At 38.9% G+C, this 288,358-nt stretch overlaps 9 protein-coding genes across 19 annotated transcripts; 5 read left to right on the forward strand and 4 right to left on the reverse strand.

Moving 5' to 3' along the window:
- The first annotated feature begins 616 nt into the window (after positions 1–616).
- LOC108435102 (cytochrome c oxidase assembly factor 6 homolog) lies at positions 617–2,660 on the forward strand. 4 transcript variants are annotated; one of them, XM_017710681.2, is made up of 3 exons: positions 617–769; positions 1,528–1,717; positions 2,210–2,660. In XM_017710681.2, the coding sequence occupies exons 2-3, from the start codon at positions 1,574–1,576 to the stop codon at positions 2,303–2,305; spliced, it is 240 nt and encodes a 79-aa protein (XP_017566170.1). In that variant the 5' UTR covers positions 617–769; positions 1,528–1,573; the 3' UTR covers positions 2,306–2,660. The 4 variants fall into 4 exon arrangements, with proteins under 4 accessions (XP_017566170.1, XP_017566172.1, XP_017566171.1 ...); XM_017710683.2 differs by having other exon boundaries at positions 1,531–1,717; XM_017710682.2 differs by having other exon boundaries at positions 617–756.
- A 497-nt stretch (positions 2,661–3,157) lies between these two features.
- Positions 3,158–16,985, reverse strand: slc13a4 (solute carrier family 13 member 4). Its single transcript, XM_017710679.2, has 16 exons — positions 16,392–16,985; positions 12,882–13,010; positions 9,113–9,249; positions 8,312–8,487; positions 8,045–8,099; positions 7,909–7,942; positions 7,750–7,824; positions 7,485–7,669; positions 6,329–6,448; positions 5,986–6,087; positions 5,790–5,891; positions 5,505–5,611; positions 4,953–5,083; positions 4,702–4,863; positions 3,843–3,980; positions 3,158–3,675 (listed from the first exon to the last, which is right to left on the reverse strand). Exons 1-16 carry the CDS (start codon positions 16,509–16,511, stop codon positions 3,538–3,540), a joined length of 1,911 nt encoding a protein of 636 aa, XP_017566168.1. The 5' UTR covers positions 16,512–16,985; the 3' UTR covers positions 3,158–3,537.
- An 803-nt stretch (positions 16,986–17,788) lies between these two features.
- On the forward strand, positions 17,789–35,853 carry zgc:162331 (uncharacterized protein LOC793007 homolog). Its single transcript, XM_017710686.2, has 6 exons — positions 17,789–17,806; positions 21,040–21,235; positions 25,502–25,693; positions 26,616–26,757; positions 34,780–34,965; positions 35,066–35,853. Exons 2-6 carry the CDS (start codon positions 21,049–21,051, stop codon positions 35,319–35,321), a joined length of 963 nt encoding a protein of 320 aa, XP_017566175.1. The 5' UTR covers positions 17,789–17,806; positions 21,040–21,048; the 3' UTR covers positions 35,322–35,853.
- A 4,983-nt stretch (positions 35,854–40,836) lies between these two features.
- c1h12orf56 (chromosome 1 C12orf56 homolog) lies at positions 40,837–59,863 on the forward strand. 5 transcript variants are annotated; one of them, XR_001858417.2, is made up of 14 exons: positions 40,837–41,299; positions 43,553–43,727; positions 45,207–45,285; positions 48,759–49,083; positions 50,701–50,789; positions 50,982–51,126; positions 53,168–53,256; positions 53,920–54,009; positions 54,097–54,202; positions 56,713–56,781; positions 56,889–56,966; positions 57,124–57,302; positions 57,698–58,475; positions 58,705–58,821. XR_001858417.2 is itself a non-coding variant. In XM_017710687.1 (13 exons), exons 1-13 carry the CDS (start codon positions 41,048–41,050, stop codon positions 58,817–58,819), a joined length of 1,791 nt encoding a protein of 596 aa, XP_017566176.1. In that variant the 5' UTR covers positions 40,837–41,047; the 3' UTR covers positions 58,820–59,863. The 5 variants fall into 5 exon arrangements, 3 of the variants coding, with proteins under 3 accessions (XP_017566176.1, XP_017566177.1, XP_037389834.1); XR_001858418.2 differs by having other exon boundaries at positions 57,713–58,475; XM_017710687.1 differs by lacking the exon at positions 57,698–58,475 and having other exon boundaries at positions 58,705–59,863.
- A 985-nt stretch (positions 59,864–60,848) lies between these two features.
- Positions 60,849–67,564, reverse strand: mrpl42 (mitochondrial ribosomal protein L42). The gene is made up of 5 exons (XM_017710633.2): positions 67,400–67,564; positions 66,695–66,755; positions 64,717–64,801; positions 61,439–61,602; positions 60,849–61,076 (listed from the first exon to the last, which is right to left on the reverse strand). The coding sequence occupies exons 1-5, from the start codon at positions 67,479–67,481 to the stop codon at positions 61,031–61,033; spliced, it is 438 nt and encodes a 145-aa protein (XP_017566122.1). The 5' UTR covers positions 67,482–67,564; the 3' UTR covers positions 60,849–61,030.
- Positions 67,565–77,725: 10,161 nt separating this feature from the next.
- Positions 77,726–105,929, reverse strand: zc3hc1 (zinc finger, C3HC-type containing 1). The gene is made up of 10 exons (XM_017710689.2): positions 105,698–105,929; positions 97,017–97,119; positions 96,671–96,821; positions 96,491–96,574; positions 96,273–96,400; positions 92,415–92,551; positions 86,897–87,143; positions 86,380–86,565; positions 81,533–81,745; positions 77,726–78,114 (listed from the first exon to the last, which is right to left on the reverse strand). Exons 1-10 carry the CDS (start codon positions 105,829–105,831, stop codon positions 78,067–78,069), a joined length of 1,431 nt encoding a protein of 476 aa, XP_017566178.1. The 5' UTR covers positions 105,832–105,929; the 3' UTR covers positions 77,726–78,066.
- Positions 105,930–118,141: 12,212 nt separating this feature from the next.
- On the forward strand, positions 118,142–159,633 carry nrf1 (nuclear respiratory factor 1). Its single transcript, XM_017710690.2, has 11 exons — positions 118,142–118,260; positions 134,012–134,244; positions 137,571–137,685; positions 137,788–137,914; positions 138,012–138,155; positions 146,492–146,650; positions 147,118–147,324; positions 150,893–150,994; positions 151,152–151,309; positions 151,833–151,957; positions 158,368–159,633. The coding sequence occupies exons 2-11, from the start codon at positions 134,031–134,033 to the stop codon at positions 158,526–158,528; spliced, it is 1,512 nt and encodes a 503-aa protein (XP_017566179.1). The 5' UTR covers positions 118,142–118,260; positions 134,012–134,030; the 3' UTR covers positions 158,529–159,633.
- A 35,228-nt stretch (positions 159,634–194,861) lies between these two features.
- On the reverse strand, positions 194,862–249,671 carry ube2h (ubiquitin-conjugating enzyme E2H (UBC8 homolog, yeast)). The gene is made up of 7 exons (XM_017710691.2): positions 249,359–249,671; positions 224,512–224,588; positions 204,956–205,030; positions 204,704–204,743; positions 203,277–203,329; positions 201,597–201,725; positions 194,862–196,838 (listed from the first exon to the last, which is right to left on the reverse strand). The coding sequence occupies exons 1-7, from the start codon at positions 249,409–249,411 to the stop codon at positions 196,714–196,716; spliced, it is 552 nt and encodes a 183-aa protein (XP_017566180.1). The 5' UTR covers positions 249,412–249,671; the 3' UTR covers positions 194,862–196,713.
- A 21,267-nt stretch (positions 249,672–270,938) lies between these two features.
- On the forward strand, positions 270,939–285,595 carry LOC108435109 (tetraspanin-6-like). Of its 4 annotated transcripts, none has more exons than XR_001858419.2 (11): positions 270,939–271,262; positions 271,378–271,443; positions 271,732–271,842; positions 275,967–276,041; positions 276,167–276,262; positions 276,399–276,527; positions 278,146–278,211; positions 279,241–279,324; positions 281,309–281,470; positions 283,536–283,597; positions 285,035–285,073. XR_001858419.2 is itself a non-coding variant. In XM_017710697.2 (11 exons), exons 1-10 carry the CDS (start codon positions 271,203–271,205, stop codon positions 283,555–283,557), a joined length of 804 nt encoding a protein of 267 aa, XP_017566186.1. In that variant the 5' UTR covers positions 270,939–271,202; the 3' UTR covers positions 283,558–283,597; positions 285,035–285,595. The 4 variants fall into 4 exon arrangements, 3 of the variants coding, with proteins under 3 accessions (XP_017566186.1, XP_017566183.1, XP_017566181.1); XM_017710697.2 differs by having other exon boundaries at positions 281,309–281,403; positions 285,035–285,595; XM_017710694.2 differs by lacking the exon at positions 283,536–283,597 and having other exon boundaries at positions 285,035–285,595.
- Positions 285,596–288,358: the final 2,763 nt, after the last annotated feature.

A 288,358-nucleotide genomic window follows, 5' to 3' on the forward strand; every position in this document is an offset into this window, starting at 1 on the left:
ACGGCCAGCTTCTGTGTCTCAGAGCTCTACGTCTTCCTTTATAAGTGCATGTGAAGGACGTTTCTCGGAGCCTGACATCAGTTTAAAGCCATTAAAAACACGAGCGCGCCAACTGGAAACTCATCTCGCGCCGACTGGGCCTCACGTGACGTTCGCTGTCATGGTAACGGTCACTCTCAGCGCTGCTCTACGCATGCGCGGCATTCTGCATCGGATTACTTGTAGTGGGCACGTAAACGAAGGTTTTCATCAGACTGGTGAGCAGAGTGAGAATAAACACCTCAGTCTGAGTCGGTAATCCGGTTGTTTTCAATCTGATTGGCAAAAATCTTTGCATGTAAACACAGCCACTGTATAAAAGGGAAGCTGACAGTTGGATTGTTGTAATGGCGCATTTTGACCAGTGTTGGGCTGAAAGCAGCCCAGTGTCTTTTAAGAGTGTATAAAAATCTTGGGCCCTCAGTTAAACTGCCGGTCCCTTTGTGAGTGCGGTATATGTTGTTCAATGGAGCTCGAAGGAAAAAGGATCGTAATTCCTTTAAAAAGAAAAAAGACCGGTCGCGCCATCTAGTGGTTGTATATTGGCATTACAATGTCTTTTGTCCTCTTGCGTCAGAACGAGGCGACGGCTGTTTCTTCGCCCTTGTTCGCTGAGTGAGGGCCTGGCGGTTTACTGAAAGGTTGTGAAGAAGCCGCCAGTGACTGTAACACAGGCGAGTTACAGCGGCGGAGAACGCGTCGCCTGCATCGTGTTATGTAAGTTTAATTGGTGAGTTCTCTTCGATTTTGTGACCACTGATGTTCAGCCCGGCTTCTGTTGACCGTCGTTGGAGGAGAGAGATTCTCTGTCTTTCTTTCTCTCTGTTGTTTTTAGATACATTATTGCTGAAGTAGAACAAGAAGATGAACATGCAGAACATCACAGTGTGCTAGAACTCTTCATTTCATTTGATAGAAAAGTAATTATGACAAGAAGCACTTAAAAGAATGGTAAAAATGTCAGTTTAGAATTGGAAAGAGTAAAAAAAATATAAATAATAAAAATGTAACATTACACAAGGACATGTAGGTGTTTACAAACGGCACTTTTGATACCGTGTGTGTGCGCGTGCGCGTGTGCGTGCGTGTGTGTGTGTGTGTTTGTTTCTGTGTGTAGTGTTTGGGTGGGTCACTCACCAAATATCCTCCTGCTCTCTCTAATCCTAAAAGGATGGACAGTTTCACAAAAAAGTTCAAACTGGGGGTGAATCTTCTCAAATTTAGTAAAGTTTACTTTGTGTAATAGTATTTTCTTACTCTGGGAGAAAGTGCAGCTCTGTCTCTACAGTGTTGCTGCTGCACTGCTGGCAGAGTCTCTGCTCTGTGGGCATTCAGGATCTCTTTTAGTGGCCGGTCCGCAGTTACAGTTTAGTGGTTTTTGTGTATTAACGGTATCCACAGTAGGCTCAGAAAAGCATGTTGTAACAACATAAGACATGCTTCATCACACTAACAATAAATATCCCTAATATGCCTTGTTCTTCCCAGCAGGTGTCTCATTCATACCAGTTAAAGTTGGATTCTGCATCCAGCTATGAGTGCTCCAAACTCACAGGAGAGGCGAGCCTGCTGGAGCGCTCGAGATGAATATTGGAAGTGCCTGGACTGCAACCAGAACGATGTCACCACTTGTGAGAAATATAAGAAAGAGTTTGAGATGAATTGCCCTGCTCAGTGGGTAGGTATTCAGACTAATGACGTTTTATTCAATGTAGTAGTCTAGCTTTCCTTGTATTTTTACCTTTGTTTCCAAAACAATGCCAGAGTAACATTTCATCCAAAGAAAAACATTTCCAAAATGAACTGAGGGCAAAATCGTTCTTCTTTAATATATGTTAACGTAAAGAGGTTTTATTCGAGTTGATTTTGGATCATTTCTGTTGGTCTAGTCATCATGAAATTTTCACACAATGTAAAGGACAGCTGGTTTGTTCAAATGTTGTAGAAGAATAAAAATCAACTAAAATGGAGATACATGTCAACAGCAATGATTTTTAGTCATAATACCAAAACAGCATCTAGTATTAAGTGGAAGGCGTATACTCAACATGGTTTAACATAAGTTTAGCTTCATTTTAGCCTGATGACACTGATTTATTATATGGCACAAAGTTTACGATGTGATGGCCAGTTGCAAAGTGCCCAAGTGTGTGCTATATTGCCATGACAGGTGACGTACTTTAACAAACGAAGAGACTTTCTGAAGTACAAGGAGAAGATTGAGAAAGAGGGATATGTACCTGCTGAGGGGGCACCAAAATTATAGGACATAGGAATCGACACTGGAGCCTGGATTTTTTCAGCTGTGGTCTCTGACTGCAGTACCTTCAGAAGGCGTATACGGCATGCGCGTCCTAAGTCGGTATGCGGAAAGCCGTGGCACCACTTCATAAATCAGTGACTCTGTTAGATGCTGACACAGTGGTGTGTGACTTATGCAAAGATAAAGCCTTAAGGATTTAGAAAGATGGAAAGGCAGAGGCTCTAGCAATGAACATGCTGTGAACGCCCTATATCGTTATTGATATAGGGTGTGATCAAACACAGACAAAACTTGTTATTATTTTATTTTGGTTTTGTATTGAAAATAAATGGAATATTTTACAGAGATTCAGTAGTGATTTCATTGATGTATGTTAATGAAAGATTTGTATTTACAGCGATTTATGATGTTTCTTACATGTGCTACACGTAATTGCTGTTTAAATGACTTACAGTAGTATAGTAACATCATGCAGTGTAATACACATGTCGTCCAGCGGCTTCACCTTCTAAAAGCGTACTCTTTATACACTGCATTGCAGTGGATAAAAATCGCTGAAGTATTTTTATGACTGGTCTGTTTTTTTTTTTACATTTTTTATCAAAAATCGGAAAAAACAAAATATTGTGATACATTACTGAATATCATGATGTTATTGCAATATTGCCCACCCCAAGTCCAGCAACAATTATTTTAAAGAATACATAATAGTAGGCACCTACATGTCTATAGTATGCTGGAGCTACAATACAACTGCTCATGTTTTAAAGGAGTTAAATGACTCCTATTACACATGTAAAAGTAAATCTGTAGTACAGATATTTTACATTCAGTTCATACAAAAAAAGAGATTCATACTTGCTACCATGTTTTCTTTTATTGTAAATTGTTGTATAAAGTGACGTATACACATTTTTATGTCACCCATATGTTAACCATAATCTAAACGCTATAAAACCCTCCGGACATAATACAACAATGCAATGATCTGTAAATTAAAGAACTGGTAACATTCTCTTTTTATGCTAACTATGTGGTTTGCTTACAGTTCCAATTAAAATGCCTTTTACTCCCTGTGTTTCACTAAGGCATTGCACTTCACACGAGGAGCACAAACAGAGGCCATCACAGCAAATGAAAAATGTGCCTCCTTTGCCATACATTCAAAGTGTCCTCCATTGTTTTCTTTCAGGAAAAAAAATGCTGTCTGTGACAAGCTTGTGGCTGCCTTCTGACTACAAGCTGCCAGTAACATTTCTCATTACAGCCCAGGCAGGGAACTCAGTCAGTTGGAAAAGGGGAACACCCCATGTGGTTATAGCCAGCATAACGACCAGAACTCCAATCAGATTCACTCCAAAACCAGCTTTTACCTGCAAAATGAATGGAAACACAATAGACAATGAGTTATTCAACAAGTAGCATTTACCAATTTATGCTGATTGCCCACATTGCATGTGAACTTGAACATGAAAGCTGGAGTTCTATAGTTCTTGGCACATCAGTATAGGGCCAGTTTAATTGACTGCTGATATCTCACCATGTCGCTAATTTGCACGTGTCCATAACTGAACACGATGGCGTTAGGCGGGTTTCCAACAGGCAGCATGACGCCAAAGGACACACACATGGTGGCTGGGATGAGAGTGTGCAGGGGGTTTATCTGCAGAGTCTCTGACTGAGAGGGCAAGAGAGATTAAAAGTTGCTTCACGGGCCTTTCAAAACAGAACATGATGTATTAAACAATTTCCCCCCTCAATGACTAAGCAGGACATTCAGCTGTAGCTAATAGTAATATATACATGTTTGTAAAAGTATGAGATGGCAATTTTTAGAGAAAATAATTTCAGGCATTTCCACAGCCTACTATTTTTGCTTTGATTAAAAGCAACAGTTTGATGATGAATCAAACGGAAAACGGAAACTTGAGTTCCAATTATGTGCCAATTGCATTAATTAGCAATTGTGCAAACTGCATGCCTAAACCATCACTCACTTGCCTCAAACTATGCTGTATTGTTAAGCATGCACAAATACACCTGGTTATGGTTTCCAACACTATGACATACCAGACAAAGGTATGGACAACAGACAGCTGACTGCTGCTACTCTTTTCTGGTGTGCAACAAACATCTGTGTCAGAAACCTCATAACAATATCTAATTAAGATGAATTAACATGGTGTGAGGCAAGTGTCTAATGAGTTATGCGTGCAGTTAGTTACATTTGTAAGCCTAGTACCTTCAGTACAATAGGGTACGGGGTAGGTGTGCGTTAGAATCTTCAATTCCCCAGTACTGTTTGAGAGTCTCTGGTCCAGAGTTGGAATTTACAGTGCTGGATTACATCACAACAATAACATTCTATACCTTGCAATCTGCTCTTTATGTGTCCTTACCAATGCTGAAAGGATGGGAAGAAACACTGTCAGGGTCGCAGGATTACTGGCAAACTCTGTTACTGCAGATACAAGCAGGCAAGCCAACAATGTGACAGCCCATGGTGGCAGGCCACTCATTGGTTCCAATTGCCGGCCGATCCACATTGACAGCCCTGACACCTGCACAAATCAACAACCATAGAGTGGTTAGTGCAGCCCTAACAGCCCTGACATATATGTCACTGAGACTTTCAAGGAGATATCAATACCTTACACCCTGCTGCCAGGGCGTAACCTCCTCCAACCAGAATGACGATCTCCCATGGCATCAATCTCAGGAAGTCTTTCCAGGTAATCATAGGCGCCAAAGGGTCTTCCTCATCTTCCTCATCATCTTCCCCTGTATAAACAGAGAATACAACCTCATGTTCCAAATTCTGCCTCCAAACAATGTGCAAAAGCAAGGCTGTCCTGACTTTGCCTATGTTGACATTTGATTTTGATAGTGCCATGTTGCAACAATGTCAATCATGAATTCATCAATAAACAAAATCAAAATTAATAACCAAGTTATAATGTGAGACAGGCTGAAAACCTGAGATACATGAACCCATTTGAACCCAGCCCAAGCATGACAAATACTTGAGACATCACACAGCCAAACCTTGACATAAATAGTGGAATCCTGCCAGGTTTTGGACAAATATTTCAAGCTCTCCAATTCACTCCCATGTTGTACCTGGCTATACCTAGCAGTTTCTATTAGAGCTATGGCCAGTACCGCACAGTGGGTGATGAAGAGTAATGCGGTGAGTTCTGACCTTTGCTCTTGCTAGAGAATGCAGATGGCCAGGGTTTCCTTGCAGGGATGAGGAAGAGGAGGAAACCAAGCAGCACTGAAACTGTGGCGTCTGTCCTGTAGCCTTTCCTGCAAAGCAGTGTGCATTTAATTCCAACACCATATATTTTAAAGTCATACACATTTTTGTTTGAATTTTAATATTTTCTTGAGTGAACTAAATTATGTAGTCTTTGCAGAGGCTTTAAAGTAACATTTGTACTTATGGACAGACATCGTTAAACTCATGTATGGGGTCTTCACATACTTCTCAAACAGGGATGTCCAGCCAGGAACAAAACCAGGTTCCCTTGTGAACCACAGCAGTGTCATCAGAATGAAGAAAAGGCCTGTCACAACCTCAGGATAGCTGTTTGGAAACAGAAGTCATTGAATATGTTGCAGTTCAAGGCATCCTAATGGGCCCCTCAATGTTGTGTTTGTTTTTTTCTTCGATGTTTTACCTGATGGGACCAAGCTTCTGATACTCTTCGTGAATACGTTTCTCTGAGAGGATCTCACGTTTGGTTTTGCGCTTCTTACTCCATGAACAAGTTTCTGTGAAACTGTTAGAGTTGTTTTAACAATGAGACAACACCTTGGTGACCTTAATGAAATTCAATACAGGGATATCACTGCTTATAGACATGCACATGTCTAAGCAAGCAGATTCTCAGGAAATGCTTGTAGATTGTATACAGTTTTGTAGTGATCTGTACCTAAAGATTTTGGACATAGATTTATACCTGACAGATTTAATAAGGGGACCATGAAAAGGTTATGTAGACAGAGACAGTGTATCCTTACTTGCATCCAAGGAATAGGCAGTGGAGCCAGATCCAAGTTAACACCAGCATAATAAGAGCAATCGGCAGGCTGAAGATGAACCATGTGCCAAAGTTTATGACCTTCGCTTCTGGGTATCGACTGAAAGAGAGGTTGAAGATTTTATGAGTAAGTGGTTAAAGTCACAGTACTTACATGTATGTATATATATATATATGTGTGTGTGTGTGTGTGTGTGTGTGTGTGTATACACACCCATTATGGATTACATTCATTTACATGAAGTTTCACTCATAATAATTACATTATGTAAAAGTTTACCTTTACCGTTATCTTCAGATCCAAGAAACAAGCTAACCTTTGCACTTTCCAAGACTTCACTGATTCCACACATTTATCTTTATCTCATTTAAAGCAAACTTGCTCAAACTTGCTCTACTTCTCATACTGATGAAACAGCAGCAGCTAATTGATCCTAAAACCAGTAACAGATTATTTACTGTCCTACAATAAAAAAAAAAACAATATATTTTATTGCAAATGGTGCTTTCCTTGAATTCTGAAGCAAAGCCATGAAAGAGATTAGTCTCAAACCCCTCTCTATACTACTAGAGTTCTCCTTGAGCTGACCGACCCACATAATTGTAGGTCAAAGGGCCCCAAACCCAGTCTTTGCCTTCTGTTGTGGAAGGAATGTACAAGGTCCTGTTTACAGCAAAACAGCCAAAGAATAGTAAATCAAGTTCCTTACAATAGAACATTTGAGCTGACAAGGTATATTTGCTGAACTGGCATAATAACCCAGTATGAATGAGCATGACTGATATCTTGTATTTTGTAGAAATGGTTATTATATAAAGTGTAATTAACTAAATTATATTTTTATATTCATATTTAAAAGTAACAGTAAGCTTGCAAACATGATCAGCCTAATACAGCAGCTTCAAAAAAGCTTTAAGCCTCTTTTAAAGAGACAGATTTGGCATTCTGTTTTCTGTTTTAAGGCGAGGTGTAATACACCTTTGTCCAACAATTCTTTCACATAAAAAGGACATTTTGAGCAATTGTGTTGGCCTGCTTAAACAAATCCTCAAATAGGGGAAACCCAGTGACTGAACATTTTATGGCATTACCATTCATCTTGCAAAATTCATTTAATTTATAATAGAATACATACTTATTGAACTGTTCTGCAAAGATGAGGTTGGTGGAGGTGCCGGTGATTGTGATGAGACCACCGATGGTTGCTGCATATGTGATGCTGAGAGACAGGCACTTGCAGATCATGTGGTCCCTCTTGGTGGGATACAAGGAGTCTCTCCGAATCTTGGGTTTCTTTGGTACAGGAATGTCAATTGCTGCCTGAAAAGTACAAGCAATGAGTGATTATAGGAATGTGAAATTTAATCCTGCATGTTGCTGACCTGTGCTGATCTTCTCACCTCAGGTAAATATCCATTAGTCTCTTTTGGAAGGTCTGGTCCCACACCTGGCTTCAGTGCAAGACCGTTAGCTTCCTGTTGTACAGGGAAAGAAAAAGTGCAGTCTGTTGTTCCCACAGAATTGTGGTATTCAGGTTCAAATGATGTCATGGGTCTTACCTCCGACAACGTGCAGAGCTCAGGTTTCTCACAACTGTATGAATAAACATGGGTCAGAAAATACAGCAAATAAGCATGATGCATAGGTCTGAGATGTAAATGTAAATAAAGTTTTCCCTTTTGATTGAACATCTACCTGTCTCTGCGGTACAGAAGCTCAAGCTGGTTCTTGTTTAGGGTCTCCTCTTTATCTGCAAAAACATGTTTAAATTATGACTTGGTGAACAAAAGCATATTTGCAGCACTGCACTGGTGCAATAGCACAACAGGTTGCTAGTGTATGAACAATAAATGTGGTCTTGAGAAAGGCAGGTATTTTTCACTGTATAGCAAAATGTTCTCATCTTAAAAATTCATTTAGATTTTTTTTTTTATATATGATTGGCAAAAGGATTTATGTTACCGTTTTCATCTTCTTGGGTCTCCACAGTGTCAGAGTCATCATGGGAGTCGGCGATGCCAGTGTAGATGAGCTGCTGAAGGACAGCTTCAGCAATGGGCATTACCATGGCAGTGGTAGAGGTGTTACTCAGCCACATTGATAGGAATACCGTGCAGCACATGAACCCCAAAACCAACCTGTGTAACACATCAACCCCCAGCCTGAAGCACGTCATCGTAAAACCGACTTGGAACACATCAACCAGCATGTAATTACATCTAACAATTAACAATAAATAAAGAACCCATAAAGAACAATACATTAAGTCAGGCATGTCATACTGGGGACGTTCCTTGCCAAAATGCTGTGTTAAACGTTGCCTTCATGAAGGCCTTGCAAATAAGTTAACAGGCTGAAACACATGTGTTTAACGAGGCAGCTTGCTGAAGTCTGCGGTGTTTTGGCCAGTGAGGATTGGAGCCTGACACATGTGCATTAAGTCAACTCTGTCCTGTAACAAATCAGTCTGACTGACTGCACAATCTGTAGAATGGTATAAAAGATAAAAGGTTCTTATTTCACGAGAAACCAAGGACTCATTATCAGTATCGCATCTGCTGTTTCTAAGGTTTTTATGATCTATAAAAATCTGGGGATATGATGCAGCATATAATTTCTTTAGTAGTTTTATGACTTTCCACAAAATACAGAATCACTCAGATTATCATCATAGTTCAGAAATCAGATATCTATATTTCAGATCAGATATCAGTCAGATATCTATTTCACTTATGTGTGAAATTGTGTTTGAAAATAACTTACATTCCAGGTTTGGCCCCTGCTATCATCACCATACGGAGAGCAATGCGTTTATGCAGGTTCCACTTTTCTATGGAAGCAGCGAGGCATATAACTCCCATCAGCAATAAGGTAGTGTCCTTAAAGTACTCTGAGGCTACCTGAAAGTAGACACACAAATAAAACAGGACCCAAAGAAAGACAAGGAGGAGCAGCAGATATCACATATGCCATCTCTGCACTACACTGACTTGCCAGTTATTTAGGTAGTTACTTTGTACTTACATTCAGTGGCCATCGCACTAGAGACACCTAACATATACATGCACTTAATAGGATTACAGTTACTGATTGAAGTCTACCTGTTGCTACTCAATTTACCAGCCCCCATATCCTGTCCCATCAAGGAAAGGGACCACTCCACTGACCAGATATCATATGGGTTATGGAAATCTCTCAACACAGCAGTGAATTAAATTAACATGGCCTCACTGTTACTGCTGGGTTGAGAATAATCCATCAACTAAAAATATTCAGCCAATAGTGATCCTGTAGTCATGAAGAGGGAGGGAGGGAGAAAGGGGAAGGAAGGAAGGAAGGAAGGGAGGGAGGGAGGGAAGGAAACAAGAAAGGAAGGAAGGAAAAACTAAAGAAATGATGGGCAGAATTAGCTCACTGCTCAGCTGACTAGTGCATAAAGCGGTGGACTTGTGCAAAAAGGGCATATTTACTAAACACGATTACACAGACTTAAGATAACAGGTTGCTTTGTCAAGTTTGTCGATGGGATTTAGTCACATGATGCAGTACTCTGGTTTACGTAATGTAGCCACAGGTTTAATTTGAATGCTATAAGAGGGTGGTACAAACGACTGATACACATATGAGTTGAAAGACTTATGGCCTTCGGTCATCACATCTAACTCTTATAATATGAAGTTGCTGGAGCAACAAGCAATATCTTTTTATCATGTTAAAAAAGTCATTTAAAATCACAAAGCAGGTAAAAGTGACCTGTTATCAAATTGAAAATCTCTCTAAGTATTCATCTTGGGAATTTTCAAATATGTTTTTTTGCTTTGCAGTTTGCAACATATTTTATTACTGTTACCGTTGTCATTAAAGTAAGCATTACATCCACTTTTTTCCCAAGAATGATTTAAATCAGCCTGAAACAGTCCTGCCAGGATCTCCTGACCACTTTGAAAATATAACTTAAACTGTATTTGGTATTGATAGAAACCACCTTCAGATAATCAAACCTGTAACAATTAAATCACACAGAACATCCCTGAAACATCGACATTTTGAAGCCAAACTTTTTAAACAAAATGCGTGTTTCTTATTCATCTCATTTTATACCACTGCAATTCTTCTTTGGCCCTGTTCATGATACTGGAGCTGTAATACATAATAATCACCAATTTCTCATGGGATTTCTCACAAATAGCATGAATTTACAGAGGAGGCTGTAGTATTTAGATCGTTTGAACTGAACTGATGTCAGAATGACCATTATTCATATGGCCTTCTGCATATATGTATACAACACTGGACAATTTACAAGAACATAGCTGGATACTGTGCTTTAGTACTTCTAGTTAAATTTCAGTATTCTCAGTTTCAGTTACTCCAAATTTCTTATTGTCTATCTTAAAGATAAAGACAGGATGACTGCCTAGCTAAATGATAATTTTATAGTTCAACGGTGGACAGTTTTAGAAGAAATGATTCTTTATAATCCCTGCTTTACTTAAAGGCTTTTTTCCCCATAGAGAAAGTCCCTCTGGAACAGCAACAAAATTACTGTGCATTTGCATTTGTCATTGCCTTACAACCTTGTTTCCAAAAAAGTTGTACAAAATGTGCTAAATGTAAATAAAAACAGAATGCAGTGTTGTGCAAATCATAAATAATCCATCAATATTTAACTGAACATAATACAAAGACAACATATCAAATGTTGAAACTAAGAAATTGCCTTTTGAAAATGTTAACAAAAGGGCTTATTTGCCACTGTGTTGCATCACCTCTTCTTTTAATATCAAGTGATCGGGAGACATTGCTTGATATAGAATTTCAGCTGCTCAACAGTTTTGGGCCTCCTTTGCTTTATTTTTGGTTTCATAATGCACCAAATGTTATCAGTGGGGTGACACGTTCTGGACTGCAGGCAGGCCAGTGTAGCACCCAGACTCTCTTACTACATACAGATCCATGCTGTTGTAATACTTGCAGAATGTGGTTCTTGTCTTACTGAAATAAGCAAGGCCTTCCCTGAAAAAGCCATTGTTAAAACATTGTTTGAATGGCAACATATGGTGCTCCAAACTGTATCTATTGTTCAGTATCAGTGATGCCATGACAGATGTTTAAGTCACCCATGCCATGGGCACTAATGCACTCCATACCATCACAGATGTCGGCTTTTCAACTGTACACCAATAGCAAGCCAGATGGTTCTATGCTTTTCAGCACGGAGGACACTGCGTCTATGCTTTCCAAAATTTATTTCAAATTTTGATTCATCAAACCACAGGACACTTCTCCACTGCACCTCAGCCCATCAAATAAGCTAGAGCCAGGAGAAGAGGCTATGGTTCCTTCTTTGCATGATAAAATTTTTACTTCCAATTGTGGATGCAGCAATGAATTGTGCTCACAGAGAATGATTTTCGGAAGTGTTCCTGATCACATGCAGTGATTTCCACTACAAAGTCATGTCTGTTTTTAATGCAGTGCCACCTGAGGGCCCGAGAATCACTGACAGTCAGTAATGGTTTTCTGCCTTGTCTCTTGGTTACAGAGATTTCTCTGGATTACTGAATCTTTTAATGATATAATGCACTGTACATGATTAACTCCCAATGTTATGTTATGTTACTGACCTGTTGCTAATTAGCCTAATTTGATGTTTCACCAGTCTTTTCCCATGTCTCAACTTTTTTTGAAACATTGCTGGCATCAAATTCAAAATGGGCATGTATTTTTCAAAAAACCTTAACATTTCTCACATTCAACATTTGATATGTTGTCTTTGTATCATTTTCCAAGATTTTTCAATTATTCTGTTTTTATTTACATAGAAGAGCAACCCAACTTTTAAAACAGCAACCCATAAAACAGCAACCCAAACCAGATAGTACATGTTTCTATCAACCTTACTAATACTAATAGCAAATACACTTTAATTAATCAGTGAGCTACAAATGTCTAACGCATTTTTATAAATAAGCCCTACAAAAGACACTCCCCATTGCTTCTTTTAATTATACAGGTGTGCGCAGCAGTACTTCTAGGATATGCCGCTGAGAGCATTTCACAGAAGGTCAAGAGTACATGACAGAGGCCCTACAGTGCAGGGCTATTACGCAATCTAATCAGAGAGTCTCGCACACACAACACCTCCCCTGCCCGTCTCTGTTCCCAACTTTGCAAAAAGAGATTCCAAAAGACAGAACTTCTACAAATGTCCTGTCTTTCATACGAAACAAATAAAGATTTCCCCCCTTAAAAGCTAAATTATATGCAATAAATAACCTGGTGCCCAAGATACATTTTCTAAATAGCTTTACAGGGACCGTTAGCTACCGTACACTTCACTTCATAGCAGAACATAAATCCCACTATCTCCTGAGATTTCCATCTAATGTATGCCATAGGACCATGCTGACCTCTATAGAAAAACGGGAAAAAATGTTCCACTTTCAAAATCACAGTTATAGAGTACTGAATATAGTAATGCTTTAATCAGAGACTGTGTTAAATGTTTTAAATAGGAAAATGATCTTACCTCACTCGATCTGAGTACCCCAAACAGTGGATACAAGAAGGCTGGCACTAATGCAGCAGCTCCCAAGGGCACAGCCTCGGATACCCAATATACCGCTGTTACAATCAGCACATAGGCACAGGACGACTCCTACAGATGGATGTGTACAAAAAATATGCAGTAGGTCAAGAGACTGAATATTAAATGCTCTCTTCTCTTACATAATGTAGACAAATCTACATGTGATGCATTACAATAACACATTTTTAGTAGATATCTATTTCAAGAACGTCTTAGAACCAATATGTTACACCAACAAATATCTTACTATTAAAAGTGTCAAGGGGTTCCTTGAAATAATGGCAAAAGAAGAGCCACGTTTGGTTCTCTGAAGTACCTGTAATTAAATGTTTCTTTAAAAACTATCAGACTCTCAAAGGTTCTTCAGAGAGCCAACAGAGAGTCTTCTATGGCATCATGGAGAATCCTTTTGGCAAGCCTGAAGTGTCAATTATAAGATATTATAATTTCACCACATTGTTGTTATACCTAAAAGATGCAGATATTGTTAATGCTCACTGACAATTTGTAATTTTGTCCAGCTTAGTAAAACTAGTTTCTGCATGTGCAAAAAGTCTGAAAGAGGATGTGAATGTGGAAACTTTGTTCTTCTAAATAAATCTTTTATTGGTTAGTTATTCTAAAAAAAGTGCACTATAGAATAAAGTTGTCAAATGAAACTTTCAGATTGCTGTTAAACACACAGTGCTAGGCTTTGGTACCCTTGAAAATCTCATAAATTTAAATGACTTACTGGACCACTTTCTTCAGCTGTAATTAATCATGAATGAAATGGCATTCCAGGCATTGCATCAACACAGCCAGGTGGCTGTTTCTTTGTGCAAGAAACTTTGACTGTTCACAACCTTCAACAATGCCCAAGCTTTCACTGTTTTAAGGAATGAGTGAAATGAAACCCTTTTTTTGTAGCAAACATCTGTGGACACCTTGTTTCAGAGAAGAATGAAGAACTGCCCTTGTTGTATGGAAAAAAAGGCCTGGCAGTGCCTTTTTTCTATACAACAAGAATTTCAGAACAGCATATAAAGCATGCGTCTAGATGCATCTACAGATTTCGTTAGCAAATAAAGTCTGATGTTTCTGTGTCAGTGCGGTCTTTTAAATAAGAAGGAGTCAAACTGATCCTCAAGAAGCCCGAGATAGAGTTTTTGCTCCAACCCAACCAGCAATACTTGGGAATAGAGGAAAATGTGGACCATCTAGGGGCCCTGATGTCTACTTTGAGGTTCTTTGACCGATGCTACAGAAGACTGAGATTTGAAAAGGAAATTTTTAAGTGTGCAAAACTTTTAAAGGCTTACATTTTCTCCAATTTAAGGGTGCTCCCTTAATATGGAACTTCTTCCCCATCCTCTCATTTTCAAAAATTGTTCTTTAAAAAAAGCATCTATTGAAAGTTATTTTACAAAATACAAAAGTTGTTGAGCAATGACATTGTACAAAGAACACTTTATTTTTAAGAGTGCATATAGATTTCATTAGTTTAGCCATTAGGCTGTAGCAAAGAGCAAGTTAGTCAGGTGATTAACATTGATGTTTTAATCAGGTTTCATAACAGGCTAAAAGCAGTCGAGCAGCATTAATACCCACTCACACATTGTATAGTCATACAGCAATGCTAAATCATGATTGTCCTAGAAACTTGCTTGTCTTGACTTCGCACACTCAGCTTTACTTCCTCTCAGCTAAAACATTTCTCATTCATTTCTACATCACCATTATAAGTGGCCATTCACTGCCAGTAGCACCACATAAAGCTTTGCTTGGCATGCTCTCACCTCCTTCCCAACTCTCCCTCTTATGTTTCACGTCTCCTGCCGGCTGTAGCCGGGCTCAAAGGTGAAGGCACGCCATAGTAATGTGCATAGCTGGCAGATTAAGCTCCAGGCCAGCACATGGTGTTTTGCTGGGCACTAATCTGTTTGTTGCTCAAGGAAATCAGTCCATTCAGACACTACTGATTTCTATTAAGTGGTCTGACCTGGCGCATTTCTGGTCTCGCATGAATGAAGATTTTTTAGTTGAATGAGGAGGTAGGCTCTAGCTTTCTGGTCTACATGGTATCCTATGATGATTATTATTTTGGAGACTTCAAATTGCCAAAAAAAAAAATATTGTAGACAATATAAGGAGAACATTAGATGTCAGGCCAGATGTCAGGCTATGATGCGTGATGTCTTTATTTTTGACCTATGATTAGGAGCACCGGTTTTGACTGACAAAATTAATCTAATCTTCAGTCAGCTTCCTGATGAAAATCCAATCAGAAAGGGGATAATGGCATTTCCTAATGGGGTAAAAAGGATTGATCATTATTACTGGAGCTGATTAGACATCAGTAAGTGCCTGATTGGCATATCAGCCAGAACAATAATATCTATTTGCAGTTGTCATCTATTCTGACGGGTGTTACAGGTGTAGTTGTAGTGTGATTAAGAACATTGTTCTGATAGCATGTCTAAAGTCACTGAGCAAAATTTGTGGAATTCCTTTTCCACCGATGTAAAATGTAGACAGTGTGTTCCTTTGAGGGCTAGATGATGGTTTGAGGGGGCGGTAAGGTTAGACAGCAGGCTTTGGACTTATAATGAATCTCTATAACACTGTATAAACAAACAACATCTGTAGAAGCTGCTGGTGTTTCAAAAATCAAAAAACAAAAAAACAGTGCTCTGCAGAACACATACATGCTTTATTCAATAAAATAAAACTGGACATGAGGTCAGGGGGCATCTTGTTATAACATTTATGTGCAAGCGTGTATAACACCCTGAATCTGGACACTTTCCAAATCGGTAAGAAGTAATTCAGCTGCTGCAGATGTCTCACAGAACTGCACAGTTTCGTGCTCCTTTTTATTTCAAGGTTATATCATTAATGAACAAGTCCATGAGGTGAGCGAGGTATGTTAAACAAGAAAATAAAAAGAACGCTGCTCTAACCGAGTGGATGCCTCCACTCGTGTCTGCTTAAGAAGGAATCTGCTGGACTTGCACCGCGATAACACCTCTACATGACTGGATTTGTGTCTCTGCTCCATTTCAGGCACATACATTTGGCCTGTTGGTGACAGTACCCAGGCTGCTACGCTCTCATTTTCAAATCTTTGTGAATTTACTTAAGACCAGAACTATCACAAAAAGAGAAGGATAGCCTCACAAACGCAAGTTACTATGCGGACAGATGCTGGATATACTAAAAAGTTCCACTCTAGTTCTAGTTATCTCAGTATTTGTGAACCTAATGCTTCTTTAGACCCAGTGCGCAAGTTGTTGACTGCTATACTTTAACTTTATTTATTTCAAAACTTATAAACTCTATAAACTCTTGGTTTCAAATCACATAAGCTTGCTGGTAAATGTTTTTATCCTGTGTCCAAGAGAGAAATGGGGCATCTAGAGCAGTACGAATGAGCACAAAGGCTAATGCGTGAAAGACTGAGGTACTCACACTGCTCGGGTGGATGAGGGGCAGGGGCAGTAGAGACAGCGGGATCATCACCACAAGAATCAGCTTCCGAGCCGTCCATAATCTTCTGAAGAGGTCCATTCTAGCGGTCTCCAGCCTCATCTGACTTTCCTTTTTTATTTAGGAGTGTTCTTTTTTTTTCTTCTTGTTGGCGTTTCTTCCCTGGCGTCCAAACTTGCAGTGAAGAGCTTCTCACAAATCAGCTGTGAATGGTTCTCCCTCTCTTTGTAACTTGGCGAACCTCTGTACTTTCCTGCTGTAACTTAGGATGCTACAAAAGCAAGCATTTCCCTTTCTGTAAGACTCCTAGAGCCCGAAGCTGGTCTTTTCCTAAAAGTTTATATTTGGCTCGGATAGTCAGTGCAGTGACTTTTTTCTTTGGTGTACAGATCCTTCTTCTATCTCTCACACTGTGTTCTGACAGAAGAGAAAACTCCTTTTCGCCTGTTGTTCATTCCTATTTGTGTGTCGCCGTTTTCTTTAAGGTTTGCAGACATCAAAACGTCAGTTAAATGCAGAACAACCAGTGGCACAAGTCAAACTAGCACTCGTTATAACTTAAAAACTTTTTTCAAGCTGCAGTTTAAATTTAAAGCTCTACAAGCGCGTTTATTCTCTAAGCCACGCCCTAACCGCGCCCCCTTTGCTCTTTGAGAGATCAGCGCTGGAAACAGGGTAGGTCTAATTTTTCCACACCTGTACTCGGACAAAACCCGCCTGCTGCCGACGGGGCGTCCGGCTGCAGGTACGAGAATGAACCACTAGCCAGTCATAGCAGTAAGACAGGACTGCTGCTGCGCTTAGTTTACAGGAGCCTGAAATACGGACTTCTGCATCAAAGCGGAGCCGCTACATGGCTGACGGTCAACATCCCGTCAGCTGAAGCGCCAGGGACAGCGCTAAAACCCGCTACAGCATCAAAACAGCAGTGCTTCCTACAGCTTTACAATGCAGCTTTACGCATAAACACAGACTCAGTTAAAGCTGGTTATGCTTAGTCTCTAAACTCAAAAGTGGTCGTAAACCGCCCCCTAGTGGAATGCTGAAGCATTGTCTGCAGTGAATCGGGAGAAAAGTTGTTCGTGCACATGAGGCTTTATTTAAAGCGATGTCACATGACACGCTAGCGCGACAGCATGGCCCACGACAAATTTACTCAGGTTTTACCACCTTTGTGTTGTGTAACACTGTATAAATCCCACTGCTTTACTTTTGAAACACCAGGTTGTTAATCTGAGAAAGGGACTGCTTTGCCTTATAAAGACATAAAAACGCAGTTTGTAGGTGAATGAGAGAATAAAACACTGAACGACTTGTGTGTTGGATGCAGGCATGTTGGTCACCCTGTAAGATCAGCATGGAATGCGTGATGGTCAGCGCTCTGTTCTCTCTGCAGGGTAGGTTATTGAGGAGAACACTGTTATCTCTAATGATAAGTGATTGTGTACCAGTTGATGCTTGTGACCACTTGGGTTACTCAGTTTGTCCTTTTGTGTGTGTGTGTGTGTGTGTATATATATATATACACACACACACATACATATACATATATATATGTGTGTGTGTGTGTGTGTGTGTGTGTGTGTTTTAGCTCTTTATTGTTTATTCCTCTTTCTTTTTTTTTAACTTTCTCTTGGTAACTGACAATAAGACTACAGTTAGGTATTAACCTTACATTAGCTACAGTAATGCATACATCAATGGAAATGCACCACAAAAGATGTGTCTGTCTGCCTCCTAAGCTGTCTGTGGGGAGGAAATGACCATTGTAGCATTACATAACCAATCAATGTTGCCTAAGTCGCCCTTAAACCTCTTTAGATCTTAACAGGGAACTAACCCTGTCAGAGCTGTTTGCAGGAGGCCTCCTCTACCAGTTGAACCTGCACAGCATGCTGGAGTGGTTTAGAGAATAAAGGTGGATTTCTTCAGTGCTGTAGCACTAGCTTCTCTTATTTAAACTCTCATTATAAGTGCAATTGCTTGTTTTTTATTTGTTATTAAGGCCATTATTGGGCTGGCATGTCAGGTTGGTAACTGATCATACATCGCAACAATGTGTAAGATTATCAAACGCAGGATTGTGTGAAGTGTATTCCTAGAACAAAACACAAAAGAAGTGGCGAGTCAGCATGTAGTGTATAGGCTCCTAAACTGTGGAACACCTTCCCACAAGACATATGACAAGCAGTTAGCGAGTTTAAAAAGCAGCCTAAAGCTGTTGTGCTTTCTAGTTTTACTGTATTTTATTTATTTAATCATTTTCTTTTGTCATCTACATTATTAAGTGAATTTTTTTTATTTGTGTTTTTGGAATTTTCATTTAACTCAATGTTTTTATTTTCTCCTTCCTCTCCTTATGTTTCATGTAACGCACCTTTCAACATATGAAAGGCACTATATAAACAAAAGTTTATTATTATAGTTTATTGACGTATCATGGTTTGAGAGTGGTACTTTCTTCATGTTCGAATGCAGCAGTTTTTGTTGCTTTAACACTTTTGTCCTTTCAGAAGTCACATGCTTAAAACAGTTACCACGTGATACACACTTAAAAAAGATGGATCTTCAAGGGTGCTTTAGTAATGTTTCTGTATAGAACCATGAACACTCAAGGAGCCCTTTGCATGATTAAAGGGTTCTTTGCATCTTCAAAGGGTTTTTTTCAGATTGATGAATTCAGATTTCAGATCGAGTTTTGATGGTTCTGTATAGGCCCATTGTCTTTATTAAAGAACTCTTGAAGAACCATCTTTTTAAGAATGTTCTAAACAGAGGCTTACTGAAGAAAAAAAAACTTATTCTTTGGAAAATAGTCTGACCCCCACACAGCACTAAACACAACAAAGCAAACTTTTTCCTCAAACACCAAATCAAGAGAGTAAATTCCTTCAATCAATCCACTAAACATCGACCAAAAAAAGCCCACAAAACACAGGTTTTAGTTTCACAGATTTCAGCCTGTATGTCTTACTGCGGTATGTCTCCTGTTCTCTGCTGGTTCTGTGAACCGATTTAGAACATGTCAAAGTGTAAGAATATTACAATGAAACATGGTCTTTAACGGGGGTACACTTCAATGCAACGTACTGTATAAGCCTTGCAAACAAAATACAAAAACCAGACAGAAATTTATTTCACCCAAAATATTAAAAAACAAATATCTTATCTTCCTCTTGTTTTATTTTGACTTGATTTTATTAACCTTATGTTTTAATTTCTGTTTTATTGTTTTTTTATTATATTTTATGTATTTTTATTATTATTAACGTTTTACTTTTTATACCTGATCTCAGTCTTCATTTATGAAATTTACTTTTATCATTTGATATGTTCTTATGCATTATCAAGCCCTTACTCTGTATTAATTCAGCAACATTGTAAATGAGGGGCACCCTCAATGTTCTCTGAAACTAAATAAAGGTTGATTGGTTGATTGGTTTATTTTGATTGATTGATTGATTGATGTGTTAACAGCTTTGAAAAAACAGCTTCTGAATAAACAATAGTGTTTAAGCAACCGAGAAAAACTGTAATAGCATGCACTGAGTGAAGGACTGCGTTTGAGGCAAAGAGTGTTAATGGCAGTCCAACACATATGAAGAGAGAGAGAGAGAATATGGCATGGAATGACAGGGACCTTGTCTGAAAGATCACAAATTTGAACATGCTATCAGTAAATTTAGAAGTGGAGTGGCCCATGACAGTCAAGAGTTCTACTGAATCATTTAAGAGCTAGTCTAAAATTGGCCCAACTTTTCGTGTCGGTTCAACACGAAGATCAGAGCCTGAGCGAATGCTATTAAAAATAGAGGACACAGTGTGTGGCAAATTTATGAATATTTTAAATGGCTAAACACTGCTGTAATAGATGTACACTTTCTAAACAAGGCTAAGTTGGTGGTTTGTTTTGTTTCTGTAGGTAATTTCTCTAGTTGATAAGACTGGAAGACTTGACCCTTTTTTCATTAGGCTTCAACTGAACAATGCTCAGAAAATCCACATAACAAGAATGAGAGAGTCAGGAGAGTTTGTGTGTGTGTTGGAGAGAGAGAGAGAGCTAGAGAATGTTTATGTGTGTGAGTGAGAGAGATTGAGGAGGAGAGTCTACAGAGAGAGACAGCAGGATAGAAAAAGGGTTTAAATGTGTGTGTTTTAGTTTGAGTTTGTGTGAAAGACTTAGAGTGAGATAGAAGGAGAGTTTTGTGTGAAAGAGAGTGAGAGTGTGAGAGGGAGAGAGATCAGCAGGCAAAAGTGAGGGTTTAAGAGTGCATAAATGACTGGTCCACAGCTTACTGCGCTTGTGGATAAGCACCAGCGGCAGAGTGGTGAGACCGAAGCAACAAGCAGCTTAGCAGGGGGGTGGGGGTGGGGGGGTGTGGGGGGGTGTCAGGCACGGAACTGGCCACGGTCAGCTGTGTACAGAGAATGGACCCAGCACAACTCTGTCAGTCTCTGCTTGGGAAAAGAAGCAAGTGCAAAGTCTCCCTTCAGTTTTAGCTGAGCAAGAACAGAAGGGGAGTAACTAAAGGGAAGTAAGAGGCAGTGGCCCATCAAGGGGCAAAGGCAACCCAAAATCTGGACATGAGAAAGTGTCTGCTCCTGACTTTTTCCTATTTCTGACCCACAGTGCTCTGCTATGTTAGAGGGGGCCTGGAAGACAGGGCTTTTATGGCCTCTTCTCTGCACCACCACATGGACTCTGGCTTGGGCACTGGTGCCAACAGGGGATTCTTCAGTCAGTCCCACCCTTCAGAGGACCACGGCCTTTCCTGCTGATGAAGATGAGGAGAACAGCACACTGTCCCCTGCCAGTAACTACACAGGTTAGCTTTCATGTAGAGTGGTCACATACTGCATTATGTGTTTTACAAGAATCACCAATGGCAGATATTTGTATCTTAGCTTCACTATTCAGTTGGTTGCCCTTGAAAGTCTTGGTTCTTGTCACTGTTTGTTCCTCATGCTCTTAGAGAATTTTTTCTGACACTTTTCTGACTCATTAAGTAAAAAGGGTAGCTACTTTGAATAACTCATTTACCACAAGCTACTAGGAAATTCAGCTAAACTTGCATAACTATTTTTACAAAGCTAATCTCTGACTAACAACTTCCACATACACATGCAGTGTCTCTTCTCAGACAAACACACATACGCTCTTGAAAAATGGTCACACAGTTGTCCCTCAAATTCACATGCAGGTACACAACCACAATAATAACATCATAATCTCCTTAAAGGCTTAAACAACTAGAGCAATAATAGTGCAAATCTCTGGTAATAAAATACTTCTTGGCAGATCGGTGCTGCTGCTATGCTGATATAACACAACAGAGGCGCCTCTGAAATTGGAACATTGCAGTAGTCCAGTAGATTTCTCATGTGTTCTTTACAAATTGGTTATTGATGGAGGCACAGTCACAAGTCAATGTATGTAGCTGATTTGTGAGACAACACTGCAAAAATGATAGTTTGGCAAGTAAAATCATCCTCAATCTAGTTAATACATCTATATTTTCTCATTTTAAGTTGTAAGAATATTATAAGATCATTTAATTTCTAGATATTTATTAGTTGTTTAGGTAGTTTTGTTAAAATCTATGTGAAATTATCTCACTATATTGACAAATAGTTTTGCTTGTTTTAAGATGCTTGTCCCAAACAAAATTATCTGCCAATGTAGTAAGATTATTTGAACCATTACAATTAAATTCCTTTGTAAAATGCATTACAAATTGAAAAATAAAATTAAAAGCTGAAACTGTTTGCAACAAAATAAATTCAAACATATGATGAGAATCACAACATGTTAATTTACTCTTGTTTGAATTAAAAGCTAATCCATATACAGGAAGTGGGTTCTCGAAACATCCAATTTGCCAAACAGCCATTCAGGTGTTATTTTGTTAATTTTGCATGATGTTATGAATCGCTACAACATATCCTCACATTGCACAAGTGGTAAAACACACCATTAATCCTTATTAAAGATTGAGCAAATGTGCAACCATGATGCTGTTTGCTTTTAATGTGTCTGTAAAAGTGGCAGGGTGTTTTAGAATTCTGGCCCTGTGTATGTGCATTAAAGTGGGTATACACAAAGTTTATTCAATAAGAAAAAGAAGTGTTTAATTGTTATACTGTTGTCGTTTTATGTTTTTATATAAGTGATTTAGTGATCCTTCTACTTTATTTAGGCTATTCATTCATTTCTTTCTGTGCCTGCTATGGCCTGCTCCTGCCTCCAGTGCTCTGGTTTCCTGCCCGATCCTGAGTGCAACACTGAAAATTAGTCCCGCACCTTAAGATATTGTGGCAGGTCCCATGGAAATCTGCAAGACAGCAGACCTCTACTACTGGGTAGTATTAGAAAATGTCAGTATACTACAACAAAACTCTTTGGTTTAGAAACTACTACTATAGTGCTGTATAATAGCTCTATATAATCTGTAATAAATTTATCTTTGTATAATATTCCTATTTGTATTGTTTAATATTAATCTGTAATAATAGTGTAGTACAATACAGTAAACTATTGTGATTTTCCTAATTTATTGTAATGCTGGTATTGAAAATCTGCAGAACTTCATTTTTTAGTGGGGTTATGATGCCTGCTCTTAACTATCTCAAGGACAGGAATTACGTAGAAAGTTATGTCTTCCAGTGGTGGAACAATGTGAGTTTTCTTGCCATATGCTAGTGTCCAGTCTGCCAGCTACCTTTGGCAGTGTGTCAGTTCTGTTACGATGTTGCCAGCTTTGGCAATTAAGTGTAGTCTTATCGCTGCTGTGGCACTCAACAGACACACTTGCCTTTGAGAGTACAATAAGCTTTGAGAGCTTGTAAATGTGGTCCTCCAAAAAGTGCACTTGGAGGTTTCAACACATAAGACTTTATACTGTATACATGTCTCAGCTCTTCACACACACACACAAACTTACATGATTTGCACATCATTGCGTTGCTTAAACAAATTACTTAATGGTCACAGAGTAGAAAACAGGACACAGCTTCTAGGAGTAACTTGGTATACTTTGGTTTAGAACTTTTGCGTTATGTTGAATGTTTTTTAAAACAACAATGTATTGAAATATTTAGGGAAACAAAAATGTTTTTTTAGGGCATCAGTCCATAACCCCTTTTTAGAACCTTCATGTTATAGTGGACATGCATTTTAATGCTGTTTGGAGTGCGAAAGAGTAGGAGAGAGTGAGTTTAATTTTCAGGTTGGTCTGTATGATGAGGGACAGCAGAACACTGGACCTGTCATGTAACTGTGGGGACTTTGTGGATTTATAATGTGCCACCCTAATCTTTATTTAATCACATTCTATTCTGAGAGAACCTCTCTGGCAGCTTCTCAAAAGGCAGAGAGAGAGAGGAATGGTGTGAGAGAGCAAAAAGGAAAAGAGAAAGGGAAGGATCAGCGAGGAGAAAAGAGAATGTGGTGGCATCAAGTTTCTTTAAGGCTTTGGCATGTGTTGGTATTGCCATGCCAGTTAGCTCCTTAAAATCCCAGGTTTATTGCTTACTAAAATGTATTATTCAGTAAATACAGGGACTTTAATGAAAACTGGCTGAGCTATTCTTAGGTTATAGAAGATTTATTGATGTAATAAAATCTTTAGGCCCACTGGGGGTCCTGGCCATTTAAGGGGCTAAATTTGGCATAGAGAGAATGGCATCCAGGTTTATGACATCACAAGCTGCTCTGTGCTGTGTGACTTCTCATTAGTACACGGCACGGTCAAGAAAAATACTCTCCTGTGTCACCCACCTGAGCTTTATTTTGCATTTGGTGTGAACTTGATGTTGCACTATGTTGGCCACGCAAAGTATTGTTTGGGAGGTGCTGTGAGGAGAACAGTGAAAGTGAGTAGAGAGGATGCTGTGTGGAAAAAGAGACCATTAATGGTGAAAAGAGAAGAAGCAGCATGAGCTGGCTTAAAAGAAAGAGGACAAATATATTTGATTAGATTGCAGAAATTAATGTGCACATGCCACATTCAGTTTCATCAAAAGAGCATAATTTTTGTGCAATGTTTTATTTTTGAATGTACAGTACTGTGCACTAGTTAATGACCACCCTTTATTTATTTAATTTCCAGTTAAAAGAGTCATTCAAGTTATTCATTTTTCAGGAGATGTTTCTGGGGAGATTTCATAAAACATAGTTGTGTAAGGAAGGGTAAAGCCAGTTTTTTTTTCCTGACACTGAAAAATTAAAACTAGTACTAAATGGCTGTTTTGACTGGAAATGAAATAAATGACAAAGTTATCTGTTGCAAATGAATTCATTTTTTTTCCATTGCAATCCTTTAAACTCACATTATTCACTGAACAAGAAAGTACTAGAAAATAAAGTTGAAATAAAATGAATGTCTAAGCCTGGGGCATTGTAAAATGTCCTACATCCTTAACATGAAAGTTTCCTATGGTTCTTGGCCCGGACACAGGGATCTAGGAAAAACCTTTAATTAATATGGACCCTTTACATTGTGTGAGGCTCTATGTTCTTCTTTAATCCCTTAAATAAGTGTTGGATTGTGGTTCATTGTGTTACTCCTTCTGTCTGATTCTGTTCATCAGAATAATCATTCTGTCAGGTTATCTTCAAATGTTCTGTACTTCTCTTATGGGTCTCTGTCATATGTACATAACCATAAGACTTAGAGTCAGATTAGGGTGAGACAGAACCAAACGAGTGATCTGTGAATATCTCTCTACAAAGACGTCTTGAAATAAACCTAATGTTCTCCTTAAAAGTGCATGACTTAAAAGTGTATTTTATTCGTAATAACTTCTACAACAAATACACAAGTCAATATAAGGCTTATTAGTTCAGTAACTACATAGACTACACTGAATAACTAGCTGAGTTTTCCTAGGTTGTAGAATTGTACAGTAAAATGTGTACATGGTTTACAGATGCAGTTACAAGTGTGTTTGTGTATAAATTGTATGTATAAAAATGTTAGTAATCTGTAACTATCTTTGTGTGTGTGTGTGTGTGTGTGTGTGTGTGTGTGTGTGTGTGTGAGTGCGTGTGTGTGTGTGTGTGTGTGCGTGTGTGTGTGTGTGTGGTGTTTCAGATGTGCTGTGTGTGTCGCTGTTACCCCCGCAGCGAGGTTCATTTTCAGTAGAGAAGGGTACAGGAGTGTCTGTGGGCACAGTGCTGGCCTTCTGGTGCAGTGAGGGCTTCCAGCTGGTGGGCAGTCAGAGGATTTCCTGCGTGCTGCAGGGCGGCACTGCTCATTGGAGCAACCTCCTCCCCATGTGTGAGGGTGAGTGCTACTGTGTGTGAGACTGAGTGCAATTGACTTGCACTTGCAGTTACTTTAGGATGACTTGTGTTTTAAAATAATTAAGCAATTACAAAATGAAGGCAACTGCAACAAGACAATTTCAACTTATCACAAGGCAGAATGCTGGAAGAATGCTGGTTTCCTGATATAGCTGACATATATTTGTTTGTGGTTTTGTGCATACTATGTGTACGTCTATTTGAGAATGTCATGAAATATTTTGGTTAATCAGATATTGAAATAAGACGTGTAGTTTGGATTAAAGTATATAAAAATAAATACCATTGTTTAGAGAGGCTAGGGACAGCCGATATTGTGTCTCACACAGTCACTGGTCTCATGCTCTCTAGTAGTATATGGCAGAATCATTTTTCAAATTCAAATGCAAATTTGAAAATTCTGATCTGTACTTATATGAGTGTGCATTATTTAAGACATAATTCAAATGCAAATGTGTGAGCACCTGAGTAGGCCACACTTGTTACCTTTTGGACACTATTAATATTAACTACACTTTCCTTTTATTCGCAGGAAAAGTGAGAATCACCATTGTGACAGAAAACAGTGTTTCTTGTTATGATTTGTAAGGGCAGAGCTGGACAACATAAGTTTAGTCTAGAGTTATTATTGCCATTTTTCTGTATTTAATTTACATTGCATAATTGTTTAAATGTAAGGTACACACATAACAATTATATTACACAGTTAGTTACACAATTAAATACAATTACATTCAGTTCATTTTCTGAATCAACAAGTTGAAGGCCTGCGTTTCTGAATGTTTCAAATTGTTTCAATGTCAAAAACAGCAGAAATATAAACAATAATTAACATCACAGCTTATAAACGAATGTGATTCAGTTTGGTTCTATTCATGTTCTGAATTCTCTGTGCCATGTAGCCATCCCCAAACCAGAGGACCGCGGCTTACGAGTGGCTGTGCTGGCATCAGTGGTGAGTGGCATCATCATCCTCGCCATGTCCGTGTCCTTCGTCATCTGCTGCCTACAAGAACGAATGAGCAAGGACAGAGGAGAGCGGAGGGAAGGCAGAATCTCGCACACACACACACACACACACACACACACACACACACACACACACACACACCCTTCCCCCCTCAGCCTATCCATTCCATCTCTGTTTGCATGTTTACACGGAGCATGAAGACTAGCCCAAGCATTTAGTAGAGAGCGGGAGTGGTCAATAAAACCCTCCGACACCCTGCCCATTTCAGCATGCCTTGTTTACTTGGCTTGCCATTTCCCCTTGGGAAATTTCTACATACCATCTCATGGAAAGTTCTGGGGTAGTTACTCAAAAAAGTAATCCATTACAAATTACTAATTGTTTCTCAAATTTAAAAAAAAATTGTTAAAGCTTAATTTAACCAGAAGGTCCCTTGAGATTAAAATCTTTTTCAAGGGAGACGTGGCCGACAGAGCACACAGTTTTCAGGTACAGGAATTATAAAATTGAGTATAACAAAACAGTTATGGGACAATTAAAAAAACATTCACAACAGACAAAAAACAGATACATAATACAAAACATAAAATCCAGCTTAGGAATAGCAATTGTAGTTATGCAGTTCAGTTATTCAGCTTTTTAATCAAAGTTTTAAACTCAGTCAGGAGAAAAAATCATTACGCTGTAGTATGTTCTGAAGATTATTGCATGACCAAGGTATAAAATAAGAGAAAGCTGTATAGCCCAATTCTGAACTAACCCTAGGTACCTTGTAGAGCAGCCTTCAAGAGGAGTGAAAATCATAGCATCTGCTGATACATATTAGAAAATTAAACAGATAAGAGGGGGCAATCAAGGCTTTGTAAATAAAGATATACCAGTGTTGCTGTCTCCTTAGGCTTAACAAAGGCCAAGACACCATATCATATCATCATCAAGTTCACAATGATATGTAAGGGACAGTGAGTTGGATACAGATAACTGTGCTACACAGACTCTCAGCTGTGGAGTTCAGAGAAGGCAGCATGCATGTAAATAATATCCTCTTAGTCTAAAACAGGGGTTCTGAAGCTTTTCCACCCCAAGGTCCACCTGTGCATAACTATAAAGCATAGCGGCCCACAGTAAAACGAAAACCAACTTGTGGGCCATGAAGCACCCTCAAGTGGTCTGTAGGTCACAGTGGGTAGGTTGAGACGTATTACTGAAAACATTGCAGTCACAGGCTAATTTAAACATCATCAGTTTGAGACAACACAGCCATAGGCGTGCAGTGCAGGTTTCTCAGCATGCTTTCTCCTGCCTTGGTCGGTGTAGACCTATCAGACGTTTTTCTTTAGTTCACTCCGCTTGGCGTGTGTCAACACCCCACCCGTGTTCGGTTCTGCATCAAACAGCTGAACTGGTCTGGCAAAACCCGTAGGTCTTGGTCTTCAGATGGAACCCTGGTCTGTTCACTGTTGGTGGGATGAATTTTATGGTGAAATGAGGGAATTCATTAGTAGAGCTGGCTTTCCTCTTTTTCTTCAGCACTGTACATGGGCAGCATAATCTGCCTGTTTTAGCGTCTGACTCTTTACACATTATTGCTCTAATATCATTCCTGCAACTTGTGCTACAGCGGATAGAAACAACACACAAGCCTTAAAAGAGTAGCAAAGATCTGCATTTGATTTTTGGATAAGCATCAGTGACCTGAGTATTTAAACTAATGACACAGAAGTAGATATCAAGTAAGGTTTATTATTATTGTTTATTGTGGCAAATTTTTACCCAAAAGTACAGTGAGTGATGTGTGATTTATTTCAAATGAAGTGATAAAACCTTCAAAACTAAACAGACTCCAGGACAAACAGTGGCTCCTATAGTTGGTTCCAGATTACTTTTTTGGATCAAGATCTTTCAAAATTTTATAGACAAATGTGAGATTACACAACATTGGAAAAATAACTTGGAGACTGCATAAATTTTAAAAACAAAACCAACTGGTATAAAATGCTCATTTAAAGGCCTCCTAATATCACCTTTACTATAATTAAGAATATAATTGAAAATACTGTAATTTCAATTGAGTTGAGTAAAATGCAATCAGGGAGGCCTAAAGTAAAATTAGAGCATGACAATGATGTTAGATGTTTCCAGACATTAATGTGATTAAGATTTTAAGTGATATTCTGATTTAGATTTCCTATATTGAATTGTGCATGCATTTCACAATGTTCTAAAAAGTCCAGTGAGCATTGGAGTCAGTGTTTTTTGGCCCAGTCCTTGATCGGTTAGTAAGTTTGTGAGAATGAGATCTAGTAGTGTAAATTTACTTTGATCCTCAGGATTGTGTTTAGTTGGAGCATTAATAAATTGTGTGAGATTTAAGGTATTACACAATTTCTTAATGCAGTTAGAAGCTGGGGGGAGCCAATCCCAGTTTAATTCACCCATAAGAATGAATTTGCGCTCATCAAGGCTATGTAAGACATCCGAAAGTGAAGAGATGGCTTCTTTTGTGGCTGACAGTGTTCTGTAACAGCCATTCACCTTGGAGTTACAAAGTTTGGAATTAAACTCCACCACCTTTACTGGATTGTATCAATATACATTGTGACCCTCAATTTCAATCAGTTTCTCAGGTATTCTCAGGTTTTTAAGCCATGTTTCTGATATTGATATAATTATAATATCCATATTTGTCTGGGTCCAGTGAGCAAGCCTATGGTGACAGTAGCAAGGAAAAACTCCCCAAAATCAAGAGGAAGAAACCTTGAGAGGAACCATTAGACAGACTGATTACAATATACAGTGTTAACAGAGAGCAGAGACTCTGGAAGGTCTAGCTATTACAGCCTAACCAAATGGGAGAGCCAGAAGGACATGAGGGCTCCATGAGATATCAGCGCCCCTCTGCTCCACTTTCAACATAAATGAGTGAACGTGTGAGAGCAGCGGGATGACAGCACCAACATTCCCAGTTTACCATAATACTCCATGACCATGAACCCCCAGATCTGCACCTTTTTTTTTATTGAGGAATAAAAGCAAAACAGACATATCCAGTAGTTCCACACATTCAAAAACTTCCTCAATTAATATTTTTTGATTATTTTCCACAAAAAGATGTAGATCTGCACCTTTTGTATAAGAGGAAAAACTAATTACCAAAGGCTTGACTAAAGAAGTAGGTTTTTAGTCTAGACTTAAAGACTGTGTCTAAGTCACGAACATTGACTGGAAGATTATTTGGAAGCTGGGGGGGCTTTGTATGAAAAGGCTCAACCCCCTGATACAATTTTAATAATTCTAAGTACTAATTGTAAACCAGCACCTTGTGATTTAAGTAGGCGTGATAGTTCAAAACAAAAGATGTTCACTAAGGCGAGGCTGTTTATAGCTTTATATGTTAATAAAAGAATTTTAAACTCAGTTTGGAATTTAATGGCAAGCAGTGTAGGTTAGACAAAACTAGGCTGATAGTTCTTGTAAGGACTTGTAAAGGCTGCAGCATTCTGGACTAAGCTTGTTAAGGCTTTTGCTGGAACATCCAGACAGCAGGGCATTAATTGCAAAGATGGAGGAAAGCTATTCTACTAATATTGGATATATGTGCATCAAAGGAAAGATTGGGTTATATCATGACACTAAGGTTTTTTACAGAAGTACCTGATGCAACTGAGAAATTATTAAGTGTTAAATTAGACAGTTTGTTTCTAGCAGTTTTTGGACCAAGAAGAAGAACCTATGTTTTGCCTTTTATGTTTTTTACACAGTCTTCAAGCTTATTAAGTTGAAGTTTATCATCTAGTTTGAGTGATATAGATAACTATGTCTTATTGGTGTAGCAGTGGAAATTGATGCCATGTTTTCTGATAATGGCACCCTGTAGTGTTTCTGATAATGGCACACTGTAGATAATGGCCTATACACTATATTTCCAAAAGTCGTCATTCACCCATCCAAATCATTCAATTCACGTGTTCCAATCACTTCCATGGCCACAGATGTATAAAACCAAGCCCCTAGGCCTGCAGACTGCTTCTACAAACATTACTGAAAGAATGGGTCACTCTCAGGAGCTCAGTGAATTCCAGCATGGTACCATGATCGGATGCCACCTGTGCAAGTCCAGTCGTGAAATTTCCTCACTTCTGAATATTCCACAGTCAACTGTCAGTGGTATTATAAGAAAGTGAAAGCAATTGGGAACAACAGCAACTCAGCTACAAAGTGGTAGGTCACGTAAAATGACAGGGCGAGGTCAGTGGATGCGAGATTGCAGTCAATCACTGCAGACCTCCAAACTACATGTGGCCTTCAGATTAGCTCAAGAACAGCGTAGAGAGCTTCATGGAATGGATTTTCAAGGCTGAGCAGCTGCATCCAAGCCTTACATCACAAAGCGCAATGCAAAGCGTTGAATGCAGTGGTGTAAAGCGCCGCCACTGGACTCTAGAGCAGTGGAGACGTGTTCTCTGGAGTGACTAATCACACTTCTCCGTCTGGCAATCTGATGGACGAGTCTGGGTTTTGTGGTTGCCAGGGGAACGGTACATGTCTGACTGCATTGTGCCAAGAGTAAATGTTGGTGGAGGGGGGATTATGGTGTGGTGTTGTTTTTCAGGAGTTGGGCTCAGCTTCTTAGTTCTAGTGAAAGGAACTCAATGAGATTTTGAATCAAGAGATTTTGGACAATTTCATGCTCCCAACTTTGTGGGAACAGTTTGGGGACGGCCCCTTCCTGTTCCAACATGACTGCGCACTAGTGCAAAAAGCAAGGACCGTAAAGACATGGATGAGCGAGTTTGGTGGAAGAACTTCACTGGCCTGCACAGAGTCCTGACCTTAGCCCAATAGAACACCTTTGGGATGAATTAGAGAGGAGACTGTGTGCCAGGCCTTCTCATCCAACATCAATGTCTGACCTGACAAATGCGCTTCTGGAAGAATGGTCAAAAATCAAATCAAATCAAATCAAATTTATTTGTATAGCGCTTTTTACAACGGATGTTGTTGCAAAGCAGCTTCACAGAATTCCAGAAAAGACAGAGTTTTAACAAGAAGAGTAAAAAAAATCTCAATCAGACTAGTCTGTTCTGATCAAGGTGCATACATGGATTTATTCTATTCTATTGAGCTATTAGTTGGATTATTAAATAATTATTAGGCTGCATGTAAACGTGGCTAGTATAAGCATCAACAAATCAGTCCTGGTTGGCTTCCAAATCGCGGATTACTGAGAAGCACACAGAGCACCAATGCAGGATTCAACGTGTTGGCTGCATGAGCCTGGACAGGGACGTTAAGCCCAGTAGAGTGTCTAGAGAAGTTGCTTGCCAAATCATGTGAGGGCACTGATAAATCAGCAACAAACCGACAGGCAGGCCAGATAACTGAATCAGGCTGCCAGCCTGCTCACACAAGTAGGCAGTGAAAGTTATTACAACTGTAGCCTTCTGTGCTGTTTGTCCCACCCTGCCAACGTATAGACACAGACTTGTAGATAATGGTATATTAGATTTATTTTTTTCCTGCAATGAGTATGGCAACCACAAAATGTAGTTCATTTGTAATTTGATCACCTTTTCTGTTTAAATGAAAGAAGCTAAAATTAGCACAGCATTTGACGCTCTTATCCAGAGCAACTTACAATTTGATTGTTTTTACACAGGTAGGCGAAGGCAGTGTTAGGAGTCTTGCCTGAGGACTCTTATTGGTATAGTGCAGGGTGTTCACCCAGGTGGGGGATTAAACCCCAATTTACAGTTTAGAAGGTAGAGGTGTTACCCGCTACACTAGACCAACCTCTACACACAGCCCCGTGTAGCTCAAAGATTTGACTGAAACTGCTCATTCTGCCAGTCCCAACTTTGATATGTTGGTCTCTAAGAGGTGTTATTTAAGGCTAACATTGGGGTATTACTGCACTTGACAGCGTTATCTGAATTTTTCTTTACAGTCAGGAACAAGAGGATACAGCCCTGCTGGTGACATCCTATATAAATAAAAATAATGCGTGGCCATGACTTATTAAGGCGTCGTAACGAAATTATTAAGTCATGGCCACGACAGTAAAATGTGGGAACGAGATCCTTGATCCTTGAAATGGCCATGACTTTGATGGCAATGACATGAGATTTGGGGGCAGTCATGGGCTGGAGGTTAGGGAACTGGCCCTGTAACCGGAAGATTGCTGGTTCAATCCCCAGTGCCGATGGTCCATGACTGAGGTGTCCTTGAGCAATACACCTAACCCCCAGTTGCTCCCCGGGCCCCGTGGATAGGGCTGCCCACCGCTCCGGGCAAGTGTGCTCACTGCCCCCTACTGTGTGTGTATTCACTAGTGTGTATGTGGTGTTTCACTTCATGGATGGGTTAAATGCAGAGGTGGTATTTCCCCGTTTGTGGGATTAAAAAGTATCACTTAACTTAATCATCTCATTCCCACGCTTTACTAAGTCGTGGCCATGTATTAGGATCTCGTTCCCACACGTTAACAAGGCGTGGCCACGCATTCTTTTTCATTTATACAGGATGTCACCAGCAGGGCTCCGTAGGACATGCATACGGCAATGCAAGCTTTGGCGAGAGTTTTCTGTGATTCCATATTAAATCCGTGGCTGCATTTCACTGACCAACCAGTGGGAGGCGCCAAACCCATTTAGCAGGAATTTCACTGAATAAATATAAAAGCACCATTTTACATCGTGACACGTTTTAGAATTGAGTCTAGTTTAGACCAAATGCAAGTTATAGTCACGTGGTTTCTGCAGCCCAACAGCAGCAGTATTGTTTCCGTTTTATGTTGTTGTAAAGATCAAAGATCATCACTTTTCATGGCTAAAGTGTTAGTTTAAAACACAGATAAACACAAGTGAAATATAGAGCTCACATGCAGGCACTTAAAGGACTGGGCTAAGGGCCGTGTTGGACTGGCAATTTGTATTGAATTTACTCTATTAAGTAAAAAAAAACTAATACTTTATTTTAAAAATATCACACTAGTAGATGGATAGAGATGCTGTCTCTGTCTCTGCCATGAATAAAACAGACAGTAATTGATTAACATTATGAACAGCTAATGACGTTTGAAAACGTAGTAACATGTCAGTAGAAATGGTCTACAAAGCTGCCTGCAAATATTTTATGTGAAGCTTACAGAGTTGTTTCTGAATAAAAATTGCTGGTTAGGTTTAGGTGAGGTTGGGGCCCTTGCTTTTTCAGCATGGGGATCTTTATCCATCAGTTTTATATTAGCAGGAGTATATGCTTTGACAGATTGCTCATCGATTTTATGGCACATCCTGTCCTCGTCCTATGCTGCTCACATTCATAATCACAGTCGTGATTATGCCATAGCACATAGCACACGTACAAATCACATTCAAGGAGAAGTACAGAAAATACATATAGAGGAAATATAGGTTTTAATAGCATTGTGTGTAATTAATGTTGCTGTGTTAATGTTACACATATAACCTATGTGTAATGGTAGTAACAATATACTTATGGCATTAGTAACTGTAATGTGATTACACGAAATATAATGCATTAAACTAATTTGTTACTAGAAAAAGTGATGACTTTACTGTGATGTATTTGTACCACTTTATCCCCAACACTGCCAAAGGCCAAACTGTTGCTATATTACATCAAGTGAAGTTTATTAGTTAAGTTCATGGAGCAACGGATCGAGTCAGCACAAGAGTTGACAAGCTGTTTATAGGCCTTAGCAACAAGATATAATGTATTATATTCAGTTTGTGAGAAGTAAAATTTGCTCTTTTTATTTCATATATTTTGTATGTTGTAAATATTTACATATGAGCCCTGATTTTAGCCACATCAAATACCTTTCTAATGAACTGGAATGCCAACTGTGAGTCAGGCCTTATCACCTAGCATCGTTAAAATGAGGTCTTCAGCAACCACATATAGATATTATGTTCACATACTTTTGGCCATGTCGTGTATATGAACACACAATGAGTGGTGGTTTTGATGATTTTCAGTTAAAGAAACATTTGTGGTGATGATGATGATGATGATGATGATGATGATGATGATGATGATGATGATGAAGATGATTGTTTATTTATCAACTGCAGGAGGAGAGACAAGGATCAGTCCTGTGATAAGAGTGAGTGTTGGTTGGAAAGGGATGAGGGAGACTGGGACGAATTTCCTCCTCCAAAGATTTACCATCTGTCCCAGTGTCTGGAACCTCATCTCACTCTTGACAGCCCCCTGTACATGGGCAGCCTTGCAGGCTATAAGAACTATGGCTATCAGAGGTAGGAGTTTTAAAGAATTGTCTACATCAGATGTGTCTAGTTTTATATGAAATGTCATATGAAATGTGTGTGTGTGTGTGTGTGTGTGTGTGTGCGGTAGGAGTCAGGAGAGCCTGCTGAGTGCCCCGCTTCCTGGCCTATACCATATGGAGAGTCAGGTGTACCCCCACGTGGTTCTGCAAAAAGTGCCCACACCAACAGCTCCAACTGTGCCAAACACCACCACCGCCCCGGCGTATCTTCACCTTTCCACCCCACCATACAAAGACAGCCTCCCTGCTCAGCCTGTACTGCCTCCCTATCCCAAACCACCCTACAGCAGTCCTTCTGTCACAACACAGTGCCCCTGGCCATAACAACAAAAAATAGCAAAACAGATGTGACTACAAACTCACTTTAATTTTTACTGTATGGGTTTTCCATCAACCCACCAAGATCTTCCTCTCCTAGATAGTGTGTACTGTATGTCTCAGTACTCAGAGACTATTTTCTGACCCCAAATTACACTTCTTAGATGTACTGTTGCTCATGTAATGTAGACTTTATTACAATTTGTGTGAGCTGATGCTTTCAAATACATCCTTTAACCACTATGTCCTTGTAGCATGCTGAAGGTTTACAGACTGAACCACAAACAGCAGAAACTACTAACATGGGCATTTGACTGCTTCTTTAAACCTCAGTTTCAACTTCTACCATGTCTCTCAACTTTTTAGCATTTAGTAACTTTCCCTACAGCTTATTATGAACATTTTACATTCTCCTTATACATTTTTGTTTTTCTTCTTCTTTGTGGAGGAGACATGTGGAGAACACTGATGTGCTATACTCATAGTTGCGAAGATCTCATAAAACTTTGGCTATTAAAACCTCATTTTTGAAAACTAATATAGCATTGTTTTGATTGTACCTGGATTCTTCACAATGTGTAATCTCATATCCATGGGTTTTACCTTTTTTTCCAGATTGTCTGCTAAAGTCTCATTGTTAATATGAATCACTGTTGTATCTGTGCAAACTTCTCAGAGTGAATGTGCTGGCCTGGTCTCAGCTTTTAACTTTCAATAACAAATATTAAGCTGCTCTGCTCAAGGCTTACAGGTGTTATCCTATACAACAAGATGTACTGAAAATGAAATATGTACAATCATAACTGTAATTTTGAGAATATAAAATCCACCACTGAAGCTAGGGTCTCCTACGCCTTTGGAGTGCCCAGCATTTGAGCTGAGCTCTAGATGACTGCTATTCTGTAAACTATGTAAGTGTAAATTTTGTCTCAGATTCTAAGTTGTTATACTGTGTGTGGTTATCTAATAATATCTAATAATAATAATCATTCAAATGTTTTCTGAAAAGATCCATGTGTCATAATTTTCCCTCCACCCAGGTTACTGTTATATCTACAAGAAGGCACAACTCTTCCAGTTTACTATCCCTAATGTGCCAAAGTGCCTTTGTGCCTGCGCCAGAATGCTACTTAATTCACTTTCTGGTTGTACTTTGACTCATCACCACTTATCTAGACTCTTCTTTACAATAATGAAGATAACAACCTGGGGTTACGATGTCATTAATATAGTCATTTCATTTAGTATTACATGAGTTTTTATACGTAATAAGTAAATTTACTTTGAGTATTATTTTGCCTTGCAGTGCCCTGCATATACCTCTCCACCATGATTGGATTTTAAAAGAATATGCAGAAGGCTAAACTCTTATCTCAGAACCATTGTAAAACAGTGTCTCAAGCAACATACAGACAAAGACTAAAAAAACAATAAAGGTAAAAATCTTAAACATAATTAAAAGAAAGTACACACTACATAAAACAGAATAAAATCATAAAAGGGGATTGCAAAGTAGTCTGTGTTAAAATTAGCTCATTAAAGTGCAGTAAGACTAATGTGCAAATTTTAGAGCTCAGTCATAAGTACATGAAAAGAAAATTGTTTTTAAACAATTGCTATATTTGGGGCACATCTAAGATCTTCTGGTGGTTTGTTTGTTCATTCCATTCTGAATAATCTGCTGCTGTTTAATGGCCTTTTGGGAATTTCAGTTACAGTAATCTACCCTACTGTAGATGCATCTCATAAAACCAAAACTGCATTGGCCTTTTAGCAGACAGAACACAAATGATGCACAAATTTTTAGAATGGCCTCTGCTTTTATTATTTGTTGAGGGTGGGTCTAAAAATCTGAGATAATTTCTCACAAACTATATGCATATGAACGTGTGAACATCCCATTTTTAGTCCATAGGGTATAATATGATGTTGGCCCACCCTTTGCGCTATAACAGCTACTACTCCTCTGAGAAGGCTTTCCACAAGGTTTAGTAGTGTGTTTATGGGAATTTTTGACGTTTCTTCCAGAAGCACATTTGTGAGGTCAGACACTGATGTTGGACAAGAAGGCCTGGCTTGCAGTCTTCATCCCAAAGGTGTTCTGTTGGGTTGAGGTCAGGACTCTGCGCAGGCCAGTCAAGTTCTTCCACACCAAACTTGCCCACCCATATCTTTATGGACCATGCTTTGTGCACTGGTGGGCAGTCATGTTGGAATAGGAAGGGGCTGTCACAAAACTGTTCCCACAAAGTTGGGAGCATGAAATTGTCCAAAATGATTCTGCTTAGTTTTTCGGTGGTTATAGACCCAGGTCCGCATAGGACAGCATCTGGGTCCAGACACGGACCGCGGTCCACCTATTAGCGACCTCTGATATATACTGTTGTACACATTTTCATATATGCAATATGTGAGTCTGAGGTAGATAAATGAGATTCAGGGTACGTAGGGATAATATATATATATATATATATATATATATATATATATATATATATATATATATGCATATCATTATGACCACCTCCTTGTTTCTCCTCTTTGTTCCTCTTTGTAGTTCTACAGTTACAGACTGTAGTCCATCTGTTTCTCTACATACTTTGTTAGCCCCCTTTTACCCTGTTCTTCAGTGGTCAGGACCCCCATGGACAATCACAAAGCAGGTAGAGTAGATCAGACACAGCAGTGCTGCTGGAGTTCTCTCAGTAAGCCTCCTCGTTGTCATTGGAGATCAGGCCCACAGTCGTGGTGCTGCCATCTGCAAATTTAATGATGTCATTGGAGCTGTGTCTGGCTGAGCTAGTTGTGGGGGTGAATACAAGAGAGGGCTGAGCACACAGCCCTGATGAGCTCCGGTGTTAATGGTCAGTGAGGAGGAGGTCATGTCATCCATTCTTACCTCCTGACATTGGCCTGTCAAGAAGTTCAGTATCCAGCTGCGCAGGGAACTGTTCAGATCCAGATCCCGAAGCTTGATGTCGAACCTTAAGGGCACAATGTTGTTGAATGCTGAGCTATGGTCCACAAACAGCATTCTCACATACGTGTTCTTTTTTCCAGATGGAAGAGGGCAGTGTGTAGAGTCAGGGCTATTGCATCATCAGTGGATCTGTTCTGTCTGCAGGCAAACTGCAGTGGGTCCGAAGTGGCAGGTAGTGAGCAATAGATGAAGTCTCTGACCAACTTCTCAAAGCATTTGCTTATGATGGGGGTCAGAGCAACAAAGACATTAGACAAAGATAACCCAAGTAAACAAAAAGTGCTGTTTTAATGATGATTTCATTCAGGACAAATGCTGTTCAGCCCTACCTGGCCCTATGTGAAAAAAAGTAATTGCTCCTTTAGCTACTAAATTAACCAATTAACCAAATTAACCAATTAACCAATTAACAGAAGATCCCAGATGAACATCTGAAGAACTGCAGGCCTCACTTGCAGTTGAAGCACACAAGCAGGTCCACCTATGAAAGGCTCAAAAGAAACAACATAAAGTTTTGGAGTGGTTGAGTCAAAGCCTGACTTGAATCCCATTGAGATGTTGTGTGAGATCTTAAACGGCTTCATGCTTGAAAACCCTCCGATGAAGATTAAAACAGTAGGCCAAAATTTCTTTTACAGCAATGCAAAAGACTGATCACAGGTTATTGTAAATGTTAATCAATTACTTAATCACTCAATCACATAGGTGACATAGGTTTTGAATAAATCTTTACCTTCAAGAAAAGGAATCATTATGTAAAGTTGCATTTTATATTAACTTGTGTTGCCTTTATCTTATATTAAAATTAGCTGGAGAATATAAAACATTTATATGTGACAAATTAGAAAACTAGAAGAAATCAGGTGAAGGGCAAACATTTTTTCACAGCACTCTATGTGTCTGGAGAGCGTTACTATTAAAAGGAAATCAACTTACAATATATTGCCAAAAGTATTTGCTCATCTGCCTTCATACACATATGAAATTGAGTGACATCTCATTCTTAATCCATAGGGTTTAATATTATGTCGGCCCACCCTTTGCAGCTATAACAGCTTCAACTTTACTGCGAAGGCTTTCCACAAGGGTTAGGAATGTGTTTATGGGAATTTTTGACCATATTTCCAGAAGTGCATTTGTGAGGTCAGACCCTGATGTTGGATGATAAGGCCTGGCTCGCAGTCGCTGCTCTAATTCATCCCAAAGGTGTTCTATAGGGTTGAGGTCAGGACTCTGTGCAGGCTAGTCAGGTTCTTCCACACCAAACTCACTCATCCATGTCTTTATGGACCTTGCTTTGTGCACTGGTGGGCAGTCATGTTGGAACAGGAAGGAGCTGTCCCCAAACTGTTCCCACAAAGTCGGGAATATGAAATTGTCCAAAATCTCTTGGTCTGCTGAAGCATTAAGAGTTCCTTTCACTGGAACTAAGAGACTAAGCCCAACTCCTGAAAAACAACCCCACACCATAATCCCCCCTCCACCAAACTTTAGACTTGGCACAATGTAATCAGATAATTACTGTTCTTCTGGCAACCACCAAACCCAGCTTCGTCCATCAGATTGCCAGAAGCGTGATTCATCACTCCAGAGAACACGTCTCTACTGCTCTAGAGTCCATTGGTGGTGGTTTTCACCACTGCATTCAATGCCTTGCATTTCATGTGGTGATGTAAGGCTTAGATGCAGCTGCTCGGCCATGGAAACCCATTCCATGACGCTCTCTACACTGTTCTTGAGCTAATCTGAAGGCCACATGTAGTTTGGAGGTCTGTAGCGACTGACTCTGCAGAAAGTTGGTGACCTCTGCGCACTACACGCCTCAGCATCCTCTGACCCCGCTCTGTCATTTTATGTGGCCAACCACGTCATGGCTCAGTTGCTCCACTTCATTATAATACCACTGACAGTTAACTGTGGAATATTTAGTAGCGAGGAAATTTCATGACTGGACTTGTTGCACAGGTGGCGTCCTTTCACTAATGTCTGTAGAAGCAGTCTGCAGGCCTAGGGGCTTGGTTTTATACACCTGTGGCCATGGAAGTGATTGGAACACCTGAATTCAATTATTTGGATGGGTGAGTGAAAACTCTTGGCAATATAGTGTATCTACACGTGCAGAATCTTCAGGCAATTTGCAGTATATCCAAAAGGTCCACAGCTGTGGATCAGAGGAATCCCATCACCAGTCTTTCAAAGCTTCTCATAATTATACGGAGATGAGTTCTGTAATCATTAAGGCTGGTTATTTCGTTGTTTTTTGTGGGTTTTTGAGTGTTAGAGGGGTATACTGGGACTATAATAAAAGTATTGAATGCTGGAATAGTTTTCAGCTTCTGGAGCTAATATGTCTGTATAGACAGATGTTGAGAGAGGACTGTGTCCCTACAGAGCTCCTTATTTTTTTCACATCGCTGCTTTGCACTGAATACCACACGTTTCGTCAAAGCGAGTCTCGAGTTTTCCCAGCCCGTATTCTGACAAACCTCCGGCTCAAAGCCAGTCCCAGCGAAGGAGGCGTGGCTTTCTGGAATACAGGTGGGACAACACTAAAGCGTCGTAATCCGTGTCCTGGTATTGGTGAGGATGGTTCTCCAGCCATATAGATGCCAGAATTTGAAGAAAATTTGAATTGGTTGCTATGACGACGTTAATACGTGAAAAGTGCGTGCCATAAAGAATATCGCTGTTGGGCAGTAGCTGATGAGAGGCAGGTGTGAAGGGGTGCTGCTGCCGCTGCCGCGTGCCTCTGATGGCCAGTACTCTCTCGGACGACTCTCTGTGGAGACGAAACAGCAAACTCGAAACATTCCTTAAAAGAAGCCTTGAGCGAGATGCCTACGAGCGGATACGAGCTTATGAGCCATGCGTGGTTGTCTCGGAGACACTTAACAAAGTGTTTATGCACGTGGTGCTGAGCGATGAGTGCATCTATCTGACCGAACACTCGCCACGCACCCTGCAGCAGGCTGTCCACTTCACACACATCTTGGACATAGAGCTGGTAAGTGTCAGGGGTCAAAAGGTTACTCACACTAGTTTTCATTTTTAAACCTTTTTACGACTCTGCTATAAAACTGTAGTATTATCAACGTTTAAGTTACATTAATTGAAGTAATTTAGTGCCTGTCTCTCGGTTTACTGAAGAAACCGAAGCCTAAACTATGAATAAGAAACAATGAGCACTCCATTGGGCCCAGTCACATTCAGAGGAAAGTTTAAAGTGCTTTTACTTGTACACAAAGTTTGGAATGGCTTTGCCTCGAGTGCATTCCCAACCTTCTCAATATGTAGGCCTAAGAATATGAACCAAGTAAAACCCTCAGGTCATCTAGGTCGTCCAGTCAGGCCCACAGTCAGATCCGAAATGGATGAAAGTACTTTTAGCCATAACTGTCTGGTCGACTCTGTGGAACACTCTGCCTGATGACCTGGAACCTGCTGCCACTGTATTTTTTTTTAAATACAAACTTCCTTTATAGTTAGCCATTAGTTAGCTGATGATATGGAAAATTTGTTTCCATTTTATTAGTGTTTTCATTTATTTGTATAGTTGGAAATGATTCAGTTTTCTTTTAATTAGTCATTTTATTTCTCTGAAGCAGTTTGCACTGTATTTTATGTATGTAAAGTGCACTATAAATCAAGTTTAGCATTAGCATTCGTATTATTAAATGATGATTTGGAGTGGATTGCCTTTAAATTGACATGGCATCTTCATTTATTAATTATCTCATTCATAAATTAGTCCATTTGTTTGTTTATCCATCATCCATTCATCTGACCATCTTTCCCTCTGTAAATCCAGCCATCCATCAATCAGCATCTTTTTCATTCACTTATTTGTTCAGTAATTCACATGTTCATTTATTATGCTCCCACAGTACTGTTCCCTGTGTTTTATAACTTCTGCACAGATAATTATAGTAGCAGGACTTGCTTCATGTTAAGCTGAATTAAGTGGCTTAGGAAATGTTTTGTAAGCTCATGCTTTCTCAACTCATTCCTCCAAGTAAATAAAGTAAATAAAGTTTAAAGGATCCAGTAGAAAAGGATGAGAAAAGTCCTGGCAGGTGTCTCTGGTGTATCATTGTTGATAAAGTCGAGTGCACCACTGTGTCAAGTTAACCGAGGCCCAGTTTTGACCATGACTTATGAACACACTGGTGAGTTTACTAATGAGCATGTGCAAATCATGGTTTCTCAAGAGAAGTATCTGAGTTTGGCCCAATCCCATTTCTTCTTTTTACCCCTTGTTTTCGAGTGTCACCCTAACCCACGGGAACTGAGTTATAAGGGGTAGTGGTTGAAATCTTGCCCTGCAAGATGGGACCCTCAAATAAAAAAGACATTACTTCATTATCAGGCTACTAGCAGTGCGCTGTAGGCGACCCGGCACGTCTTCGGTGATAGCAGAGAAAGGAAAAGTTCAGCAACCTCGTTGCTGGGCTTTAGTTACATTTAGGGAATCATATGCTTTCAAGGAGCAGCGTAAGACATTTATTATCACCAACCACTAATTCTTTGGTGATACGAAGCTGAAGTCAGCTATTCGCCAGATTCTTGCTCAGATTTTCCTGTTCCGCCTCAAATGGTGCAGCAGTCACATTCTGGAGCTTCAGGTGTCAGAACTACCGCACTACTTGAGGTGTAATGGGAACATTAGCTAGCTAGCTACTGAGACATTAGCGTGCTATTAGCGATGATTATTTGTGCTTATTATGAAGAAAACAACCATAAAATATTGAAATGACATAAAATTAAGCTAAAACAATGGTTATTGTAATTTTTAACAGAGAAAGCACATTTGTGGGCCAGTTTATCTTTTTTCTCATAACACTCCATTTGGAGTGAGCCCCTGGAAAACCTCTGTGGGCCATGTAGCCCTAACACTTCACCCCAGCCCTCTATGTCAACAAAAATTGGGTCACCCCAACCCTGCATATGAAAGTGCAAAACAGAGAAAGTGGTAGGGGCAAGGGGTGAAATGGGATTGATCCTTGTGTCATATCACAGTTTGCCAAATTGTGTAGCTACCAACATCAGGAGAAGTTTGTTTATTCTTCAGCTGGAAAGTGAGCATTTTTTCTTCAGAGGTCTTTGTGTTTGTGTTTTTTTTTCCTTCACTCTATATTACTCCAGAGGAGAAATGTAGGATGCCTCTTTACCAATGATGTATCAAAGAAATATAGACAGCCTTATGAACTGTAAATGGGTTGCCTTAAATATCTGCATGATTCTGTCTGTTTACCCACAGATCAATGATCTCCCAGACTTTCTCAGAGGCAGAGAACGAGACCAGTCACTTCACATACGCATTGTCCACACTAGTGCAAAGGATACTGGGAAAAGAAACATAAATTCTGTGAAGCCTCAAACTATTGCCTCATCCATTCAGCAGTTCAACTATGGAGTCAGTTCCTCAATGGAAGGTAAGACAGCACTCATTAACAGATTGCAGATGTTTTCTTTTTATAAACTCATCTGTATCATCTACTCTTGCCTGTCTGTTAGTAGATTGATAGGATGTTTGCGTGTTGGGGGGCCCATTTAAAGTGTAGCCTAGGGGCCCCTGATGGGTTGAATCAGGTGTGTTTGAACAGGAAAATCAACACATTTGTGTTACAAAGACTATACTGCTGTACTGAAACCTTTAAATTCTCAGTGAATGGTCTACGTCACATCAGATATATCTGTTTGTTACAATATAAAACAAGCACCTATGCATTGATCAACGCTATATCAATAGTTTTTTCACTGAGACCAATACATTTGCGGAACAGATATTGTTTCCTATTCTTGGTCAACTAATATATCACTTGAATCTTATTGAAGATACAGTATCTTAATTCTATTTATCTCAGCTTTACATTTGTTTTTGCCAGTAACAACTTTATATAACATTAAAACTAATACAAATAAACATAAATGCAATAAAAAAAGTTACAAGAGTTTGAAGTTTTAGAAAAGTTACTATACATTTTGTTAAATACATTTAGAAAAAAACAAAAGTTAGGTTCCTGACCACTCGCTATCCTCCAGTCATTGCAACTATTTTTTAAACTCTATCAGAAGCATACCTGATTTGATTTAATTTAATGAAGGACTGATTAGCTGAAGCAAATATTGGATGGTTTAGCTAACACACACCCATCAAATCACAAAGTATTGTTTACTTGTACATTTACTTTCTTATTCTAATGTTTAGGCTTTTTTTACAGATAAATGCTTACAGTCCAGATAAATCGCCTTCATTGTAATTTTATATAATATAAAATATAATATTTAATATAATATAAAAGGCTTTTGCACAGCACTGTATATGCTTATTTAGTTGTAAAAAAGTTGTGCAAAAAATGAATAAAATTCAAATCCAAATCCCAATCTTTTTCTGTTGCTGTGTGATAAACCCATTTAATCGTCTTATCAAAGGGCTTGACTCATTACAGTTATATCTTGAGCTTATCAACACATTCCATTACCCCATTGGGAAATTAGCTAGCACTACCTCATGCACTATATAGCCCTCTAGACCTCTGGGTCACTTGCATTGAGAAAGTAGTGCACTCACTTTCCCAAAGACTGTAGCAAACCTACTTACCCAAAGCAGGATCAAAGTAAAGCCACCCAGGATGTCTATGTAGTACCTGTGGGACACACAAGGATGACCTGCCTCATTCCAGGCTTTTAAAGCCAGCATAATCTCATTGACCGGAGCTCTTTCTTAGCGGTATCTGCTCTCCTAAATATTCAGTCCAGTTAATTGGGGCATTGTGACTAGTACTAGATTGCAACGATGAGTTCATTCTGATCTCTGATGTTCCTTATGACTTCCTAGAGTAATAACAGTGAGACATTGTTTGGAAATGATGTTTTAAAGTGTTTTTCACACCCATCTCCATCTCTGACAGGAATAAGCAGTGTTCTTTTGTCCACACATTTGGCTCCATCTGAAAACACTAGCTGGAGAGTTTCCCAGTCATCAAAGAGGTACAAACAAGCAAACAAACAAATAAACATACTCACTTGTCTTCCTATTTTTATACTGTGACTCTTCTCTCTGTTTAACAATAGGTTCTGAAAATTGATACATTATCAATTATTATAGCAGTAATGAAGCATTAACATTCTGATAACTGATAATATTGTAACAAGTTGTTAGGCAGGGTTGTCAGTTGTTAACTCTGAACTGTGAAATATGATTGTCAGGTCTCAATTGTCATATTTCTTCAACTCAAACAGCAGAAAACTTCTTAAAGTGTTATGTGGGAATGACTAAAGCTTACCAGAATTTATAGTTTAGTCAGTTTCTGTTCATATAACTTATTTCTAACTTTTGTTAGGTAACTTTATTATTATATTATTCGTATTGTTCATCAGTTCTTTATAGAACATGTTTTAAATATAACATGGTGTACCTTTATGAAATGTTTGAGTTTGTTGTGTATGTAAACATTATTAAAGCTTCATGACATAGCATTCACTCCCCGTCCATATGCTGAAAACAAAGCTGCACAGTAGCAAAACAGCCTGGTACATTTAAGGAGATTTTAACTGAACCTCAATATTGACTGATATTATCAGCCATCCAAAACATTGGTAGGGCCCTATTTCACAGTGTTTGTCAGTTAATAACCTTGTCCCCTCTGCAGAAGCTGTAGCACTGTTCTGTTGTTCTTATGAACTTTGATTGGTTGTCTTCACTCTACAGCTTTTTACTGAGGGCAGCGTGTACAATGCGTGAACTGGCTCTGTTTTGCAACAATGTGTGTTATCAATCTGCTGCAACTTACTTAGCGACGTGGACTGAATGAGCATTTTTAGCACTTAGATTAGTGATAGGGTGAGCAAGAGATTAAGACAGTTGCTGATGCTGGCCATATTTATCTGAATGAACTGACACATTATTTAATATCCTTGGCAACTTGGACGTGTCACCACAGTCAACTTAGCACAAACACTTTTTGTTGACTTCTGCTAATACAACAAACTGGTTTGCTGTTGCTGCTTGCAAATTACACTGTTGATGTCAGAAGTTGTTCTAAGTAATGTTCTATGTAAACAACAGCTACATAGAGACTTTATTGTTTAATGATGAGTGAAGTCAGAAGGTTATCCATATCTGAAAAGCTCCACATTTGCACAGTCATGGTGTCATGGTTGTTATAATTGTCATCACAGCAAAACAAGTACCACATTAATACCATGATAATCACAATCTGTTTCAGTCTGGTTGTGGACATCTGTGGACTGCAGACAAAAAACCAGTACTTGCTTTAGATGTTCTTTAACTGATCTGAGGCTTACATTAACCCTCCTTGCTGTCCCTGGACACTAGTTAAAAGACACTGAAGTGCTTAATGGCGGATTAACTGTTTTCCGTGACTTGTGTGGCTGGCATCTCCTCTAAATGCGTAACTCTGATCCCTTCTGGGACAGACATCAGTAGGAGGGAGCAAATGTCGGCCTGGTGACAGAGAAACGAAGCATGCCTGTGGATCAAAGAAACATGGCAGATGAAAAAGAAAAGAGCATAGGATAGGATGCTCTAGGGGATAATTAGAGAAAGTGTATATTTAGTATGTCATGACTTTGGGTGGTAATAATAATATGAAAGGATATTACTGCCTGGAGTTCAACTGAATTGCCTTCAGAAGGCCCTAGCAAAATGAGAGATGGGAAGGGGGTGGGGACCTCCATATTCTTTATGGAGGAAGTGATAGAACCCAAGGGTTGCAATGCAAATATAGCTATTTCACCAGTGAACCTACATATGTATTCTATGGTAAAACAGTTTAGTGATTAATGATCATATTTTAAATGCTTGTTGTTTTGAGTATATAAAATCGGGCATCTAAATAGAAATAGAAATATCTAAAGGCCTCTAATCAGGTAGGTTAAACATCAACTAAAAATTGTGTAGTAGAGGCCCAGTTTCTCTACAATGCATCATTTTACATCACACAACTCTGAATGACTTTGTTATGCGTCTTAACAATATAATTATACAAATATTTTGAAATAAATGCTCCTCTCACTGTTTTGGGTTTGACATTTTTTGTTACATAGTTACAATCATACGTTGGTTGGAGTCTAGTTCAGTGGTGGTCATTTGGCGCAAAAAAATACCACAGACTGTGTTGACAGAGGTGGGTAAGTCTGAAAGCATTGTTGCTATGGTGCAAAGTGACGCAGAAAACCCTCAACAATACATGTCCAACTAAAAAGCTTTGCTTGCCTCGATAGTTCTTGTCTGCGTGAGTTCCTCTGTGCTTTTGTGTTTATAGAAAAGAGCACCCAGGGAGTTGCAGATGCCACATGTACATGAGTACAGTTAGCAGTTTGGCTCAGAAATCTTCTCTCACATTCCACCCAAGGGAGGTCATTAGCTCCAGTTTTACAAGTGTTTGGTAGAGCTTGCGACCCTCCTCAGGGACATAAAAAACCCAAGAAGCAAGGGGGTGTGATATCTCATACAGAAGGAAGCAAAATTGGTGCCTTTTGCAAGGTCTTCTAGTGTGTAAAGCAACATTTCAGCAACATATCAAATTTACACAGTGTCATACCGCAAATATAGTCACAGCCAAGGAGCGATGTCTAAGATTTGCGCTAATTTTACACTTCAGCTATGAGTTTAATGTTGCTAATAAGTAATGGAAGTTTATACCAATTAGCAGTATGTAAGCTGTGTTCCTAATTCACAACAGAGTTGCCTCAAGCTGTGTGTAGTTAAGTAATCTCAAATAGACTTGCTTATGCGGTTTCTGTCATTGTATGACATACTGATATCTTTAAAACTGACATATGCTTTATAGCTGAAGAAAGTAGTAGCAATCATATTGAAGCTTGACTGTCTGTAATCATATTCATTTTTTATAGATAACAGTATGTCATGTTATTCTTCACTTCAAGCAAGTAAAATATCATGCTTGTTGGTAGTTATCAGCTTCCATTATTTGTTAGGTACATTGGCCTCACAGTTCCACGGGAAAACTAAGCAAACTTAAGACGCCAAAATGTCTAACTACATTTGGGGTAATGAGAAAATTGTGTTATTTGAATATTGATTTAATTATTAATTGAAAGTCTATACTGCATTCATGTAGAATATCTGCACCATTACCATAGTGTTTTCTTTAATGTCAATGAAAAATATAGATCTAAAAATAAGAGTATTTGGACATTTTTTATACTGGATCTTAAAAGCTATTTAATGCACATGGAAGAATTTCTTCTTCATCCTGAGTCTTAGTAGAAAATTTAAAGAGGAGGAAATTGAAGGGGAGAGAGTAGACCTGTGCAAGGTACAGTGCAATGATGAGAATCATCCTTACAGGGTGTATTTTACAAGCACCTCACTTTGGCCATGAATGCTTATGCATGATTTTCAAAGTGCTTTAAGATGGCCACTATTTGAAGTCATTTACAGTGTCAATAGCTGCATGAAAAACTATGTGTTTCAGGGGTGATGACTGTGGCAAGGGCATTAGAAAGAGCCGTTCCGCATCCTGTCCTGCTTACCCATCCAACTTGCGCCTGGCCCTACCTCAGGCCTTAGTACAGCCCCAGATCAGCCCTGACATAAATCCACTATCAGGGGTCACTGCAACACAGCTATGGCCCCTTACTGCCAGCTGTAGGAGTTCTGTCCTGGGCAGGCAAATGAAGACACAGGAGGATTTGAAAGAGGAGGAGGAGAAGAAAGAGGCAGAGCTTCATTTGTATGCTGTGTCACTCACTTCACGAATATATCTCCAATTGCAGAGCTCCTGGAACAGCTATATCATGGTAAGCAATTGTTTTTGTCTACAAAAAGTAATTTAGCAGCTTTTGAAATAACAATTGCCATGTGTTTAAACCAGAAAGGCTTTGATCTTCAGTAGCTGGACTTCAATGTAGTAATTAGATGTGGCTGCCCAGGATCTAATCCTTCTACCCAAACTGTGGTCTCAGTATCAGTATCAGTCTCAGTAACTCAAGTCTTACAGCTGATCCAGCTGAACAGTCTTTTGAGAGTTAGTTACCATGACCTTATGTAACTGTGATTTGCTATAGAAGAAATCACGTCTTCTCACAAGAAGGAGGGCTCTGCTCACAGTGATTGTATCGGTTGATCAAACACCTGGAATTCAAGGCTACTCAAAACCTATTTTTGGTTAGAACATGTTTAAAAAGATACGAGACATATGCAACTACAGTGAATGTAAATGTGGGCACCCTTGGCCACATTGCATATCTTACTGATTTCTGAAGTGAAAAGAACCTCAGCAGCAAACAGTTACAACCTGCTGGCTGAGGATCTGAAAATGAAGATAACTGATGCCTACAAAGCCAGGGGAAGACAATAAAAAGGTATCAAAGTGCTACTAGCTCACCATTTCTACTATTCAAAATGTGTGGCAGCCAGTGGCACAACAATCCACAAGAATGGATTCCAATAAATCTCAGCAATTTCCTGGAGGAAATTTGATGCCGTGAGTAAAAAGTAAAGTACTGACTGAGTATGGTGTCCAAATGTTTGCATGTACTGCAATTACTATGTATTTTTTGCAGTTTTTTTAAGTTAATCACATAAAAAGGGCTAACATTTTACATTACTGTTTTGTAGTTAGCAAGTAACTATTCAGGAACTAAGCAGGTATGAAAAGATAGAGCTGCATCAACACTTGAGTAACTACTATTAACTACCAAGGAGTGCTATAGTGTAGTAGTTTTGCAGTTGTCCTATTAGTAGGCTGATGTGCAAATTGATTCACACTCCCAAATACGAAGATGTACATTAACCTTCATAGGTTGCTGATCAAAACAAATAAATTAGGAACACCAGTCAGTGCAGTGTGGTGTCTCCCACCTCCTCTGAGGATACTTGTTTCTGAAAATAATAAAAGATGATATAATCCATTATATTGTAGACAATGCACACTGTGTAGTGTATCTCAATACTTTTAGATGTGTCGGAATACAGTACATCAGTAGTTTCCCATGAGCCTTGTAAGACTCCGCTCCTGAGCAACTGTTGAATTGATCAGTAATTTATGGGTAGTTATATTAAGACACTACAGCAACACAGTTTCTCTAAGAGAAATGTAAGACTCAGTAGTTGTTAACAGTGAACAACCCTGATCATGAGTTTACTGTTACCTACTAAGTAATTAACTAGTGCTCCTTGGTCATTAATAGTAATTACTTAAGTGTTAATGCAGCACTATTCCTTCATCTGTGCTTAGTTTCTGAATAGTTTCCTACAATATTGTAAAATGTTGGCCATATGAGGTAACAGTGCTTTAAGATTTGCGGAAAAATGCTTTCACAAAGATCATGTTTACTTTTTTAACTTTAAAAATAAAAAACATGTTAAAATCAACACCAGTGATTTAATCTAAGTCTTTCTGTATATTACTGTAGAGATCCACACTGACGCTGGACTCTGTGTACATGAAGACATGCAGTGTGTCAAGCCCCTCGCCCAAGAAACAGACGCAGCATAAAAGCAGGTGCAGTACCATTCTTACTCTCTGTCGTATTAAGAGTTCCAAAGCTCACATCCACACATCTGGTAGGATTACATTTTTCTGCTCTTAGCCTCTTCCAACCACAGCTGGAACAAATGCTAAAGCCTACTTGCAGTTCATTGTGAACTTTGCATGATAAATTGCAAATCTGTTTGTACCTGTGATCGTTAACAGTGGGGAGCGGACATCTCACCTGTTTAGCCAGCTGATTGGGGAGCTGTTACAGGAAAAGATTAGCCTAGAGAGTCTCTACCTGCTGCTACAGGAGCTCTTCACTGCCGCTCACCGAAACCCTTCCATCAAAAAGTTTTTTTGGAGGGTAAGTTGTCAAACTCAGCGTGGGTATGTTCTCTTGTGTGTGCATGCCACACGCTCAGTGTAGTGGTAGTGGCGAACTGTGACAGCATATGTCTACTTGCAACTTCAGCAGATTTCAACATTATGAAAATGAGTCTGCCCACCACAGTGCACGTCACACACACAAAAATCGTTTTCAAAATGCAGAGTATGCTGGTGTCTGTAACAAGTTTTAATTTAATTAAGTTTTTATTACCATCAAATTTGACCAAGAGGCCAAGAACCGAGTAGCTGAGGTGAATAGACCAGAGATTAGTGAAGTTACCCTTGTTACTTGAAGCTTTGAAGCATCTGTCAAAAATCAATCCCCTTTGTTTTAAAGCACTATTGATGCTTGGTTCCTGTTCTAAAAACATATGTGACGAATGACATTGGCACACAACCACTTGAATGCTTTGGAAACTGATTCAACAGAAACAAAGCAGCAAAAGTTTTCAAGGTTTTAAGCCAATGCCAAATGCTGATACCGTACTTCAGCTTGTAAATATGAAGTTCGCATATTGACAGTGTAGTAGATTTAGCATAGAAGATATAGCTGCTGTTCATGTTTCTAACCACCAGGTGTCATTAATGTGCACTGTTTTTAAAAGCTTCAAGTAACATATCCTTTGTATTAATCATAATGATGAGGATGAATCAAAGGAAACCAAACAACAGGAATAAAACATAGAACCAGAAACTGACAAGAACAAATGTAAATCAGAAGTACAAAGTCACATAGGCAATACAAGACAAACCAGCTGAGCAAAACAAGAATAAATACACTGAGAAACGCACACAGGTGCGATGGGTAAAATGGCAAGACAGAGGAGGAAACAGACCCCAAAAGAACAACAAAAGCACATGGCTAGGGAAAGGTGACAGACTAGACTGGGGCACACACAGAAAAGAGCAGAGACAGACCAGGGAAAGCACGTGTCTTGGGTGAGTTTAATTGAATACATCACAGTAATGTCCACTGATGACAAGTTGAGCGTTCTGATGCAGAATAATCCTTCACTAAAGAACACTGGCACAGAACTGCAGTGGTTGTCCATAGCTGATCACAATCTGCAGAATATTGTGGACTTTAGGAGATGGTGTACTTGAATACTGTGGACTTTAGGAGACACTCCTCACACAAAAAGGCATAGGAAGAGCCCCCAAATGTCTTCCTAAGTATATAAGGCCAGTGGGGTGTATGAGAAACCACACAAGGTATTGCTCAGTTCAATGTGTGTTTACAATTATTTACAACTATTTACAAACAAACAAGCCATCTCTACAGGGGTAAGCCAGGCCAACATAACAAACCAAACCCAACTCCCTAACTTAAATGATAAACAGGAGAAAAAGAAATATACAAAGAAAACAGCTCTTACCCCCTTCCGGCACAGTCACAACCTTCATGTGTGTCAACACAATAAATCTGATTCCTCTATTACTTCTGTATGATGTTGGTAGTTTAATGTGTAAAACTTTCTGTTCGACTCCTGAAGGCCTGATCAATAGGACAGCTTGCTTACTGCTTAGATCACGTGTGTCAGGCCAAAACACTGCAGACTTCAGCCCACAGTCTCATTAAACACACCCGGTTCAGCTCATCAACTAATTAGCGAGGCCTTCATAAACTGAATTCAGAACGTTAGATGAGGGTAAACGCTAATCTTAGTTTAACATGACTGGCTTAGATACCACGTCTGATCAGGTGTTTCAAGATTTTAACCCTTTTGTTTCCATCCCAGGCTTACCAATGAAATAATAGTCCTGCATTGCTTCCACAGTTTAAACAGCTTTTCCGAGGGCTCACTGTACAGTGGTTCCCAATCCTGCTCTTGAAATACAAGCATGTTACATTAGGGAAAACCAAGAAATTTGCAGGGGTTGAAACCAGGGTTGGGAAACACTTACAGGATATTTAGAAGACGGTATTTCTAATTTGGGCCCCCTGTGTTTGCTCTAACATAAACTTTGCAGATTTGTGTATGTTCATTATACATGAGTTCTGCTTGTTTGTTTGTCAGTGCCCTGAGCTGTATCCGTTCCTGGTGAAGACATTGGAAGAGAACTCGCAGCTCTCTCAGGAAGGACTAAACACCATAGACAGACTACTGTAAGTTCATCTACCCGTTAAACAAAAATAAACACAGACCATTCATTCTTCTTTGTAAGAACTAAGTATGTAAGCTTCTTTACTCTTTTGCAATGAGCTTAAGACTGCACTGTGAGTTGTTTTTTTTTTTTTAATTTTCTGACAAGTTTACTCAGAAGGCTGATTTAGATAGGGTTTAATAACTTGTGACTCAACTGTGACCTCAAATGGAAACTCTATGTAACAGCACATAGTGAAATTCCATGGCCTTCATTATGTTTAATACACCCATGTCCTGCTGAATTTGCATTTATTTCTATGTGTAAAGAACACAATCTATCTAAAATCTCTTTTGCTTATGCTAGAAACTGCCATTCACATTTCAGTAGCCTTATAATGTTACTCTGAATAAACAAATCATCAGTAAGCCCTTAGTATCTGAGTTCCAGTCTGAATGAAAGTATTGCTGTGCAACCAACAATGACGTTAGTGGACTGCTTTTAGACAGTGATTGAAAAACATGGTAGCACACAGAAAACTTCAATTCCATATGATAATCCCTTTTACTCTGCCCATTGTGGACATGCGCACATTTTTTATTTTGAAAACCTGAAGGGGACAAAGCCAATGTTATAGTGCTAAAAGTGTTACTAGAGCACTACAGTTTTGTTTCACTCCCTCCAGGCTTAGCACGTTAGTGGTTCAGACATTGAGTGTGATGTTCCGTGAGACGGAGCTTGAACCTGCTCGCCTTAGCATGCTGACATCCAAGCAGTGAGTAACCCTAGATGTTATCATTGGACCCTGTTACTTTGGGAAAAGAAACTTCATAGATTTAACTAAGGCCTTAATGTGTTCCAGGGGAGGTGTCACAGCAGCCATGCTCTTAGCTTTGGTGTGTGATCCAGAGCTGCGGCCGTCACGCACTGCACAACTGCCCAGTAGCCAAACTCCATCATACACAGAGGTAAAACTGGTCACTTTACCTTTAGTCCTGTTTTGGCTTTATGAAAACTTTTATTAGATATCACACATTAACTTATGTTCAAATGGACCTCATGTAATCACTAGATTTAATATTGTCTCTCAAACACAAGCAAATTTTACATATATTGTGACATGTTAAGTTTTATTGGACAAGATAATTATAAACTTAGAAGAACATTTTTGTATTTTTATCACAAAATTGATCGCCCAATTTCAGTTAGTTTAAAGCCAGGGTCCCATTATTTAAAAAAATGTCATTCTACACTTGAAGCCCCAAGGAATTATTTAAACGGAAAACTAACTGTGGTATCTTTAAGCTGCTCTACAGTTTGAGACTGAAATTAGTTGACAGTCAACAGTCATGTTTTGAAGAACAGCTTTGAAGAACAGTAGACCTAACTTTACAACTCCATGTTTTGAAAATAAGTGTTCTTGTATTATACTGAGAAAGTTTAAATATTGGGTTATCCATTAAAATATAACATACTGTTAAGAGTATCACTTATCAAGAGTATCACATCATCCATAAGAGGAGTCATGTAGGCTTTATTACTTAAAAAAAGACTTTGGTTGGGCTGACACTAGAGATGGCACTGATCCAATACCACAGGAGTATCCAGTCTTATCCACAAAGGCCTGTGTGGTTTTAAGTTTAGATTTCAACAAAGCAGGAATACACATGATTTAAAGTAGAGGCTTATTGGTTGGTTCTTTTATTTTCTGTGGTGAAGTTCTCTGATTAAATATTTATGCTGTAGAAATTTGCATGCGGTGTTGAGTACTGTCGCTGTAGCTTGTTACCAGGATTGGGAGAGTTACTTTAAAAATGTATTTCATTACAGATTACTGATTAACTCTTAAAAATGTAACTGTAACCTAATCCAAAGGATTACTATGATCAAGAAATGTAATTAATTAATTCCTTTTGTTTAATTACTTTTGGATTGCTTGTTCAAAAATAATTTCGCCCAGACTTTTTAACAGGAATTTAATGTAACACATCAAACACAAAAATCACACTATTTTATGAGATGTAATGATAGAATGTGCCACACAGAAACAATCACTAATCTCACAATAAGCAAAACAGCTGAAGATGACAGATCAACAGTTCAATTTGTTTGATTTAATACACAGGTATACTCAAACCTTGAAGTTAAAAAATCAAGCTTTACTCCCCAGGAAAAAAAATATTGATTTTTAACAGAATATTTTGTGACTAAAAGCTCTGAGACTAAAGCACAGGGGAAAAACTAACTGATGTAGAATAATTCAGTATATTGGATCAAACGCAAAATAGTTAAAAACTATACTGCTGTCCCAGGGACCGTGAGAGAGAAGCAGCTTAAAAAATGTGTGTGTGTGTGTGTGTGTATTGCTGTCTTGAGACTTTTCCTTATTTGACTTATTTATGTACAATCTGCCCCGCGACCCTGACGGAGAAGCGGCTTAGAAAATGGATGGATGTACAATCTGTTTTTTTGTTTTCATGCCAAAGTCAAAAGATCAATCTGGTGCAAATCTTCTTTTGAGACACCTAATCAACATTAATCATAAATAGAGGCCATTCTAAAAACTCTGACTGGCCATCCTGTGTGTTCTATCTGTAAAAAGGCTGTACTGGCTCACTAACTTTGAGGTTCATAATTTTTAGAAGCTCACTTGTTAGCTCTCAGCTGCTTAAGTCCACAGAAATGAGTTTAAAGAGGCAATAAAATAGCCATAAAGGGAGAGCTGATCATCTTGGTTACAAATGATCATTTACACATATTTACAATTTGCATACATCATTCGAAAACTATTGAAGACAGAATTCATACAAGTGAAAACGAACCTAACTTTGCCACTCACAAGACTTTATTTGCTTTCTTTACACATTTTCAGTCAGTTAAAATATGTCAGGTTAAGGTTTTCAAAAGTTTGATCTCTAGCCAAACTCGCTTCCACTTTTCCCCAAATAAAATCTACACGACTCATTTATCATTAAAACAGCGACTTTCTGTGAAAAAAAGATGAGTTTGCATATAATTGTAGTTTAATTGTAATCCTGCTCATAATCACTGTTTTTACAATGTACCTGTAATCTAATTACTAAATTTTTTTTATTGTCACATTTTTTTTATTACGTAATGCCTTTATATGTTTCCCATTACTACCCAACCTCACCTATTACTAAGTGTATGTGTGCCCCTCTGCGTTTAACTACACAGTGAAGTTTTGTCAGTTTTTATAATTCACAGTAAGTCATACTGTGTTATAATTAAATCAATATGTCTGCATGACCTTAATAAAGCCTTGGATGTGGGTTGTGTGGTTTGAGAGAAGTTTTGGATGTCTATTGACATCAAAGGTTTGTTAGCAACTTTTTCCCCAAAGCTCAAGCACTAAAACCATTTTTTTACCCAACCATTACTTTAAGCGTGGTCTTTGACTTTGACTTATAAGGGTTTCAAATAGAGAGTCTGCAGAATGTTTGTGTTGCTGTTACAGGCTTTACAAGCAGAGTATCTGGATGCTGCGTCTGTTTTGCTATTTGAGGTGGTAATGTTCTGTCTGGATGTAAGTATTTTTCTTTACATTCCAACTTCTATTTCTGTACATATAACACCACTCCAGTCTTTCCCCCCAACTATGGGCTTACAGACTTTCTGACTTTTTATTCAAAGGCAAGTCGCACCCCACACCCAGGACACTTCCTGACTGTGAGCTGGGTTTTTAGAACCCTTAAATCACACCCTTTCTTAGTAAGTCTTGCATACTTCTCATTTTCATTTTTAACCTAATAAAGTTTCTTCATTTCTCCAAGTTCTTTACATGCATTTTTCTTTTATCCTATTGCTCTTCATCTTCTCTATTTACTAGCACAACTAAAACACTATCTTTTGATTTGTCTGTGTTTAGCCACACTTTATGGGTTACCAGGCTAAGCAGGTAGTTCTGGTGCTGTCAGATTCAAAGTCTCCTCTTAACCCGTCTCAGGCGGTCCTCTTGTACCAGCGGTGCCATGTACTGCTGGCCTGCCTGCACTACAGCACTTACCTGAGCACCCACATCACATCGGAATTCCAAGAGGAGTTTAGGTAAGCGACTGCAGCTTGCCTGCTCAAGTAAACCAGCTATCTTGAGCAAATAAAGTCTGAAGTAAAACATGGCTCATGCCTTTCTAGCAAATCCAACAGTTAGATTGGGGTGATAAAATGATAACAATATTCATAGATTGATTGATTATTATTGTTATAATTTCTGAGCTGTTTTGTTCCAAAACATATCAGCAAATGAATGAACCGAGAACAACTGCTAAGGAACACAATGATATCTTATTTTTTATTATTTAATTATAAATGAATATTTGTACATATTATACACAAACACAACTTTTGTTTTCTTTAGGTATCACAATACTGTTTGAATACAAAATTGAGCAAATATTCATTCATTCATTCATTCATTTATCATCTTAAACCACTTCATCCAGTTCTGGTAATTCCAGATGATTATCCCCCGCAACTTCCCCCAGCTCATTCTGAGGGACCCCAAGCCACTCCCAGGACAACTTGGAAATCTGATCCCTCCAGCAGGTCCTGGGACATCCTTGGGGTCTTGTCACAGTAGGCCGTACCTAATAAACCGCATCCATGGGAACCACCACAACTGGCTTCTCTCAATGTGGAGGAGTTGTGGCTCTATGAGCTCCTCTCAGATGACCAAGCTCCTCACCCTATTGAGTAAAGTGTAACCCACCAACCTGCGAAGAAAGTTCATTTCCGCTGCTTGTATCTGCACTCTCATTCTTGCGGTCATTTAATGAATATCATGAACAGGAGTGGAGACCAGGCACACCCTTGGTTGAATCCAACACTCACATTCAACGAGCTTGACTTAATGCCAAGTATACGAGCACAACTCTCACTCTGGGAGTACAGAGACCGGTCAATTGTTCCATGGCCTGGACGGAATGCGCATTGTTCCTCCCCACTTTGATGTTGAACTATTGGTCAGTCTTCTTTCCAGCACCTTGGCATAAACTTTCCCAGAGAGGCTGAGCAGTGAGATACCCTGGTAATTGCCACACATTCTCCACTCTCTTCACCCCAGTATCCACAATATATGTTCCCAAGTCAAGTGAAATGACAACAAAATGGATAATTGACCTTTGACCCATCCGGCATCTCTCACTATGTGCAACTCCAGAGTAGGAGAGGGAACACCAACCCTATCAAGGAGTTTGGTTCCAGAACCAGCTCTGGGTGAAGGTGAGCCCAATTATATCCAGTTGATACCTCTGAACCTCCCACACAAGCTTCAGATACATGGTATCGTGTCCCTTGATCATGTTCATAAATTAGGCATACAATACCTATCAGTTATCTACTGATTAATAATGTTGATGTTTTATGATGTCAATCACATATTTGTTTGGCTGTTTTGCTGTAGTTATTGATTGGTATGGACAACCTCTACCAACCCTTTTTTTTTTTTTAGGTATTATGTGAAAATATCAGGGCTGGAGGACAAGTTACCCCCTCATTATCCTATCAGTTTGCCAGCACGGCACCTCATCTCCCAGCTGCTCAGCCTGATGCTTCACAGGCCCTAAACATGTCTCCTGTTGCTGATTGCTTTCACCACTGATCTTGCATGGTTTACATCAGGGGAGCACAACTCAGGCACAGTTTGGTGCTTTACCTACTTAAACATGCTTGATTCAACTTGTCTGTTAATTCCCGGGTTTAGTAGGTGTGTTTATGTAGGGGAAACACAAAACTGTGCTGGACCATCCAGGATTGGAGTTTGCCCCCTTGTTTACAGCCTTCTCTCTCGCTCAAACACACACACACATAGAGAGCATAATCTGTGCTTTTATGAACACATTTATTATAAATTGTTCTCCGGAACTGTATTCCTTTAAAGATATCCATTTCACCAACACTTGCTTTTGGGTCGTAGTGTGGCTTGCATAATGGAAGGTTGCTCTACAGAATGCCTTTCTTTGACAATGCAATGACATCCAAGAAGTGAAGAATTCACTCTGAATTAAGTACATTACACCAAAAAGGCATTATCTAGTAAGCTGTAGCAATTTTACAAGTTTTTCTTTCACTTGCTATGCAAACTGAGAAGCTATATATTACCTGATAGCGTAATTATTGTTTAATTGCACTTAAATTACAGCTTTAGAATAAGTACATCTTACATTTTTTGTCTACTGATGTTCTTCCTAATGGCGTCTGTCTGTCAATCTGTTGGTTCAAGAAAGTTTTAAATAATGCGGTTTCATTTATTATTGTTGTAAGCAAGGTTGCCTGTTGCTATACTCTTTATTTGTTCTGTCTAACTCTGTATATTACCTAGAGAATTGGTTTAATTTTTTTTTGTTGGGCCTGCAGGGCAGCAATCTATAACCCATTTTATCCTGTTTGAGGCTTTCTGTTCAGCCCTGAAAGGCAAACCATATTTATTTTCTTACAACAGAAACCTTGAATGGTCCAAGTATAGAGCCCATAGTTTACAAAATAAATCTGGTTTGCCCGTATAAATAATTGCAGCATGTGTTTTTGGATTGAATGCTGGTTCCACATTTGATGGCAAAGTGTGTGTGTGTGTGTTTGTGCCTTTTAATTATTAAATTAATTATACTTTTCTCCAGTTGTTATTTATAATGTTTTGTCATTTAGAAGTATTTAATTTGCCAAAATGTCTAATAAAAACATTTACCAAAAACAAAAAAAACATTCACACTACATATACAATTTCTTCTTTCATTTTATAGAACAGATATTTTGAAAATTGCTTCACGTGAGCAGCTGCAGCACCAGAAACAGGGCTACACAACCCATACAGCACTTTAGCTGTATTACTCTGTATTACTACACTTCTTACTCTATTTGTTGTGATGGTGCATGGACAGTTAAATATGGATGTTGCAGATGAGTGTGCCATGGAACACAACAATAACATTTTGATATCCCTTCTGTAGTAGTTATATGGAGCTGAAGTGAGCATTCCCTTGGAAAAAACAAACGCAAGAGTAGCACTAAGAAGAATGCAGAAGTAGTCATGCTTCACCTTTTTTTAAAAGGGAGCATATCTCCTACTTTAGATAAAGCCCCTCTTGAACTGGTAGGTTTGTGAGACACCAGCAAACCCTGGAGGGCTGCTCGTGAATTGCAGGGCTTAGCCTTTTCAAAAATCCAAGGGTAGGGAGTACACAAGCATTTCCACACTTTTCGCTTTCCAACACGCCTACTGTCACTCCTCAGGTGAGGTCGGCTGTATCCATATTGGGGTTGACTCCATGTTGGTGTGCAAAACAGCCTAGTTCCTTAACACCTAAGCACTGTACTGGCCTCATAAGTGGCCTCAAACTCATATGCTCTAAACTGTCTGCACTAGAACTGATTGGACAAAGGAATTGCAGAGCATTGTAACATCAAAAAATCTGGTTTTGCCAACAGTATGGGAGTAATAAGGAGTGTGGGTTGGTGTGTACATGAGTTGTGTCTTTCGCTGGCAAGGGGCCCTGTAAATCTGATATGCTTGGCATGTGCATAGGCTTTGTGGCTGTTGTATGACCCCTGTCGCTCAAAGATTCGTAATATTTGCTTCTGATTAAGAACAAAAAAGGATTTGAGAGGCAAAAGCACACATCTTTATTGTGCATGTTGGACTCGAAATGTTGACTGAAGAAGAAAAAAAAAAACTGTTATTCCACCATTGCTTCAGTAACATTATTTCAGATTTTACCACAAAACAAACACCACATACTGTATATTAAGAACAATTACTGTGTCTCAGAGAATATATACAACTATCTGTCTTTGGGTGGGTTTCTGTTCCTGCGTCTTCTGTGATATCTGCAGGAAACAAAAATGGAAGCAGAGTAAGGCTTTCACTGTACAGATATTGTTTTAGGTGGTTATAGGAATAGCTTTCACAATTCTGGCATGCTGATATTCACCAGAGATACATATTTCAATAGATAGGCCTGTTTAACAAAAATAGGTAAAACTAAAATAAGAGTTCTGAATAAAACGAATTGCATCTTTCCAATTTCCCATCACTTAAAATCAATCTCTGGTAAACAACAGTGTAACAAAGCTACTTTAAAATTAAATTGAACACTAATATTCTCAAAAACAAAGAACAAATGCAAGAATAAAACTATAGTAAACACTGATGAAGTGATATAAAGAGTAACTGTTAGAAGTGGACTTACTGTCCGACGGGGTACCAGCGGTGCTTTGTGGTGTAGAACATCTTCGAAAGCTCCTCTATTGTTGAATTCTGTTTATCCTTTACATTTTCACCAGTGAGTTTAGACTTCAACACCAAATCATGGGTTTCTATAGCATCGCTAATGGTATCTGGTCTGGAAATGGTCTATACAGCAAAACAGAGACAAAGATTTATAGCACATTTCTCAGTTAACTAAACTGCTCAATCTACAAAAGAATTCTTAATATAACAACTTCACTTCAACTTCAGGTCAATCTCACTAAAATAGAAATAATACCTTAATTGTGGCAAAAGCTAAGAAAGATGTAATGCTGACAAAGAAGTTGATGTGAAAATTGTGTAAAGCCATTTTTTGTCTAAATACATCAAAAAATTGGAACCTTTCCTGTGACATCTATTAATAATTCATTAAGAATTGAGTCTCAGTGTTCCCAAGTTAAAGCACAATCTTTCAGCCACTGCTTTGTTCATCAACGTGCCTGATAAAACAGAAAAAACGGACACAAGTTTGGCGCACCGGGCAATTTTTGTTCATTTTTGAAGTGAAAAGAATTAAACAGATCCTCTGCAGCAAACTTAAATTAGGTACTTAAAACATGTATTTGCAAATATTACTTTACATTTAATGAATTTATTTAACTGGCTCAACAGGACGAGTCAGGCAGGTCATAAATTTTCATTAGGAACCATCAACATGACAATCCCAAAGAGTAATGAGAAAAGTAAATGTTCTGGAGAGAAAAAAAAGGATTGTGAATGAAAAAAAATGACACAGAAGAGATTGTGGGTCAGTATGGCTGTGGATTAGAGCTTGTGGTCCTGCCCTGATTCTGTTTTTTGGCAAATGAAACCAAAGCATGTGTGTGTGACAAAATAAATGAGACTCTATAGGGGAAAATAAGGGATATAACAAAAATAATTCCACAAAGAGGAGCATGGATCAGTATGGCTGTGGATTAAAGCTTTAGGATTTGGCAGGAGCAAGTACATGCAGTTTTGGTGGCCGTCAGGCAAAGGAAATAATAGGGTGGGGCGAAAATGAATGGAAGTTAAAGGAAGCAACGAGGGACGAAAAAAGTGACAGATGTGTGTGGGACAGCATAGCTGTGGATTAAAGCTGGGGACCTGCCCTGAATCAGTACTTGAAGGCTGCCAAGTCCAAGCCTCTGGTTCTCATGTCTCAAATGAAACAAAATGTGCCAATTAAGAGGCACGAGGGAGAAGCAAGAAGTTGCAATTTCAACATTTCCCTGCAGCCTGCAAAGACAGGAACACTATTTAATTTCTGTAAAAAATAATGCTGGAACATTTGGGAACTGACTTTATGATATTGCGGCAGTGTGAAAAAGGCTCTTAAACTTAACAGGCTATGATTACAGGACTTGCAATAATTTTAAAACCAACCCTTATGGTATAGCAACAACCTATCAACACTCTAGCAACCATGCAAAAGCTCTGCATATTCTTTAGGAAATGCATTACACTAGTGTTATTAAGATAATTCATCATTTCTCATTTTCCTGCCATATTTTTGTCTGCTAACTCGTACCACATTTTGAGATACTGACATCGTTCCAACACCAAAGTGTTCAGTCTGAATGGGAATGGTGTGCTTCTACACAACTTTTCAATCCGACGTAAAGTTTTAAAACAAAAGACACAGTTTTGCATGTACTATTTCAGGGCAGGCACACAAGCAAGTTGTTCTGAGCAGCACTCCTTTATGTGTCATTTTTGTTATTTCCATTACTATGCAGCCACCAAACTCAGGGCAGTACTCAGGGCAGGTTCATAAATTTTAAATCCACAGCCATTTGCACTCCTTTATGTGTCATTTTTCATTCCGGCACCACCCCAAGCCATAATCTTCCTTTGGCCTGACATACATCAAACTACATGTTTCGGGGCAAATTCCCAAGCTGTAAACCACAGCCATAGTAACCCACACTCCTCTGATACCAAAGTGCTTTCAGCTTGTGCCACTGTCCAAAATATTATCAAGAAATGGCGGTTAAGGGGAAATGTGAATAACCCCCATTTGGCAGCAAAGAAACTGCAATAAAGGTTATTTGGTTCATCTGACAAAGATCCAGTATTCTACTGTGCAATGTTACTTGCACAAACATGATCTGCATGGAACAGCCATCAGAAGAAAACTTTACCTGCAAAATGTAAAATTCTGGACACAATTAACAAGGTTTGAAGAATTAAAGGAGTAGCATTTGATGAAAAGAACACCTTGTCAGCTTCAGCATTAGAGTGAATCTTTTATGCCTTGGGGTTGTATAGCACAAGACAAACTGCTTGGACAGACTGAAGAATGGATTCCACTGAATATCAACCAATTCTAGAAGCAAATGTCAAAGTCAGTAAAAATGAAACCAAAATAGGCTGGATTCTACATCAGGACAATGACCTTACAATCCAGCCTGAGCTTACTTCAAGAAATACTTCAAGAAGAACTTGCAATGGCTCTTACGCTGTCCTGACTTAAAAATGATCAACAATCTGTATGTAGTTATTAAACATGGTGTGCATGCAAGATGGCCCAAGAATACTGCAGAACAACAAGAATTGTGCAATAAAAAGTGGATAAAAATTCATCAAATAAGAACAGAAAACTGCTGGCTATGAAATGCGTTTGCTAGCTGAGAGACCTGCCAATGGTGTTATTAAGCACTGACTTAGTAAAGTGCCCAAAATTTTGCACATGCCACAGTTACTATTATATTTTACTTTATTTTCATTTCATTGTACAGATTCATTTAATATAAAGCAAGTGCATTAAACTACTCAGAAAAAAAATAAAAATTTACTTCAAAAATCATATTTACTTCATATGCATGCAATAAGTCAGAAAAGAAAAAAAAAAAAAACAAAGCTTGAGTTTGAAAAAACTCTCCTCCCTCTGCCCCAACATAAATTGTGATCAGGGCATGACAATACAGTGGGAACTTGAGAAACCAGAGCTGCTCTTTGCATCTAAACATCTGGAAACTGCAGCCTTTTTGACTAAAACTCACTGAACATACATTAAGTGACAATAATAACATTATCACGTGTACTCAATATCATGACAGCATTCGAAAGAATAGCTGAAAATTTTCATTTGACAATGAAAAAATTCAGTAACTGCATTCCAACAGCAGGCAAATTCTGAAGAAAACATCTATTATTAGTCATTAAACACCAATCAACCCATTATCTACCACATGTAAATGTTAATAAAATGCTATACAACTTGGTTGCCATGCTCACCTTGGTCAACTCAAAGGCAATGTCTGCAGCACGGTGGAAACACACTATGGTTTTGCCATCATGGGTCACGCCAAGGTCCACATTACTAGTTGAGAACGGGGCAAATCAATTCAGTATTAGTGTCTGTCAAACTCGGTGGGGTGTGTGGGTGTGCCACACACTTCCTTTAAAGACATGAAGCTGCTCCAACATAAAATAGACATCCCACCATGTACATAAACTGTACCAATATAAAAATGCCATTTACTGCACTGCATCATTCAGTCATTAAGCACATGCTACGGCAATCATTATATAATAGTCCTTATTAGTATTTTATTAATAGCCTCTGTTTATTGAACAGTTTTTTTAATCACATGTTCAATGCTATATTAATTTATTATACTGCAACATTAATACATTCATCTTTTAGCCCATTAGTAGTCAGGTGGGTTTGTAAAGGGGAATTACAAAGATTTTTCTAAATTCCGGCATAATTAAACAGACAAGATGTAAACAAAGTCAAGATATCTGAAGTTTAATGCGTCCAAGTATGTGCTTATCCTTCCAGCTCAGTTTCCATGGTCTGGACCAAAGCAGAAGATGATACACTGTTGCATTTTAGTTCTAGCGAACACTGAAGAAAAGTTGTAAATAAAAGTCATATGGGTAAAAAGACAACTGATTGGGCAGATTTTATAACTGCAATAATGTCCACTTAATTTTCTTGTCAAAAATTCATGCTGATCTCTGTTTTTGGGTCTATTTTTTGGGTTTGTTGGGTCTATTTGTGTGTTGGTTTATCCATCTTGTGATATTACAGCAATAAGCCACTCAACACTCTCTGCATTACAGTGTTTTGCATGACACAAATTAGTGTGCAATCCCTGTAAATCAGACTACAGTGGCTTACTACTTTTACAAAACAGAAATACCTTGGCATAATAATACAATAATGTGTGTGCAGTGAGGTGTATATTGAGTATTTTATAATAGCTTTGAACACATCTCAGCTTTGTTTTAAAATTAAATATTTTATCAATAATACAGTTACTAATTCAGAGCTTCAGAAATTTGTCTTTTTCCATATTTGTGTAACTTCTTAGGAATAACAGTTCATTCTGTCTTCGGTCTGTCTACAGCCATACCACTCATTTTTGGTTCTCAACGACTGAGAACACTAGCTTAATGGTTGGCAACCTGCGGGTCCATATCAGAATTATATTTTGAGGTAAAAATAAAATAATCCTCCTTTGCAGTAAAATAAAGCTCTGCTGATCATTCTAACACAGTTTAACAATAAATGATAAACACTGGAATGTATATAACTTATAACTGCTTGTTCACCTAACTAGCTAGTAGCCAACAAAAAGGCAAAGAGAAAGATTTAAGACAAACATCAATAATTTGGAGACCAATGGAGACCAACAGAAACTGTTAATTTAAAAAAAAAAGGGAAGCTGATGTCAGCTTCTCATTCACCAGCTTCTTGTTTGAATTTTCCCGTTCCATCTTAAATTGTGCAGAAGTTACATTCTGGCGCCTCAGGCACCATTTAAGATGGAACGGGAAAATTCAAACGAGAAGCAGGGGAATAAGAAGCTGACTTCAGCCCCGTAAAAAGTAGAACATATGGAGACATTTTAAAACTGTTCTACTTTTGTGGAAAAGTTGTAGTGACGCAAGAAAAGCTGAGCTAAAAAGCAGAGCAAAGTAAGTCTGCATTTTTGTTTGTATTATATTTTTAGTGTGCACTAGGACATCAGCACGTACTGAGACATATGTACAGCCATGACAGTAAAATGGACTCAAAATGTTGTGGCTCCCAAGGTGGTTTGAATTTTGTTGAAAGGACAAAATGATGCTCTAACTTTTGAGTCGCGACCCCTGGACTAGCTTTTAATGTAGTATGCATGCCACAGACTGTCCACGTCCGCATGCATTACAATCGATTTTTTGCCCACCCCTACCGCTCATACCCAGCACTAATTATACTTACCAGTTTTGATCAGAAGCTGGTATTTGACGTGATGATATGGCATTAGATGACACAGGACCAACTGCAAAAAACATGAATATTTAATGTTCAATCAAGTATTTTACAACAGATTTTACTTTGAAATAGTAGTTCTTGAGTAAAAATCACTAAGGATCTCCAAGAAATAAGTAAAATATTTTTTCATATTCTTTACATGAATCATTTTGACCAAAACCGAATGTGCGTGCAATGTCTTTTACTGGAACGTGGAAGTAATCTGCTTTTACTTTATTTACATTGACTAGAAAAACGTGCAAAATGTTCATTTCAACCAACAATAAAGTAAATTGCTGTTTTAGATGATGCACGCATCCCATGTATTCTTCTAAACTACAGTGGCTTAAAGAATAATAAAAGAGGATAATGTAGCCTTAAAGTGGCTAATCACTGACAAGGAAATATACACGACTCTCGTGCACAAATCACGTCTCGTTTACGTTCTTTAAACTTTGCACTCTTATAACTGAGAAATCTTTATAGAAAGCTTGCAATAAAGTAGTGCTGTGTGATGTTCACGATTAATTAGAATGAATGTTTTCACGCTGTTCACAATGTGACAATCGAGTTTGTACATGTTTACATTGCTTGTATTCTGCCTTGTCCTCTTGCAAACCTATATATAAGATAAGTCGTACATCATCTGCTCTGTATAAAAACGCTGCTTACCTTTGAATTTACTAACATTCCTGCTACAGCAAAGGCGAGTAAGCACCCGCGACAGCCACTTCACTTGACCCCATGTAGCCATGCTGTCGAGCAGCGTCTTCTTCTTTCACGATCCTGCTGGCTGGCAGACCCGGCGGACCAGCTCACAGGGCGTTACCGCCATCTATTGGTGCTGTCTCTGTCTCATGAAGGAGACGAAGGTTTTTATACGGCAAGCCAAACAGGACATTTAAAATGTACCTTCACACACACATGAACTTGAGTTACATCCCATTCTTAATCCATAGGTTTTAATATGTCGGCCCACCCTTTGCAGCTACAACACACACAACCCCAAAAGTCCCTCTCTGTCTGAACAAAACATTTCATAAATTACATTCTTCTCTTTTTGTCTCAATGTCCGCTCCACGTATATCAAGGTTCATTGTATACATATATCAGTGTTCATTCCATGTATGTCAACGTTCATTAAATATTTCCTGCTGGGCTTGCCATTGGGCAGTCGTGAGCTGGAGGTTAGGGAACTGGCCCTGTAACCAGAAGGTCGCCGGTTCGATCCCCAGTGCCGACAGTATGTGACTGAGGTGTCCTTGAGCAAGCCACCTAACCCCCAACTGCTCCCCGGGCACCGTAGATAGGGCTGCCCGCTGCTGCGGACAAGTGTGTTCACTGCCCCCTAGTGTGTGTGTATTCACCAGTGTGGTGTTTCACTTCACGGATGGGTTAAATGCAGAGGTGGAATTTCCCTGGTTGTGGGATGGGATTAAAAAAGTATTTTCGCATCCTTTTTAAAAATGTAATGACGCCTTTTTAAAATGACCTGGTCACTTATCTTCAGGCAGCTAAGGAATAAATGTGCTTACTACCAGGGATGGAGGAGTAGCTAAATAGTGCGCTACTTTTTGTAGTTAGCTACAATTTTTGTAGCTAATAGTTGTAGCCTGTCCAGGGTGTATCCTGCCTTCCACCCAATGATAGCTGTTATAGGCTCCAGCACCCCTGCGACACAGAGGGAGAAGTGGCTTAGAAGATGTGTGTGATTGTAGCCGCTACAGTTCTATGAAATCTAGCTAATAGCTGTAGCACGTCCAAGTTTTTCAGTAGCTATAGCAAAAACGTTCACTACAGTCTTACGGCAATCTGCGCAAAATCTGACCCAAAGAAAACACGGCCGTTAACTAGGCAGGTGGCAACTGTGCAATCCTGACTGAGCCGAGTACAGTTCAAGCCAACGGGCATGCGCTGATTTAAGCTTTAGCTCAGCTGTAGCTACTTTTCTCGCATCTCAGGAAACTTCTCTGTGAATTTCCTGTAAAATGTCTCTCAATGTTTGACTTTTTACGAGGCTGAGGTCACTACTCATTCTTCACCTTAAATGGTGCCTGAGGTGACAGACTGTATAGCTGCACCATATAAGGTGGAAAGGAATCATTCGAAAGGCAGAATGAGAAGCGACCCCAGCTTGGTTAGTTGTTGCAGACTAAACGTATGGAGAAAGCAGCTGAGTGCTTATAAATGCAAATCCATTCCTCTCCAAATATCGATGTTCATCTTAAATCTCTCTCTTTGCCTTTCCGTTATCTGCATTGCTGTGTGACCAACAGTCAGTGTGTCAGTCTTCAGAATTAAAGTTTGGTGAACTAATAGTTCTACACTAACTCCATAATTTAAGACCATTTATTGTGAAAACTGCGTTAATAGCTGTGTGTTATAACGATTTCACAGCACAGGATATTATTTTTCCACAACAGCTCTGCAGCAGTTTTTTTTTGGCAATTTTACCACTTTTTCTGATTTTTTCTACTATTGTTATTACAACCCCAAATTCCAATGAAATTGGATACATAAATAAAAACAGAACATGATGATTTGCAAATCCTTTTCAACCTATATTCAATTGAATACAAAGACAAGATATTTAATGTTCAAATGGATAAACATTATTGTTTTTTGCAAATATTCACTCATTTTGAATTTGATGCCTGCAACATGTTCCAAAGAAGTTGGGACAGGAGCAACAAAAGACTGTGAAAGTTGTGGAATGCTCAAAAAACTGCTCCCAGTAGAACCCTCCTCCAACCCCCATTAGACCTCACACACCGACAGCACATAAACTGTGCAATTCATCACCATTTCCTGTGTGCAATATTATCACGTGGAACACTTCTAAAATATCTATGTAGTGTAAAGATTTTTTGCTTTTCTATTCTATCTATAATGTTTGTTATAATTCCTGTTATGTTATGTTATGCTATAATTCCTCACCATTCCGTTATATAATATAAATCAGTATTTCATGTACAATAATCCATGCGCAATTCAGTTCAAATATACTTAGTGTAAATATATTTTTTTATTATTTATATAGTTTATATTGTTAATTTTTGTGAAGAGTTTATATTTTTGTCCTTTTTAACTAGTGTTATATATATTGTCTACCTTATATTCATTATTATTAATAATCACATTTTTATTTTAATAATTTTAATCTAATTCCTGATTTCTGTACTAGCTCAGCTATATTGTTGGTTAGGGTGACTCTCAAAGTACTCAAAGTTTAAATAAAGGTTGGTTGATTGGAATGAATTGAATACCATTTCTCTTTTTTTAAAACTAAATAGAAATCAGGCATGACTGATGCCACAATATACAACCTCAAATAAAAAAAAAAACATTAGGCTGTGATTTACTTTGCTTTTTTTTTTAATATTTACTTTTGAATTTTACTGCAGGCAATATTGTTATTATTAATTATCACTTGTTTGGAGTGCAGTCGGCACTCCTGAGGACCTTCGTTGACACAGTTGTGACATCAGCCATCTTTTATAGAGTAGTCTGCTGGGGTAGCAGCATTTCAACAGGATGTTTTATCTGGTCAAATTTATTTCATTTGCAAAAATACTGTACCATCCTTTCCTGCTATTCAGGCCTGCAATATATTCCAAAAAGTTGAGACGGGGTAATTTAGTGCTAGTACTGAAGTATGAAATTAGACAGTGATGGGATTTGAAGCAAATGATGTTATCAGTGCATACATATTTCAACAAGATATTGATATTGCAAAACCACTTTCTGAACACATTACAAGAGCATGGTTGCTGGAGAAGTGGGTTTAGATGCTGGACTGGCCTGCCTGCAGTCCCATCGTGTTCCCAATATAGTATCTATGGCACATTATAAAATGGCACATTATAAAACGCGAAATGCACCAACGAAAACATACTGTTACACGCCTAAAAATGGGACAAAATTACAACTGAAATGACTACTCACTTGCTGTCTTTAGTGAAAAGTGTCTTTGGTGAAAGTGTAATGAAAAGGCATGGCAACATTACAAAGTTGTCAATACTTTATTGTACTTTTTTTGAAATATGTTGCAAAAATCAAAATTATGTTTTGTTTTCAATGTAACACAGGTCAAAATGATTTACAAATCGTATACATCTCTACACTGTATGGACAAAGTATTGGGACACCTACACAGGTCATCAGGATGACCCTGCCTGACAGCAGTCACCCTCAGCACACAGAAGGTGGACAACGTAGTTTGCTGGAGGCAGTACCACAAATGCCAAAGTTTGGCAAGGTGCAATAGAGTAACCTCCTAATAGACCATCTTGGGACCTAAAACCTAAGAACCTTCCCCTGGTTCCTAATTATCCCTTAATCACAGAGCTCTTGTGCATTTTTACTTCTTTTATTTCTTCTTATTACTTTCTTCTTTTATTCTCTTATCCTCTTATTTTTTATGCTTTTTTTATTTCTGTATTTTGTATATATTTTTTCTGTTTATTTTTAGATTTGTTTACTTTAGATAAGACACTAAATCACTTATTTTGTGATTAGCGGGTCCTTAGAAACCAACTGCCAGCCCACAGACTAAACCTGATCCCCCAATATGCAGAAGTCGATAAAACAGTTTCCTACTCACCTTTCCTTTACGATGCGCTGTGTGTTCTAATATCCCATACTGTCTCGGGTACAGTATTCTCAACTCACAGACCTGGAGAGATCATTTATAATTAAACCAAATATTTTAAAGTTGCAATATTGAATAATATTACCCTCTGTGTCAGCAGCATATTGGACAATAATGAAGCTGTCAGCAACCCAAATGCTAATAAGAGCCATTTTTTTTTCTTTCAACATGAATCAATCCACCATGGGAGCCACAACATTTTATGCTGATGTTATTAAAATACCATTATGGATGTAAATATGTCTCATTATGTGCTAATGTCCCATAGATTAAGAAATATAAATGAAAAGGATGATTTACCTTGCTGTGCTTTGAGCTTTAGCTCTGCTTTTCGATCTACAGCCAGATATTTTTCCTGCAAAAGTACCATAGTTTCTTATATATTAAATATCTCTGAACATTTGCTTTTTTATAAGCTAGTCATCTCATTCACCAGCTTCTTTTTCAAATTTTCCTCTTCCACATTAAATGGTGCAGCAGTTACATTCTGGCACTTAAGGTAGAAGAGGAAAATTCAGGCTATCTTCAGCTTCGCAACTTTTTAGTGGTTGACACTAAAAAAACGATTAATGTATCAGGAAACCAGCTGGATTGTGTATAAATGTAAAATAAGTTAATTAAATTATCAATGTTGGTTTTAAATCTTTCTTTTCTTTGCACTTTGTGTGACAAGTAGTCACCAACTTGTGAATCATAAGGGTTAAATGCTGATAAATGAATAGTTATAGATTAATTTGGGCGTCTAAGACAAATTATTGTTAAATAGAAAAAATGTTTTTTATAATTGCCTAAAACTCCAATAGGCAATAAAGCCGGATTCTCTGTTTAGCCAGATAACTAGTCCACAGTCAACCCTGTTTAATAGGAAAACAGCTGAGGGGCATTCCTATTGGACAGTCCTCATCTTTGGGCTTAAGTTATCTGACTAACTGAGAAATCAAGTTCTCTTTATGTTCCACCTTCACCTGCTGCCATGCCTATTTCTCCATCATTTCAAAATAAGAATGAATAAAAGTTTGCTACATATTTCCACTTTAAAATATTTAGTCTAAATCTAAGTCTAATAAATTATTTCTGCATGAATTCTCTGAGTTGAGAATATTAAGATATTTGAGGATATTACGACAGTGTATAAAGTTTTTTTTTTCTTTTATCTATCAATTTTATACTATGAACTTCAAGTATTATGTTCAGGTATAGGTAAGTATTATTTGTATTAAGTATTGCTTGCTTAGAAGAAACTAAACATCTGAAAAGTTTATATTTTTGGGTTCTATTTTCTTGCTTTTTTTTAGCTGATAAATTGTTGTATCTGCATTCGACACTCTGGGCTGCTTAAATATCTTGTGCCTGTGTGTGCTTTGATTACTTAAACGCTTTAAGATCTCATGTTATTTGCTGATGAAAATCACTGAGATTGGAGTCAACAGTGAATTTAAATTAAGCGAGGCTAATTCAAATAAGCACAGGTTTTATAAGGTCACTTTGTGGAAAAGTCCCTCGGGTCTGATACAGACCTGGATACAGAGCTTTGTTTGGATTTTGTATACATCATGTGTCAGGCTCCAGTGCTTGCAGGCCAGAACACTGCAGACTCCAGCACACTGCCTCATTAAACACACCTGATTTTGCTCAGGAGCTAATTAGCAAGGCCTTCATGAACTGAAATCAGAGCATTAGATGAGGGTAAACGCAAATCTCTGGAGCACTTTGATAGAATAGAATAGAATAGAATAGAATAGAATAGAATAGAATAGAATTCAACTTTATTGTCATTGCGTATGTCACAGGTACAAAGCAACGAAATGCAGTTTGCATCCATCCAGAAGTGCTTAGCAGCAATATAAATATTTATCTTACAATGTACAGTAATTATAGTATATACAGGTTAAAAAAAATATGAGGGGGTATGAGCATGAAGGAGGTTATACAGGTTATAAACAAGAATGTACAGGTTATAAATATGAGGGGTATAAGTACTATGAACAGGTTATAAATATGAGGGGGTATAAAGTACTATGAACAGGTTATAAATATGAAGGGGGATAAGTATGTACTTATGAACAGGTAGAGTATTTACACAGTATATACAATAATTGGCAGTATATACAGCAGATGTAAGTGCCGGTAAGTGGTGTTGAGTGGTGTGTAAGTCTGTGTGTACAGTCCATTGTTATTTAGATGTCAGGAGGCAGAGTTCAGGTGTGTGACAGCTGTTGGGAAGAAGCTATTCCGGTACCTGGTGGTCTTAGTCCAGAGGCTCCTGTAGCGCCTCCCAGAGGGCAGGGGGGTGAAGAGTCTGTGTGCTGGGTGACTGGGATCTTTGATGATTTTCCCAGCCCTCTTCAGACACCGCTGCCTGTAGATGTCCTCTATGGCAGGAAGTGGTGCACCGATGATGCGCTGGGCAGTTTTCACCACCCTTTGCAGTGCCTTCCGGTCTGAGGCAGAGCAGCACCCGTACCATACTGTGGTTGGTCAGGATGCTCTCAATGGTGCAGCGATAGAAGTTCACCAGGATGTCTGAGGACAGGTGATTCATCCTCAGCCTCCTCAGAAAGAAGAGGCGCTGGTGAGCCTTCTTTACCAGCTTGGAGCAGCTGGTCGTCCAGGTGAGATCCTTGGAGATGTGGACACCAAGGAACTTGAAGCTGTTCACACGCTCCACTGCCGTCCCCTTGATGTGGAAGGGTGGATGTGGGTCAGCATTCCTTCTGAAGTCCACAATGAGCTCCTTAGTTTTATCAGCGTTGAGTAGAAGGTTGTTTGTGTCGCACCACTCAGCCAGACGATCCACCTCCTCCCTATAGGCTGTCTCATTGTTGTTTTTGATGAGGCCAATCATCGTGATGTCATCCGCAAACTTAATGATGGTATTGGAACCATCGACAGTCATGGGTGAAGAGGGAGTAGAGGAAGGGACTCATCACACAGCCTTGTGGTACACCGGTGTTTATGGTGATGGTGGATGAGCAGTGGTTGTCCCACCGGACATGTTGGGGTCGGTTGGTCAGGAAGTCCAGTAACCAGTTGCACATGAGGGAACTAATACCCAAGTCTGTGAGTTTTGTGATGAGTTTTGAGGGGATGACTGTGTTGAATGCTGAACTGAAGTCTACGAACAGCATCCTGATGGAGGTATTTTTATTGTCCAGGTGTGAGAGGACAGAGTGCAATGCTATGGAGACTGCATCTTCTGTGCTCCTGTTCTGGCGGTATGCAAATTGGTGGGCGTCCAGGTTGGGGGGGAGACAGGATTTGAGCTGTGCTAGGACCAACCGCTCAAAGCACTTTGTGATGATGGGGGTGAGGGCTTCCGGGCGGTAGTCATTCAGTCGTGATGGTTTGGAATGAAAGTTCCAAGGATGGTTTGATGAAAGGTCTGAGCACTCAAATCATGCCTTGGAGCCTCCGTAACAAATGGGATGTCACTAATTTGTTGTATTTTGGATGCTGGTGGAAACTGTTGCACTATATGGACAAAATTATTGGAACACTTACACATCACACCCAAAGGAGCTTTTATTCATCCCATTCTAAGTGGTTGGTTCGCCCTTTGCAGCTATAACAACTTCTCCTCTTCTTGGAAGGTTTTCTACAAGATTTTGAAGTGTGTCTATGGGAATATTTGCTCATTCATCCAGAAGAGCATTTGTGAGGTCAGACACTGATGATGGACAAAAGGTCTGACTCTGTTCTAGTTCATCCCAAAGCTGTTCAATGGGGTTGAGGTCAGGTCTCTGTGCTGGGCAATCAAGTTGTTCCACACCAAACTCACCCAGCCATGCCATTATTTGCTTTGTGTAATGGGGCACAGTCATGCTAGAACAGGAAAGGGTCTTCCCTAAACTATTCCCACAAAGTTGGAAACGGAAATGTCCAAGATGTCTCAGTAATCTGAAGCCTTAAGATTTCCCTTCAATGGAACTAAGGGGCCTTGGCCAACCCCTATAAAACAACCCCATAGCATTATCCCTCCTCCACCAAACCTTACAAATGGCACAATGCAATCAGTCAGGTAACATTCTCCTGGCAATTGCTAAATCCAAACTGAGTGATGCAACAGAGGATAGGCACCGTGCACCTCAGCACTCACCAGACCCACTCTGTGAGTTTGTGTATTCTAGTGCTTTATGGCAAAGCAGTTACTCCTTGGTGCTTCCATTTTGCAATGAAAGCACTTAGCTCATCAGTATGACCTTTTCTACCATTTTTGTCTAACAAGACTGCAAGGCTATGTGCTTAATTTTATCCACCTGCTAGCAATGGGTATGGCTGAAACACCTGAACTAAATAATAAGGAACCATGTTCCAATACTTAAGTGTATGCTGATCATAAAAGCATCATTTATTGTGCTTTGGATGATGGTATGCTGATCAATCAGCATAAACAGGGTGAACAGCAAAATCATCACCAGACCTGCATAAAACATCATAAACCAAGACTGGTATGTTTTTTCCTAGCAGTGTTGTCAGTAGCACTATTTAACAAAGATAGAAACTGTGCACTGCATTTACTTTTACTGTGTCTGTGTAAGCTAATTAACTTTTAATTAAGACTTTAATTTTGTAATAACACAAGATGGGATGGCACAAAAGGTGACAAGCATATAGAATAGCATTTGTAATTAGAATGCCATTTGTTAAATAAGTTCATAAAATTTCAACTGCATGTGCGGTTATTGTGAAGTACAATAGTCTAGGACCAACAACAGTTCAGGTACAAAAAGGTAGGCCATACAAAGCCACAGAACAGGGCGCTGAAGTACAGATAAAAAATTTGCCATTCTTTATTACACTACAACCCACACTGCCTCTGAACACAGCGCAGAAATTGTGCAACTAGATCTTCATGGATTAAGATTCCATGGCCAATCAGCTGCACACAGGCCTAAGATCACCATGCTGGTCACCACCTGGCAGTCTGATGGACCAATCTTGCTTTAGTGAATTACCTGGTTTTTTTTTTCATTAGCTGTTTGAGCTGGACCTCTTAGTTCCAGGAAGGGGAATTTTAATGCTACAGAAAAAGAGACACTTTTAACCCTGACTATGGGGGGAGTCTCAGTTATTTTTAAATTTAGTATAAACTAAAATTTCTTGCGTTCTCCCATGCTGTCCCTAAAAGGAAAACACAGGAACTGTTTTATGTATGTGGACATTGATGGGAAAACTTGAATAAATACACCCTTAATCAATGAGTAAATAGACTAATATGTAATCATAAGTCAAATAGTTAAGCATTGGCTAAAATTGAATATTAATCTCTCACTAAGAGGCAATATAGGATGCATTAGGCCACAGTCTGTCCGCATGTTGGGTCCCTCGAGACCTGTTACTGGAATAAAGAAGCCTTTTTCCCCCCTCTTTCCACAAACTTGGCGTCTTACGTCTTTTTTTTGACACCTTTCATTTAGACTTAAAACAGTTATTAGTGTGTTTAGCCAGTATTAAGAAATTTCTTTTTTAATAATATTATGTTGGAGGCCTGGGGTTGATAGCCCTTGGTCCCGACAACACTTTCCTAATTATTGAGTTCAAGTGTTTCGGCTATACCTATTGCTAACAGGTATTTAAAATCATAGCCACGCAGTCTCCATAAGCATTCACTGAGTGCATCACAGAGAAGAGTTCAGCCAGCACAGTCATAGGATGCCACCTACAGCTTCATGAAATGGGTTTTCATGACCAAGCAGAGCCCAAAATCACTATGCGCAAATCACGCCACCCCTGGACTCTGGAGCAGTGGAAATGTGTTCTCTGGGATGATGCTTTACTATATGGCAGTCTGATGGACAAATCTGGGTTTGGCGAATGGTAGAAGATCACATCTACCAAAATGCATAGCGCCAACAGTACAGTTTGTTGAGGTATAATGGTCTGAGCCTGGACACTTAGTTCCAAAGCAATGTTAAAGCAGCATATCAAGACATTTTAGACAACTATATGCTTTCAACTCCATACTAAGGCCCATAGTTTTGGAATGAGATACGCAAAGCTCATATAGTTGTAGTAGTCCAGTGTACACACTTTTTGGCCATAGTGTATGCCTTTGTTTTTTTTTTTTTGGAAAGAAAAATCTTTCTACTGTGTTTGGGCTTTACAGTTTATTTTCAGTGGCCTGCACACCACATGTTGCTGATCTAATATAAAATGATAAATGTGTTTTTCTTCCACAACCACAGGTAAAAATGTTGAGGATTATGTTGCTGGTTGTTGTTGCATTTAGAAATTTGAAATATGCCATCAACCTCTATGATCATTATTCAAAATCTTACATAAACTTTTAAAATGTTAACACAATAGTAGACATTACACAAGGAAATGATTGTGGAGGAAATAAATGATTTGCTGATATTGTACATATTTAATAAAAGACTGTTTCCTAAAAACAATAGTACAACAAGATTGGTGAAACACAGTCTGTTTCTTTTTTTCTGCTGTCACACAATCATTGTGAAGTACAGGCTCAGTACCACAGGCTTTTTCAGTAGAACACTCACTCCATGAGACTTACCAAGTTTCATTTTATTCTACTATACCATACTCTAATAGCACACAAATACAACTCAAGTAATGGGAACACCACCAGTATTATAATTACTAAGAACAGGGAAACATTTGAGCCCAGTAAGAGTCATGGTTCTGGCATCCTTTCTTGCTTCCACCGAGAAAATCAACGGAACAGCTATTGACGGAATAAGGACAACACCATTTTTGACTTGTCCTCAGGACCCTGGAGGAGATAAGATGAGGAGATCAGAAGATTAAATAAGCATTAAGTTCATAAACTCTACAATCAAAAACTGTAAAACATGCTATACATGCAAAGAACTGATGGTTTAATTTCCTGGAAGAAACTGAATGTATGTGCTTTGGGTGCATTACTGTACTGGAAGCATCCAACCAAAGGTTGAGCGTGACATGCCACGCCATATTACATGTCAGTAATTCGTTTTGCTCATCTTCATGCTCATTTGAGTGCTACAAACACTAAAAAAATGGCAGTCTCGCTAATTTATACCACTCACAGTCACAATACATATTATGGAAGCATATCATTTGCAAAATCAAAAGGAAAATAAAATATTTAAAATGGCAATGGATTCTTCCGTTTTTAATTTAAATTTCCCATACATGTATGCAAAAATGAAAAATCAGTTTTATCATGTTAATTTGCCATTTGGTGTTCTTGTATTGACATTTCATTTACACAAAGGTTTAGACAATTTACAATTAGCATTTAATTAAATTAAAATGTGTTTCCCAAATTTTATATTTATGCTTTGTGCTTATGTAATAATGGTGTACAATTCTAAAGCCATTTCTGCTGATCATGCTGTTGGCCCTGCCCTGGTGGGATGATGAATAGGTTAGGAAGTCTGTGAAAATGAAAATGTAATCTGGATGAACTGAACAAATTTTCCAAAAGGCATGTTGCCACACAATAAGAGCAGCAGGTGAGAATGTTTAATTGCATAGAGAAGTGCTGTTTCACTTTTTACATTTGAATTTTGTCATCTTTCCAGCTTTGTGTTCACTTTGATCATTCAAATGCATTATTAAGGAGTGCAAAACCGCATAAGGTAAATTTGATTTTAATCATCTTATACACTCACCAGCCACTTTATTATACACCTTGCTAGTAATAGCTTGGACCACCTTTTGCCTTCAGAACTGCCTAAATTCTTCGTGGCAGTTCCTGTTGTCTTTCTATCATCTGGAACCAGTCTGCCCATTCTCCTCTGACCTCTCACATCAACAAGGCATTTTCAGTTTCTGAAATACTCAGACCAGCACGTCTGGCATCAACAACCACGCCACGTTCAAAGCCCCTTAAATCCCCTTTCTTCCCCCATTCTGATGCTCGGTCTGCACTTCAGCACGTTGTCTTGTCCACCTCTACATGCCTAAATGCACTGAGTTGCGGCCATGTGATTGGCTGATTATTAGGATGTACCTAATAAAGTGGCCGGTGAGTGTATTTTGACACTCATCACATAAAAAAAAAAATCTCTATATAAATGAAATGGTACTACTAGTGCACCAATTTTAATACAAGTGTACAAATTAAAATAAAAAAGTAAAAGTAAAACAGAATTTTTAAATCAAAGATTGCACGAGTGGGAAATTTAAATTCAAACATAATACACAGCCAATTACATTTTACATATCATTTGAATTTTCCAACTGATAAGCTTCCATAACAAATTAACTGTTGGAATATCAAATTTATGTGAACATCAATACTTCATAAATTGACAACTCTGGCCCTGATTTATCCAACAAAAAGTAGTATTTTGCATTTGCAGTACAGTAGATTTCATGTGTAGCTAAAGAGCATTATGTGGGTGATGTACAAACATTAACTGCACAAATGAGAACACCTGCAAAAAGATGTTAAACACTATTTAAATGAGATTTTTGCTAGAGATAATCATTCTTGACAACCATGGTGAGTTCAGGTCTCAAAGAGGTGTTGGCTAAACTACATAAATACACTATAGCCAAGTATGTGGACACCTGGACATCACATCTATATAAGCTTGTTGGACATTCCATTCCAAAACCATGGACATTACTTTGGAACCCCCAACCTTTATAGTTGCAACAGCCTCCATTCTTCTGGGAAGGGTTTCTACAAGACTCTGGAGTTTGTTTTGACTGAATGGGCACATATTCCACAAGTCAGGCACTGATATTTGATGATATGTTGTTCAGTGGGATTGAGCTCTGGGCTCTCTGCAGGCCAGTAGAGTTCCTCAAACTATCAAATCCTGTGTTTATGGACCTCGCATTGTGCGCAAGGGCACAGTCAGGCCCATTTTCAAGAACAGAAATGGGCCTTCTTCACTTTTGCCACAAAGTTGGAAGCATATAATTGTTTAAAATGCCTTTGCATGCTGGAGTACGAGCAATACCCTTCACTAGAACTAAAGGGCCTAGCCTAAATACTGAAAAATAGCCCGAGATCATTATCCCCTCTCAACCAAACTTTATTGTTGGAAATGTGCATACCATTTTCATCCATCACACTGCCAGACAGTGAAGCATGATTCATAACTCCAGAAAGGATATCTCCACTTAATTTCATGAACTTCCAAAGGCACAGTTACTGAAACTTCAATACAGAGACACTTCTATTCCACACTAATTGCACTCACCATTTAGCAGAAATGTCATAAGTTGACTTACAGCAAGGGTGGCATTCTATGCTATTTTAGTCACTCAGCTCTTCAATATGACCCATTCTACTGACCTGTTTATCTATGGAGCTTGCAAGGCTATGTGCTTGATTTAATACTCACATTAGCAATAACAGTGAATGAAACACATGAACTGGATAATTAGTAGCCTGTCCACATACTTTTGGCCATATAGTGTACAACTGTCCAATCCCACCTCCTAGCCACTGGCAAGTGACAGCACTATTGTGGATTGCTTTCAAACAACAACAACAACAACAACAACAACAACAACAACAACAACAACAACAACAACAAAAAAAGAGCACCAGCTGCACATCATCTGACCTTGACTTTAGTGTGACAAAAAGCAGCCATAAATGTGGACTGCTACATATCCACAGTACCTTTCTCGAGTACCCAGTTTCAGAATGACTGGTTACGTGACACCACCACAGTGCCAGCACTGTAAGCTTAAACTGGTGAAACCAAACATTATTTCTGGTCATAAACACATTGGCTAACTTTGTACTGTATTGCAAAAACTACCAAACCAAACTAACTTGTGTTGGTATGGTTTGGTAGTTTTTGCAATAGGTGTAGTAAATCAGTTGTTTTCAGACAATAAATCATTTCTTGTTCACATAATAAAACAGCTACACCTTGTGAAGGAGCATAAATAATTTTGTGGTAGCTATAAGTTGTGTTTGTTTCTCATAGCTAATGTATTCACACCGTAGAACATTTTAAACCCCTGTTCATGTTTTGTGAAGGAAGCCATTCGAGGAAAGCTACAGCACGGCTAATAAGTTTTGACAGAAGGAAACAGTTGTTGAGAGGTGCTAAGCCTAATTTAGCTATGGCAAAAAAAACAAACAAAAAAAAAAACTGTTACATATAATACAATTCATTACACATGAAAATCCAATTTTATAATTAAAAAGGGCTGTGTAAAAGTGCTTTGCTCACCTGAGATGGCCTAGCTCCTAGTGGACTAGGGCTCCTTTTCTTTGTCAGGAGAAGGCCAAGTGTGGCTCTCCAACCTGATGGCGGAAGCTCCATCGCACAGTCTACAGACAGTAACCTTTCAAGGCGCCACTCTTTACTTACTCCATTCACCCAAGGACACCAGCTTCTGTGTTGGGCAACTGGATCAAACAAATTTCTATGCAAGAGTCCTTCCTGCAACAAAAGAGAATTTTTAGTGACTATGGCACCAGGTAATAACCGCTAAGACATTGTTTCACCACTAGAAAACTACTTTTTGTAAATATGGAAAACGTTTATCTACAGTATGTTGAATAATTGATTGTGAATCAAGTACAATAGTACTTCCCCAGAACACAATTTGAAGAATTCAAAAACAATTCTGAAAGCTAATAACCTAGTTCATTTACTAGCACCCATACACCCAATCCCATCGGAAAATAACAAAGCACAGAATAATTATTGGCAATCTTAGCAAAGAGCAGCAATCTGCCCAAATAAATAAGTAAGTAAGTAAGTAAATAAATAAATAAATAAATAAAACTGCTCATCACTTTAACCTTACACTAAAAACATGAGAAAAGCTTGGAAAGTTTCCAATAAGAAATCTGTGCCAAACCCCCAGCATCTGACACTTCCTAAACAGAATTCAGACTGTACTAAAGCAACATAAAATGTAGTGTTTTACTGTATCGATCCACTGAATTTCACATTTCACTTTTTTGACATTCTATTTTTTATTTCACACCGACATGCACCCACACTCCAGCCACTTTATTAGGTACACTTATTAGGTGCTAGTAAAGGCTGGACCCCCTTTTGCCTTCAGAACTGCCTTAATTATTTGTGGCATACTTTCAACAAGATGTTGGAAACATTCCTCAGAGATTTTGGTCCATATTGACATGATAGCGTCACGCAGTTGCTGCAGATTTGTCGGCTGCACATCTATGATGCGAATCTCCCGTTCCACCACATCCCAAAGGTGCCCTACTGGATTGAGATCTGGTGACTGTGGAGGCCATTGGAGTACATTGAACTCATTGTCATGTTCAAGAAACCAGTTTCAGCTGATATGAGCTTTGTGATATGGTGCATTATCCTGCTGGAAGTAGCCATCATAAGGTGGGTACACTGTGGTCATAAAGGGATGGACATGGTCAGCAACAATACTCAGGTAGGCTGCGGCATTTAAACGATGCTCACTTGGTACTATCCCCCACACCATTACACCACCACCAGCCTGAACCGCTGATACAACGCAGGATGGATCCATGATTTCATGTTGTTTATGCCAAATTCAACAGGGCATTTTCGTCCACACAACTGCCGCTCACTGGATATTTTTTCTTTCTCTGACCATTCTCTGTATTCCCTGGAGATGGTTGTGTGTGAAAATCCCAGTAGATTTCCGAAATACTCAGACGAGCCCTGTCTGGCACAAACAACCACGCCACATTTAAAGTCACTTAAATCACCTTTCTTCCCAATTCTGATGCTCGGTCTGCACTTCAGCAAGTAGTTGTGACCACCTCTACATGCCTAAATGCACTGAGTTGCGGCCATGTGATTGGCTGATTAGCTATTTGTTTTAACAAGCAACTGAACAGGTGTACCCAATAAAGTGGCCGGTGAGTGTGTGTGTGTGTGTGTATGTGTATGAGTATGTATGTATGTGTATATATATTTATTAAATTTTATTTGTATAGTGCTTTTTACAATGAAGGTCACAAAGCAGCTTTACAGAAGTATGAAAACATATAGTTTCAACATATATCCCCCAGTGAGCAAGCCAGAGGCGATGGTAACAAGGAAAAACTCCCTCAGACTGGAGGAAGAAACCTTGGGAGGAACCAGGACTCACAAGGGGAGACCCATCCTCCTCTGGTCAAACAGTATTTACAATTTAATAAGCTAAATACCAAATAAAAGCTAGGAGGATCTCTGTTTGAAGTCTGGATGGTGATTGGTGGCTCTGTGATCTGCTGGTATTCATTCTGAGTGTTTGTGAGAAACATAGCTTACTGCTTCTGTGTTTAATTCTGTGCTTAATCTGTTTTCTCTGTTTTTATTGTATACTAACCATCCGTAGACCCTTACAGGCTATTTCCACAGGATTACCTACTACAGAGAGTGAAGACTACAGTTTAGCTTTCCAACAAAAGCTGGTGGTAAGATTTAAATCCACTGAAAAAGTAAGTACCTCTATCCTCTACTATGGCTGTCTTTACTTGTGATTGTGGCATGTATAGTGATAATCCTCTCATCACCAATAGTGATAACAATAAAAAAGTGCCAGTTAATTTCTACTCTGGTGGAAAAGGTGAATCAGTTAGAGGTGCGTATCCGGGTCTTAATCAGGGATAGAGAGCAGAGTTCAGTGTTATTTACCCCGGGTGCCTCAAGGAAAGTTAGTGCCCCACCAACTCCGGCATTAGAGCCCCCACAGCAGGGCGAATGGGTGACGTCTCGGCGGCATAGTAACAAAGCTAAAGCTAGCTCACCTGAGCACCACAGTCCACCTATTGACGTGTCAAACAGGTTTTCTCCACTCTGTGAAACACCCACCGAGGAGCCTGTCAGAGGTGCTCTGGTTATAGGAAGCTCTATTGTGCGACACATGAAATTAGCTACTCCTTTAGGGGCACCAACAGGTAGAGCTATCTGCTTAGTAGGAGCCAGGGTGCCGGTCATTAGCAGCAGCCTTAAGCCATTAGCAAAGAATAGATATTTTAGGATAGTGGTTCACGTAGGTGGAAATGATATTCGCATGCGGCAGTCTGAAGTCACTAAGAGTAATAATAAAGAGGTGGTAAAAAATAGCCCATACAATGTCTGATGCCGTAATATGCTCTGGCCCTATGACAGGGTGCTTTTTATATTATATATATATATATATATATATATATATATATATATATATATATATATATATATATATATATATATATATATATATATACACACACATACATACATACACACACACACACACACACACACACACACCTCAAAAAAATAAAGGGAACACTTAAACAACACAATATAACTCCAAGTAAATCAAACTTCTGTGAAATCAAACTGTCCACTTAGGAAGCAACACTGATTCAAAACCAATTTCACAGCTGTTGTGCAAATGGAACAGACAACAGGTGGAAATTATTGCCAATTAGCAAGACACACTCAATAAAGGAGTGGTTCTGCAGGTGGGGACCACAGACCACTTCTCAGTACCTTTCTGCTTTCTGGCTGATGTTTTGGTCACTTTTGAATGTTGGTGGTGCTTTCACACACGTGGTAGCATGAGACGGACTCTACAACCCACACAAGTAGTGCGGCTCATCCAGGATGGCACATCAATGCAAGCCGTGGCAAGAAGGTTTGCTGTGTCTGTCAGCGTAGTGTCCAGAGGCTGGAGGCGCTACCAGGAGACAGGCCAGTACACCAGGAGACGTGGAGGAGGCCGTAGGCGGGCAACAACCCAGCAGCAGGACCACTACCTCCGCCTTTGTGCAAGGAGGAACAGGAGGAGCACTGCCAGAGCCCTGCAAAATGACCTCCAGCAGGCCACAAATGTGCATGTGTCTGCACAAACGGTTAGAAACCGACTCCATCAGGATGGTATGAGGGCCTGACGTCCACAGATGGGGGTTGTGCTCACAGCCCAACACTGTGCAGGACGCTTGGCATTTGCCAGAGAACACCAGGACTGGCAAATTCGCCACTGGCACCCTGTGCTCTTCACAGATGAAAGCAGGTTCACACTGAGCACATGTGACCGAGGTGACAGAGTCTGGAGACGCCGTGGAGAGCGATCTGCTGCCTGCAACATCCTTCCGCATGACCGGTTTGGCAGTGGGTCAGTAATGGTGTGGGGTGGCATTTCTTTGGAGGGCCGCACAGCCGTCCATGTGCTCGCCAGAGGTAGCCTGACTGCCATTAGGTACCGAGATGAGATCCTCAGACCCTTTGTGAGACCATATGCTGGTGCGGTTGGCCCTGGGTTCCTCCTAATGCTGGACAATGCTAGACCTCATGTGGCTGGAGTGTGTCAGCAGTTCCTGCAAGATGAAGGCATTGAAGCTATGGACTGGCCCGCCCGTTCCCCAGACCTGAATCCGATTGAGCACATCTGGGACATCATGTCTCGCTCCATCCACCAACGCCACGTTGCACCACAGACTGTCCAGGAGTTGGCGGATTCTTTAGTCCAGGTCTGAGAGGAGATCCCTCAGGAGACCATCCACCACCTCATCAGGAGCATGCCCAGGCATTGTAGGGAGGTCATACAGGCACGTGGAGGCCACACACAATACTGAGCCTCATTTTGACTTGTTTTAAGGACATTACATCAAAGTTGGATCAGCCTGTAGTGTGTTTTTCCATTTTAATTTTGTGTGTGACTCCAAATCCAGGCCTCCATTAGTTAATAAATTTGATTTCCATTGATGATTTTTGTGTGATTTTGTTGTCAGCACATTCAACTTAAAATATTCAATGAGAATATTTAATTAATTCAGATCTAGGATGTGTTATTTGTGTGTTCCCTTTTTTTTTTTGAGCAGTGTACTTGATATGTCTAAAACATGTGCCCAGTACTGACTACTGAACAAAAAGCTAGCAAGGGTTTTACATTAAGATATAATATCAAATTGTTACCTTGTGGTCTAGTTCTCCCACAAAATGCTCTACAAGGCAGTACAGAAGCATATACAAAAGGCCACACACACACACACACACACACACACACACACACACACACACACACACACACACAATACCATGCCAAGTTTGTCTTCCCCTACACTAACAAAACAGTTTATACTTACGGAACCACTAGAAGAGGAGAGACGTGGGCGTTTTGTTTTTTTGGGGGGGCTGGAGGGCGTTTCTGATGTGAGGTTGTCTCCATGGCCTCTGCTGCGGGTTAAGGGCCTTTTGCCCCTTCCCATCTCCTCATTAGGGCTAGGGGAGTCCCTGCTTCTGGTGCGAGGGAGGGATGATGTACTCTCAGACTAAATTAGAACACAAAATCGGAAGAACAACCTACATAAGACATGAACACATGATTTAAGAACACAAAACACAATGATCAGAAGTATGAAATTAGCATCGATAATGACTTAAATGGATCGGGTCATTGATTCACATTTGATATTATTTCTTAGCCAAAGAAATTGTGAATTGTGAATCATTTAGACTGGTACTATGTATCAGCTGCTACCTACAGTTGAAATGCCAGAACTGGTACTGGGAAAAGAAAAAGTGGCATCATGCCTCCATCCATCAAAAAAAAAAAAAAAAGATTTTTACACAGTGTTTTTTTTCAGTGTGGTTGTGCCAAACCTGGTCTGTGCGTGTGTTATCCTGGCTGCGAAGCTTCATGCGACATGGAGTTGGGGACTGAGAGGGGGAGGTAGGTGTCAATCTGTCACCAACACGTGCCTCTGGAAACACAGTGGACAGCTGGGAGTATGAACAGTTGTCCCCATCACCCGAAACACCCTCCAACTGGTGGAAGTTCCACAAGCCTACTTTCCTCATGCAGAAGGTGCAGCTGAGAATGGGGAGAGTCACAGCACACAGACCTTGCCTATAAGGACACATAAAAAGAAGCAATACTTTTTAAGGAACCCTTTTTAAAGAACTTTGACAAATGCAGTTAATATTTCCTAGCAGCTGATGCCCTTCTAAATGAATGATAAGGTCTACAAGAATTGGCAATTCTCTTTAACAAACCTCAAATTCTGTACATTTTGCAGGACACAGGACATGCTCCCACTTACAGACATGGAATCTGAATTTCATCTATACAAATTTAATCAACAGTAATGACAACCAATAAATTACATAAATGTAGGAGGTACCATTTAACATTCATGCACATGATTATCATATTGTTGTTCATTTGCGGCATTAATATTCCTTGATTTTCTGGTACACAGGTTTTCAATACTCAGCATCCAGTACAACTGTTCGAAACATTGTAGGGTCTTCCCTGTTTTATAACACCCAGTCCACCTCGGAAAGAGGTCTACTGAAAAGAGCTATGTTGCTTCTCAGTAGGTAGGACAACTCAGAGAGAGAGAGAGAGAGAGAGAGAGAGAGATACCAGTGAAGACAAGTCCCAGCCAAGATTGACTTATCAGAGCTGAAAAGCTAAAAAGTTTTATTCTTTTTGTTGGTTTGTAAAAAGTAAGCACAACTGCACTATTTCTGCACGTGAGGAACGTTTGTGCAAAGTTTGGTGGTTGTACATCAAAAACTGTGGACCGTGAAAAGTTTGCAAGATTTGAGTGCAGAATAATAACAAAATGAAGAACAAGAACATTCAGAAGAACAGCAACTTAATTAGAAACGGGATGTTCATGAACAAACTTTAAATTGGTTTGAAAAAGCCAGCTGAACATGTTAAAACATTAAAATGGTGGTAGACTGTTTATGGTTGCTAGTGTGGCTAGGCAGATGCTTTGGTATGCAAAGTTGTTGGTAAAGTATTGCTAGGTGATTACTATAGTGTACAAGGTTGTTAATGAAGAGTTCTTAGGTGGTTGCTATGCTGTTAAAACCACTCATACCAGAAATTCACTGCAACCTTAACTGATGTGACTTTCCGATCAATTCAAAGGACAATACAGAATCAGTCACTGGCTATATCAGCAAATGCATTGATGATTTTACTGTCTCCAAACTCATCACAACACACCCCAACTAGAAGCCATGTATGACTGCAGAGGTGCAAACACTGCTGAGAACTTGCAACAAGGCTTTTAAGTCAGGAGATAAGACAAGCTTCAGAATAACAAGAGCCATGCTTTCTTGGGCCATCAGAGATGCAAAGTGCACCTACTCGGTTTGAAGCACAGAACGGCATGACTGAGAGAAAATCCACACCTCCAATTGAACTAGTACTGTGCCTATGCACTGCTCATGTGCAGAGAATTCTACACAGAGTTAACTCATGAAAAGTCCCAGGACCTGACAGCATACTGGGCAGAGTGCTCAGAGAATGCATTGAACAGCTGGCTGATGTCCTCACGGACATATTCAACATCTCTCTGAGCACTGTAGTTGTTCCATTGTGCTTCAAGTACACCACCATCATCTCTGCGCCGAAAAAATCTCCAGTGTCCTGCCTCAATGACTACCGTTCCTCTGCACTCACTCCCATCATCATGAAGTGCTTTGAGAGGCTTGTCATGAGGCACATTAAAGACCAGCTTCCTCCTTCACTGGACCCACAGCAATTTGCGTATCGCCCCAACTGCTCAACAGACGATGCCATCTCCACCACACTCTACCTGGCTCTTACCCACCTGGACAATAAAGACACCCATGTCAGAATGCTGTTCATAGACTTCAGTTCAGCAATCAACACCATCATCCCTTAGCAGCAAATTGGAAAACTGAGGCTGCTGTGCCTTAACACCTCCCTCTGTAGCTGGGTCCTGGATTTCCTGACTGAGAGACTTCAGTTAGTCATGATTTACAACAACTCCAGCACCACCATAATGATAAACGGCACCCCTCAGGGCTGTGTGCTTAATCCACTGCTGTTCACTCTACTGACTCACGACTCAGTGTCTACATCACAGAGGACCTCACCTGGTCCCTTAACACTAACTCCATTGCAAAGAGAGCCCAGCACCACCTCGATTTCCTGCGGAAATTGAAGAAGGCTCATCTCGACCCTCCCATCCTCACCATGTTCTACAGGGGAGGACTGTGGAGAGCATCTTGAGCTTCATCATTGCCTGGTTTGGGAATTATACCACCTCCAACCACAACACCCTACAGCGTATAGTGAGAACAACTGAGCAATTCATGGGGGTCTCCTCTACATCCCCTCCATCGTGGACATCTACATGAGACGCTGCATCCGCAAAGCCATCAGCATTGTGGACGACCCCATCCATCCCTCACAGAGACGTTCACTGCTATTGTCTGGCCAAAGGGTGCAATCACTGCCAGACTCTGCAACAGTTTTGTTACTCAAGCAATCAGTTTTTTAAGCTCACAAGGACTGAACTGAATACCACCTTGCTCACACACATGCTCTCTCACTCATACACACACACACAAACACGCCAACATGAGCATTGAAGTCCCCCAGTAAGACTATGGAGTCTGTAGGTGGTACCCTTTCCAGAACCTTGCCCACTCACTCCAAGAAGGCCGAATACGCTCACCTGTTGTTTGGTGCATAAGCACAGACAAAAGTCAGAGTTCTCCTATCTGTGATTTTAATTCGCATTGAGGCGACCCTCTCGTCCACTGGGACAAACTCCAACTGCACGGCCGCCAGCCAGGGACTTGTGAGTATCCCCACTCCCGTCCGGCGCCTCTCACCCTGTGCAACCACTGAGTAGGAGAGGGACCAACCCCTATCAAGGAGTTTGGTTCCAGAGCTGACACTGTGGGTGGAGGTGAGCCCAACTATATCTAGTACCTCTCAACCTCCCGCACAAGCTCCGGCTCCTTCCCCCCCAATGAGGTTACATTCCACGTGCCAAGAGCCAGTTTCTACCGCAAGGGCTTAGGCCGCCAAGGGCCCCCCCTACAATCTCCCACTGCCTGTTCAGCACTGCACCGCTCCCCCATGCTGGTCTTTGCGGGTGGTGGGCCCACATGGTCTGCCCACGTTGCCTCTTCGGGCTGAGCCTGGCCAGGTTACGTTTAAAATCATTAAAAAAAAGAAAAAAAAAAAAAAAGAAAAAAAAAAAGCCAATTCTCCAAGCCAACATAATTAAACTACAGAATGATTATTTTTGGTATTTTGTTGGGCTTAGCAGCTTTCACCATTATACAGAAGGCTCAGTCATCTCTGCAAGATACATGAGTTTGTGTGTTGTTTATATATGTGTGTATATATGTGCTTTGCATGTTATCATTTTTCATTGGTTAAGAATAATGAAGTGATCATTCCAAGTCATGCGTACAACACTGACAATTAGTTCTGCAGCGCAAGATATTGTAAATGGTCCCATGGGTCCAGTGGGAATCCCATGGGAGTGCAGCCCTCTAGTACAGAGTTTCCTTTTCTTTTTTCGTTTTGATAATTTAGTTGAGATGTAAACAGAGTGGTTCAAAGTGAAATGATGAATTGTAGAGAAACTTAACAACTGACATCTGTGTACAGTGGTAGTAACGAGATCTAGGCGTCAATGCAGGCAATTTATTTGCTATCTAAGATGACCAGCGTAGCTACACGTGTCTTTAAAAGGTATGTAAGCACTAAAAAGTTAAACAAAGAGTTAAATCTGAAAAAATAATGTTTACTTGAAAAAATAAAGTATACTTTATTTTTGTACAATTTTGCCTTATAAAGCTCAACATGTACCTCTTTGCCACTTAAAATTATTTTAGGTGAAAAACTTCTAGTATCATAAAACCAGCATCAGGCTCCCTGTAACATTTTGTGCAATAGTTTCTGAGGAGGTACCTTTTTCATCCTTTAAAAGCATCAGAAGTTTCTCAAGAATGCAAACCATTTTACATCAGACCTTTCCTAGTCTTAAACTGCCCATGTCTCAACTTGTATGAATCATATGTGCACAAATTAAAAAAATAAATAAATAAATAAATAAAAAAAAGGTAAAGCTTGATAAGGTAAAACTTGAAAGATCGTGTATTTGTAATGTTTTTGTTTAAAATACATAAAAGTGGAATGTCCAATCACGGTGGATGTACAAATTCACCATTTTGTAGTTTCTTTAATGTGACATTTAGCTTAAATGTCTCTCTATTACAGTTTAATATGTTAGAGTTTGTGTCATTTTTATTTTAACTTTTTTTTTCCTTTTTAATGATTCTATATTTTCAATACATTCAGAGCATAATTTTTTAAGAGCATAGGGCAATTCAACTGTCAACTGTTCAAAATGTTAAGAGATGGCAGTAGTGTGATCATCTTTTTGTTAGATTAACTTCAATTAACTTGCCAATTACAAAAACTAACCAAAGCTTTTGATGCATAACATTACGCCAGAACAATCTGAGCAAAATATTTGTGAGTTTTCTGACCAATATTGTGACTGCAAATGAAATAGTGATTCCTACAATTCCAAGTTCAGGCCTGGTATTTTAGCCAAGAAGATCAGCATATCCACTTTTACTGGCTTGAAGGACTTGAATGTTAAACATATCTTGCCAGACTGCCAGCTATTTGTGACTGTGTTGTCATGTAGTTTGGTTACTTCTGATTGTTTAACTCATTTAATGATAGCTCACAAGCTCTGTTTTATAAGATTTATGTGTCATTTATATGTTTTATATGTTACATTTCACCAGTAACTTGTTAAGGCAACTTTGTTGATATGTTGACTAGATACTGCTGGCTAATAAAACTCGCAAGTCTTGCAATTTAGAAATCAATATCTTTCATATTGTATTTTCAATATAAAAACAATGAACCCTTCAGTCTTTATTAATGTCCCTTCTGAAGCCAAGATGGCAACTAACAAGGAAGGCAAATTTGAAAGTAAACTCAAACCTCTCCATTTCTCATTAGAAAAATGTTAGCAAAAGCAGGCAACTAGCAGAAGCCAAACTTTAACTGTACACATTAAAACTGACTTGAGGAGGGAAGACATTCGTCAAGATCAATGGTCGGTCCCTTAAACTTACAGTGTAAAAATGGGAATGTCCCCTCCCTATACAACTTTTCAATACGTCACTGAAAAGCTCAAGTGTATGCCAATGAAACAGAAATAAATTAGCAAATGCAATACTCTGCCCCATTGTTTCTGTTCATTATGCCAACACCCCTCTTCAAAAGTGAAACATAACTACAATAGGAAATCAGCTCAAGGGATCAGGGAGGACTACAATTTCAGTTACTTAATGTGTAAGTGCATTTTCCCACCTTGCTTCCCAGCCACATAGGGCAACAACACAAGCAGCCATCTGTATGTTGGGTGGATCTGATGAAAAGTCATCCGGCATCTTTAGCTCGTCTTCAACCAACTGCAACAGATTACTAATCACTTCTTCATTCAGTGCCTACAAAGAGAGATATAAATTAAACAACAATCTGGCAAGGGTTTGCAACTAATATGACAAAACAAAATAGTCATTAGAAAACTGTATTATGTGACTCACTAAAACAGTGAGCCAAAAAGGAATTTTAGCGAGACAATATTTCTGGAAGGCTTCCATCCACCTCCACTGAAAATGTTAATCTCCAAATTAGCCATAGTGAATATGGGGAATACTGCTGGAGTGCTATAAACTAAGCTGAAAATTCCCCAGCATACTGTCAGTATTTACAGCCAGTGGTCACTTTTTTTTGGATACGCCTAGTCTGTAGTGCATAGTTATCATTTTTCACTTTAACAACAAGCAAAATAAGAACTGTGTGGACAGCTGAGCTAAACTAACGTAGATGATAAAAGGCAGTAAATGCATTCACTGATATTAACTCAGAACACTGAGAAAGTAATGTTTGTGTATTTTTAGCTATGTGGCTTTTTTGCTTATATTTTCACTCAAGAAAAATATTAAACTTTGCTTGCTTACACATGATTCTGTGTAACCTTTGAGACATGCGAGTGTGTGCACAAGCCCAACAACGTATTGTACCAATCTGAGAGCACTACAAAGACCAGATTCCACTTCACCCCTTGCCCCTACCACTTAGCCCTTAGTTTAGTGCATTCACGTCTAGGGTTAGGGCGTCCCAATTTTTGATGAGATAGAGGGTAGGACGAAGTCTTAGGGCTATATATTCTTTGAAAGAATATGATTCCCTAATAAAAACCCTGCAGTGAGGTTGCTGAACTTTTCCCTTCTCTCATCACAACAGATGGGCAGGGTCGCCTACAGAGCAAAGCTAGTAGCTGTTAATAAAATTAAATAAAGTTTTTTATTTGGGTTGTCCCATCCCGTAGGGCAATATTTCAACCACTACCCCTTGTAACCCAGTTCCAATGGGTTAGGGTGATGACACTCGAAAACAATGGGTAGGGGTAAAAAGAAGAAATGGGATAGGGCCCATGTGTTAGCTACTGAGTAACATAGCTAAGAAGCAAGCAAGTCAAATGGCCACTTCTGGCTTGTGTATAATGTATATTGATGTCTTTAATGCACAAGAAAAGACAAGTAAATTGTTAATCGCAGTTACTTATATTACAATAATCACCAGCTCAAATTACCGCAACAACCCTAACTCTCATAATTAAATCAAAGATAGCACAAAATGTATTCTTCAGCTGAAATAAGTATTTCAACTTCTGAAGGCTTTCTAATAAACACAAATTCTTTTCATAGATATTGTCAGCAACCCACACGACTGACTGACAGACAACTAGTTAAAAATAAATTAAACAATTAATACACAAATCTACTCTAAAACACAAAAGAAAGTATCAATAGTGAGCACATTTGCAGTGTATGCAAGTTACATCATGTGTATTTAGCAACTGGCTGTTTTAGAGTGAGTGCATGCATGTACATACATGTTATAAGTGAGAGATTTTCCATCTTTGCTATTAAAACTTAGGGCTAACAATGAAGTTAATGGTGTGTCTGTAGATTTTACCTATACTAATACAACTGAAGTTTTTTTGGTAACCACTCACAAGACAAAGCAGACCTTACCAACTTCTTGTTACGAAGTAAAGAGACACAAAGAGCACACTAAATTTCATTCAGTATAAAGGACAGACTAAGAGAGAAGGAGATGCTGATCAGGCTTTTTTAACACCTTGATCACGTAAGACACTGTAGACATGACTGTAAGCCAAGTATGTAGTGGAGGTAGGCTGCATTTCTAGGCCACTACATCCTTAAAGACGGTTTTATTTTGCAGGATCCTTCAAATGTGGCTGGGAAAATGCACCCTTTGTTTTTGTGAATTTGAATGATTCAGCTAGTGTATCCTTCCAGACTTTCATTTACCACAATCATCACAAGACAATTTGAAAGCTGTCAGAAACAGCTGCAAGTGGCAAGATGCAGCAGCACCAGAATTTGTAAAGAAATATTATTAAATTTATCTTTTCATGTTTTTAATGTCATCAAGCCATCCCATATTGGCTCAGCCTGCTCAGGCAATGATGAGCCTTTATACACCAGTGGCAGCAAGTCTCTTTTTTTGAAGCCTTGATATTTAAGCAATATTTATATATGTTTTTTTGTTTGATGGTGAGCATCTACTTTGTATTTCTGGTGGTGATGGTACCATGGTGTGCACAGATTAAGGACAAAGGAGCTTGAAAAGTTTCTCTGTGGCTCTTTATGGATGTGAAAGCTGGACAACAAACAAGCACAACAGGACAAATATAGGTGTCTTTCAATTTTGGTGCTGGCAAAGACTTTTAAGCATTTCTTGGACAGCAAAAAAAAAAAAAAATCAATAGATCCTAGACCAAATTAAGCCTCACCTCTTGAAGCCCAGACTGAAGCTATCTTACTTTGGACATATTCTGACACAAACTAATTCATTACCCTTATGATTAGAAGAGTTGAAGGTAAAAGAGGAAGAGAATGATCAGTGAAAAGATGGATTGATACAATCAGACTATCATGAACAACATTATATAAACATTATCCAACATTATCCAACATTAATAATTAGGGATAGGAAAATCGGTAGCACTTTACAGATCGGTGTCACGATTGTGACCTGTCATTCATCTTTTATCTGTGAGCGTCTGCGTCATTCTGTCATGTTACATCGGTAATAAGTGACTGCATGTAATTTTTAGGTAAATACAACTGGTTACCTTTATTTTACCATTTTTGCAAATCTTATCACTACAAACACAAACATAATATTTATTACGAACTGGAAAGTATGTAAGTAATACTTGGGTAACTACAACTTGTTACCATGATTTTACCATTTTATTACTGACTTGTTACTGCTACAATTACCATTTTATTATTTCATAGCAACTAAGAAACTGACATTTAATTTATGGATAAATACAACTCATTACCAAGATAGTACCATAACATTTCCCACTTATTACTGATCTGTAAAGTGCTGCTGAATAATCAGTAGGCTATAGAGGCTGGGAATCAGAATAGCTCAATTATTCTTTATTTCCTACTTGCTTTCCAAAACTCTGAAGCTCACAGCCTTGTTAAATATATTTGCAGAGATGACTAACATATGGATCTACATGACCACTGAATCAAATATTAGAGAACGATCAGGGAAAACAAAAAGAAAAGCAAGGTCTATTCAGCTATTCAGACACAGCTATAGTGAAAACAGCACACAGGATGCATCCCTGGGAGAAAGCAGAGAAACTTAAGCTCATTTTACATTTAACATCATTCAGTGGATTTAACACATTTGGTATTATAAGACACTTCACAAGTGCCTCATGGGCAGGGGTGTAAAGACTACTGAAAATCCCTACTCAAGAACAAGTACTTTTAATGTAGTGAAAATTTACTCAAGTACGAGTAAAAGTACTAGTAAATAAAATTCCTCAAGTAAGAGTAAATGAGTAGTTCAGTGAAAAACTACTTTTTTCTATTTCCACTGTCACAACCTGAACGTATTTCTGAGCTGATTCGGATTCCTCTTTCAAGCATTTTCTTTATCCACTACAAAGACCCAGCAATTGCTTTAGAAAGAGAGGTTGACATGCAGTTATACTCCATCTGCCAACAGCCCATTACTCCATTTTTAAGGGTAAACAATGTTATTACTGTGAATGGATAAATATGTAAGACATGCATGCAAAAAATGGGAAATAAGCCTTCTCACCATGGCTTTGAGTTGCTCTGGCTTCAGGGTAGGTAACTGCTGCTGTAGAAGACAAGCACTCTTGAAACGCTCTAGGAAAGCACTAAGCACTTCTTCAGGCTCATTGACTGGAACCATCCAGAACCAATCTAAAAAATAAATAAATAAATAAAATACCGCCACATGGATATTACAAATACAAGGCTGTAAGAACTTAGCTAATGTAAAGCTCTAATTACCAGGGCATGGGGAATCTGGCCATGAACAGAATTGTTCATGTTGGGTTTGAAGTTGCCTCGTCAACTCCAAAATCCGTCCTTCATCTTTAAAAGCAAAAATATGCAAGGGCAAGTTTAACAAGCTTGCTAGCTGATCCCATCCCAAGCTTAACTACAAACATGTTTTTAATTCTAACTCACATTTCTGGAAATCCAGGGTTGGCTGAATGGATGCACAAAGGAATGCCTGACAACTAGAACACTTCAGAATGTCGAAGTCTACATTTATCCAGCCGTACTGAGCACATTTTAATGGTGAGAGAACAGACGGCTTTCCAGACCACTTCAAACAGTTTGAAAATTAAGAAAGATTTCAAAAAAATTGAAACAAATAAAAGGTTACTCAAACATCTTCTCATTTCCCATTTTGTCCTTTGAATTTTAGTTAACAAAAAACTAAAATGTTTTGCTTACAAATCATTACCAAACCTTTCTACATATGTTGGTGAATATTCAAAGAAAGTTATAAAAAGCATAAAAAGGATATTGAGTATGTTTCCACTCTGTCAAAAAAAGCATCTTTGTTTGTAGCTTCAGATGGTGCATCACTCACAAAACCGGAAGCCAGGGAGGTTGAAATCTGAGCTGACCTGCAATAAAGAAGACAAAGAGTTGATACTACCTAGCTCAGGGATCAGTAACACATGGCTTTTTTACTGCCCGGTAGCAGCTCCATAGCAGAATTAGATTTTTGGTAAAAATAATATAATCCTCCTTTGCAGTAAAATAATAATTTGCTGATCATTCTAACAGTTTTACCAATAAACAATCTTAAATATTACTTTAACAAGTTAATGTGCATCTGCTAATTCACAACTTAGGTTGGCTCGCAGACTGCTGGTCACATAGCAACGCACATAATCACACCTAGCTAGTAGCTAACAAAAAAGTAAAGAGAGAGATTTAAGATGAACATAAATAATTCAGAGACGAATGGTTTAATTTTTGTTCAAAGGACAAAATGGCTCTTCTTAATATTTGGGTTATACTAACACACTAGTCACTGAGAGACATTTAGAGCCAAGAAGGAAAAATGGACATAAAATATCGTGGCTCCCAAAGTGGTGTAATTTTTGCTAATGACTGAAAAACTGAAAATTTAACATTTTTAATGAGCAGGCACACACAGATTACAAAAGTGTTACTTTCTACTGATCTGGTCTTGAAATATTCTGCAAAAAAATGTAATTTGAAACATTTCTATAATCATTTAATAACATGTAAACATTTATTTAAGTTAACCATGTTACTTCTGTAGTATAGTGCTGCACCAGCAATTTAATTAATAATTTCAACAAAAACACCCATAATTAAAAAAAAGTGATCCAATCTTTGTGAATGGTAGCTCCAAAACAACCCACTACATTCATTTTCATTTTCCAAAGAATATCCTTGTTATCTTATCTTGCATATTTGCCAGTTAACAGCACCAGTAACAGTTTCAGCACAGCTCAATTGAGTATTGGCAAGATATGCTCAACTTGCGTTATGTCTTTTTTTTTTCTTTTACACTACAGGCTATTGTAGCAACCCACTACTGTCTCGTGAGGCACGACCATATTAATAGTTACACCAGGAGCCTCATGGGAGGCACATACTCTCTGAAAAAAGGACTCAAGTGCTTTGTTGTTGTTCTATCAGTTAAAGCTACGTGGTATGTTCACTGCATTGTTCTGTGTGGGTTTAGTTAGTGTGGACTGGTGGTCACCTATGAAGGTGAAGTGTGTGGTTAGTGGTGACCTCTTGTGAGTTTGTGTTTCTATATGAACCTATCTGCCTTGGTGTTTAATAAAGAGCACTTCTCACGGTGGAATCACAGACTGCCCTGTTTTTTATTCCATGCTGATACTACACTAGGGTTAAGGGTGGTATAACAGCCCCCCACTGCCCGACGAAAGACTGTGACAAAGAGGATGGTGTGGAGATGCTCCAAGTGAAAGACAGCCTGGCAAGGCTTGACGGCAAGGCTTGACGGCAAGGCTGGCGTTAGAAGGCTTAAAGCCAGGAGGCCGGTAAGAGGGAAGACTGCGAAGGTGGGACCTTCAAAGGCTTCACATCGTGAGAGCGCCATTGTGTCAGGTCATCTTGAATGGCAGACAGCTCACTGCGCTTGCTATCACAGGCTAGTCAATTCCCATTGTGACCAGGCATGCTTGCTCACATAGATGGGCTCACATAACATCTGGAAGGCAAACATCGTCCGGCTCAAGTCAGCCACCAGTGGTGGAGGGCCCCTAGCATGAACAAGCGACACTCATGCCTGTACTGATGGTGTGGTGGGCAACAGAGAGAACAGTTGTTGCTGCCGTGCTGTGGGGAGTTCCACTGCATGCATGAGGAGTTGCATCAGCAAGGACAGGAGCGAGCCTTGCTGTCTAATAAAGCGCACTTCTCGTGCTGGAGTCATGGCTTTCTCTGTGTCTAACCCTATGCTTACCCCATTATGTTAACATAACTCTGTTGGCTATATGTTGGTTATAAAAAAGCCAAAGGAAATCTTTTAGCTATTGTGGGTTAAATCGGTAGATTTTTGTGTTCGTTTAGAAGGAGGATGCTAGTCAACTCTGCTAGCACTAACACTAGTTAACTTCACTCATCACAATTAGCCTAGCTAGAGAAACAACTGCACTAGCTCAGGTGCTTCTTTGAGCATTCGCTCATGACTATACGTTCTTGATAATGTGCACTTGATATTCAAGAGTTTTATTGTGATATGCACAGCAGAAACAGGCAGTTACACTGTACAATGAAATTCTTATTTTACTGTTTCTCCATTCACCACATATAATCTTAATATAATCTTAGAATAAAAAAAGAAAAAGAGGGAAAAGAGAAAGTATAAGAACACCCAGAGCAATAGTCAAATAATAGTAAAAAGTAGTTATGTGCAAAGTTGAAAGGAAATTAAAGTTACACGTACGTATATACAAGTATGTAGAGCAGCTGTTCATAAAGCGCATGCTGCAAGCAATAGATGTAAACAGTAGTGTTCTGACAGCAGCAGTGCAGCGTATGTAAGATGCAAATATTGCTTAAATATCAAGACTTCAAAAAAAAGAGACCTTGCTGCCACTGGTATAAAGTTTCATTATTAGCTTGATGACATTAAAAACATGAAAGACCAGATAAGATCCTCATTATTATCCTGATGTGGATGCCAAGGAATTTGAAGGCCTTCACCCTCTCCACCTCTGTCTCACCTGTGTACAGGGGTGTGTGCAGCTCCCACTTTTTCCTTGGATCAACAATCATTTCATTGGTCTTGTCTGCATTCAAGGAAAAATAGTTATGACACCAGGCCACCAGCTCAGCCACCTCCTTCCTTTACGCCGTCTCATCCCCACCAGTGATCAGTCCAATGACTGTAGTATCATCAGCAAACTTGATGATGCTGGTGTTGTTCTGGGAGGCCATGCAGTCATGCGGGAAGAGCGTGTACAGAAGAGGGCTCAGCACACAGCCCTGGGGGACCCCTGTGCTCACTGTTCTTGTGCTGGGTGTGCGGCTGCCGACTGACTGACTGGGGTCTGTCTGTTAGAAAGTTCAGCACCCAGTTACAGAGGGTGGGTGTCAGTCCGAGGGTGAGGAGCTTTTCTGAGAATTTGTGTGGGATGACCGTGTTAAATGCTGAACTGTAGTCGACGAAGAACATTCTGACATGAGTGTTCTTGCCCTCCAGGTGTGTGAGGGCTGTGTGAAGGGCAGTGTTGACTGCGTCATCTGTGGACCAGTTCTGACGGTATGCAAACTGGAGAGGATCTATAGTGTTCAGAATGGATATGAATAATGACTATTCTCTCAGGACTTCATCGCAATTGGGGTGAGTGCAACAGAGTGATAGTCATTTAGGCAGGTCACAACACTTTTCTTTGGGAGGGGCACGATGGCGGTGGTCTTGAAGCAGGATGGCACAAAAGCTTGCGTGAGGGACAGATTGAATATGTCCACAAAACACGTTAGCCAGTTCTGATGAGCAAACACTTAGTGCACGCCTGGGGTATTGTCTGGGCCAGTGTAGCTCTCCGTGGGTTTATTCTCTTCAACGTCCTGCACACATCAACTGATGGCACGGTGAGTGATGTGTTCTGTGATCTCCTTGGCCACAGCATCTCTCAATCAGCCAGGGTTGAGGGCCTCGAAGCGAGCATAGAACTCATTCAGATCATCAGGTAGTGTAGTGTGGCTGGTTGTGACCACCCTGTCTGTTGGTAGTTGGTGATATGCTGCAGTCCTCGCCACACACGCCGGGAGCCAGCGTGTAGGTGTAGTAGCCCTCCAGCTTGTACTGTCTCTTGGCCTCTCTGATAGATCTACACAGATCATATCTGGACCTTTCATAATCTTCAAAGTTGCCTGAGAGAAATGCAGCATGGCAAGCATGTAGCATGAACCGAACTTCACCATTTATCCAAGGTTTCTGGTTGTGGTATTTTCTGCAGCACTTTGTAGGACTAATGCTTTTAATGCAGCTGCTGATGTATCCGTTATCCCAGAAGTGTGGTCCTCTAGATCAACAGTACAGCCCTCTCTAACAACAGCAGTTCTGAACACATCCCAGTCTGTACTGTGAAAGCAATCCTAAAGCACTAGGTCAGTTTCTTCATTCATCACTTTCATAGTCTTACTCCCTGGATGTACTTGCTTGAGGAGTTGTCTGTATGCTGGGTAGAAGAATACGGAGATGTGATCGGACTGTCCGAAGTGCGGCCGAGGCACAGCCCTATAGGCCCCCCTCACGTTGCTGTAGACTTGGTCGAATATGTTGCTCTCCTTCATCAGAAAGCTCACGTGCTGATGATACATGGGAAGGACAGTCCACAGGTCGCAGTGGTTGAAGTCGCCGGCAATACGATGTCTGGGTGCGCAGTCTCTTGTTTACTAATGGTGTCATGCAGCAGCCCTAGCGCCATGGCTGAGTTTGCACGTGGCGGGATGCAAACAGCCAGAATATACACAGCGCTGAACTCTCTAGGCAGATAGAAGGGTCGGCACTTCACCATCCGCAGTTCTAAGTCAGTTGAACAATGTTTTTCAACAGTCTTTACATTGGAACACCACCTGTTGTTCACATAGATGCAGACACAGCTGCCTTTGCACTTTCCCGACGCTGCCGTGTGGTCCCTGCAGTGGTCGGAATGCGTTTCTAACTGGATCGCTGAGTTTGGTGTGCTGTCTGAGAGCCAGGTTTCCATGAGAATAAGAGCACAGCACTCTCTGATCTCACGCAGAGTTGGTATTCTGGTTCACAGCTCATCCAGCTTGTTTTCTAGGGGACGAACATTAGCTTGCAACAAGCTAGGTATCAGTGGCCACGTAGCCCTAGCCTTTATCCTAGCATGTAGCCCACCTCTCTTGGCCTGCTTTGGCCGCTCTGTTCGTCGGCTGCGCCGCTCACCCGAGGCCGATGCTGCTAGAGTATGAGCGTAAAAGAAAGTTGAAGTCCGAAAGGCTAAAGGTAAGTTCATGACGAACTTTACCAATCTCCAGGAGCACTCCTCTACTGTGACTGACTGTAGGAGGAATACACAAAAACGTCTGCCATGGTGGGCAACATCTTGGCAACAAGCTAGCACCAAGGCTTTAATGTGCCAAACAAAGTTTACTGGATGTTAGGCAGCGTACTGTCTCTTGTAGCAGCACTTCAATTAGTACGTAGGCAACTTTTGTTTCTCTCACTGCTTAAGCAGATTTGCAGCATTTTCCTAAAGATATCTAAATCAGGCAGTTAGCCTGGGTTGCCATATTGCCAGACCCTAGCGCAGCAAACTGCTCTGCAAGTAAACTCTTTCATGCTCCTGCTACATAAAAGTCTACTACAAAACTCACTTCTGCACATTTTAATGCAAAGCTACAATTTGTTTGCTGAGATTAACATATTAACATGGGGGGGGGGGGGGGGGGGGGGAACTAAATATTTTAACAAACATATGGCACAATGACCTCTAGTTACAATTAATACTGATAAGGGGTCTCAACAGAAGATGTCTACTAAATTGGTCTTTTGACTTGCAAGTAACAGATCTTTAACTCCTCTTCTTCTTCTTCTTCTTTCGGCTGCTCCCTTTAGGGGTCACCACAGCAGATCATCTGCCTCCATCTTGCCCTATCCATTGCCTCCTCTACTTTCACACCAACCATCTCCATGTCCACCTTAACTACATCCATAAACCTTCTCTGGGGTCTACCTCTTCTCCTTCTACTCGGCAGCTCCATCTTCAACATTCTTTGCCCAATATATCCACTATTCCTCCTCAACACATGTCCAAACCGTCTCAACCTGGCCTCTCTGGCTTTATCTCCAAACTGCTCCACCTTCACTGTCCCTCTGATCTGCTCATTTCTAATCTTGTCCAGCCTTGTCACTCCCAACAAAAATCTCAGCATCTTCATCTCCGCCACCTCCAGCTCAGCCTCCTATCTTTGAGACAGAGCCACAGTCTCCAAACCATACATCATAGCAGGACGCACTACTGTCTTGTAAACCTTCCCTTTCACTCTTGCTGCTATCCTTCTGTCACACATCAGTCCTGACACCCGTCTCCACCCACTCCAACCTGCCTGCACCCTATTCTTCACCTCTTTTCTACACTGTCCATTGCACTGGATGGTTGATCCAAGATATTTGAAGTCATCTACCTTTATGACCTCTACTCCTTGCATCTTCACCTTTCCACCTGCCTCCCTCTCATTCACACACACATGTATTCCGTCTTGTCTCTACTGACCTTCATTCCTCTCCTCTCCAGTGCAAACCTCCACCTCTCCAGATTCTCTTCCACCTGCTCTCTACTCTCACCACAGATTACAATGTCATCTGCAAACATCATGGTCCATGGAGCCTCCTGCCTGACCTCATCTGTCAACCTTTCCATCACCATTGCAAACAAGAAGGGGCTCAAACCTGATCCCTGATGTAACCCTACCTTCACCTTGAAACCATTTGTCACTCCAACTGCACACCTCACCACTGTCTCACTATCCTCATGCATGTCCTGCACCACCCTAACATACTTTTCAGCTACACCTGACTTCGTCATACAGTACCACAGTTCCTCTCTTGGCACCCTATCATATGCCTTCTCTAGATCCACAAAGACACAATGTAGCTCCTTCTGACCTCCTCTGTACTTCTCTACCAACACTCTCAACACAAAAATTGAACCTCTCACCTTAGCCTTGCTTCAACAACTCTTTCCCATACCTTCATGGTGTGGCTCATCAACTTTACACCTCTAAGTAAAAGATCTTTAACAAACATGCAAAATCCCAGGAGAGCAGCACAGTTTTTGTATGACTTGCATTTGCACAGTTGTTGAAGTCAATGAACAATATTATTCTAGAAAAGCTAGTTGTTTTCCTGTACTTTATTTTCAGAGCCACGTACCAGATTTTTTTTCCATTTTCCTGTTACAAATCCCTCAAACTCTCCTAGTGAGCTATGCCTTTATTTCATAACCCGTCACAAATTTCACTTCATGGGTATAGGTCTAAAGTGATACAATTTATTGAACACATCTCAACGTTTCATACACTATACACTATATGGACAAAAGTATTGGGACACCTATACATTACACCTACAGGAGCTTTTTTGACATTACATTATAATTCATAAGCATTAATATGGATGTGATCCCATCTTTGCAGCTATAACAGCTTCTACTCTTCTGGGAAGCTTTCTACAAGATTTTGGAGTGTGTCTGTGGGAATTTTTGACCATTCATCCAGAAGAACGTTTGTGAGCTCAGAGACTGATGTTAAACGAGAGGGCCTGGCTCACAATCTCCGTTCTAGTTCATCCCAAAGGTTTTTGATGGAGTTGAGGTCAGGGCTCTGTGCAGGCCAGCCAAGTTCTTCTACTCCAAACTCACCCAACCATGACTTTCTGCACCTTGCTTTGTGCACAGGGGACAGTCATGCTGGAATAGGAAAGGGCCTTCCCTACACTGTTCTTACAAAGATGAAAACATAAAATTGTCCAAAATGGTGTGCATTAAGATTTCTCTTCACTGCAACAAGGGGCCGAGCCCAACCCCTGGAAAAAAACAACCCCACAGCATTATCCATCCTCCACCTAACTTTACAAATGGCACAATGCAGTCAGGCAGGTAACGTTCTCCTCCTCCTCCTCCATGCAGTTCCTTGGCTAAGGTTGCTTCCAGAGACAATTTGGAACTATTTAGTGAGTGAAAGACAGTGACTGTGTGAAATTCATCAGGTAGCTTCATCTTCAGATCTAGCTGTAAGAAGCTGAACCTATGACTTTACATCCAGGTGCATGGAGCTGGCCCAGATATAGACTACAGCTGTGGTTCTTATTCCTGGTCCTCGAGTACCACTGCCCTTCATGCTTTAGTGTTTTTCTTTTGTTCTGCACTAAACAGCCAGGTCACTTCTGGAACGATCTTGTTAACTGGTTTATTAGTTACATTAAGGTCTGTAGCCTAGTAATGGTTTATTTTCGATAGACTGAAAAATCCATTACTATTTTAGTAACTTGTTTGACTTACTATTTATACATTTAAAACACATTGAGAGGACTGGGGCTGCAAAGTAGCTTAAGCTAGATGCCCTATGTTGCATTTTATGTTACAATGGTCATCTGTATTGTCCCTGTCAAATAAACAAATAAAATAAATAGGAAAAAAACGGCAAAAATAATAAATATTCAAGCAAATGTAAACCATGTTAAACTGTTAGAAACCTCACAACATGTAATTCCTGAAGGAGATCGACAGCGTCCCTCAATAACGGAAAATGGAGAAGAATAAAAACATATATTCTCTGGATTCTCCCTCGTCTCCTCTGATCATTCCGCGTGTTTTGATCAGGCAAAACCGAAAAGAGAAAATCATTCGTAGCGAAATGAAAAGAAAACAACTTTCCTGCTGTGTCCCAAATCTAGCTCTAAAGAAAATGAACAGCATGAAAGAGTGTAGACTTTACAGTCCACGCCTCTTTAACGGCAACTGGAGAACACCAACCAACTTAGCGTCGTGGGAAAACATAAAAGCCGTCTACACATAACGTCGTGCGCACGTAAGAGACCATCTAGGTATCCGGAATGTGGCTTGAGCTGGACAGCATGCATTCCCTCGACCCTGCAGCGAGCAGCCAGGAGCCGAGAGGCTAGCGTTGCTGCTTCTCGCTGTTCGTGATGGAACTTACCGATTTAAGACACTGTCCTCTGGAGCAAACCCCTCCCGGAGAAGTTGGCGGATTTTTAAGGGAGATATTACATGTAGTTTCTCTGCTTTATCGCGGTGCTCCAGGCGACTCTCACTACTCCCGGACGTTGCCATGTTTTGTGAAAATCCGCAGCGCAGTCCGCCTCGACTTTTTCGTATTTCAGAGAAATGCGTGCTGTGGAAGTGATCCCACTTCTTCTGCGGGCTGTGGCGGGTCCTAAACTAGATCCGCATACCGCCACCTATCGCGCTTCCTGCAACTGCCATGCTAATGAGTTTGTGGCTTTTTTTATTTCTATTATTTATTTTTATTTGTTTATTATTTATTATTTATATATTATTTATTATTATTTATAACTTTTTGATACAGAACAATATACCAAGATACAAACTCTCGTCGAGGACGTCGTGACTACAAGTTACTAGCTAGGCAGCGTAAAATATGATTACAAGAAAGAAAGAAAGAAAGAAAGAAAGAAAAATAAATAAAACAGAGTACAAAGGAGCAAAGCCATACAATGACAGATGAGAACAATAAGTTTCTAGAGATCTGGTGTGAGATGATTCTAGCATTTTCCCAGTTTTTTTTATCTACTTAATGAAGAATAATATGATTTAAATTCGTTCATAAAGCAGAGGAAGGAGAGCTTAATACCCCTCCACTTACTACAGTGAATGTGGTATTTTGCTAAAAGCACAATTACATTTATGGCATCAGAGAAATCTGAACTTAAGTTTTCCACATAAAATAAAATGGCTAGTTTGTGGCTTTGGATGGAGGACATGAGCAGAATTTAGCTAATAAACTCAGTAAATTAATTAGATAGACCTGATTCTTTCATTCAGTGGCCAATGATTTAAAACACTACATTTTTGAAAAGGCACAGAAGAATCATCAGCTAGCCTGATCAGCTAGGCTTTAATCATCTCTAAACACACTACCCAGTCCTTGTGCAGCTGGCAGACAATCATAATTCTTTTATAGCCATAATGTCATGTTTATTAAGTTCAGGTGGAGACTAGAGGCTAAAGAAAATGTATATAATCAAGAGCCCTGTAAATCTGAGCTGAATCTGTTAACACATCTGTACTGTCAGCTAACTAACTGGCTAATGATTATTTATTTGCCAGTGACAGAAATGCCATTTTTGATATGTATCAAAAAACAGATTGGACATCAAATATCAATGAGTACTGCAATCTCTGGGTTTGGGATAAGTCTAATTAAGATTTAAGTTCATTTTGCGGGAAGAATTATTATAGACACACTTTCTGAATAACCCTTGAGCAGAAAAGGGATCAGCTAGTTAACATTTTGAACAATTCTGATGTAAGAATTTATCCCTGTCAATGAATTATTTTAAATTCTGAATTGCAGCAGCAATGTCCTTTGGTGTGCCTGGAGGGGTCACAAAGATTCCCAATCAGAATTAATATCTTTCAAAGAACAGAAGAAAACAAGGCCCTTTGGTCACAGCATATACAAATACACAGATTCAAGTAAATGCCAGCATAATTAGCTATGTCCTCAGAATCACCGGTAATGCACCACTGATTTCCAGCTGATGAACTGAATTCTTTTCTATACACCTAAGAAAGTATGCAGAGTTTTGTTCACTTTCCTCTATCCAGCTTTTCTTATATCTAATGAAAGCACTCTTAGGCTGACATTCACAAAGAATCATGTGATGATATCCACAAAATATCATAGCAATTTACTTTTTATCTGAGAGCCTGTCAGAAGGCTTATTGTACATGGAGGTAATTTGAAATGTTATACTTAATTTGTCTATATAATGCATTAATCCGCTTAGTCATTTTTTATTATCACTGCTAAATTTTCTTGGGTATCTCCTTATTTCAAAATGTAAAAGCACCAAGTTAACACAGATGTTTTTAAACTTGAACAGCCTCATTATTCAGAAGAGACCTATTAAGCTTTTAGTATAAGGAGTGGGAATAAAAGGACAGAGTATTAAAAAGAGAACTGCTTTGTTGATACCTTAATAGTCTGTTAGAAGAGTGTCAAGAGCATTAACAGACGTGTCTCTAGGTATGGAGACAATTTAAGACAACAACTAATAAGTTTGGACTGGATTGTCTTGACATACTCTTGTTATACCATTACTCTCTAAGTGATCATTTCCAAATATGAACATAATCATATCTTCTCCTGAGCTTTTTGCAGCTGATACAAGACCTGGTGTCACCTTTAAAAGGCCTTCTATTAATTGAATTTAAGCTAAGGCAGTATTAAAACCACAAAGTTGAGGGAAAATTGGCCACCTAGTAACAATGACAAAGATATAGTTGTACACAATTCCACATTTTTAGCTATTGGTTAATTAAATGTCTTTTTTCAAAATAAAAGTGATGTGCCATTCTCACCATAGACCAAAGCAAATAACACAACACAATTAATCAGACCTGTATAGACACAGTGGTTATGGAGCTATTGACTTTTGTTTTGTCTGATGGAATCTCTTGTTTATTGGGAACAATAAAATGCTTTTAAAAGCACAGAAATTATTTGGAGGACCACGAATGCAAAGATTTAGGCATGGTCTAGACACGTATGCAATTTATTCAGATTGGAAATCTAACACAAAAAGAGGGGTACATTAAATGTCACCCAAACCGCAAAGTAAAAGGTGTGCATCACTTTCTGTGGTCATACTGTCGTGAATATGGACCCTTTTTATGGACCCCACAGGACCCTTTTCCACTTCCCCTCAGTCCATTTTAAATGAGCTTGGGCCCAGAGAAAGTGTCAGCATTCCTGGATCCTGCTTATACACGCTTTCTTCTTTGCATTTAAGAGTTTCATGGGCATTTGTGGACGCATTGCTGAACTGTTTTCATAGACAGTGATTTTCAGATGTGTTTCTGAGCCCATGCAGTGATTTCTACTAGAGAGATTTCTCCAGATTCTCTGAATCGTTCAATGTACTGTAGATGATGAAAAGCAATCATGTTACTGACCTGTTGCCAGTTAACCACCAGGAGTGTTTAAATGAGTTTAAATGATTTGTATATCATTGCATTTACTGTTTATTTACATTTTTCACTGCATCTCAACTTTATTGGAAATGGGGATGTATTATATGAATATAAAAATCGTGACTACGCTGTGGCAGCTGGTAAAATTAGCTAAATTTCTCCCTCTTTCCTATGACAGATTTGTAAAATGTTCTACTGTTGGAAAGTGTTTGTCACGTTCTGACCATAAAGTATAGTTGACAATCAGTCTAGTCTATGGATATGAATGAAAAAGATTGTTTCTGTAGGGCCTCTCAGCTGAGGTATAACACACTGTTGTTAAACTTTCCCCCAGAAACAAATCAGATTTTTTTTTCTTTGTAGATTGATTGCTACATAAAGATTGTAAGATAGTTCAGAACTATAGAACTATACAGAACTAAAACTCATACAATGCATCAGTTCTATATATCAAAAAACAGCACCCCAGCATGTCAACCATGTCAGACACAATGGTATACACAAAGAGTAGTGCAACTACACATGAAAAGAATTTTCAAAGTACTTACAAATGTAATAATAAAACATTATATTTGAAGATGATTAGAGTATAGGATTCCAATTAAAACTAGACTGCTAGTTTTAATTGAATTTAGAAACCCAAACGGCTGAACTGAACAAAGTTTAGGGGAAAGACAGCAAGATGATTTGGAATATATAAAGTTGAAATGGACTATTTTTCTGTTCACCTCAAATAGTGCAGTGGTCAGGCACTGGTTTTGCATCTGATTCAGTTCCCCCTCAAATTTACATTCCTCTTCACAAATTAAGTTTGTTTTCCATAGTTCCAGTGATGCTTGCCATCGATTTGTGTTCAGTGAATACACGTATGGAGTTAAATCAGTCTCACCAGAACCTGAACCTGAATTTGTGATGCTGAAGCTGAATTCATGATGCTTGAAAAAAAAAGTGTGACACCTGTTACTGAAAATTTTCAGTGTGAAATATTAAATGTTGTGATATTCAAGTGTTGAAATTTTACACGCACACACACGCACATTTTTTAAGCCACTTATCCTTCTGGGTTGCAGGGCGAGCTGGAGCCTATCCCACCAGCCATTGGGTGTAAGGCAGGAAACACCTGGGACGGGTTGTTTTGAAATTTCAGTTTAAAAAAATTAGTAAGCAAAATTTCAGGTAATAAATATTCAGATAATTGAAATTCAGGTTGTAAAATGGAAATTTGTAAAAATTCTGGTTTTAAAAGTTCAGGTCGTGGAAATTCAGGGAAATATCTAATGTACTTGGGAAGAGCAAACAAGCAGTTTTAATTGAACAAACTCTCTGAGGGCTTCTTTGTCACCAAGTACACGCCGAAGGAGGACCATGTTAGAAGGGCACACCAGTGGAACGTTACTAATTCTAAATTGCTTATTCTTCTTCCTCTTGTCATAAACTCACATCAGTTACTTTTGTTTATTGTTTTATTGTTAGTTTGTACAGAGATAAGCTGATGCTTGATTTCATACAATGTACACTAGGTGAAGCACCAGCTATGATCATTCAAATAAATTCATGTGCAAGTAGACTAAATTTGTGAGGAGGAGTGTTTGTGCATGCAAGCTGACCTGCCTTGCAGCACAATAGAAAACTTGGAGAACAGCGAAAGTTCTACCAGATATTTAAATAACCTCATTTTTAACAAACCAAAATATGTCACGTGAGTGATTACAAAAGTTGACAAAAGTGATTATTTTTCATTTCATTTTTAAACTGAAAAGTGAATATAAGTGGAGAGAGATGGAAGAAAGGTTAATTAACTGAGAAGTAAGATAAGAGCTTGCCAATATGATTGTATTTATCAACGTTGTGATAAATCTTTTCACAATATACTTTTTTTTGTATACTGTCTATCATCAATACTTAAAAAACTCCCAATTGCATGTTTGATTACAAAGAGAGTACAATTAGTCTTGTTTCATTGGATTTAGGGCAGTTGAGTATGTGAGATGTTGTTTACAAATCATTGGGTTCATAGCTTTTGATAGTAATTTTTTAATATGCCACACTTTCTCAACGTGTCTTGTGACGTTGTTTCATGAAAATGTTTTGAAGTATTGGGACATTACATTTTAAAATAATAGCTAAACAATATTTATTTTACCTTTTAAAAAGTTGTATGTGACCAATAAGGCAATGTAAATGGGACAGTGTCTATAGTTTACTTACTTATTTACTTACCACCTGCTCTATTGACCAATATATCCCCTCAGAATAAAGACGCCTTACCTATAAACAGCTCCTTACTACACCATCTGGTATTTCAAAAAGCAGGATTTCTTCTTTAGCCTGTTAACCTAGAACAAAAACAAGCCTGTCCAGTAGGAATCCTGCTTCAGATGACATATAAACGGGATTAAAATTGCTGTCATTCCTGTAGTTCAGGTAAATTTATTGCAATTTGGCGCTTGTACTTATCATTAGATTCTTATTTAAACTCAAATGTTTATATTAAAATATAAAATATAGATATACATCAATCAGACATAACATTATGACCATCTCCTTGTTTCTACGCTATACAGACGCACTTTGTAGTTCTACAGTTACAGACTGTAGTCCATCTGTTTCTCTGCATACTTGGTTAGGACCCTCACAAAGCAGGTACTATTTAGGTGGTGGATCATTCTCAGCACTGCAGTAACACTGACATGGTGGTGGTGTGTTGGTGTGTATTGTGTTGGTATGAGTGGATCAGACACAGCAGTGCTGGAGTTTTTAAACACTCACTGTCCACTCTATTTGACATTCCTACCTTGTCGGTCCACCTTGTAGATGTAAAGTCAGAGGCGACAGCTCATCTGCTGCTGCACAGTTTGTGGTGGTCATCCTTTAGTCCTTCATCATTGGTCACAGGATGCTGCCCACAGGACACTGTTGGCTGGACATTTTTGGTTGGTGGACTATTCTCAGTCCAGCAGTGACACTGAGGTGTCTACAAACTCCAGTAGCACTGCTGTGTCTGATCCACTCAGACCAGCGCAACACACACTAACACACCACCACCACATCAGCGTTACTGCAGTGCTGAGAATGATCCACCACCCAAATAGTCCATGCTCTGTGAGGGTCCATGGAGGTCCTGAACACTGAAGAACAGGGTAAAAGGGGGCTAACAAATATACAGAGAAGCAGACTGGCTACAGTCTAATTGTAGAACTACAAAGTGCACCTAACCTATAGAGTAAGTGGAGCTGATAAAATGGACAATAAGCGTAGAAACAAGGAGGTGGTCAAAATGTTATGCCTGATTGGTGTATATAAAATATACACAAAATATAGGTGAAATAAAATATTTTGCTAGCACAGTTGGTTAGAAATTTTGCTCAAGTCAAATTCTGCCTGTTGGTGTGATATAAACCATAGACCTTTACTGACTCATGCGTTCATGTTTTGGATAGACTGAAGCTCTTATGTCAACCCACTGGGATCATCATATTCACTTCTTAAAGAGTAATGACACCATTACTATCTAAAGTTAATTTAAAATGACACAAAAACAAATACAGGTTCTGAGAGCAGTACTATCATGTATGAGTACATGTGATGTGTTATGATATTTAGATTTCCTAAATTCTGCAATATTAGATTTGAGCGGTAAGAATTAGGGAACAATGTTTGGTACTCTATTTATCATTTCATTTCTGGTGCACATTTTTTCTTGACAGGGTCATCATGCTGACGTATTGCACTCTGAATGACACCTAGTATCTCTACTTACATCGTGTGAGCGACAAGGGACTGCAGTCATTGTTGAACAGAGCTCCAGGAAGGATAGTGGCAGATTCTATGTCTAGGCTTTATACCCATGTAATTTAGTGTTAATTGTGTTGTGGTGTATTTTTTTACAAACTTAGGAGTAGTTGTTTGTATGGTTACGGTTCCTATAGAAATGGTTTATATGAAATATATGTGCAGGTAAAATGCCTATATTTGTGTTGTAGACATCATGACTGATTCCAATCATCATCACTTTAAAGAAATCTGAGCTGACAATTTTTTCTACAAGTAACCATTTCACACCAAACCATATGAATGATTTTTATCTCAACTATTTACAAACGCAGAAAATCGGTGGAATTCCCTTTTATTATAAGAATTTGCTAGAATGAGGGTCAGGTAGTAAACTGATGTGCAGATTAACAATTAACACAGAAGGGTGTAGTACATGTAATACTCACCTGTGCCTAGCCTTCACATATAGTTATCTAAGTTATCTTATTGATTTCTCTCGAAAAACAGCACAAAAAAAAAAAAAGAGAACAAAAAATCAAAACTTTTTTCCCCCACTTTGGTATATTAATTGTATTTTCTATGTAAATACTGTATGATCACTTACCAATTGCTGCCACTGAGTGCTAGATAGCTAGTTAGCTAACGTTAATGAGTGTGATTGCCAATGAGCGAGCTGGAAAGAGATGGAACTCTGAAAAAAACAACAAAAAAGAAAATTTCCTTTTCCTATATCAATAGCTTAGTCAACATGAAGCAAAAGTAGCTCACTGCATTCATTTGTCTACACAGTAAATTAAAATGTAAATGATCTATTCTCTTTAGTTGAGCTGTAGTATTCTGTGGTTTTAACTTACCAAGCACAAATAGTTTTCTAAACTTACCTGAAAAACTCACCCACTTCTAGCCCACCTGTGTTGTGGCTATGTGTGTGAATCTGTTTTAGTGTGCTCACTAAGCTAATGTTAGCCTCTGGTGCTAATGGGGTAATGGAACCAAAGTAGCTCTGATAATGGCAATAACATTAAAGTCTTCAAACTTGCACAAGTCAAACTTCAGTAAACTGGAGTCAAATCTGTTATGAAGTGTGTAAAGTTGTAGCATGCTAAGCTACTGCTATTAGGAAAGCGACACACATCGTATTTAACACTATTGTCAGAGCCATTTCCTTCCATTTTGCTCAAGTGCACCATATTAACCCATTCATTTTGGACTCGCTCAGGAGCTCCCCCTAGCATTTGAGAAGCCCGGGAGACATTACAGAGTGGTAAGTCTCTCTACAATTTCTCTGGCGGTGCCTGTATGCTGAACATTTGTATAACTATGATAGTTCTGCCTATGAGAGAACGATGTCTAGTGAAGCTTTTTTTTTTTTAGTCGTTTTTATTTTTTATTAACAAAATCCTGGAGAGTGAGAGGATGCCTGATGAGTGGAGAAGCAGCGTACTGTTCCCCATTTTTAAGAACAAGGGTGATGTGCAGAGCTGCAGTAACTACAGAGGTATAAAGTTGATGAGCCACACCATGAAGGTATGGGAAAGAGTTGTTGAAGCAAGCTTAGGCGAGAGGTCCAGATCAGTGAGCAGCAGTTTGGTTTCATGCCGAGAAAGAGTACCACAGAGTGTTGGTAGAGAAGTACAGAGAAGGTCAGAAGGAGCTACATTGTGTCTTTGTGGATCTAGAGAAGGCATATGATAGGGTGCCAAGAGAGGAACTGTGGTACTGTATGAGGAAGTCAGGTGTAGCTGAAAAGTATGTTCGGGTGGTGCAGGACATGTATGAGGATAGTGAGACAGTGGTGAGGTGTGCAGTTGGAGTGACAAATGGTTTCAAGGTGAAGGTAGGGTTACATCAGGGATCAGCTTTGAGCCCCTTCTTGTTTGCAATGGTGATGGAAAGGTTGACAGACGAGGTCAGGCAGGAGGCTCCATGGACCATGATGTTTGCAGATGACATTGTAATCTGTGGTGAGAGTAGAGAGCAGGTGGAAGAGAATCTGGAGAGGTGGAGGTTTGCACTGGAGAGGAGAGGAATGAAGGTCAGTAGAGACAAGACGGAATACATGTGTGTGAATGAGAGGGAGGCAGATGGAAAGGTGAAGATGCAAGGAGTAGAGGTTGTAAAGGTGGATGACTTCAAATATCTTGGGTCAACCATCCAGAGCAATGGACAGTGTAGAAAAGAGGTGAAGAATAGGGTGCAGGCAGGATGGAGTGGGTGGAGACGGGTATCAGGGCTGATGTGTGACAGAAGGATAGCAGCAAGAGTGAAAGGGAAGGTTTACAAGACAGTAGTGCGTCCTGCTATGATGTATGGTTTGGAGACTGTGGCTCTGTCTAAAAGACAGGAGGCTGAGCTGGAGGTGGCGGAGATGAAGATGCTGAGATTTTCGTTGGAAGTGACAAGGCTGGACAAGATTAGAAATGAGCAGATCAGAGGGACAGTGAAGGTGGAGCAGTTTGGAGATAAAGCCAGACAGGCCAGGTTGAGATGGTTTGGACATGTGTTGAGGAGGAATAGGGGTTGGGTAGTGTAGTGGTTAACACCTCTGCCTTCTACACTGTAGACTGGGGTTCAATCCCCCACCAGGGCAAGCACCCTACACTATACCAATAAGAGTCCTTGGGCAAGACTCCTAACACCACCTTGGCCTACCTGTGTAAAAATTATCAAACGATCATTGTAAGTCACTCTGGATAAGAGCGTCAGCCAAATGCTGTAAATGAACAGTGGATATATTGGTCAAAGAATGTTGGAGATGGAGCTGCCGGGTAGAAGGAGAAGAGGTAGACCTCAGAGAAGGTTTATGGATGTAGTGAAGGTGGACATGGAGATGGTTGGTGTAAAAGTAGAGGAGGCAGTGGATAGGGCAAGATGGAGGCAGATGATCTGCTGTGGCGACCCCTAAAGGGAGCAGCTGAAAGAAGAAGAAGATTTTTATTTTTTATTAATTTTTTTTTTGTATTTTTATATTTTGTTTTTTTTTCTTTGTTTGTGTGTTGTAAATCTCCAGCACTGCAACTGATAGCTAGCTAAGTTAAATATCAATAAACGTGAAAGAAGACAAATGTGATTAAGCCAGAATGGAAATCACACAGGCAGCTTGCTGAATGCCGTGTTTAGCTCCAAGATGGCGTTAAATAAATGATTGAATCACCACATTTAACATAGGCTATAATAACAAGGAGTTAGAACAGTAAAATATAGCTCAATGCAGTTATTTTTATATGGGAAGCTAGTATATCTGTTTCAAGCATACAGAAATGAATTATGTCATTTTGAATGACATTTGAGGTGTATTTAGTGTTTTCAGTGATGCAAGTTTGGGGTCTTTTTGAAAAAGAAGCCTGATCCCCATTCCTCTGATGGTGCCCACAGAGAGCTAGCTCATTTACAGTGAGAAAATGAACGACTTGGACTAAGCTTTTAACATAGTGCCTGTTCTTTTCTATCTGGGTTTGACCCAGTAGTTGATGATACTTTCACCTGTCTCTACGTGACGCTGATATTCCTTTCATGCAGACAACTCTGATGTGAGGAATGCAAGAGGCATGTTAAAAAAAACGCAGTCTCATTCAAGTGCTCTCTTTCAATCAGTGTATCCATGTTTCATGAATATATTCTCTTGTTTGGAATTGGAAACACCAAATATGTAACAGGTAAAGCAAAAGCAAGCATCACACGAGGCAATATTCCAGCCATTTGTCGAGACTGGTACCAGCCGGCACTAGAGCTTCTCACAGTTTGTCCAAAGAGGCGCTTGGTATAACTACATATAATTGGCTGGGACAGGCTATGTTTAAGAAACTACTGAGGCCTGGACTTTGAAATCCTCATAGTTAGTTATGGCCAAGCTAACAGCAGCCAGCAGTCAACATTAGAGGGACCCTCTACCACGGCACATCACAATTCAATTCAATTACGATTCAGTGGGCTGCAATGCAATTATAAAAAGATTATCGATACTTAAAGCTTTTTTTCTATACAAGTTTTCTATTTTTTGACTGTGGGAGGACTTGGTACTTTCACATTGTAATGATCCATAATTACAGAGGGTGCAATAAAAGCTAGGTTATCGCTCATCTGCTTGTGTTTTTGTTATTTGTACATCACAGAGTGTCTGGGTGCTGCACTTGCAAGTACTGCATTTTGCGTTCCGTCAACATTACGTAATAAATTAAATATTTAGAAAATCGATATTTGACATCTGTGAATTGATTCAGAATCATCCATGCACTGCGATGTATCTAAGAATTGGTTTCCCCCCACCCCTAGTCCACATTTATTATGGGCCTCCAGACTCTATCACGTCTGTCACATGTGCTCAGTGTAAATCTCCTCTCATCTGTGAAGAAAATGGGGCGCCAGTGGCGGACCTGCCAATTCTGGTGTTCAATTCTGGTATGCCAGTTGAGCTGCATGGTGGTGGGCTGTGTGAAGTCCCACTAGGGGACAATGGGCCCTCATGCCACCCTGCCAGAAACTATTTCTGATCTACTAGTCAGAAATATGCACACCAGTAACCCACTAGAGGTCATTTTATATAGGGCTCTGGCAGTGCACCTCCTGTTCCTCTTTACACAAAGGAGCAGTTACTGGTCCTTCTGCTGGGTTGATGTCCTTCTGTGGCCCTGTCCAGCTCTCCTCATGCAGTGGCCCATGTCGTGGTATCTCCTCCATGTTCTTGAGACTGCTGGAAGACACAGCAAACCTTCTTGAGACAGCACATGTGGACACTACATGAGGGGAACTACCTGTGCAACCAGTATGGGCTGCAGTTGCTGCCTCATGCTAGCAGTGGTGACAAGGACACTAGCAAAGTGCAAAACTTGAGAAGAATCAGTCAGGAATGATCAGGAGAGAGTAACTGTCTGTGGCCACTGCCTGCAAAACCAATCCTTTTTTGGGGGTTGTCTTCTTGATGAAATGAGAAAGTCTGTTGAAGTTAGAAAATGACTATAAGAATAGCTTCACAACCTGAACATGCCAGTAATGACCGTTAGAGCAATAATGAATAAATCTTAACGTATGTTTTTAGTCACACAGCACAGCACGGTATCCATGTCAAATGGTAACCTCACAAAATAGTGTGATGTGCATATTTTGATTTCAATAAGTATCTGCTAAGGAAAAAAATGCATTTGTGTGTGTGTGTGTGTGTGTGTGTGTGTGTATGTATGTATATATATATATATATATATATATATATATATATATATATATATATATATATATATATATAATATGTGTGTGTGCGTGTGTGAGAGATGTTTGCATGTTTATATAAACACATATATATCAAATCATATAATCAAAAGAGAAAAAAGTGAATTATACATTAGAAAATATGAAAAATGAATGAAAAATATGACCAATTACCAATATGTAGGCTTAAAAATAATGATTAAAATAAACACGAAATGTCGTGTTCTTATTGTTTTTGTTTTTAAATTCAGACTCCGCCAGCCATCAGGACTGCATGATATGATAGAAGAGTCGAATTAGTACGATTTCGCTTCATAGCATTAAGGTCGTCCTTCGAGAAACGTAGATAGAAGAGGAAACAGAAAAAATGGATATTAGAAATCAGAACCTGGAATTGGAGGGGCTGTCTCCTGAATTAGGAGAGGGCGGGGCTTACCCTGCAGTATGTGAGCCACTAAGCTGTCAGCTACAGCTTTGGCTGCGCTTTCTGTTCTTTGTCCTCCATTACGAGTTCGATTCTCAGCTCTGCTGTACGGCGCAGGCCCGAAGTAGCGCAGCCGCTCTGAGGTTAGTACCCTACCGCGCAATCGCCAGCTATATCAGCCCCGGCGCAGCCGCAACAACAAACCCGGCAGCGTAGGGTTGTGAGAGAAGTGATGGAGGTCGTGTTGATGCAGAACAGAGTGGATCATGATGGAGTTACACGACTTTTTTCTAGAAGCAGCGATCCTTACTCCACGAAAATAGCCCTGCGAGTAGAAATAGCGTCGTATTTGCAGGCCTAGGCCCGTCATTAGAGCCGCGTTGGTCCTGTGATGGCGGGTCAAAACTAAGTTGAAGCTAACGTTAGCTATTTGGGATAAGATCCGCTTAACCCAGTGTCTGTGTAGCTCGTGTGATTAGTCTTGAGGGCAGAATTGTTGCCGGGTTCAACAGTGAGGAGGACTGATGATTACAGACTTTAGTTGCTTGGGATTTTGTGGTGTTTTTTATTCGTTGCAGTGAAGTACAGAGTACTAACCTACGGTACACAGCAAGAGTCTACATTTAGCTAGCCTGTTAGCAGGGAAGCTAAAGGCTGATAATCAACGCTTAATAAACTAAATCTGCCGGTGATAAAATTGAGGTTTGTGTTAGATATGCTCAGCGATGCGAAATGCTTAAAAACAGCGGGATTAACCCCGATTCATAGTGATCCCAAGCTACCATGCTAGTTAGCCAGCTAGCTAGCCTAGTCTGTTTAATGCAGAAGTGTACCGGGACGAGCAGCTTTAACCTGGCCGCTATTTCTCTCTGTCCTCTTAGTAGCTGGCTGGCGAACAGTTTACATGGAGACTGACAGTCGTACAACCAAGTCATTTAACTGACATTTTTTAAAATTGTTAAGCGGTACTTGGCGTTAAGTTAACGTTAAACTACGGGCAGCGGTAGCTCGATAGCTGTACGTGTTGCCTTTCATAAGCAGAGGCTGTGGATCAATTATTGTTATACAGTTATGCAGCTGTTTAACTGAGGATAGCTAAGAAATTAACTGGATTAATGAAACCTTTTTTGCCGGCTTGGGGTGTGCCTTGTATTGACAAGTTGTATTAGGAAGTGGCAAAATTCAGTTGCCAGAATGCGCTTTTCAGTGATGTCTTCAATGAGTGTGCTTGATATTTCCCATAGACCTGCTCTCCAGGTGATCATGTCAAGTTAATGTACTGGCGGAGAGTGTTGTCAAAGTCTTTTATCAAACACATGCAAACATACGCACATCAGACAAGTAGCTCAAGACTGCATGTCAGAATTCCCAGTATGCTTTTCAAACTTTGTCCTCTTCCTTAAGTTTTTGCGTTTTTCAGTTCAAGACCCTAGATTTGACTTGTTGAGGCCATGATCACTGACCAATGAGTTGACAACAGGGCAGTGATGGACAATGCAAAGGAGAAGCACTAACTTTGTACATCAAGCCTTATTCATGAAACTTGAGCTGAACAAATTTATGTAAAATCTTTGTAAATCACTCCTTATGACGACTCCTACATTCATAAGTCTTCATAGTCTCAGAAGTCTCAAAGGTGTTTAAGTATGAATAAAAATGTACATGTGCTTGTGACTATGCATAAAGTTTGCATAATTTCTGAACGACATCCAAATACTATACATTTTAATACAAGTATCAACTAATAAAGTAAAAGTTTTTCAAAAAGTGAACATAAACTGCAAAGGTTTGCAGAAATAACTTCTGGGGATGCTCCGAATGTTCTGCTTTCTCTTATAACCTGTAGCCACACAAATTGTAAGTAACAGAAATTCCTAAAACGCTACCCCACGTTACCCCACTGATAAACTTTAAGCGATAGGAGCTGGTCTGTTATTGAACGTATTAATACATACTGAAGAGCAATTGCTGTGTTTAGATAGGGTATGCAAGTCTGAGAAGGTTTGCAAAATTCTGGACTGCAGTATCATTCACAAGAGCCAGGGGGTTCATTTCATTTCTTTCCGACGTTCTGCCGTCGCCACTCCACTAGAGGACTTACAAAATGGTAATAAACGCAATAAGCTGTAGTTGTTTTTTATATCTGTGATCATTCTTTTTTTATTTTATTGACTGTAATGTTTATAAGCATTTTATAGCTCCTCGAGTCTTGAAGACAACCTTGCCCTTCTTTGTCATACTTTCTTAAAGTTTTTAAGAGTGAGTTAAAGGACATGCTTCACCAACACAGTTCACTGCTGATAACAGACCATTTTTAGTGGTTGGTTTTTCCTTTGCCACGCATTTCTGAGTGTAGCCTCAGTGTGTTTTTAAACCTGCATTTCACAAAATAAACCTGAATTTCAGTAAATTAACACTCGGGCATCTTTCATTATCAATATCGGTCATTTGTTCTTTTGTATGCCCATATTAGGAGCTCCAGGTCTAAGCTGATTTTTCTATGGGGAAAGTTATTGGTGTTTCTGATGATCACTGTTATTGTTGTGCTCTGTGCTAAACAAAATGTCCTAAATCTTATGAGTTTAGCTAAAAATTTACCTTAAGTTTAGCATTTTCCTCCAAATGTCGCTGGATTCTCTAACATACAAAGTCATTAAGGAGTCCAAATATGAATATTGCTACATGCAAGCTGATGCTATTGCACACATCAACCTGAGAAGACTGGCACTGACATCGTTTAATGCTGAAGAGTGGTAGTTTGCACGTAGCATTAATTGTATTTCTGCTGCTAAACAGCCTTGTAGTTTGAAAGGTCCAGTGACATGGGGAAAATGTATGTCAGACAAAACATCTTTGAAACTTTATTTTTTGTTCACTACAGGATGCGATGAAAACAAAAAGCTACTTATTTCTCTAGAAAAATCGTAGACCCAGAATTCCTAATATGGGCAAGACCCCAGTCACAGAATGACGCATAACTTTAGCGGTCTATAATGCATGGAATTTATAATCTCTGATCATATTGAGTGCCAGGAGGGTATACTCCTCCTCCGTAGGTTTGAGACCACTTGAAAATGTCCTGCTTGGTATGCAGAACACTGCAGAGCAGCAGCAGAAAGTTTTAAAATTTCAAAAACGACGGTGCCAAAAGCACAAAATATACCTTAAAAACAATGGAACTTGTTGTCTTGGATTACCAGCTGCTTTCTGTTCTTTAGTACAATAGAATTTGTGGCACACTTTGTATTCTACACTGATTTTGGTATGTTTGTTTTATATAAACTTTTGTTTATTGTGGGCTTTTTTCAGATTTTGTAAATATGTATTTTTTTCCTGCAAATTTAAGTTCACAATTTCTATTTATTTGCTTAGGTTAACATTTTGGAAAAGAAAACTTCAAAAGTATAAAATATGCTATAATTTTGTAGCATGGGTCACATTTTTGTTTTCATATATTAGAATTTAGAGAGTAAACAGTATTTGTTCGTTAAACTTTTCTCTGAAGATGATTAGAAAATCAAAAGAAGATTGGTTAAAGATGGTATTTGATACGGTTTTGAAAATAGGTGTAACATGTTGTATCATTTAGTGAGCTCAAATCAACAGAGGCAACATTGTATGCAGCCAGGCTACTTAGTTTTTAAGTTAAAACCCTAAATATTTTTTCCAGTGCGTGAGGATAACATCACCCACAGAGGTTTCTAATTTGTTCTCATCATCTTATTTTGTGCATACATGTTAAAGGCCCACTGTTTGACTTTATCAGCAAGTCTGATGGCTTCCTTATATGATGGTCAGAAATCATGGATGTGGGAACAAATCTAGGGTTACACAATGAATGTAAGTAAGGAAAGAGATTTTCAGGTTTGCCCGTTTCACTTAGAATTTACTTGCGATTTGATGTGTATTTGTGTATATTTCATCAATGAGGCCCGTTCCTTCTTGCCATTCTTCTCTGGATTCGGCTTTTTTATTGACCAAATCGTGTCATTGTATATTAGGGCTGAGTGCTGTGGCAAAAAATACATCACATTGCATCATATAACACCAGAGCCAGAAAGTACTACAAAGTGCAGGGTAAGGGGTTCTAGAGGGTAAGGCTTGGCAGCCTGTGCTGTAAACTTTATACAGCGTGGTCTGGCTTACAGTCTGCTGTTTGTCCAGAAAGTTTAAACGAATTCACACAGCTCATTTTGAGTGCAGGGTTCTCAGGAGTGCAACCAGTTTAGACTCATGTCAGACATATATCACAATTAAAAAGATTAAAGAAAACGAAATCAGCTTTGGGCAGGAAATGTCATTTGGGACATGTTTATGTGCAGCCTGAACATGGCCTATATGTAGTAGCGAAATCTGATACATATCCCACATGCGAAACAGTGGGATATTAACATAAATTCAGCCTTACCTAGCTCAATGTTAATGTTAGTGGGAGTAGATCAGAAACAGCATTAAAACACCTGTTACTACAGTTTTGATTGTTGTTTGTATGAGGAGTATGGGGAGTGTTAACAAATGTAAATGCCAAAAACACAAGAACACGTCATTGTTGTGAAACACCAAAAGCTAATTTAGTGCAGGGTTGCCAGAACCAGCTCAAAATGTGCATAAAACCCACCCACCCAAAAGCTGAAACTAGCTCAGAATTTTAAAAAGTCCTAAAAGAACTCCGCTGCTATGTACAGTGTGTTGCTGGTTTATTACATATACCTCTATGTTGTAGGATTCATTGGCAGGGCAGGCTCCCATATAGGTGCATACAAATAAGTTTACTGACTAGCCAATTTATCGTTGCACAATTTGTTAGCTACACTCTACCTCATCCATCAGTGGAAAGGGACCACCACAGTGTGTCTGATCTATTTAGACCAGCAGAGCATCAGTGTCAGTGCAGTGCTGAGAATGAATCACCACCCAATAATGGCTCTGTGGTGGTTCTGTGGGGGTCCTAACCACCCAGTCTGTAATTGTAGAACTACAAAATGCACCTAGATGGTAAATGGAAATTAAAAATACAGTAAGTGTAAAGCAGGTGGTCAAAGTTCATGCTTAGTTGAGTGTTGTAAATAAGAAATTAAATATAATGAATGCTAGTTGAGATAATAAGCCTTTGTCAAAAAAAATATCAAAATGAAAGTTATTTTTACGGGAATCTTATTCAAGCCTCTGAAAGGCTTGTTTACTTGGACAATCTGTTCAATTTGAAGGGCAGACTACCTTGCAGGTCAAAAACAATAATGCATTTAACAGTAACCTGACATATCATAATGACCAGTTTTTACTAAAATGACTAGTAATTTGCAAGTTTCTTTTATTAGACCTAATATACGCTTTAAATTGTCCTCTGATCAAGAAGTATCCAGGAAAAAAACATGAATTTGTGTAGAATGCTGTGAGCCTTCAAACAGAAGTAGACATTTATGTAAATATGATTGAATTATTTTCAGCTTAGATTTGTGTCTAAGTAATGTGACAGTAATGTAGGTTGTACAGTGTTATGTTCCATAGGAAATTAAAATCTTGAGGCAATGAATCTTTGTCTGAAGATGTCATGTAATGTGGCCTCTTTTAAATGCACCTTAAACAACGGTAGTATGGCAGTTGTTTCAAAGCATTTTGAATCACTGCCTCAAGTATTCTTGATTAGCAGGTTCTGATCTTTTACGTTAGTCTCATGTGTTTTCCATTTATCACAAATAAATATGAAGAATATGACCACAAGCCCTCACTTTTATGTCAGAATATTTTATTCAAGATTACAGTGTGGAGGTCCAAATATCAGACGTGATCAAAAACATTCTAGGTTAAACCTGGACCTTTGAATTTTTTGAATGACATTGGTGGTTAATCTGACTTCAGATACTGAAGTCAGATTGGAAATGGAAAAGATAGCTTGGCCATATCTACCTAGTTACCTGGTTAATTTGTGTGGACAAGACAAATATTTAATCTTGTTGTGAGTGAATGTCTTGCCATAATTCGGCAGAGGAGGAGTACAGATAGACAAACGCATACAGATTGTATGCATATCAGATGTTCAAAGTGAGACATTTTACCTTATATTTGATTTATTTCATGAAATATATTAACTCATTTTGAGTTTGATGACAGCAACTCATCTCAAAAAAGTTGGGACAAGGCACCCCCTCTCCTTGTAACAACAGTCCCATTCTAGGTGCTCAACAGTCAGTCTTCTTTGCCAGATTTTTCCTTTCATGACACGCCACATACTTTCTACAGGTACAGCACCTGAACTTCTCTTCTGCTAAGCAATGATGTTGTGATGGATGCAGTATGTGGTTTAGCATTGTACGCTGAAATATGCTAGGCTTTCCCTGAAAGAGATGTTGTCTGGATGGGAGCATATGTTGTTCTAAAACCTCCATATACTGTTCAGCATTGATCGTGCCTTTCAAGATGTAAGCTGCCCATGCCATTTGCACTAATCCAACCCATTCCACCAGAGATGCAGGCTTTTGAACTGTGTACTGATAACAAGCTGGATGGTCCCTTCTCTTGAGTCTGCAGGACATGGCGTCAGTGGTTTTCAAAAAGAATTTAAAATTTAGATTAATCTGACCACAGAACAGTTTTCCATTTTGCCTTAGTACAATTTAAATGAGCTTTGGCCCAGAGAAGACGGCAGCATTTCTGGATCGTGCTGACCTATGGCTTCTTCTTTGCGTGATGCAGCTTTAACTTGCATTTGTGGATTGCACTTTCTGGAAGTGTTCCTGAGCCCATGCAGTGATTTCCAGTTGAGAATCAAGCCTGTTTTCAATGTTTTTCTTCGTTTGAGGCCTGAAGATCACAAGCATCCAGTATTGACCATTGGCCTTGTCCGTTGCATGCAGAGAGTTCTCCAGATTCTTTGAATCTTTTGTTGATATTATGTACTGTATATGGTGGGATATCTATAGTCTTCACAATTGTATGATCAAGAACATATTTCTGAAATTGTTCCATAATTTCTAGACATAGTTTTTCGCAGATTGCCCAGCTTCTGACAGACTCTGCCTTTCTAAAATGCTCCTCTTATAACCAGTCATGTGAGTTAGTTACAAATTGCTCCTCTAGCAGTTTTTTATGAGTATCACTTACTGTTCCACCGTTTTGTTGCCCGTCTCAACTCTTTTGAGATGCGTTGCTGCTATCAAGTTCTAAATGAATTAGTTTTTCATGAAATGATCAAATGTCTCACTTTCAGCATCTGATGTTCTGTTGTGAATAAACTATGGGGAATTTCTGTTCGATATACATATTACACAGTATCCCAACTTTTTGGGAATTGGGATTGTATATAGGTTAATATTTAGGAGAGCTCTACAAAATATTGCTTTACAAAAAATGTTACTTTATTGGTCTATAAACTTTTTGGCTCCTCTATCTGGTCTATGTCTCTGCATAACTGAAACTGAAAATTTACATAAATTAAGGACAGAGTTATTAATATTTTTTATTATACTTTTTGTCTTGGCTCTGTCCTTGGTGTCAGTGGTATTCTTGCAGGCTCTTTTCTTTTTGTTTCTGTTGTTTTGCTGTATTCTGCATATTGAGCAGGATGCCATGTTTTAAGTGGTATCAAACCAGTAGGTGAAGTTCTTGGTCGTTTTACCCCCTGCTGATTGTCAACATGAACGGTGGGTATTAATCTTTTGTCTAATGTCTCTCTCAGAAACCGTAAGGGAGTCCCACAAAACCAATGTTTTCACTGTTTACCAGCTGCTGCTCAAACTGTTTGACTGTTGGGCTGTTCAGCTAGGAAAACTAATTTTTTATTTTTATTATCGATATCATTAAAATTGTTAAGTCTTTGCCACATCATTGTGGATCTATTTAATATTTTATTTTTGGAATTGTTTCTCTTCCATTGCCGTATCCCTAGTAATAACTAAAGGTGCATTAATCTTGATATTGTAACAAGCAGAGATGCACTGATCATGAATTTTTCTGCTGATTCTGATTGTTTTACAGCCACACTGGTGGACACATTTTTTGGCCGATTATCATTGCCCTTTTATTATTATTTTATTTTCTCTTAAAAGGGCTAAAATGGCATTTTATGTTCTTAAATGAGGCCCGTTTTAGGGCAAGACACTCTGTATTTTGGAGTAGGGTTTAGTGAAAGGTGCGCTATGATTGGTTTTCTTCAGTTTCACAGTACATCATATTTTTTGTATATTTCAAGAAATCTAGTTTTCTCTTTCTTCAAAGAAACAAGTAATGACACATTTGTAGTGGAGTGAAAGAAATCTGCCATTTCATTTGGATCATTGCATTTTTGAAATTTGTAGACAATTGTCTATTCTATTCTATATCTGTTAGTTTCTGGATTTGAGCTGTTTTTAATTTTAATCCAACGTAAATTGCGGTGTCTGGTTCAAAAGCAGGTATAGTGACAGGGTTTTGAATAGTGTATACTGTGATTGTAATTTTTGTGCAAATTTTAAGATTTAAGATTTTTTTTTAAACTGTAATTGAGTTGGCGTCATGAGCTGCCATTGTGAGAGCTCTATTCAAGTAGTAGCAGCCACATAAAAAAATATATGTGTATATATATATATATATATATATATATATATATATATATATATATATATATATATATATGTATATATATGTATGTGTGTGTGTGTGTGTGTGTGTGTGTGTGTGTGCCCTACATACAGTTGATTCAAAATTATTATGTGAATCATGAACAACCTAACAATAACATAAGCTTTAGCCAAATAAAGTGTATACTGAATGATTGCTAAAATTATGTAACGACATTAGAAAACTGTACTGTACTGACCAGCTTTATTATTATTAAGCATTATAGAGCAGTTGCATATGTGCAGGGCCTAAAGGAGTTTTGCAGCGTATCTCATCTGCATCCTTGTCATACTGTCATTGTAGAAAATAATTTCAGCATATTCTCTGACAACTGACTGAATTGAACATAACTGAACTTGACTGAAGTTGGTTTCACAAGACATGAGGTGCATGAGGTTTTTTTGTTTTTATTTAGAAACAGAAATATAAATGTGCACCTCATTCGCCATCCTTTCTTAAGAAGAAATTTCTTCTTAAAACCCACTTGCACAGTTTTTATGAAGATTCTGATCTTGACCAATGTTTCTTATTTGGGGTTTGTTCTAAGGTAAAAAAAAAAGAAACTACACACACCTGAGCACTTTGTTTTATGACCTTTCTCAAAAACTAATTTGAGAAACAAATTTGGTATTGCTGAATGTGGTCCAGTGATTTTGCTGCGTTTGCTGGCACGAACTTCTGGTTAAGGCACTGCTTGTACATGACCAGTAAAAAAAAAAACACGCATTGCGATCTGACCATTCCCATTGAGGTTACATGGCCACAAAATGGATATATATCCAATCTTGGACCACATGTGAAAGTGGCTCAAGTCAGCTTATCAGATCTGTCATGTTAAGGCCAAAATTTCAGCGTGGTAATGTGAATGCAGCCTGATTATCATTTCCAATCTGTAAAATAGTTTTTTTGCTGGATCTTTTGTTATTAATAATTGACCTAATTAGTCACAGTGAAGGGTAAAGTTAATGTAAGATTAATAAACATTTTGGACAGTAATATGTATCAGTTTGGGGAAGGCCCTTTCCTGTTTAAACATGATTGTGTCCCTGTGCACAAAGCCAGATCCATAGAGACATGGTTTGACGAGGTTGGTGTGGTGGAAGTCCAGTGGACTGCACGGAGCCCTGACTGCAACCCTATTGGAATCACCCTTTGGGATGAATTGGAAATTTCATTTACGAGCCAAGCCTTTTCATCCAACATGAGTGCCTCACCTCACAAATGCTCTTTTGACTGAATGGGCACAAATTCCCACAGACTTCAAAGTCCTGGGGAAAAGCTTGAGGACAGCAGAAGCTGTAATAGCTGCAAAAGAGGATCAACTCTATTATTGCCCATGCTTTTGGAATGGGATGTCAAACAAGATGTGATGGTCAGGTGTCCACATACATTTGGCCATATAGTGTATTCAACATACAAATCAAATCAAATCAAATTTATTTATATAGCGCTTTTTACAACTGATGTTGTCACAAAGCAGCTTTACAAAAATGGGAATCACAGCACAGAGAATCAGACAAAACACTGAACATAATATACAGAATATACAGAACCCCCGTGAGCGCTGAGGCAAGGAAAAACTCCCTCAGAGCTGGAGGAGGAAGAAACCTCGGGAGGACCAAGACTCACATCTAAAGGGGGGACCATCCTACCACTGGTCAGACAACTTATAAGTTAAACATTGAAAAGTCAATTTTACATCCACGCAGTTCTAATATATTCAGGTGTGTATAATCAACAGTGGAAACAATTAGAGTTCATATAGATTTGGATGTGATCTGTAGTGGAGAAGCTGCGTTCCAGAAACTTCCATCAGTCTGGTCAATCAGGGGGACAGGGGGACTTGAGGGTGGGACATCCATCAGTATTGGGCCGGACCGGTGGACAGTCAGTAACTCGGAGGAAGGAAAGATTTAGGAATTAGTTTAGACTGTATTTATGAAGAACAGAAAATGTAAAAAATTATCAGAGTGTGACTAATGACTCCGGCAGGTCTGAATATGACAGCCTAACTAAAGGGAGAGAGCCAGAAGGTAACATAGACACGGAGGCTCCCTGAGACACTGGCATTCACCCACTCCACCGTCCACAAACCTGAGTGACTGCATGTAGTGAGTGACAGCAGCACCAGCATCTCAGTTTACCCACAATTCACTATGTCCATGAACCCCTGGATCTGCAGCCTTATCTAAAGGGAATTAACATTAACTACCAAAAGCTAAACTAAACAAGTAAGTTTTTAGTCTAGACTTAAAGATTGAGACTGTGTCTGAGTCCCGAACATTATCGGGGAGATTATTCCAGAGTTGGGGCGCTTTATAAGAGAAAGCTCTTCCTCCTGCAGAGCTTCTCTGAATTTTGGGAACTACTAGGAAGCCAGCACCCTGTGATCTAAGTAATCGTGGTGGTTCATAATAGGAGATAAGGTCTCTCAGATACTCAGGAGCGAGCCCATGTAGGGCTTTATACGTTAACAGGAGAATTTTATAGTCTATGCGGAATTTGACTGGAAGCCAGTGAAGAGCTGATAGGACTGGACTAATATGGTCAAATTTTCTAGTTTTAGTAAGGACCCTGGCTGCAGCATTTTGAACTAGCTGAAGTTTATTTAAGTTACTGCTAGAACATCCTGACAGTAGCGCATTACAGTAGTCTAGCCTTGACGTAATGAAGGCATGTACTAATTTTTCTGCGTCATGTAAGGATAAAGCATTTCTTAGCTTGGCGATGTTACGGAGATGTAGAAAAGCTGTTTTAGTAACATTAGATATGTGTTTATCAAATGCTAGATCTGAATCTATGATAACGCCAAGATTTTTAGCTGTTGAACCAGGTGTGACTGAGAAGTCGGCCAGATTCAACATTAGGTGTGATAATTTATTTCTAGCAGCTTTAGGGCCTAATAGAAGAACTTCTGTTTTATCACTATTTAATAGAAGAAAGTTGTGTGACATCCATGATTTCACATCTTTTACGCAATCCTCCATTTTCTTTATTCTCTGTTTGTCATCAGGTTTGGCTGATATGAAGAGCTGCGTGTCGTCTGCATAACAATGAAAATTAACATTATGTTTTCTAATAACTTTGCCCAGGGGGAGCATGTATAACGTAAATAATAACGGTCCTAAGATAGAGCCTTGTGGAACTCCATATCTAACCTTTGTATAATTGGAGGGTATATTATTTACCCTCACAAACTGAAAACGATCGGTCAAGTATGATTTGAACCACGATAAGGCAGTTCCAGTTATACCGACCATTTTCTCTAATCTTTCTAGGAGGATATTATGATCTATTGTATCAAAAGCTGCGCTCAGGTCAAGAAGTACCAGTAAAGAAACGCAGCCTTGGTCAGCGGCAAGAAGCAGATCATTTGTTATCTTAACTAGAGCTGTCTCAGTGCTATGATGAGGCCTAAATCCAGATTGGAATTTTTCATAGATCTGGTTTCTTTGCAGATAAGAGCCAAGTTGTTGGGCCACGGCCTTTTCTAAAATCTTAGAAATAAATGGTAAATTTGAAATAGGTCTATAGTTAGATAGTACACTAGGATCAAGATTTGGTTTCTTGATCAAAGGTTTAATTACTGCTAGTTTAAAGGCTTTGGGAACATACCCCAGGTTTAATGATGAGTTTACTATTGTTAATAGTGGTTTAATTATGTCTGGTAATACCTGTTTTAATAGTTTTGTGGGAACTGCATCAAGTGTACAGGTTGTGCAGTTTGATGAGGAGATAATTTTCTCCAGTTCTAAATGATGTAGTGGGTTAAAAACTTCCAACCTGACTTCGGTAGCTGGATTTTGTTCTATATCAGCCACACCAGATGACAGACAAGATGTGCTATTTATCTGTTGAACTTTGTCCCGAATATTTTCGATTTTATTATCAAAATAGTCCATAAAAGCATTGCTAGTGTGGATTGCTGGAATCTGAGGATCAGTACCTGCCTGATTTTTAGTCAGTTTAGAAATAACACTAAAGAGAACTCTAGGGTTGTTTTTATTAATCTCGATCTGAGAGGCCAGATACTCTGAGCGGGCTTTATTAATTTCTCTTCTATATTCAACAATACTGTCTTTCCAAGCAGAGTGGAATACTTCCAGTTTGGTTGATCGCCATTTTCGCTCAAAATTTCGTACTAATTGCTTTAAAGTACGAGTTTGGTCGTTATACCACAGCGCAAGTTTTTTCTGTCTCTCTTTTTTGTGTTTAAGTGGTGCTACACCATCTAAAGTAGACCGGAAGGTATTTTCTAAACAATCAGTTAGTTTGTCTAGTTCTGCTGGGTTACCTGGAGAGTACACTATGGTTGATAAATCAGGAAGGTTATCAGTAAATTGTTGAGCGGTAAAGGGCGTTATTGAACGTTTCATAGAGTAGCTGGGGGATGTACGTATATTATGACTAAGATGAAGTTTAAAAGAAATAAGATAATGATCTGAGATTACTGAGGTTTGAGAAAGAATATCTAGGTTATCTATGCTAACACCCAGGGTCAAAACCAGATCCAGAGTATGATTACAGTAATGCGTAGGTCCTGTTACATTTTGAGCAATACCAACTGAGTCTAGAATTGATGCAAAAGCCTTTTTTAATGAGTCATCAACTTTTTCAAAATGAATGTTGAAGTCTCCTACTATAATTACTTTATCACTACAAACTGCTAAATCTGCAGCGAAATCACTAAATTCTTTTAAAAATTCTACATAGGGTCCTGGTGGTCTGTAAATATTAATTAAAGAAAATGCATTCTGTTTTGTAATTGGATTAATTATATTGATGTAAAGAAGCTCAAAAGAAGTGAAATTATCATAGTGTTTCTGATTGACAGCTAGGGAATTTCTAAAAATTATGCAGACCCCGCCTCCTCTACCGGACGATCTGGGGTTGTGTATATAATTATAGCCTGCAGGGGTGGCTTCGTTTAATGCTAAATATTCATCGGGTCTAATCCAGGTTTCAGTGAGGCACAACACATCAAATTTCTGATCAGTTATGATTTCATTCACTATTACTGCTTTTGAATTTAGAGATCTTATGTTAAGTAAACCAATCTTTAGTTTTGAAGTGCTAGTGCTACAGTCTGGATATGATTGTTTAATATACGTTAGGTTATTTAGATTTACTGTTTGAGTTTTTTGACATTTATGTTTGACTCGGGGGACAGACACAGTCTGAATACATTGGTATCTAGGTAACGTCTCTTTGCAGCTCACAGACGGTCGGTTAAGCCTCTCTGTCTGCGGCCTGGTCCCGGCTCCGGTTTGTCAGCAGCTTCTAAGGCTACTGCTACTCTGCCGACTAACTAAGAGACTATGTGCTATGCTGCACGAAAGTAAGGCAGCACCATCCCGCGTGGGGTGGACACCATCCCTACCTAAAAGACCAGGCTTGCCCTCAAACATTAGCCAGTTGTCTATAAAGCCCACATGATTGTCCGAGGTACAGGTGGAACAAGTGTGGTGGTAATATGCAGCCTTGTTGTATTCCTTTGCCGGTATGGAACCAGTCTGTTTGTCTGTTTTCTGACATAGAGGTGTAGAGGTTCCAATCAGATGCTTTGAATGTAATCTGTTTGGTTTTGCCGAGCTCCACCTGGTAATGTCCAGGTGCATAGACATCATTTTGCTTGCTTAAAGATTGTATTTGACATTGTACTTGCTTGCTCGTTCTCCTGTTTCATTCCTGTTTCCAAGGCTTTGTTGTTCAACTGTATTTCCCTCCTTCTCATTTCTGACCTTGGCATTACAGTCTCACGTCAACTGCACAGTTTCACAACTGTCATTTTCTGATTACAATTGATTCAACTCATCATTTTGAGGAATCCAAACCCTAACTTAAACAAGGGAACAGCTGTATGTCTTTAAGTGAAGTTTATTCGTTTGCACGCAGGTACCAGACGCCTAACCAGCCCGTAAGACACTGGGCTGATGCCAAGATTAGGCTCCGCCTATACATAACAAGTCACATGTGACAGACATGACCATGTAGGTATAAATAGGAATAGACAGAAGAATGTTCTAAATACAGTCCCAGTCCAGGCGCACACAATACAGAATATAATGATATGTGACACAATGCTCAACACATTACAGAGCAGTACACTTACAGAAGTTAATGACCAGATTGACTAATGTGTTAGAGCAGAGAAGACATCCAAATGTGCTGGACTCGAACCTTTGGTTTGGAAGCCTTTAAACTTTTGTCATCTTTTCTCTGTTTCCATAAGAGATAATGTCCATCACCTTAGTCATGATTGAGTCAGTTCATGTGAACTTTTTCACTTGGGTTGACGTCACTGGGGCATTAGGTACTTCTCTGAAATAGATGATTTCAGCCTGCTGATGTTCTGTGTGCTTGATGTGTATGGGGGTGCTGTTTCTACACTGCTATGGCCGTAACATACATCAGTAACTATGCTATCATCCTAAGCTTATCGCTAGTTGGATCAAGTTAGTGCTTCAGTTCCTTTATTTATAACTTGACTCTTCTAATGGAAAAAATAATTGACAGGCATGCAGAACCTCCTTCTTACAGAGAGATCTAATGGAGGTTCATACAATCAGACAGTGTTAAGGGACCCCCTCAAGCCCAGCAAAGTGCAGCAACTCGACGTGCCATCAATTCCACAAGTGGACAGAAGACGTCTAGAGGGCCATTGGGCCATGCCGTCTGAATGGCCACCCACCGCTGCGTGGTATTTGTAGGTGTAGGAGCTTAAGTGCTAATGGACCTCTGTCGGTTTTTAGACAGGTTTTTCTATGGAATGAAGTATGTGTTTTTACTGTGTTTTAGAACCATTGTCTCAATTTTGTACTTCTTTTCTGAGAGTGAAACATCAGAAATGAAATAGCCACTATTGGTTTGGTCACTTTGAACACCTCAGCTTCAATGATTTTAAAATCAAATTTTCTGAATGTGCCGTTTACTTCTCTATTCATACAGTTAATGGAACCTAAATCTTTAAAACAGCCTGTTGCAAGTTCATAATGATTGTGATTTCACAGGCCTTCTGTAGGGTTGCTGGCATTATGGGATTTGGTCTTAAATTGGACCAGTGGGTTTATTTGCCTGGCACCATTCCATAGAACTAAAAGTAAGTGTGCCCCGTCAGGGATAAACAAATAATACATATTTATTGGCTTTTACAAAATGTCTAAACATAGTATTCACATTTTCTTTGAACTCTCTCCACTTCTCATTAATGGCATTCTCAAAAATACGATGATATGTGCATTGGGTAAGACATGCTCTGTGTGTATGTGTCTACATCCATGTGCTGTGTTTGTTTGGCAGTTTACAGAAAGCTGCATCAATGGAGGACCACACAGTACATCAGACGGAGCACATGACAACCATCGAGGCCCATGCTGTGTCTCAACAGGTGCACGTCGCTACCTACACAGAGCACAGTATGCTCAGTGCTGACGAGGACTCTCCTTCTTCACCCGATGATGACACATATGATGACTCGGACATCCTAAACTCAGCAGGAACTGATGAGGTTACAGCACATCTGGCTGCTGCAGGTACAGTGCTCTTCAAATGTGTTTCATGCATGCATTCATACACATTGCAGCTCTGATTATAACATACACAACTCTTATGCATATTTAAAGAACAAAATGACCATACTGATAAGAAACATGAACCACGACTGTCTTTTTTAAAAACAATGGGGCAGTCAATATGTTCAGTTCAATATGCTGCATTGGGTTAAATGCTGAATTCATCCCACACTGTGGCAGTGACTGTACCTGAGAGGGAGGACATCACTGTGGATGAGCCATAACAATGCTGACAACATACCTGATCATGTGCTCAAGAAATGCATCCAGTAGCTAACTCATGTTTTAACATACATCTTCAGCTTCTCATTGATATAAGCTGCTGTTCCAAGCTGCTTAAAGTCAGCCACTGTCATCCCAGTGCTGAATAAGTTCTTCGTCACATGCCTTTATTACCTACCGCTCTGTTTCACCCATATGAATTGTCTTGAAGTACTTTGAGTGGTTTTGGTTCCTCTCAAGGTTTCTTCTTCTTGCTCTTAGGGAGTTTTTTCCTTATCACTGTCTCCAGTGGCTTGCCCAACACACTCACATATTCTAACTGTACTAGTGCCTTAGTCAAACTTTTCACTTTTATTGTTGCTTTCTGTCTGCTGTACATGGTCACTATATATATATATAAAAGACATTTCACTTTATATGCACAGAAGACTTCATTCTGCACACACACTATCTGCACTTTTCTGCGACGTGCAGGGCTATATCATTACTATTATCAGTGCACACCAGTAATATTACTTATTCATGGACAAATATTCATTGCTATTGAGTACTAAGAGAATAATCTTATCTTTCCCCCCACCCTACTGTCTGTTCTTTATTGTCCTATACTCATGCTCATATAGTTAATTATATAGTGTTTATATAAGATAAGATAATCCTTTATTAGTCCCACAGCAGGGAAATTCACAGTATTACAGCAGCAGAGTAATAGTAATAATAAAAGTAAGGCACTCAGTAATAGAAACGGGAAACAATATAAACATTATAAATAATAAGAGCTAAAGTTAAATCTCTAGACTATTTACAACGAAATAAGAATAAAAATAAGAGTTGCATATAAATCTGTATTGCACTTGTGAACATATTGCACAATGAAAAATATTTGCATTCTGAATATAAGTGTATATTTTATGTGTGTATGGTCTACTGGGAGCAGTGTTGGTTGAGCAGTCTCGCAACAGCAGGAAGGAAGGACCTGCAATAGCGCTCCTTCACACACTTGGGGTGAAGGAGCCGGTCACTGAAGGAACTGCCCAGTGCTGCCAGAGTCTCATGCATGGGGTGGCAGTCATTCTCCAGCATGGATGCTAGCTTGTTCAGCATCCTCCTTTCTCCAACTGCCTGCACTGGGTCTAGAGGAGTTCCCAGGACCGAGCCGGCCCTCCTGATCAGTTTGTCCAGTTTCTTCCTGTCTGCAGTGGAGATGCTGCCATCCCAGCAGACCACTCCATAGAAGATGGCTGATGCCACCACTGTGTCAAAAAAGGTCCTCAGGAGTGGCCCCTGCACTCCAAATGACCTCAGTCTCCTGAGCAGGTAGAGTCTGCTCTGTCCTCTCCTGTAAAGTGCAGCAGTGTTGTCTGACCAGTCCAGTTTACAGTTAAGGTGCACACCCAGGTACTTATAGGAGTCCACTCTTTCAATGTCCGTTCCCTGGATGTTCACTGCTGGAGGGGGATGTGTGCGCCTGCAGAAATCCACCACCAGTTCTTTGGTCTTCCCCGCATTGATCTGTAGGTGATTCCGCAGACACCAGTCCACAAAGTCCTGAATTGGTTCTCTGTACTGTCTGTCGTCCTCAATTGTGATACGGCCAGCGATCGCTGAGTCATCAGAGAACTTCTGTAGGTGGCAGTTTGGTGAGTTGTACATGAAGTCTGCAGCGTACAGGGTGAAGAGTAATGGTGCTAACACCATTCCCTGTGGGGCCCCTGTGTTACAGACCTCTATGTCGGACACACAGTCCCTTGTCCTCACATACTGTGGACGGTTGGTGAGGTAGTCCAGGATCCAGTGCGTCATGTGATGGTCCACCCCTGCCTGTTCCAGCTTGTCCTTCAGGAGCCCAGGCTGTATGGTGTTGAAAGCACTGGAGAAATCAAAGAACATGATAGGCTTCTCCAGGTGAGAAAGAGCTCCATGCAGCAGGTAGATGATGCTAGGCCGATGCCAGGCTGTTAGGCAAACTGAAGTGGGTCCATAGATGAGCTCAACATAGGGCAGAGTTGTCTAAGGACCAGCCTCTCCAGTGTCTTCATCAGGTGTGATGTCAGTGCCACCGGCCTGTAGCTGCTGAGGTCCTTTGGGTGCTGTGTTTTCGGCAATGGCACCACACAAGATGTGTGGTACTCTCCCCAGCTTCAGGCTCGTATTGAAAATGTGCTCCACTATCCCACACAGCTGATCTGCGCAGGACTTGAGGAGCCTGGCAGTGATGCCATCCGGCCCTGTAGCCTTCCTCGCCTTGATCTTCCTGAGCTCATTTCTCACCTGGGCCATTGTGAAGGTCAGACTGGAGCAGGGGGGTTGCTGAGTGTTGGAATGTGTGAACTGAGGGTTACGGCAACCAGCAGAAGAACCAGTGGGGGGGGTGAGTTTGAGCTGAAAGTTGTGGAGCTGGGGGTGGCTGTGAGAGAGGGGGTAGAGCAGCATGCTGGAAATGCCAGACAGGAGGGCTTCAGCAGAAGTGTCTGTATAGTGGGAGGGGCGGGTGAGTGATCAAACCTATTGAAAAACAGATTGAGATTGTTCACCCACTTTTGGTCTCCTACCGCCTGAGAGTCGGGCTTCTTGTGGCCGGAGATTGCTTTAAGGCCTTTCCAGACTCCGCTGACATTATTCTACTGTAGCTGTTCCTCCATATTCCTTCTATAGCTAGCTTTCCCCTCCCGGATCTTCCTCCTCAGCTTCTGCTGCACAGCTTTTAGCTCCCCCTTGTCCCCTAATCTAAAGGCCCTCTTCTTCTCCTTCAGAAGAGCCTTTATGTCAGGGTTAATCCAATATCTACATATTATTATGTATCTTTATTATATTTTTTGTTTTGTACTGTTGTCTGCTGCTGTTCTGTCTTAAATGTAGCATAGTGTTCTAAAGGAACTATATTTCGTCCCTCGCTCAACACTGTGGTGAGAAGGTAAAGCAATAATGCTTACTTTCACTTTGACTTTGAAAAACCATTTTAAAAACTTAAGGGATTTTGTATTTGAAAACTTTTAACAGTCTTTGAGTACTGCTCTTGGAGGAATCATCTCAATAGTTGCTTTTATGTTCACTTACACCTTTAGGGCCAGTCGGCATGGCAGCAGCAGCTGCTGTGGCAACAGGAAAAAAACGCAAAAGACCACACATCTTTGAGTCAAACCCATCAATACGCAAAAGACAGCAGACACGCCTGCTCAGGTGAGTATGACATTTTACACTTCACAGTGTATTGGCCAATTTAAATACAATGTTATTATAAAGTGGCACATTTTGATACTTAAAGAGAAGTCTCATCTATAGGAAGCTGAGAGCTACACTGGATGAATACACAACGAGAGTTGGCCAGCAGGCCATTGTTCTTTGCATATCCCCATCTAAGCCCAATGCTGTGTTTAAGGTGTTTGGTGCAGCTCCACTTGAGAATGTGGTAAGTATATATCTCCACTCTTTTTTGCTGTAATGCCTGTTTGCCTTTTCTGTTTGCCAGTGTTTTCCAATTTGCCTTCCATCCTCCTTCCTCTAAGGTCCGGAAGTATAAGAGTATGATTCTGGAGGACCTGGAAAATGCTCTGGCAGAACATGCACCCCCTGGTGGTGGAGACCTGAGCTCTGAACTCCCTCCACTTACCATTGACGGTATCCCAGTGTCTGTGGACAAAATGACACAGGTAGGCTTTAGCCAGCAGATGGCGATAGAAGGCAAATATTTGTTTGCTACACTCCAAGATGAGACATTTTTCACATCACCCTGTGTGGGTGTGGAGAAGATGGATATTTTGAGATCCTTAAAAGAAAACAAACACAAAACATCATAATCGTTTTAGTTGAAAAATGTCAAAATTTCCCCAGAAAAACACTACATACCACTATACACACTTTAAACAATGTGATCCTATACTGTATTTTAGGTATTAACCCGTTATATGATGAAACAAATGACAATAGATATAAGAAGTGCACCATATGTAGCCTCCATTCTGATTAAACTAACATACCATTACTTGTGAAGATGGATAAATATGGAAAAAAAATCCTTGTTTAATCAAAACTCACTGTGGAACCCTGTGGAATTGTTTAAAATAGGTTGAACATCTAACTTCACCTCAAGTACATTTACTCAAGTTACACTGTTGGCACATTGCTGGCACTAGTGTATAGACTACACTGTAAGGCCAAAGGTATTGGGACACCTACGCATTACACCCAAAGGAGCTTTTATGACATCCCACTCTAAATACATAGGCAATAGTATGGAATTGGCCCCCCTTTGTAGCTATAAAAATTTACCCTCATCTGGGAAGCCTTCTACAAGATTTTGGAAATCTTTGCCCATTCATCCAGAAGAGCATTTGTGAGATCAGACACTGATGTTGGACAAGAGGGTCTAGCTCGTAATCTCTGTTCTAGCTCATTCCACAAGTGCTCAGTGGGGTTGAGGTCAGGACTCTGTGTGGGCCAGTCCAGTTCTTCTACACCAGACGCACACTGGGACATGGTCATGCTGGAATGGAAAAGGGCCTTCCCCAAACTGTTCTCACAAAATTGGAAGCATATAGTCATCCAAAATATTTTGGTATGCTGAAGCATTATGATTTCCCTTCACTGGAACTAACGGGTGTAGGCCAACCCTTGCAAAAATAATCCATAGTGTTATCTTTCCTTCACCTAACTTTACCTGCCTGACCGCATTGGGCCAACTGTAATGTTCTGCTATTGGCCAAACTTAGACTCGTCCATCAGACTGCCAGATAAAGAAGCTTATTCATCACTCCACAGAATGTGTTTCCACTGCTCCTGAGTTCAGTGTGTAGTGTGTAGCTGCTTGGCCATAAAAACCGATTTCGTGAAGCTCCTGATGCAGATTTCTTTTGCTGATGTTGCTTCCAGAGGCAATTTGGAACTCGATAATGAGGGATTTAAGAGAGGATAGACACTGTGCACTTCAGCACTCATCGGCCCCACTCTGTGAGTTTGTGTGGTCCACCACTTCATGGCCAAGCTTTTATTTCATGGCTAAGCTTTTATTTCACAATAACAGCACTTACAGTTGGCAGGGGCAGATCTAGCAGGACAGAAATTTTACAACTGATTTGTGCCAGAGGTGGCATTCTATAAGAGTGCCATGTTTAAAGTTTCTGAGCTCATCTGTTTACCCCATTTTAAAGTTATGACTGCAAGGTTATGTGCTTAAATTTTTCTGCCTGTTAGCAATGGATATGACTGAACCCCTTGAACTCAATAGAGATGTGTCCTAATGCTTTTGTCTATGTAGTTTATACAGGTATATAGGTGCGTTGTAGTATTAAAGCTTGGGAGAGTAATAGGATGGAGTAGGGAAAGTAGAGTATCTTAGATTATGTCCTTTTTGGTTTATTTTGTTGGCTTTTCAGCATTGTGCATGAGAGAACTGTTTGACTTACAGAATTATCTAAACTATGAGAAAAGAACACAGAGAACAGACACACCTCTCTGGGCTTTGAGAGGCAGACCTGTGCAGGGATCAGCTTGTGGAGCCTGGCTTTGTGTGTGTGTGTGTGTGTGTGTCTGTTTGTGAAATTATCCGGCTCATCAGGGACAAGCACTAAGATTTCTGATTGGCTCCCCAGTGGATTAGGAACAGTGGGATGGAGGGGGCAGTTGAGTGGAGTGTTTGGGTCAAGTAATTAGGCCATCTGCACAGAAGTAGACATAGACAGAGACACAGAATGCAGGGCAGCGTGTTTCCATTATACTTCAATACCTTTGAAGCAAAAAGTTTGAAGCCTAGAAATGTGTATTCTCACATATATGGTGCAATTTCCTCTCACTGTCTTGGTGTTGATTGTCTTTTTATTGTTACCTATTGCTCTTTTAAGTTTGGTCAATGTTTCTGAGTTTGTTTATCTGATAATGAGTGTGTAAGTCTGAGGAATAATCTCTTTTGGGGAGTTTTTTCCTTCAAGAATCAAGTTTAGCCTGTGATGTCGAGGGGAACAGATGTTGCAGTGATATAATATAATCCCCAGCATGTCTGTGATGTTATCGGGGACAATGAGTGCAACCAGTTAACCCAGTTCAACCTGTCACCTTCTTGCTGTTTACTGTTCACTGATCTGACTTAATATTAAACAGAAACCAACCTATATTACAGAAACTACTACATAGCTGAATGACAAATCGTAACTATATATGCTAGTAAGCAAGTAGGAAACAGCTGTATTTAATTAGTCTGGTTTCTAAGGAGTGGCAGTTCAGAGAAGACTGGGGGGATTCAACAGATTAAAATCAGTCAAGCAGTGATACATGAGGGAGCTGTACCTTTACCATTGCCATAAACCATTAGTTTGCACATTTAGTTTTCAAGTTTATTGTAAGAATGTAATGGAGTTTTCATTTACAGAATTAACCTTTAACAATACTGTATAATGTATACTCTACTTAAACTCACTGGTCACTTTTCTCGCAGTGGAATAAAACAGTGGTTTTCACAGGCTGCTTTGCAGATAAAGTAGTTAAGTTTTGTAATAAATAAATATGTATCTAACATCATCAAACTAAGTAAGGGAACTTAAGAGAACATTCTATAGATGACCAAATTATCTGTTCATTATAAAAATTATAAATATATAAATACATTTTAAATAAAATTATATTTTAACGTTACCCGTGTCGAATCAGATCAAATCTAATTTATTTGTATAGCACTTTTTACAACTGATGTTGTCACAAAGCAGCTTCACAGAATTCCTGTAAAGACAAAGTTTTAACAGGGAAATGTAAAAACCCCCAGGTCAGCAAGCCAGGGGCAACAGTGGCAAGGAAAGACTCCCTCAGAGCTGAGGAAGAAACCTTGGGAGGAACCAAGGCTCACAAGGTGGGACCTATCCTCCTCTGGTCAAACTACCTGCAAAATTATTATACATTAATATTAGTATAATAATGATAATAATAATAATAATAATAATATCAGTGTGACTGCTAGCTCCTACCATTAGGCTCAGTTACAGTCAGGGGAGCTTCATTTTTAATAAAAATAAAAAATAATAGTACAACCCCAATTCCAGTGAAGTTGGGACGTTGTGTAAAACATAAATAAAAACAGAATATCATGATTTGCAAATCCTTTTCAACCTATATTCAGTTGAATACACTACAAAGACAAGATATTTAATGTTCAAACGGATAAACATTATTGTTTTTTACAAATAGTCACTTTGAATTTGATGCCTGCAACACATTCTAAAGAAGTTGGGACAGGGGCAACAAAAGACAGTTGAGGAATGCTTAAAAACACCTGTTTGGAACATTCCACAGGTGAACAGGTTAATTGGAAACAGGTGTCATGATTGCGTATAAAGGGAGCATCCCTGAAAGGCTCAGTCGTTCACAAGCAAGGACGGGGCGAGGTTCACCACTTTGTGAACAACTGCGAGAGCAAATAGTCCAACAGTTTAAGAACAACATTTCTCAACGTGCAATTGCAAGGAATTTAGGGATTTCATCATCTACAGTCCATAATATCATCAAAAGATTCAGAGAATCTGGAGAAATCTCTGCAAGTAAGCGGCAAGGCAGAAAACCAACATTGAATGCCCGTGACCTTCGATCCCTCAGGCGGCGCTGCATTAAAAACCCACATCATTCTGTAACAGATATTACCACATGGGCTCAGGAACACTTCAGAAAACCATTGTCAGTGAACACAGTTTGTCGCTCCATCTACAAGTGCAAGTTAAAACTCTGCCATGCAAAGCGAAAGTCATATATCAACAACACCCAGAAATGCTGCCGGCTTCTCTGGGCCGGAGCTCATCTGAGATGGACTGACGCAAAGTGGAAAAGTGTCCTGTGGTCTGACGAGTCCACATTTCAAATGGTTTTTGGAAATCATGGACATCGTGTCCTCTGGGCCAAAGAGGAAAAGGACTGTCCAGATTGTTATCAGCGCAAAGTTCCTGCCATCCAAGCAGCGTCTTTTTCAGGGACGTCCTGCTTATTTCAGCAAGACAATGCCAAGCCACATTCTGCATGTGTTACAACAGCGTGGCTTCGTAGTAAAAGAGTGCGGGTACTAGACTGGCCTGCCTGCAGTCCTGACCTGTCTCCCATTGAAAATGTGTGGCGCATTATGACGCGCAAAATACGACAACGGAGACCCCGGACTGTTGAGCAACTGAAGTTGTAAAGAATTCCACCTACAAAGCTTCAACAATTAGTGTTCTCAGTTCCCAAACGCTTATTGAGTGTTGTTAAAAGGAAAGGTAATATAATACAGTGGTAAACATGCCCTGTCTCAACTTCTTTGGAACGTGTTGCAGGCATCAAATTCAAAATGAGTGACTATTTGCAAAAAACAAAGTTTATCCGTTTGAACATTAAATATCTTGTCTTTGTAATGTATTCAATTGAATGTAGGTTGAAAAGGATTTGCAAATGATCGTATTCAATTTTTATATGTTTTACACAGCGTCCTGACTTCATTGGAATTGGGGTTGTACTAGATTGTTTTTAAAACAGTATCTGCGGTACCAAATGATCAGGGCAGTTCCGAGATTCCTCTAGCCTAATGCTTTTCAAACTGTGGCTCATTATGTGCCAGTGGACTGTGAGTAAGCTGTATTAGTGCATTTTTTTCAAGAGACTAATGAAGTGCATTTTGGTGGGCTCCACTACCTTTATGGTCAGCTGTGTATTAAGTGTATTTAATATATTAAGGTCCTTTTTTCATAACAAGCATAAAAAATCGCTAGTAGTATGCTGATGTCTCAGTAGCTAGCAGTTACATTCTGGCACCTCAGACATCACCATTTAGGGTGGAACAGGAAATTTGCTAGCGAACTGCTGACTTCAGCTTCATATCAGTGGAATATAATAGAAATGTGACAGGATAAATACCCCCAGGCAGGCAGCATTGCATGGCCTCCAATACTTCTGAAAACCACTGTCTGTGAAAACAGTTAGTCTCTGCATCCACAAATGCGGGTTAAAACTCCAAAGTGCAAAGAAGAAACTACATATAAACAGGATCCAGAAACGCAGTTGCCTCCTCTGGGCCCGAGCTCATTTAAAATGAAATGAGGGGAAGTGGAAAAGTGTCCTGTGGTTCAACAAATCAACATTTCAAATTCTTTTTGGAAATCATGGATATTGTGTACTCTGGACTAAAAACCACTCATCTTATTATCAGCACACAGTTCAAAAGCCAGTATTCATGATTGTATAGGGGTGCATTAGTGCCAATAGCATGGGTGATGTGCACATCTGTGAAGGCACCATTAATGCAGAATGATATATACAGGTTTTGGCAACATATGCTGCCATTCAGACAACATCTTTTTTGGGTAAGACCTTACTTATTTCAGCAAGATGATGCCAAAGAGTCGGGGTGCTAAACTGGCCTGCCTGTAGTCCAGACCTGTCACCCTCTTATAACATTTGGCATATTATGAAATGAAAAATACAACAAAGGAGTCCCTGAATGGTTGAGCAGCTGAAATCCTATATCAAACAAGAATGAGAAAACATTTCATTTTCAAAACTACAGCAATTGGTCTTCTCAGTTCCCAAAGGCTTACAGAGTGTTGTTAAAAGAAGAGGTGATGGAACACAGTGGTAAACATGCATCCGTCCCAACTTATTTGGAATGTGTTTTTGGCATCAAATTCAAAAAGTGCATATATATACTTTTTAAAAAACAAAAAAAATTCTCAGTTTTAACATTTGATATGTGGACTTTGCAGTATTTTCCTTTAAAAATATAAAGATTTACATATTGTTGCATTCTGTTTTAATTTATATTCTGCGCAGCATCCCAACTTTTTTGGAAATGGGTTTTTAAATCTTTCACAAGAGTCAGTTTCTTTCATGATGAGATGAAATTTTTCTTTGATATATTTCCAGTACATGATTATCTCCAGTCACGTGTAGCATTTTGGGAAGGTGTATTTGTGTTGTTTGTGTTGTTCAGTGGAGCTTATTGAGGAGTTTTATGTGCCTGCTGTCATGTAGAGGTATGTGATGTTCATGACCTAACCTGCTTCTCAGTTGTTGTGTCAGTGAAGAGCATTTGTTCGAAGCAGCATGTGCTCTGCGTTGACGTCTTCTACACTGATGCCACACTGGTGTCAGAAGTGGGATCCTTCTTTGGAGAGGAGTAGTGTGTCTAGCAGTGAAACGGTGGAGAAGACCAAGCCTGGCCAAGGACAGCGAGAGAGGAACAGTGGTTAAGACAGTGACACGGATCAACATTGGAGACTGGCTGGAGGACCTGTCATCAGCGACAACTAGATGGCAACTGGCAGAAGAAAAGATTGACAACGAGGCCAGCACAGTACAGCTGGAGGCCAGAATCAGCACAGGGAGGCAAAATGTCAACGTGGTGGGTCCAAGTGTCCGAGTTTCAGCATACACAAGCAGCAGCCTCACTGTTGTCTGCACCATGGTGGTGCTGTTGCTGTTGCTGTTGTGGTGGAGGAAGTGGAGAGCTGCTGAGGACGCACCACTGGTGCTGTTGTCACATCCAGTAGTGTGGGGAGTGATTCTGCATGCTATGAAGAGATGCAGCGCTTAGTCTGTCTCTGCTCCAGTGCCCTGGGGAGGACTGGTGACACACAGCCGTGAGCATGTGCACACATTGTGTATCTACTGGGATAGTGGACACTTTGTAACCCCTCCTGCGCAGCCACTGTGAGGGGGTTGGATGCGTGGTGGAACCTTGACTTTTTGTAGGTCGCCAAGATGGCTGACCATTAAACAGGGGGCAGTGCCACGCTACCGGCTTGTTTAGCCATGAACGCATGAAAGGTCATGCGGAGCAGAAAGCGTAGAGCTCCACGAGTACTGTCGTATAGAGGTGTGTGGTGATTGGTAACTTATCCTGCTTCTTAGCCATTTAGCCAACGCTGAGTGGTGGGCCTCCCCTGCTTTTATCTTAATAAAAGAGTATTCGTTTGAAGAGCTATGTTTCCTCCATCTTCTTCTACACAACACCACAATATATATCTATATACACTTCCATTCTATTAAACACACCTGCCTTATTGGAAAGACAAATTTTGTTTTTGTTATTTAATGTGCTTATATACATCCAGTGTACATATCCTCTTTACTTTCAGTCCATCAGTAACATTGAGGTGTTTAAAAACTTCAGAAACACTGTGGAGTCTTTGTTTTTAAATTACATAAAACAGAAAATGTACGTACCATTTTATTTGTAAAATTCCTGGCAGGGTAAGGAAGAAATTTGTTGGAAAAATGCCAAGTCTTTTGTGTGATAAATGCATCACCGAAGCATGTGAAAAGTATACCAGATTAAGGGGACTCAGTAAAGTTATGGTGCTGTTGTATCAAGGACAAGGTTTTTGTTCAAATTATAGGAAGAAACAAACCACAGAAAATTACTGCAAGAGAAACTGTTTAAGTGTGCCAAGAAACTGAAGCTTGGGAGAAAGCTCACTTTCTGCAGAACAGTGATCCCAAGCACTGGACCAAAGCAACAGGAAGTTGGTTAAAAATCTAAAATTTGAATATTAAAGTCACCTAATCAAATCCTGACCTCAATCCCAGTGAGAATCTGAATCTATCACTATTTGCAAACTACAGGTCACAGGCGTCATTCAACCAAGGGTCTTTCTTAAAGAGCTTTCTATTTAAAAAAAAAAAAAAAAGCCTCATTTTTTTTTTTTTGTTTTTGAAGTATTTTCCTTCTAGTTTCCTTATTTTGGACTGCTGTAATTTCCACTCTTTGTCTTTTATTTGGATTTTTCTTGTTTTTCTCATGGTGAAACATATGGTAGAATGATTTTATGATACATTTGGACTTAGTACCAGTCAATCACATCTCCAATGTCTACTTTAAAGTGAAATTGCACTTGAAATTGTGACTCTTCCACTTTAAATAATTCAATGTCTGAGCCTTATTTGACCATTTCACCAATGTGAAATTTCTGTTAATTATCTAAATTATCTTGCTGTATTTCCTATGACCGCTTAACTGAGTTTGTGCCTGTTTGATATTTCTTCTCAGGCTCAGCTCCGAGCTTTCATTCCTGAGATGCTGAAGTACTCTACAGGTCGGGGGAAGCCAGGCTGGGGTAAAGAGAGTTGCAAGCCTGTCTGGTGGCCAGAGGACATTCCCTGGGCCAATGTACGAAGTGATGTTCGCACTGAGGACCAGAAACAGAGGGTATGGCCAGTAAAGTGCTCATTCATAGTGTGATTACGCCAATATTTATGGCTTCTGGAAAACATTTTGGTTTTTATTAGATTGTTTTATTTTTCTGTGCTTCAAGTTTCAAACTTGTGTACAGGTGTCTTACCTTACTCGCTACTCTGGAAAGTAAAAGCATCACACTTTTTTGTCAATTGCTCCTAAAATGTGTGATGTGTAATTTTCTTAATTCAGATTTCTTGCATCAAAACAAACAAACTTGCCATTTGAACCACTTTGCTCCACCCACTTAGATTTTGAGCTGTTCTAACAAAATAATCTTCAAACCTGATATTCATGTGTGATACACACGAGCAACTTTAAACATATAAATTTTTATTTGTTCGTTGCAGATGAATCTTGTGAAATCTAATCTGTTGTTCCACGAACAAGACATATCTCGTGTTATAGTCTGATTTCTGAATATATGCCTTTGGAAACAGGTGTCATGGACACAAGCCCTGAGGACGATTGTTAAAAACTGCTACAAGCAGCACGGAAGAGAAGACCTACTTTATGCCTTTGAAGACCAGCAGGTCACCCCACAACAGGTTGCTGCAGCAGCCACCCATAATATTACACACCTGGTGCCCTCTCAAACTGTGGTGCAGACAATCAGTAATCCTGATGGAACAGTCTCACTTATACAGGTGAGCTCATCTTTAAGTCTAGTAACAGTGGTGTGCTAAATTAAATGATCCCCTTGAAACAACATTTTTGTCATTCTTAAGAAACAGATTCTGCAACCCCAATTCCAATGAAGTTGGGGCATTGTGTAAAACATAAATAAAAACAGAATACGATGATTTGCAAATCCTTTTCAACCTATATTCAATTGAATACACTACAAATAAAAGATATTTAATGTTCAAACGGATAAACTTTATTGTTTTTTGCAAATATTCACTCATTTTGAATTTGATACCTGCAACACGTTCCAAAGAAGTCGGGACAGGGGCAACAAAAGACTGGGAAAGTTGAGGAATGTTCAAAAAACACCTGTTTGGAACGTTCCACAGGTTAACAGGTTAATTGGAAACATTTGAGTGTCATGATTGGGTATAAAGGGAGCATCCCTGAAAGGCTCAGTCGTTCACAAGCAAGGACGGGGCGAGGTTCATCACTTTGTGAACAACATTGTTGAGAACAATGTTTCTCAACATGCAATTGCAAGGAATTTAGGGATTTCATCATCTACAGTCCATAATATCAAAAGATTCAGAGAATCTGGAGAAATCTCTGCAAGTAAGCGGCAAGGCAGAAAACCAACATTGAATGCCTGTGACCTTCGATCCCTCAGGCAGCACTGCGTTAAAAACTGACGTCATTCTGTAACTGATATTAAAACATGGGCTCAGGAACACTTCAGACAACAACACACAGAAACGCCGCCGGCTTCTCTGGCCCGAGCTCATCTGAGATGGACTGACGCAAAGTGGAAAAGTGTCCTGTGGTCTGACGAGTCCACATTTCAAATTGTTTTTGGAAATCGTGGACGTCGTGTCCTCCGGGCCAAAGAGGAAAAGGACTGTCTGGATTGTTATCAGCGCAAAGTTCAAAAGCCAGCATCTCTGATGGTGTGGGGGTGTGTTGGTGCCCATGGCATGGGTAACTTGCACATCTGTGAAGGCACCATTAATGCTGAAAGGTACTTACAGGTTTTGGAGCAACATATGCTGCCATCCAAGCAACGTCTTTTTCAGGGATGTCCTGCTTATTTCAGCAAGACAATGCCAAGCCACATTCTGCATGTGTTACAACAGTGTGGCTTCATAGTAAAAGAGTGTGGGTACTAGACTGGCCTGCCTGCAGTCCAGACCTGTCTCCCATTGAAAATGTGTGGTGCGTTATGAAGCACAAAATACGACAACGGAGCCCCCGGACTGTTGAACAACTGAATTTGTACATCAAGCAAGAATGGGAAAGAATTCCACCTTCAAAGCTTCAACAATTAGTGTCCTCAGTTCCCAAACGCTTATTGAGTGTTGTTAAAAGGAAAGGTGATGTAACACAGTGGTAAACACGCCCCTGTCCCAACTTCTTTGGAACGTGATGCAGGCATCAAATTCATAATGAGTGAATATTTGCAAAAAACAATAAAGTTTATCCGTTAGAGCATTAAATATCTTGTCTTTGTAGTGTATTCAAGTGAATATAGGTTGAAAAGGATTTGCAAATCATCGTATTCTGTTTTTATTTATATTTTACACAACGTCCCAACTTCAGTGGAATTGGGGTTGTAGTTCCTATTAATTAGTATTGGTTTTGGTAGCAGTAATTTAACAAATAATGATGGGAATGATGAGAAATATTAAACTTCAGATTTCTTTTTTCATTAGACACACCTATCTTAATACACTCACTGATCTTGCACAGTATACAAGCAACAGATTATATATGAACAAGCAATAGCATTCTGTATTCAGTAGGATTCAATACTGTTAATAATAATCTGGTTTGAAGTGATATGGTGCAAGGTAGCTGTACGTAATGAAGAGGCAACTCGGGGTGTGTGTGTATGCGTATATATACACACACAGGTAAATAAGTATTTGGGCAGTAACAGAGTGTTGTTCTGCTTCTGTACTCCATCAACAACGCATTTGAAATGAAGTTGTCAGCATATGATTGAAGTGTAGATTTTCAGCTTTAATTTAAACATTTATGAATTACAACCATTTATTACATACCCCCCCCTTTTGACAGGCTCGAAAGTAATTGGACATTTAACAACCACAAATAATTATAAATGCAAGGATCATTTTTAATACTTGGATGCAAACTCTTTACAGTCAGTGACTGCCTGGAGTCAAGTTTCCTCCCATGAGATGCTTTGCCAGGTCATAACTGCAGCCACTTTTAGTGGCTGCTTGTTTGTGTGCCTTGTCTTCAGTAAGTGAAAGCATGCTCAGTTGTGTTGAGCTCAGGTGACCGATTCAACCATTTAAGAACATGTCATTTCTTTGCCTAAAGGAGCTTTCGTGGTATGTTTTGGGTCATTACCCATCTCTACTGTGAAGTGCCATGCTATCAGTTTTGCAGCATATGACTGAATCTGAGCAGATACTACAGCTATATACATTTCAGAAATCATCCTGCTACTTCTGTCAGCAGTAACATCATCAGTAAACACTAGTGACCCATTTCATCGGCAGCCATTACATGCCCATGCCATAACGCTGCTTCCACCATGTTTAGAGATGATGTAGTATGCTTCATATCATGAGCTGTTATTTTCCAACTCCTTACTCTTCATATCATCTGTCCAAAGAATTTTGTTCCAGATCTGGATAGAACTGTTTCAGATGTTGTGTTTTCATACAAAGTCTAATCTGTCCTTTTTGGTCTTGAGTGTAATCAGTGGTTTGCGTCTTGAGGTAAAACCGCTGTATTTACATTCATGGAGACGTCTCTGTAGACTTTGACAAATGATACGCCAGCCTCCTCTAGAATGTCTTTCACTTGACTGATATTGTGGAGGGGTTTTTCTTCCCCACAGAAGGAATTCTGATCATCCATTTCAGTTGTTTTCTGTGGTTTTTCAGGCTTTGTTGTGTTGCTGAGCTTGCCAGTGTGTTCTTTCTTTTTAAAAATGTACCCAATTTTTCGATTTGGCCACTCCTAAAGTTTCTGCTGTGTCTGTAAGTGTGTTTTGTTTTTTCAGTCTAATGATGCCCCCTTCACTTGCATTAACACCTCTTTGGGCCATATTAACAATTTCCATGAACAACTACCAAATTGCATATTCAACTCCAGACCTGTTATGTCCTTAATTTGTCATGAAGTAACAAGGGAACAGGCCACAACTGGCCATTTAACTGCTTATCAGCCAGCTGTCCAATTACCTTTTGAGCCTCTGTATGTAAAAACGGCTGCATTTCTTAAAAGATTAATGCAGTATTTTTGTTAATCACCTTGACTTGAATCACATCTTGACTATATATACATGTACACGTGTACATGTTCTATGGAGATTACACAAACTATATCTACAATTTAACACCTGTGTGAGCAACGGGTGCATCTTTAAGTAGCTGAATGCACTAATTAGAATTAGGTTAGAGGTCTAGATTAGTGTCTTGATACATTTGAACATGTTATGTCTAATACTGTGGTACATTTAAAACAAAGTGCTTATACCCTGTAGGTCTGCACGTCATTGTCTACATGGCATAAATATTTAGTAAATTACTTCTTCCTTTCACATTTTGGTAACAGGTGGGAACTGGAGCAACTGTAGCCACACTTACTGATGCGTCAGAACTACCAGGCACTGTTACAGTTGCTCAGGTCAATTACTCTACAGTGACAGATGGAGAGGTAAGGGGGGACAATAGCAACAAGCACAACAAACACATACAAAATGATATATGCTCTGACTCATAATAAACACAAGAACCTCAATTAATTGTTAAATTATATATATTTATATTATCTCTACATATATTTTTTTTTCATTGCTTTCTTTTAATTTCAGGTTGAGCAGAACTGGGCAGCACTACAGGGAGGTGAGATGACCATCCAAACCACACAGGCATCTGAGGCCACGCAGGCAGTGGCTTCCTTAGCAGAGGCTGCTGTTGCTGCGTCTCAAGAAATGCAGCCAGGGGCAACAGTTACTATGGCACTGAACAGGTACACAGGGGATGGTTTGAAAGAAAGAAGGAAAGAATGAGTAAAGGGGATAAAGGTGGGTGTGGTGTGCTGTGTAGCTCAGTTCTGTTCTCAGGTGTATTTCTTTAGAGACCTGTTACCTAGGCTCACCTGAGCTCATCTGCAGCTTGTTTATCACAGTAAGCAATGATAGGTGCAGCAGACAGCAGCACCACTACTGGAACATTATGTTCCTATTCCCCCACCTCAACCCAATTAGGCTGAGGGTGCATTATCCTCTATCCTCTGGGCAGACAGGTATTGTAAAGACAATATCAGTCAGTGGGGATGATTAAAGCCTCTGAGTGTAAATGTTCTTACACCAGGGGGCAGTATGCACTGGTTTGTATCTGTTGATTGCTGTTTCATCCTGCTGTTCAGAAAGAGCCATGAGCAAAACCATCTTTATGCTTCATAATTTATGAAGCTTGAAGATAACAGAAATATATATGAGCAAAAAAGAATGAATGTTTATATCAACGTACCATGTGTGTCTATGTTATAGTGAAGCAGCCGCCCATGCAGTGGCAACGTTGGCAGAGGCTACTCTTCAAGGAGGTGGGCAAATTGTGTTGGCGGGAGAGACAGCAGCTGCAGTAGGAGCTCTTACTGGAGTGCAAGATGCCAATGGTATATCTGTCAAAACCACTCATCTTGTTATGCATTGCCAGCCACATTTCTGGGGGAGGTGGGACAATCCAATTAATATTGGTTTTTAGGCATACATTTGTTATTGTTTTGAAAATATAAAGCTTTGTATGCAGGACCGGCATTTGATATTTGAAAGTAACTAAATGCTAAGCGGCTTCAGTCTAGAAAATATCAATTTCGGTCACAGAATGATTAAAAAGACATTACAAATGCCAAGTTTAGGATAGGATATAAATGTTATTGTAGCATCGATTAAGCGTCTTTGTGTACTTCTTAGTGAATGGATATAAGTGGAGAAGAGAATAAATGTTGTAATACACAGTGCATAATAATGATAATCATATACCATACTATGTCATATACCACAGTACTCAGTGGTCAAGAGTTGCAACACGAGAAACGAGCATTGGTTTTGCACCAGGCTAGTCACCTTGGTACCATGTTTATTCAGAAGCGTTTTAGAAGAATATTGATATCATAGGGAATTTATACAGATACTGTACTATAGTAAGCTATGTAGTCGATTACCAGTGGACTTCATCCAGTGCGCCCTGCCTTTTTATCTTTTCGGTACTAAGTGTAGTGGTTATATGTGCAGTACGGTGACACAGGAGTAGGGGGGAAGAGATCTGCAGACCGGACCAGGCAAGCTGGTTTGTAATAATCCTTTGGGTGTTCTTAGGACAGATGGTGTGCGTGTGTGACCTGTGTTACCCGCTCCAGCCTCCACACTTCTCACTAATCCATGCTTTGCCTAAGTACTCTATATATGTGCTGCTGCACCCTTTTTCAATAAATGTAGCTTGTACATGTATGGGAGAAGGCCTATACATATTACAGTGTATCCAGGTTTTAAAAAAATAATGTCAGTAATGGCAACTTTCCTCTGGCAGTACTGCCCACCCATCAACTTCTGTACCTTCAGGCCCTACCATGCCTGGTCACCATTACCTAGTCTACTAATAATAAATGTCCTAACGGGCAGCCTGGTGTTCCCTCCACTCCATTGTGGCCACTGGAGGCTGGCAGGTCCCTGTGGGGGCCTCTTAGAGGGCTTTGATCCTTTCCATTATCAGTGCGTAATCACAAGGCCAGCTGTCAGCTAGCTTGAAAAAGGCAGCAACCAGAGAGGCAAGACTCGTATACAAAACTTTAGAAGAGCGACAACCTTTTTTAAAATATACAATTTCTCAGTTTCTAAAAATGGCACGATATTTTGGCAATGTTTTCATATGCAGTGTATTTCTAAGTGGTATAGACTCCTAATAAGCCACAATGGCAAAAGAGAAACACGCTAAAGTGATATGAGGAAGCCTTAAGAAGGCAATATAAACAGGAACCCAATGCCCTCTGGGTGGTCATAAATGAAATTTACAAGAGCAGGATTACAACAGAGGCACTCAGTTCATACAAAGAAGAGATTTGTGAAATAAGGCAGTAAGATAAGTCAAAGATCTGCAGGGACTGCTGATTGATTTGGACATCTACAGGATTTTAGAGGTAAGAGAACATGGCAGGTAGAATATTCAATATGAATACATGGTAGGAAAAAAAACAATAAGAAACAGGTTGGTAGTTCTTGTAGGGGTTAGTAATCAATGAATCCAGACATCAGTATTAGAGGATTGTAGTAGAGGATTGTGTATGCCTTTTTATAAGGTGATTATTTTTGTAACTGCTGGTCTTCCTCACTGTAAATAAAGCCATCTCAGCTGAGCCTTCATGCTAAAATAATAAGCCAAGAGGCTTTTATTGCCATTCCATCTATTTGCAAGTACACAGTGGAGTGAAATTACGTTCCTCAAGGAACAACAAAGTGCGAACTTGCAGACATTGTGTGCCAACAAAAAATTAAGATAGAAACAATAAATATGATAAATTAAACAGACATTAGACACAGTAAACTGACACGACAGTGCAGCACTGACACAGCACACAGTAACTAGTTCTGTTTCAATATATCACAATGCATGTGGTATTTAAATTAGGTCTTCACATTTCCTAAGCATATAGGACCTAATCCTAATCTGGGTTGACACACACACACACACACACACACACACACACACACACAGGGCTCATAGCTTTAAAGCAATGGTTCGACCAAACATTGTAAATTGGCTAAATCTGGAAACTAGTAAGTTGTACCCAACTTGAGTACCTTAGTTGAAATCAGAATTTCAGCAATAAAGCTGTTCCAAGATGGAGTGCAAGAACCTCTGAACTATTCATCTAATCATGAATAGACCATTTCACTTACAGCTGCCCAAGGCAGAATGTAAATTGTCTCTGTCTCTTGTCTCTCATTGTTTTTGTAGAAAAATGAAAAGATGTTGATTTTGTGATTTCATGTAACACTAATTTCTACAAAGGCAGTGAGTAGATATTTGACTAAGCAAACAGTAATGACTCAGGAGTTGCTCCAGGGTTGCGCTGTCAATTTCTCTGTGTAATTTTTGATGCAGTTGCACTGGAAGAGTGAGAGTGCAGTCAACAGCAGACACTTCACAGACAGTCCCAATTTATTGACCTCGTGCACCCAATCAGTAAAATGGACATGGAGGATAGGCTTTGAAGTGGGCTGTCTGAGGTGGCTGGGACTGATTTGCTTCACTTAGTGCCTCTCTGTCTGCCTCTCAGCAGCCCTCAATGTCCTGGTGATTAAAGGAAAAACTAGAGGTACTTCACCCCATAACAGTGCTTCACATAAGCTGCTGCAATCATACAGACACACTGTAATTAAAGAATCAGAATCAGCCCAGCTAACAAGACACACTCTGATTGGTGCATTATTTTTGATGTAAGATGTAATGTAAGATCAGGTTCCCTCTTACTTGCTGATCTTTCTCCAATGAAAAACACCAATGCACTTGTTAGTACTGTTTTAAGGTAATGACAAAGTAAAACTGGTTAGACCAAATTATGAATTTTGATGAGCAGAGTTTAAACAACACTAACTGAAACAGGACATTGAATATCAGTCAGGACATGTAAAGACGGAGGGGAGTTTAAAGGTTTTTTTTAATCATCGTAACATCCTACAGAGATACGAAGAGAAAGAAAAAGTTAGGGGAGCAGAGGAAAGAAGAATCACGCTTGCAGGGCGTGGATGGCTCAATTGCTCCATTGTTTGGGACTGCACTGCAGCACAGTAGCCCTGCCCACTGCCTGCAATTGCATCATCCTGCTCCTCTCACAGTGCAGGCTCACAGCACGAAGTGCAACATGACTACTCGCTTATTCTCCCTTTCCTCTAAGGGTCTCAGATGACTGGCTTACTGAATGCCATTTGTGTGATTACTGAACCTGCTGTTCAGTAATCAGTAATTGAAGTTACTGCTACTGTTCAAGATATCACTAACAAAGTTAGTACTTTGAGGTTGAAAGAAATAAAAAAGTGAAATACAAAAAAAGGTAAAAACAAACTTTTAAGAGTTTCTGAAGATTTTTTATCTGATGTACTGAGATGTTTATTTTCCAGTCAAAATGACAATTAAGAATAAAGTACTCTTTTTTCAGTATCAACAAGAAGCAGAAAACATTTAACTTAGAATTAAACAGAAGCCTCAACAACTAAATTTTACTTTTTAGTATTTAGTGTCCACCCTTTGTCTTTATTACAACTTCCACTCTTTTCAGATGATCTGCAGAGACATTTTTCCACATCCCAAAAGTTTAGTTTCAGAAGTTGGTTGTATTTTCAGCTTCTCACAATCCAAGTAATCCCATTCTGTGATGTTGAGGTCTGGGAACAGGAACATATTTTAATTTGTAAACTTGAAAACTTCATATGAATTCAGTATTCATAATGCACTGAATGCATTTATAAGGTGTTATATAGTATCCACAACACCTTATAGTTTCACCTTACATGCGCAACACTTTAAAAAGCAAGAGTGACTTCATAAAGTCAGGTTTTGTAACATATAATAATATCTATTCATAAGAAGATTGTACACACAAGTAACAATTTATGTGTAACACTTCCTATGAATGTCTATAGGAACCTATGGACACATTCATAACACATTGTAATGCATTCATAAGGCATTACATGGTTATTATGCATTGTTAACAATGCATTATAAGTAGTGTTCATAACATGTTATACATGCTTATAAGTTGTATTTGTCAGCTGTAGGGAAGTGAGGCATACTGTACTAAAGTCTCCAATATTCTGTGTGAGGCTTCAGGATGAAGTATTTACTGAAGAATGTGCTGAAACACTACAACATACAAAGCAAAGCACATTGCAAGCTTCAAATGTCAGAGTTTCACTTAGTGGTGCCATGAATGACATGGGAAAGTCAGTGTACACCACTATTATCTTGATGCTAACTTAACACTGCATATCCGATAAAATGCTAGCAGAAATTGCAGCAGTAAGGGAACAAATTACAGTGTTAGCTCTGTACTTGCCTCCCACTCTCCATACCTTTGTTCCATAGTAACTTCAAGTTCAGTGTGATGTCAGAGGGGGTTTCAGGGGAGGGCCTGATGGGTACTTGGTTTGCACACTTATGTAATGTAATTTTTTAAAGTGAGGGTGGTGGTTAAGGAAAGCTCAATGTAGTAATAACTGTGGGCTGAACAACTTGTTTGGGGTTGGCATCTGAATATGCAGGACTTAAGCTGCAAAGGTACCGCCTTAACAAAACCTGTGGTGAGAAATAATATATTGAAAATGCCTCCACAAGCTGAGACTGACTTCTTTGATACTGACATTATAACATCATTAACACAATTTATTATGCGTGATGTTAACAGTTCATAATGCATAGTGAACATGGCTATAAAGTAAGTTATTTTATAAACATTTATAACCATGTTTATAATGCCTTATAAATACATTATAACATGTTATGAATTTGATTATAGATGCTTATACAGAGAGTAAAAATTCATCGAAAGTCTTACCGAAATTTAATTTCAGTACAGTACTTTATAAGGCTTTGTAGGTGCTCATTACTGGCTTTAAGTGAAGTGACATTATCATGTCTAACTGGTTATAGAGGACATTCAAGGAATTGTTTAAGGCTTGAATTAGCAAAGCTAGTTTAGGGCCATAGTTAAAAATAGCTATTTTCTTAAACAAGTCATTTACTTGTACATATATACTGACTAACAAAGTTACCTCCTACATATGTACTAACTAACATACATACATAAAGTATTAAATTGACACTACATATAAAAACATGTTTGAATCAGTACCAGATTCACAAAAAAACCTGCCCTCATTGTGTCATTTCATACATTATTTTCACCTTATGTATCCCATAGATGTTGGGGTGGAGGTGATTGCACCCAACAAACGTTTACCTGGACGTATTCCTGGTAACATACCAGAACCTTGTTATAGTGCATTACAACATTCAAACTTAAAGTATTCTTATGAACAGATATTATAAATGTTATGAAACCTGACATTATGAAGTTATAAACTTTTGTTTTCATAATGTTTTATGCATGTAACTATAAATACTCATAAGCAGTTATACAAGCTTACACGTGGCATTTTTTGGAGTTATGTATGTCATATAATGCCTTATAAATCATTAATTTATAAATCAGGATTTATAGAAAGTTTTTACAGCAATTTTTTTCTTTCAGTTTGATTAGCAGATTTCCTTTTAGTGGTAACAGCTTCTTGACCGGTACAGATACTTTCAGATTAATGGAGTGGAAGAATGGATAGAAACACCTGTGATTTTTTTTTTCTTTTTTTTTCTGATCTTCAACAAGAGTGGAGCTTGATTTTTCTTCATGACACACGCAAGGTCTGCATAACGTGTAACAAGCTGATCTAAAGTATGACCATTTATTGCAAAGGAAAAAGCTAATATATTGTATTACTAACAATATAATATAGTTTATCCTCAGATAAACAAAAGCCCTCGGACTAGGACCTTTTCAATGCCTACTGCACTAGCCCCGTAACAAAATAATCTTAAAATCACAAGCTGGAAAATATTTCAGCGACTTCAGAAAAAAGCGTATTTTTTTGAGTATGTGTGTGTAGCCCTGCCCCCTCCCTGCTCATCTTTCCACAAAAGATTGCAAATGAAAGATTAGTGGTACAGTGTTAGATTCTGAACACTGTTTCAATTTGTGTTAATTTTTCCCAGCTTTTTCAATACTGCATTGAAATCGTTTCACTCTTAGTATCAAAGTATAAGTTTAGTTTTAAGCAGAAAACAATTCCATAATGCAACACAGCTCTGCTTTTGATATAAAACTTTCAACATTTAATTTGGATTCCTAGAAAGTATTATTTAAGTAGTATTTAGTACCATTCAAAGTGACTTGCCAAATGAACTGTGTGGTGTCTGATGAATGCACACTTATTTTCAATTCATTCTTTTCCTTTTTTTGTCCCTTTTTTTTAGGTTTAGTCCAGATTCCAGTGAGTATGTATCAAACTGTAGTTACTAGTTTGGCACAAGGAAGTCGACCTGTTCAAGTTGCTATGGCCCCTGTTGCGACGCGCATTGACAACACTGTAACACTGGATGGACAAGCTGTGGAAGTCGTGACCTTAGAGCAGTGATACATCAGCAAATACATGGAATAGGAAGTTCTGCCTTTCCATAAAAGAAAGTACCACTAAAACTGAACAATATTCACATTAAATAGTATGTATAGTGCAAAAATTATATTTTTAACACCTGCAGGGGATTAAAACATATAACATTATCAAATTGTTGTTAACTTTGGAAAGATGTTTTTTGTTTTGTTTTTATTATGTTGATGAATGTGTTGCAAATTATGCCTTTTTTTGTCTGCATTTCTTGAAATAGGAAATAAATGGACCAAATTCAGTGTGACAGCAGCAGTAACTGAATAATGGCATGTTTTTATTCTTCATTAGCCCCAAGTAGAGCTTTAAGGGGTTTTGTTGTTTGTTGTGTTTGTCATTAGCTGTTTGAATTTCTTTCATGTACATATTCTTATTTCTGAACATTTTTTTTCTCCTGGTTCTACTTTTTTACGTCATGAAGTTTGTGTGTAGTCAGTTTTCTACCAATGAAAGCTCGTGAACTTGAGCTACCAGTTGGTGTATTACAAACTAAAATATGGTATGTCTCTGAATTTGCCAACTCAGTAGGCAATTGAGTGTATAACAGTAACTTTCAGTTGTAAGTTATTTAAAAACATAAGTGAACCAATATTAATTTTTCAGTTTGGTATTAAATCATATTCACAGTGTACTGTGAAAATTTTAATTAGGTAAAATCTGACATTGTGGGTGTTTTCATTTCATATTTATGTCTTGTTCATTGTGGCAGCAGTTGTTATGGTTTAAAGTGATTGAAAGTTTTATGTTGGCCCTGTTTGGAGTACACTCTGTCATACAGTCCTTAACTCATGCATTTTAATGAACTCAGAACTCAGAAATGCTCATTGTAGTTCAAGTAAATAAAATTTTGCACTACATTTCCATTTTAAAATATGCTTTTCAAATTTTGGGGGTGGGAGTGATCCCATATGTATTTGTATTCAGTCAAATCCATATTTGCAGAAAGAAATACCCCGTTTTAAAAAATTTGAGTGTGAAGTTCTTGGTATTCTTGGTATAATCTGAGGGACTGGCATGTAGTCCACATTATTCGGTGGTCTATGTTTACTTGGAATTAAAACATCTGTCCACAAAATGTAATGTAGTAAAAATTATTTTTGTTCTTTCCTCTTTAAGACACTTGATGTTGTTTATTTCTGACTGTTAACTAAATCTAAAAATGTAACAAGTCTATCCCACTACCATTACAGAAATATTTTGTATATTCCTCTACCCTCAATCCAGAATTCAGTTTGACCTGTATTCAGTTTGGACAGGAATCTATCAAATGATGACAGCCTCTGTTGCATCATAAGCTGAGAGCTTCTGTTACATCCCCCTTTGTGAAAGCCTGGATTTAAGGTTCTTGCCCTTCTGTAACACATGCATACAGTCCTAATCCATAAGGCGTCACAGCACATCCAAACATTGCAGGTAGATTATAGAGGAGAGGAGGGGAGACGCACAGCCAAAAAAATATTTATCATACCTCTGCCACATATACAGGCATATGCTGAGATCAGAGTAATAGAGGTGGAAAGGATGTGGTCACATAGGTGGATTTATGTGCATGTGGTTTCTGGATGGCAGCTGGCAGGGGATACTCAGTGCACGCATGCGTCACTCTAGCTCCAGATTAGTGGGCACGCTTTCTGAGGATCTGTCTGAGCTTTTGGCTGTGTTGGGTTAGATTCAGAGAACTCCAGTATTACATAAATTAGGCTAGAACTGTAATATATAAGTGAGTCTCAAATCACTGTTACTGGCTGATGTTTTTTCTCTCAATCCTCCATTAACACATGATAACAGGACCTAATAAACAGCAACTGAATGATTGCCCAATGTTTTTATAAATAAAATGGCAACAACTGTTAACAAATATGTAAACAATACATAATTTCTAACAATCACTAACAAACTAGTGATCTTTAAAAATGATGTATAGGTTACATATTTATTAACAATTGTTGCCATTTTATTTATAAAAACAAGGAATAATATTTTAAATACAGAAAACGTTTGTATAGATTCATTAGTAATAGTTAATTATTTAGTTATACACTGCTCAAAAAAATAAAGGGAACACTCAAATAACACATCCTAGATCTGAATGAATGAAATATTCTCATTGAATACTTTGTTCTGTACAAAGTTGAATGTGCTGACAACAAAATCACACAATCATCAATGGAAATCAAATTTATTAACCAATGGAGGCCTGGATTATGGAGTCACACACAAAATTAAAGTGGAAAAACACACTACAGGCTGATCCAACTTTGATGTAATGTCCTTAAAACAAGTCAAAATGAGGCTCAGTATTGTGTGTGGCCTCCATGTGCCTGTATGACCTCCCTACAACGCCTGGGCATGCTCCTGATGAGGTGGCAGATGGTCTCCTGAGGGATCTCCTCCCAGACCTGGACTAAAGCATCCTGTGGTGCAACGTGGCGTTGAGATGTGCTCAATCGGATTCAGGTCTGGGGAACGGGCGGGCCAGTCCATAGCTTCAGTGCCTTCATCTTGCAGGAACTGCTGACACACTCCAGCCACATGAGGTCTAGCATTGTCCTGCATTAGGAGGAACCCAGGGCCAACCGCACCAGCATATGGTCTCACAAGGGGTCTGAGGATCTCATCTCGGTACCTAATGGCAGTCAGGCTACCTCTGGCAAGCACATGGAGGGCTGTGCGGCCATCCAAAGAAATGCCACCCCACACCATTACTGACCCACTGCCAAACCAGTCATGCTGAAGGACGTTGCAGGCAGCAGATCGCTCTCCACGGCGTCTCCAGACTCTGTCACGTCTGTCACATGTGCTCAGTGTGAACCTGCTTTCATCTGTGAAGAGCACAGGGCGCCAGTGGCGAATTTGCCAATCCTGGTGTTCTCTGGCAAATGCCAAGCGTCCTGCACGGTGTTGGGCTGTGAGCACAACCCCCATCTGTGGACGTCGGGCCCTCATACCATCCTCATAGAGTCGGTTTCTAACCGTTTGTGCAGACACATGCACATTTGTGGCCTGCTGGAGGTCATTTTGCAGGGCTCTGGCAGTGCTCCTCCTGTTCCTCTTTGCACAAAGGCGGAGGTAGCGGTCCTGCTGCTGGGTTGTTGCCCTCCTACGGCCTCCTCCACGTCTCCTGGTATACTGGCCTGTCTCCTGGTAGCGCCTCCAGCCTCTGGACACTACGCTGACAGACACAGCAAACCTTCTTGCCACAGCTCACATTGATGTGCCATCCTGGATGAGCTGCACTACCTGAGCCACTTGTGTGGGTTGTAGAGTCCGTCTCCTGCTACCACGAGTGTGAAAGCACCACCAACATTCAAAAGTGACCAAAACATCAGCCAGAAAGCATCGGTACTGAGAAGTGGTCTGTGGTCCCACCTGCAGAACCACTCCTTTATTGTGTCTTGCTAATTGCCAATAATTTCCACCTGTTGTCTGTTCCATTTGCACAACAGCTGTGAAATTGATTGTCAATCAGTGTTGCTTCCTAAGTGGACAGTTTGATTTCACAGAAGTTTGATTTACTTGGAGTTATATTGTGTTATTTAAGTGTTCCCATTATTTTTTTGAGCAGTGTATAATAACTCATAGAAAAGAAAAATACAATTTGAAATATTAAGCATTAAGTTGCCTAAAATATCTTGCTTTTGTTGCTTTTTGCTGCTGTGTGATGCGTAAACTTCTATAAACCTTAATAGTTTGTTAATAATTATTAAATGGTTTGTGTACAGTTTTTAAGTATTAAAACCATTCATTGGACCCCTATTATAAAGTTATTGAAAAACGTGGGCACAAATCTTGCTTGGTTCACAGCAGGTGGTTTTTAAGTGGTGGGTGCTAATTTTTTAGGCAATATATGTGAACGGTGGCGTCATGCAAAATGCCAATTCTCTGGACAGCAGGACAGAACGGACGTACTAAGATGAGTGCCAGTGAGGTGGGGGTCAGTGAGGGAGAGCCAATAGTAAAACAACTCTCTTAAAAACACAAACACCCTCCCCACAGCGAGGTGGCAGCTAATGACATTATGAACTTTTGAGGTGGCATCTGCTGTGGCCAATCAGATTTCAGGGAGGAAACGAAAGGTGTGAATTCGAGTCGTATGACTAGGACTCAAGTCCAACTCCAGTACAAGACTTTGACTCAGACTTGAGCTTCATGTCTTGGAAAGACTCAAGAAAAGCCACAGACTTGAGAAAAGCAAAGCATCAATAAGCCCTCACTCAGGACTTAATATCCAGCCTTACTGGAGAAATTTACCAGGCAAGCTGATCACATTCCCCATGGTAGTAAAACAAAAGGAGCAGCTCTCTGTTTAAACAATTTCTACAGCCTCCACAGGTAAAACAAGCACAACATTCAGGCTGAATTTCATTTGTTATTAGGCAGGTTCAGATTAGAATTTGCGGCTCCACCTTAAATGGAGCAGCAGTTACATTCAGTTGTTGCATCTGATTCAGTCCCCCCTCAAATTCAAGTTTCCTTGGTCATTTGCTATTGATAGGTTGACATAACCTCTCCTTGAAATTTTTTGCTCTCCCTAGTTCCAGTGTTGCTTGACATTAATATCTTTTCAGTGAAGGCGCACTACTGAGGGCTTGATTTGTGAGGGGTAGTGTGATTTTGAGGGGAAACTGGACAATGGACAATTTAAATAAAAAAATGCTGGCAAATCTAAAGTCAACATCAGCTTTGTACATTCACCATCATTTTTCTGTAAACTTTGTTCAGCTCAGGTTAGTTGTTTTGCATTCTCTTGTTACAACTTGCAGTTGCTTTTAGTTGACTGGGCTAGTTTTAGTGCTGAGCTAGTTTTTATATCAATCCAATGTGCCCAAAAAATGAGCAAAACTTATTATCTTCAAATGTAATTTCAGAGTTTAAAAAACTAAAAACTAGAAAAAAAAAACTAGTGTATTAAAAGATGTGTATTAGCCTTTTAGGCAAATAAATACATGGAGGCAACATACAAAATATATGACGTTTGGCACTTTTATGTTTTGAATACCTTAAAGTTACGAAAACATATTGTTTTGTGTATTGTACCTGAGCATAAGGGCAAGTTGGGTGAGGTTCAGGTTTTCTTTAGCAGTAAAACAGGTCCTAAAATGTTTTTTGTCACTCTCTCGCCCTGGAATATAGGGCAAGAGTATTGATTGTATTTGGCCATAAGCTGATTTCTTTTGGCTTTGGTTTTGAAAAGGGAAAGCATGTGCAGATGTTTGTGCATGTAAAAATGTATATAAAATAGGGATCTCAAACTACTGGCCTGGGGTGTGCCCTGTGAGATATCACCCCTCACGTTACAGTTTTCTGCATTTTCATTTATTCTTATGGGTTACAAAATACAGAATGTACTGTATTTTGTCACTGTGACCTGCCAACAACCATTGTGACAATTGCCTACAACAAACTATGAACTCCTAGCATGTGTCTATCTACACATGCTAGGAGATGACCATGCTAGCTTGCAATTAATTTTTTTCGAAACTTAAAAGTTGATCAAGATGACTGTACATAGTAACAAATACTAACACGGGACATGTTTTTGCTCTAAATGTTCTGCTGGCTCCCCCCTCTAAATGTAACACTCCTCATGAAATGACTGGCTGCCTGGGCTCCTTAGGACAGGCTCAACCAAAGAATCCCTGATGTACAACTCCCTATCTCTATGGGAAGTCATTCCTCCAATGAGGAGCTGCATAGACCTCTAAAGCAGAGCTTTAATCTCTACTAATCGTTTCTTAATACACACCCCATGATTCCAGCCCTCCCACAAATGCACCCATGCATGCGCGCTCACACACACACACACACACACACACACACACACACACACACAGATTGTCACCCCTCCCCCATACACATATGCGCACTAGTTAAAACCTTGCAGATTATAGGCTCTCTCTAGCAGCACAGGAACCAGTGAATTTTGTGAGCCAGTTTAGGTCCTAAACAAATTCCTTTTGACTACATATTTAAATTAAAAACATGAAGGAAATCTTTAATGTAAATTTGTTAATATTTTCCCATTGCTTTAATTTTATACTTAAGTTTTCAAAACAGTCCTGTGGATAACTGGACTTATTTATTTAATGAATATTTAACACCTGTGTGAACTACTTGTACTCAATTTTAAAATCAGCAGTGGTAACTATTGGAACAATTGTAATGGTAATGGTAAGTGTCTATTCATAACAGAACAGGGCATCTGGAGAATTGATCGTAAGGTGGATAATAGGTAGGACTGTCACTGTGTAACGCTAACTAACACATTGGCAGACGTTATTTAGAAAAATATTAGAAAAAAAATGAACAATGAAATCTACCAACAATGCTCCAACAATGCACACCCTTCCACTCACAAATTGTTAGGCTTGTCAGAATTATTACATATTCATTTAATCACAATTATTTGAGATGACTGAAATTATTTTCCATAGTGTTAGATAGAGGAAATCATCAAAAGATCACAAAGTTGCATTTTCATCTGTTGGGTTGTTGGAAACATATGTATGGTTGTATGCAAAGGTTTGGGCAACCATCCCAAATGATGTATTTTGATTGTTCAATTAGTGTATAGAAGAATTGTGATCGTGATCTAAACACAAAACTGCCTGCTGTTCTAGTTTATTTCCTCTAACTGTACATTGGCATCATTCTGTACATACTAAACTCATGCAGATGCACAGATATGGTTTTGCCAAAAGTTGAAGTAGGCTATTATAACTACTCATTAGTCACTGGTATAAAATTGTAAAAATAGATGCAAGGTCCAATAAAAAATTGTATGGCCTCCTATCATACTCGGTGTGATTGCCCTGTCTGTAATTCCTGTAGTTACACCACTGTTCTAATAGGTGCTATAACATATTTAGATGGTAACATATTATATTTATTTGATCTTTGTGTGTCATCAGTTAGGAGCTACTATGCATTGCATTCAACTATGAGTTTATAATACAATTCTCCTAAAAAAGCAAGAAATCTAAGAAAGCGAGACAGCTATTTAGCCAAAATGGCCCCTTTGGACTAGATAGTTAAATTGTTAATGACAATTATTTTCATGCTAAATAATTGCCAGTTAAAACTGTTTTGAACATTTAAAATGTGATTGTGAAAGGCCTAGTTGTTGAATGTGTTCCAATATGTTAACTAGGTCCCCTTGCTTGGTCCCTTGATGCCTAATGCCAACTTATCAACTCTTCTCAAAAGATCATCCCAGGTCATTTCATTGAGTTTTATGGCAGAAGAAAAACAGTACCACAACATCACACATCCACAAGTATACAGGTATATCATTGTAATTTATAGGAAACTCTGGCATTGCCAGGAGGATAACACTATATCAGGGGTGTCCGATCTCCAAAGAGGACCAGTGCAGGTTTCCATTCCAAGCAAGCTAAAGTACATCTGATTCCCCTTGTTTAATCAATTGGTCTTAGTCTTTAAACAATTAAAAAATCAGGTGTGCTTCTGCTTTGTTGGAATGAAAACCTGTAGCCACATCGACCCTCTGTGGACAAGATTGGACCCTCCTCTATTATGGGAAGCATACTTCAAAATACACACAAAAATTACCAAGGCATTTGGCAGTTGTCATCTTAGTAAACATACCTAAACTGAAAACCCATTGCTCTAGAGTAATTAGGTTACTTTGGTTGTTGACAGCATTATTGTTGTTATCATGGTTATGGGAAGGAGCACAATGCACTAAATACATGTGTGTTAATAATTTGATGCTTTTGAGATTTTTTTTTCTTCTTTGAATAAATGCACCTCACCGTAATTTTCTCATATTTTCCGCAAAAGATCAAACTGGTAACTACCAAATACTACTTTTAATACATTTTTGTGCTTTGTCTCTTACAAACATTCCAAAAATTCTGAAAGGCATTGCAAACATGGTAAGTTGTTTGGGGTTAAAAGTGTTTGATGCTTGGCAAGTTTTTAGTAAGGGTATAGCCAGGGGGTGACCTGTCTGGACACCCCACTTAAGCAAAGCCATCATCAACAAAGCAGTCACAGGAGAAACGTTTTCCTGTTGCACTTTACAGATACAATGCTATCAGGGCAGATACTAATCAACTGTAACAGTGAAATGACACTCCACTGAATAATCAGCATATCTCGCTGTGATGGGCTATTTTCTTGAGCAAACAGACAAGTTAAAGCTGTCAAAAGGAGAAACCGAAAAAGCTGAAGGAAGCCAGCTTTACACATTAGAATATCACAGTTAAAGCACCTGAACAAATCTCTGCACCAACATACTTTTTTGTATTATATTATGTAGACTATATACACTATATTTCCAAAAGTATTCACTCACCCATCCAAATTATTGAATTCCTGTGTTCCAATAACGTCTATGGCCACAATAAAACCAAACACCTAGGCCTGCAGACTGCTTCTACAAACATTAGTGAAAGAATTGGTCGCTCTCAGGAGCTCAGTGAATTCCAGCGTGGTACCATGATCGGAAGTCCAGTCGTGAAATTTCCTCACTACTAAATATTCCACAGTCTGCTGTCAGTGGTATTATCAAACAGTGGAAGCGATTGGGAACGACAGCAACTCAACCATGAAGTGGTCAGCCACGTAAAATGACAGAGCGGGGTCAGCGGATGCTGAGGGGCATAGTACGCAGAGATCACCAACTTTCTGCAGAGTCAATCATTACAGACCTCCAAACTTCATGTGGCCTTCAGATCAGCTCAAGAACAGTGTAGAGAGCTTCATGGAATGGGTTTCCATGGCCGAATAGCTGCATCTAAGCCTTACATCACCAAGCACAATGCAAAGTGTGGAATGCAGTGGTGTAAAGCGCCGCCACTGGACTCTAGAGCAGTGGAGACGTGTTCTCTGGAGTGACCAATCACACTTTTCCGTCTGGGAATCTGATGGACGAGTCTGGGTTTTGTGGTTGCCAGAAGAACGGTACTTGTCTGACTGCATTGTGCCCAGTGTAAAGTTTGGTGGAGGGGGGATTATGGTATGGTGTTGTTTTTAAGAGTTGGGCTTGGCCCCTTAGTTCCAGTGAAAGGAACTCTTAATGCTTCAGCAGACCAAGAGATTTTGGACAATTTCATGCTCCCAACTTTGTGGGAATAGTTTGGCGATGACCCATTCCTGTTCCAACATGCACAAAGCAAGGTCCTAGAGCGGAGACTGGGAGCCAGGCCTTCTTGTCCAACATCAGTGTCTGACCTCACAAATGTGCTATTGGAAGAATGGTCAAAAATTCCCATAAACACACTCCTTACCCTTGTGGAAAGCTTTCCCAGAAGAGTTGAAACTGCAAAGGGTGGGCCGACATCATATTAAACCCTATGAATTAAGAATGGGATATCACTCAATTTTATATGTGTGTGAAGGCAAACGAGCGAATACTTTTGGCAATATAGTGTATAGTTTTTGTTACATGTTATGTTGTAATTACATTAATTACAATTGAAAGTGATTACTTTGAAAATATTGGTGATGGGGTCATGTTATATGAATTAGGTTATGGTAGCATGGTAAAACTAAAAAAAAAAAAGACTGTCTACCCCATGAGTATCCCATAGTGAGGGCTCACTGTGGCCTACATGAAATGCTTAGTAAACGTTAATTCAGTGCACCATGTTTTAATAATGTGGAAATGCCTTTATTATATACATTATAAATGATAAATAATCAATAAATCAATAAAATGAATGGGTTGGCTGTGCAGTTGGTGTCTAACTTGAAAATTGAAGGAAATTTTGTGTTTCTGTGAAAATATGGAGGAATAAAAAATGAAAATGATGACGATTTCTAAGGAAAGATTTGATAAATAAATAAAAAATGGTATTAATATGAAATTCACAGAACCATTTGGATGTCACAGCTAAAATTCAGGGTTGGTGACTTTTCTTTGAAAACTGAAGTTGCAAGAATTTGTTTTATTGAAGTGTCGTGCTATTGTACCTTTAAGTAAAATGCCCAAATTATGCACATATTTTCACGGGAGACCTACAACACTTATGCGTACTTATGATTTGTTGTTTTTTTTAAACTCCATTTGTACTCTCCAAGAGAGGCAGCACCTTCCTGGATCATTCCTAACTTTCCATAATGGTGTACAGACACACCACTCAAATTTCAAGATATGCACCAATTGCTTGGTCTGCCAAATGGCCACTGAAAGCTGATCTGGCTGATCCATCCAGTTTCCTTTTCAAAATGGGATACTGAATGGCAAGTTTGGTTTTATAAATGTAGAGTTTTATGATCAATGCTTTCCTTTTGTAATGCTTCTGTGACCTACATGTTTTAATCCTTACGTCTTGTTAAAGTACATGTAGACAAAAAAGAACATATGAACACAAAACACCTCTGTGTTAGGTTATAGTTTTCCAAAACAAACCTTGAGATTCCTAGCCAAGTTTTGCCCTATACTGTTTATGTTCCCATATGTTTTTTCCGGGAAATCAAGCACTGATACATTGTAGTTCTAGCTCTAAATCTTTACTTAGCACTCTTTATTCTTCTTCAGTGCTTAAAATAGGGCCTGTGTCTATGATACCGTCACAGTCACTACAACCCGTATTCTTTACCTGCCTCTTTCTCTCTCTCAGTCTCTCTGCATAGCTGGTGTGGGGGGGATAGAAAAGGAGGACGGGGGGTAATTTGAGCTTTGTATCCCATTTGGAGAAGGCCACACCAACAGATTTCCCACAAAGCAATAACAGATGAAGTTTCAAATGGAATCTGCTACTGTGTGCCCTTCTCATTTGAGCACACATATTTGCATGACAGAGCAAGGAATTTGCAGAGATGCACAGGCAGAATAAACACACAGCAGTGGGTACAACGACACATCAGTACACCAGAACTGGATTAGACCTAAAACTTCATCACTACATCTTGATAGCAATACCATTCTTAAATAAAGGCTGACCATTGTTTATTGAATTACCATTTATTTTTATGTGTATGTAATGTGAATGTGTTCAAGTCATTACTGTCTAAAAAACTGAGTTTTGAGACAGGTTTGTTCCTCATTTGAATTTTGAGTTCAGATAGTTACACTAGCCTTGTGTGTCACTCTTTCTAAAAGAAGAATAGCTGACAGTACAAATCATGTGACTGCAGTTTATAGCCTGGATTTAGGCAAAAGCAGATAAAAAGGGTTTAATCTGCAGATCCTTCTTTCACCTACATTAGCAGCCACTGACCCACATATACTGCTAGCTGTTATCATGCAGAAAGAGAGCTGTTTCTTTAAACGAAAACATGTAATAATGAATGAACAGGGGGCTGTACGCGTTATTTAAACGAATCGTGCCAGAGAGCGTGTGCTCGGCGCGCAGTGGGAACGGAGCGACGCTGTTTTGGTTGGAGGTTTTTCAGAAAGTCCGACCGGCGCTGTTCCCTCCCGCTCCGCAGTCCCTCCATCGCTCCATCCTGTGAGCCCTTTTTCCTCACTGCGTGGTGCGGCAGCGTGACCGCACAGCTCGCACATCATGGTAACAAAGCGCCGCACATGTTACACCCGGTGTTTCTTGTGATAGGGCTGTCGCTTTAATCCTAAACCCTCAGAAAAAAGGCATGATATTGAACTAGTTTTCCTTTAATAGCGGCCATACATTACAGAATTTATGAAATGCAGTGTGCGGTGTCTTGACACTGTGTTCAGGGCATACAAAGAACATCATAAGAGCAGATCATAGACCCCAGCCAAATCAAAGATTTGGTGCGTTTGTTTGAACACCTGATTCAACTGAAACTGAGCCAAATACCGAGCATCGGATGTTAACTACAGGGCTGCCAGAAGGAGAGGTTTGGAAATGATAAAGTGAAAACACCGGCCAGTGAGCAGTAGAAGCACAGCTCACCTCAGGAGAAACTGATGACTGAAAAGAAAAAGGTTGTGAGGTAATCATGCAGAGATGATCTATGGTAATCTTGTAGCTACTAGCTGGCATACACAATTGTATCATGCCTGCCAGTTTGGGTAACATTGCCTTACAGTTGCCACCTGAGAAACCTGCCCAAGCATAAGCATGCAGGCTATTGTTGACGTAGACCTAACCTACATTCTAGCATTTCACTTGACGTTGTTGTCTTATCCTCCTGAGTGAACATGTATTAATGGAACACACACACACGCGCACACACACACACACACACACACACACACACACACACACATGTTGACTAAGAATCTGAAGTAGTCTCTAAGATGGGTATATTTCTATTATATTTGCCATTTAGAGACGATACAGAACAATCATTTTATCATATTACCAGGTTTTCATGTGATTTGCATCAAAAGTCCTGGGGACCATAACTGGCTGATTCAACTGATTAAGAGAAGAAGAAATGTAAGAAACTTTGGCCAGATTCTATGGTCATGTGAGAAAAAAGGCAGCAAAGAAGCAAAGTAAGGTATGACTGTGGGTCTGTTGTGTTGTGGGGTTATTTTCTTCCAAGGGCCCTTTTTGTTAGAATACATGGAACCATGGAATCAAATACCAAGAGATTATAGATCAAAATCTGACTGGGTCATGGTTGGATCACAACAATTATCAAAAGCACACCTAGAGATCCATACAAAATGATGCACTGACCACAGAATCAACCTTTGTTACTGGCACCTAACAATGGCCTAAAACCCCTTTTAAATCTGTATGACGAGAATCCACAATGAATAGAAGTTAGAGTTGTCTTAGTTTCAGTGCAAGATCATGTAGACTAATCACAGATGTTTTTCTTTACCTCTTTTACCACTCTTTACCACAGAGTGCCACTAACTCTGGTAGGCACAGTGGCATAGGGTTGTAAATACTCAGATAAGCATAAATATCTTTGTGAAGTAACAGTGACTACTAGACACAATTTTGTATCAGAGGAGACTGAGCACATAAGGCGACTAAATATGCTGAAATTTGCAGTGGGAACAGATCTAGCTGATACTTTCATATTCATAATTTCATATTTCATATTGAATACATTCATAAAAAAGCATTGTGTTTTATGCTCTAGCACTTTGGTAGCAGCCTCTGGGGTCTTTTTCTTATCATTTATTAATTTGTTAATAAATTAGCAGTATTTCTGTGTTGCTCTAAACTCTAAAATAAATAATCTAAAGGTATTTTATTCAGTCAGCATCTCCTCGTGCACTTCCCAAGTCCCTGTATTTATTTGATTGTGTTTTTTGTTTTATAGTATTGTATTTAAGTCTGTGTATTTTCTTCAGTAAAGACATTGGAGATTTTCTGCTCCAAAGGCTAACCTCCAAAACTACCTGCATCAAAGATAAGGTAATCAAAGATAGAGATTATGTAAACTTTTTCTGACACACAGCTGTTCAACAGCTGCTCAGGCTTAATTTAAACTTGAGTTTTTGAGAGGTTTACATCATTTTTTGTGATTATCCTATTTGAGACATCTGCAGACAGAAGTCTGGATGGTTACTAAACAGGTTTAAATTTATGGAAATGTTTGTTTATATGCTAATTTAGACTTCTATCTGCTAGGTTACTTGTAATTTGCTTGATAGTTATTTTGCGTCTTTTTGGCAGCCATGGAGTTGCGAGTTCTGAGACTGAGGTTTGCAGGGGGATGGCTTGGATCCACATCAACCTTCACAACCTTCAGTCACTCACTCAGAAGGCTACAAAAACATTATCTAACCTCCCGGCACATTCAACAAGAAGACACTGGGCAAAATTCTTTTTCATATCCCAGTGGCCGAACTGAAATCTGGATTCTAACTCAGTACTGCGTGACTGAGCAGTTGGCTGGAGCACTAAAGCAGTAGTTGGCAAGTCTAGAACCACCGGATCCTTTACCTCACCAGTGTGAGTTCTACCATTGCCAAACACCACCAGAGAGCTATCCATGTCCTGCTGAATCTCAGGTAGAGGGAATGCATGGCATCCTTGCAACATTACTTTGTAAGTCACTGTACATGTTCTATGGGCATTTGCAAAATTTTAAGCAGAATGTAAAAAAAACCTCCCAAAATCAATACAGTTAGAATGTCATAACTGGGCAAATACTACAGTTTTAGTTCGGCTAACCCGTAGTTGGAATATCAAGTATGTCAAGTGACGTCTTTAAAAAAAATTAAAAATGTGTTTCACAAAAGATTCCACTGATCATCTTAATTGGTGATTATTGTATTACACAGAGAGGAATGGAACGTGTTCTTCAGAGCAAACTACAATGTAATCATTTTAAAATGTCTAATAATAAAATACAGTATGTGGCATAATAATAAATTATAACTGCAAGCAGTGAAGAAAGGTGACGTGAGGACCCAGGTAGCCCTCACATTCATAGCATCACATTTATAGCACATACAAAACATTTTAGCAAAAATTAAACATACCAGTGTTCATGTAGATAGGGTGAGCATGTCCAAAAAGTATCCAGACACACCTTCTAATTAGTAAATTCAGCTATTTTAAAGTGCCCGCATTGCTGACAGAGACATTCAGCTATGCACACACAATTTCTACAATCTCCACTCGCTCTGGAGCAGCTGCACGAATCTAAGTAACCATGCCCAAAATATCAGCTGGAGGGGAATAAAGGCCCCCCAGTGTTGGGCTATAAAGCAATGTAACACCATTTGAGTGATGGATAATTTTGGGTGAGATGGAGTGGCACTGTAATGCAAAAATAATCATCCAACAATAATCAAATCAAGTTGTATACTGACTTGGAGTAATGTATCATACATGACTGTCAAGTTTGGTGAGTACTGGAAAAAATTTGCTTCAGCAATTAGACAAACTGCTTGGGAGTTTAATAAAAAGATGCTCCCCTTTTCAACTAAAAATAAATTAAATTTCAAGATGTTTTTATTAGAATTTACATTCAGACTCTCATAGACACATTTCTGGGCAGTCCCCAAGTTTATGCACTTTTTTTCAAAATGTCAACATTTCATTTATGTTGACATATGTGAGGTTGCAGAAAGTCAAAAGATGTTGCTATTTTATCTTGTCCTATATTGGCACTACACATAATTGCTCAAAAGATATATACAGAAGCAAAAATGTGCTAGTGCCAAAATGGGCAAAGAAGAGACAGTTACAGGAAGGCATCAAACTGCAATCCAAGAAATATCTGTATTTACACTGTGAAGAAAGTAGGCATGACATCATCCTGTGGTTCTTTCTCTGCTCTGTTTATGGCCCTATGGTAATTCACTGATAGTGTGCTTTCACAGTGAATTCTACCAGTGCCATACACAGAACAGGAGTCAGGATTACTGCAACACTCAAAACTATCAGCAGACTTTCAAGCCACTGTGTGGGTTTGGGGGATGGGGTGGTGAGGTATATATGGGAGCTTGAAGAAAGCCTGAGGAAAATTCTGCTTGCTACAAATAAAAAAGAAACAGGGTTAAAAGTGCACTAGTTTACATAGAAAAAAAGTGGAAGGATGCAACAAAATCTGACATTCACAAGTATAAGACAATCAGCAGTCTGTACCTAAAATAAGCTGATCCATTTTCTCACACCATTAGAAAGAGCCCAGAACAGATGAAATGTAAACAAATGGCATCCTACCCTTTGCCTAAAAATCCTACCCAAAAGAACTACAGATGAAGAAAAACAAATAAAACTAACAAAACAGTCATTATTCTCATAAAACTTATTGTATAATTCAGCTAAGAAACATTGTGGGACAGGATGCTGGAAGACAATACCGAAAAATCTTTAGAAAGAATTCTGATTTTACACCACATGGCACTGGGATACTGTTATATACATGAGTAGCAAGTGAGGTGTGATACCTGTCCACAAAATTGTGAGTCTACTTCCCAGGCACAAATAGCTCTTATCTCCTTTAATCGTTCAGTCAAAAAGGCATATGTACTGAAAAAGGCAGGTATGATGTGGAGACAGTTCATAATCCATAGCATCCACTGTCAGACATGAAAGTGGTGTTATGTTTAGGCATCATTGTGTGGACTCAAATGTTGATTCTCAATCCTATTTTTTTCCTAAATTAAATTAAATCAAATCAAAGGAATGCATAGAGAATCACCAGAGAGCCTATTATCAAAACACCCAATTCCTAAACACAGGTATTGTGCTTGATGGGTTAATCACATGGTATTTATTTGACTCCAGAATTCCCTATGTTTAAACTTAATATTTCATCCAAGTGTTAATTGCAAATGATTTGCAGAAAAAAAGGTCATTCCAGTCAACTTTGAGTTTGACTGAATTCCATGGTTGTGCTGTCAGTGCCGTGCTGTTCAGAATGCCTCAATCAACCTTAATAAACCTTTTTTTTCAAAATGCAGCAGACTTGAGAACTCATCGCTATACAGCATCCTGATATTATGACTTTGACATTAGTTACTGACTGCCAAGCAGAGGGCTAACTAATCTGAGTGTGGCAGACCCAAGACAACAAACAACATCATCAGACAAACAGATAGATATTGCCATAAGCCATCCATGAGAGCAGCAATAGCATTCACTGTATGATTCTCCCTCAGGAAAGCTCTATAGCCACACCCTGGAGGTTCCAAAAGCAGCCATTAGCTCCTGCTCCCACTTCCCCTGCAGGAGATGGAAGCCCAATTGATTTCAGCTCAAAAATGATGCTCTAAGTGATTTTTCAGATGGCCAAATGGCTCCTTGAAAATGACTCCTCTTACCATTTCCTGGAATAATCAATACCAGTGAAAAGCTTAGTTGAAAGGCCAGACAGAAAGGAATGGTCTTACTTAAGTTGGGGATTTTCCCTGTGCACAACAAAAGATTGATCTATCAAATGTTTGTTAAAGAAGCCTGATCAATTCTAAATTAAATAAATAAATAAATAAATAAAACGCTTGCTTTACACCTTTGTGTGCATAACATTCAGAAATGAAAAGCTGAAAAAAGAATTGCACACATTATGGTGAACGTGTGACTATCAAATTTGGTAAATATTTGCATTCTGACTCGAGACTTAATAATAGCAGTAATATTACAGAATTTCATAAGCAACTAGGTCATCATATGACTGAGGCAAGTTCACACACCGTTTGCTGTGATAATATTAACGATATGGGTAAATAAATAAAACGGACAACTGAAAATAAATTGAAGATAAAACAAATAAAGATATGAATCAATTCATATACGAATGTTGCTAACTCTATTAGTTTAACTCTAATTTAGTTGTTTGACTTCATTCCATGAACAGAGTGTAACACACTGAGCAATGACGTAGTCGAATTTATTAACAGCATATCGTGTACAGTAGGTCATAAATATCGGACATGACTTTGAAACGTAGATCATAGTCATCAAACCTAAAACCAGCTAACCTAAAGGTGGAGACCTTGCGTGTGTGAAGCGCAAATGTTCCCTAGTCAGCTCTCATTAACCTCAATGACAGCTGCAAAGCCTCTCGGTTAATCGCATTTGTCTGATTACCAAGTCGGTCAGTCCCCTAACTTCGGTTATTTTAAGAGTTGTTTGGAAAGACAATTTTCATATTCTGCAAAAACATTCCGCCTTCGGTGGTCTCCAACGGCAAACAGCTGGAGGCGAATCATGTTTTTGACAGTTGTTTATGCCATCTAGAAAAATTACAACTAGCTAGACACGCCTGGCGCGGCAGTATTTCTGAATGACTGCAGGCATCACGACAACAAGCCCACACTGTTTCTATTGTCAGCTGAGCAAATCACGACGCGTCCATGCAAACAAGACATTTACCTGTTTAAAAAACTTTGCAAATAAACAACTTTTTATAATATTATGATATATATATATATATATATATATATATAATATGTTAAAAGACACTAAATAAACAATACAAATAATTATAGTTTTATTTCTAAACATCAGGCTGCGTTTACGGTGCATTACTGAGAATAAACGAAACAGAAAGAGTAAAATCTATTTAACCCCTTTAGGTTCACCTCACTACAGCTAAGCGAGAACGCACAGGTAGGCCGTTACTAATCCGATATCACTACATAACCACACAGGCTACCGCGGGTCGACGACGCGTGGTTTAGTTGCGGGTGGTCTCACTCGCCTCGGTGTTGAATGAAACTCTCGTTGGCTACATTTTCCCTTTATGTTTCCTTAGTGCGAGGAAGCTTTTCCTTTAAGGGAGGAAAGAAACAGAGAAACTCCCGCTAAACGCACATCCCAGGCTCAGCTCCGTATATAGGTGCACGATCGTCTGCTCGTCGAAAGGTCCGCGTGACTAAAGACTAGGATACTTTTCTTAAAACAGTGACGCAACGAATTCCCACCGAATGAACTGAGCCGTTGATAAAACGCAAGGTCTCAGATTTGACTTACCTTAGCCGAAACAAGTTTTTATCTAGCTCGCCCGTGTGCAATAGTGACTTTTCAATGAGACAAAGAAGCCAAAGCGCCGTCTCTGACTTCCTGGGTATCGAATAACACCGTCTGCGCTGTCTCTCCGCTCATATTCTCTCTCTGCCTCTCCCTACGCGTCTAGTTTTCACCTGAAGAGTCGCTGCACCTAGGCGACGGCTGGGGGTCCAGGTGCTCTAGCTCGAGGCTGCTCTGCTCTTTCCTCTTCACGTTAACACGCGCGCGCGCGCACGCACACGCGCGTGCGCGCGTTTCAACACGCAAGGAAAGAAACAAAAGAAAGGACGTAAAGAAACTGCATGGCATCACTTAAAAGCTGCTTTGATCTCAGAGTGGGGATTTACCAATGGATATTAGTCAATGAGCGTATCGTCCCAAAGGCAAATGAATAAAGCCCCCTGCTTCGCGCGCTTTGTCAGAATATTACTTCAGGAGATTTCCTGCACGCTTGTTTTTGAGATAGAGCTGACGTAAGTCAAGCAACTCCGATTGATACGTTCACACACACACACACACACACACACACACACACACACACACACACACACACACACACACACACACACTTATATGTATATAGATATATACACACACACACACACACACACACACACACACACACACACACACACACACACATATATATATATATATACCTATATATTTTTTCTATTTAAAACACTATCGGTTTTGTTTAAAATGTATTATATATAATTCCTTTTAAATGTATTTAAATTGTGTAGATTTACACACACACACACACAGAAAGAGAGAGAGAGTGTAATAAGCAGAAGAACGAGTCTTAATCTCATTGTTTTAGATATCAGAAACGATTTCTAAAGATTATTACACTGATTATTATAAGGTTAACGATTCTGCAACTGTGCCTTAGAACCCAAGAATCGCGTGTCGCAAGTGGGTTTCACTGAAGTGTCTTTAGGCTGGAATTAAAACAGAATTACAATATAGCATAGAATTATTTTCACGTCATATGTGTATATATATATAATATAATATTTATATATAGTTCTTTCCCCTGTAGAACAGATAACAACCAGCCATTTGGCCACAAACCTGCATCTTTTTCATCGGCATTACAGACGACAGCTCTCAAGGCGACAGTGTGTCTAATGTCGCTTCGGTCGATTTATATAAACTAAATATCAGACCTGCTTTCAGCCGGTATGTAACACACATCGCTAAAAATACAAATCACAACAAAACATTTAAAACATTTATCATAAATCTAATTTTCAAACTGACAAACAAACAAGGCTGTAGTGTTTAAGTTGATATTTTACGCACGTCACCATGGGCGCCACTGTACGCGACATCCTCCCCTGCAATATTTCCAAATTCTCCTGAGCGACGACGTCATACCAGCCCGGTGAGCAGATCTTCAGCCCAAACAGATGTCAAAATCGCCATGAGGCCGGCAGCACTGCAGTTCACAAAAAGTCCGCCGTTTTATACGCTAGTTATCTTTACCCAGAGTCCTCTCTGTCGGACAAGCCGAGTCCACTTACCTGCTGTTGATAATTAGACTGACACCTTCGTGGAAAGAAAATGAAACAATATTTTCAAATTATTCGAGTGATGTTCGAGGCTCTTGTTACATCTTTTCAAGCAAAACAGCCGCGGTGAAATCCATCCCTGGGGCTCATTGTCCTTTCGTCAGAGAGGAAAACGACACTGTTCAGGTCTGCGCCGACGTAGTCGAGGAGGTATTCATCAGATCAACTTCAGGAAAACTTGAAACCTAAGCTTCAGATTACCTGTGAACAGGACAGACGCTAGAACCCGAGCGAAGGGCATTAATTTTTTAAAAATTCATTTGGTTCACTCCGTCGTGCCTGGTTCCATTTGACGTTCAGATTTCGGCCTTTACCACCTGTCAAGGATATTGGGTGTTACGCGATAGCGGAACGCGACAAGCCAAGAGTGATAGACTCTGAGCTCTCCACGAACGCTGGAACGATCGAATGACCCTCTACTCGAGGGCTGCTTACAATTTAAACACTGAACACTCTCCTCCGTTCGCTACTAAATTCGCTGACCGCTGAGATTAAAGACCAAGCAATGTGGCACACCAAGGGTGCAGGTAACCTCATAACGTATTATATGGCATCAGTTGATTTGGCTTTAATGTAGTAATTATTCGTGAATATGGACATATGATGACTTTCAATAAAAAACATGAGCATGACCAACTGGAAAACTGTCAATTTTAGCGTTAAAATTAAAGTAAAATAGTTAATTTCATATATTTTCTTTGCCATTAATGCGTGTGGATAATTCGGATTAAAGAAATATATATATATATATATATATATATATATATATATATATATATATATATATATATATACACACACACACACACACACACACACACACACACACACATATGCGATTTGGAATATGGTTGTTTCAACACACACACACACACACACACACACACACACACACACACACACACACACACACACACACACACACACACACACACACAGGCAGGCAAAAACGCCAAAATATTTATTGTAATAATTTATGTGTGGAAGGAAACCGTATTAATAATGGTTGTGGGTTATGTTAGAGAAATGGAGCAACATATCCACTACATATCTCATCCCCCGTTTGAGCCGAGTGCATCATTCTTAGCTTGGTTTTTAAACGACTATCCTTGCCTTCGTCATTTTATTATTCAGTCAATTTCTTCAAAACAGTTTATGGAGATTTCTTCCTTCTTGCTGTTAGAGGAGTTTTTAAATTAGGGCGTCATTCATAAATAAAAACCTCTGGCTGGCTTTGCAGCAAGCCTGTATGGTTCCACTGCAATCCAGCCGGCAACTTGAGAAGCACTGCCTTCTGACCCAGCTAGTCATACAGATCCTGCCGTCTCATGTGTCACTCTGGGGATCGCATTTCAGTTGTCTGTGAGTAAAGAGGGTGGCTATAGCTGTATTAACATATTATATCATACCTTTTAATAAGATTCGCGATATTCTTTAAACTAGAGGGCATTCGTTAGGTACAAATTTCAAAAGGCAAATTTCACACAGATGTTAGGGTAGAGTTAGCTTTTTGTGTGATAGGGCAGCCAACCATTTAAAAAGCATGTCCACAGAATAAATCCTAAACATCATATACAGCTTCTAAATAAATGTTTAATTGTGTTTAAGCACCTTAAGCTTCTAACTCATTATTTAAGATAAACCCATGGGATCCCATCCCACAACACACTAACTTACAACTGTGATGTGGGTTCAGCATCCTGTTCAAAGGCCTGTTCAAAATCCCTCTCATTATGTTTCTTTACATTAATGGCTTGCCTAGCTGTAGTTATTATTAACACTCAATGTGATGGCTCATTTAGAGTGAAACACTGAAACTACATACAAATACCAATAATGATGTACAGCATTTCATGGTGACTCTGTTGGTTGAGTTAATTTAATTGCAAAAGTGAGCAGGTCAACTATACATTTGTAATTGTACAGTGGTAGTGGCACTGACATGGTATCGGCATCCGCTAGTATGGGTGTAATCAGGCATAGCAGTAAACAAAACAACAACAACAACAATAACAATAATATATTTCAGTTATGTAGCACAAGAAAGTGAATGATGCGTAACATTATTTCAAAATTGGATTTATATTTACAACAGGAGGAAAAGAATCATTAAGAAACAGAGAAAGAAAACAAAATACATTTAAAAAAAGAAGAGTTGACGTTCAAAGGATTGAAAAAAAAACAGTCACACATACATTAAGGCTAAGAGTTCCAGGGTTTGGGACGTGTGGCATTGGAAGACCTGTCACTTATTAATGGGAGTGTTGGACAAGGGAGAGCACAAAGTCCATTGGTAAGGTTTAAGCCTAAGGATGCATGAGAGACTGTAGAACTGAAGAAGGTCAGAAAGTTATGAAGATGTGAGACAATGAATGACATAAGAAGGAGCAGTTTGCACTGAAACCAATCAAGGACTAAACCATCTTCGCTTTGATTTAAGGGAAAGACAACTGCTGGAAATTGTGGTCCAAAATAGAATCAATGACTGCGGTGCTTTTTTTTCTGTGACTTGAAAGGAAATGCAGAACAACTGTTCCCCCGGATGACTGAATATCAACGCAGAACGTGATCAGACTGTGTTAGCAAGAACAGTTCATCCAAAACTACAGAGAGTGGGATATACTGGGGTTGCAGTGCATAAACTCTATATAACACAGATGAATGCATACTTCAGAGCTCTGTAACACAAAAAGTCCAGGCAGTGGGCAACAGAGAAAAGGTGACATGGTCAGAGGAGTCACCCTTCCCCATATTCTTCACAAGTAGGAGATTGTATGTGAGGCATACATCTAGAGATGTTCAGTGAGAGGGTCAAGAGGCTCTATTATACAGTGCAGGGCATTTTGCTGGCATGGTTTGTGCCCACTTGTCCTTTAAAGGGAAGGGTCACTGCAAATCAATAGAAAGTGATTCTAAACGATCACCTGTGTCCTAAGAGGAAACATTTCCATCCTGATAGAAATGGTCTAATTCAAGATGATGTGCGCCTCATCCATAGAGCATAAGGGGTGTCATAAGTATGACAATGATGTAAATCACATGCTGCAGTTTCTCAGTCACCAGATCTCAACCCAATAGAACACTGGAGATTTTGGACAAGCATAGCAGGCAGCACGGCCTGCCAATGTCATCAATACAACAGTGGGAGTATCTCTTGGAGACTTGTAGAATGTATGTCAAGGCACATTAAAGCTGTTCTGCTGGTTCAGCACCTTACTAAGACAATTTCATTTGCCATCTGACTATTTATTCTTAGCTCATTATATTATTATAGTAGTACTTTTACAATAAAAAGCACAGAGGGTATTTTTTTGAATGGGTGATTAATAAAATCAGAAAAGTAGCATTATATAAAAATAACTTATATAGAGAGAGGGTTCATATGTGTGTACTGGCAAAGTTGAATTAAGTAAGTAAACGTTATCAAACCGAACGGCACGGTGGCGCAGTGGGTAGCTGTTGCCTCACAGCAAGGAGGGCCTGGACTCTCCACGCATGTGTTCCCCGTGTCTGCGTGGGTTTCCTCCCACAGTCCAAAGACATGCGGCTAGGCCCCTGGATGCGAGAGTGTGTGTGTGTGTGTGTGTGTGTGTGTGTGTGTGTGTGTGTGTGTGTGTGTGTGAATATGTAAATGTCGGTGTGAGCGATGGACTGGCGATGAACGCTGGGATAGGCTCCTGGCCCCCCACGACCCAGAAGGATAAACGGCTTAAAAATGTGAGTGTGTGATCAAACCTGACTGACCACACAAAAACAACGTGATCATCAGCCTCACCTCAAGAAATCTGGTTCCGAGTGAACGGCGAGCTAAAGACAAGGAAATAATATGTTTTTCAAAAATAGCATCAGCTTGGGATTATATATGGCTTGAGTCGCTGGAGGGCAATTGAGGAGCGTTAAATCCACAAGACTCACACTGCAGGAGCTCAAGCAACTCATATTTTAATATAAAGGGTCTATGGCCGTAGGGCGTGTTTGTGGTCTCCCAGTGGCCTGCCAAAAGGATGCTCCATCTATCAGTTTTTATAGAATTCTATTACATTTTACTCATTTTAGTTGAGCATTTCTGTTTATTAAGATGGTTTTATTTATTGTTTGAACTTCATTGCTTATTTGGTCACTTGTATGCTTCACGCCTCTCTTGGCTGGTTGTTTTCACTGATATAAATATTGCACTAAATCATGATGATTTGCTTTGACTGATTATTTAGAGTTTGAGTTGCTTTAGTTGCTTAAACTTCATTTTGCTTATCTTTTCCAAATTCAACTGTGTGGTAAACGTCACTGTCAACAGAACACACACAAACCTCGACAGCTATAATCGCTCAAAGAGTCGTTTCATTCGCTGCTTAGCTGGTAGTTCGCGAGTTTGGACCCAAACTGAGCTTCAGACAGAGCAGGAGAGCTTTGGGAAACTTGGACAGGAGTTCTAGGCGGCTTTGCTGTGGTCGAGGAAGCCGAACCTCCCAAGAGGGGCTCAGCAAGAGAGGGAATAGCTGTGAAAGAGTGGGAGGTGGTGGGATGCGAAGTTTTCATCACAGACACAGAAAGGAGGGAGGAGAATTTATAGGAAGATCGACGGAAAAGGAAGAGGCTTCCGAAACCTAAGCCGTTTCATAAGTCGATTACGGGCTTGTTTGCCTGAATAATAAGTGAGTCTTTGCTGAACCATCCAAATCTTCGTTTATTTGAAAGGGGTGGTAATGTAAGGCAAAGTAGATTCGGTAATCCAGCTGAAGCATTGTGCACCAGCAGGGGCAGCTGATGCGCCTTTTCATTCCTCTTCATCCTTATTTTACAGGAAGGGCAGTTGCATCTGGGAATTTTTCCATCGTCCGTTCACATAACACAGCACGTTTTGCCCTCCACCGCACAGACGTACTGAAAACCTCGCTGTTCGCGTCTGATTGAAACTTTTCTTGATCTCGAAAACTGATCTGTTCTGTGCTGTTGTCCCTTAGATAGCAAAGTGGGCATTTATTGCATTGTTCGCTGGATGCTTGGACAGTGAATAGATAGTAATGCTATGTTTGGTTTCTTATGTCAAGTCAAGCCTCTCAGCTCCTATCAGCTGGCTGTCCGAACCGAATTAGACTTATGACCGAAGCTTAGAGGATACTTCTTGTTTGACATTAGATGAAGTGGCAGAAAAGGTTTGCCTTACAATGATCATAATTAAGGTTTGAAATAGACGGTCAGACAATTAGAGCAACAATTCCGCCTGACAGGACAGTCTTATAGACAACAGAGGGGCACCTACTCAACCCATCTCTCATCTCTGATTGAAAATAATAAGAATAATCCTGGATTATCACTTAGCACAATTTCTAAATTGACTAAGTACCATACAGCTATTGAACCCCGGATGTCATCAGCCTACTGCAGCAATGATTTTATGAATTTCTTCAAAAATATAACTGAAACAATCAGGCAAAAAATCAACATGCCCTGTTAACCTCTACAAACCTGCTTCCCTACACAGCTAGCACAGTGTAACTACTGCAGAAAGGCTGGAATCATTTACCTTATACTTCAACAAACTGAGCTAGTTGAAATGATTTCCTTCTTAAAATCTTCTACTGGCATATTCAATCCAGTTCCTCAATACTAAACTCCTCTCTTAGCCTCAGCCATATCCCAAAAACTCTTAAACTAGTAGTAATTAGACCTCTAATTAAGAAACCCTATCTTGATCCGTGCAAGCCATTAAATCATAGACCTCAAATCTTCCCTTTATATCAAATATTTTGGAAATAGTTGTGGCACAACAACTAAGTTTCTATTTGCAAAGGAACCAAATACATGACAAATTTCAGTCAGGATTTGAGGCCTCATCGTAGTACGGAGGCAGCACTAGTGAAAATTCTAAACGATCTGTTATTATTCTTTGCCTAAGGAAATGTATCTTTGCTAGTTTGTCTTAATCTTAGCATGGCATTTGATCCACTATACATCTCCCTCTTAAAAGGCTAGGAAGGCTAGGAACCCTTGTAGGAGTAACAGGAATATCTCTTTACGGTCTGTTCTTACTTGACTGATCACTTTGTGAATGTAAACGAGAATCAGTTCTTCTTACAAAAGTAAAGTATGGTGCTCCACAAGGCTCTGTTTTAGGACCTCTATTATTCACAGTATATTAATGGCACAGGTTACCATTATCAGAAAACACAGCATCAATTTCCACTGCTACATTGATGACATAATTATATATCAACCAAACCATATGATAAACTTCAACTCAGTAAAATTAAAAGACATAAAATACTGGATATTTAACTTAATAGTGTCTCACTCACATCATCTGTAAAAAAAAACATATTGTCACAGTATAACCTGATCTGTCCTTCAATGCACATTTAACCAATATTAGTAGAATAGCTTTACTCCATCTTTGCAATACTGCCAAAATAAGAAATGCATTGTCTTTACAGGATTCAGAACAGCTAGTTTATGTATTTATTATCTCAAGGCTGGACTACTGTGATGCCCTGCTGTCTGAATGTTCCAGCAAAAGCCTTAGTCAGTTAGTTCGAACACTGCAGTCAGGGTCTTTACAAGAGCTATAAAGTTCCACATCAGCCCAGTTTTATCAAACACTACACCTCGCTCCTCAGTACCTGAGTGAACTTATCTCTTATTAAGTTATTAAGTGATACTTTTTTGATCCCACAACCAGGGAAATTCCACCTCCGCATTTAACCCATCCGTGAAGTGAAACACCACATACACACTAGTGAACACACACTAGGGGGCAGTGAGCACACTTGCCCGGAGCGGTGGGCAGCCCTATCCACGGCGCCCGGGGAGCAGTTGGGGGTTAGGTGTCTTGCTCAAGGACACCTCAGTCATGGACTGTCAGCGCTGGGGATCGAACCGGCACCCTTCTGGTCACAGGGCCAGATCCCTAAACTCCAGCCCACGACTGCCCCCTTTTATGAACTATCATGCTTATAGGTCACAAGGTGCTGGCTTACTATTAATAAAATTACTTTTGAGTGTAGAGCCTTTTCATATAAAGCCCCCAGCTTTGAAATAATCTTCCAGTCAGCCCTGGGGAGTCAGACACAGCCTCAGCCTTAAATTCTAGGTCAGATTTAGCAAGACCTGCTGGAGTCACTGCTGCACTCTGTTAACACTGTGTACCGTAATCAGTCACTACTAACAGAATTAACTATCTGTGTGTTTCTTTGCCTGAAATACAGAAATAAAAACACAATCTGCGGGATCTGATGCTCTTGCTTCATCTGCCTACATGTCGACTGCTCGCCTGTCTTCTAGACCAGTTTGACCACTATGGAGCTTCCTGCTGTACAATGCTATGCAAACCTCACCTGCTTGCCACTGAACCTTCTGATGATAATACTGCGTGCTCAGACTCAAACTGTTTAATAATGGCCATTGCTTCACCTGCTTTTCCCCTTTTCTGTAATTTAACATTTTACACTAATGTTAAAACTTTATTCTCTGTTCTGGTCTTGTGCCATTGTTTGCTCTCCGGTGTCAACTAGATGAGGATGGATTCCCCTTATGAGTCTTGGTTCCTGTTAAGGTTTCTTCCTCTTTCTTAGGGACTTTTTCCTTGCCACCGTCGCCGTTGACTTGTTTATGCTGCTTTGCAATAAGGGCTGTTGTATAAAGCTCTATATAAATAAAGTTTAACTGGACTTTTTGCAATACACTGTAAATCATATTAAGCTTAATTTACATTCATGTTGCCCTTTTCTCTCTTTGACTCCAAGATCCCCAAAATGTCTGTGGCTGAGTCACAAGAGCTGATGATAGCATAAGTCAGCTTCAACAAGACAGATGCTGCAGACATGAACATCACAATTAATTTAAAAGTCAGGATTTCTCCTTTAAATAGCTTGAATTCATTTTTAAAGTAACATTTGTTTGGCTGGGAATTGATGAAATACTAGACAAAGAAATGAGTAAAAACTGGCAAATTGTCAAAACTCACACATAATTCATTTGCTGAGGTCAGTGTTTTGACGCGAAATGGTGCTTTGTAGAGAAATGTACACACAGATTTTTTTACAATGGTGAACTTGTCTTCAAAGTTTTTATTTTGTTATGTTGATAATGGTACAAAGTAGTAAATATGAAAAATACATTTTTAAGGGGGTACTATTTTTAAAAGACATTAAAAAACAATGTCTTAGTGGTCAGTGCTTGTAACTATCATGTAATAAGTTTCTGTGATGTGGCTGTAAGAGACGTTACATGCTTCGGACGTTTGTTTCTTATCACTGCCACTGTAAACATTTCTGACCTACATCAAACAGTCTGAATGATTTTGTGTGTGATTTTATTAGGAAAAATGTTTAAAAATCAATGTTTTAGTTTTTTAGTCTTTCATAGTTTGAATCTCTTACCATGCAAAATGATGGTCAATGATTTTGCTGAAGTCTGACAATCTACTGACTGTAGTTCCTCTTGGCAGTTCTGATGCTCTTAAGATCTGCTCTGGTAACACACTGAGCTACAGCATCACCAGATCTAAAGACTGTGTCACATGTCCTCAAGTATGTTGTTTGTTGAACCAAAAAAAATTGGAAATGTCTTTTTGTGGGAATTTTGCACGGTTTCCATGGAAATTTATGACATGACAGGATTGACTACTATGTTTACTTACAATGAGAGGAAACATTTTTTGCTTTTGTTATTAAATGTAATTGTAGTGCATATATTCACTTTACATTTGCATAAAATGTCTTCACTTTTTCCTTATAAATATTGCCAAATTGAACCACAGTGCTGAAAAGTGGTAATTATTTGTTACCATAGATTCCTTGAAACTGTAATTGTTTAGAATGGCTTGGTGACAAATATTATCCATTTGTGTTGTCTAAATACTTTTTCTGATCAATTTTGCATTTAAACATATCTTTGTTTATGCTTATGAATACATATTTATTTGTTCATCTTTATAAGTACAAAATCAGAAGACATTATGTGTGTAAATTTGAAGAGGAAGCATATCAAATAACAAAAGCTCCTCATTGTCTTGTTGGCTGTATGTAAACAACAAAAATATTACAATTACTTTTTACTTCTAGGTGGTGGTGTCTATGAAGTATAGCCAACAATGCAAGATACTATATTATCAGCTGCATGGCATTTGTGTCACTCTAGAGTCAATAATACAAGATATTATATAACCTACCACAATGTGAGTAACATTGAATTAACTCTTTAGTCCACTTGACTGCAGTGGGTGCTCACTTATATTTCTACCAGGCACTTTGCGTCAATCTGTATTCTATGTGGAGTTGTTTAAAAGTTGTGTAGAAAGTTTTTCTTTTATATTACTACTAAAAAGACAAATATATATCAAGTAAAGATGATTCAAGTTAAACTACATTTAAACATTGTAATTATAGAGGACTGTTACTGAGAGAGCAGTGGTATTCCAGTTTGAATGGGAGGGAGGTTCTGCCCTACATTATGCAATAAAATTGGTTAAACCACTAGCTATTTAACCACAGATGGCTAAATGACTTTCTTTTGTTTTCATTTTCATTTCCTACTTTTAATTATTTGCTATGATGAAGGTAATAAATCCAAATCTAGGCTAATTTATTAAAAAGATCATAAAATGTTCAGTTGTACTGAAATGCTTTGAAAGACCAGTTAAGAAAAAACGAAAGACTTTCTGTTCCAACTACTGCCATTTGGGAAGATATCGTAACATTCTAGCTTGAACCACCAAATTCAAGAACAGTTTCTACCTTTAAGCTCAAACTACATGCACATTGCACTTTAATCTTATTCCAAACTCTCACCATATTAATGCTGACTGGCTTCTTGGCCGGAACACTTTAGCAAACCTCCATAACATTGTTTACTACTTAATAATTTACACCTAAGAATATTTTTTGCATTCTTGCATACTCTCTATGCACCTGTACACTTCAGTGTCTCTGGTTAATACTGTATTTATTGTCTATTTACTGTTTTTTTGTGCCTATTGTGTTTATACATATTGTCTGTTATCCCGCTAGTATAAAAGCACTTTTGTCCTTGTAATACTGTTTAGGCACCAAAGAAGTAGCTCGATTTTCGTTACATGAAATATATATACGTTTCATTATACCATATCAAATAATCATGTAATGAAATTGATACACTTTTATATTAAATGTGACATTCTCATGACAATATGGTAGTTACCTAAGTTTCTGCACACCAGCATTGATACAATGAATATTTGGGAGACTTTCTAATCCTTCCTTACCTGCAGCACCTTTGTTTTGTTTTTTTGCCACTGTTGCCCATCTTCAAATGACTCACATATGAGATTGGCTCATCATTCAGCAAAGCTAAGCATAATGCATGCCACTGCAACTAAAATGGCAAATTAGGGCTGCGGAAGAAGGGGCTGCTAACTTATACCCCTGAATTACCATAAATATGGCCTTGGGTGTGACATTTACTGTTTGTGAGTTTTATGTTTACATTTGTCTGTGACAAGGAAGCCCTGCAGCATAAAGGCACTTTAATAAATCCAATAATCCAAAGCACACAGTTCTGGCATGTTTATTTACAGCCGCTTTTGAGATGTACCTGTGCACTGCCTGTTCTATTGCAATTAAGGATCGCTGGGATGTGCTGGAACAAGAAGTCTGATCCGCAGTGATGCCTTGCAACAGGACTTAAGGATGTGCTAACATCTTAGTAACAAAAAACAATAGCAATAGTAATACCACCATACTGTGAATGTGTATGGTTGGCAGTATACCTGTAGGGGAGAATGAGAAATTTTTTGTGTCCATTTCTTTGCAAAATAGCTCAAGCACATAGCACTTTACATTTAGGCCAAAAAGTTCAACTTTGGTCTCATCTGACCAGAGCACCTTCACATTTACACATGTTTGCTGTGATGAATAGCTTGTGGGAAACTGCAAACAGGACTTCTTATGACTTGCTTTCAAAAAGCTTTTTTATTTACTAAAAAGTTTGAAAACTATGTATAATTTTCTTTTCACTTTACAATTACTTGCTATTTTGTGTTGTTCTATCACATAAAATCCCAATAAAATACAATTAGGTTTGTGGGTGTAACGTGAAAAAATGTGGAAAAGTTCAAGGGGTATGAATACTTTTTCAAGGCTCTGAATTCTGTAACTTATACACCACTCAATGATCAAAAAAGAGATGCATTTGCTATGGGAAAATAAGAATAAAACTAAAAGCATGTTCTACCTGAAGCTGTTTAACCACATGTTGAATTTTCCCTGCATTGATTTAGTGCTCGCTTGCCCCTACGCTAAGTATCCAGACATCCATTCTAATTAGTGAATTCAGCTACTTTGAGGTGCACCCATTGCTGACAGCTCGTATAAAATCCATAGAAAAGCACTGCCATAGAATGGACTTTGGAGCAGCTGCACATGCCCATTGGACATATGGGTATGAAGCTCCCCAATGCTGATCTGTATGTGAAGAAGTGGATTTGCATTCTCTGGAAAGATGAAGCAGTATCCAATATTTTTTGGATCACTTGGAGTGGCGTTTGTGATCGAGAACTAATCATTAAAGATTAGTACTGGACAGCACTAATGCTCTTGTGGCTGAAAAACATAGGCGTGTCTTAGCCCCTTTTAGGGGTGCTCACTTACTGACCAAAAATAGATCCTCTCTGGCTAAAAGTGTCAGATGAATTAGATATCAGCTAAAACTATAAGTTTTGTGGCCTTGCTAGCACAAGCCTATTTACACAATCTGGCTAAATTTGGCTAGACACAATATCAGAGTTTAAGTACCATAGGGATACGTAATGTTATAGAGAAATGTTTATTAATACAAATTCATCAACTTAATTCACCCCAACTGTATAAATTCACCATTGACAGACAGAGGATTCAGAATAATCTTTCTTAAAACTTGTTTTACAGCTCCAAATCCAAAAACGCTGCCATCTTCTCCTGGCCAAAGCTCATTTAAAATGGACTGAGGCAAAATGGGAAACTGTTCTGTGGTCAGATGAATCACGTTCATTCTTTTTGGAACCCACGAACGGCAAGAGGAGAAGGACATCCAGCTTGTTATCAGTGCACAGTTCAAAAGCCTGCATCTCTCATGGTACAGGGTTTTATTAGTGCCTATACTGTGGGCAACTTACGCATCTGGAAAGGTATATGGAGGTTTTAGAACAACATCCAGACTATGTTTCTTTCAGGGCCTTGCATATGTCAGCAAGACAGGGCTAAACCACATACTGCCATACTGCATCCGTCACAACAGCGTGGCTTTACAGAAGAAGAGTCCGGCCTTGCCTGGAGTCCAGACCTTTCACAGATAGAAAACATTTAGTGCATCACGAAACAAGAAATCTAGCAAAGCTAAAATCTTACATCAGACAAGAAAGGGTCGACAGTCCTCTCCAAAACCCCAGCAGTTGTTCTCCTCACTTTCCAGACATTTACAGACTGTTGTTAGAGGAAGACGGGATGCTACACAATGGTACACATGGCCCTGTCCCATTTTTTGTGAGAGGCGTTGCTGCAAGTTTTAAATGAGTTAATGTTTTTCAGGAAATGATAAAATGCCTCACTTTCAACATCCGATATATGTTCTATGTTCTATTGTGAATAAAATATAGATCTATGAGATTTGCAAATCATTGCATTCTCTTTTTATTTACAATTATTCATATTTTACACAGTATCCAGACTTTTTTGCAATTGGGGTCGCACAATAAGCATCATCATGAAGGAAATGCAGAAACCATAACTCGTAATGCTTTGGGACTGCTAAAAAAATGAGTGTGTGCTAAGTTTCTCGAGAATTCCACAGCAGAAGTGGGTACGTTACCCCATAAAACGCAGCCTGCAGTTTTCACTAGGATTTTACACAGCCTTCAGTTCACCACAGTGAACAGTCATGTGACAGTGATGGGCTGATCTAAGCCATTTGGAGCTTTGTATTACATCATGGAGGTTTGCTGCCTTCTTGACCATCGCATTGCAGTTAAATGAGCTCTAAATATTTCATTGAGGGGCTCATATTGCTGCTCACATTGCTGGAGGTCAGGCTTCTGGAAAGAGTTTGCAGTGGCATACACATCCAGCCTCAGGCACACACAGAAAGATGTATCCCCTCGTTGACTAGAGGTTTTTAAGTGCATCAGTTTGCAGTTAGAAGCTAGTGTAGACCTTGATGCTGCTACTTTTCGCCAGTTTATTCTTTTAAAAACCTGTCTAACCCACATATTCTCTCACAACAAAAAGGCCTGTACCATCCAGCTACAACCCCTGCTTGGCAGATGGAAGTAGCTCCTGAAAAGTAAGAAGGTTATGTTTAAGTTAAGGTTTAAGGCTAAAAAGCGTGAAGTGTTTCTGGATGTCAGGGATGGGCGCTAATCATTACTTGTGCTATCTCACAAGTGATTTGCTATTCTGTGCTATTAGTTACTAGCTAATATTTCTTCATATAAATGTCAGTTCGTCGTCCAAAATATTACCGGGGCTCATGCAGTGTTTACTCTCCTCACAGCCCTTTTGTGTGATCCAGGCAACTGTAAGAATGATTATGCATTTGCCACCATTGCAGATAAAGAACAAACGCAGTGCAAATGAGCCAGTCGAGTGTATATAGTGTGTAGAGCTGTAAATGTCAACGCTGGGCTCAGTAGAAGTATCACCCTCAGCCTCACTCGGTGCCGAGTCCAACACATGTCTGCCATCATGCGGCGGCAGAGAAACGTTTATTTAAACGGGACCTGCTCCTCACGGCTAAAACATAAAAATGCCATAATTCTGTGAAAAAGCACTGCAAACACATACATCGACACATTTAAAGCTCTTGTTAGTGTTGCTATTCAAGAAGGTTAAGCAACTATAAAGACGTGTATACACATTTATCTAAAGGCTACTGCTACAGTTTATTGTACACAACGTAATGTCTGCCATCTAGCGGAGAGAGAGAAGCACTGCAAATATATATGCAGACATTTTAATCTCTTGCTGTACTAATACTCAAGAAAATGAAGCCACTATAATGTTTATACACTTATTTTATTTAAAAAAAGGTTATTGTTACAGTTTATTGTACACAACAAATTAAGAGATTATAATCCTATAGACAGGGAGCACTTGTCCTCTGTGACAGGCATGCCCACGTGACAATGCAAAGAAAAATGAAAACAATGAAAAATCCAATGGAAAAGTGACTTCCCATAATACCTTGACCGCATTCATTAAAATAAAATTAATCACAGCAACAAAGCATATAAAGCATTTGAAGATCATGCTCCATGTCCTCCATATGCAATGCTTTTAAAGCACACACATGGGGTGGGAAGGTGGATTCTACACCGAATGCATGCCAAGTGCCTTAAGGTCCCATTTGCACTTTGTATTAAAATACGTCCTTAATTTTATTACTTGACACAAGAAAACCTTGGCCGCTTTCAGATATTGTGATAGTCACCTGTTAAATCCTAATGTGTCCCCTATGGATATATATCAGATCAATCATTTAGTAATCTCACAGAAGAGTGTACCTAAGCATCAGTAAAGCCTTCAGGAAACAACCCAAGTCAGAACAAAACCGCTCATTCTAAAACACTAGAGCACATGTTTTTACAAGTTCTTCTCACTTTGAAGGTAAAAGAAACCAAATTGTTCCTGTGGAGATGAATTCCAATTCAGTTTTGTTTTCAGTCTTCTAGTTGAGACAGCTGAGAGTGGAGGTGATGTTACTAAGCCCCTCTGTGTATTTGGCAGCAGTCAGAAAACCGCGCTCCTCCTTTTCTGTCAGAAAAAGTGTGCGTCTATGTGTGTGTTGTGTATATATATGCACACATTTGTGGGTGTCAATGGGCGAAGAGTTGCTCAATTCTGTACCCTTCCACTGTAGACTCTGTAAACACTAACTTATCTACTGGTCAAAAAATGAAGCAGACCAAGAAGAAGCAGAAGAAGAAGAACATTTCAGTAAATTTGTCATTTATAATTAGACTTTAGCATCAGAAGTACACTTAAACATGTTTGAGAATTTTGTATTCTTTTGTCATTTTATTCAAACATCAAAACAAAAACTAAAATAAAATAAAAAAAATAAATAACATGCACTCCCATCTTTTATCATTATTTTTTCTGGGGAATAAAAATGTGGATCTGGATAGAACACAGAAGTTTGCATTGTAGCCAACAGCATACAAACAGGCAGTGTTATGTGTGGGGAAATTGTTAACCATGACAACAAAAGCAGTGCTGTGAGCAAATATACACGTTTGCGAGTGTCGAACAGAATCACCATTTGCAAAACAGGGCTACATAATATAAACTCTTAAGTAGCTCATCTTCATGAAATACAATACTGCATAAATGGGAGACTATTTCTCTTTGAAAAATCAGGAACAAAAAGACAGTATTTACTAGAAACTTTGGCAAAAATTTTTACAAAATTTTCCTTTTCACAAATCAATTGGATTTTTGTGTCAGTTATGGGAAAATGAAAATGTCACTATATCTTGTCAAAGAAAAAGGTGTAATGTATAAAGGTCCTCCCTTATTTCACTTCCTATGACCGGATATTATTTTGTGGTTTAATCAGCTGATATTTGACAAACAGTACATTCTAGTGCACAAACTATATCAGAATACTGAAACAAACCAACTAGTTAAACTCACTCCATTTGCAAACTTCTCTATGTTTACAAAGATGTATCATTACAAAATTAACAAGCGATAAAATTTGTACTCTGCAAAGCAATTTACATGTCCAAAGAGCATGTGTGTGCATGTACATGTCACACACGCAATCGATGTTTGTGCGTGCATGTGTACACAACTCATTCTATATATATATATATATATATATATATATATATATATATATATATATATATATATATATATATATATATATATATATATTTTTTTTTTTTTTTTTTTTTTCTCACCACCCTACCAAGTAAACTAGATCTACAAGAAGTTAAACACCTTTTGTAATTATGCACAAGAAAGTGAATGAATCCTACAAATGCTATTTTTTTGTTCTTCCCAAGAGTTCTAAACGAGCCAACACAACACTTGTGCATCATGTAACAATATTGATTGATTCTACTCATCATAAAACAAAAACAGGCTAGGGTGGTTATCACAACCCTTTTCCATGTTTTGTGCTTTGTTTTTAAAGACAGGTTCCTGTTTGTCCTGATCACTTCAAATCACTTTATGACCACTCTTCGGGGCTTAAATGATCAGAGAAGGCAGCTTCTGTGTGACTGCTCAATACACATGTATGTAAAATTCCTACTGAACAGCAAACATTAAACAGAGCATGTGAGAAACCGGTGCATGGATAACAAAATCCTAAATACAAACCACACTGTTCAGCTCCCCCCACAACCTGCAATGATAGCACACACACCCCAGTCACGTGAGGAATCAGTGTAGTAACAATGCACTAGTTTATTTCTGGAAAGAGAATAGTCAAATTAGACTCAACTAAAACCTGGAAGAAAATGAAAAGTGCATCCATTTTGCAAATATGGGGGAAAGACAGTAGAGATTTCTTGATTTTTGATGTATATGTAAAACCACTGAACAGTCTAACATTGTAAGCATTTCCCCATGTCTCAGAAACCAGACCTTGTAGTGGTAGAATTCTCTACAAAACAAGAAATGCTTGAGACAAAATCCTTCCAACAAGAGTGCAATTTTGAAAATAAAAATGATCATTTGGGTCATAAACTTAAGTAGATAAAAAGATGAACAGGAGAATTCTGCCTTTTATTACTAGACATGCATGTCTCAACATCAGTATGGCAAAATAATTTTGACATTAGTGTCACAAAGTGACTTAATCAGCCCCTTTAAACACAAATCCTATTTTTGCAACCCCCCCGAAAAAAACAAAACACAATGAATATTTCATTGTGCATGTGACACGAGCTTTGAGCAGATTTAAGTCTTGTGCCACATCTGTAACTTCACCAACTAGAAGGCATGTAAAAGTGTGAAAGAGAGACTGTAAATAATTAGACTTTTCCTTTTTTCCCCCCAAACAAATCCAAAGAGAAAAAAGAAACTTGAGTTAGTAAATAGAATTACTATGAATATCAGTAACAGTGAACAGGTCCTCATGGTGTAGCTTTCTCTTCAATTCTAGTTCTTCTTTTATGTCAGACAAAGCAGGAGTGACAAAAAAACATACATTAAGTTCTATTAAATCTGTGAAGAAAAAAACAACCCAAAAAACTATTAATGGGGCAAAAAGGTGTGGCATTCAAAAATGCGGTTTAACAGGTCCAATGAACCTGGAGCAATAAAACCCACACTGCTTCTAAAATTCTAGGCTGCAGGACTTGGTTGTAACTGAAACTACCAGTAGAGAATAATCCAGCAGCACTCTCAGGAGTCCCAATGCACATATATTCCATCATTACAGAGCGCGGCAGGCTTGTACATTTTCCCAAGAACAAGAGAAACTCCAACAATAATCTGAATCTGAATTTATCAAGTTAAGTCTTTGAAAAACTTATATTCTGTGTTTTTTTTTCAGTAGGGTCATTTACAGAACATGAAACCTCACATGTGATACAATTTGAAAGACTGCACAACCAGCACAATACAAAACACACTATGATGACCACCTTTTACCAGTTTTGTGCTTCCAAAAATTGTTTCAGCCTGCAGAGGGCTCTAGTACTGTTATACTGTTATGCGTTATGTTTTAGTTGGTACTTCAGAATATTTTACCAACATTTTGGATATGTAGAAAATTCCTGACCACACAGAACAAAACTGATCATTAAGATTCTACAAAGTAACTGACCGTGGCACACAGAAAAGAAAAAAAAATACTTGAAGCAGGGTCAAATATAAAATACACGGTAGTGAATGTTTGTATTGTAGTCTCACACACACACACACACACACACACACACACACACACACACACACACACCAACATGGAATGTAGGAAAAGCACTACAAGCCTTTGTTAGTTGTGGAGGGGGCGAACAGAGTGAGGGAGAGAGGGATAGATCGACAAAGCGAGAGAGACAGAGCGAGAGAGAGAGCGCGAGAATCAAAGAACCAGCTAAACACCTAAAAGAGGGCGATGTATTCATTATCAATGCTAGATATTCATAAAAATCGAGGTTTAGCAGAAATAATAATAATAACAATAATAATAATAATAAAAATTGACTTGTTTAAATATGATTATAGTCTGCTTCTCATGTTAGGAAATTATATAGTCTCTGCAATAAAGAAGAGGTGTGTTCATTTTCCACTACAACTCCATATCCTGTGCCTCATCTTCTGAGAAGTCAGACATGGAGCTTTCTGATGAAGAGTCACCTGCACCTTCCTCTTGCTCCTTCAGTGCCTCCTCTGTTGCATATTTTTGAATATATTCTGGGGAGAGAGAGAGAGAGAGAGAGAGAGACAGAGAGACAGAGAGAGAGAGAGAGAGAGAGAGAGAGAGAGAGAGAGAGAGAGAGAGAGAGAGAGAGAGAGAGAGAGAGAGAGAGAGAGAGAGAGAGAGAGAGAGAGAGAGAGAGAGAGAGAGAGAGAGAGAGAGAGACACATTAACAAAAGAGGATTAGGCAAAAAAGGGTACTGTGGAGCATCTGGGTGGCACCGTCATGAGCACTTTTTAAATAGTTGATTCAACAAACCTATTAACCTATTAACATTAAGGCATACAGTAGAATAAAAGTTAATGCATATTACATACATTCAACATTACTGGAACATTTTGCAGAAACTTTTAACAAAACAATTAAAACAACTAAAGATTATCTTGTAGGGATTAGTGCTTACCCTATGTGGCATCTGGCAAATGAACAGCAGCTACTAGACTGCATTTTTGTGACTAGGTTTCTATTAAACGCTTATGGGTGTTTACATGTCCCACTCCCTTAAAATAGCTTGCATCTGGTATTTGATCTGAGTGTTTTAACTGTGTTTGTGTATCCTAACTTCTTGAAATGAGCTTGTTGTAGTTTTGGTATTAAACAAAGTCTCAGTGCAGGATCTAATGTTGAGAGACAAAGCGTTCTTACACAGGCTTAGCCACATATAAGCATTAGGGATTAGAGAAGGAGGAAGGATGGATAGACAGACAGACAGACAGACACAGAGACAGACAGATAGAAAATTACCCCACCCCATCACACAAAGTTACCATGCTGGGAGGGTGAATGCGCCGAGTCATGAGGGGCCGTCAACAAATATTTTTCAATGCCATTACACTGCTGAATATGCTTGGAAGAGAAAGCTGATAATTCTGTTACGTCAGCTAACGCATGCCCAGGTTGGCTAGTGTGAATCTGAGAGGGGAGGAAGAGAGTCTTCCTACTCACTAATAGTGTGGCTGGGGCATTGTCTGCAATCCAACTTGACTTCTCTATTTGTTGTTCTGGAGAACTTTGTGTTTAGACAGATGCTTACTACAGGATTCCTCCTAGTTTTAAAAGCAATTCGATATGGTCTAATAACACAAACAAGCTACTCTAATGGTACTCAATATTAGCAATTCATAACTCGCACATGGAGAAAAAGAAAGCAATGCAAGCAAACAGCACTCGAGAGCACGCAGAGCGCTCATGTTATTGTTAAAGAAAAAAAAAAAACATGAGCGCTCTGAATGTGCTCTGGCGATATAATAACAAAACAGAGCATGGGATATTTACATCAGGAATAGCTAAACATGGACACGAAGCTTGAGACATTCAAACATCATACATTCTTTGCTTAGTATGCTGCAGTTTTACAGGGTACTAAGCAGAGTTGTTCCCTTTCACAGAAACAAATGAACTGTGTGTGCCAGCTGTCAGCTGTAGTCTTTGCAGCATGTTTAAGCACAAACTTTCACAGACTAAAGGCAACAGTGGGCTGATGGATGACAATCATCAGTCAGCCTTAGCTGGTACTAGTACCCTTATAAATGTTATCAAAGTTGTATTTGATCACTGTCTTATCTGCTGTGAATTTCAGACAAACTAGATTCTGCAGTGCTTCCCCTACCATAAAATAGCGTGGAGGATATAAACAGGCAACATTTGCTACATATCATTGTTTATATGTTGTATAGGCTCATTTTCAACTTGCTAGTATTGGAGTCGAACATTATTTCTGGAATGTTTCAAGTTGGTATTCAGCAGAAACAGATTTTCTAAAAATGTTAAATGTCATTCTAATGCACACTGCTAAAGCGGATGTCTCAAGTTTAGTATTGTTTTTGATATTCCAGATACCAGTACCTTGGTGAACAGACTTATACACATCAGGAACTGCTCTAAGTTGGTTCTTATATGTCAATTAGAAAGTGTTAAGCATCTACTGGGGGTGGGGGGGGGGGGGGGGGGGGGGGCGGGGTCTTCCCCTTGATATTAGACTCCATTACAAGTTAAGAGACTGCTTAAAACATTATTCTTTAGCTTTCATTGAGTTGTAATCACAATTAGCAAATCACAAGTAGTGTGCTTAATTGCGTTTATGTTGTGATTTTTTTTTGTTTCCATTAGTTTCAGGTGGTCTTTAAACTTTGTTTAAATATTTTATTATCAAGCACTTTGTAATCTTGGCTTAAAACACCTGTACAGATAAAGTTTACTTTATCTTTTAGACTCCATTTTTAGCAAAAATGTATCTAAAATTAGACAAACATACTAACTGTACAAGAAATTAGTCCATGCCTTTAGAACTTCTAGATTACACTATTGTAGTGTATGACGGACTCTCTCTACAGCCCCAACTGACTCAGAATGCGACAACTGTTTATCAAAAGCCATGTAGACTATTAGTTTGCTTATGACATTGATAGCCCTTAAAGGCCTCACACAATCAAGTGTTACAGCCTGTCAGATCACTTTGCTCAGCTGAGGCCAACTTTCTGTAAACTGTAAGGATCAATTACAGTTCAGTTGGTAAAAATCCATGTCTTATATGTCTCATAAACCTGAACAGTATTCCAGAAAATATTAGTAATTCATGCTTGATAGGTTATTAAAAGATTTGGTTGGCCTTTTTACTTTAGGGCATTCAGAACATTCCTCTTGCTATGCTAAAACATCATTTCATTTCATCTATTGGCTTTACACAGTTTGTCACTTCTAGATGTGTGTCCAAAACTCATGTCCAGTCCAGGTTTTTGCTGAGCATAGTGGTACTGGATGGTATTTTTTGGGGAAAGTTTCAAATGATAAGCAATCCTAATTATTTACACTGCCTAGTGAACAAGCAGCTTGGTTTGTCACTTGGGATCACATTTTCTTCAGAGGGCTGCAAGTCTTTATTAAGACTGGAAAGATGGAAAGTTAAAGTGGTAGTAGGGTGCACAAGAGTAAACAAATGAAATACTGAAAGATTTGGCATAATTTGATGAGGCTTTTTTATGTATCATTTTCCCCAGACACCAAAAAAACAAAACTTGCACTGAATGGCATTTAAACCATTTAAAATGGTGTTGCTTCGTTACTTTAAACACTGCATTTATTGCATGTAGTGTTTCATGTACTTAAACCTGAAAGAGCTTCTGTAATGAAAGACTCATTAATCGAACAACATCAAACCTGAAGCCACTGCTAGAGAAGGGAATTGCAAAGGCCGTGCATGACTAATGAAAGTGACATGCAAAACTGAACAAAAAGCTGGCAATTAAAAAGCCAACTTCAGCCTCATCTTCTTGTGAACCTAAATATAAGATAACCTGTGTGATTTTGGTGCTTACTACTAGTTAGCACTAGCAAATAATAGACTTCACATCTTACATTTAGGAGGTATAAATAGTTTATTTAACAAATGCGTGTTTCACAGTGAAATATCAATGTCTGTGCCAAAGCACTTAGCATACTTCTTGTGGAATGAAGCTCCTACGAAGCCTCCATGTGACATCTGCAGTTGTTCGTTTTCTCCGCAATTACGTCAGATTGGACGTTTATTTTTGAATTTTGAGGTTAATCAAATAAAAAGTAAATGTGCATTAATATTTGCAGGAAAAGATTTTTTGACCAGGAGTGCCCACACTTTTGCATACACATCTGTATTACTAACATCACTGATGATTCTTTTCTGGTATCTAAATTAAGATAAAACTAGTTGTAAACTTCAAAAAGAAAGCAACGCTTAGCTTTGAGTTCACATGGTGCTGTAGGTTTCAAGCTGGTAAGCAAAACTCCTAATCTTCACATCTTTTGTTCTGAAACCTCCCCTGACTGCGACTGGTCCATACGTCAAATGCAATTATTTTTTGTCTGTAGCAGACTGCTGGTTTAATTGGTTATGGCAGTATTTAAAAGATTTATAGTAAAGAACATACTCAGTTCTTGTCTAGTCAAGACTGATAGCTATGCAACATGTCAGGGTCAAGCTCCATGCATAGTGATTCCAATTCAAAGTCGACTACATTGTTGGCAATCATTTTAGAAAGAGCATGGAAAAAAAAAAAAAGATTGTATGTCTCCGTCTTTTAACTGAGGCAGTAAAAACAGCTCCAAATTGAGTCCAATCACTCATAATTCTTTGTTTTTGGCAAAATTGCTTAGAACCAGAAGTTGTGTCTCTAGACTTTATTGATGTGTCTAGAATTCTCTCTTCTTAAAATATTTAAAATTTCAAATTAATAAAATTAATTTTAATTTAACCTAACAAAAATTAAACTTGTTCACTTCTATGCTGCTTAAAATCTCAGTGAGTGTGTTATATTTTTGCTTAGATTAAAGTATACACCCTTTTCATGTGGCACCGTCAAAGGATGCAACGTTTCTAACAAGTCAGTTTGCCTTGCTACAGCTTCCTCTGTCAGTTAATGTTATGAACCCACATGCATTTCCCACTCCTCATATAGCTATGATACGTCACATGATGAGAAATAAACGTTGTGGAGTGATTCAGGATTACTATGAGTGTGATGTCGCATCTGGTGTGAAATGGGTTTTAGTTTCAGCCAAGAAATTATATGGTGTAGCACCAAGATTTGACAATCTAGAGAATTGCTTTAAAGGAATTTATTGTTGTGAATTGTGTTGTATCTGTGTTATACATTCTGTATCTGTGTGCATGTGCTGAAGTTGTATTTTAGGCTACCTATTTTACCCCTAGATTATCATGTTTATGGAAACAGAATTTTTAAGCCACTTTCTCACGGAAACAAACACAACCATAATTTACCTTTGATTTTCTGCTTATACTCTTCTGGCCGGTGTAAGTACATGGCTGCAGCATCCCCATTCAGGGGATCGATGGGGTTGGGGTATGCCAGCAGCTGTGGCAGGAACGACTCAAAAATATTGGTGAGGTCTGTGAGGGGCAGAAATGGACAATAAATAGAAAGCTACATTAAATGTCACTGTAAAACTGCACCCAAGCGCAATTATTATGTAGTTAATATATAAATATGCAAAAACATAAAAAAAACGCCAGTGAATCGGCATTGCAATTAAACTTTAACAGCCAAGATATGGAAACCCATGTTTAACAACTGTTTTGTTGCGTTTAGAATGACTGCTACCGTGGAAAATATTCGCTCTGAAGGCACAAACATACTTCGTATGCTCAAACGTCATAATCTTCAATGTTAATCAACTGTTCATTTAATTAATTGCCCCATTTCCTATTTAATTATTCAGACATTTGTGACTACTCATACAGTCAGACTTGTTACTAGTCCTCAGGTTCCCTACTCTTGCTCTGTAAGATTGTGTAGGGGCATTCAAATAAAACATTCAGCAGCCATATTCTATAGGCTGCCAAATACTAAACTGTTATTTATTAGTTGTACTTTGCATAGTTCAACTGATACCTCATGTCTTCAGCATTTTATTAAAGCCCCGTCCATTTCTCTTTGGAGTTTCACACTAAATAGCCTTTCATGTAAAAGGTAGTGAGCATACCTAAATAACTCCCGCAAGTTTCTACTTCTACTGCTATTTTTGTAAATGCTGCATAAACCATTTCTAGAAATGCACTGTGAACACGTGGCCAAAGATAGCCCAGTGACTTGGCTCTGGTCAGCCAACCTCTGAATAAAACAGCTGAAAAAAAATGTGTGAATTCTAATTTCAGCTGAGTAAAATGTGTCGCTTGCTGATAGAGTGTAACTATAACATGTCTAACAAGTGAAACAATCTTTCAGTAATGCCTCATTTGCTGCCGTGTAGTGTTCGTTACACACAGAGTTAAATGTTACTACAGGTTGTTACTTCGGGTGATCACAGCCTTTAGCCTTCAGCATATCAGCCCATTATCCGGGTCAGAGTGTCCACTAGCCCCGTCTGCCGCCCACCTTTGACTGAATCACTGCTACTGAATGCGGCAGCATGAATGACTAAATATTTCCATGTCTTCAGCACAGTTTGATGCTCAGATGTAGCATGACTGTACAGGATGCACGCAGGAGATAATGACGAATAAATTCATACGTGAAAACATTTAGCACCGTTTTTTGCCACGTGTACAAACCACAAGTTTATTGCTTAATTCTGTATTTACTTCAGCTATTAAAATGCGTGTTATTTCTAATGCAATCTCATGCAAGCTTGGTTTTATTTGTGACACACGACACATTTTGCCAAAATAAATATTTAAAAGTTGAATTGAATAAATATCAGCACTTAAGATTGTTAGATTAGATAGAGTTAGTATCAGTATCCAAAGGGGAAAGGGGTATTGGTGTATCCCTGAAGTAAAGCGTGACATACATTATGAATCACATTTTATCTTTCAAGGGGTTACAGTTTTATGCACACTCCAACAGCAGCACCATTACCTGCTCTGCCTTGCTTTAACACGCCGCCTAACAAGTATGCCACTACCACTGAACACACACACAAAGTGGAACTGTATACATACCATAAAGCGCGGTCCATGTCTGATTTATCACATCTAAACACACGGTCCCAGATCTGTAATGGGGACAGACAGTTTCCAGTGCATTTCATACATAACATTTGTATTATACTTGCTGTATGACAAGCCGTCCTCGTAACAATATTACTGAAGGTGACTGCATTAAAATAGAAACTGAAAGCAAATAATTAAATGACACTCATGATGTGAGGAACTATACCAACGTCAACATTACGGTCACTGATGTGGAAGTTTGATGCGCTGTTTTCTGTCTAGCAAAAGATTGAGAAAATTTTTCTTTCCATCGTTTCATGCCAAGTGAGCTAAGTGAAACCACAAGTTGCTTGACTTTATAACTGCAATATACACCAATCAGGCATAACATCATGTCCACCTCCTTGTTTCTACGCTCACTGTCCATTTAAAATCAACTCCACTTACTATATAGAACTATAAAGTGCACCTACAATTGAAGAGAAGTCCATCTGTTTCTCTGATACTTTGGTAGCCCCCCTTTTACCCTGTTCTTCAGTGGTCAGGACTCCCATGGACCCTCACAGATACTATTTGGGTGGTGGATCATCCTCAGCCCTTGCAGCAACACTGATGTGATGGTTGTGAGTTTGTGTGTTGTGCTGGTAGGAGTGGATCAGACACAGTAGTGCTGCTGGAGTTTTTAAATACTGTCCACTCACTGTCCACTCCTACCTTGTAGACGTAAAGTTAGAGACGATAGCTCATCTGCTGCTGTACAGTTTGTGTTGGTCATCCGCTAGTCCTTCATCAGTGGTCACAGGACACTGTTGACTGGATAATTTTTGGTTGGTGGACTTCAGTCCAGCAGTGACACTGAGGTGTTTAAAAACTCCAGCAGCACTGCTGTGTCTGATCCACTCAGACCAGCACAACACACACTAACAAGTCACACATCAGTGTTACTGCAGCGCTGAGAATGATCCACCACGCAAATAATCCCTGCTCTGTGAGGGTCCAATGGAGGTCCTGGCCACTGAAGAACAGGGTAAAAGGGGACTAACAAAGTATGCAGATAAACAGATGGACTACAGTCTGTAACTGCAGAACTACAAAGTGCAGCTATAGAGTAAGTGGAGCTGATAAAATGGACAATGAGTGTAGAAACAAGGAGGTGGTCATGTTATGCCTGATCAGTGTAGGTTGAAATAGTCAACTTGAGCATAAAACACCATCATGGTTAACTTAAAACCATCAAGAATGCATCCGAAACTGACCTTTATCATGTGGACAGGCTGAATTTCTGACCATATAAATTACATCGCTGTCATTATCGGTTACCTGAACTTTTACATTCTAAAACCAGCACGGTAACAAAATTTACGGTCAACAAAATTGGTCAGGCTCTTGTTATTGGCACACATCAAACACAGCTACAATCATAAATGCCAACTTACGCTTCATCAATGTTAGGATGAAAGATCTTATTCATGAAGCCTGTAGAAACAACAAAGAGGTAGGAACAGTATACACGTTTAACAAGCTTTAACTTTGCAATCTGGTCCATGAAATTAACTGCTTTCTTTTAGGGTGCTCTTTTCTTTTCATTATTATTCGTTTAGTGGCTGTGAAGCAAAAATTACAATATCATGACATAGGAAATGTTATCTGGTAAGCACACAATGCTATGGTAGTAGGTGATACTTTACCTATAGATGGAGACTTGAAGGGGTATTTGTCGGGAAGATCTACTCTCACCTTCCATACACCCCCTTCATATGGTGCTGCAATGAAAAAAGAAAAATACTTAGAAATCTTGGTAACAAAAGGAAAATAGACTTAGGTTAGGGTTCAATTACACTCCAAGCCTTCAGCAGTTCTGTGCAGAAGTAACTGTATCTGTGTGCTATAAGTTTCGATGGATGGATGGATGGATGGATGGATGGATGGATGGGAAAGTCCAAACTATTTTTTATTACTAGCATAAATGCATCCTGCAGCTACCAATAGCTTAAATAAGCTTATGGCTCAAAAAAATTGAACAGTCACTTATCAGGTATTTAGGGTTCAAGCACATAGTGCATTGTATTCCCTATTGGAATTGTCAAGATTTCTCTTATTATTCTTTTTCTGCCGTGAAACGGAACGCACAGCCCAAACCGTAAGTCCTACAGACTTGAAACTTGGTCAATAGGTAGTAGTCCCTCCCGCTACTCAGGCGCAAGAAGTCAGCCCAGTCGGCCAAAAGGGGGCGCTATAGGGCAGGTCAACGCGTTTGGGCCTATAACTCCTAAACCAGATTTTTGCCAGACATGACATTTTTTTCTAAGTTCCTTGGGTCCAAACAAACCACTTTTGTATTTGGACCATTTAGCTCCGCCCACTTAGATTTTTCACAATACTGCAAAATATACGAAACCTACTTTTGCGAACTAGTCCTCCAATTTTCGCCTGATCCTCATGCATTTGGTCTCAAAAATTTCAGAAGAGCAGGAACATTAATTATTATTAAGTTTTCCAAACAACATGGCTGTCATATGCAAATGAACCCTTCTGGAAATATTCTAATTAATTCAGAATTAATTTTAAAATCTGTAACTCAAGAATCATTCAGCCAAGAAAATTCAAACTTGATATACATATTCGGCAGAAGATTCTGAGGTGGCCATTCGATTTTTATGCACATATGTAATTAGGGGGCGGGGTTAATGCTACATAGCTGTTTCTCAGCATCCGTAAATGCGATCAAGCTGAAACTTTGCATTCAGCATCTATTCCGCATATTATAAGTGATATTTGAAGGGCAATGAGACATATACTATATACTACAATACTAAAGACACCGTTTTTTAGTAATCATTAACTGTTTGAAAACCATGCTTTTCGAACTAGTCTCTGGATTTTGATCCAAACTTTTCAAATTTGGTCTAGAATGATTCTGGGGCCTCTCCAGGTAAATAATTATCAAAAGCATGTTGAGTTTTTTACTCAGTGTTGTGTGGATAAATCAATTAAATTACTGCGGTCATGGCACTGCTAACTTGATTTGCTAGAACTCAGTCATTGGCCAGATCATCTCCAAACTTGAAGGATGTGTAAAAACAGACTCTAAGAGAGTGTACCACTTTTGGTCTAGATTGGCCTTTAGGGGGCGCTTTAGCACTCAAACACTTATTCAATTAAATTGTTATTACAATGTTATTACAAGGTTGATCAATAAACAATTGGTGTCATATAACTCAGTTCACTCACCTGAACAACTTTATAATTTCTTGAACCCGCTCATTGCCACTTGTGGCTATATTTTTTTTGTAATCAAAAGGTGTTGCATCATGTCAGAGCACAAAAACAAAAATCAATCCGTATTTAAAGTCAAAGCCATTTTGGAGAAATGTGTGATTGCATGGTCTATTCACTAGCCCAGAGATATTTAATTCTGGACCTGGGGCTGGTCACAAAAACAGCCCAACTCATATCTGTTCAGTCACTATGACACCTTCAGCTATTACAGAACAGGTACATAACTACAGATAAGAAAACAGCATTACAGAAACATCCTCACTAGACAGAATTTCCTAAATACTGTCCTAAACTTTAGAACAATCCCAGTGTTGTCTTAACTTCCATTTTTAACCTTCTGCTTGTCATTGTAACTGTTCAAGGCAGCGTAGTTCACTATAACATGCATAATGATGTTATATTTATCTACACTGCAAAATGGTTCCACTAAGTTTTTCTCCGTCAGATCTTCAGACAAAAAGATCAAATTTTCTGTAACATGGCCCCTGGAATCCAATTTATGGTCCCAGTGCAGTATTACAGAAACTTCCTATCCTTGTGCCTTAAGATTTGACAGGTCAAGATTAACAAATTCGTATTACAGAAGCTCATACTGTCATAACTTATAATTTTATAGCACCTTGCTTTCATATTTTGCATTTGCCATTTCTGACATTGATGGTTTACCTAGTTTTTCTGAACCAGTTAATTCAAACTGTCCATAAACAAAAAAAAAAACAAAAAAAAAACACCACAACACACAGAATTGCTTGTACGCTGGCCAGAAATGTGAAGAAAAACAAAATTATGTACAGGAATGGCATTAACTAATCTCAACAAACGGGGACATTTAGTAATACTTCAAATGGAACAAACAAAGTAGATCCACAGCCCAGCTTTGTTTCACATTCCAAAGTATAATTTACATTGTTGGTTTGAATAAAACCAAATCACCTCGGCCTGCAGACTGCTTCTACAAACATTAGTGAAAGAATGGGTCGCTCTTAGGAGCTCAGTGAATTCCAGTGTGGTACCATGATAGGATGCCACCTGTGCAACAAATTCAGTATCCAGGAAATTTCACGACTGAACATTCCACAGTCAACTGTCAGTGGGATTATAACAAAGTGGAAGCGATTGGGAACGGCAGCAACTCAGCCAACTTTCTGCAGTCAATCGCTACAGACCTCCAAACTTCACATGGCCTTCAGATTAGCTCAAGAACAGTGTAGTGAACTTCATGAAATGGGTGTCCATGGCTGAGCAGTAGCATCCAAGCCTTACATCACCAAGCACAATGCTTTCCTTTCGGTTTACTTTTAGGAGCAAGCAGCCGTTTATTAGAGGGTCTCAGTGACCTGGTAGTTGTTTGGGAAACTTAAAAACTCAAATGTATTCAGGCACTTCACAGTCTAACGCCTTGTAAGTACTTTAAAATCAACCCTTAATTTTACTGGTAACCAGCGAACAGAGGCTAGCATGGGGCTGATGTTTCCCATGTCTAATTTTTAAGAGCTGCATTTTGAACCAACTGAAGTCTGGCCAAAGCTCCTTGATTAAGGCACATGTATAAGGCACTGAATTAAGCCTGCTTTTCAAGATATCACAATTCATTCTACTAAAGGATGCGCTAAGATCATGCAGTACCAGAAGAGATACCCCTCCTCCTCTCATAATTCTCATAAGAGCCCTTTCTGTGCTATGCTTTTGTTAGATTCCAGACAAACATTTAAAAAATGCTTTTTGCCTCCAATTGATGCAGAAGTTGATCTGAAACCACTTTCTCCAAAATATGAGAGGGGTCTAAAGCTTGAACAACCATTAGGGTCAAAAGCCCAGTTTCTTAAGAGGCTGCATACTGGCCGCTTTAAAACAATCGTAAACACACCCTGAGGTAAGAGATTCACATTTGCTTGCAGATAAGGACTAACAAATTCTAAAACGTTTAAGAAAACTGAAAGGAAGAACAGCACAGTAACTAAATGAGGGTTGAAAGTGCTACGCAGTCTGTTATTAACTCAAAGTAAATGGAGTAACCAGATTCAAAATATCAGTAGAGCTAGCAGGAAGAACACCCATGCACATAGGAGGAGATGGAATAAACGTTACCATGACAGCGAACACCACATGACATCCAGTCAGCGTGAGATGAGTTTCCAGTTGGCACGCTTGTGTTTTTATTGGCTTAGAAGACATCGTGTTCTGAGACACAAAAGCTGGACATCCGTCCCACCGCCGTCTTTTAAAGATCAGAGCATGAACTTCGTCTCCTCTGCAGACCAGTTTCTGCTCCGCCATGTTGAACATCATAAACCTTTCGCTATGACGTGACGCCCATGCGCAGAACGTACTTACACCTTCCGATTAGAATGTAATCGGATTCAGGTGTTTACACTGCTATTATTCTTCTATTTGGCCTCAATCGGACTAGACTATTCAGATTGAGGTGTTTACATGGACGTGTTCTATTCCAATTTAGCTATTAGTCATATTATTAACAGATTATTAGGCTGCATGTAAACATGACTATTCTGGCCATTAAAAAAAAAGGTTAAAAACTCTTCACTCTTCACAGCCAATGTTACAAATATTTAACCAAGGACAGTTTCAGAGTTTTTGCAACTGAACCAAGGCTGTTTTTATACTGATCATAAATAGAGCCACATCTAAAATAGCTGAGCATAGTTTATTAAAAGAGCTAGCCAAATCAGGGACATCTGCAAGCTAAAACTTAAAAGATAAACCATTAAAAATAGATGAAAATTTAGCACCTGAGTATTCCCGAAAAACCAAGAGTGTATGTGTTTAGGGTTTACACCTTTAGATTGAAGGACAGACTCAAAAATAAAACCTTTATGTTCCATCCACATGGATATTAAAATTCCCCACTTGTGAAACACTGTCAAAATTAAGTACAATAGATGACCATTCTAAAAAGTCTTAAAGAATCGTGTGACTTACAAGGTCAGTAGATCAAATAAACACCAGTTTAATCACTTAGGACTTTAAAGGCCAGAAGTTCAAAACATGCAAATGCACCCAGAGACACATGGGAACAATACAAACAGCAGCTATTAGTACAGCCAATCATTAGAGTTAATACATCTAGCTCCAGAGAAGGGTTTCACTTGAGAAATCCTTCAGCCTGAACAGGACACAGCCAAATATATTGAACCTCCAGAGAACGCTGCACATAAGAACGTCTGAGCTGCCAGAGTGAACACACAGAGCATCCATGACCATGGATTTAACAGCTTCAGCTTCTCCCTCTGTTTGTCCGACACCGGTAATGGACTGTATCCCACAGCAATGAAAACAGATATTCAGGGGGATTGTCAACTTCAGTAACAAGACGTGATGTATTCATATAAATCATTTCAGATAAACTTTCAGTAATACTCATCCACAAAGTTGCGGGGGCAAAGCTTCAAAGAAGGAGGAGGGCCATTAAGAAAGATCTTGTTCAACAAAAAGGGCCGAGCTACATCTTCCTCTTGTTCAAGTAAAGTTGAGGGGTTTGGAATGTCTAGACTACACAACCAGTCACAGTAGTGTCTACGGGGAAATGCTAGATAATATAAACAAAAGGTTTGGCAATATAAAATCTCCCTTTTGGCGTGAGAGTAGAGGGCGCTGTAGAGTGAACGCCTAATTTTCCAAAGTTGTGTGGCTATTCTCACTAAATTTAGCATGTTCTTGCACAAAACTTGAGAAACTGGCTTGAAATGGACCTGTTATCTAAAAAAAAAAAAAAAAAAAAAAAAAAAAAAAAAAAAAAAAAAAAAAAAAGAGACCGGACAACTGTTTCACAAAAAACCTTGAGTACATCGTCATGAAATATAAAAATACTCAGAAAAAGCTGCAGCCAACAGCATGGTCTCTGACAACTCAAAAGCTAGTACCATGTCGAACTTTGGTGAAGCCACTGCTGGCTTTGCCAGCAAAAAGCTTTGCTAGCAAATCCGACACATCAGGAGACCCGAACTTACTTCAAGCCATGCAAGACATGACAGAGAACATGTGAAGGTGATTGAAACCTAGTTTTCAAGAGTTTTTGAAGCAATACAGAGTTAGTCGTCTAACTTTGGCCCAGCGCATCCAGGAGGCAGAGGAGAGGATTGAGATGTTAACTGTATATAAATTCCTCATAGATTTACACATAGGAGTGCAGCCCCTGTTGCTAAAGCCAACATGATTAGGGGTATCTGTAATTTAAACCTCATAGATCTCTGGAGAACTCTTCACCCTTCAAATTATAAAACCACATATTTCTCTCCACCATATCAATGCTATACTCTAGATATAATCTCTAATCATACAATGGCGATGATCAAAAAATTGGAAAATCAGCTTCTGGGAAAAAAGTAAGATATCTGAATCAAGAAAGATTTTGGAAACCAACTTGATAAATAAAGAGAGACATATCAGCATCGCAAATAATTATTAAAAGAAATTTCTGCCATTAGGTGCGCCCTGGAATATTTGCTCACACAAGAAAAGAAACAGATGAGCTAAACAAAGTATGAACATTGTGACAAACCCCTAGCCTCTCCTACAAATAAGAATTCAGATTCCCCAGATAATTACTTCTGCAGCTGATGCTGATGGTAAAGCAACTTCTGAAAATAAGTAATTTCTTAAACAATTCATTAAGTTATGTAAATCTCTATACCTCTGAACAATTGGAGGACTCACTAGCACAAACGTTTTCTTTCCCCAAAACGTAGGCTACCAACTGCTTCTTCTGAACAAAAGTCAGTACTAGATGCCCGTTACCCAAAAGGAAGTGGTTGATGCCGCTGTCAAGATGCAGAATGGTAAGGCCCCAGGGCCAGATGTTTTTGGTAAGGAGTTTTAATGAGTTTCAAACCTTAACGGTCGAACCTACAATCGCAATATTTATTAATTCTTTGTTTGACACACTCCCTAGAATTCTGAGAGAAGCAAATATATTCATTTTGAAAACAGGTAAATGCCTAGAAAATTACTCATATATATCTGTTTCATTATATAATTCACATTGGAAAATACTCGACAAAATACTTGTCTCGCGTTTAGAAAAAGGAAAAAAAAAAAAAAACAAACAAACAAAAAAAAAAACAACATCTTGCTATTTATGAAATCAACAATGACCAGACTGGTTTCATAAAAGGTCGTAATTCAAATAACAGCATTAGACAGCTTAATGCAATTCAGGTTTAAAACAAACAACGAGGAATTAGCAGCATAGTGCTTTCTCTGGATGCAGAGAAGGCATTGGACCGTGTAGAACGGTCATACTTATTTTTTGTTATGCAAAGGTTAATCTTTGTGCTAATTTTATTAACTGAGTGAAAGTGTTGTACGAAGATCCAAAAGCAATCAATCAATACAAATGGTATGAGGTCAGAGTGTTTCTCTCTACATAGGGGAACTAGACAAGGGTGTGCTTGGTCACCCTTCCTTTTCTCCCCAGCACTCCTTAACATCAATTTGTTTGGCTCCTTCTCAGGCTACAAAATTAACTTAAAAGGCAGACGCTGATTAAAATCAGTACCTACCACTAACCCAACGTTTATCATCAAGTGGTCACCCCAGGAGGGTTTGTATACTTAGGTATTTTTGTGACTCCAGAATTCAGTTATATAAAGCCAATTTCCTACAAGGGAGGTAGCCTTGGCTGTCTAAAAAGAAAAGAGCAAGACAAACATTTGCGAATGGATATCTAGGCAAGGACCAGGACTTCTGAAACAATGTTCCATGGAGTTGTGTGGTCACAGTAACACAAGACATGTAGGGCAAAAAACAAAAACAGCATTTGATCAGAAAAAGTTCATATTAACTCTAAAGCATGTTGGTTACGGTTTCGGGCTGCATTACTGCCTCAACTTGCAAATCACAGATTCGACAATGAATTCTCTTTCATACCAGAGTGGGCTTTGGAATGCAATACCATCTGTGAAAAGCTGAAGCTAAACAGTGGATCTTCATACAGGATAATAAAAACTGTCCCAAAGATGCAAGTCAATCTACCATAAATGGCTCAAAAAGAAGAAATGTAGAGTTAGCTTAAGCCCAGATCTGAATCCCAGTGAAATGCTGTGTGGTGATTTAAAACAGGCTGTACTTGCAAGAAGCCTCTAAACATTGCACAGTTGAAAGAATTCTGTACGGAGCAATGGGCAGAAATTTCTCACGGTAGATGTAAGAAAACTGGTACACAGTTATATAAAAAGATACTGAAGCCACAGATGTACTTTTTGAACAGACAAAATTTCAATGCCATTTCAATATTAAAAATAATAATAATGACAGCAGAGTAAAATTTCCATAATATTTGTTCTATTACTTAACATGTAAGCTGAAGAGCAGGGGACCTATTCTGACTCCTTGAGATCAGATGATCTGTGAAGTTTGGTTCTAATCCTTAAACTTGCCAAGCAGTAATTCTTGGGGATTTTATTAACCAGATCAAATGTGCTACATCTGGTTTTAGCTAAACTTTGCATGAAGGTTAGGCTCTAGAAATACAGGAGTGCTCTGGCTTAAGAGGCAAGATATTTTGTCTTTTGCCTATAAAAGGAAGTCTGAGGTCTTCAGGACTCTCTTTAGTCTTCTCAATGTCACAGATCAGTGTCCATTTCTACACCCACTGTAGATCAAGTTCATGAATAAATAATAAATAAATTTGGTCTAGCAACTGATGCAACCTGCTTAACAATAAGCTGCTGAGCTGGACCATGTATTTTAAGGCAGGATAACCTGCGGTGCATTGGGGCCCCAGGACTGGAGTTGAAAGAAACAGGAAATTCCACAAAAAACAAAAATCTGTAGGAGTTATTTGCTGCTGCCCAACTATATTGTAAGGATAGATCCATGTATCATCACTGTTGGAACTACACCTACTCCCTCCAAAAGGAGGGAAGTTCTTAAACTCAACAGATGGTCTGTCTGTCTATACACACACCCATCCATCATCTTCCGCTTCTCTGGGGTTCGGGTCGCAGGTGCAGCAACGAGGCCCAGACCTCCCTTTCCCCAGCCACTTCCACTAGCTCACTGGGAGGGATTCCGAGGCGCTCCCCAGCCAGCTGGGTGATATAGTTACGCCAGCGTGTCTTGGGTCTTCCCCCGTGTCCTCCAGGGTGGACTTGCCTGAAACACCTTCCAAGGGAGGCGTCCAGGAGGCATCCTAACCAGATGCACGAACCCCCTCAGCTGGCTCCTCTCGACATGGAGAAGCAGCGGCTCTACTCAGAGTCCCTCCCGGATGACTGAACTTCTCACCCTATCTCTAAGGGAGAGTCTAGACACCCTGGGGAGGAAACTTATTTCGGCCGCTTGTATTCGCAATCTCGTTCTTTCGGTCATTACCCAAAGCTCATGACCATAGGTGAGGGTGGGAATGTAGATCCACCGGTAAGGTAAATCGAGAGCCTTGCCTTATGGCTCAGCTCTTTCTTTACCACAACAGACCGGTAAAGAGCCCGCATCACTGCTGAGATATATAGATACACACACTATACACACATACATAATGTGTGTATACATGTGTTTATTTTTTATATATATGTATATATATATATATATATATATATATATATATATATATATATATATATATATATATATATATATATACATACACACACACACACACACACACACACACACACACACACACACACACACACACATATATATATATATATATATATATATATATATATATATATATATATATATATATATATATATATATATATATATATATATGTGTGTGTGTGAAGGGAACACTTAAACAACACAATATAACTCCAAGTAAATCAAACTTTTGTGAAATCAAACTGTCCACTTAGGAAGCAACACTGACAATCAGTTTCACAGCTGTTGTGCAAATGGAACAGACAACAGGTGGAAATTATTGGCAATTAGCAAGACACACTCAATAAAGGAGTGGTTCTGCAGGTGGGGACCACAGACCACTTCTCAGTACCTTTCTGCTTTCTGGCTGATGTTTTGGTCACTTTTGAATGTTGGTGGTGCTTTCACATTCGTGGTAGCATGAGACGGACTCTACAACCCACACAAGTGGCTCAGGTAGTGCAGCTCATCCAGGATGGCACATCAATGCGAGCTGTGGCAAGAAGGTTTGCTGTGTCTGTCAGCGTAGTGTCCAGAGGCTGAAGGCGCTACCAGGAGACGTTGAGGAGGCAGTAGGAGGGCAACAACCCAGCAGCAGGACCGCTAGCTCTGCCTATGCTCAAGGAGGAACAGGAGGAGCACTGCCAGAGCCCTGCAAAATGACCTCAGGCAGACCACAAATGTGCATGTGTCTGCACAAACTGTTAGAAACCGACTCCATGAGGATGGTATGAGGGCCCGACGTCCACAGATGGGTCTTGGGCTCACAGCCCAACACAGTGCAGGACGCTTGGCATTTAACAGAGAACACCAGGTTCACACAGATCAAATGTGACAGACGTGACAGAGCCTGGAGACGCCGTGGAGAGCGATCTGCTGCCTGCAACATCCTTCAGCATGACTGGTTTGGCAGTGGGTCAGTAATGGTGTGGGGTGGCATTTCTTTGGAGGGCCGCACAGCCGTCCATGTGCACGCCAGAGGTAGCCTGACTGCCATTAGGTACCGAGATGAGATCCTCAGACCCCTTGTGAGACCATATGCTGGTGAGGTTGGCCCTGGGTTCATCCTAAAGCAGGACAATGCTAGACCTCATGTGGCTGGAGTGTGTCAGCAGTTCCTGCAAGATGAAGGCATTGAAGCTATGGACTGACCCGCCCGTTCCCCAGATCTGAATTCGATTGAGCACATCTGGGACATCATGTCTCGCGCCATCCACCTACGTCATATTGCACCACAGACTGTCCAGGAGTTGGTGGATGCTTGAGTCCAGGTCTGGGAGGAGATCCCTCAGGACCACCTGCCACCTCACCATGAGCATGCCCAGGCGTTGTAGGGAGGTCATACAGGGACGTGGAGGCCACACACAATACTGAGCCTCATTTTGACTTGTTTTAAGGACATTACATCAAAGTTGGAACAGCCTGTAGTGTGTTTTTCCACTTTAATTTTGTGTGTGAATCCAGACCTCCATTGGTTAATAAATTTGATTTTTGTGTGATTTTGTTGTCAGCACATTCAACTTTGTACAGAACAAAGTATTCAATGAGAATATTTCATTCATTCAGATCTAGGATGTGTTATTTCTGTGTTCCCACACACACACACACACACACACACACACACACACACACACACACACACATTTATCTATATGTCTCACACACACAAATAAAATGTGTGTATGTGTGTGATATATATATTGTGTAATATATATGTAGTGTGTGTGTGTTTATGTATGTGTACGTATATGTATATACACACACACCCCCACACACCCACCCACCCACAGACCACTTTAAATTTGACAGAGAAAGAAAACAAGCAAAAACCTGGTGGAACAGGTCAGTAACATAATTGGGTATAAAAGAGCAACCCAGACATCTGGTCTTTCACAACACTTCTGAAAATTGTCTCTGAACACTGAAAAGCTTGTCGCTCGTAATAGTTTCATAGTAATCACATGATCCATCATCAAATCACTATAGTGGTGTGGTGTTTTAAAAGTGGTGTGGTCATAATCTTGGACAAAGCTGATAAAAAGGCATGTTACAGATCATACCATAACTTTTTGCCATTTAATTTCTTATAGTTGTAAAAATCATACATAACTCACAAACCTTAATACACATGAAACGGAGAAAAACGAAAACCCATCACCTACCAAAATATGACCTGAACATATATACTTTTAGAAAAATGACACTTGTTCAAATAATACTTTATATTTGATTAACTTAAATAAATAAAATGGGAAATGTACATTATGATTTTGTATATATTTTAATGATGATTAACAGCACAATATAGTCTAAGGATGAAGTGGTTTCATCTGAAGACTGAGTTTTTGTCAACATTTGCATTTCTTCAATGTAAACTGATCGAAAGTTATGTTCATTTTACATAATTTATATAGGATAACATGCTATAGTGCCGCCTGGAGGTCAGTTTAGACCACAACTGCTGTGCTTCCTCAGAGTATTATTCTGTAGGTCTGCACCAATTTTGGTAGACAAATGTTTGTATGAATTACAGATAACAGATTCGTTAAAAACTCTAAGAAATGGATTCATTGACAAGTTGCATACATGCTTTTGTGAAAGTGTCAACATTTTTTGATAATTATTTACTGCCAGACTCCACTCTTTAGTTCATGACCAGAACTGAGATGGTAAGACGTAAATTGTAGGTCTAGTTCAACATGGGTCATATTCAAACAATGTGCATTTGTAGAAAAAAAAAAAGGTAACAATTAACCCTATAAATAAATAAATAAATAACCCTAATCGACTTGCTTTTGCAAAGTTGCTAGGTTCGCTTTAGAGCATGATCTGATACTAACTGCATGCTCATTATTTGTACACTAGAAGACTCTTACTCGATTTATTGCTTTATAACGAGCAGTGAGTGGCCAATACCTAATTTTAAGGCTGGCAAATACCTGCTGAAATCTGACTGAAATCTGTTTTGTTGAATATGACATCAGCCTCATAGCTTCTGATCCAGGATAGCACGTAATAGAATTCCAATTTCCATGTCAATCAGAAAACCTTTGGTTGCGCAACACTTTTTTTGTTGGTTATATCACCACCTAGCTGTATATACATACGTTTTGAAATTTGAGCATCACCCACATTTTCGGGTCTCCTCTTGCACTACTAAATGTTGTACCTTGTTTCAGTGTTAGGCATTGAACAAGTGTACCGAGTTTGGTGTCAATTGGACAGCGCTTTATCGTCATATCATTACAATCAGGAAATGTGTGTTAATCCATGTTCACTTGCCAGTACAATTTTGTCAAACATTTAAGGGCAAAATGGTACCAATTTGTCTCAATCGATAAGACAATGTACATGAGAAATACAGATAATGGAGTCGTAAAAACTCTGCCCAGATGAATTTGGCTTTGTGAAAGTGAATTATAATTATTTACTTTCCGACTCCAGTCTTTGGTTTTTGACCAGATTTGAGATGGTAAGATGTAAACTGTAGGACTAGTTCAAAACAGATCAAATTCAAACAGTGTAGAACAATTTGTAGAACAATGGTAGTTAGTAAATTATGTATAAAAATTAAGGTTCACTTCAGAGTATTATCTGAAGCCAAGTTCATCTTTATTGTCTGAACTTCATAGACTTTTACTTGTTTTAGTGTTTTAAAACATGAGTAGCGTCCCCTAGTGTTTGATGTGTGTCATACTTCAACTGGCAGTAGAGTCTCCATACCTGGAGACACGCGTCAAGTTCTGTGGTGATTGACCTATTCTGATCCTGTCAAATACCTGTTGAAATCTGATTGGCTCCTAGCGGCCATGTTTTTTCAAATATGACAGCAGCATCATGGATTCTGATCCAGGACAGTATGTAGTAACAGCATACCAATTTCCATGCCAATTGAACAATCTTTGGTTGCACAGCACTTTTCATGCCACTTTGCGATGTAGTTAGGCCCAGAAATATTTGGACAGTGACAAGTTTTGGCATTTTAGCTCTTTACCAAAACATTCACCAGTTGTATAATCAACATGGGCTTAAAATGCAGACACTCAATTTGAGGGTATTCGCAACCTAATTGGAGGAAGGTGTACGAATTACAGCTCTTTAATATGTAGCTGGCACTTTTTCGAGGGACCAAAGGTAATTGGACAATTATCTCAAAAGCTATTTCATGTGCTACATGGGCTATTCCCTCATTAATCCATCATCAAGTAAGCAGGTAAAAGGTCTGGAGTTGAGTCCAGGTGTGGCATTTGCAATCAGAAGCTGTTGCTGTGAACCCACAACAAAGGAGCTCTCAATGGAAGTGAAACAGACCATCATTAGGCTGACCAAAAAATAATAAATAAATAAATAAAATAATTCAGAGATAGCAGAAATTTTATGAGTGCCCAAATCAACAGTTTGGTACATTCCTGGTGAGCTCGGGAACTCAAAAAGGCCTAGACATCCGCGGAAGAAAACAGTGGTGGATGATCACAGAATCCTTTCCATTATGAAGAAAAACCCCTTCATAACATCCACCCAAATGAAGAACACTCTCCAGGAAGTAGGTGTATTAGTATCTAAGCCTACCCATAAAGAGATGAGTGCAAATACAGAGGGTTCACCACAAGGTGCAAACCATTAATCAGCCTCAAAAATAGAAAAGCCAGATTAGACTCTACCAAAAACATCTAAAGAAGCCAGCCCAGTTCTGGAACAGCATTCTTTGGACAGATGAAACTAAGATCAACCTGTAACAGAATGATGAGAAGAAGAAATTATGGAGAAAGCTTGGAATGGCTCATGATCCAAAGCACACTACATCCACTGTAAAACATGGTGGAGGCAGTGTGATGGCATGAGCATTGCATGGCTTCCAATGGCACTGAGTCACTAGTGTTTATTGATGTGATAAGACAGAAGCAGACAGATGTATTCTGAAGTGGACAGGGATATACTTTCTGCTCAGATTCAACCAAATGCAGCAAGGTTGATTGGACATCGCTTCACAGTACAGATGAACAATGACCCAAAACCTACTGGGAAAGCAACCTAGGAGGCAAAGAAGTCATTGCCTGCAAAGGATTCCCAACAAAGTATTAAAAATGAACATTTATGGTAAAGTTAATTTGTACAATTACTTTTGAGCCCCTGAAATGAAGAGCCTCTGTAGAAAAATGGCTGCAATTCCTAAACGTTTCATAGGATATTTCTGTTCAACCCCTTGAATTAAACCTGAAATCTCAGCAGTTTCATTTCAAATCCAAATCCATTCAAATCATGAAGATTGTGTCACTGTCCAAATATTTCTGGCCCTGTCTTTAGTTGTACCAAGCTCTGAGGAACACTCAGGACCTTAGTGTACATACCTGTGATGTTTTGCAACAAACAATCAAAACGAGTTAGAGCTGTATGTGTGTGATTTTTGGCAATATAATGGCCACCCCTATTTATGTGGGGGGATTTGGATGCTATACTGTGAAAAAATTCCAATATTTTTAATAATAATTAAAGTTCAGCTTCCTGGAATTCCATTGATAACAGATTTGTGCAAACCCAGGGACTAGTTTGTGCTCAAAAATGTGTGAGATTGTTTAAAATGCTGATTACCTTAAAACCTATTAAGGTCATTATTATGGCCAAAATAGCTGTTTTGTGGGCCATGAGATGTTCAATAATGAGAAGGAAGAATTTTGTCTCCATGACATACGGTCCAGAATTACCAGCCCAAAATGCATCAGACTTTGCTATAGCACCATCACCTGGCCAACTGGGCTGAGCTCAATAGCCTGAAAAGCGGGAGGGAGCTAGCATTGACCAAGTTTCATGTTTGTATGACTTACGGTTTGGTCTACACAATTCGTTTTAGGGCAGAAAAAGAACAAAAATCTTAAATCAGAATAAGGTTCCAGCATTTTGTGCTTGAACCCCTCATAACAATAATATTAGCCACAAGTGGAAATATGTGGGTTAAAGCACAAACATGCACAAAGAGGCCTGTTACCATTCGGACCAGTGAGCCCCAACAAGACCTAATGCAGTAGGGGCTTATTTACAGAGAGAGAATGAAAAAGGAATTCATCACAAGGCCTTTATTGGCTAGAGCTGCTGAGCAGTGGTCTGTACATATGAAACATGCTTCATTTCATATGTACTGATCTACAGAGCTTTGTACAACGTTAAGATTGTCACCATAAAAGCCTCCCTCAAAACAAAAATAAATAATTCATGTATTATTTATTAAAATGTTAATCTTTCAGTTCAAGTGGTCTTTTGAAAGTTAGCCAAACTATTTCAGTTAAACCCACTTTAGATGCATGCCAGCAAGCTTCTTTTTTCCACCTACCCCTTGTTTTCGAGTGTGACTTAGTTACAAAGGGTAGTGGTTGAAATCTTGCCCTACGAAATGGGACAACCTTCAAACTTTGCTGCTCTGTAGGTGACCCTGCCAGACTTCAGGGAAAAGTTCATTAACGTTGCCACTGGGCTTTAGTTATATTTAAGAATATAAGAATTATTTATTTTCGACAACCGCTAATTCATTGGTGATACGAAGTTAAACGATAGCTATTCTGACTTCAGCCTCCTGTTCCCCATTCCACCTTAAAATTGTGCAGCATTTTGGCACTACAGGCATCAATACTGCTTGACTACTTAAGGTGGAATAGAAATTAGCTAGTTAGCTACAGAGACAGCTACAGAAACAATATCATAATACATTAAAATGATGTTAAGATAATACAATGGTTATCATAATTATTTAACGAGGAAATACATTTGTAGGTTTCTGTGGTCGTTCGCGGAGCCATTTTGACAGCTTTTCCTCATTTTCTCATGTCTGTGAATTTTCTAATCACAGAGGGGCTTAACTGGCATGTAGCAGTCAATGTTTTGAAATATTTTTTCTTGACCTCCAGACTACACTGAACTTTGAGACAAATATTGTTTGGATATCTTAAAAAAAAAACCTCAAGACTAGTAGAAAAATGTGGATGCCACATGTTTTGCAAATTATGATGGGATATTTCAGGTCTAAATACATGCAAAGGGGTGGTTATGTAGAATAAAGCAACAATTGCACAGAATCAAGAATTCTGACTGTAGGCCTCACGGTTCAGGAAATAAGGGCCAAAACATGGAATGTTGCTCTATAGTGCCACCATCAGGCCAATTTAGCTCAATTTATTTGCCTGAGCAGTGGGTCAAAAACTATACCTAGCCTCAAAGTTTGGTGTCTGGATGAATTGCAGTGTCCTCCCCACTAAGATTTTTTTTGAGGAGAAACAGAATAAGAAATCTTAGCCAAAGCAATAGGATTCCATGCAACCTAAAAATCTTGACTATTACAATACGGTTCTATACACTGTGATTGAACCTTAATAACAAAAATCTGACCAATTCCAGTAGAGCTCTACGCCTTGCGTATTTGGACGCTAATAAGTAAAACGATTACAAAAAGGTACAGCAGTAATACTGTACTTAGATCCATAATAACATTAAAAATCCTAAAAACATTTTAGCAAAAATCATTTTATGTATGAACCCTTAACGTAACATGACCATTAAATCAGGGACAGTTATTAATTCACAATTGGTATCACCACAAAGGGAATCTCTAGGCACCTCATCATTCGATTACGATTCAGAGGGCTGCAATGCGATAATAAAGCGATTATTGATGCATCTATTTTTTCTATACAGGATTTCTTTTATTTCTCACTGTGTGAGGACCTGGTACTTTGAAGGTAAAGTATTTGTAATCCACAATGAATTTACTTCCAATATCTTGGAAAACAACTATGCTTGTTCGGAGCATGAGACACCGGCAGCCACTAGTCTGTGTAAAACGCGTAGTGACATGCTCTTAGTTTGACAGCAGTACCCTCACATATCTTGGCAAAACACATCACCCCTCACTACTTGTTAATCATCTGCTAATAAACAGGGAAACTGGCTATAAAACTGAATGGTTCATTAGCTTGCTGTGCTGTTTGGTGGGTTGCGGGTCATGGTTCAATGTCGGCGCAATCGTCACCCATTCTGTACTCAGCAATCCACCTCGGTGGCCCCTTTTCAGTTCACTTCGTTTCTCACTTCCATCTGAACTCCCAAAGTTATAAAATGCAAATAGGAATTTCAGCTGTTTTTAGTTTCAATGTTCTGATCTAATCAAATAACCAATGTCATGATTAAAACAAAACACCATTTATCTTTTGTCACCAAAAAACAGGAAAAATTAAACACTTTCGTTTTTAACATTAAAATAGCATTCGCTTCGTTTTACACCTTCACAAACTAAATGATAAAATCAAACAAACAATGGAATAAAAGGCCATATTTTATTTTTCCAAATATAACATCTTCCATCATGTGCACCGAAAATTAACATGCAGAGGGCATGTATGGTCTCAGAAGCTCACATAGGTCCCAAAATAAAATAAATAAATACATACAACTAAAGACAGGAAAGACTGGGCGTGAATGTTGAAGAGATAGTCTCCCAAAATGCCGGGAGTAGGCCCATGACATTTTTATAGGCATTTATATTTCTGACTTGGCTAATCTATCAGCAAAAAACCGAAGCAATGTGGGGAAGAGACTCTACAGGACACCCACTATTGAACAGTGAAATCAAAGACAAAATGAAAGTCACTGCTCAGTAAGGATGACAAAAATTAATACTGTAAAGTCACATCATCAGGCGTAAACTTGTAGCAGCTGTGTTACTGCTCCAGACTAAACCTGGAGCTGTCCTGTGTTCATATTCTTCCTATAATACTGTGGTAGCTGCCATTGGAGTCAGGATTCTGCAAAACCCCAGCAAACAGGCCTGATTTCTGCAAGTTCTGAGCTTCTGGGATCATGACTGCACTCTGCACCTGTGTAAAATGATCAAATTGTAAGTCGCTCTGGATAAGAGCATCAGCCAAATGCCATAAATGTAAATGCACGACTATGCCTGGTTAAGGAGATTTTTAAAAATTTGAATAAATAGAATAAGACCCTTTATTCCGTTGTTTTATTTAATTTTGTGATTAGTTTTTTGATTCTCGTTCATGTCTACAAAATGAACACACAGTTAATCATTTAGACTGGTAAGCATGGAAGAGCCTGATGCCCTTAGTTGCATGCCACTGATCAAGCTGCATAAGGACTTGTTTTCCACAAAGCCCTCCATTTAAAATAAAAAACAAAACCAAACCAAACCAAAAACAAAACATGAGTCTACCACAGTTAAACATGCTTGAGCTATGTTTCATTTCAAAATCCAACTGATTTTTACTACAAAAGATAAACACAACTTTTAATTGTAGAGGTTTGCACAAACATGTCATCCTGAGGCTTGGGCTATGACGTGCAACTGCCCACCCACACTCTCCAATTCAAAATGACAAACCTGACGCATCTTCTTGCATTCCAAAAAAACTAAATGCCACCGTTTTCTTGTTTCTTACATTTCAAATTGTTCAACTGGCCATCTTAAAATCAGGAACTGGGGCACGTTCATAATTGAAAAGTGTGATTTCACATCTTTCATTATTACACTGAAACGAGGAGAAGAAAAAAAAAAAAAAAAAACCCAAAAAACCCCAACAACATTTTCCTGTCCAAACTCAGCAACCCATTTCTTTATAGACCTTGCTTTATGCACAGGGAAACAGAAAAGGGCCTTCCCCAAAACTCCTGCCACAAAGCTGGAAGTTGCTTTCAGGTTCCAGTCTGGAACTTGGTTGAGTGCTACAAACGAGGACAAACAAACAATGCGCTTCAGCAGTTGACCATCCCATTATGTGAATTTGTATGGCTACCACTTTGCTCCTCAGCTGCTGATGCTGCTAGATTTTTCCACTTCACAAAAAAAAGCACAGAGTGGACCAGAGCAGGGAAGGACGGAAATTCAACAAAAAGTGGTGTCCCATGTTAGAACTGCAGTTAGCTATGAGTGTTGCTGAAACAGCTGAACACACTAATTAGTAGGTGTCTGCATACTTTTGGCCATGTACATTATCAGACCAACATAAAACTATAAAGCACTGAAATATAAGCATTAATAAAACAGTTTTAATTCATGTAAGCATGAACAGATATAATGCAGAAACCTTCATTGTGAGGAAACTTACATTTGTTCTAGGCAAATTGAAGTAACTGATGTCATTTTCATGCATTTAGTTACATGAAAAAAAAGTTGTTAGACCTTTAGACATTTAAATGCTTATTAAACCAAACATTTTAGTGAAAGTGGTATAAAGATTATAAAGACCATAAAGACATGAAACCAGCATGAATACAAAGAATATAAAATGTCAAAATATTAGCAATATAGCAAATCTAGCAACATTTGTTAGTACTTAAGCTTGGAAAGAATATCAAATATCAAACTTACTTCCTTGTGGTCCATAAAACTTCACTACAAATTCATTAAGTCCACTCAGGATTGTGACTTCATGTTTACTCTCAATGCTGAATGGCAGAGGTTAAGGTTGATTCCAAATATCTGTCAAAAAATTATATTAAACAAAATGCTTTTTCTTCCAAAATCTGCCTTCATGTAGACAGGATAAACAAGAAATGAATATTTTCAATAAAACCAAACACCAAAATATTAGACAGAAGATATTAAAAACAAGGGGGTGGTAATTAACTTCACTACCTATTATGTTATGTTGTGCATATCAACATATGTAAATCATTAGTTTAAACTCAATGTCTGTTTCTGTATACAGTTTTTCTGGATAGTTGCCACAAATCAGCTTTATGAAATCTGGCTCCTTGAACACGCTTGTGAGTAAGCAAAGTGCAAAAGTGGTAAAGAAACAAAAAACCCTCTGTGGTCAACACTGGACAGCAAAACAATAACACTGTAAACAATGTGTCATATTACAATAACTGGCATATCAGAATTAAATAAACAAACAAACAAACAAACAAAACAAAAAGAAATAAATAAATAATCTGTGAAATATCGATTCTTGGATACATCCCGATGCAGACGTGAATGATACACAAATGTCAAAACACAATTTTAATTTATAAAGCAATGTTGAGGGAATGTAAAATGCGGAACTTGGAAGCGCGGCGCCCGGACAGTCTGTGGCAGCACATAACGAAAAACACAACTGGATGAACAAGAAATCTGACTGGCACCCTCTGCATTAAAAGCATTTAAAGTTCATTATGTCTCAGCATGTCCTAGTATAAGGTGGACTTACTTTGCTCTGCTTTAAGCTTTAGCTACAGCCACTTTCCTCCCACCTCCGCCAAAAAAAAAAAACCTTTCCCTCAAAAGTTGAACAGTTTCTTGTAAAATGTCTCTCAATATTCGACTGTTTTATGAGGCTGAATTTGCTTCTTACTCTCTAGCTTCTTGTTTGAATTTTCTCCGTTCCACCTTAAATTCTGCATGAGGCACTGAATGTAAATGCGGCACCATTTAAGGTGGAACGGGAAAACTCGGCAGACCAGTTGACTTCATCTTCGCAACTTTTCAGCGTTTGACATGCCAGGAAACTAATGCCTATTTCACACTACACGATTTTAGCCTGGTTTTTCAGTCGCCGACTGTTTTGTAGATCGCCGACAGAAACCTGTGGTCGGAGGCAAATCGGCGATCACTTGGCGCTCGCTCAGTCGTGTAGTGTGAACAGCTAAATGACGCTCACCGAGTGGTCGGCCCAGTCGGCGACTGAGTCAACAGCAGTGTCTAGCTACAGCCAATGGAAACGCGTAGAGAGAACCGCGTCACCGTTGAAGATCTCTCTGCGCGACCGTCTAGGAGTACACAAACAGAATAATGAATACAAGAGGTTCTCGCTCTACTTGGGCACAAGAAATGGAGGAACAGTTGATAGTTTTTTCTTCTTTCTTTTCTCACTACAAATCAGCGCAGTGACAACTCTGATTGCTTGTTTTTTGACGTCCATTTTGGAAATGACCTCTTCTACATGGTATTGCTAGTTCTCACGAGAGTTTAGTTTTTGTGTGTTCTTGCGTTTTTGGACAGCAGCCAGATGAGTCGGCGATCCCCCAGGGTGAAAGTCGTTTAATTCGTGAGACCGTGTCACCGATCAGTCATCTAGTGTGAAAGCCACAACTGAAAGACTCGCAATTACAGCACAACCAGTCATGTAGTGTGAACGGCACAAAAACCTGACGACTGAAAAAGTTGTGTAGTGTGAACCAGGCATAACTGTGGTGCTTACAAATGTGCTTACAAAAGTCCATTCGTCTCCAAATGTTCATCTTAAATCTCTCTCTCTCTCTGCTTTTTCGTTAGCTACTAGCCAGGCGAGACTGCGTTGCTATGTGACTTGCAGTCTGCATGCCAGTTGTCAGTCATTTTGAACCAGCGCTTTCGCGTTATGGTGCACAACCCGTTCCGAAATCATTTTAATGGCACAGCTATCTCCACTCTCTACAACAAGACTGGGTAGGATAGCTGTAATTTGCTGCGTGGACATCTACTGCCACAGAATCTTGTCACTGTAACTGCGCATTTCATCACAGATGAGAGGCAGCTAGTGTCTCATATGCTCCAAACAAGAGCAGTGAATGAGAGCCTTCCAGTTCACTTGCCTCATCACTTCCATTTGTTTTATTAATAAAAGGTATTAGAATCAAATTCATTGTGGATTATTACAAATACTTTACTTTCAAAGTACCACATCCTTGCTTGGTGAGAAAATAGAAATCCTGTATAGAAAAAAAAAAATTAAGATGTATCGATAATCGTTTAATAATTGCATCGCAGCTCTCTGAATCGTAATCGAATCGTGAGATGCCTAGAGATTCCCACACCTCTAGTCTCTAGTGACCAAGAGTCCATGTTTATATACACTACATTGAAAAAAGCATGCATCCAAATCATTGAATTCAGGTGTACCAATCACTTCCATGGCCACAGGTGAATAAAACCAAGCCCCTAGGCCTGCAGACATTAGTGAAAGAATTGGTCACTCTCAGGAGCTCAGTGAATTCCTGCTTGGTACCATGATAGGACGCCACCTGTGTCCAGTTGTGAAATTTCCTCACTACTAAATATTCCACAGTCAACTGTCAGTTGTATTATAACAAAGTGGAAGCAATTGGGAATGACAGCAACTCAGCCACCAAGTGGTCGGCCATGTAAAATGACAGAGTGGGGTCAGTGGATGCTGAGGTGCGTAGTGCGCAGAGGTCACCGACTTTCTGCAGAGTCAATCACTACAGGTTTCCAAACTTCATGTGGCCTTCAGATCAGCTCAAGAACAGCGTAGAGAGCTTTGTGGAAAGCGCTTCCATGGCCGAGCAGCTGCATCCAAGCCTTACATCACCAAGCACAATGCAAAGCGTGTAATGCAGTGGTGTAAAGCGCCGCCACTGGACTGTAGAGCAGTGGAGACGTGATCTCTGGAATGACAGATCTCAACCCGACAGAACACCTTTGGGATGAATCGGAGACAAGTACAAGGCAAGTGCAAGCCAGGCCTTCTCATCTAACATCAGTGTCTGGCCTCACAAATGTCCTTCTGGAAGAATGGTCAAAAATTCCCATAAACACACTCCTAACCCTTGTGGAAAGCCTTCCCAGAGGAGTTGAAGCTGTTATAGCTGCAAAGGATGGGCCAACATCATATTAAACACTATGGATTAAGAATGGGATCTCACTCAAGTTCATGTGTGTGTGAAGGCAGACAAGTGAACACTTTTGGCAATGTAGTGTAGTCAGGGTGCTTACTCACAATGATAACACTACAGCTTCTACTATGAACAGAAAATCAAGCTACATACACTGGCCATAGCAATGAAAGTTTGGTCAGAAAACAATAAAGGCCCAAATCAAACTATTTACAAAACAGACATGTGAACAGCTGAACAAATTGGCCTGTTACATAAATAAAAACGCTAGGAAAAGACAGAAGAAACTGAGGATATTGTGCTGAAAAGACAAAAGCACAGCTATATCATAAGGAAGGATTGTTTCAGTATATTTTTTTGAATATATTGAAAATGTTGTTCTTTTTGTAACAGTCTTAGTCAAAATATGCTTGCAGTTGTGCTGTATTTTGCTGGAAGTATTTCTTTATTTTTATATTGTACTTTGCATTCTAGTATTTATAAGTCACAGAAACTGATTTTTTGAGGATGTTGGCAAACAGTAAAACATGTATATCCAAAATGTGCAGATACTGGATGCATTTAGCTGTTACTGTGTCCACTGTGTATTTAAAAAAAAACTATTGAAATTGTAGTCTTTTAACTATAAAACTACAATGAGAAAATAGGAAAAAATAAGCTAAATAAAGAAATGAATGATCTGTATAATTTGGGTTATAAATTGGGTTGGGCAGTATAACTATCATAATATGCCATGGTGTTTGAAAATTATGATGCTTTTTTTCCAAAAACTGCAACAACGTGAAATCTCACTTCCGTCCATCAGTAAGGCAGCACTAATAATGCAAATTTAAAATGGTACGAGGCGTATTGCCATTTTTGCATCACATTATGATACATTATGCAGAAAATTAGAAGAGAAAGGCTAACAAACCTTGACGCCCCCCAAAAAAAGACAACACACTCCAAAGGTCACAAGTAAATCATAAAAGACCTTTTCTGATTCAGTTTTTATAGATTTTTATCTTTAGATCTACACAAGGACACTCATGTTTGAATTAGCAACAACATGGCTCTCTCTTGACAACAACCCTTCCTAACCCAACTATTTCTCTACTGCACTTATAACCTGCCCTATTCATGGTATTAAGGTACGAGGCTCCGCATCATAAAAACAACGTTACTGATTCACCAAATATTGAGGATTACTGTTCACAGTGAGACGAGCATTCCCTGCTCCAGATCTACAGCTAGAGGTGAGCTAACCCCTGCTCCGCTTAAAGTTATAACAACGACCATTCAGGAAGCGATCTCCACATTCAGAACAGTTCATCATTTAGAAAATGAATCATTTAGAGAAAATCGCTCAAAGAGGAACAAATCTTCATATTATCAATACGGTAGAAGATTCTTTTCACTTTTCAGCTAAAGATGAGATTCTTCAGCTGTCCTGTCAGCACTGCCAGCTTCTCTACAAGAACTCCAAGGTGCACATTTTCCCCCATCTTTTGGTAGATTTACCTAGTCATCAGAAAGTTCAACTTTTTAAAATTCAAAACACATGAGGCAGGTTTAAAATTTCACATGCAATATTCAGCCTGGCTGGTTTTCTCCCTTGGCTGCTCTGGGGGTGTTGTGTGGCATACATATTCTCTATTTTACAACCCCATCCCTGCACTCTGAAGTTTTACTTAGCTTTCTACCATATGGAATGAAATTACTTAAAAAAAAAAAAAAAAAAAAAAAACACAAAAAAAAAAAAAAAAAAACACAACACACAACACATTGTATAAATTTGGCTTTGGCCAAACATATATGGACTCTCTAAAACGAGACCAAATCCAAAGTTATAAAATCACTAAAGAAAACGGGCAGGACGGCTATAACGTGCTGCGTGGACATCCACCGCCACTGGATCTTATTTCATCGTAACAGCGCATTTCATCACAGATGAGCAGCAGCAGGTTCTAATGTGCTCCAAACAAAAGCAGTGAATGAAAGTCTTCCAGTTCACTCTCCCCATCACTTTCACTTGTTTTATTAATAAAATATATTGAAGTAAATTCATAATAGATCATTACAAATATTTTGCTTTAAAAGTACCACGTCACACAGTGAGAAGGGGGAGGGTCCTGTATAGAAAAAAGATTCATTGATAAATTGCTTAATAATAGCATCGCAGCCCTCAATTGTAATCGAATCATGAGGTGCCAAGAGATTCCTAGCGCCAGTTCACACTAATGGGGTCTGTTCTAGGTTTTTCCCCCCTCTTCTTTGGGATACAAGTCAGGAAACTTGCCTTTCTCGTCGAAACTTTGCCTTTGATTTTCGCCACTCCAACAGAATATTTAGCAATTACTACTCCTACAGATCCTGGGACTCGAGCGATTTAGTTGCAGAGGACTCAAACAAGTAGTTTTACTTATTACTAAACTTGGTCTCTTTGCCACATATTTTTCATGTCAATACATACACAGATCATTCTCAGGTTACAAATTAAACAGTTAATTATTCCCTGTTAATATTACAGTTAAACGTTACAGTTAATGATTTGCCTCCGAGTGTCTCGTCCTTCCATATTATCTCACACGGTTTCAAATATCTGTGTTATCCTGACCCCCAAGTACTCTGAACTTTTTAAATTCATTATTATTGTCTTCGGTTAAGGAAGATCTATGGGCCGAATGACAGGATTCCTGCATGAACAGCAGTGGAGACTGATGCCAGACCTCTCTCTCTGAAAGCCATATTATATGCTCCCCTGGCATCAAGCTTTAATCTACCATTTGATAAACCAATTTTAAACGCTTCAGTGCATATTTGGCACCAATTACGGCATCATTTCGGAATTCAGTCTCCATCTATTACCATGCCTGTTCCTTCTTCCCACCTTTGATATATTCTGCTTTTCTTACCCGGCACAGAGTTGAAATTAAGATGATCAAAGATCTGTATGCTGACGGCACATTCTGTACTTTCTCCCAGCTTGGTACCCAATTTTTTCTTTTCAAAAGATTAAGATTTGTACAAACGTAGAGCTAGGATAGAAATGCTTATACAGACTTCCCTAACGCCCCCTCAACAACATATCAATAACTTGGAAATTAATGCTAATGTCAGAAGCATAATATTTTAATTATGTAACTTCATTTTCCCTTTAGCCCCCATTCCGGGTACCATTAGTAAATAACAGCAGAAACAGGAATTACAGTTCACTTTTGAGGAAGATGATTGATTACACAATCGCATTCAGTTAAGTTGGCTGATCGAGTGTACTGGACAAAGGTTAAACCCGCTAAGATTAACCCAAATCTTGATAATCTCTTTGTGACTAATGTTGCCAGCCACTTTGTCTTATATGTTTTGGTCTTGCCCTGCTTTAAAAGCTTTCTGGCAGTCTGTGTTTGGCTGCTTCCCCTTTATATTCAATTCAAATATTTAACCTTGTCCCCTGGTTGCTGTATTTGGTTCATCGCACAAAGATTCTAATTTCTCAGGCGCCTATTCCGATGTCCTTGCCTTTTGCAGCCTTCAAGCTAGACATTTTATTTTGACGGAGTTGAAAAGGTCCACCTGCCCTTCATTGGAATGCTGGCCTCAAAGATGTTCCCTCATTTCTCTAATTTGAAAAACTGTGGCACACACTTAAAGGTAACACACATCAATATCTTCACATCTATGTTTTTTATACTTCTCTGAGGTCAGACAGTCTGATGTCCCCAGTATATCACAGTAATTACAACTAATTTTTCTTACTTTTTTTATTTAAGTTTATTTGGTCAGTTTTCCGCCCATGTGTCAATAACAAAAAAAACAAAAACAAACAAACAAACAAACAAACAAAAAAAAAAAAAAAAATCTATGAATGTTTCCGGTTTCCTGCTTATCCAAGAAACAGAATTGTCCAAAAAAAAATAAATAAAATAAATAAATAAAAATAAACCACCACAAACTTATCAACAAAACCTTATCGCCATTTTTGTTGTTCATAACAAATGGACCAAAATAAATGGCCTAAGATGACTTTGGGAAAATCCAGTTAAGTTGGCTTACAATTAAAGTAAGGTATGCCCCCTTTTGAGATATACAATTTTGTTTCAGATGACAGAACATATAAATTTAAAAAAAGTTCAACAGTAAGAACTGGTCACACCACAATACTCATTGCTCTAAAGCTTAAATAATTACCCTGTGTCTGCAAGCCTCTAAAACAACTTTTTATATGCCGCTACTTTGCCCATCTCTGCAACCCAATTTTGAAATGATGAAGCACCTACTTCCTTCCACTTCCTAAGAATTATCTGCCAATCATTAAGCTGGCTTCAGCTTTGGGACCTTCTCTTAGTGTTTGACGTTTCTCGTTGTAAATTAAACATATGTATTATGGGATATTTGTATATATTAACCGGATAAAAAAGAAATGAAATGCCTACATTTACCATTTCTTTTCTCACATAAGCAGGAGTCATTTGTGACAAAAATAAATTTAAAACTGCCATTTGTCGTTTCATTTTAGTCGTTATTCTGGTATTTCATGGCTATATCTAAAATGAAAAAGCTAACAGAGAAAAGAAAATCCAAGCTTCACTTTGGCTTTACCTTTTCTTCATGAAAAGCAGAATACATGTCAAAACTAAAATCAAAATGCAATGTTTACATTCTCGTTTCTTTTTCATAGCGATGGATGCATAATTTACAAAATGAAAACATAAAAATAGATCAAATCAGCAACAAAGTGACCATTTACAATTCAAATTTTGGCGTGGACGCGCTTTACGCTTCAGAATGAAAAGGCAAATGGAAACAAACACGGGTGCCATCTCCTGGAGATTTAATTTCCATTTGCCACTATTTTTTTATTTATTTTCAAATTGACCAATATGCAAATATATGTTAATTAGCATTAGGCAGGGCTACAGGGTACATTTTGGGACATCCTCAGACCTCAGAATCAGAATGGAATCATTCCTCAGACTAAACCACTGAGTCTAGAGAAAAACCATTTCATATAAATACACTATATTTCCAAAAGTATTCGCTCATCTGCCTTCACATGCAAATGAACTTGAGTGAGATCCCATTCTTAATCCATAGGGTTTAATATGATGTCGGCCCACCCTTTGCAGCTATAACAACTTCAACTCTTCTGGGAAGGCTTTCCACAAGGTTTAGGAGTGTGTTTATGGGAATTTTTGACCAATCGTCCAGAAGAGCATTAGTGTCTGACCTCACAGATGTTGGACGAGAAGGCCTGGTTCGTAGTCATTCATTCATCATTGCCAGATGGGGAAGCATGACTCGTCACTCCAGAGAACACGTCTCCACTGCTCTAGAGTTTAGTGGTGGCACTTTACATCACTGCATTCAATGCTTTGCATTGTGCTTGGTGCTGTAAGGCTTCAATTCAGCTGCTCAGCCATGGAAACCCATTCCACGAAGCTCTCTACGCGGTTCTTGAGCTAATCAGAAGTCCACATGTTTGGAGGTCTGAAGCGATTGACTCTGCAGAAAGTTGGTGATCTCTGCACACTATGCACTTCAGCACACTCTCTTGAAATTCTTTATCTTAAATGTGTCTAGACACAAGTAAGCCCATATGAATTGGAACTGGTTTTAAATAACTACAATCTATAGGCTGCCAGAGCCTTATTCTGAGTTTTAGAGGAATCTGCTGACTAACAAATCTTGCGCTGCTAAGTGATAAAGCAATTGCTGAGTTTAATAGTAAAGCTGGGACTGCTAAAGCTGCTAGAAACAAACTCCCTAATTTAACACTCAAGTTTCTCAGTTGCGTCAGGTTCATCTGTACAAAATCTTGGTGTCACAATAGATCCTGATCTGTTCTTCGACACACATATAATCAATATTACTAGAATAGCCTTCCTGCATCTCCACAATATTGCTAAGTTAATAAATGCGTTGTGTCTACAGGATACAGAAAAGCTAGTTCATGCATTTATTACCTCAAGGCTAGATTAATGTTGGCTGTAATGTCCTGCTGTCTTTGGGGGCTTGAACCTGGTTTGTCTTGCGTTTAACTGCTGAATCTCTGTTCTTTCACAATTTCCTTTTTAACTCGGGTGTTAGGTGTCTCTGTTAGAACAGCCTTTGTCAATATTCGCAACAGTCTCTAAATACATTTTAAAATATTTTTTATATATAATAATAATAAAAAAATTGACCATGTATTTACAGCCATGACGGCTGATGAGCCAAGCTGTCTCAGCATCAGACACTACAAAAGAGCTTGGGTGGCATTTTTTACATTTCAAAAAAGGCAGTTCGTGTTAGCAAAATGCTAAAGGAGGATTACACTAGGTGCTTGTGGGCTTGTTACCTTGGAACTTACTCAGCATATGCTACCAAGATGCTCAGACTTGTTCCTCCATACGAAAAATGAAAAATTAGCAGGTCAGAAAATGGCCAATAAATAAATAAATAAATAAATAAATAAATTTTTAAAATAAGCAAATGTCTTAAGTTGTGACCAATATATTTTTTGACAATCAATAGTTCAATATTTTTAATGAGCATCTTTCCTTCACTATGAATGATTTCTTAATATAACAATATCTTGCTGTTTTAACTAATTTAAGTGCTGCCCCATTTAAAGTGGAATGGAAAATTCTAACAAAAAAGCTGAAGCTAAGAAGTTAACTCCAGTCTTGTAGAAATTAAGAAGCAAAACACCACATAGAAACGTTTTTTGGCAGCAGGGACATAGGAAGGGGGGTCTGCCGAGGGTACTGCAGCACTGCTCTGATTTCATAAACGCAACAATGAACTGTATAATAGTTTGAGTATTATAAAGTCTCTTGTTTTAGAGTGGGGTTGTATTTTTGTTTTCTCAAACCCTCCAGTAGCCCTGCACTTTGATGAAAATAATGTTCACTTAGACGGAGTACAGAGAGACGGCGTGCGTCAGACGTGTTAGATTTTGTGCTTGCAGAAAGGCACTGCCAAAACTGGAGCAGAATCAGAAGGGACTGAACCTCCACTCATTATTTTTTGATGTGAAAACAGCACCAGTCTGATAATGCTGTAGCCACTCAGTGGTGCAGCCCATACAGGTCTACCCAGTCAAATGGGGATAGAATATTCATTAAGCCACATTAAGTGACATTTGAACTTTTCTGTGAGTAGTGTCACTGTGTTATGACCCATCACATCATTATGCTCTAAACCACATACCACCTTATCTTCTTAGCCCTCCAATCACTGCTATCTGCAATTGCCTCAATTTGGTCCGTTATGAGTAGCTGTCAAGTCTGTAACTAGCATGAAGACAATGAGTTACTCAGAGGTTTATGAAGGTTTTTATGAGGTTCAATATGGAAACAGTGACGAGACTAAATCAGCAGTGACCGGTTCTCAGCTAACTTTAGAGTAACTGTGGTTCTGCCAGACTGTACTACCCGCTGCTTATGAGATGCCATGCTAAAGCTACGCAGAACAACTTTGACTTCTTGAGATCTAACGTTACAAGTACTCAGGACGCATAAGTAAAGTAACAATTTAACACAAGCAATCAAACTGAATAAGAAGCATATTTAAGAAAATAACAATATAAAAAGACAAGATTTTTGTTTTCTTGTTTCAGATGCAAGTATTTAAATACTGAGGTCACTACTCCGGTATTTTTTCAAGAATCAAGAAAACATACGGGCCAACAAACTAGTGAAATTCCATCAAGGTTTAAGTACGCAAAGTTGCAAAAGGTCAGCCTGTGTTTGAAGTCAATTAAGTATATTACTGTATTAGGCAGAACAGGTCTTCTGTATTGTGATTAACCAAACACATGCTCACCCAATTCATTTCACGACTGCCTCATATAAACAGCCAAAGCAGTAAAGAGCTAGAGTTGCCAGACGCCCCTTCTAACAAGCTAATTCATCTACTTTAAAACTAATCCATTGCTGGCACACGTGTATACACAGCTGGTATAACCTCCATAAATAACACTGCCCATAGAATGGGACCCTCTGGGGCAACCACCCAAGGACTGAGCCTGGTATGGTGTCACGGTTTCAGCGTTACGCCCATGATTCTCAACCTATTTAAGCTGCAGCTCCAACACACATTTTCAGGTGCAGTTACATTTTTTGTTAGTGGGGACATGGACTTCACAGCACTAGTAAATATACATGCTACATCACCACCAAATGAACAGAAGGAGTGTCATTCTTGACTGGCCTGTACAGAGTCCTGACCTCAACCCCATAGAACACCTTTGGAATGAATTAGAGCAGAGACTGGGACCTAGGCCGTCTCATCCAACATCAGTGCCTGACCTCACAAATGTGCTTCTAGAAAATTGGTCAAAAATTCCCAAGAGTGTTGTTTTAAAAAGAGACTGTATCTCTAAAAAGTTGTGAAGATGAAGTCATTTCTCTTTTGAATTTTCCTGTTCCACCTTAAATGGTGCAGCACTTTCATCCAGTGCCTCAGTCAGCATTTAAGACAGAATGGGAAAATTCGAATGAAATCAGTTGAACATTGAGACATTTTACAAGAAACTGTGTGTAATTTTTATATATATATATATATATATATATATATATATATATATATATATATATATATATATATATATATATATATATACACACATACACACACACACACACACACACACACACACACACACAATACCTTGAAACGGGCATCTCTTTTTTTGTTTGTGTTTTGTTTTTTTCCCCCCATTAAACGCTTACAAACTTTTTTTTTTAGACCTAATAATGACAAGATGTCACTGATGGGGATATTTCACAGAAAAGGCATTGTCCAATATTTGTTGTCAAATGAGTTATTTATTTTTATTTTCAGCAAGGTGTTTTAACAGCACCATAATGTAATCCAATAAGAAATCACTGCCTTAAGCACAGAGGTCCAACAAAACAACTGAGGCTACTATTAATAGTACCAACAGATTTACATACTTTGGCTTCCTTTTGCTTTTTGTTCATTGCACTCACAGAGATAAACAAAAGTACCATGACACTGAAGATCTGCCTACAAAAAGTAAAATTGAGAAGAAAAAAAAAAAAAAAGGTTCAAAGATAACACCCTTATGTTAAATGCACGTATAAACAATGATTTTCATATTTCAATCACTTTTAAATTAAAAAAAATCATAAGTCACTTTTCATTACAACCAACTTAGTGTGTTTTCATATGGTTGGCCAACAACTGTAATACAATTTTTGACCGTCATCATACCATGAAAATATCAAAACAAATCCTACTTGAGCCTGATGTCACCAAGCGTTAGATAGAGGGTTATAAAGCTACCCAGCAATGGGATGTGAAACAGTGGAGCTGCATTCTCTGGAGCGATGGAGCACCATCAAATATCTTCAGAAGGAGTTCAACATTAGGACCTGACTGCACGAACACTCATAGCTGAATGTTATCAAATCTTCACACCAGGGTTCCAATGTAATTGTTATGTAAAGCCTTCCTAGGACATTAAAGGCTATCGCTGCTGCAAATGGGGACAACCTCCCCAACACAGTATCTCTCAAATCAATGCGACACTTCTCTAAGCTAAGGTCAATACTCTCAAACTACAACTTCAATAAAACATTTTATCTGTCTAAAATTAAGAGCGCTAAAGTTCTAAACTGAGGTGTAACCAATCGCAAAGCAGTCCACATGCAGTCAGTTCCCAACTTCCTACTTAAATAAAGGCAGAAGCGTTATTTGAAAATACTCTTCTTTCGGCTGCTCCCTTTAGGGGTCGCCACAGCGGATCATCTGCCACCATCTTGCCCTATCTACTGCCTCCTCTACTTTCACACCAACCATCTCCATGTCCACCTTCACTACATCCATAAACCTTCTCTGAGGTCTACCTCTTCTCCTTCTACCCGGCAGCTCCAGCTCCAACATTCTTTGACCAATATATCCACTATTCCTCCTCAACACATGTCCAAACCGTCTCAACCTGGCCTCTCTGGCTTTATCTCCAAACTGCTCCACCTTCACTGTCCCCCTGATCTGCTCATTTCTAATCTTGTCCATCCTTGTCACTCCCAACAAAAATCTCAGCATCTTCATCTCCGCCACCTCCAGCTCAGCCTCCTGTCTTTGAGACAGAGCCACAGTCTCCAAACCAGACATCATAGCAGGACGCACTACTGTCTTTTAAACCTTCCCTTTCACTCTTGCTGCTATCCTTCTGTCACACATCAGCCCTGACATCCGTCTCCACCCACTCCATCCTGCCTGCACCCTCTTCTTCACCTCTTTTTTGCACTGTCCATTGCTCTGGATGGTTGACCCAAGATATTTGAAGTCATCCACCTTTACGACCTCTACTCCTTGCATCTTCACCTTTCCACCTGCCTCCCTCTCACTCACACATGTATTCCGTCTTGTCTCTACTGACCTTCATTCCTCTCCTCTCCAGTGCAAACCTCCACCTCTCCAGATTCTCTTCCACCTGCTCTCTACTCTCACCACAGATTACAATGTCATCTGCAAACATCATGGTCCATGGAGCCTCCTGCCTGACCTCATCTGTCAAACTTTCCATCACTATCGCAAACAAGAAGGGGCAAGTTCTCTGCCTTTATCAGTCATTGTCCTTATGTTCGGAGTCCCTACTCTAACCTCCACACTCCTGCATTTCTTTCTCTCTCGCTGCCTTCTAACCCACCTTCCTCCTCTCCTTTTTGATGGTCTTCGACCTACTGTTATTTGAAAATATTAAAAACGTACAAATTAGGAATGTAAATGATTACCCAGTTAAGAAAAAAAAAGTTTCTCTTTCAAATATGCATAAGACTTATTGCATGACGGCAATACACACAACTGGCTCCTCTACATGAGCCTACTAAAAATATGATCATGGTGCAGCATCCAGAACAAAGTTATAAGTCAGAACAAAGTTATGATAGTAGCTGAGAGAAATTCATAGTGAAGAAGGCTGCTAACCAGAGCCAGCTTGGATGCTGATGAGAATTCTTTCAAGTATGGTCACTCCCTGAACGAAGCTGGCCAGAGGTCAGCCTCGTAAGCAAATCTTAAACCATTTGAACAATTGAGAGACGGGGGGAAACAGGCGCATTGGTAGTACATTTTTATTTTATCTCTGGACATTGTAATATGAAGTAGGGATATTAATGATTAACCATTTAACTGTTCCTATAAAGAAGTGGTATTTGAATTGGTGAGCTTTACATTCAACTTGAGAATGGTTTTGAATTTTACGCAAGTATGTGTAGCCCTACTTTGTGACGCACGGTTTATTTATTTATTTATTTTAAATCAAACCGAATTTCTAGTTGTCATGAGGACATGCACATTAGACAATAAAGCAAAAAGAGGGTTACAACATACACAACAAAAAGTACAGATGCATCTATACAGATACTGGAAATTCCAAAAAAGTTGGGACACTAAAATGTAAATGAAAGTGAATAAAAGCAATTAAATGATTTGCAAATCTCAGACCTATATTTTATTCACAACAGATCACATACCAGATGTAAACAGCCAGACATCATTTCTTGACAAACATTAACTCCTTTAGAACTTGACGACAGCATCACATCTCCAAAAAGTGGGAACGAGGCAACAAAAGGCTGAAAAAATAAGTGGTACTACTAAAAAAAGATAGAGGAGCAATTAGCAACTAAATCACATGACTGGGTGTAAAAAGAGCATTTTTAGAGAGGCCAAGTCTGTCAGAAGCAAAGACAGGCAGAGGTTCATCAATCTGCAAGAAGTCTGTGAGAAATTTTAGAAAAGTGGTTAACGTAAAATTTAAAAGACTTTGGATATCACAAAATCCACCGTACACCAAACCAAAAGATTCAAAGAACCTGGATAAATCCCTGTAAGACACAGGGCACAAGGTCATGTTGGAAGCTCAATCTTCAGGCCCTCAGGTGTCATGGCACTGAAAACAGGCATGATTCTGTACAGGAAAATCACTGCACAGGCTCATGGACACTACCAGAAATCACTGTCTGTGAATACAGTTCGCCACACAATCCACAAATGCAAGATAAAGCTGTATCATGCAAAGAAGCAGCCAAGTGTCATCATAATCCAGAAACGCTGCTATCTTCTCTGGGCTAAAGCTCATTTAAAAGGGACCGTGGCTAAATGGAAAACTGTTCTGCGGTCAGATGAATCGGAAATTTGAAATTCTTTTTGAAACCCACAGACACCATGTCCTGCAGACTCAAGAGAAGGGACCATCCGGCTTGTTACCAGTGCACAGTTCAAAAGTCTGCATCTCTGATGGTATAAGGCTTCACTAGTGCCTGATGTAGGCAGCTTACACATCTAGAAAGGTGCCATCGATGTTGAACAGTATACACCAGTGTGTGTGTAATATTATTTATTTATATATATATATATATATATATATATATATATATATATATATATATATATATATATATATATATATATATATATATATATATATATATACACACACACACACACACACACACACACACACACACATACATACACATACATACACACACACACACACACACATATACACATACACACACACATACACATACACACACACATACACACACACATACACACACACACACACACACCAGTATATATATATATAAAAACAAACAGGTTTTATAACAATAATTTATATATCATATCACTGCTGTCAGAACAAAACCCCATGTCTCCATTTTAGTTTTTAATAATTTGAAAATACCGGATATCTTTTACATTGTGCACAAATTTTATGATAAATGGACCAAAAGAAATCAGATTCCTTTGACTTGCATTAAAAAAAGGTTTTTTCCTTCTCCTGTAAAGTTACCATTTGAGATTTCGGTCTTCTTCCTATGCACCCATTCAGACAACGTGATGCTAAACCACATACTGCATCCATCACAACAGCATGGCTTTGCAGAAGAGGAGTCTGGGTGTTGAACTGGCCTGCTTGCAGTCCAGACTTCTCACCAACAGAAAACATTTGGCGCATTACAAGATGAAAATTTTGGCAAAGAAAACAAAGGACTGATGAGCAGCTAGAATCCTACATCAAGTCAACAATGGGACAACATTCCTCTGCAAAAACTCCAGCAACTGCTCTCCTCATGTCCCAGACATTTACAGACTGTTGCTAAAAGAAGAGAGGACGCTACACAATGGTAGACATGGCCCTGACCTTGGTGCCAGCAGGTTCCAAATGAGTTAATGCTAGTCATGAAATGGTAAAATGTCTCACTTTCAACATGTGTTCCATCTTCTATCGTTGATAAAATATGGGTCTATGAGATTTACAAAATCATTGTTTTTTCTTTTTTTTTTTTTACATTTATTTAAATTTTACAGTGTCCCAACAGTTTTGGAAGATACCCCCCAAAATCAAGTCATCTCCAATACCCGCTGATACTGTGTGATGTAAGCAGCACGTAGCTGTCACACTAGAGAACAAACAGTGAAGTGCTACTGACTAACGGTCAGACACAAAAATCACAAATCACAACAGTTTACACAAGCTGGCCAGATAAACGGAGGCAGGAAAGTCAACATTTTCTACCAATAGATGCAGAGTTTACAGAATAGTGAGGTATAAACGTTACCATGGTGATTTTTTTTTTTTTGTAAAATTAACCGTAGGCAGACCATATTGCCCTACATCAGGTGTTTTCAATGAAACAGCTTTATTTGAAGTTATTCATTGACACAGCATTTCTTATAGAATGGACGGAGTGTTTTCACAGCGACTATATAAAATCATAGGCTTTGTTCATATGTGACTACCTACTCAAACGTACAGTCAGTGGAAGAACAAGATATCTTGGATTGCACAGTATCTGGCTTTAGAGGACATTCAACTACAGCTCAACTACCCAAACAAAAGACTCAAAGAAGACATAACTCCTGAGATACTTGAATGCAGTAGCCTCGGACATGATTGCCGATGTCAGTCACTGACAGACACAGACAAAGAGCAAAATTACAGCTATTTTACAGCCCTTTTCTGATTTGGAACAGAACTCACTCTTCTCCACTGTAATTATGCTACTTTAATTATCCAAGATCACTACAGTTGCATTTAAGGCACTTCAAAAGTTATTAATTTGAATTATTTAACTGTTAAGGTGCACTGCACTTATTTACACCTACAACTGCTTAATTTTTAGTAGTTTATTCAGTATGTTATCATTTGCAAGTACTAAAAATATGTATTTGGTCCAAGAAAAAAAAAAAAAAAATCATTTTAAAAATAGTATTGCTACATCCCTAACTAATAGCACTGAAGATTCAGATGGCACTCCGGTACCAAATTATACGGGAAAGGATCTTTTTATACTTTATGCCTGCTCAAGAAAAGTAAAAATACAAACTGAATGAATATGGGATTGAAAGAGATATCACGGAGAGAGCTATAGAAATAATTTGCTGCTAGTTTGTGGCCAAACATGTAGTCATCTTCTCTTCAAACATGCACCTTTTCACAGTAACATACAGCATCACTGAAGCACAGTAATTTTGTAAATTGGTGAATCACTGAGTTACTTACAAAAACAGAACTGTTAATCATTCGGATAAATGTTTTTTCGTTGGTGTACTTGAGTGACTATAGCTTCGAGGTGGGTGATATAGGAAAACTAATATTGTAATAATTAAAAAATAAATTCACAACACACAGTATGCCATTTATCATATCAGTTGGAACAGAAAAACGACCTAATACATGCAAACCTAATAAAAAACCCTAATAACATGACAAACTGAATACAATGTTTTTTTGTTTTTTTTATTCAACCATGGTTTTATTTGGCATACTGTGTTACACAAAATCCAGTTAAATGTGACCAAGGTTGGGATAGCTACTGAAAAATTAGTAGTTAGCTACTTTCCCCAACATTTGCAGCTAGCTACAATTTACTTTTCCAGAAAAAGTAGTGGCTGCTTTTTAGCTACTTTTTTGACGAGTAGTGCACTACTTTTTAGCTAATTTCAAAGCGCGATTGTCAGAATGTTTTTGAATCTCCACCTGACAAACAAACTCAACTGACAGTGTGAACAAGAGCCTGCATTTAATCAAGTGCCAGAAGGAAACATACAATTGAAAAGCTGCAAATATACAAAAAAAATAAATAAATAATATGTGTAACCAACAATATGACCAAGTAAAGTCAATCATTCCAGGTTTTTCCTAACAAAAACAACAATACAAACCAAACAACTGTTGAAATTAAACTGGTCTAATTTTAACATTTCAGCATCTGTACAAACATGATGTTCTGAGTCCTTTGTTGAACTTCTGCAACATTTTTGCCTCAAAATTCTCAGTGACCCTGGCTGTTTGAGTTGAGAATCAGGCCTGCGCAGATGAACTCTCTCCACTGCTCATCATTTTTATGTAAAATCCTCCTGTGCTGTAAAATAAAGCTCTACTGATCTTAAGAACACATCATTCTAAGACAGACTCTTAATTCACCAACCTTTAGTGCTGAAGACTAACGCGCAGGCTGTTTGCTATACAGCAATGCAGATAATGATTGGCAAAGAGAGAGATTTAAGAAGACCGTTGATAATTTGTAAACGAATGGACTTATTTGTATTTATAAGCACTCAGCTGGTTTCATGATACGTTTAATCTGCAACAACTCGTGAAACAAAAGTCAGCTTCTCTTTCGGACTTTCCCGTTCCACCTTAAATGGCATAGCAGTACAACCTGGCATCTCTGGCACCATTTGAGGTGGAGCGGGACAATTCAAAAGAGAAGCAGGTGAATGAGAAACTCGCTCATAGCCTCATAAAGGGTCAAAATGGAGACATTTTACAAGAAACTCGCAGAAAGGTTTCCTGACTGAGGTGCAAGAAAAGCGGCTACAGCTGAGCTAAAGCGTGCTCTAAATGTGGCTCTCAAGGTGGATTGGTTTTTGTTGAAAGGACAAAATGGCTCTTCTTACCATTTTGGTTGCAAGCCCTTAGCTAAGCCTTCTAGTAAGGGGTGATCAGCGTGTGGGACTCGCATGCCCATTTGCTTGAAACGCCCATGGCTCAAATCACAACTGCATAGTTGCCACTAGCCCAGTTAACCACCATGTTCTACACTTCACATTTTGCGTGGATTGCCTGAACCCTGTAGTGAAATTGTAGAGAAAATATTTGCTATAGCTACACAAAAATGCATAGATGCCACAGCTATTAGCTACATTTCATAAAACTGTAGCAGCTACAGCTATTAGCTACAAAAATTTGTAGTTAGCTACAAAAAGTAACGCACTACTTAGCTACCCCCCCCCCCCCCCCCCCCCCCCCCTTGCAATTTAAGCTCTCTTTAAATCAAACAATTCTGTTTCTCCAGCTGTGTTAATTGTTTTGAGCACTGACCTTAGTCTGGAAAAAAGCAACACAGCAATTTAAAAGAATAATAATACCCTGAATTTCACATTAAACTAAACTAATGGGCCAGTGTTTACAAACCTGGGACATGTACAGCCTTTGCCAAACACGTTCCTCTTCATCAACTCTCCATTAGAGAGAGACATTCAATATGAAATAACACATGAGGCTGTGGGGGGTACGGGCACTCCTAATAAAGGGAGAGGGTATAAAAGCATGAGTAATTGGTGGGATACGCTTGTCACCGTCCAGTAAAAAGGATACGCCGCCTTAGTACTTCCATTTATAAAAAGACACAAAAATGAAACTTACAGAACAATAAAGTAACGTGTATTACAAAATTTTACATTTTTAAATTAACACGATAAACCGTGCAATTTTTTAAAATTATTAATACATATCCCTCTTTTCCATGGCAAGCCAAGCGGTTCTCAGGGCTTTACTGTTCTGTTCCACACTTGTGTGGACCAGTTATGGTTTCTTTCTGCTGTGCTGCTAAAACAGAACCAAAAAACCACACACACACACACACACACACACACACACACACACACACACACACACAAGAGTGGCTAACTGCTAACAAGCTAATACCTACACAGCACCCACCACAACTCACGTTTGACTGCGTCCATCACTCAATCACCAGTCTCTGTGATTTTGGTGGTTAAAATATGAACGGTAAAGCACATAATGCTAAAAATGCTGTCCGTTTGCAGAAAAAGTCCTGCCCTTCAAGAAATAGCCAATTGGCTTGCTGGTTACACCATGAGCACTTTTTTTCCTGTGCATTATTGAGCCAAATACTACAAACTACGAGGTTTGTCACATTTTACCGGTGTTCTCACGTTGTAAAACAGTAACTCTACTACATTTTAGTCTCTCTGCATTCAAAGAGGAGTCTGGTCCTGTCAGGCTGGAAATAACTGCCTGGCGGCGTTGCAAACATGGCCGCTGAGTGAACAGACCCTCCCTATAAAGACTTTGGTTAAATCTGTAGCCTGCTAACTACACTAGCATAGCGTAGCCCTGCAGGGTACAGCTCCAAGCACCTCAGACCAATTCTATTTGTTTCCATCTTTGTCACTTCAACAGCAGATACTTGAATTTAAGACCCAAGATACACATCTTTATCGTCCAAGTGGGTGCTATTAAGCATTGGTTTGCAAGAACCAAGCCTAGACTGCAATGGGAGGCACAAACACTTGTGTCAGCTTAGCCTACGAGAGAACTAGGTTTGATTTTGGCTTTGTCCCTCCAACACAAATCAACTGGCTTTGCTCTCATAGTTAAGTTTTTATTGTCTATACTTGTTACAGCAGTTAGTCAAATCAAACCTGTACTAGGGTACTTTGATCTCACTAGCTAAGCAAAGAGCCAGCTAGAATTAGCTAGGAGGCTACAAATCCAAACACCAAAGAACAGGTTTAATTTCGGCTTTGTGCAGCTCCAACACCAGCCGCTCAACTTTGTTTCCTCAGATTTGAGTCATTATCATCTAGACTTGCATCAGTACAGCTATCATTAGGCAGAATCAAACCTGTTCTGCGGTAAGCAGAGCTGGCAGCATGCTAGCCAAGCTATCAGCACTGTTTTTTAACATTTAGAAACCAGTGTTAGATTGAAGCTTTGATGTCTACTGAACGGTGGATTCAACATCACACACTGCTTTAATGTATTTGGTGCCCATGTGAGAAAACTGAAATTGCTTGCATGGTTGAAATTACACAGGAGGATGCAGTACCACTATACTGATATAAACATAGAATCAATCAGCAAATAGCTACACTCAGTCCTGCCAACGGAAATACTTCTTGCATAAGCATGCTACGCTTAAAAAAAAAAATTCATATATATATATATATATATAAAATAAATAAAAAACTCCACTTGGTCATTTTCCTACTCACCACCATATCAAGTTCGGTTATTCAACAAGGTCAGCTGCTTGCTCTCGCACTCTCATTCTCTCTCTCTCTCATGATCCTCCTCATCTGACATCATGTTTATTTTAACTCTGAGGCGCACACGCACAGACACACACATGCACACCGGTAACATTCTGGGTAATGTCATTTCTGCTGCGTGTGCACTTTTTCCCCATCCTACTATGAACTGCTCATTGCGATTACAGGTTTGGCTGCAGTAATGATTATGAATACAGTACTGTGAAAAATCACTTCAGGAATCTGAAACACATGGGCAATAAGATTACTTTTCCAACTTCAAAATGTCAAGCAAACTAGCTTGCAAATTATATAGTGTTAGGCTAATACTGACATTAAATATTTTCCCAAGGTTGGCAGGTCTGCGTCAAGTTAACTCAATTCATAACTTCAACCCGTTTATCTTTGCAAAGGAGTTAAAAGCACCATCCTCCCTTGTGGAACCAAACAGATAGAGTGAGGAGGGGGAACAAGAGGGCTAGCACAAATTTCACGTTGCTATCATTTTGCAGCCTCTTAAAATGATTGTCATTAAGCATCGGTCATCCCCAGAGAATGAGCCAAGCACTATGATAAGTCAAACTCTTCTTGTCTTGTTTTAAAAAGGGCAGACACTGCTGCTTGTTGCTGTTAGATCTGAGCAATGCACATGCAAAATAGAACTTACAGCGCCACCAATTAATTTTTTGAGTGACAAATTGCATCTGCGTACTTTATCTGACATCAAAATGCATACCATCTACATCTAAGTGCATAAAGGTTGGCAGGTGTGCTTCATTATATCATCCCTTCAAATGATACTGTGACCCTGTGACCATGTCCAAAAAAAAAAAAAAAAAAAAAAAAAACACCACTGTGCTAAGCTCAGGTACAGCTCACGGTAAAACCGTGAACATGTGGAAATACCACTAGAACAGTTAACCCTCTGTGGCCATAGATACAAGGCAACAATCTCATTTTTGAAACTTAACTTCATAAGGTGGAACTTTTTTGTTCTTTCCACCATCCTGCTAAATATGCTGCACCTCCTTGGAGTTTTGTGGCTTGTTGTCAGAGGATTTTACAGTCCACTTACACTCTCCCATAATTACACAGGCATAGCCTTTGATGTCCCTGCTGAAAAAAAAAAGATATTTAGAACCATAAGGATTAAAATGTGATGTTTTGCTTTTTAATGACAATTGGCTCAATGGCCATCATTAAAGACCACTAGTTCCCTGTAGATCACCTCTAGACCCCATTAGGAAACCATCAAATGCATCTGGAAGGAGTCCCAAAAAACCTGTTAAACCATCAGAATCCTTTACACTTTGACATTAATCCACCAGGAAAACACATTTAATGCCTATTGGACACTACCAGGAAGCAACAGAAACACTCAACGGTGTCTTTCCAGCAGGCACAGTGAACACAAATACAGGCAGAGTGGATAGGCTGTGAGTGTAGCCGTCAAAGCCTTAAAAAACTTTAAAGAGGTTTTTTTTTTTTTTTCAATGCACTCTAAAAACTATGAAAAGCCATCACTACGTCTGAACAGCCCCAGTGCACATTACTGGGAGCACTTCACAAAACAAGAACCATCAACTGCAAAATAAATGAAGTCCAGGGGCAAACTGGCCAAACAAGAATGTGGTTTCTCCCTTTCCTGACTTTTCGTTTGGTACACTGAACTGAGAGATCTGAGAAAACTCTCCCCAACCATCAAACTACTAACTACTGACACTCACTCAAGTTATTCCAGTACCACTTCTTAGCAGCTTCCGGGTAGTAACAGACTAGCCAATCATCACATCCTTTTCTGGTGCCACAGACAAAACCATGGGCAACTCCTCGGCCTCAGTTCTGAGTACTTTCAAGCATTTAATGCGTTTACCAATTACTGGACTATCATTTCTAGTGAGAACAACGACAATGCAGAGTCCCGCATGAGACGCATTCAAAAAAACAATACGCGCTAACTTAACTGGCACCACGTCGACGTGTGTAAGGGGCGTAATTTAAACAACGGGTTCTCATCGTTGCAAGTAGAAAGTTCTAGAAAAATAACGTTAAGCTACCCAAGAGCACAACACGCGAGGAGTTTATGCACAGTCACGCCGCCTTTGATAAGAGTACGCGTGAAAACCTTTAACTGGCTGGTCACAGTTGAACCGTGTGAAGACAGCAAATGTGTTATTGTTGATGAAAATGCAGCCCAAGTGAAGCGACTCCTCGGAGGAAACTTACTTTACTACACCACAACTAGTGCAAGACATTACGCTTTTACATGCTGAAATAGAAATTAAACGAACACCTTTGTTTCTGAAAAATAACAATGGACATTAACAACAACAACCCCCCCAAAATGGATCATCTACGCATTTACAAAAACCACCTATAATAACAGTTACTGCGCAGCAGCCTAACGTTAGCCGTCCTAGCAAATGTTAGCTAATTAGCTAGCCACCAAGGAAAAAAAACAAAACTTGCGCTTATCAAATGAATATTTACACTTTCTTTCGCTTCGATTCAAAACAACCTACGTTCGTGTCGCGACCTTAACGCTAAATTTAACAAAAACATGCGAGATATAACTAATTTTGCTGTGTCGTTTCAGTGGTAACGTTATGTTCTAGTTGTTCTCTGTTCAGTGGACAACAAGCACGACAACTGGGCCTCGATTTCACTATCACCTTAGCTTCCCAGTTAGCAGGCTAGCTTCAGAATCGCTCGTTAAGAAGACATAATGCATCGTTCAGCAACACAAAGACACGCCACACTGGCTTCGGCCGTTTCACCGATTCTGAATTACAATCCAATTCCTATTCAATTCAGCCATTAACTGGAGAATTACGGCAACCACGGGCATGATACGGCTAGCAGACTAGCGAAGTTTTGTTGTTAGCTTGACCAAAGCAAGACACAGTCCCTTCAGTCTAAACTGCTCATTAACAAACTCTGTGCTGCAACACAGGTAGGTTAGGTTAGCTAGGTTAGCACGGTCACAATCGCTATTCAGTCACATAATGTAAAACCTGCCGTCACCGAGGTGATAGGACTAGCTGGCCAGCTAGTAACACAGATAATAACAACAACAACACTAGCAATACATGCTAACGCGTATCTAGCCAGCTACTACAATTTTGCTACATGGCTAAATAGTTTTGAACAGCGCTGCCTTTAGAAACTTTTCCACGTTTGGATTTAAAAAGCTGACCACCGTCACTGTGGACTACAGGTATTGTTGCAAAACTGACACACAGCGAGTAAATGTAATGTTTTTTTATCACAGCTGTTGCCACCAAAGGTAAAGGTTAAAGCCATCTTCCTGTTTATGTTCTAAAGGATACAGTTTCACCACGTCGGTATCCATTCGCCTTTTACCCGGACTTGGAGACGACATTTTTATGTCTCTGCGTGGAATGCCAGTGTCTTCTCAGCTGGAATATCGCACTCTTCGTTTCTACCGAAACTCTGGCTCTGTTACTGTGTTTACATAAGCAATATATTGACTGCAAATTATTCGACTTCCACTCTCCTTCGGCGACGATCCCCTCGGCTTCTCGGCTTGGTCGATCTCTCTGCTTACTCTTTGCTTTGTCGTCTACTCTCCTGTAAGCGAAATTTCTTTTCGTAGGATACGCGGGGCAAGCTCATTAATATTCATTGACCTCCGCACATAACGCCGTCTGATTGGATTCACGCACAATCCCGTCTGATTGGCCGAGCAAAACACGGCTCTGCTGAGGCAGAGTCAACGCTGCTGGCGTTTGCAAGCACAACAACACTACTTTTAAATCTTTATCGCCGCGTTCAACTAATATACTGACGCTAAAAACTTGTTGAATATGCAACAAAGTCTGAAGCAAACTAAATAAAGAACAATATAAGCCACTGGGCCATATTTCTGAAGTAAGTGTGTGACCATTGTGATGATACTACTTGGCTTTTCTGTGTTTTGTTTTGTTTGTGCCAGGCCAAGAGCAGTGCACACTGGCTTTTCATCTTGGGTTTGATATTAGGGAGTTCTGTCTTTAAACACCAATAAAAATTCATTTACTTTGCTTGCAGTTTTTTCTATTAATTCTAAGTCTTCTAATGCTTTAGTAATTATCTTTAGGGCAATTAATTCCTGCATCATGTAAAAATTGTGAATTGTAAATGTTAGCTGAAATATGAATAGCAGTTAATAAGTGTCTGTGCTAAGTCTTACTAGTTAAAGGAGCCCATTTTATTTAAATATAAACATTATTCTGAGTGGTTTGATGTGTAATGCTTAACTGTAGAGAAAAACACAGCAGTGGTTATAGGAGCTAGACATCTGAGGAGTTTAATGTCTGCTTCTTCACATAAAGTTATTTAATGACTTGCTGTCTGATGTGTAAAACTGTAGTTACATTTTGTAAAGGTAGTATTCAGAATAAAGTTACTTTTTATATTCCATATATCCTTTCCCATTAAATAATAATAAAAAATATATAAAAACTTCTAAAGGAAGATGCTTGTTTGTATATCTGTGCACTGAATGCAGCAAATGCTCATTAGATGAACCCTTAATATGACCTTAATTAACAGTTTCTTAAACAAATGTTATTCTGGCTAAAACACTGTGAAGATGTGATGAGTCAAATATGTATCTCAGTGCTATTGAGCTCTGCTTAAGCCTGAGTAGACTGACAAATCAACAGGATGAGTAGACTGACAAATCAACGGGATGAGTAGACTGACAATTCAATGGGATGAGTAGACTGATAAATCAATGGGATGAGTAGACTGACAAATCAACAGGAAGAGTAGACTGACAAATCAATGGGATGAGCAAACTGACATCAATGGGATGAGTAGACTGACAAATCAACGGGATGAGTAGACTGACATCAATGGGATGAGTAGACTGACATCAACGGGATTAGTAGACTGACAAATCAACGGGATGAGAGACTGGCAAATCAATGGGATGAGTATATTGACAAATCAATGGGATGATTAGTAGACTGACAAATCAATGGGATGAGCAGACTGACAAATCAATGGGATGAGTAGACTGACAAATCAACAAGATGAGTAGACTGACAAATCAATGGGATTAGCAGACTGATAAATCAATGGGGTGAGCAGACTGACAAATCAATGGGATGAGTAGACTGACATCAACGGGATGAGTAGACTGACAAATCAAAAGGATGAGCAGACTGACAAATCAATGGGATTAGTAGATTGACAAATCAACGGGATGAGTAGACTGACAAATCAATGGGATGAGTATATTGACAAATCAACGGGATGATTTGTAGACTGACAAATCAATGGGATGAGTATATTAACAAATCAATGGGATGAGTAGACTGACAAATCAATGGGATGAGTATACTGACAAATCAACGGGATGATTAGTAGACTGACAAATCAATGGGATGAGTATATTAACAAATCAATGGGATGAGTAGACTGACAAATCAATGGGATGAGTATATTGACAAATCAACGGGATGATTAGTAGACTGACAAATCAATGGGATGAGCAGACTGACAAATCAATGGGATGAGTAGACTGACAAATCAACAAGATGAGTAGACTGACAAATCAACGGGATGAGTAGACTGACAAATCAACGGGATGAGTAGAATGATAAATCAATGGGATAAGTAGACTGACATCAACGGGATGAGTAGACTGACAAATCAACAGGATGAGCAGACTGACAAGTCAATGGGATTAGTAGATTGACAAATCAACGGGATGAGTAGACTGACAAATCAACGGGATAAGTAGACAGAGAAATCAACGGGATGATTGGTAGACTGAGAAATCAACAGGATTAATAGACTGACAAATCAACAGGATGAGTAGACTGACAAATCAATGGGATGAGTAGACTGACAAATCAATGGGATGAGTAGATTGACAAATCAATGCGATAGGTAGACTGACAAATCAATGGGATAAGTATACTGACAAATCAATGGGATAAGTACACTGACAAATAAATGGGATGAGTAGATTGACAAATCAATGGGATAAGTATACTGACAAATTGATGGGATGAGTAGATTGACAAATCAATGGGATGAGTAGATTGACAAATTAATGGGATAAGTATACTGACAAATAAATGGGATGAGTATATTAACAAATCAATGGGATGAGTATACTGACAAATTAATGGGATGAGTAGACTGACAAATCAATGGGATGAGTATATTAACAAATCAATGGGATGAGTAGACTGACAAATCAATGGGATGAGTATATTGACAAATCAACGGGATGATTAGTAGACTGACAAATCAATGGGATGAGCAGACTGACAAATCAATGGGATGAGTAGACTGACAAATCAACAAGATGAGTAGACTGACAAATCAACGGGATGAGTAGACTGACAAATCAACGGGATGAGTAGAATGATAAATCAATGGGATAAGTAGACTGACATCAACGGGATGAGTAGACTGACAAATCAACAGGATGAGCAGACTGACAAGTCAATGGGATTAGTAGATTGACAAATCAACGGGATGAGTAGACTGACAAATCAACGGGATAAGTAGACAGAGAAATCAACGGGATGATTGGTAGACTGAGAAATCAACAGGATTAATAGACTGACAAATCAACAGGATGAGTAGACTGACAAATCAATGGGATGAGTAGACTGACAAATCAATGGGATGAGTAGATTGACAAATCAATGCGATAGGTAGACTGACAAATCAATGGGATAAGTATACTGACAAATCAATGGGATAAGTACACTGACAAATAAATGGGATGAGTAGATCGACAAATCAATGGGATAAGTATACTGACAAATTGATGGGATGAGTAGATTGACAAATCAATGGGATAGGTATACTTACAAAAAAAATGGGATGAGTAGACTAACAAATCAATGGGATGAGTATATTGACAAATCAATGGGATGAGTAGACTGACAAATCAATCGGATGAGTAGACTGACAAATCAATGGGATGAGTAGATTGACAAATCAATTGGATAAGTATACTGACAACTCAATGGGATGAGTAGACTGACAAATCAATGGGATGAGTAGACTGACAAATCAATGGGATGAGTAGATTGACAAATCAATTGGATAAGTATACTGACAACTCAATGGGATGAGTAGATTGACAAATCAATTGGATAAGTATACTGACAAATCAATGGGATGAGTAGATTGACAAATCAATGGGATGATCAATTAATAATATCAGTGTTACTGAGCTCTGTTAAAGACTGATTAATCAATGTGGTGATCAGTTATTAATCTCAGTGTTACTGAGCTCTTTTGAGGGATGATCAAACTAATTATCAGTGGATTTTGTTGCAAGTGATAATCTTAGCATTGATGTTGTACATGACTCCCACTCAGGGAGATTGTGGAAGCAGTAGACTGAAGCAGGAGGTGAGAAATAAATAAATTTTAAAAACATAATCATTTTGAGTGTTCATTTTAATGATAAGTAAATTTTCCATAAACATTACAGGATGAAATCTGTTAACAAGTGACAGCAAGGAACAGTATGAATTGAGTAAAAAAAATACCATGTACTTAATCAAAGTCAATTCTAAATGTATATTATGTTGGTTTCTTATAAATTATAACAGAATACATTATGAACTACATTAGGACAGTACATTCAGTATTCAGCCATCACAAATTTTTCAAACTATTTTACCCTACACTGTCAGGGTGCAATACTGGTCTTGTGTGCTGTGTTTGGTTATTCATATATTTTACTCTCTGAAAGAAATCAAACCCAGACTACATTAAGAGGAAAGCAGAAATTTTAAAGGTGTTTTAAATTGAACACAGATGTGTATAACTGGTTCAAACTGAATCAGATTATATGAATACTCTGTTTGCCATATGGTGACAAAATTGTATTTTCATAAATTGTTGTATAGTTTTGTATTGTATTGCAAAAGATCTGAAGTGTTCTGCTGCTTATGTATGTGGCTGTATGGACTGTGTGTAGTGTTTGGACAATGTGAGCCCAGTTTCAAAATTGTGTTTAAGCAACCATAAAAAACTATAATAACTAGAGAGGGAAAATTTGTGAATTAGGTTTAAGGTGGCTTTAGAAAGCCATCTAATTACATTAAAACCTTAAAATGGCAGAAGACTGTTGATGGTTGCTAGACTGTGGCTTAGAAGGTTGTTATGGGTCCCTGGTTGTTGCTTAGGTGTTGCTAGGTGGTTGTTATGCTATGAAATACACTGGAACCTTAAATCCACTGCCTCCACAAGCTCACTGCTACCTTAAATCCACTGGCACCAATCTACTCATCCTAATTCAATATGATTTTACAATTCTAATATTATTCTAATATTCTTATTCATCTATTGCTACGGTAAATCCAATGGTATCTTAAATCCACTCAGAGCTTAATTCCACTGGTACCTCAAATCTATTGCTACCTTTCATCCACTGCCACCTTAAATCTCCTACTATGCCAAATCTCGTTACCTTTAATCCAATGCCACCTTAAGTACACTGCTAGCTAAAATTCACTAATAAATTTAATTTATTGATGTATTAAATAATCTGATAACTTAAAATATACTGCTGCCTTAAATTCACTGGTACCTTAACACCTTAACACCTTAAAGACACCACCACCTTTCAATCCACTGGATCCTTAAATACACTGCAACCTTAAATTCACTGGTACCTTACATATACTGCCACCTTAAATCTATTGGTATTTTAAATCCTCCGGTGCCTTGTGGTGCTACCTTGTGGAGTGTGTGGTGTGGAGTGTGTGGTGTATTTGTGGTGTGTGTTTGTGGCGCGCGGTGTGTGTTGTGATGTGTTTGTGATTTGGGGGTGTGTGTTATGGTCGCTGTGGTGCATGTGGTGTGGTGAGTTTGTGGTATGTGTGATGTATGTGTTTGTGGTTGTGTATGTGTGTTTGCAATGTATGTGTTGTGTTGAGCGTGTGTGTTGTGGTTTGTGTCTTCAAGACCTCATTGGAAATTCCTCCTTACAATTTCAGAGACTGTGATTATGAGCATCAAGTGGTTTTTGGTTAGGGGAAAATGGACACCATGATAAAATTCCTTTTGTTTTTACAGTCAGACATGCTGAGATGCGACTGGAAACCTGTGTGTCAGAAGGTGAGAAAGAAAGCATTAGTTGAGTGTCATCAGCATAGCAGTGATAAGAGAAAAAATGAAGTGAATAGGACATGCATTAGGTGAGTAATGTTTTTATCTTGTTGGAATCATTGAATCACATAGGCTAGCATATTACATGTTGGTTGTATTGCTGAGTCATTTAAAAGTCTTTAACCTGCAAGTGTCCAAGTGTTGCTGCTTAATAACAGAAATAACCAGTTTACAGAGTCTCCGGTTTCTTGATTTCCACACCCCTTGCAGTGTCTATGGCTGGGAAGTCAACATCATGTTTTCCTCCAATCAAGGCTTTCATTTCATCATTGAATTCAACCTTCACAATGTCTCTGATTATAGAGTTGCAGATGCATTTCTGTATATCATGTCGACATAATCCAGGGTAGACAATAGAGTTGCTTCAATCTTTTTCCTTGTGTGCCTTTGGAAAGATACATTGTTTTGATACACAAAGCCAAATTTTTCCTCAGTTATATGAGCATGTTAATATGGTGTTTAAAAGTGCATTTATCATCTATCCATATGTCAAGGTATTTGATCAAACTTTTTCAATGTCAGATCCCTTCAGGGTTGTGATTTTAAAAGCATTAAGAGCAATATTAGAGGCTCTAGAAAATAGAATAATGTTTTGTTGAGGTTTTCTCAACATTTAAGACTAGTATATGATTGTAAAAAGCTGACAGTAAAGCATTAAGGGAATGCTGCAATTTATCCACTGCAGTGCCAATATAGTCAGCCAAGCAGTACAAGATGGTGTCATCAGCATATAAATGTACCTTGCAATCAAAAGTTGAGGTAGAAATGTCATTAATACAGGGACATTCACTTAAAAGTGGCCCTGAATATTCTCTTGCTAGGACAAAGCAATCTGAACAAAACAATGTACATCATGCTCCTCAGTATATGGAGCTTCAAACAAGCCAGGATGCCCCAGTGTCATGTAATGCAATTGATTATACATACATCAAGGTATGTAGTACATTTTTTTTGGTTTAGATTACTTCATCCTAACAGGAGTTACAACAGAATATCCACGGCCTCTTTTGAGTTAAATGTCCCCGTATAAATATTAAATTGTACTGATCCAAGGTTCGAACTTTGAGGGACCCCCTTAGTTACATGTAGTAGCACTATTTTACTTCTGTTTATTGAATAGATAACTTATAAACCAGTTGGTAGCTATGTGGTGAAAGCCAAAAAATTTTAGACTTATTAAAATTAGGAAATTATCAAATGTATGCTTTAGAGAGATCAATAGAATTATTGCACATTGCTGCTTTCTATCACTGGCACTGAACAGGTCATGAAAGATGAGAGTAGCAGCAGAGATTGCACTAAGCTTCTCTCTGAAACCAGATCGGTAGTTAGACAAGACTGAATTTTTATGAAGAAATGTCTTGAGGTGATCATTCTCTAAGGTTTCTAAGATTTTGGCTAATTGCATGACAGTTTTAAGATAGGTCTATAGTTATTGAGGTCTGAGATATCACCTCCTTTGTGAACTGGAATTACGTGTGCTGTTTTCTAGATACTGGGATTTTTGCTTGATAAAATAGATAAATTAAAATATATGTAATGTGTTCTAAAATAACCAGGGTCACAAGCCTCAGAAAGAAGGGGTCCAAGCTGTACTGTCCTGTATTTCTTTAGTTTTGATGGTGTTTAGGGCCTTGGGTATTAAGTGAGGAGAAAAAGGATGAACTGTAAAGAGAGCATGGCTTACAGCAGAAGGTGTATCTATTTCATTGAGAGGCACTTCCATATTAGTATTAACAAATAAATGTCCAGCAGCTATAAAGTGAGTATTAAATGCATGGTAGATTTCTCTTTGATCAGGAATCTGCTGATTATGAACTACAGTATTGGTTGGAATATGCATTAATTTGTTTTTGAGCAAATGAACTTCCAGAATTTGGAGTATGAAGCTGAATTTGTAAATATCTTAATATAGTAATATTAAGCTTTACCTTTTCTGATGGAGGAAGTACATTTATAGCTTAGCTGCCAGAGGCATTTGTCTCTGTCACAATCTGGCCCATGCTTTATTTCTTGTACTGAAGGAAGATATTTCAGATTTGTTTACTGAAGTACAGTACTGCAGTACTGTTTACTTTTTACTCTGCTACATTATGTTAAATCTGTTTCTTTTCACCTAAGTGCACAGAAAAACAAAACATGTCGAAACAAAAGATGCGTGAAGCACACCAACCAGGGTACAATTTGTTTTGAACTTGTTTTGACCCGGTGGATATAGCTACTCAGCGCTACCATATGGTCAGTGCAACAGTATAATATTTTGGGAGTGCCTGTGACCTATATAAATGGTGGAAGAAACTCCTGACTATAACCTGCCACAACACCCATGGCCTTATGTGAACTTATGGTTTTAAATAGTTAAAAAGAAAAAGTAGTCATTAATTTTCAAGTGCCTTCTTTGCCTGCCTCAGCCCCATCAGATTTTTTCTAACAAGAATTCATCCTCCAAACTAAGGAAGCACATAGAGGTGGTTGGTATAGTGTAGTGGGTAATCCCTCTGCCTTCTATGCTGGAGACTGGGGTTCAATCCCCTGCCTGGGAAGGCACCCTACATTTTACCAATAAAAGCCCTTGGGCAAGATTCCTAACACTACCTTCACCTACCTATGTAAAAAAAGATGATTATACGAAATATGATGGTTTGCAAATGCTTTTCAACCTATATTCAATTGAATACACTACAAAGACAAGATATTTAATGTTCAAACGGTTAAACTTTATTGTTTTTTGCAAATATTCACTGATTTTGAATTTGATGCCTGCAACACGTTCCAAAGAAGTTGGGACAGGGGCGTGTTTACCACTGTGTTACATCACCTTTCCTTTTAACAACACTCATTAAGCGTTTGGGAACTGAGGACACTAATTGTTGAAGCTTTGTAGGTGGAATTCTTTCCCATTCTTGCTTGATGTTCAGTTGCTCAACAGTCCGGGGTCTCCGTTGTCGTATTTTGCGCTTCTTAATGCGCCACACATTTTCAATGGGAGACAGGTCTGGATTGCAGGCAGGCCAGTCTAGTACTTGCACTCTTTTACTACGAAGCCACGCTGTTGTAACACGTGCAGAATGTGGCTTGGCATTGTCTTGCTGAAATAAGCAGGACATCCCTGAAAAAGACGTTGCTTGGATGGCAGCATATGTTGCTCCAAAACCTGTATATACCTTTCAGCATTAATGGTGCCTTCACAGATGTGCAAGTTACCCATGCCATGGGCACTAACACACCCCCACACCATCAGAGATGCTGGCTTTTGAACTTTGCGCTGATAACAATCCAGACAGTCCTTTTCCTCTTTGGCCCGGAGGACACGACGTCCACGATTTCCAAAAACAGTATAAAATGTGGACTCGTCAGACCACAGGACACTTTTCCACTTTGCGTCAGTCCATCTCAGATGAGCTCGGGCCCAGAGAAGCTTGCGGCATTTCTGGGTGTTGTTGATATATGGCTTTCGCTTTGCATGGCAGAGTTTTAACTTGTACTTGTAGATGGAGCGACGAACTGTGTTCACTGACAGTGGTTTTCTGAAGTGTTCCTGAGCCCATGTGGTAATATCAGTTACAGAATGATGTGGGTTTTTAATGCAGTGCCGCCTGAGGGATGGAAGGTCACAGACATTCAGTGTTGGTTTTCTGCCTTGCTGCTTACTTCCAGAGATTTTTCCAGGTTCTCTGAATCTTTTAATGATATTATGAACTGTAAATGATGAAATCCTCAAATTTGACGTTGTTCTTAAACTGTTGGACTATTTGCTCACGCAGTTGTTCACAAAGTGGTGAACCTCGCCCGTCCTTGCTTGTGAATGACTGAACCTTTCAGGGATGCTCTCTTTATACCCAATCATGACACTCAGCTGTTTCCAATTAACCTGTGTTTTTTGAGCATTCCTCAACTTTCCCAGTCTTTTGTTGTCCCTGTCTCAACTTCTTTGGAACGTGTTGCAGGCATCAAAATGAGTGAATATTTGCAAAAAACAATCAAGTTTATCCTTTTGAACATTAAATATCTTGTCTTTGTAGTGTATTCAATTGAATATAGGTTGAAAAGGTTTTGCAAATCATTGTATACTGTTTTTATTTATGCTTTACACAACGTCCCAACTTCATTGGAATTGGGGTTGTATGTTGTTAAAATAAATCTGAAATTACCATAAACACTGTATACACGGCTAGGTAGTTAGCTAGCTAAGAAGGCTACTGGTAATACACCACAACCCAAAACTGCATTAGCAATGCAAACCAGAGCTATTTCAACACAGACTGGAGGTATTTCCATTCACCATCCAAGTTATTTGTTGTACTGTAGTTCATAGTACTTGTTCTGATATTGTGAAATGATAAAAATTCGATGTAAACACTCTACATTAGAAAACAAATTCTATTTTGACTGGTTATACATGCAGAGCATGATGCTAAAATAGTTAGCAGGTGGAGTGGAGACTTTCTAATTGAGATTTTCAGCTTACAAATACAGCAGTCGGTATTCTGTAGCCTATATGTAGCAGGACATATTTTCAGTTCCAGGAGGGAAAGAACGGGCTCAAAAAACTTTGAGAACCAGCTTCTCCTCAAGCTGAATAGAAGATATTATAGCTTTAGTTAGATTGTTTAGTTAAATCATCAGTGTCATACCATACTAGCATGCTCCCCAAAAGCACAATTAATGGCATGCTATAACTAATGCTTTTCCTGCCACCACTGTTGTAGTATCTTTGCTAATTACAAATAGGTTAAAGAGAAAGCCAGTCCTGAGCTCACATACTGCTAGAAACAAAAGTCCATGTTGATACCTAGAGAAAAAGGAACAGTTATTTCATTTTTGGCTTTGTAGGCAAGCATCAGGTTTGAAATCTGATGCATGCAGCTACAGGAAGCCAGTGCAGGGAGCTTGGCAGTGGTCTGATGTGACTGAACTTAGGAAGACTGAAGACAAGCCATGCTGCTGCATTCTGGATGAGTTGCAGAGGCTTGATGGCCTGTGTAGGGAGACCAACCAAGAGCGAGTTGTAGTAGCCAAGCCTTGAGATGTTAAGAGACTGAACTAGCACCTGGGTAACCTCTCGAGTGAGAAAGGGTCAGATCCTCCAGATGTTGTACAGGAGAAACCTGCATGACCGAGTTAGGTTTGCGATATGAGCCGAGAATGATAACTGGCCAAGACTTCTTGCCTCTTCAGACTAAACAATCAGAGAGTTCTCAAGTGAGATGGCAAGATCATGATGAGGACCTGTCGTTGCAGGATGAATAGCAGCTCAGTATTGCTAGGATTGAGATTCAAGTGGTGAGCCTCCATCCATGAAGAGATCTCAGTCAGACATGCCAAGATGCGACTGGAAACCTGTGTGTCAGATGGTGAGAAAGAAAGCATTAGCTGAGTGTCATCTGCATAGCAGTGATAAGAGAAGCCACGAGAGGATATTAAATCACCAAGAGAACAAGTGTAAAGAGAAAAGAGAAGAGGATCAGCACCAAGCCTTGTGGGAAACCAGTGGAGAGCCTGCATGAAGAGGATGTGGACCATCTCCATGTTACCTGATAAGCACAACCCTCCAGATAGGCCTTGAACAATTTCTATGCAGAGCCAGTGATTCCAAGGCTGGTGAGGACATGCAGAAGGATTGTACAGTTGACTGTGTCAAAAGCTGCTGAGAGGTCAAGAAGAATCAGGACAGATGACAGTTTGGTCCATCTTGCTGACTGGAGCTTCTCTGTCACTGCTATAAACCCAATTTCTGGTTGGGGTCCTGGAACTGGTTCTGTGTGAGAAAGAGAGACCGTAGATTATAGACTGCATATTCAAGAATTTTTGAAAGGAAAGAAGGGAGTGATACTGGTCTGTAATTGTTGATATCGGAGCTGTCAAGCATGGGCTTCTTCAGGATGGGAAGTTCTCTTGCAGTCTTGATGGAAGTTGATGGAACTTCACCTGATGATGAAGACTTGTTTATGAGAAAAGTGATGAAGGGCAGTAGAGATTGTTCTGGAGACTGGAGATTGTTCACTTCTTTTTGAGGCTTGTTGTTTTAGTGCTTGTTATAACAGGTTATGCATCTGGTTTTGACATATCCACACTATGCTTAGATCACTTTAGCAGGTAAAGCAAGGTGGGGTTAATGCAAAAACTGACTAACAGCGACATCAAAGCATTAGTGAAAAGATATAATATTGCTCTTGCCTTTTTGTGGGTAAATAGACCACAATATAGAAAGATGTACACATATGCAGTTGTGACTGGTATGTGTCTTTTTTCCGAATTTATACAAACACTATTTCCTTTTACAGTAAATTTGTTTCAGCTCTGCTGATCATTCTAACAGTTTTAAAAACAAATGATATTAAATGCTGGAGTTAATGTAACCTATATCACTCTATAACCCTGAAGATTGGCACTGCTGCTCACCATAGCAAATATAACAATCTCACCCAGCTAGTAGCTAACGAAAGATTTAAGATGAACATTGATCATTAGGAGGCAAATGGACTTATTTGCATTTATAACCACTCCAGCTGGCTTCTTCATATGTTTAATCTGCAATGACAAACTGTCAAACACTAAAAAGTCACAAAGCTGAAATCAGCCTCTCATTCGCCAGCTTCTTGGTCTAATTTTCCCATTCCATTTTAAATGGTTAGCTACATAGTTAGCTACATTCTGTCTACATTCCCCCCTCTGCCAAGCCAACCCGACGTCGGCAAGTGATGTCATTTACTCAACTACAGCACGTCTCCAAACACAACACGCGAGTGCCTTTATCGCCATATCAGGTGACTTTAACCATGTCGATATGGCCAAGGCACTACCACACTTCATTCAATACATGGACTGTCCCACCAGAGAGGAAAGTCACTGGACCTGCTGTATGCTAATGTTAAGGATGCATACAGCTGCTCCCCCCTCCCCCCTCTGGGTAGGTCAGACCACAACTTGGTACACCTCAGCTCCTGTTATGTGCCGCTGGTGAAGAGTCAGCCTGTGACCAAGTGGATAGTGAGTAGATGGTCTGAGGAGACTTACAAGGCACCGCAGGATTGCTTTGAGGCTACTGATTGGTCTGCACTCTGAGAGCCGCATGGAGAGGACATCGATGGGCTCACAGAGTGTATCACGGACTACATTAACTTCTGTGTGGACTCCACTGTCCCAACCAGGACTGTTAAATGTTACCCAAACAACAAGCCGTGGGTAACAAAGGACATTAAGGCTCTCCTCAACAAGAAGAAGAGGGCCTTCAGAGCTGGAGACAGAGTGGAATGGGAATATTTCATTCATTCAGATCTAGGATGTGTTATTTGAGTGTTCCCTTTATCCATATATATATATATCCATCCATTTTCTAAGCCGCTTCTCCCTCAGGGTCGCAGGGGGTGCTGGAGCCTATCCCAGCAGTCGGAAGGCAGGATATATATATATATTAGTGTGTAGAGAGAGAGATAGATAGATATTATGGAGTTAATTTTGTGGCAAAATGGCAAAATGTTTGAGAAGATCCTGATGTTTGAGAGAGGAATGTTCCGGTTTGAGAGGACAGCAGTGCTTTGAGCGCACAGCTAATGAACTTCAACGCACTTGTCAGCGTGACGTGCGCAGATAAACGCATTCGGGTTTGCTCAACAAAACACTCTGGTTTCATTCAAAACTTGGGAATCTGCACAACAACGCTTTTCCCTTTCAGAGCGCGTACGTGCAAAACACTGGTTTTCACTCAAAACTGGAAAACTTGCTCAATCGCGCTCTTCACCTTCAAAACTCGTAGGAGCGCCCAAATAATTTCTGCAGTCAGCACCACATCGCGCTCTAACGATTCATATCCCCTCACTGTAAAATGTCTGAGCCAATCAGAGCTGTCCAGGGGCCGTTCCTGTCAGCGCACCAATCATGCCATCTTTTATTAAGCAACTTTATATCCAATTGGTGATAATTGGTGTAATAGTCTGTCATAAATAATAATGTATTCATCTAACTAACATTGGTAGCTAGCTAGGCCACTTGTTTCCTACCAGAGGCATAAAATAAGTAGCTTAACATTAATCAACTAAGCTGACGTTAGCAAGGTTTCTTTGAATGTAGCTAACAACATCTAACAGTTTGACTACTGAAAAGTCTGAACTCTTCTATAGTGCTTGTCTTCATAGGCTTGTCTTGTTAATCCTATATCTTGCATAATGGCGTCATCAAAAAACAATACTGATGCTGTGCAGTTTTATATAAGCAAAAAAAACTCTTGTCAATAAGTACAGGGAGTGACATAGTTCATCCTACTTTGTTTACTATACATAATACTGTACTTCTTCTCTAAGGACCATACATAATATTTTTTCCTGTTTGATGTTCACACATTTTACATACTGTAAAAAAATCATTGATTATAAAATTCATTATCAAGCATACAAACAATAAATATAAGGGATATTTCTTCTCATTCTCAGCTCTTTGCTACCATCTCTGGATTTCCACCAATTCCTTTGAAAAAGCATGAAATTCACTGTTTAAAGACTTAATTGACTGACGCGTCATCTTATATTCAGCATTTCAATGTATTAATGCAGTTAATGTCCTGGACACCAAGTTTAGGTTATCAAAACACACTGACATTTGGCTTCAAACCAACCTACTGCTGATGGGTGCTAAACAACAACAAAGACAATTTGCATTACGACTTTAATAAAACACTGTTTATTCAAAATGTTAAAATGAACTCCAACACATTCAAGCAGATGTGACATGTATTGAATACAATACAAAAATGACCAAGTCCCACATTGCTTAGTTTCTGACATAAGAGCACACCAAAGGTTCTCATAGGTTTGTACACACTGTATGAAGCTGGAGGCCTACACAGGTCTTTTAAAGATATTCATTAGAATATATAATAAAGTACATGCAGACTTCATATTAACTGTCTTAGGCCTTCTGTTTAGGCCCACTGTATGAACTTCCTCTCACTGTACCCATAGCTTAATTTCAAAATAAAGGTTTGATTGAGAAGCTTTCAACTAATGGCGAGGCAGCATGGCCTCCTGTCCAGTCACTGACCTGGACCAGCCTTGCTTAGCTTCATAGATCAATCCAGCCCAAGGGTTCACAACCCCATAGAGCCACTGGCTGAGGCTGGCTTACAATATTGGCTATTAAAAGTATCCCGCCACTCTGTTATGGCTCAATAGAGGCTGAAGTATTTAATGCTCTAAATGTGCTGGGCTCACTAAGTGTTTCTGCTACTTAGTTATCCAGCAAGCTCAACACAACGCTATACGATGGAAAAGAACAATGATGCAGAGTTTGATGTTCAGTTCCTTTTCTCCTATTCCTTTATTGTAAAGCTGCAAAAATACAAATAAATGCTTGTTAGCTCATACATGTCTCAAGGAAGCGCACATTCTGATAGAACATGAATCTCACTGACATGCTCAACAGTAACTGCAACCATGTTAAGTTTAGCCACCATTACGGACACAAAGCAAAGCTGTGGTTAACAGAAGTCTACAAAGCATGTTGCTTGTTCTCATAGGTATACAAAAGACACAAAGTAACAAAAAAAACCAAGTTATACTTATGGGCATTGGCCACGTGTCGAATGCCTTCAAAAGGAAAAATTATTCTAACTGTGACTTGAACGTGAGGCGGCAACGGCCGAACTACGACTCTCTTATCCAGTATGAAAACCAGAAGAAAATGTGAATCCACATATTATGAGGTGAATAACCTGTAGCAGCCAGTAGGTGGTGCTCTAAGGCTGCAAACAACAGATGAGACCCTCTACTGCATGCGCAGACTACATTCGAGGTCCACTGAGATAACGACACTTGATTTTGAGCCAGAGTTATTTTTATTTCAAAGTAAAGGTTGGGGTCACAACCTGATTGCAACTTCTCATATTGGCTAGCTTCTGACATGAGACAAAACCAAGGGTTCTCATAGAGTTATATACACTGGCTGAAGATGGAGGCCTATACAGATCTTCTAAAGTAATTCAATACAATGCATGATCAAGTTCATGTAGAATTCCTATTGTCTTGGGCCATCTGCTTAGACCCACAGTGTGAACTTCTTTTCACTCTGTTCATAGTGTAGTTTCAAAATAAAAGTTTGGTTGAGAAGTTTTCAACTAATGGCAAGGCAGCATGGCCTCCTGTCCAGTCACTGACCTGGACCAGCCTTGCTTAGCTTCACAGATCAATGCAGTCCAAGGGTTCCCAGCCCCACAGAGCCAATGGCTAAGACTGGCTTCCAGTGTGGGCCATTTAAAGTACCCCATCACTCTAGTAGGACTTAATAGAAGCTGACTTTTTTTTAAAGTTGCCAAATAGCAGCTCAGTTGACCATATTAAACTAATGCTCTAACTGAACCAGTCACTCGACATCTCTCCCTCAGATTTCTGAGTTTATCCTCTAAACTCGTGTGAGAAAAGCATCGAACCTGCTCTGTGGTGTGAGCCCGTTAGCCTGATGGCCACCAAGCTAACAGCCCCACACATCACAGTAGTTAGCTAGCTAGGTTAGGTAAGCGAGCTAGTTTCTGCTTTTCGGTCGTTCAAACATCAGTTAGTCTCTCGCCGTCTCCCGTTCAGATTTGAGCCCATCATGGTCAGCACAGGTCAGCTGGAGTGAACTGGTCGTCCAGCAGAGCTATTGACCAAGCCTACACTCACGCATACGCAGCTAGCTATGATTACACTCTAGTTTATTATACCATAAATTCGACACCGTCTCACTTTAAAATTGTAATTTAGCTAAAAAGGTAAATATTTTGTTAGCGCTAACAGTCATCTAAAAGAAGTGACTCGCTATCCGAACTGTTAGCAAGTGATGCTTATTTTCGTTTTGAAATATAGTTCAACATTTACAAATTACAGAACTGGGTTTGAATAAATATCCGATTGAAAAGCTGCTGCTACATCAAATAAACCAATCATTTATTCACTAAACGCGTTTTGAATCCTGTCGAAGTTTCCAGAAGCGGCTCTGGGCGCGTTGTTATCGCCTTCGCGGTGAAACGTTGGTGAGGGCTCGAAGCTCAATACGGGTGTAATCTGCTCTCCTTAATACGGGTGGGATCTTCCAGTATGCCTTTTGCCCACACATCGGCGGGTCTAACAGCAAAAACTGTAGTTTAAGTCCAGGTCTGGCTTCTGTGCTAATTAAAACCAAAATGCATTCGCTAACTGCTGGCTTAAATTTGACTGACAGCACAGGAAGTTTAACATGCTTGGTAATTGCAGTAACTTAAAAGAATAGGCAACTTATACAGCAACACACTTGAAAATTGTTGTTTCCTAGCAATAATTAAAAAGGTCTTACCTTTGGGAAGCTGGAGCACTGCAACCCCTGAAACGTGTAGTCACTGGTGTCCATGAGGCACAAAATGAGGTGGGCAGAAATGAATCTGTTATTGATTTCACTCCATGCATTAATCCCTCTGAAATTTCAGCTTCTTATCTATTTACTTTCGAGCACAATTGCTCCTTGTGCCATATTGCCAGGTACGTCTGAAAATTGAAAAAGCCAATATATCTAATCACATCAAATGTAAACTTTGATTAGCTTCACATCTAAATTCTAAAACTCAGCCTGATTTTTTTAACAGTCTCATACTTTAAACTACATGCAGTTAAATTATTCAGTGGAAATGAAGGGACATTATACTTCTGTAGAATTACATACTTTATTATCTTATAGTCATAATCTTTATCTCCACAATGGTATGGCAAACATAGTACACATTCCTAATTCCTTCATTATTATGTCCATCATTAGTGTCTCTGTGTCTGTCAGAATGAAAACTGCGCAGCCAAAAGATCGGAAGCTGCAAATAAGTCACTAACTTCAGCCTCGTGATGGACATTTACTCAGAGTATGGCTTTGCATCCCAAAAGCTCACAGAACATAATAGGGAAAACTGATGTTTGCCTTTTTATGCCTGCATTGCACAATAAGGTGAAAAGTAATTGGCTTCTCTGCCCCCAGCCTGGCCTCCTCAGTGGTCTGGAACGGTCTGGAATGGCCCCTGCATACAAAGGACTATTTGAGTGTGCATGGTTCTGTATAGAACCATTTTCTTTACTTAAAAAAACAGAACCATTCATGGAACACTTTCAGGAATGTGTGTATTACCAAACGTCTTGAATCTGAAATTAATTATGAAAGACAGACCAAGTCTCTTTGGTTATCATACCTCTAAGTTAAACATGGCATTATATGCGTAATATACTGTTAAATTCAAGACTTTATGAATAAGTTAAATTAGGTAGAAAAGATAACCCAATTTTTGCCACAGTTTGCCATCCTGCTCTTCCCAACGGCACAGCTCAGGGACTCTCCCAGGCGAGGAAACACAAGTCTCCATATCGCCAGCTACAGAGCCCCGCTGGTGACATACTGTAGAAATAAAAAATAATGCGTGGCCATGACTTACTAAGGCGTGAGATTGAGATCCTAATGTGTGGCCATGATTTAGTAAGCTGCAATCTCATTCCCACACATTACTAAGTCATGGCCGCGACTTAATCATCTCATTCCTATGCCTTAATAAGTTGTGGCCACGCATTAAGATCTCGTTCCCACGCTTTACTAAGTCATGGCCATGACATATTTTTATTTCTACAGGATGTCATCAGCGGGGCTCCGTAGCCAGCAGTAGCCGCAGGAGAGCCTCAGACGACGACGGTCATTGGTCAAAAAACGTGTTTGTTTACCTGTCTGTAATTCCAGTTCCGTAACTTCCCCACCACGTTAACTGCCGCAGTGCTTGAGGGAGGCCAGCCTGTTTTATGAACTTTAACGTTGGTAGGGTTCAGGAAACAGCCTACCTAGGCCTCTATATTTACATCCAGAACCATATCTAGCACACTGATTCCAACACTATTGTAATTTTAATGAAATTAATATCTGCATAATTACTGTTACACAGTAACACCCTCCCAATTTCTGATACTTTCAGTGACTCAGTTTCTAATCTCAGCTTCAAATCTCAGATTAAAGAGATTTGCTACATTTGGTGTCCTGGACAGGGATTAAGCCTAGACTTGGACTACAAATATTCTAAATGGACATTCTCCATTGAAAGAAAAATATAATTAGGACCTGGACCAGATCATTATGCGTAACTACTTGGAAACCAAAAATATGGGTTAAGAAACATTATTAGTAGTACTAAACAGTACTAATATTCTGTCCTGGGTGATATCTGAAGAAACTTAAATTTGGTTTGGCCTAATGTAGTAATATTATGCTTGAAAGAGTTTAAAATAAAAGAGGAAGAGGACAACCAATGAGATAGATGGATACAATCAAAGGAATCATGAGCCAGCCACTTTTACAAATTCTTTACTCCAGCAAGTTTTAACTAATAAATACACTGTTCTTTGTGTGCTGTTTACAATTACAGGAATTTGGCAGCACAACCATAATTTGATAGCTAAAGTTTTATTTTGTCAATAAATACATTATGAACTGTTTTTTGCACGTCTTTGGGTTTGTTGGACCCAGGGCTCTTACTGTTACCTGCCTCATGCATCGCTCACAGTTTTAGTTCTATAATTAAATTCTTACTAGTACAAATTCCTTTCATCTGCTCTTCCTCCTTGCTAGAATGTGGAAGTTAGAACTTCTAGAAATGATCTTTTATTTGTTATGTTGCCTTTCTAAAAGCCAGCATAGTTGATGAACTCGAGAGGATCTTCTGAGTAGTGCACTCGTTCTAAAATATTACATATAATTTTAAAAATTTGCTTTACTTTAACTGCATGCCTGTAGAACATAAGGCATCCTCCATCAAAATAAGTTTTAAATCACTTTTATGCATGAATTCCTGGCTAGCTCCTTCCGCTGTTCCTACTCGCAAGAGAGAACTAGTCTGCCCATGCTTGGCAAGGTGATATGTAATACAAAAGATGTAATCTCTTATACAACAAGTTTGAATCTACATACAGCTTTCTTGCAAACCTGAACTTTAAAACAAAGCCAATACTTTGTAAATGTTGTTTCCAAGTCTGGCAATTAATAGCACTAGCTGAGGCTTGCAGGTGCTGGATTTGTCCCAAGAACTCCCAATAAGGGCTCTGAAGAGACAACAGTTTCTGCACTCTGTCATTGTAGTCCAGCAATTTTGATTGTATAAATGCAAAAATTAGCGATTACCAAAGCATTACAGCAAATGGTTGTCATTTTATCTCAGTTTAATGGAAAAACAAAATTGTAAATAGAATGAACATTCATTTGTACAATGAAATAGCTAAGTAAAGATTTAAATAAAAAAGTAAGTGTCACTCAAAGTGAAAATATAATCAAAAGGTTATACTGAGTGCTTGTACAACATATAGAAAAATACTGAGCTTTTTTTTCTCTCTCTCTCAATTGCTTACACATATTTCAGGAAACAGGTCTTTGCTTTCAAATTCCCAAACACATTACATATTGAGAGCAAAATAACACTTCAGAAAAAACTTCAGATACATAACTGAGAACACGGTTGTCACAGTGAAATACATGAATGTTTTGTATTTAACTACAGACAAAAAAAAGAAATTGAAAGTGCACTAAAACTACCCCAACATTTCATACACATCCCAGCGTCCTGAAAGATTCTGTATTTACATGAACCGCCATTCAATACATCACAAAACAAGAATGGCATCTCTCTATTGTGTACAGTTGTATGCAAATTGCATGCAAGCTAACACATAATCTACAATCACATTTCTGCATATTTTAATGTACAATTACTATTTGTTATTACTATTGCTGTTTGAGTTCACATGGAGGAATTAGTATTAAGAGAAACTGTGGGAAAGAAAAATCCAAAAGTGATCTCCTTCATATCTCTTTAGTTATCCTAGATGACAATGAAACTTTGCCTAAGTCAGCTGTGGCTGTTTAGATGTTTCTCCTGAGCAAAACAGCCCAGTAATCTCATGTGGGTCCTCTTTTCATTTTCTATCTCAGTAAAATCACACATTGTGCTCAGCTTTGCGAACATAATAACACTCATTTTTATCTACAACTGAACTAAATACAGCAACACGACTACTTCTCATACAGGATTAGGATGCTGTCTAATGTTTTACCTAAGCAGTTTTAGGAGAATCACCATTAAGCCTCCTGACCCATTAAAGAGCCATATTTTTAGCAATCAAGTATTTCTCTAGAAGAAAAGTTGAATTGGTCAGTCTCTAGAGGAAATTCTCACCCTTCAGGCAAATGGGTTAAAATCTGATATGCTGAGCTTTCATGACTCTAGCTACGCCTGTGAGAACATTTTGTCAAAATGCTTTATGTTTTACATGCCATGTATGTCCTGATTTGCTGTGTGTGTGTGTGTGTGTGTGTGTGTGTGTGTGTGTGTGTGTGTGTGTGTGTGTGTGTGTGTGTGTGGGTGGGTGTGTGGGTGGGTGTGTGGGTGGGTGGGTGTGTGTGTGTGTGTGTGTGGGTGTGTGTGTGGGTGGGTGTGTGGGTGGGTGTGTGGGTGGGTGGGTGTGTGTACGCACATGCATATTTTCTTTGAAAGGAGAATGCCAACTATGTACAAGTATTGACAGAGCATTATCTCAAGGAAATGTTAACCATGTCTAGTTCACTCTGTGTGTGTGCGCTTGTGTGATTTGAGATAACTGCTGCCACTGTGAGTTTGTTTATGTACTCCAGTGATCTTAGGAATTTATCATAATTTGAGGAAATACGCCCAAAGCCCAACATCTCCCACCACCAATTTTGGCTCATTAGAAACAGTTCTCCCTGTCCACCAAAAGCCGAACAGCCAGGCTGTGAGGTGCACCCAGTCGAACACAGTCTTTCTTATGGCCAAGAATGTCGTGCAGATTTGCTCAAGGGTCCAGTAAAGGCATTTGAGATTCCAAATTTGGTCATTTTCCACTGCTATAACCAAAACATTTTGATGAGGTATCTTTAAACAGCTCTAAATCAGCCTGGCCTCTGCCAAGAACCACATTAAAAACACTGCCTGGACCTCTGCTTATTTATCATAAGGGCTGGATCCCAAGTGCCCTCGCTCTGTTCAGAATGGCTAAAGGGAGCACCTACATGAGAGGACTGTGCATTGTTCTCAACGTTCTGCTTGCGGTAAGACATTAGCCGGGGCATACTTGATGTATCTTAATATTCAAAGCAATTGTGGAGGTGTTTTTACTTGTTTTTATAGACTGCACATTTATTCCTGTTCACTTTCTACCCTTAGATCTTTGGGGTGATCTTGCTTCTTTTTGGTATAGTTGCAAACAGTGATAAAGCTGCATCTTTGGAGGCAAGTGAAATATGCTTATTATACTCTTGGCTTTTTGTCAGAGAGAGTTAGTTACTGCTATTATCTCACACTTTATCTATATTTTGTTCTGTAGCTGTATGTTGTAACTCTTTCTTTTGGCCAATCCAATGCAGTAAAAAGATTTTTACAGCACATGAACTGCTCAGAATTGCAGTTTCATATTTACCTCCTTGCAGAGCGTGTATATGTTTAATTCAAGCAAACCTGTGTTCCTGCATTAATATTCCAGTGGGCCGTAAGGTGTTGTTTTTGTTGTTTTGATTTCAGGAATTGACTCAGGGTGTGATCCTCAGTGTTGGATTTGGTTTGGCAACCATCCTGCTCTCTATCCTTGGAATGTATGGAGCTTACAAAGAGCAAGTGCTGCCTCTGCTTTTGGTTAGACAGTTTTTTCCCTTTTACATTTTTTAAGTCACATAGACTATAGCATGCACACCTTAATAACAGTGTTTCTGAAAATCTTCAGTTGTTTTTTTTTCTCTCTGCAGAACATAATCTCACCTTATATTACACTATGCTGCTCTAAATGCATAGCTATACAGAAACAGCATTCACACGTTTTTTGCCTAGATTTTTTATTGAGAAAAAATGCATTAGAAACATTCTTAAAAGTACATTCACCATTTATTTGCTTGATGTCATAGACAAACCCATTTTGGTTCCCTAAAAGAACTTTCAGTGGATGAATTTTGCGAACCATTTTTTGTAACTAAGATGTGAGTGAGAAGAACATTACTAAGGGTCTAAGAAAATCAACATAATGTACACATCCTAGGAGGAACTCTTAGTTAGTGGGAGAATCTATACGTTATGTGAAGATTCTTAAATTTTCTAATTAACAGCAAAGGGAACATATAGGCAGCCTAAATATAGGTGCTTTTTAATTTTCTTCACATAAACTTTAAAAATAAAAAAACTGAAGACCAATTTTTACGTAGCTAAATACAATTCTGGAGACGGATTGCCCATAATTTAAAGCTTACTATGCTTTACATTACAATGCGTTTAAGTAAATGCACCCACACAGAACAACTGCTGATTAGTATGTTTATGATTTAACAATTCATAGAAAACATAGCTAGTGAAATAATTAACAAATAAACATTTGTCCTAACCAAGTTGGCATTACATTTTTTGTAACTATTTGTGATGAACTATGATACAATTGCAAACATCAAACATTACTTCTATTTGCCATGAAATTTCACTAGTGAAAGTATTTTAGCTTGTTCAAGTAATTTTATGTTATATAAAAGTAAACAAAATAAGCCACATCCATTAAGTTATTGTACAGAACTTCATGGGTTGGTTTCCTCATCAGGGATTGAGCCTAGACTGGACTCTATTTTTCTTTCTTTCTTTATATATTCCTTTCCATATTGGGTTATCATGAACTATGCTCAATTCTTGTCCAGGAAACTGACCCCATGAGTGACTGTTGTTGTTAGAGCAAGTGCTCTATGAAATCTCCCCCTCATCATGATTTGGAAAACGGTCAACTATGCAAATGCTTAGATGTGCCTTCCTCCTCAGTATGAAAAATGCACTAATAAATAAACTTTGACTTATCTTGACCCTTAATGACTACACTGGTCTATATATACACATCCAAACTTGTTAACTCCAAGTTAATATTGTGTTGGGTTTAATAGAAGCAAAAGCAGCAATAATTCACTAAAGCCAGTAAAGTTGATGAAAGACTTTTCCTCTTAGCCCAAATGTAGGTAATAAGCTTGGCATTCAAAACTTTTCATGCTGAAGTAGAACTATGAGGCTAATGATGTTAACATGTAATCTTCATCTGTTAGTATTGTGCCAAATGCATGCTTAAATCATTTCACACTTGCCTCAAACTGTTGTAATCAAAGCTGTCAAAGTTGTAAAGTAATCTCAAGTAAACATGCTTATGTGGTTTGCTTATATGAGACTGTATGAGAGCATTAGCTATAAAAAATGTCACAATGTTAAAGCTTCATAATGGCTGCTACTATTTTTAGCATTCTTAGTCAACTTGTATGCATCTATTCTCTTTTTTTATTTTGAGTATCTGAAGACTGAGACCAACTGAATAACGAGTGGAAATTGATGGCTTATTTGGAGTGGAAATCTGCAGTCACATACCCTTTTAGCAAGTCAAGTCAAAGTTTATTTATATAGTGCTTTTTATAACAGGTGTTGTCACAAAGCAGCTTTATAGAAAATTCCTGATCCAAGCCCCCATGAGCAAGCCAATGGTGACAGTGGCAAGGAAAAACTCCCTAAGAGCAAGAGGAAGAAACCTTGAGAGGAACCCAGACTCAAAAGGGAAATCCATCCTCCTCTGGCCGACACCACATAGCAAACACACACACACACACACACACACACACATTTTCTAAGCCACTTCTCCTACTGGGTCGCAGCGGGAAAGGCAGGACACACCTTGGACAGGTCATCAGTCCATCGTAGGGCAGATAGCAAACAGCATTAGCATAAAATATCATAATACAAAACAGGGAAAATAGGCAGAGCAATGGCTAATTAGATTAGTTTTAGCTTATGCAGCAGCAGCAGCATCAGGAGGATCAGTTGATGAGGGTGAGCTTTGCATAGCGTTGTACAGCTCAGTGGTGGTCAAGCTGGTACAGAAGGCTGGCGAGCAGTGGGAACCTGATCAAAGCAGAAAAAGCAAAAGCAACAGACCGCACAGGATGAGCAGCTGTTCAACTTGGCAAAGAAAAGGAAAGCACACAGAGAGTTAGTTCTGTAAAGAGTGACTGATCACAGATTACAGTATTAACGGTATTAACAGAGTGCAGCACAGACTCCGGCAGGTCTAGTTATTACAGCCTAACTAGAAGGGAGCAACCAGAAAGGTAACAGAGACATGAGGCCTCCCCGAGATGTCAGCACCCCTCCGCTCCACTGCCAGCAAACTTGAGTGAACACGTGAGAGCAGTGGGGCGACAGCACCAACACTCCCAGTTTACCATAATACTCCATGACCATGATGTGCACTGTTTATCTAACAGGGTAAACTAATTACCAAAGGCTTGACTAAGCAAGTAAGTTTTTAGCCTAGACCTTAAGACTGAGGCTGTGTCCTTGTGAATCCCAAACACTGACTGGAAGATTATTCCAAAGTTGGGAAGTTTTTTTTTGTTTTTTTTTACAGACTAAATTAGACAGTTTGTTTCTAGCAGCTTCTGGACCAAGAAGCAAGACCTCTGTTTTATTTGAGTTAGGTAGGAAAAAGTTACTTGATATCCAGTCTTCTATGTTTTATACAGCAAAGTTACATTTGATCATCTGGTTTGCTTGATTTTATATATAAATATATATATACACATATATATATATATATATATATATATATATATATATATATATATATATATATATATATATATATATATATTTGCTGTCGGAAGAAAACCTTGTATCTCCATTTTTGGCATTTTTCAGTTTTTGACATAATTTGCAAGTATCTGTTACTCTTTACATTGTTTGTAAATTTTGTGATGAGAGGCCTAAAGGAAATGACCCAAAATGACATGGGAAAAATTCTGGTTCCATTGACTTACATTGAAAGTGAAGTATGTTTTTTCCTTCTCCTGTAAAGTTACTATTTTGGAGATACAAGGTTTTCTTCCGACAGCAGCGATACACACACACACACACACACACACACACACATATAAGCCTTTACTTTTGCGAGGACGATTCATCGTTTACATTAAGAAACTGATTGTGATCAGTGAGGTAAGATCTGAACCAGGAAAGAGCTATTCCTTTTACCACTACAAGTCTAGTCTTATCTAGTAATAAAGAGTGGTCTATCATGTCAAATGCTGCACTAAGATCAAGGAGGACTAGCAAAGACATTTCCTTGGTCAGAGAATCATATGTGACCTAAAACCAGACTGAAATTTTTCATGTATATGACTCATGTATATGATTTGAGATAGGTCTGTAATTTGATAGTTCGCAGGGATCAAGGTTAGCTTGGGGCAAAACTAAAGAAGCAAATTTTAGACACCAAACATGTCTTGGCTATCAACAACATTTGAGGTAATGGGGGAAATACAGTTTATTCTTGCCTGAATATTTGGCTCAGGTTTGTAAGGAGCTGCAACAGAATAAAAATGTGTACTCAATTAGGTAGCCTATTGGATGTTTGCAAAAGTAATACAACACTTCTTTCCAGAAAAATGTGATTTTTCTCAATTATGCATTTAACATCTTTAAGCTATATTTAACACACAATATACTAATATTATATGTTGTCCTGAGTGTATAATAATAATAATAATAATAATCAAGAAAAGATTTATAAATAAGTAATTTCTGGAAAAACCTGGCAGACTAACAAGTGCATTCTAATAAATGTCAATCAAGACTGGTGATCCAAAAGCATTCCATACCATTACAAAACACAGGCAGTGTTTTAACCAAAACATCTCAAGACAGAACACATGCTGAAAGCTCATTTTCTGTTTTGTATGTTTACTTTTTCTCCACAGTACAGTGTTTTCATGGCTATTGAGTTCACTGTCCTCATCGTCCTGGCAATCATAGCAACTCTTGCTCAGCCAAAGGTTTGGGCCTACCTTCTTAAATGATATCATCAGTGTTTAAAGCCCACTGCTGCTTTTCAGCATGAGCAATCAGGTTTTCTTCTTATGGAAATGTTGAATGGATATTTCTATTGTCGTTCAATCAGTTGAAGAGGGAGATTGAGCAGAGCTACAGCAGAATTACCTCACTTTATAATACAGAGGCAGTGTTCCAGAGAGAGATAAACAAACTACAACAGAAGGTACGTACAATTACTACTAAGGATACTACAATTTCAAGTAGGGGTATGTGTTTTTTGCAATATGTGGTCTACAAAAAAGGTCAACAGATATAGCTGCACATCAGTGTCTTATCTCTGTCTTTATTTTTGTTAACAGGCTCAGTGCTGTGGTCTTAATGATTACACTGACTGGGAAAATGCGATACCACAGTCATGTTTTTGTCCTCCAGCCTACCAAGACAGAGAGGACAAATGTATCGGTGTTCCAAAGTTCCACAATACTGAGGTATGTTTTCACATAAAATTTAGCAGTGGTGTTTTATGTATTTCTTTGCAATACAAAAAAAAAATACAGTTAAAAAGGGAAGCTTGTAATTTATATTAAATAAAAAACTATTTAATAATGTCCAGAAACATAATATAAAATATTTTTTAAAAGTTTATATGACCTTTTATCACTTAGTGCCTATTATTTATTTGTCTTATATTAATAATGAATTTTCTCAATTTTAGCAAACACAATCATTTCCTATATTAAAAAAATGTTACCATTCATATTCTGAACACTGGCTTATGGTTCTGCATGAAAATAGGCGTGTTTGTTGTATGTCTTACAGATTTTAAGTTTTAATGCACCTACCTCCCTGAATGCATTCAAAAACTAATTTAACATTGTTCTGTACTGTGATTTCTATCCTTCCTGGGATGACTGAGCGGCATTAGTTTGAACACCCTCAGTCAAATGACATGTTTTGTGCTGGGACAAAATGTGTTGATTTTCTAAGTGAAATAAGTTAGTAAGACACATCGTCTTAGCTAATAAACAGTAATTGTGCTTGGGCATATGTCACTATCCCTGTGTGTATAGAGTGAACTGAATTTTTTTAGAATTAACATGTCATTCCAACCCCGCGACCCTGACGGAGAAGCGGCTTAGAAGATGGATGGATGGATGTCATTCCAACATTGTACAGCACTTTTCAGAAAAAGAAATTATTAGCAATGCATCAAAAACAATAACTCACATCAACAGTTTAACGGTATACTTTGGCAATAAATTAAACTTTCCGCTTACTCTAAATGCAGTTGATCTGCTAAGACACGTTTTGTGCCAAACTTTGAAGCTTTAGTTTTCCACTGGAGATGCTAGGCTAACAGTGCTAATAAACACTGGGTGTCCATAGTCCTAACTATTTCAGAAACTGTAAATACATGCTGAAATTTCGCACAAACCTAAAAAAAGTCTTTGTACATCTGGAGTGATACTGTGTTCTGAACCACACAAACAAGTCTACTTTCCAACCTGAATTAAGACCTGGATGTGAATTGAGTGGATTGAGAGACGTTTTTATTCATGTATTGATGAAACAGTTTGGTCCATTATGGGTGTCTATTGACTTTTGTTAGCAACGTTGGCCTAGCATCCAGTTCTAAAGTAATATTTGGACACCAAACATGTCTTGGGGGACATGGGGGGGGGCAGACATGACATAAACCAGAATAAACACAGCAAACAGAAAATCAAACAACAGAGACCAAGACATTAAACAAAGAGGCAAACACAGGGCTTAAATACACAGGGATAACGAGGGTCAGGTGCAAACAATCAAGGGCGGAGTTACAAAATGAGGGGCAGGACTACAGATACCAAAACAAAGGCACATGGACTAAACCAAAACACAGGAGCACATGGAGTAGTGGGAGGAGCCAACCAAGACAATATGGACCTAATGAACTTGATAAAATGTGGTGGAGCATTTTGTTTTGCATTTAAATTTTGGTAAATTATTAAAATAACATCATTCAGTCCTTATAACAGTTATTATTAAGTAAGATTGCTATCTTTGTCCTAACCATTGAGCTTCCAACTAGTCTGTTACAGTGTAACTGTTTTCTTTATGCAGTGGATCAGAAATGCTCACAGTGAACCAGCATCACCAGAGGATACAGAATACTCTGTTTACAAGATGGTAAGAGATTGAATGACTAAATTATATATTTAGGTTCTACAAATCTTACAGGATCAAACATTACTGATGATTTGAAATAGTTTAAGCTATTTGATAGTTTCATATGATTGTCGGTGTCAGTAATGAACTGTTGGACTGAAGTCTGACAACTATTACAGTCCGTTTAATTTTTTAATTATTTTTTTAATTATTTTTTAAAGTTTTTTTTAAGTTTCATTTTTCAGATGTTTCTGAGGAGTTCTGATAAACTACATAAATTGTGTAAGGAGGCTGCACTTGTTAAAATAATATACATGAAAAAACAGGAGTTAAGTCAGGACCACTTTGTAAAAGTAAATATTTTATTTCCATTTGCAGCAAGTTATATTTAGCAATACAGTTCTGTTCAGGGACCTCCCTGCCCTTCCATGAGCAGCAGAAAGATCCTCATATAGGGTACTATTATATACTATAATATTCATGAAAATTTCTTTGAATAACTGAAAGAAAGTCTTCTAAAAGGAACGTAAAAGAAATGCAAAGGGTACAATAAAAAACTGAACAATGTATTCACTTAATTATGCTTAATTTTTTTTTCTGGTGCTGAACAATGAAATACTTGTACACTAGGTGCAAGTGGTAGGTAAATATTTGATAAAAAAATTAGCCAAGTTTATAAAGATATCCAATTTCTTGTAGCATTTGCATACCAAATAATACATATCTGAGTAGCCTAGGGTCTCCTGAAAACAACAACAAATGGCATTTGTGATTTTCCTCATGTAAATGCTTTATTACTGCAATTGTAATTGACCCGAATACCAAACTATTACCCCAAATTACCCTAGGGTTCTAAGGGTTCATGGCCATTTTGGCTGGAAATTAAATGAATGGTAGCATCTGACTATTTTAATGTGCTGTGTATCAACCAATATCATTAAATTAGTATTTCTATCTTATTAAAATCACTGTGTCATCAGTACTGGTCATAAAATGTTCTTATTGGTCAGGCCCTTCTCATGCTTAAATAATATAATCTGTCTTCCACAGAGCTGTGTGCCAATCTTAACGGAAAAAGTGATGAACTACCTACGGATCTTACTTGGAATACTTTTTACATTAGCAACTATTGAGGTGAGACTAAAGAAAATCTGGAACAGCATTGCCTGTGTTCTAACGAACCATAAAACAAATTAAATCAACTCTCAGCTTTCAATCTAGCACATTTGCACATTTGAGTTTTATGCTCTCACATTACAAGGTTATTTCATAATGAATTCCTAGTATTATTTATATTCACTTCAAGTAAAGATACTAAAAAGGTACTAATGACATGGAGATTTTCATACACTGTTATTTAAAAGTTTAGGAACAACCTATAGCTTTTCAAAATGTTTTAAATATGAGTGAGCATTCTTTGTCTTTGATGCTTTTATGCCATATTAGCATTGTAAACTGGTTGTTGCAATTTACTAAAGAGGCACAACAGCTCTTTAGGATCAAAGGGGTGGTTGCTGCTCTCCTGCATGTTTTTCTTTTTACTTCTTAATGTACAGTAGTTCACTCCTCAAATACTAATGAAGCAATTATTCTCATTTAACAAGACTGAGAGTAAAAACTGGCTGAGTGCTGTTTAATGCCTTGTCTGATTTCGTGATCAGAGACAGAAAGTTTTTTCAAACATATTCATATATTTGCAATGGATAAAAAAAAAACTTGTTTATGCCTATAATTCATATCCCTTTATTCTTAATGTGATGATGGAAAAAATCTAAAACCAAATACTTTTAGAAAAAAAATGTAATTGTTCTTTTCTTAATATTTTGGGTGTAGCGCAGATTTTGATAGTCAAAGTTATTGATAGTTTTCTTTTCTGAATAATTACTAGAAGTAAATATTAAAAGTCTTTTGAACTCTTTTGACAAACCTTGACTTAATAAGCCAGAAGCTTGAGAAAATACATGATTTAGACCTAATGAGTCACAGTTTGAATGTAAAACAGAAGAATAAAGTCTTTTTTTTTTACCTGGCAGACATACAAATTAATATGGTGTGAAATCTAATTAAAAATGCGCAAGCGAGGAACACCGTTCTCGTGCAAGGAAAATGATTTCCGTACAAAGACGCGCTAACACGCAAGGACAAAGAGTTTGACTGGCCCAACTTGGTTTAACCCTTAATTTCATGGTTACTAAAGAGTCTCAAACAAGAAAGGTTTTATACAAAATATCATGTCATGGTTATTTTAAAGGCAAAGATAACGTTATTTTTTTAATGGAAAAATGTTTCTAAGGTAATTGCTGTTAATTGAAGCTCTTATCATTACACACAACCATTTGCAGTGTTGTTTGTTTTGAGTAAGTTGCAGGATTATGGTTAAAGATGGAGGTTAGTCTATTCATGTCACTCCTGAAAAAATAGGGTAAAATAGTTTATAATAGTTTATCTATATTTTCCTTTAAGCTTGGGAGAAACATGGTAGGTACAAAAACACAGCTGACCAGGCTGAAACTGGCTTCTTATTTGCATCTTATGCAAATTTTCCAGTCCACCTTCAATACTGTTTTTTTTACAGAGGATATTTTACCAATAGTAGGTAGTGATGAGTCATTTTAATATGTAATATAATGTATGTAATAATTGTAGAACAGTGTCGAGAAGGCTTCGTACACCACTTGCAATACAATATTATGAACTTTTATTTTATAGGTTAAACGTTTACATTTTTACATGCCCTTTTAAATATAAAAAGTAGTTCTCTTCACCTGCATGAGTGTGTGCAAGAACGATTTTCCTCGCTTTTGAATTGGAATTGACACCATAAAATAGCTTTCATACAAAAAGCTTGTGAGCCAAACACATGGTCATATTGCACTGGTCAATGCTAATTACAAAATTGGAATATGTTCATTTGCATGGAAATGTTTAGTAGATAATTCACTAAATTGACCACCCCCAGGCTTTCTGGTTATTGAACAGTTGTTTACCATTCATTTGAGGTCTAACGGTTAATGGCTATAAGAAGAATTATACTTTTTCTATACTGACCATGTTGTCCTCAAATTGGAGAAGTGCCAATCTACGTTTTCCTAATTTTGAATAATTTATAATTGAACAGGTTGCTGCCGTGATAGCAGTCTTGTTGCTGTGGTATAAAATCCATACACGGACCCCAGGCACAGACTTCTCAAGGGATAACAACAGCAGGACAAAGTACGAGCTCCAGCCGGACAAAATGCCCTGATCTAATCCAACCAGATAGCTTCTTTCCAAAACATGAGTAAGATGTATAACCTCAAGAGTAACAAGATTATCTGTCTTTTTGGATGCTAGTACATTTACATATCAGATGGCACTCACCTGTCCCACTGCAGGTTCAAAGATGACCAGATATGGATGTGGCTAGTAGTGTCAGAAAAATGCACACTTTTGTGGAAAAGTAAGAAACCTGGTTTATATGTGCAATTTGATAAACATATTCAGACTTGGAAGTGTGGCAGTGAGACTTTTTTCCATAATTTGTGTCACTTGGGTTTTCCATCATATCTGGTGATCCAATATAAAGGAACCTTTGGATGACATTTTGAGGAATTTAATGGGTAACTATTATTGTATGAGTACATGGCATGTAACATTTAAAATAATCTATAATAATCTGGGCAAAAAAGGGACCCAATGTTTGTATTTGATTACCCACATATTCAGTGCTATGGCAGCTTGGCTCATCTTTATCTGCATCCACTACTACTGATGTAAAATAAGCTATTTTATAATCTTTACACCAGATTGAAAGTGGACATATAAGCATATGTTTATTTTATTTATTTCCATTCTGTGAAAATAATAATGGACACCTGCCAACCCAAGGTTTCTTCTTCAATCAATGCTATTAATACAAAATTTGACTCTGCCTTGCTGCAGTATTAGTCTTTACTCTTCTGGGAAGGCTTTACAATTAATATTTAATTGAATTCAGCCACAGTGCTCAAATGCAGGGAAATGCCTGCTTGGCATTGGGCATGGTGATAGTAACCAGATGCTAAAGTGTTTAATTCTACCTCAAATAATTAATAGCAGAGAGGTCCATGCAGAGTGTTGTATGGCAAAATAACACCCATAAACAAATGTTTAGAGTTCATGTCTTTTACCTTTATCTAAATTACATATAAAACTCAAAGTGCATGTAAGTTCATTGGTTGTTTTGGATAGTAAATAAAATGGGTATATTTGCAGTGTGACCCAATCACCACCACACAAATCTGACTCAGTACGTTTCTTCACAGCGCACAATTTCACATCAGACCACTCTAAATGACTTTTTTGACATTTCAATGATTTTTCCAGGCCTATAGAAAATTGGTTATCCTCTAATTCATTAGCAGTGATAAGACTAAAATATGAATATACACTCCAGGACCAGGATGTTTGAAGTGAAAATGTACATACACATATAGTGCACTTATACATAAGTTTTTTAAGTTCCTCAAAAAAGGACGTGTCCTGGAAAAGGAGGATGTGCAATCACCTTATCTCAAGTTGGTAATGTGTTTAAATCCATGCAGTTAGTTATGGATGTTCATTAATAAACTGATAATATTGATGACTTTTTTTTTCTTTTAATGCAAATAAAGCATGTAACCCAAAAGAGTACAACTGTCACCTAAATTGTCTTTCACATTGCAATTTTAACATTACATACCGTATGTTCATATCTTGCAATAAGTATAGCACGGAGTGCAGATTTTGCTTATTGTTAGAATTAGGTTTGTCCATTTATAGTATATGACACTCAAGATGTGAAACAAACTTGACCAAACTGTGTCTTCAATGGGAGTATCTGTACTGAAATTATTGAAAGCTGAAGAAAGTGAGGTTTAATCATAAATGTATTTCTTTATATTGTGTCAGAGTAGGACTCTTCTGGAGAAAACACTCAGTCTCTAGCATCACTGAGGAAGTGAAGGAAACTTTTTAAACTATATGTGAAACAAAATTAAATATAAATTGTCCTACCTTAATAATTTCATAAGCTGGAATCATGACAAAAATATTAACAACGCTTTGATAAGGCTATAGCTTCACTGTCAGATCTAAGTAATTTAATTATTTGATATCGATGGTGATATATTTGATATCAACTTGTCATCTGTCCCTAGATTAGGTATTATGAGAGTGGAGTTAATTCAGTGTCACCAGAACCTGAACCTGAATTTGAGATTGTAAACTTTTTGTTATTCTGAACCTGAACGGAACGTTTCCAATTGTACATTGCTTATTCTACCTTTGTTTTTATATACGTTCACACCAGATATTAGTATTTATTGTTTTATTGGTTTTTTGTGCAGATACAATTGTTGCATAAGCTGATGCTGGATTTCTTTCTTACGAGGCATGTGAGGCAAAACAGGTTGGCGGGTCCCCGCGTTACAATCACTTTTCTACACTTAAGTAGACTCATGTAATCATTCAAATACATTTGTGTGCAAGTCAATTTGTGAGGAAGAGTATTTGTGCATGTCACCTGACCTGCCTCGCAGAACAATAGAAAACTAGAACAGCACAGATTCTACCAGATGTTTGAACAACCAATGTTTAACATGAACAATGCTTGTAAACTAAAACACCTGAAGTGTGTGATTATGAATTTTAACTGGGAAGAGTTGTAAGAAAGGAGGCTGTCAAGCAGCAGGTTAACTGACGTAGCTCAGTTTAGAACTGGACAATATGACTGTATCGACGTTGTGGTAATCATCAAATATGCTTTGATGAATATGACGTCAGTATTATTAATACTTAAAGAATCCTTACCCGATCACATTTGATTACAAAGCGAGTATAATTAGTTCTGTTTCATTGGATTTAAGGCAGTTCAGTGTGTGAAATGTGTCAAAATAACTGGATTCTTATAATAACTGGGTTTTTCATAGTCATTTTTGAATAGGCCACCACTTCCCGTTCCAACTTGCCTCGTGTCATGTTTCATGAAAATGTCTTGTTAAAAATAAATAAATGAACGTAATCTATATGGAATATGAAATTAAGAGTAAGCTGACCTGGTCAGGCTAAACGTTTTATGAACTATGTCACTCTAGAACGGCAATATACAAAAAAGGAAAAAATGTTAGCAGACCATCTGTTTTAACCAGAAATGAAATAATATATAAATTTGATCTGCTCTTAACATCCTGTAATGGTGATAATGGAAAGCAGTATTATTGCTGTAGTTTAGAAAAAGAAAGCTAAACCGAATGCTTCTCAGATAGGTTATTGCATTAAAAACTGCTTTCATATGTTTATTCATGTATCCAGCTGTGAGTTTAAACAAAATCAAGATTCTTGAAATGATTAGAATATTCCATCCAAAAGACTACTTAAGTAATAGAACATGAGAGGGAGTGTGTTATTGTGATCACAGCTGTGATGTTATACATGATAACACAACATTGATTGTTCTATTGCTTTTATACAACATTTAAATAAATGAAGTAAGAAATTAATAAATTGGGCAGGGAACGTGTAATTTAATGTGTTTTAATGTTAGCAATTCCTTCCATCAAATTATAGTTCCTTAACAAGCAGCTTGTTGGTACGTCATACTCATCAAAGCATATTGTGACGAGACTTATCACAACGTCGATACAGTCATATTGCCCAGCTCTAATCTCAGCTAGTTACATCAGTTAATTAACCTGCCACTTGACAACCTCCTTTCTAACATCTTTTAGTTAAGCTGTCATAGTCAGATCTGCCGGAGTCATTCGCCACACTCTGGAAATGTTCACATTCTCTGTCTTACATACACCCAAACAGAACAAAACTAATTCCATCTCCCTGCCTTTTTCAGAGTAAATGACCACTCAGCTGTCTGGCCGGACACTGATGGATGACTGATTGTCGAGCTCTCCTGCTACCCACTTCAGATCAGCTGCCCACGCTCCAGCTACTACCACTTGCCTTGAACTAGCTGCCCACCCTACATTGAGGTTTTCATGGACTCCTAGCTATTACTATTACTAAAACTATTACTATTAATATTTGATCATTAGTAGTATGATCAAATTGTAAGTCGCTCTGGATAAGAGCGTCAGCCAAATGCCATAAATGTAAATGTAAATGTATAATAATTTTGTAGGTAGCCTGACCAGAGCAGGATGGGTCCCCCTTTGTGAGCCTTGGTTCCTCCCAAGGTTTCTTCCTCAGCTCTGAGGGAGTTTCTCCTTGCCACCGTTGCCCCTGGCTTGCTCACCTGGGGGTTTTTACATTCATGTTAAAACTTTGTCTTTACTGGAATTCTGTGAAGCTGCTTTGTGACTACATCAGTTGTGAAAAGCGCTACAAATAAATCTGATTTGATATTTTCCCAAGAACAGTTAAAACTTACAAAATAAATAAATAAATAAAAGTATACCTTCTCTTGGTCTACTAACAAAGATTCTTTATACTCTTGGTCTCGCTGGGAACGTAGGGATTGCCACTCCTGAAGGGTCTATTGTAAATCCAATGCAGCATTTATTGCATGCAGTACCACTGCCAAGTAACACATCAGAGACAAATAAAATGCATATGTTTGTCTCAAAATGGTTTACCTGCTCTGCCACCAAATATTGGTTTTAAGTGTTTTCAACCACTGGGGAAGTCTCGCTTAGTGTTGGAGCAGAGGTTCTGGGAATGAATTCCTGGACATTGCAATGGTTGGTGATGTTTCCTGTGTTGTGCAGAAATGTTTTAACCACAATGGTACACTTTACTCAGCATATATAATATACAGCCCCTGCGACCCAGAATGATATGCGGCTTAGATGATGTGTGTGTGTGTATAATATACAGTAATTCCCTGTGTTCAAAACATTCATATCTGCAATACATCTGCCCGTGGTAAAATGTACAGTCTGCTTTTGTCAACCCTCTCCTTCAGCTCCCTCACAGAATTCACTTGCAATTGTTTTACCTTTCGTCCTTTGCTGGCCCTTGCCAGTTCAAAGCAGACCAAATTTAAACTGATGTGTGAGTAGCTTTGGCAGTTTCAGTTCAGAAAAACTCCGACTCAAGATCATTTTTGTCCTTCCGTTTCCTGTCCTCTCATACACTGGCTTGCCTAAAAATGGACACAGTGACAAAATAATAGTCAAGCAAAATAACAGAAAGGACCTTTAACTGAATACAAACCACAAACTGTAATACAACCAGAGAACGTTGGTGAAACAGTAAAATAAAGTTTTTAGGCAAGAAATGAAAAAGTGTTACCAAATTACACTTCACGAGTCCTTATTCCCTAAATTGAATTACTTCATGAATTCAGTGACTGATGCATGACTAACGTTAGCTTACTGGCTTGATTCTCAAAGCTCGTAATTCATATAGAGTTTTTACCAGGGAAAGTGTTCATTAATGTCAAGCAAAAAGGGCTAAAATCTCAGGAAATACCGAAGCGGCTTCTGACACTGACTTCAGAATTCAAATGTGTCTGTATTAGCGTGAACTTTGTTGCTTGATAGCTAACAAGCTCATGGAACATTTAAAGTTATACATAGCTAATCCGTGGTTGCTGAGTCTCACTACTTCAGATGCAAGGGGGTAGAACCTCGATATCTGGGCCAGAGAGCAAGAAGTGCCGTACAGGGTTTGTCCACCTTCCAACTGGACCTGGAGTGAACATAAATGGATTACACCTCATGGTTGCAATGCAACTCCTGCTAGCTAATATAACGTTAATGCATACTATTGCTATTGCATTTTTGGTAGGATAATTACTAGCTAAGGACACAGAAGCTAACAGAGTCTTAACGGAAAAGCCACATTAACTGAACATGCACTGTGATAACTAGCTAGCTAATCAGTCAGCACCAACTTGCCTTGACTTCGCTGTGCTTGACAGCTAAAAGTCTTCCAGAAAATAAATCGTCTCTGGTGCTTAACTCAAGATATCCATGAACACATTCTGACAAGTCAGAATTATCATTCAAGACAACAGAAATGCAAAAGCTGTCTAGCTCAAATATGTTCAAGATAGCTGTCATTTATTTGGAGATATTTTAAAAAGACTTTTGACTAGTCAAAAATAGAACTCTGGATATCCCTAACTTAGTTTTGCTTAGTCATTATTTGCATTCAAGATATCTACAATTTAATCTGCACTAGTGAAATCTCAGTTTCAGATATCTAAAAATATAGTTAAGATATCTTTAATAACGAGGAAATTTAAGATCTCTTTAATTGGAATTATGATTAATCAGAACAAAAAGTGACATATCGCATTTACTTTATGACTAGTCATAATCAAATTGTACATATCTGAAATCTGCGTTTCAGATAGTCAGTAATTAATAGAAGATATCTTGAATTGGAACTTCCATACAGCTCAAAGGTAAATTTGATGTTATTCACACTAGCCAAACTGTAATTAGACATCTCAAATGGGTATTTCACCTAGTCAAAATATAATTAGAGATATCTTTATTTAGTTATATGTCTGGTCATAAAAGGATGTAAATCTGGCCAAACAAATTAATGTTAAAATGCCTTGCCATGTTGTAACGTGGACGCCAACAGGCTGGCCCGCCAACCGCTGCTTCGCTTCGTGTGCATCGTGAGAAAGAAATCAAGCATCGGCTTTTATCTGCATGAACAACCATTAAAACAATAAATACTAGTATCTGGTGTGAATGTACATAAAAACAAACGACGAATAAGTTACTTACAATTGGAAACGTTCAACCGACGTGCTCTTCAGCCATAGTCCTTCCTCGGCATTTACTCATATTCACAAAGAAGCCTCTGTCAGTGACCACGAAGATGTTTAGTGATTTGCCAGGAGTGAGTTTGATTACATCTACGCTTGTATGCTCTTTCCCTGGATGTTTCCCTGAATTTCCAGACCTGGATTTTACAACCTGAATTTTACCACATGAACTTCACAAACTGATTTTCTCAACCTGAAAAAGCATCAGGAATTCAGGTTCAGTTTCTGGTGAGACTGATTTAAGTCCACAGCATATGCTTAAACATACTTACAGCCATATTCAGTCTCTCCATGTGTGTGCTACAGCTAAGCTATACTACATCAATCATAACGTGATAATGAATAGCTAGACTTTCTAGGTCTGCTACTTTAGCCAAGTTTCTAGTTGTTTAAGGTAAGAATGATAAACTGTATGTTTTTTGCTCTTCA

This window comes from Pygocentrus nattereri, chromosome 1 (assembly GCF_015220715.1).
Source record: "Pygocentrus nattereri isolate fPygNat1 chromosome 1, fPygNat1.pri, whole genome shotgun sequence".
NCBI lineage: Eukaryota > Metazoa > Chordata > Actinopteri > Characiformes > Serrasalmidae > Pygocentrus > Pygocentrus nattereri.

Coding starts and splice junctions, on each gene's coding strand:
- c1h12orf56 (XM_017710687.1), top strand. CDS start 41,048: ATGGCCAGTACTCTCTCGGACGACTCTCTGTGGAGACGAAACAGCAAA. Junction 56,782..56,888: donor TGGTAATGTTCTGTCTGGAT/GTAAGTATTTTT, acceptor TTTTATTCAAAG/GCAAGTCGCACCCCACACCC. Junction 57,303..58,704: donor GAATTCCAAGAGGAGTTTAG/GTAAGCGACTGC, acceptor TTTTTTTTTTAG/GTATTATGTGAAAATATCAG.
- nrf1 (XM_017710690.2), top strand. CDS start 134,031: ATGGAGGACCACACAGTACATCAGACGGAGCACATGACAACCATCGAG. Junction 146,651..147,117: donor CTGAGGACCAGAAACAGAGG/GTATGGCCAGTA, acceptor CTTTGGAAACAG/GTGTCATGGACACAAGCCCT. Junction 151,310..151,832: donor GTTACTATGGCACTGAACAG/GTACACAGGGGA, acceptor TCTATGTTATAG/TGAAGCAGCCGCCCATGCAG.
- zc3hc1 (XM_017710689.2), bottom strand. CDS start 105,831: ATGGCAACGTCCGGGAGTAGTGAGAGTCGCCTGGAGCACCGCGATAAA. Junction 86,566..86,896: donor ATAACACACGCACAGACCAG/GTTTGGCACAAC, acceptor GTTCTAATTTAG/TCTGAGAGTACATCATCCCT. Junction 78,115..81,532: donor TAGGAGCTAGGCCATCTCAG/GTGAGCAAAGCA, acceptor TATCTCCTCCAG/GGTCCTGAGGACAAGTCAAA.
- slc13a4 (XM_017710679.2), bottom strand. CDS start 16,511: ATGAGGCTGGAGACCGCTAGAATGGACCTCTTCAGAAGATTATGGACG. Junction 7,670..7,749: donor CTAATGGATATTTACCTGAG/GTGAGAAGATCA, acceptor TGTACTTTTCAG/GCAGCAATTGACATTCCTGT. Junction 5,892..5,985: donor CAGAAGCTTGGTCCCATCAG/GTAAAACATCGA, acceptor GTTTCCAAACAG/CTATCCTGAGGTTGTGACAG.
- mrpl42 (XM_017710633.2), bottom strand. CDS start 67,481: ATGGCTACATGGGGTCAAGTGAAGTGGCTGTCGCGGGTGCTTACTCGC. Junction 66,756..67,399: donor GAATGTTAGTAAATTCAAAG/GTAAGCAGCGTT, acceptor TGTTTTTTGCAG/TTGGTCCTGTGTCATCTAAT. Junction 61,603..64,716: donor TTGCCTTTGAGTTGACCAAG/GTGAGCATGGCA, acceptor TTTGCTGTATAG/ACCATTTCCAGACCAGATAC.
- zgc:162331 (XM_017710686.2), top strand. CDS start 21,049: ATGTTAGAGGGGGCCTGGAAGACAGGGCTTTTATGGCCTCTTCTCTGC. Junction 25,694..26,615: donor CCTCCTCCCCATGTGTGAGG/GTGAGTGCTACT, acceptor TGTGCCATGTAG/CCATCCCCAAACCAGAGGAC. Junction 34,966..35,065: donor AAGAACTATGGCTATCAGAG/GTAGGAGTTTTA, acceptor TGTGTGCGGTAG/GAGTCAGGAGAGCCTGCTGA.
- LOC108435102 (XM_017710681.2), top strand. CDS start 1,574: ATGAGTGCTCCAAACTCACAGGAGAGGCGAGCCTGCTGGAGCGCTCGA. Junction 1,718..2,209: donor TGAATTGCCCTGCTCAGTGG/GTAGGTATTCAG, acceptor TTGCCATGACAG/GTGACGTACTTTAACAAACG.
- LOC108435109 (XM_017710692.2), top strand. CDS start 271,203: ATGGCTAAAGGGAGCACCTACATGAGAGGACTGTGCATTGTTCTCAAC. Junction 271,263..271,377: donor TTCTCAACGTTCTGCTTGCG/GTAAGACATTAG, acceptor TTCTACCCTTAG/ATCTTTGGGGTGATCTTGCT. Junction 271,444..271,731: donor ATAAAGCTGCATCTTTGGAG/GCAAGTGAAATA, acceptor TTTTGATTTCAG/GAATTGACTCAGGGTGTGAT.
- ube2h (XM_017710691.2), bottom strand. CDS start 249,411: ATGTCGTCTCCAAGTCCGGGTAAAAGGCGAATGGATACCGACGTGGTG. Junction 205,031..224,511: donor GTTTTATGGACCACAAGGAA/GTAAGTTTGATA, acceptor TTTTCATTGCAG/CACCATATGAAGGGGGTGTA. Junction 204,744..204,955: donor CTTCAAGTCTCCATCTATAG/GTAAAGTATCAC, acceptor TTGTTTCTACAG/GCTTCATGAATAAGATCTTT.